The sequence below is a fragment of the Topomyia yanbarensis genome, chromosome 2 (genome assembly GCF_030247195.1).
Source record: "Topomyia yanbarensis strain Yona2022 chromosome 2, ASM3024719v1, whole genome shotgun sequence".
Lineage (NCBI taxonomy): Eukaryota > Metazoa > Arthropoda > Insecta > Diptera > Culicidae > Topomyia > Topomyia yanbarensis.
Genome location: NC_080671.1, coordinates 192,114,839 through 192,382,742, shown reverse-complemented (window position 1 = coordinate 192,382,742; position 267,904 = coordinate 192,114,839). Strand labels below are relative to the sequence as shown.

The following is a 267,904-nucleotide window of genomic DNA, read 5'->3' as shown; positions in this document are numbered from 1 at the left end:
TATATGTTTTTGCATATGATAAGTAAGTGATAATTTTTTTGAGTGATTGAACGCTTTCGAATGTCATAGGCAGGCTTATGAATTCATTTATCTTTATTCATGCACTCCATAGACGCACAAATAAGGTATTTCATAAAACAGTCTTATGATTTCGCTCCAATATATGCGTTTAAGAATTTCATAAGTTTTTTCTCATTGAACCCATATGAGATCTGTTATTGATTCTATAAAATTATATTTTGTTTTTCATAAACGTCTCTTTTGTGAAAAGTTCATAATTGTTTCTTATGAAGTCAGTACTGGCTTGGACGGTCAACCATAGGAGCTAATAGTTTCAGTCCAGAACTTTTCGGTTACCGCTGTTTGAAACAAAAGAAGTGAGATTTTTGCAACAAAATTTTAAATAATTGTTTTTTATGTTATTCAATAAATTACTGTGAGCATCAAATCAGTTTACGTGGCTATAATTTTAACAGAAGATATCCGATTATTTGAAATGAAATAAATTGTGCATATAATTAGTGTCTGGCGCGTATTTTATAATTCTAGGACGATTTTTCAGAAGGGCGTATGAGCAAAATGTAAACAAAACGGTTTTCTGCATTTTATGAAAGCTAGTACCTTAAATTATCATATCCTTTAAAAGAATTTTGATTTAAGTAATCTGGACTGCTTTACCATGATTTTTAAAAAAGGGCTTATTTCAACTTACTCTAGAGGAAAGTAAAGTTGTTTGTAAGCCCCCTATAATCAATTCCATCTTACAACGTCCACAGAAAATGTTTAAAGTAGAAAAGTGCTTACCGATGCTCGATAGAGCTCATTGAACTCATTTTTCCCAACATTGGCTGCAATTATTATTAATAGAACATCATTACCCCGAAAATACACATTCAGTGTATTACACCCTTATCAGATTTTTGCCTGCAGTACGCCCTGCTTTACCGACTGGTTTTAGTTCGATACTGTTGATGCGGCTGTTGACAACAGCCCCTTGTCACAAAAGTAGTGCTGCTAAGCCCTTAAATTGGCACGACAATAAGCGAACAAAAACGCTGTTAATGCAGTTAATCTATTAACGCAATGGTAAAACTGCAACAAAATAAAACAGATGCTACTCATCGGTTGTCTCAAATGATTGGATTAGCCAGCTAGTTTAATCTTCTTAATGCGCTCGGAAAGATCATTCAAATGTAAGTAGAATGCATACGTGTTATTACATTTAAATCATTTTTATTCGTAATGTTCTTTTCAGTTTTCACGATTTGTTATAGTAAGTTAAGATCGTTTACTTATTCGAATAACTTTTAAAAAGTGCACATCGACAAATTTTGTGCAACATGCAGTATTGTTTGCTACGGATGGTTCTAAAAGCGTTTTCGAAGTAAGTTTTCAACATCTCAAATTGCATACCAAGGCTTTAATTTGCTCGACCCGGGGACGCTGTTTCTCATGGGAAAAATTCGTAGGCATCATGCAATGATATCATCTACAAAAGAGGAAAGTAGCGTGAAACGGTTTGAGGAACTGATTTACTGCAAAATTTTCGAATAAAAATATCGCATGGAATTTGAAACGAAAATGATAAAAAACACAAAACAATAATGAACATTAATATTCCCAGAAAAATTATTACCCTTTATCTTTTCGAACTATACGGTTTCAGCTCACCATGTGAGAATGCTTCTCTGCTTCCTTTTACCAAATGAAATGTACGAATGAGGCGATAAATATCAGCACATCAATAGTTTTTAAACAATAAATGTTCATCTACAATGAATGAGTGAATTCGAAAGGTTTAATGGAATGATCCGTAAACGACACAGTATTGTATCCAAATCCAAGTTCTGCCACAATATCTTGCTCGTTACAGAAAGTAATCTGTAAAGGGTTTTGAAACCGGGCATACTGTATGGGTCATGAAACCGGTTTACTCATGTCTTTCAAATGAAGAGCACGGAACATAGTTTTACGTTTTCGAGCAAAAATATAGTATGAACATTGAAATAAACTGAAGAACAAATTTGGAATCATATATGAAGTAGTCGTTATCCTTTATTTTATTTTGAAAGGTAGCTTGTGATCCACTTATTTATGTGACAAGAACCCGGGCCCTATTCTCACAGTCACGTCACCTAGTGACTAGAACAAAATTTCCCTCTAGTCACTAAGTGACGTGACTGTGAGAATAGGGCCCCCCTTATTCTTGGTTAGGACGAATGCGAGATTCGAACGAATCTCGTGTTCGTCGTGAACAAGAATAAGGATGACGGTTTTCTAGGAGTCTCGGTTTCAACTCTGACAGCTTCTTATGTTGCGATCGAATATGCAAACCAACCCACACTGTCCGTCAAAGTTCCCTTAATAATCTGTTGCAACAATTCTGATACAGCTCGACGTCGCTGAAGTAGTAGTTACTCTTGACAATTACAAGAAATGCATGTATTTCGACCGAACCATGCTGCCCAAGTAAATTCACGTATGCATCATCTAAAAGCAATCCTCGACGGATAAGATTTTGGCAATCAATGAAATTGTTCATTATAGATGGGTCGCAGGCCGTACCGTCATCAACGGTTAATCACAGAGAACAGACGTCCATCTTCAGCATTCAACTTGTGTAAAATCTCTAACGGTTTCGAAAGTAGTTTGGATATCTAAACCAGGTGCGCTACTGTCGTCATGTTTTTTTTTGTGGCTGAGTGCGACAGAATTGACAGCGATTATTCCTCTACCCAGTCAAACTAGTTCGGAACCGATTCGGACTTCCAGCATGAATTCCAGCTCAAATGCGTCAACCGATAGAGTCGGAATCAGTTGTTTTCTTTGAGCTAGTTTCCATGCAGAATCCATCCAGGATTTCGAACCGGTTCCAGAATCGATTTGACGGATAGTTGGGATAGGTTGGTGTGGCGGCGCGAGTGTTTTTAGTATATTAATTCAAATGTTTACACACGTTTTTAAAATATTTTTGTTCGTTCATGGATGTCTGTTCTCTGTGGGTTAATCTTCCACGATATCAGTTTGCAGCTTCCTAAACAACTATAAAAAACTGCGAACGAGAATAGGTTGCAACTAATTTCGGTAGCAATAATGTAGATAACAAGGCAGCCCGAAGCAATAACGTACATCTTTGCACATCCCATGGTTGAATAAAATACATGGGTATTTGTGTTTGGTAGAATAAAAGGTATAATTAGTGCCATTTGTGGTGTGAATGAAAGATTATTTCCATACAAAGTTTGGTTCGCGTTCACCTGGAATATATTAGAAATTCCAAATTCAACATTTACCATGAAATTGACATGATGTGGTTACCTTCAATTTATTTCCAATGTTATCACGGTTTTTATTATAACCGACTAGCTCTCCGTTATTTTTGGATATCTAAAATAACGCTTTTTCTTATCGCGATTTGAAAAAACACTTGAGGCCGTAACAGCAAAACAAATTCAAAACATGGCTGTTGTCAGAAGACGCAGCAGCATCAGCTGATTGTCAAGGGACGGTAAAGAAGGGCGCAAAACACACCAACATTTAAAAAGTGTGTAATGCACATTTTTTCATATTTCAAAGCCAAAACATTTTTTTCAAGGATATACAAATTTATTATGAATCCGTCACATATCATATTAGTTTTAACCTTTCAATGAAGTGTCCAGCTTGTTGCGTAGGAAACTAGGAATTAAATTCGTTCCGAAAATTTTCATTGTTGATTTTCTCGAAACCATGCAATTGCTTTAACGCCCTTCTGAAAAATTGTCCTAGAATTATCAAATCATTTGAGAAGTAACATTCATTTTTCTTCAGTTGTCAAGTCCAGTTTCCCAGTTGTCTAAGCCCAGTTTCCCAGGAAATATTGACGAAGCGTTGCAAATTTACAAATTTTAATATTTAATGAGAGTTTTCTCTTCAATTTTCTCAAGGGATCTACACTTGGCGGTTCATTTGTCCCGAATTGAGTTCTACAAGATGAGCACACTAATGAACTCATGATGAATGACGTTCATGTGTGACAATTATCGGTAGTTTGTTTACTTTGTCAGTTGCGTGAGTTCGAGTGCAACTGGTGTCCAGCTGTTACATTCAAACTCACGTAACTCCCATGTAAACAAACCACCGAGCATTGTCAAACGAAGTTCACCCGGCTCATTTTGTAAGGTTATGTCGGTTGGTGTAAAACCTAATATCCTCTCAAGGTTGTTTTACTGTTGATTTTTTGTCTACTAAAACGATCGAGAAACGTCAGCCATGTTCTATTTTTTATGTAAATGCACAATAATATCCATAAATAAAAACTTATGGCATTCATTCGAACATTGTGATGAATTTCATAAGACTGTTCTATGAAAATCATTATTTCTCGACAAACATATGATTACAGCCTAAAAGCCAACTGTCAAAATCCACTTTGAATGGAAATTTCGGACAAACCGTTACACGCCAATCACAGATGTTGGTAGTAAACGAAAGAGTAAAGTTTTCTCTTTCATAAACTGTTGTGAACTGTGTTCGACTAGTAACGGTTTGTCCGGAATTTCCATTTTAAGTGGATTTTGACAGTTGGCTTTTAGGCCGTAATCATATGTTTGTCGAGATTTCTACTATATTTGCTGCTTATAAATATCAGCAATTTTCATAAATGGGCACCTATGGCGTTCAATCGGACATTTTCATAAATTTCATAAGACTGTCTTATGAAAATAATAAGAGATGAATTTGGAAAAATTTCCCCTCCAAATCATAAGACAGACTTATAAATGCCATTTGAAATCCTTATGTCTGAAAGTCATAAGACGTTTTTATGGAAATTTAATGTCAATTTTGCTCGGTGTATAATTCCCAATCAACCCTCTAAGAACGGTTGGTTTCAAAATCGTCCAACGAAGGACGTTCGTTGGACCAATTTGGACATCGTCCAAATAACCGTTCAACGAACGTCCATCGTTGGACCCGTGTTGAACGATTTTGAAACAATTTTTTGGACTTCTCAGTGGGAAGCTCAGCCGCCCTCTAAGACCCGGTCAAACCATTCGGAATTTGATTGGAATCCCTCTAAGAACGGTTGGTTTCAAAATCGTCCAATGAAGGACGTTCGTTGGACCAATTTGGACAACGTCCAAATAACCGTTCAACGAACGTCCATCATTGGACCCGTGTTGAACGATTTTGAAACAATTTTTGGACGTCTCAGTGGGATCTTGAATGGAGTCAGTATGGATTCCAAATCAAATGCAACAAACGATTCTGAGTCGGAATCGGTTGTTGCATTTGATTTGGAATCCATAATGACTCCATTCAGAAATCCGGACCGGTTCCGGAATGAGTTTAACTGGGGAACGGTTGGTTTCAAAATCGTCCAATGAAGGACGTTCGTTGGACCAATTTGGACAACGTCCAAATAACCGTTAAACGAGCGTCCATCGTTGGACCCGTGTTGAACGATTTTGAAACAATTTTTTGGACGTCTCACCCACTGAGACGTCCAAAAATTTGTTTCAAAATCGTTCAACACGGGTCCAACGATGGACGTTCGTTGAACGGTTATTTGGACGATGTCCAAATTGGTCCAACTAACGTCCATCATTGGACGATTTTGAAACCAACCGTTCTTAGAGGGCAGTGGGCGGAATTTTAGCTGCCCAGTACTTTAGTTCAGCCGGAATTTTGGCTGGTTCGGGCTCCAGTGACACAACCGATTCTAGCTAAAATCGGTTGTGTCGCTGGAGCCGGAATACGAACTGGAGCCAGCCAGAATTCCGGTTCATTTCCGGCTGAGCTTAACTGGACAAGTTCTAACTAGAATCGGTTGTGTCACTGCACGCAGAAAAAAGATTTGTAGGTTCAATAAAAATATGGATTAAATTCAATAAATAAAATTATTGGTCGAGAGACAATAAATTTATTTATTGAATTCAATAAAATTTATTTATTGTTTCAATAAAAAAAATTTTCGATTTGCTTTCTAATAATTTTTTTTATTAAAAAAAAAGAAAATTATTGAAATTAAAAATGTATTTATTGAAAGCCAAAAAACATTGTTTTTCTAATAAAAAAATATTGTGAAACTAATAATTTTGTTGGTTAAAGTGATAAACAATAATAGGCATGTTTAATTTGGAAAAATTGTGTCAGTTTTTCGTATGTACTGATAGCGGGTGTCCTTACGAGTACTCATATTATTTTTAAACCTTAATTATTCTTTTCTGATTTTTAAATTTAAAAAAACCAAATTAAATTCAGTCAACAAACTGGCAGTTGTCCTACTAAATGACATATCTGCAAATATCTCGTTCACCTCATTGTTAACCGGGACAGCACCCCACACAGCATGATCTGGTGCTTTGCAATCGGCTAGCAGCCTGCCATCTCAAATTTCATCTACAAATTATGGTAGATCTGATGAGGCAACCTATAGAGTCGTGCAAGCCGCATGGGTTTGGATGTGTTATTGTCCTAAAAGGAGACAAACTAAAAAATGATTTTTCTATAGTTTCGGGCTTAAAAATAGAAAAAGAATTGAGATATTAACTCACGGCACCAATCTGCATCAGAAAATGTCTTAACCCGCACACCCGTAAAGATCCCTATTGATTGAATTCAATAACACATATTTTTGGTTTAAATAAGCTAAATTTTCTGCGTGTGGAGCCAGAATACTAACTGGAACCAGCCGGAATTCTGGCTTATTTCCGATTGAACTTTACTGGGAAAGCGTCGTCTTTGATGTACGCCTAGGGGCAGATCACTCTAGAAATGTATAACAAATTTGCATCAAATTAGAAAAAATGCATTTAATTTCCATTTTTGCATCAATTTTGCACTCCCTCGCAGAAAAGTGTGTTTAACGAACGTTCTATGCTGATTCACTTTGTACGACGTTTTGTTGAATGTAGGGCTAATTTTTTGTAGGGTTTTAACGTCTTACACGCAACGCAAAATATATTGCACGCAACGCCAAATACATTAGAATTTCTATTTTGATGGAAAGAAATGCATTTAATTTAGCTGATTTTTAAAAATGCATCACAAGTTATCTGCCCCTAGATGTACACGGAAAAACAAAACAACCCACTGAGACGTCCAAAAAATTGTTTCAAAATCATTCAACACGGGTCCAACGATGGACGTTCGTTGAACGGTTATTTGGACGATGTCCAAATTGGTCCAACGAACGTCCTTCATTGGACGACTTTGAAACCAACCGTTCTTAAAGGGTGGGTGGTTCCATACGTTCAATGACGTAAATTAAAAGGTCTGACAGATAAAGGTCTAGTAACGCAAAAAAGGTAAACCAGTGATGACGTCATTGAGTTCCAAAATGGCAGTAGGCGAAAATTAATCAAAACATACGGAGTGACGTCAGCTCCTTCCACTTTTGCCATCGGTGATGTAAATAAACGGAAAAATCACATGCACTATTAAACATTTCTTCCGCGTATTGGTGATAGGTACAATCATCTGCCAGACCTTTTGCTTGTAGACATGGACATACGTTAAGGTTGGCCAAAAAACCGATTTTTTTTATTCTTCTATCGTTCAGGTTCTTAAGAATGTTGTCTCAAATTTTTATAGAGATCGGAGCAGTGGACGCAAAGTTATAGTATTTTTCATCTTGCTTCCTTACGGAGGCGTGGCTTATAATTCAAACTTTAAACGCTATTATCTCATAGACTTTTCTACGGATCATGTACGTACACGCCACCTGACACAAAAATTACTTCACAAGCTAGTAGAAAATAATAAACAAAGACGGCAAAAGTAAATGGTATTGTTTTCAATCAGGAAACTGCATTAGTGTTCGTGAGACCGATCGTCAAGAACTTAATGTTTCCCAAACATGGACTACGATTGCCGAAAAAGCTTTCAACCGATCTCAAAATATTTTCGGTTTATTCATAATTTAACTACCGTGTCCTTGAACGATTCCATTTTTCCAACAAAATTTTCATATTCATTATTTCATATCCAAACTACCTTTGAAACCGTTAGCACAGAGAACAGACACCCATGATCGAACAAATATATTTAAAAAACGTGTGTGAACATTCGAATTAATATACGATAAACACTAGCGCCGCCACACCAACCTATCCCAACTATCCGTCAAATCCATTCCGGAATCGGTTCGAAATCCTGAATGGATTCAGTATGGAATCTTGCTCAAAGAAAACAACCGATTCCGAGTCTATCGGTTGATGCATTTGAGCTGGAATTCATGCTAGAAGTCCGAAGCGGTTCCGGACTAGTTTGACTGGGTAAAGGACTAACCACAGATAACAGACGTTTAGGCTCGTTTTAAATCGTGTGTAAATACCCGCCACTGAAATTCCTAATAAGTCAGACGTCTGAAACACGTTAGGGAAACGTTTGTAGATGGCGCAGTGATCGATACAATGCAGTTAGAGTGGAGCTGTCAAACACTTGTAGCAAACTGTTGCGCAGATGGCATTAGTGAAACACGGATTTCCAACGTTTATCAATTTGAAAGTTTACACAGGTTTTTGAAGAAATTTTGTTCTAGCCTAAACGTCTGTTATCTGTGGACTAACCGTTGTCGAACTCAGCCACAAAAAACATGACGACAGTAGCGCACCTAGTTTGGATATCCCAACTACCTTCGAAACCGTTACGGCCAATTTCTTCACTTGGATGAAAACCGGTTTTCGGCTAATTGGTCATCAGCAACCTGAAAACTGGTTTCCAGCGAAAACCGGTTTTAATCCAGTGAAGAAATTGGCCGTTAGAGATTTCTGTGCCTCTATCTTTTAGGTATTAGTAACAAACAAACCAAATGATATAAAGACTAACACCACAGATAACAGACGTTTAGGCTCGTTTTAAATCGTGTATAAATACCCGCCACTGAAATTCCTAATAAGTCAGACGTCTGAAACACGTTTGGCAAACGTTTGTAGATGGCGCAGTGATCGATGCAATGCAGTTAGAGTGGAGCTGTCAAACACTTGTAGCAAACTGTTGCGCAGATGGCATTAGTGAAACACGGATTTCCAACGTTTATCAATTTGAAAGTTTACACAGGTTTTTGAAGAAATTTTGTTCTAGTCTAAACGTCTGTTATCTGTGCTAACACTAAGCACTGCTTAAAATAAACACTTCTTAAACGCAATCCTACATAGGTGTAGTATTAACATTAACATAAAAACTGGGGAGAAAATCGGGGCTGTCGATGCGAGACAATAACCGATCAGAGACAAAAGACTTTTTTTTATTTGTGGCTTTAACCTTTTTAGGTCATTCGCCAAAGAAGAGACAAAGGACGATTTGGCCACATTACGGCGCAAAGACACTGTTTCAAGACCAACGAGGTTGCAACGATCTTCGTATCTGCGGGGAAATTGTAGGGATCGCTCCAAGTCAGGTGGCGCAGCGCAAACCGCGCAAATTTACGCTGAATGCTCTCGATGCGTTGAATACTGTTCTGCGGCGTATTCCAGTATGAAACGAACGAGCGAGCAGTGCAATTTTTTTAAGCACTGTGCGTTAGTGAAATGCTTAGTAACCTTAAAAATGAATCCTAGATTACGCGAAGCCTTAGACGAGATAAAAACAATGTGATCCTAAAATGTAAGCTATGAATCCAAAAGAACCCCTAAGTCTTTCACTGTAGTTTATCTTTTTAATTTGTTTGGCAAGAAACAAAACGAGAGATGCAACCGTTACGACTCAGTCGAGGTCTTCCGAGGAGTAAGGTACTTTGGGATTGTTCTGGGTATGCTCAAAATTAGGTAAGTTCAACTTAAGTTTTAGTATATTAAATTCTAGGTTAAGTATAAAAAAACCTATCAATGAGTTGTGATTTTTGCCGTGGTTAAATAGGAACTACTTTCAACACGGTTTACCCAATTTTACATAGCCCACGATACTCCGAGATTGAGTCAAAAGAACTAAATTTTAGGTAGTTTTTCGTTTGCGTATAGAGCTTTAGAATTTGATTCGGAGTCCTGAATGGATTCAGCACAGAGAACAGACATCCTCTATCGAACAAAAACAATTAAAAAACGTGTGTAACATTTGAATTAATATACGATAAACACTAGCGCCGCCACATCATCTTATCCCAACTATCCGTCCAATCCAATGCGAAACCAGTTCGAAATCCTGAATGGATTCAGTATGAAATCTTGCTCAAAGAAAACAACCGATTCCGAGTCTATCGGTTGATGCATTTTTGGTGGAATTCATACTGGATCCACTCAGAAACCGTTAGGGTTTTTTACACAAGTTGAATGCTGAAGATGGACGTCTGTTCTCTGTGGATTCAGTATGGATTCCCACTGAGACGTCCAAAAAATTGTTTCAAAATCGTTCAACACGGGTCCAACGATGGACGTTTGTTGAACGGTTATTTGGACGTCGTCCAAATTGGTCCAACGAACGTCCTTCATTGGGCGATTTTGAAACCAACCGTTCTTAGAGGGTTTCAAAATCGTCTAATGAAGGACGTTCGTTGGACCAATTTGGACTACGTACAAAAAACCGTTCAACGAACGTCCATCATTGGACCCGTGTTGAACGATTTTGAAACAATTTTTTAGATTTCTCAGCCCACTGAGAAGTCCAAAAAATTGTTTCAAAATCGTTCAACACGGGTCCAACGATGGACGTTCGTTGAACGGTTATTTGGACGATGTCCAAATTGGTCCAACGAACGTCCTTCATTGGACGATTTTGAAACCAACCGTTCTTAGAGGGAGTGGGCAGTCTCGGAATGGGTTTGACTGGAACCTACCCAGTAAAGTTCAGCCGGAAATGAACCGGAACTCCAGCTCGTAATCCGGCTCCAGTGACACAACCGATTCTAACTAGAATCGGTTCTGTCGCTGAAGCCGGAGTACGAGTTAGAACCAGCCAGCAGTCCGGCTGATTTTCGGCTGAGCTTAACTGGGTATGTGCTGTAAATTTCTGACAACACTGCATGTGTCACTTTATCCTTGAAATCCGACATGTTTTATTACATTGTTTTTGTTGACGTTCGGAATTTTTGCATCAGAGGCGTAAAATCCTTTTTTATAGAAAATACATTAAATTTTCAATTGGGGAGATAAATTTGTGTCCTGTAGATGCACCGTAATACACTTGTAAACAGCGAAAAATAAGACATTTTTTGTGTTTGCTGGAAGAAACGATACGCACAAACAAAGCGTTTTGGACCAAAACAAGGTCGAAATATCTACGAAAGCATTCCTGGAAAGGCGATAGTGTGATAGTAGCTATTCGGAACGGTTCCGAATACATATATACTGACATTTTAGGTTTGCAAAATCAGTCGTGAAACCCTGTGCGAGCGTTATTAGTATGACCGTGGTGTACCCTAGAAAAATGCTATCGCGTTTCCATCCCTACCACGGCCAAAACATTATCCTTTTCGACGAAAACACTGTCGCATATCGAAAGGCTAGTTTTGGAAATGCACTCACGTTTAGCGAGAAACCACTGCAGCCAGGAGAGATTTTTCTGTTGGAGATTGAGAAAAATGAACGTGGTTGGAGTGGACATATGAGGCTTGGTAGGTTCGCAGGTGTATCAGTAATACTATTCATTATTTATGACATTTACATTAACAGGTTTAACACAATTGGATATACAGCCTGCTTCCACGCTGCAGTACGCTCTTCCGGACCTTGCCAATCTTGGGTCCAGCTGGGTTTTCCCAATAACACGATCCGTTGGAAATGCCGCGTCAAAGAGTAGCATACTTGGCGATGGTATAAATGTTAAAACTACTCGCGGTGTCTTTCCCCGCAGTTTACTGCGACCCATTTCACAGGACGGTGCAAGTGCAGATATTCTTCCTACGGACACAAACTCACGCATTGGAATCGTTTTTGTTCCGACACCAAACGAAACCGACAAAGCAGAGATGCACTTTATTATAAATGGCGAGGATCAAGGTCCTTGTACGCAAGACATTCCCTACACCAAAGGAGCGCTTCATGTTGTAATCGATGTCTACGGTACTACTAAACAAGTGAAAATAATTCAACTGTATGGAATTTCAACGCTTCAGAGCGCCTGCCGGGATGTAATTTTAACTAGGGTATCCAAACCTACTATCCGTTTGTTGCCGTTGCCGGAAAGTCTAAAAGAATATCTGTTGCAGTATGGACCGTGAGCTTTCTTTTTAATTTTCGCAGCATAATCTGCACTTCGTGTTGTTTTTTGAAACTAGAGTTCTTTGTGCTCATTTCCATTATTCTATGCTACTTATTCCGTTGTCCCTACTTGTGTCGGGTTCCGGCCACTCCTTTTGATCTGGTTAAATGCAATTTGCGAATGATGGCATACAGCTTAATTTGTGATATAGATAAATCCATCTGAGGGATCATTTGTATTCTCGTTGCTGGCAGATTCTGAAAAATTATCAATTTATTAACTAAGGGATGCTAATTACTATTACACTTACGAGAGGTCATAAATATATACAATAAATAATTGACTGTATCAATTATTTTGCAAAGTTAAACATATTCGAAGTACTCGTTCACAGGATCAATTTTGTTTCGGTTCTCATCCCTCGTGGATAATTTTTCTAGCCCGAAAACAAGGTTTGGACCACTCAAGTTTTAATCAGAATATAAGTACCATAACTAACACGCATGAAATTTGAACAATGTGTTGATTTTAAATTACAAATGTTTTTATTAACTCTTCTTATTTGCTACACGTAGGTATTATTTATTTGGCAAGCCTGGCCATTTTCTATAACTATTAATTCTATTCTTAAATTATAACTAAATCAAATGTAGACATCCACTTTTCGGTGAATTAGTGTCCTACAAATAGGGCAGTAACGGTCATAGTTTCCCAATTGGTCGGCACAACGCTTGCACAAACACAGGTGACCGCACGGTACAAGGACTACTGATTTCTCGTTATCCTCGCAGATGATGCAAAGACCGATGCTGACCGAACCGTACCGTATCTTCTTGCCAGCGGGTTGAGCAGAGGGAGGTTGAGATCTCTCTTCGACTGTTGATTGATCAGACGAAGCCGATGATGAGCGTGATGTTTCCGAAGCTGAGTGATCCGCACGATTCTCGATGCGACTGAGGTGCTCTCTTGGATGTGGCACTGGTCGACGGTCGGAAAACGTAAAAAAGTTACGGATGAATGTGACCGTACGACGAATTTCGGTATCATAAATGTGAGTTGTTCGTCTTTGGAGGTATACAAAACTGGCGAGAATTGCGAGGAACATACTGTAGATAAGTTGAACGACCTTCTGATTGCACTGGAATAGTTTTCTGCGGATGCCACGTCCATATGGCTGCAGCTTTACGTAGAAATACATTGATACTCGAAAGCACAACCGAACTATTTTCTTTGTACTTTTTGGATTCATGAGAGCCAGGAACAATATAAAAATGCCTGCAACCGATTGAAGTGGAACATCTTTGGACAGATATACTGCAAGTCTATTAATTAGTTCCAAGCTATTGCTTCCAGTATTTTTGGAGAAGTTCCCAATTAAAGCCAGCGCTGTATCTAAATGCATCCAGATATTTTTGAGGAAATGTCCTGGCAATGTGACCAGAAACCAGACTCCATTCCCAATCAGTATCAATAGTCGTTTTAAAAATTCGAATGTAAAAACCGGAACTGTGAGTAGCCGTCCCGACAGCAATTCGGCGATGCCGTTATATCCCATTACAATGCCATCTGCAATGCAAAGAATTGCGCCAATGATTCCGTTCCAAATCGCTGACAGACATTCGATGAAAAACATTGCTGTCGAGCTTAGTGCAGTTTTTATATCATCGAAGAAGTATGCATAGTCCTCGTGGAGTACCACCATAAACCGCCCAATCGTTTGAAGACTAATCCAGATTAGAGAGGATCCATTAACGATCAGCTCCACCAACACTTTTCCAATAAATATGCTGATTTTTAATAAACAATGAAGCAAATGGAAAACAGTCGCTATGAAATCCGCAATTTCTGCCAGTGCCATCGTTGTTGGTGTTCCTTGGAATGGTTATTTGAAAGTTTCACATACTTGTTTCTAGTCTTCTTGAAACTTAACCGGTAGTAAGCAACATGCACGTTAATATGTTTGGAAAAAGTAATCCTATCTAAAACTCATGAACATCGTTAAAAATTCAAATCCATACTGTTTTCATTTATTATTCTGACAACACTACATGCTACACTCAGACACATCCTTATGTGGTTTTTGTTTGAGGCGAAACCTATACACTGAGCAAAAAGCATCTGAGAATTTCATAAGTCTCGGCATATGAACCAACCTTATGACGATGTCATTGAACACTTTAGAATGTCATAGGCAGGCTTATGAATTCATTGATCTTTATTCATGCACTCCATAGACGTACAAATAATGTATTTCATAAAACAGTCTTATGACTTCGCTCCAATATATGCCTTTAAGAATTTCATAAGTTTTTCTCATGAAACCCATATGAGATCTATTATTGATTCTATAAAATTGTATTTTGTTTTTCATAAACGTCACTTTTGTGAAAAGTTCATAATTGTTTCTTATGAATTCAGTACTGGCCTGGACGACAAACCAGGAGTTAATAGTTTCAGCACTTTTTGATTAACGCTGTTTGGAACAAAAGAAGTGAGATTTTCAGTCAAATTGCAACAATTTTAAATTGTTTTTATGTTATTGAATAAATTACTGTGAGCATTAAATCTGTTTACATGGTTATGATTTTTACAGAAGATATCCGATTATTTGAAATGAAATAAGTTGAGCATATAATTAGTGTCTGACGTGTATTTTATAATTATCAAAATCATTGGAGAAGTAACAATCATTATCATTCAGTTGTCAAGTCCAGTTTCCCAGTTGTCTAAGCCCAGTTTCCCAAGAAATATTGACGAAGCGTTGCTCATTATGTACAAATTTTAATATTTAATGAGAGTTTTCTCTTCAATCTTCCTAAGGGATCTATACTTGGCGGTTAACTTGTCCCGAATTGAGTTCTACAAGATGACCACACGAATGAACTCATGAGGAATGACGTTCATATTTGACAATTCTCAGTGATTTGTTTACTTTGTCAGTTGCGTGAGTTGGAGTGCAACGGGTGCCCATCTGCTACATTCAAACTCACGTAACTCCCATGTAAAAAAACCACCGAGAATTGTTAAACGAAGTTCATCCGGCTCATTTTGTGGGGTTATGTCGGTTGGTGTAAAACCTAATATCCTCTCAAGGTTGATTTTTACTTTTGTTTTTTTGTCTACTAAAAATGCTCGAGAAATGTTAGCCATGTTCTTTTTTTATATAAATGCACAATAATATCCATAAATAAAAAAAAACTTATGGCATTCATTCGAACATTGTAATGAATTTCATAAGACTGTTCTATGGAAATCATTATTTCTACTATGTTTTCTACTTATAAATGTCAGCAATTTTCATAAATGGGCACCTATGGCGTTCATTCGGACATTTTCATAAATTTCATAAGACTGTCTTATGAAAATAATAAGTGATGGATTTGGAAAATTTCCCCTCCAAATCATAAGACAGATTTATAAAATCCATTAAAAATCCTTATGTCTGAAAGTCATAAGACGTTTTTATGGAAATTCAATGTAAATTTTGCTGGGTGTAGGATAGGATCCGCCAGCTGGCTTCTTCTTCCCTGTTAAGCTCAGCCGGAAATGAACCGGAATTCTGGCTGGTTCCAGTTCGTATTCCGGCTCCAGTGACACAACTGATTCTAGTTAGAATCGGTTGTGTCACTGGAGCCCGTGTACGAACTGGAACCAGCCAGAATTCCAGTTCAATTCCGGCTGAGCTTAACTGGGGTATATTTTACTAATCCCTGTTGAAAACGACATACCCCACTCGACCATTGTTGCCAAAATATTTGTTTTGTTTTGTTTCGGTCGTATATTTGTTCTGATTAAAATATTCTATATTATGTACCAATTTCATGCTTCTGGAAAAATCAAAGATTGTCTTTATATCCGCATTTAAACGATCATAATGTTTTTTTCCATCGGAATACAGCAAAACAAAATAATATATATTAGTTGTTGGACATTACGAAAAATATCTTCATGCCTCTTCATTTTTGTAAGTTGCTTTCTGAGTCAAGCAACCTCTGTCACAAGAATAATCTTCTCTGTTCGGATTTATTTTAAATATTCTAAAATTACTTTTCTGCAAGGTTTAATTTTTGTTTTGGAGCAATGTATAGGATTGTTCCAGTACTACATGTGATCGTTTCGGAGAAAACAGCTGTAGAAAATACACGCTCCTATTTACACCGATGATCGATTCAGTTGAAAACTGTAAAATTCAACTGTATCGATAATACCAAAGGAAGAACAAGAAGCGACTTCCGGGATAACTTTCTCCCTGTTTGCTCAGTACTTCCAATTTACTCGGTACTGGAACAAAGACAATTTTTACATGAAGTTCAAAATATTGTCATACTTACGCTACACAGCCTGTTGATTTCGAAAAGCGGTATTTTTGCATTATTCCGCACACAGAACAGAATCCACCATAACCGCGCTACCGGATCTCTCGGGAACTTCAGTTCTGGATAATATGTTTGATTTCGTCTGCCAAATAATGCCTGCACTTCATAAAGCGGTATCTCGAGAAAACAAAAAAATCAACACAGTTAACAATCGTCGTTTTATGTTTGATATCACAATATGACAACACTTCCAAGCAGCCCTTTAGTATTTTTAGTTTCCAAGCCAAAGGTTTGCCTATGTCACTTTCATCCAATCACGAGCTGGTTCAGAATTGGTTCAAAAACAGGGGACAGAGCTGGCGGATCCTATTGGCGATTTGCGGCAAAACCAAAATTAGTCATGCGACACCTATGATTCAGCTCATGAACTGGCAAAGTGATACAGTTTGCTTTTTTTCACCCGCAAGTGAGTCGTAGCTTACTACTAAAACTTCATTTTCTTTTCGGAAAAAGCTTACCCCTGCCAAAATATGAATGAAACGAGTAAGAAATTTAGTTTTATTTGCAACTATTCTGAAATAACAACCATTTGCAACTATTTGGCTCATACATTTCTTCGAAATGTAATCGGGGTATTATTGTGGTTATAAAAAATCGTTCTGTAAATAGAGTTCCAACTCGAAACCGAGATCCAATCAGTTCCAATGCCAAACTCCTTCATATTTTGGACTACGTAGGAGATTCAGTGAAGACTATCAGAGAGAAGGATCGGCTGTGTATGATACAAAGCTCCTATTAGCCGGATATATTTTTCCTCGCGTGATCTGGAGAGTTTCATGAATTTACACCATCTCATAAAGGTTTAGCTTAACTTAAGAGGAACGGGAAATGATGTTGCGGCGGCTACGGTGCTCAACAAATTACATTTCGGAACAGCACACATATAGCTTTGTGAATAATATTAGAAACCACCATGTTTTACACTCTTCGCAAGATGTTTACTCTTCATCTTATAAAATGATGGTTTTCCTTCATTTTCATAAACAATTATCAACAAATTGTTCGGTGATTTGGTGTTTAAAAGTTATTTTTTACCAATGTTTACAGAAAATATATGCACTATGACAGAACAGAATGAAATCAGCAACACTTTGCTTCCTGCGCTATCTGTGAGCTGTTTCAACGTAGAATCGCCAATCCTAGGGCGAAACTGAGTCAGTTCCTAACCCCAACTGCTGTCAAAATGTATGAACTGACAGCAGTTGGTGTTAGAACCTGACTCAGTTTCAGGTTCAAGTCAAAGAGAATAGGGAAAGAGACGAATAGTGTGAAGCCAAAAATACCTTATTGAGCAGACCAATCGTACAATGTAAATAAACATTACTCATGCCTGAGTTGGAGGAGATAAGTATTGTAAATCTATCAAAAAAGAAATTTGAATTTTCGTCAGAATTTAGTGCAATCGTGATTGTAAGGTGCATTCTAGAGTCTATGTATGAGTAAAAACAAGCTTTAGAATTATTTCATCTCTTTGTTTCGAAATGCACATCGTTTGATAAACAAATCCAACGATCGACAAAAGGTTTGTTTTCAAAATATAATAGGAGTCATTTAAAGTGCTGCCTTTGGAAACGGTTGCCAAATTCTACACCGAGCAAAATTTACATTGAATTTCCATAAAAACGTCTTATGACTTTCAGACATAAGGATTTTAAATGGATTTTATAAATCTGTCTTATGATTTGGAGGGGAAATTTTCCAAATCCATCTCTTATTATTTTCATAAGACAGTCTTATGAAATTTATGAAAATGTCCGATTGAACGCCATAGGTGCCCATTTATGAAAATTGCTGACATTTATAAGCAGAAAATATAGTAGAAATAATGATTTTCATAGGACAGTCTTATGAAATTCATCACAATGTTCGAATGAATGACATAAGTTTTTTATTTATGGATATTATTGTGTATTTATATAAAAAATAGTACATGGCTGACATTTCTCGATCGTTTTTAGCAGACAAAAAATCAACAGTAAAAACAACCTTGAGAGGATATTAGGTTTTACACCAACCGACATAACCCCACAAAATGAGCCGGGTGAACTTCGTTTGACAATTCTCGGTGGTTTGTTTACATAGGAGTTACGTGAGTTTGAATGTAACAGATGGACACCAGTTGCACTCGAACTCACGCAACTGACAAAGTAAACAAACCACCAAGAATTGTCAAACATGAACGTCATTCATCATGAGTTCATTAGTGTGCTCATCTTGTAGAACTCAATTCGGGACAAATGAACCGCCAAGTGTAGATCCCTTCAGAAGATTGAAGAGAAAACTCTCATGAAATATTAAAATTTGTAAATTTGCAAGGCTTCGTCAATATTTCCTGGGAAACTGGGCTTAGACAACTGGGAAACTGGACTTGACAACTGAAGGATAAATACGCGCCAGACACTAATTATATGCACAACTTATTTCATTTCAAATAATCGGATATCTTCTGTAAAAATCATAGCCACGTAAACTGATTTAATGTTCACAGTAATTTATTGAATAACATAAAAAACAATTATTAAAAATTTTGTTGCAATTTGACTAAAAATCTCACTTCTTTGGTTTCAAACAGCGGTAACCGAAAAGTGCTGGACTGAAACTATTAGCTCCTGGTTGACCGTCCAAGCCACTACTGAATTCATAAGAAACAATTATGAACTTTTCACAAAAGAGACGTTTATGAAAAACAAAATATAATTTTATAGAATCAATAACAGATCTCATATGGGTTTCATGAGAAACACTTATGAAATTCTTAAACGCATATATTGGAGCGAAATCATAAGACTGTTTTATGAAATACGTTATTTGTGCGTCTATGGAGTGCATGAATAAAGATAAATGAATTCATAAGCCTGTCTATGACATTCGAAAGCGTTCAATGGCATCGTCAGAAGGCTGGTTCATATGCCGAGACTTATGAAATTCTCAGATGCTTTTTGCTCAGTGTAGTGTTGAAATCATCGTAAAGGGAGTGTTGCCGTTTTGACTGATTTTCACTCTGCGTCTCTTTCACTATTCTCTTACCCAGTTAAGCTCAGCCGGAAATAAACCGGAATTCTGGCTGGTTCCAGTTCGTATTCCGGCTCCAGTGACACTACCGATTCTAGTTGGAATCGGTTGTGTCACTGGAGCCCGCCGACGAACTGGAACCAGCCAGAATTCCAGTTCATTTCCGGCTGAACTTTACTGGGTAGGTTCAAATGAAATCGCCATTACACACTCAACAAAATCTAATCAGCCCAGTTAAGCTCAGCCGGAAATGAACCGGAATTCTGGCTGGTTCCAGTTCCTGGCTCCACACGGTTAAAATAAAGTACCCATTAATGAGTTTTATACTAATCATCGACAAAACTGGGAAAACTCATTTATTGGATAAACATCATATACCCACTATTGGGTATTATCTGTATACGGGTATTTTTCTACCCATATTTATTTACTACTTGGAACTGAAAAGTAGAAATTTACCCATCGTTGAGTACTTATAGAACGGAAGAAAATTTGTTACAAATCATTAGAATGCAAACAATGAGCAAACTATACATATAATTTATCGAATGTTCTCACTCTTTATTCATTGAGCTTCTTAAATCTTTCTTTTATCGTTGCTCATTAGTCCGCATTCAGATGGCCACAATATTCCTCAGAATCAACACAACCAATGACAGGTATTCAGACGGGGTGTTATAGTTATACGGACACATATTAGTAACCTTCGCCAGCAGAAGCTGCTGCTAGTGGTTCCGGAGCTATTCGAAGCTGGTCGTAGAAAACAACGGGATTGAACATTCCTAACAATGGCCCTTTGGAAGAACGAACAACTTATTAAGTAAGGAGGCTCATTTCTTTTGGCACTATCAATACTTACCAGCTCATATCATCCTGGCTTTTCCTGCTGGATTCCGATCCGGTTACAATTTACCCAACTATATATTTTAATTCCATTAAATCAGTTCGGTCTAAAAATGGCAAAGTCTTGTTCATTCATTTACGGGTAGTAGATTACCCATTTTTCTTGAAAGGTAGCAAGATTAAGGTGGGTAATATTTTACTCAGTTTCTAATTCAAAAAAGTACCCAATTTATGACAGCTGGATTGGAATTAGAAAATGAATGCTTCTGATACTTATTAATGGGTACTTTATTTTAACCGTGTAGTGACAACCGATTCTAACTAGAATCGGTTATGTCACGAGCCGTAATACGAGCTGGAACCAGCCAGAATTCCGGTTCATTTCCGGCTGAGCTTAACTGGGTAGGAGTGTTTGTAATAATAATAATAATAATCCAGTGAAGTTCAGCCGGAAATAAGCTGTAATTCTTGCTGCCCCCCAAAGAACCAACCGGTTTTAAAATCGTACAATGAAGGACGTTCGGTGGACCAACGTTGGACGACGTCCCAATAACCATTCAACAGATGTCCACTGTTGAGCGATTTTGAAACAATTCTCGAGTACTTTTTCAAATGGACGTAAGTAACATTGAGAGCCTCTCTTTGTTTACTTTCTCTTTCGTTTATTACGACGTCATTACAACACTTTGTACTAATTTTCCAGTACATATCGAAAGCCGTCGGTTTTTACTACAATATTATGCAAAGAGTAGAGTAGTAAATGTTGAAATGGCCGAGTAATGAACAGAAGAGAAAGACCTCAAAGAGAATCTCTCATTGTTACTTACGTCCATTTGAAAAAGTACTCGAGAATTTTTTAAGCTTCTCAATGGATGGTTCCAGCACAGAGAACAGACATCCATGATCGAACAAAAATATTTAAAAAACGTGTGTAAACATTTGAATTAAAATACGATAAACACTAGCGCCGCCACACCAACCTATCCCAACTATCCGTCAAATCGATTCCGGAACCGGTTCGAAATCCTGGATGGATTCAGTATGGAATCTAGCTCAAAGAAAACAACCGATTCCGACTCTATCGGTTCATGCATTTGAGCTGGAAGTCCGAATCGGTTCCGGACTAGTTTGACTGGGTAGAGGAATAACCGCTGTCAATTCTGTCGAACTCAGCCACAAAAAACATGACAACAGTAGCGCACCTGGTTTGGATATCCCAACTACCTTCGAAACCGTTAGAGATTTTACACAAGTTGAATGCTGAAGATGGACGTCTGTTCTCTGTGGTTCCAGTTAGATTCCGGCTCCCAGTTAAACTCATTCCGAAACCGGTTCGGATTTCTGAATGGAGTCAGTATGGATTCCAACTCAAATGACTCAATCGGTTGTTGCATTTGAGTTGGAATCCATACTGACTCCATTCAGGATTCCGAATCAAATTCCTAATGGTTTGACCGGCCTCCAGTGACACAACCGATTCTAGAATCGGTTGTGTCACTGAATCCGGAGTACAAATTGGAACCTGCCAGCATTTCGGCTCAGTTTCCAGCTGAACTTTACTTGGAGGCTGCGCACACGCACAGATTTCAAGAAATTACTCGAGTACTTTTTCAAATGGACAATAGTTGCAAAATGTAAACGGGTTTTTATTACAGACACTTTATACACAGACTAGCGAAGTGTCAAAAAGTGCAGCCAAACGAGCATGAGGATTTTGAGAGGGGAAGTGCAAGAGGAAGCCAATGCAAAGCTTATGCATAACCAAGGCAAAACTACCGATATTTTGTTATCCCTACCGAAAACTACCGATTTTTATTGATTTTGGACACATCCTACACAACATTCATTTTTTGGGTTGGATTTGGTCTGAGATCTGTGTTTTCAGTATTTTACAATTCTCGACAAACATAGGATTACGGCCTAAAAGCCAACTGTCAAAATTTTCTTTGAAAGGAAATTCCGGACAAACCGTTACTAGCCAAATACAGTACATAGCAGTTAACGATAAAGACAACTTTTCTCTTTAATCTACTGCCAACATCTGTGATTTGCGAGTTACGGTTTGTCCGAAATTCAAAGTGAATTTTGACAGTTGGCTTTTAAGCCGTAATCATATGTTTGTCGAGAATTCTATGTCAACCCACTGAGACGTCCAAAAAAATGTTTCAAAATCGTTCAACACGGGTCCAGCTATGGACGTTTGTTGAACGGTTATTTGGACGTTGTCCAAATTGGTCCAACGAACGTCCTTCATTGGACGATTTTGAAACCAACCGTTCTTAGAGGGAACACTCCGTTTTTGGGACAACAACCCGGCCTACCGATAAACTTTTAGTGATCCTACCCACAGTTTATAAAGAACAGTTGCGCAAAGACAGAAGCAAATCTACCTATTGAACACTCAAAAAGTCTACCTATCGGACACGAAGAATAACAATGCTCGAATGCATGGCGAGTATCGTTATTATGTGATTATAATTATGAGAAAAAAATTCATTATTATTATTATTATTCATTCATTCATTAACATTATTTAAAACCAGGAATATTTCGCTTAATGACAATTATCAAAAAACTAGCTGTAACCCGGTGCGCTTCGCTACACCCATCAGGACTAAACGAAATATTTTAAAAATACTAAAAATAAATATTTTTGCTCGCGGATAGACAATGTTCTTAGTTTGACCACCTGGAGCACAATTAAATTAATTGTTCTGTTTTTCTACACACAATCGTTTGAAATCCCTTGATATCATTCGAATTCGAGGTAGCAGTACATCTGCTCTTTTACATTTTCTAGTTAGGGTGGGTGCTCCTATAGTTGAGGTGTACCAATAGTTGCAGTAGTGGGTTATACGCCTAACTAAGGTACCAACCATCAACAAATATTTTTTTATCGATTCATCGCACTAAAATTATGTGACAATAAAACTGTTATCCTTGAAATTTGCTGAAATAATTATTGAAAAAATGATTTTCTTTGAAAATTGAGCTCCCTTGCACCTATAGTTGATATAGTGTACCTATAGTTGCAAGTCCCATAAGAAATCAATGGGATTTACAACAATAGGAACCGAAGTTAGCGATTGCACCACTATTGGTACACGTGTTCCTATAGTGGTACAGGCGGTTTTGAATACATAAATTGGTTATTAAACCATCTTTATATTTTTCTTATGAAGTAGGGATTGAAAGCTTTCGTTTAATGTCCGTAGGTCTTCTTCTTAACATTGTCCGTAGGTCTTCTATCGAATTTTTAGCAAAAGTTTTCCTTAAGCATGCGACTATTGGTACATCCACCCTACAATGGTCGTTTAAATAAAATTTTTCAACCAAAGCATAGTTGTGGTGGGTCGATGTTGCGCAGTAACTAATAAAATAGGCACACAAAGTTTCAATTGCAGCACATGCGGTGCACAGTTTTGCAAAACGACGTTTTCACGATCAAAATTCAATAACCTCTGAACCATTGGTTTTGGAGAATGGATTTTTTCGAAGAAGTTTCTGGATGTAAATAGATGCATCTTTTGATATAATGAATTGAGTGATTAATCCCCTAAAAGTGAGATCTAAAATTTATTTCCCCAAATAATTTAGCTAGAACATCAATGTCTTCAGTAAAGTTCTAGAAAATATTATTGTGAAAATCTTTTTTGAAGATACTTAAGCTCTATATAGTAACAGTAGCTAGATATGTACACTGAAAAAAATCCAAACGTTAATTCTATTTGCTTCAAACCGCTTAAAATTCATATGAAGAAGAAATGCTATTGTTATCACGCGCACACATACCTTCAATGTGTCAACTGTATAAACTATGTATGCACACACATAAGTTATATGTGCATATTGTTATAGAGTGGGGTTTTATGTGTCTAATAGTTATGAAATGTGAATGTAAGATTAATATTTCTTGTAAATACACACATTAGGTTTATGTGCCAGCAAATAGTGTCTATATGCCTCCGTTAATTGCAAAAATCTATGTGTAAAATCAATAGGCATAACGTTTACTTTTTTTTGAGTGTAAGGTTGCTTGGGATAGACCCCTTCAAAACAGTTTTTCAAATATAACTTTTTACGATTACTTTTTATTATTAAAAAAAGTGTCTTCTACAAAGTTGTTAAAAGCGATAAAAGACACATTTTTTTATAACAACGATGAATCCGTAGCACTCGAAACAACAAAGTTATTGTCAATTTTCGAATGTTTTTTTTATCAATTTACACCTTAAGCAACTTCCTTAATCGCAAAAATTCGTAGAAAGAACTTTATTCTTTCGATTAAATATAAAAAACCTTCGTCTGATGGAGACTGCTGGGTAGGTTTCGTATAAAACCAATACTCCTGAAAGCATGGTGGATCGACTGAATTAAATAATTCAACCCGATAATCTATAGATTTATATGTGTAACAGAATTACCATCGATTTTATTTTGGATGGAGTATTGTATGAAATTGAAGTCAATATACGCAATCGATGAATTCTTCAACAGATTGTATTATTTTACAAAATCATGTGGAAAAGTGGTGCAAGTTATTGTTGCATCGATTAACATTTTCCCAACCCATATGTCTAACTTTTTTTGGCGAATTAACCTGCAGAGGTGACTATAAGAATCATTCAATAAAAGTATGCACATATAGTGAAAAGTTCTGTTTTCGAAACATATTTCCAATTATACGAAGACATAACGGAGTGTTGGTGGACGTGGGTAAAGTTAATTCATAAAAAATGGCACATTTGAAAAAATATTTTGGCGATACAGAGAGTGTTAGTATATTCAGTCACTTTCCATGTAATCACTGCACAATTGAACAATATTTCTTCAAATACCATAGCAGAATACTGAAAATTGAGCCAGCGACAGAGAATCTCTGGAGGTATCTCGTTGAAAACTTGCTCTGTGGTGTACATCATAAATCAAAATATATTGAACCAATCGTTTTCAAGGTTTGCACGGTTCTTCTACATATCCCCAGGTATTGATCGAAGCTTTTATTTTTTTCTTGATATTTGAATTTTTCATAGCATTCTGCAGCTAAAAATGCAATTTTCGCTAAAAAATAATGAAACTTATTTTTGTGAACAAAGTTTTGATGACAATTTGGTTCAGTAGATTTAGAGTTATGCTGTACATCGCATTTATTCGAGGTGTCTCCTGAAGATTTTCAATATTTTGCGGTGAACATTAAGGAAAATATTGCTTAAATGTTGCATTATTGTCTGAATAGACTAACAGAGTGTTTTTTTTTGAGCGCGATATTTTTTTCAGCAATAATTGTACCCCCTTAAGCAAGAACTGATTTCATCAGTAGGTGTCGACTAACGGATAAAATTTGACGAAGATCGCGGACCACGCCACCAAATATTCAATTAGTTTCTTTTATGAATCATCGTGAATTCGTCCGATATAAGTGTTGCATTCTTTCAGCATTTTGCTTACATCCGAATTTTGATTGATATTGTAAGTAACGTTTTCCGCAAGCGCAAGATTTAGTGGGTATTTTGGGGCAGAGCTGTTCGTCCATAATCCAGCAATGTTGATTTAACCTCAGATGAAGCGATCGCAAGTGCAATTTTCAATTAAATTTTCAATTTAATTTTCGACAAATTTATGTAATTCATCAGTATTATATTGTCATTCGCGTAATAGATCTCTATTAAATAAATTCTTGCCATTTCATTATGTGCTGGTAAACCTACATGCAACAAAATTTTAGATTTATGAAGTAATTCATAGATATTGCATCAGAAACCCTCCCTCTTCTTCAGATTCCGAAACCAACAATCATGTCCACCGTCTTGGTGGAAGAAATACTTATGCGAAATCATATATAATATATATAGCTAAACAAAGTTCTTCAGTGCACCCCCCCCCCCCCACTCTCCCTTTCCTCGGCTTAGGTACTTCTCACCCTCCCCATCGTACACAAAAACCACCCCATGACCATCTCCTTAGTGGAGGGAATACTTATGTCAAAATTGAATTTATTGTTAATAATCACATTGAATGAATAGATAAGCTTTACTTCAGAACCCTCTTCCCCCTCCCTCCTTTCTTGGTCCACTCCCATCATCCATTGGCTCAGTAGGAGAAATACATATGTCAAATACTAATAAATATGGAGATATAAATAATTCTTTGCCTAAAAAACACCCCCCCCCCCCTTAAGCTCAGTGTACCCCCCACCCAAAAAAAAACCATTCCTTGAACATCTTCTTGGGGGAAAGAATACGTATGCCAAATTTCATCAAGATCGGACTTGTAGTTTAGAAGTAGTTAGCGGACATACATACAAACATACATTGATTTTTATATATATAGATATATATATGTTCACTGATATTCAAATTTGGCACTATTTCAAACACCGGAACAGCTCTGGGTAGTGTTAATAATCTTCCACCGACAGTGGAAATATGAAGGTATTTCTCATAGTTAAAGTGCAGCTAAAATTTTGACAAATTCGTGTATGCATTCCACTTATACATATGTACACTGAAAAAAATCCAAACGTTAATTCTATTTGCTTCAAACCGCTTAAAATTCATATGAAGAAGAAATGCTATTGTTATCACGCGCACATACCTTCTATGTGTCAACTGTATAAACTATGTATGCACACACATAAGTTATATGTGCATATTGTTATAGAATGGGGTTTTATGTGGCTAATAGTTATGAAATGTGAATGTAAGATTAATATTTCTTGTAAATACACACATTAGGTTTATGTGCCCGCAAATAGTGTCTATATGCCTCCGTTAATTGCAAAAATCTATGTGTAAAATCAATAGGCATAACGTTTACTTTTTTTTGTGAGTGTACTTATTCAAATTTATCTTACGCTGAAAATTCTACTGTTTTTTGTCACACCCCAATCAGACAGCAAGCGGCAAAAATCAATGCATTTCGTTCTTAGTTGCGGATCAGTTGAGAACCGGAAAAAGCTTAAATTCTTTATACGATGTTATTTATCGTACTGAGTTTTACAAAATAAAACTAAACACTTAATTTTAAATTTTTAAATGCACAAAGTTAACTTCTAACTGAAGCGTTCGGATCACGTATATGGCATCCCTATCCCATTTGTATTGATCTGACATAAGTCAACATCTCAGCGGGCACAGAAATTATGGGCCCCACTGACAGTTCAAATCGTTCTGCTTGTTTTGCTCGAAGCTTCATTTTCACTAGTCAGATACCGTACGGCATGACTCAATTTTTAGGCATTTGTTAAAAAGCGAAAATATTGGACAGCTAATTGAAGAAATGTGTTGTTTTGGGCATGTCAGTGAATAACAAAAACTTTACACCATGGTGCACCAACAAATTAAACGAACTCGACTATCCCAAATTGTGCCGAATGAAATTGATTCTGTTTATTGTGGATCGACCCTAACGCGACGTTTTAGATGTTGGCATACACTGCAAAAAAATCGCACATAAAATTCACCTGAAATCATACGTAGATATTTTCTACTATACTTTTCAGGTGAATCTTACATGTTTTGACAAAGAAATGCAGTTTCAAGTGAGTCAGATGAACACTATATGATTTTCACGTAGATTTCATCGTAATATACAATGATCTTCAAATTAAAATTTCTTAAAAATCACAAGAATATTCACGTAAATATAACTGGATGTTCAAGTAACCTTTAAATTTGTTTGTGGTAAATTTTATATGTAATTTAAACAGATTTTTCTTTCCAAGAATTCATAAAAATTTAATGGTTTTTTAAGGCAACGTTTTTTTATTTACATCAATCACTCAATACAATCGATATTAAAACTATTTTTAATCCTAAACATATAAAGATGATCGATCTTGTGCAAAGTAATTGGAGGTGTTCCAAATAACTCAATATCAACTATATCAACTATTGCGCTTCGTGCCTTAACCTCATATGCCAAAAAATGGTCATTATAATCCCCTGTTTCCCAAAACTGACTAACAACGAAAATTGAACCACCTAATGAGATGAAATCCAAAATTTCAAAGAGATGTATTTTGTTTTTCTCTAACCGTGTCAAAAAATTCCCAGCACTATACTGCGTTCCTTTATATTCAATTGAGCTCGAAAACATTACTATGAAATCCGAGTTCAAACGCAGAGGTTGTAACAAATTTCTGAAATAATGTCTAAGTCGTAGGTCGCCCGTTTTAAAATTACCAGTAGTACAATTATCACTGAAACTTTTGTTAGACGCATCGTAATAGAATTTCAAGCTGGCTTTCACTCCTAACGTGTAGCAAAGATTTTTTCTTGATGACATTACATGTGCGTATTGCTTGAATCCTCTGTGTTTTGCTTCGTAACGAAAACACATCATTTTTTCTATCGGCCCTGAGATGCGAATAATTGACGGATAATGGACAATAAAGTGATGCTTAGGTTTGAGGTCTTTTTTGAAAAGGATAATATATAAATTATGATGTTGACTAATCTGTTCACGTAATTGATCAATTTCTTCTGATGAAAATGAACGGAGAAGGCACAAATGAACTAATTTAATCAACGATTTACAATATGTCCAAACTTGATCTTCAATAGGAATGTACTGACCAATAAGAAAGGTGAAATAATGAGTAAAGCAGCGCATTTCACTGGAAGTCATTCGTAACGAAACGGTTTTCTTTTTTTCTCTACTATAATATTCAGTTATATCTGGCATGCGTTTCATTTCGCTATCTAGGCACAACTTAGCAAATATCTTTCGTCGTGTATTGAATTCACTAACTGTGAAGTATCTTTTAGTATAAATGAAATAGTCTAGTGCCTCAGTGAAACCGTATTTACAAATTCCATTGCTGAAAATGTCGTGCATAGCATCTACACTACGATTTTCGATTACATGAAAGGATGGCAGATTATTGAATATAGAGTTGCCTGCAATACCAGTATCACAATGTCGCCCAATATCAATATCTTCATCATAATCTTGTCTTCGACGCATACAATCTGCATGTTCTATCACGTCCTTCTTAAGCAATTCTTTAGGTCGTCTACAGAACCGGCAATAAAAGGTAGCATTAAAACCACTTGATAAAAGTAGCATTGTATGCACTCCTAAGTTATCTCCTTGTACCAAACATAAGACGAACCTAATTAATACTGCTTGTCTGTTAAGCATAAACGTGATTCCAACTTCTTCTAAACCTTTAAACTTCTCTATAAGGGCATATAGTAGCTTATTGAATCCAACTACCTTGATGTCAACTTTTTTTAGCATTCCTGCTACAAATATATTGCATAATTTCCCTTGAAATTCTTCAGGGAACGTTGGAAAACTGTAATATATGCCACATATGGAATGTCTATTACTATGAGAGCTTTGGGGGTCATTTACCTCAAATTCATCACTGTAAATCCAGATTGGAATGATAATGTCGTTTTTATATTTTTCTCGGATTTGTTTCCATCTACTAGCAGCAACAAAGTTTTTAATGTCCGATGTCTTTTCAAGTTCTACCGTGTTACTGATAGTTTTCTCTAATAATGCTCCACATTCAAAAAATGTTTTAATTTGATATTCAACTGGCATTAACATTAGATAACTACAGTTTGGTTCGATGCCCAACTCATTCACTACATCGGCTGGCTTATTAATAATGTTATCATTTTCAATAGCAATGATTACAGGCAATTTAAATCCATGTGCGCGTAAATACTTAAAAAAGTTGTGGTCTGAACTGATTAAAGAAAACATTTATTTAAGTTTGGAGAGATAACATTTAAAATTAAACTCAATTTCAGGATCTGCAAACTTTAAATCCAACAATTCCATTTGGCAAGCAACTTCTTTGAAGATTAATGAGACTCTACGTTGAATGTCGTATACATCCTTGCGCGTAAAATTGTTCTTCATATGCATACTTAACGTAAAATCCGCCGTTGATTTATCAATCGCTTCAAACGTTGGAGATAGGTATTTTGAAAGAGTATTTTGTTCATTTGAATCAACTTTTTGTTTTTTATTTGAATTTTGGCTGTAGTTTGATTCCCTGCTCTCATGATTCGATTTATTTGACTGGTGACAAAAGCTTTCTGTTGCTAAACCTGTTATTGAATGCCTGCTCATGTGCTTTTTAAAAGGATACAGCTTTGAAAAAAGTTGATTGCAATTCATTACAGTACATCTATACCGATAATCTACTGGTACTACATGGTAATTTTTAAGATGATCGAAATAATCGCTTACATTAGAAAATATAAACTTACAGTCAGATAGCATACAACTAATCATTTTTGGTTACTGATGATATGTGCTGAGCAGACAGATACTTTTCCAGACGATTTATTGCAGCATATGACTCACGCTGGCGGATCGAATATGCATAAGAGCTTATGAAGTGCCACACCAACTTAGACACCTTCGAAAAAGGTAATCCGAATATTGCAGACAGCTTTAGAAGTACGTCCGTTGCTCTTGCAGCTGTGTTCACTTCATAGAGTATTTCGTTATACCATATATAAAATGGGCCATCGATTCGAGATACTTCTGTTCCAATAGTAATTAATTTTGGAACAATTGGTAGATTGCGTTCCTCGTAGCCCATACAGATTGTTCGAACTTTTTCTATAGCTGCGTCTAAAGATTCTGCAAAGACAATGGTATCGTCTTGGGCCGTACAGATTGTGGGTTTGTATCGGGATACTGCTGCGATTGGAGGTAGTACTGTGTGCAATCCTAGCAACAGCGCACAATGTTTAACATCTAAAAATGAAGAAATCGGAAAATATATAAATAATTGTCTCATAAATTCACTATCACACTCAAAAGAGTACCTTCGCTTGTAGTAGTGCTTTTCAATAATCTCAATAAACCTTCAGCAGATGGATCCAACGCCGTGTTTGAAATGTAAGCAATTAACGCAGGGCGAATAGCAACTAATACTTGCAATCCACTAGTTCCAATGTGAGTAGTCGAAAATCAATATCAATCTAAAAATGAAAACTTATTATTTTTATTAGTAGTATTCGTAGTAGTTGATTTACCAACTGAAAACCATTCGAATTTTTGTAATGCCCATACAATCTTAAGGCTTTTTTGACGAGCTTTTTGTCTCCTAGTATCGTTTTACGCGAATCAAAACTTATTGACCATTTGTCAAGTACTGTAGACCACGGCGTATCATTCAAAGCTAACCATTCATATGCTTCAATCGATTGTTTGCTGTCGGAGGGTGCATCGCATGTTGACTCGCCTGATTTGAGTTTTTTCAAATGTTCTTCCTTTGCGTCGCTTTTTCTCTTCTTTTGTTTTAAATTTCCAATTTTATTTATTATTTTACCGCCGTGATTACGACGGTCTCCACCTCGGGGAATGTAATAACTCTCCTACAATAGAAAGTATGTTCTTTTTATGTCCCATGCGTAATATAAAATGTGTATGGGTTATACCTTGCGTTCCGATTTAAAGATTGTGGTTATAGCCAAAGCATATCTCTCCAAATCATCCACGCGAAGTTGATCCTTAGTCGCCAGATGATATTTTGCGATAATACCAGCTAATGCCAGTTGTTTGGCCTCGCTCAGTTCGCCAAGTGTTGATCTACGCAAAATATCTTTCCCTTCCTCTGAATTTTTCAAGAGCGCTGCTAAAATGCTTGGAGAAAACACAGTATCAGATGAATATGGTGGGTGTTCCTCGTTGTTTTGTTTTTCCTGTCTACGCTCGGTTTCGTTCGTTCCGATCCCGTCATTAAAACTAGCTGCAAGAAGAATAGGAAAAGATAAATACAAGTGCAGTTGCTGTTAGCTAGAATGCTTTATGTGAAGGTATTATGTCAAATGCACTAAAGCGGCTCTTACACGTTCAATATTTTTTCAATGCGAGTGTTGACGATATTACTTTAATACGCCAATCCCATTTGAAATACACATCGTCAATACATTTTTTTTCCATTACACGTACAATGCTTTAGTCAATACTGTCTAGTATTGATAAAAATATTGAACGTTAAAACGCGCGTGTATTGCTTTATTCGACGTTTTAAATGCAATTCAAATGATGGAACTTTGCACCGTATTAGCAAATTTGAAATAATCCTACCTGAAACACTAGCAGTCGCTAGTTCCGCCTCGCCATTCGACGACACTGATGGCGTGCTCTGGCTTACATCTAGCAGCTCAAGTTCGTCCAGTATTTTTGAGGACTCATTTCCGGTACATAATGAATCAGAGTCAATCTGACTTCTTATTTCAAGGGGTACACAGCCTACTGTTTTTGTAGACACAATTCCCGAATCGGTCGATTCATTGACGGGTGTAAGTAATAAGCCCCGCTGCTCTCTTTCAAGTGCATGTGTATTCAGCACGCTTCCACTTGACTCACAGGGTTCGTTTGCTCCTCCATTTCCGGGAAGTCCGTTGCTGGTTAATGCACTGAGGATCGCTGATTTCTATAAATTAATAGATACAAATATGAAAATAAGTGTTTACCATAAAATATCAATTGAACTACATTTCTTTTTCGCCAGGAACTTATAGCTTCAAAAATAACCTCAATTTTCCAATCAGCATCCGTTTGCTGCAAATGACACTGTAACTCTTCAATCGAGAAGGTTATTACTTCGAATAATCCGATCCCGCACTCTGAAAATTGAAACATTTTATAGAGAAGGGTTTATTTATTTGAATATCAATGAATCTTACGCTCGAAAACATCTAGTAGACTTTCAGGGAAGCCTAAATCATCCAACAATAATGAACGCGTATATCCAGTTGACGCCATCTTGAGTTTATAAAACAGTAATTTTCTCACTGTGAGCTCCAGTAAAAGGTATGTGAATTTCACGTAACTTTTATCAACATGACACATAACCTTCACTCAAAAATCTAATAAGTTTTATTACCAAGTTGTTAAATTTTACGTGCATCACATAAAATTGAAAGGATTCCTATTTTTTTAACATCACCTGAATTTTCCGGTAAAAAATACGTTTCTAGTTTGTTCAGTGTAGAAATCATGGCGGCGTAGCAGATACCTGGTTCGGATGAAGTCATTTGAAATTTAACTAAAAATAAAAGGTTGCCAAAATTTAAATAAGACCAATGATTGGTCCAATGTTGTCAATCCTCTTTACGCAACTCTACTATAAAAAACTCTGATCCTACCAGGAGGATGACATGACGTCATATTGGCGTAGTCAACATAAAAAACTTTGTTTGTAACAAAATTAACGAAACTTGTCTAAATACAAACGAAGAGCACTTTAGCTTGCATCAAAATAGAGAAAGTGTGTATTGTTTTCTATTGTTTACTGCTACCGCTGTTTGTTGATGACATTTCAAGCGATTTTGACGTTGTCGAACTGACCCCCATTGATCGGTGGAAAAACGATGTTGCCTATTGTCAAACTCTGTATGTAGAGATAGGGACGCCAGTTACCTGGATCCTACCGATATTAAGGAATTCTATCTGGTCACCCTGATCCCTGCACTTCAGTGGCTGTCAAACCGGCTCGGCTTCGTTCGTGCGCATTCACCTGTTTATTGACACTGAATATTGGGAATTAATATTCTGCACTGATTAGTCCGGACACTTCATTTCCTAGATTGTGTAATTCCAATGTCCGTGTCGATATCGACATTCGATTATGAGTGTACAAAAAAGTGTCGCTTGCTGAGCCATGGGAATGCAATCACTACTACCCTCACGAAAAAATCCGTGTCCGATGAATTGCTGGCCGCGTTCGTGGCTAAGTCATGTCGGAATTTTGCAGATATTTTGGATGATCAGGTATCAAAGCTTACTGGTTCCAAATCGAGGTTTTAATTTTGATAATTCGCTTTCAGAGGAGAAGTGCTCTTCACTTAGCGGCATCCGTAGGGCGATATTCTATAGCGGAATGGCTAATAAAGAACGGTGCAAACATAAGTCTGAAAGATCGTGAATCTGGCCATACAGCGCTGCATCGAGCCATATACTATGGATGTGTGGGAGTGGCAGTCTTGTTGCTGAAGTATGGTGCAAACATTGACTCCCCGGATGAGGATTTTGTCAATCCGTTGCAGTTGTGCAGTAATATACCGAAGCATAGAGATAAGTGAGGAATTGTGACAATATGACTGCCCATAATCGCATATTTATTTCATGATCTTTGAAATCCTTATTTGCATGAGAATGACCTGCGATTATAGGAAGTTGTGACAATATTTATTTGTGCATTGCAAAGTTTTATTTATTCGCAGTGAGATCGGGCATGAACTGATGGTCTGGGGTAAAAACAAAAACTACAATCTGGGCATAGGCAACATTGAAGGCAGGGATATTCCAGACTTTATAGACTATTTTCGCAAGAATCGAATAGCGATACAAAAGATGTCAATGAATTCATATCACAGTGCATTTTTGACAAAATCAGGTGATATTTATACCACAGGACATGGACGAGGAGGACGGCTAGGGAATGGTGCTGAAAATACAATCGTGACTCCTTCAAAACTGGTCATTCAAACCAGAAATGCCGAGGAACACCTTATCGATGTAAGCACCGGAAGATACCACACACTTTTGTTATCTAGCCACAATGTTGTAAGTTAATTTAATTTATTATACTCATGTGAACAATATTTAGAGACAATGTGTACCGTTTACAGATTTATTCCTGCGGAGAGAACAACCACTACCAGTTGGGCATAAAGCCTCCTCCGGAAAAACAATTAACTTTTAGAGAAATAGGAGGCTTGCACAATTTTGCGTTAGTAAGCAGAATATAAAGTGAAAAATAAATTATCAATGCTTTTATATTACAGCGATAAAAAAATTATCCGCATAATAGCTAAGGACTTCCACTCAATAGCAGTATGCATAGAAGGTGTTTACGTATGGGGTTACAACGGTGGCCAATTCGGCATGAAGAAGGAATACAATCCAGTTGTGCTGCCACGATTAATTTCCTTGGAGTTGGAGTTGACCAAGGACAAACCAATGATGACGAATGGGAACCATGCGGTGAAAATTGTGGAATCAAGCAATGCAACTATTGTAGTATACACTAAATCGTGCTATTTATATATTTTCAACAACTTCAAGAGGCGAACGTACAAAAACCCACTGATGGAAACATTTGAATGCATTTCGGTGTCGGGTGGAGAGTTTGTATCCAAAAAAGAGGACACATCGAAGCAATCAAAGCCACTGAGGATCATAGCTGTTACAATTTCCAAAAACATTTACATTTGGTACGAAGACTGCCAACAATTTGTTCGCTGTGTGTTTGCTCAATCCAGGAATTTGGAGATAGAGAAAATTGTTTGGTGTAATAATCATGCGCTTATCCTACTGTTGGGTCATTTGTATCATGGAACAATTACGCATAAGCTCAATGCTCAAACGGTAGCCCATACCAGTGAATATACAGAGACGTACACGAAAAAAGAAATGAGCATCACCAATAAGACCAGGATCGAGCTGAAGCGGATCAAGAATTTGAGCAATATTGTAGACTTTGTTTGTAACGACGATGGGGATAATTTTGCTGTTCTAACGGTAAGTAAACTATATTGATAAACCCGTTGTACTACAATTATCCGCTAATATCTAAGTCTTAATTCCATGTTACATTTTTGTCTAGGAAAACTCCCGACGCTACTTCAACATCCCGGACATGAAAGAATCTAATTACGACTTTGGAACACTTCTAAATGAAGCGCACGAGTCGGACGGAGTGCATGATCTGGTATTTGTGGTCGAATACCAAATGTTTCCGGTTCATCGTTTCATAATCTATCATCGGTGTAGGCATTTACGAAAGTTGATAGAAAAACGACCGGGAGAACGCGAAATTCATCTAAACGGTTATGACGGTCTAGCCGCCCCGATTTTTGAACTTGTGCTGCGGTATATCTATTGTAATACGTTAATTTCGCGGGATGATGTCGAAAAGCTTGTTAAATATTTACAGCCCAACTCGAAACAAGGGGGTGAAAGCTTAAGTGAAATGGCGGTACGTCTTAGAAAAGTTTTTAAGCAGTTCGAAATTGGTGCATTGAACGAATCATTGAATAAGTGAGTTCGGCTTTGAAGGGATAATATAATCCGTTAATAATTTTTTCCATGATTTGAATCCAGACTGTCAAATGATCTATTGATTGAGGAGTTTCCAAAACTGGCACGCGACTCGTATCCGGAGCTCAGAGACGTCACCATTATCTTAAAAGATAATCAGGAAATCAAGGCCCACAAATGCATACTGATATCTCGGCTCGAGTACTTTAATATGATGTTCAGCCACACGTGGACCGAAGTGAGTGATCATTTATATGTGCTACCAGTATATATCTCTACTTTTCTTATTTTGCAGAGTAACAAAGTCAACTTATCGACAATTTCGTTGGAGCATATGGATCCTATTGTAGATTTCCTGTATGACAATAATTACCAACGAGTTCAGGAGCAAAAATACTCGGAAAGCTTCTTATTGAATATGGTCATCATTTGCGATCAATTTTTCATCTCGGAGCTAAAAAGGTTGTACGAAGTGATGATCAGTGATAGGATAAATCTGAAGAACGTTGGTGAGCTGATTGAATTCGGCTTTCAGTACAATTGTGCGTTGCTTAACGAACTTTGTATGCAGTTTATCAGTGTTAATTTGGCTAAACTACTAGAGCTTCGTTCTCTGGATGGAATCGATGCGCGGACTTTGGAACAGATTGACGCTTTCTATAAGGATTTTTATCATTTGAAAGATTATCGAATGATAACGCCTTCACCTGATGCTGTTAGTGATGAAGATTTACTACGCTTTGTTGAAGGATTCAGCATAGATTTAAGCACCAGAGAATCTGAATTAAACACGGGTAAAATCAAAACACTTAAAGGGAAGGTCACTCCAAAAAGTACCAAACTGCAGATGAAAAAACGAAACTATGAAAAGGAGGCAATGGAATACATAAGGGATCTTTCATTTGAGGAGATACCTGTTGTAAAAAATGAAGGAAAAAAAATTATCAATGGTGCTGTTGAATCGAAATTTGTTCCGGACATAGAAGTAAAACATTGGCAAAAAGTAATGGATCCCAAGAAAAAGTCTGTTACAGCCGCTGTGAAAATTAATGAAATAGTCAAAAATGAAACTAAGGTAGAAGGGAACTTCTCAAATTTAAAGTCTATCCTGGGGAAGACGTCCTCACCTGCTAAAGAAACAAATCTCTCTTCAGAGGACAAAAAAGACGAAGACTACGATTCTGGGTACAGCGGCAGTCGTGTTACAATGTTCAATTTGAGCGATTTTACTATGCAGAAACAAAAATTATCGCAAAGGCAGCGTAAACGACTGTCATCTACCTCTGACAAACCAAAAGAGGTGATTCAAGTGATTTCACCTGAAGCACAAGTAATGCCATCGAACCCATGGAAGAACTTGCACAACTCGGCAGCTAATATGTCAAAATCAAGCCCTATAGCTATAACGCCACCAGGTGACGGCCGTAAGCTGTCTAATAAAAAGGAAAGCTACAAACCTGCCTCTCCATTGAGCAATGGTGCGATTGCCTCCTCTCCAAAACCATCGACTAGTAAAACCTCATCTTCTATAACCGCGGCTGACGGACAGTTTAGCAAAATTCTCGCTGATGAACGTCGGCAGAAGCAGTACTACGAAAAAATCAAATCCAAATCGTTGGTTCACACACAAATGGAAGAGCGGGCGATAGAAGAACTTCGAAGATTCTACAATGTCGATAGTGTGTTCGATGAGAACATCACAGTGGAACGGTATCGGCCACGTGCGGACGGTGCTAGCAATTATGCCGTCTGGCAATTTCAGTGATTGAAGATGCACTTAAAGTGCTAGTTTTTGTGTTAAATGTTGGATTACCTGCTTTGAAGGTAACAGTGACTATGATATATAGGAATAAATTTGGATAAATTTTACACTCCATTCAATTAATTCCCTAACCGTAACTATCGCATATAAGCTTTCACCCATATACTACATCACAATGCACAGTTGTTCCTCCAGTGGACATGGAAAACATTTTTTTTTCAAACCCAACAGATTATATATCGGAATTGCAGAATAAATTATCTTCGTAATTTGAGATGTACCAAATAGTAATATTCGGCTCTCAAGCGAATACCGAATATTTAATGTTTAATTATTCGGCGTACCGTATATTCGGCTTAAATCAAAATCGTCTGGTATTTGGTCCGGATATTCGGTCGACCGAATATTCGGTGCATCTCTATGAAGTGTTCGATAGGTCAATTGATTGGAGAATTATGGCAATTTCAATAATAACCTTTCAAATGAACTAATACGATTTCTCGACAAACATATGATTAGGGCTTATAAGTCAACTGTCAAAATTGATTGAGATTTGAGTGAATACTCCGGACAAACGGTTACTCGCCACTCAGATGTTGGTACCTAGTAGACAAAAGAGAAAAAAAAATCCCTCATTAAGCGCTGTGAACACTGTGGCTAGTAACGGCTTGTCCGGAATTTCCATTCAAAGAGAATTTTAACAGTGGGTTTTACGATGTAATCAATGTTTGCCGAGACTTGTTAAGGTTCAAGTTACCTTTTTTGAGCATGTGTTAAATTTGAACGCTGGGTAGTATGGGTAGGAAAAATTGTGTTCAGCTTTGCCACCAGATTATCCATTTAAACCTTTTCAAAACTCTAAAAGAAGAAAATCAGCCGATTTATTAGATCACAACGATTCAAATCATACAAAATAGCCACTGGAAAAACTATCGGTTTCGCTAAATGGTGCTTTTGAAAAAGTGGCTGTGATTTTTTGTCACACTACCACACCGTACTGGGGTACGCAACACAACGGCGCAATGAAAAAACCACAGCCACTTTTTCAAAAGCACCATTCAGCTAAGCCGATAGTTTTTCCAGCAGGTATTTTGCATGAATTAAATCGTGATGATCTAATAAATCGACTGATATTGTTTTTTCAGAGTTTTGGAAAGGTTTAAATGGATAATATTGTGGCAAAGCTGAAGACAATTTTTCTTACGCACACTACCAAGCCTTGAGGTAACTTGATCCTTAACATCACAGAAAACATTTGGTATTGCTTCTACGAAAGGTAAAGATGTGAATCAACGTGTATTTCTTTTATGAAATTCCACTCTGCAGCCACGACAGAGTATCGCATAGCGCGCATTTTTCTGTTCTTCGCTTCAATGCACGCTGCGCATTTGAGAATATCGTTCTGTTCGCACCGACATGAGAGCGAAGAGAATGGTAAATAAAACGAAATCATCGAAGAGAAATGAGTACATCCTTCTGAAGCGCATTAGCTAAGCGGTAAAGAATGGCGGTTAGCAACTGGAAAAAGTATACTGGAAGAGTATGTTTGAAAAGTAATTTTCGATTCTCGTTTTCATCCTGCGGCTGCCAGTACTGATTGGAGAGATCCATAGCTGGAACCAGTCTGTCGGGGTGCGCATCATACTAAATAATGAAGTGTTTGGGCAGATCATAAAAGATTTACACGCAGAAATCTTACCTATATAGCAGTAAGATGTAACTACTTGGCCTTTGTTCTTTGTAGTGGGATATCTTGTACTTTATCGTCTTTGTCCAAATGCTACACCAGACCTTTAATCATATCGAACCACAACGTACAAAATTACATGGGAAGCGACCGATTTTTGTCGATGGAGATTTAAAAAGATGTATACACATGTATTTGTACAGGTAGACTCTGTGAAACGAGCATTACAACAGCCTTATGAAAGCAATTTAAAAGTAGTGGGACAAGCTAAAATGCTTTGGATGGAGAGTTCGATAATTTTATGAACTATAACATGTTTCAGATGGATTAAATTTATTTCTTTTTTGAATTTTTACTTGATCACCTTAAATATGATTCACATTTTTTGTCTGGTAGTTCTTATGTTATGTAATGCAATATATTACTATTATCCAGCGTTCGTTTGAATGAAGTTTGTATTGCAATGAATCCATTTCCATAGATTATCAAGCACTAAGGTATTCAATTTCCACTTAGAATAGTTATTCATATCAGCGTTAATATTTTTATGCTTCCGACAATCTGTAAATAACTTTTTTTTATATTCACAATCCATAAAGATTTATTTTTTTTTCCAATGCAATCCAATTAATGTTGACTCTCTTAGTGTTTTTTTTTGAAAATATACGTTTTTACTTTGTTTTTTTTTTCTTCTCAATGATTTATATAATTCATCCTTATATTTTTAACAAGGGCAATAAATATAACATAGCAGGCTTGTATTGTTATAGCTTTTTTGAAAGGGAGGGAACTGTAATCTCTCATTTTCTATACGATAGAGTTCATGCTGAAAGGAATGAACCTACGTAGACTTTGTGTAATGATTGTTTAAGATAGGACGGGCGATGTTGTGAAATTGTGTTGAAAAAGAAAACAACAATGAATACAATTATAACAAAAATGACGACTTAAAATAAGACAATAAAGAAAATAAAACATTCGGTTAAGGGAGCTACCGTTGAAAGTCTATAATAAATAGTCACACAGAATAGGTAGTATAATATTAAAAACAAAAGAGAAAAACTTCTTAAAATACTGTTTTTATAGTAGTGACATCTACAATATTATGCGTCTCATTTTCTGTTTTTGTTAGGCAATCGAAAATGAGAGAAATTGCTAAAAACTACTTTTCCAGAAGATCAATAATATAATCTGTTTGTTGATTTGATATAGCTTGTTCCATACATCAGTTACATTTTGTTTTTGTATTTAATTGTAAATTTTGTTACAGTTTATCTTGTTTAGATAAATATGAACAAAGTTGCCATTTATCACGATTATTTTTTTGCATCAGCACCCAATTTCTAATCAAATGACCGGGGTTGTATGATTTCTTTAGTTTAAATCAAAAGATTTACTTAAACTTTCCCGTGAAACCAAATAAAAAAGTTTTGCCTAGTTTTGAATCCTATCAAAATGTGGAAAGAATTACTTTTTCATGTTCGTACAGTTTTTAATGCGAACAATATTTATAAATGTTAGAAAAATAAATAATCTGTTTCTCGATATTAACTGGGAACATTTTTACAACTCCATTGCTTGCAGCAGGTGTTTAACGCGCACTTGCCCTGAAATGTGTCACTTTTCTGTCATTATCAGGTAGTAAGCATGATATTGAGGCACTACCAAAATTAATGATACTATTCAATACTTTTCACGTACTCATCTATCTTTACAAACTACATTTGCTGTATAGTGCACTTATTTGATTATAAAGCAAACAATTTGTGGATTAAAACACGATCAATGCAATAAAATTTGAAAAACTTTGGAAAAATAACTTATTCGAATTGTTGAAACAAAGTTCTACGAATTATAAGTCCCTACAATGTAGCAATATCATTTCAACTTTGTTCTTGATCCACAGTTTTGGCCACATAAAAGAGAACAACTTCACATTGCTGCCTATAGCTGAATCTTAATTATCGTTGTGCCTAAACATGTACTTAGAAAGCTGCCACAACTAGAAGCTTAATTTTTCCTCTCCTCGTTCATGAATTCGTCGACAATTGTGTTGATGGAAGGTTTCGTGTCGTGCTTTCCATCGACTACCTCCGTGACTGTGACAGTTCGAGTTTCCTTGACCAGCTCAGGTAGACCCGATTGCTGCAACAGTTGCGTGGTCGTGGTTATCTTATGCAACAATTCATCTTCGGGAAAATCTCCATCGGTTGAGGTCAGCGTGATGGTGTTTGTCGTCGTCGTAGTCGTTGTTTTTGCATTGCTAGGTGAGTTGGGCTGTGTTTCCTCATCGGTTGTCGTTGTGGTCGTAATTATCGCATTGTCCTCATTCAATCCAGCCGCTGCTGCCGCTAGTTTCATCTGTTCCACCAATTGTTGCTGAAGCTCTTCCGGCATCTGCTCAGAGGTGGCGTTGATGGTGGTGGTCGTTGTGATCACAGTAGTCCTCAGGGAACTGCAAGATGAATGATAGGGTCAATTATTTATCTGGTTAATACAAAAGTAATATTGTATTAAGCAAAGTACAAAAAAGGCCTTTTAGTAGATTACTGATCTTGGGTTTTATGTATGTTTTACTTCGGGGCGGTACACAAATAACAACCAACCCTCCCCTCTTCCGCAAAGCGACAGGCGATAAAAAAAATTAAATGTTTTACATTTCTCTCAAACGCATGTCCCTACAAATTTTTGGCGGTTTTTATCTACTGTGCTATATTTCTCCTTAGTGGAGAACAATTTTGGTAAAAAAAACTATTTTTTTTCTCCATTAAGGAGAAAATTGTTTGTTTTTTCTTTTGCGGGACATCACGCCTGACTAGGGGTTTGCTCGGGAACAAATTGTGTCTCCGTTTTTTGGAGCTGGCATCAATCCGGCGCTAGCTTAGTAACGTTAACCGACACGGATTTTGATGAGTCGAAATTCCGTAACTAACATTAAATTGTTTTCTCTAATCAATGGGTTTTGAAGCCCGTCAAAAGAAATTGAAGTTAATGCTACGTCGCACAATTTCTGACCGTACTGTCCCCCTCGTCACACTTAGTCACAAATTTGGTACGTAGCTACGTCATTTATGCATGGCCTCTTACATTAGTGATCAAGATCACAACGTGTAGTGAAAGCGTTTAAGCGGAATCCCAATGCTTCTGTCAGGGATGTGGCCAAAAAGTTGATTCTGTCCAAGTCTTTCGTTCAGAGAGCTAAGGACCAGGAGGGACTGCATACGTGCAAAGTGCAGAAGGCCCCAAATCGTGACGAACGGCAAAATACGGTGGGAGAGTCACGGGCCCGAAAACTGGAACACCCAGATGCTGACGAAGCCTCATTGTCTCATCATGGATGAGACTTACGTCAAGGCGGACTTCCAGCAGCTTCCGGAGCTACTGTTGTTCACCGCCCAGCACAAATTTGATGTTCCGAAGGAAAAACGGGTCTAGCCTTGTGCCACTATTCAAATGTTGTTCTGAAGTGGTACGAAGCCAATGGAATTACTTGCATATCCAAGGACATTAACCCCCCTCCCCAACGCACCGGAGCTAAGGCACAAAATACTGGGAAGCATCCAAAGTGGGTTTTCGTGCAGAACGTACGGTTATGATATTGAGTTTGAAAGAATTAAATATGCAAAAAACTTACAAATGGGTCGCATTTTTTTTTTTTTTATTCAAATCGTTTATTTGATAAGGCACGTTGCATTAGCTTAAAGGTGCCAATTTTGTTTTGTTTTACATTTTAAATTGCTTAAAACTAGGGGATTACATATTGATTTTTTTTAAATGAAACTAATGCGATTTTATAGCTATAGGGTCGTATTTTATTGTTTGAAAGTCTAAAAAGTATAGGTCCACTAGGTAATTTTCTGTGACGTTTTCATGTGTTGCAATTTGACGTGGGACACATCAAATCACATCATTCTTCTACAGGAAGGCCATACAATCGCTATGAAAATCGACTTTTTAACCAAGGCCTGGAGGGCTGAGTTTCTTCTAGGGTTAATCCACAGATAACAGACGTTTAGGCTAGAACAAAATTTCTTCAAAAACCTGTGTAAACTTTCAAATTGATAAACGTTGGAAATCCGTGTTTCACTAATGCCATCTGCGCAACAGTTTGCTACAAGTGTTTGACAGCTCCACTCTAACTGCATTGTATCGATCACTGCGCCATCTACAAACGTTTGCCAAACGTGTTTCAGACGTCTGACTTATTAGGAATTTCAGTGGCGGGTATTTACACACGACTTAAAACGAGCCTAAACGTCTGTTATCTGTGGTTAATCTTTGATGTTTTGGTCATAGTCGAATATCGTTGTGTCAGCGGGTTTTTTTTTCTTTTCTATCTTCGACGCGGAAAAAATTACAATGGGCCCAAATGAGGACCATGAATTTAATTTCAAACTGAGGAATCGATTTTATTTCAACATCCGTTCAAAGCGAGTAAACTGGATTGGATAACAAGCCGGGTAGACCGTCTACGGTTGCATTTGGCTTCAAAACAATGTTGACTTTTGTTTGAAATGTCCTACTTCAGGGCACGTGTGTTTAAATGATTTCATTGCTTGGTTGCCCTGGTTTGATGAGTCAGAGGTCAGGCGCACTGGTCTGATCAGTTACTTGCCCGGAAGGACGGTCAGGTTTGCTCTGTTTACAATATCCATACAAAAGTGACAGTTCCGAGCGAACCTATAGCAACTCTGATCTAAAAACGAAATCAGCGTAAGATTCGACTACGAAATCAGCTGAAACAGAAGGTCAAGTTCCGCAACGCAATGCCTTATTTTGTACAAAGTTAATTCAACTCGATATTTTATCCGTGGTTGGTTGTCCAGTATCCACTCGCACTGAGTGCCTACCATTGATGGCAGAGAAGTGACTCCACCATCTGTAACCAAAAAATCGGCACATCAACAGCAAGTACTGAGACCAGCGGCTGGCGTGAGATTTTTCACCCCAGAAAATTGCAACGACCTGGGATGTAATCCGGACTCACTGGGGCGAGAAGCAGTCACTTTCACCCTTTCAAACACAAGCATCGGGCCGCAAATCTGGAACATCATGAGCCACAATGTTGCCAGAAGCCCAGGGGGAGACTGCATATCAATAAAGTGAGAGAATACGATTACTAGGATGCGGTCGCTTCCATGTGCTGACTTCATTATTTAGTTGCTAGTAACCGGGACCAATTGGAACAAACACCTCCCACCCGGATAATATTTTTAGCAAGCAAATAGCGAATAGATATTAGCGTTATCAAACCACTAAAACGAATTAAAATTTGAAAATCTTCTCCTTCACCAACTCTGATTTTTATTTCATTTCCGATGGATGGAAATTATCATACACAATGAAAAATTATTTTAATAACACGTCACCGAAGCTTGCTCGTGATTGGTTCCCGGTAATTTCATGCATCGAGGCGCAAATCTGGAGACTATATCAACACATGGACGACGATTGTCAGGATGCGGCCGCCTCCTTGGACTGGCTGCATTATTTAGTTTGTGGAGGTCCGTACTAGTAACCGGGGTCAATTGGATAAAATCAAACATTTTAACACCGGATGAGAAGGCGAATATGAGAAGACGGTTTGTGGGCAAATGACCAACTAGGTTAAAGCCCCAATAAACACACAAACATACAAGGCGATTGGTAAGATGCGACCGACTCCGTAGACTGACTGCATTACTTAGTTTGTGCAGCTCCTTGCAAGCAGCAGTGGCCAAGTAAAAAAAATCCCACCCGGAGAACATTTTCTTCAGTACATAAAATAGCCCTTATCAGGGCTATCCAACCATTCCGGAGAATGAAAATTTGAAAATTCATCAAAATCAAACGGCCTTCGAGTGCAGTGTATCACCCAAAACCAACGCCAAAAGCAAATGTTCTTTTCGTAATGTAATCTCTATTCAAATACTACTGCTAAATATATGACATACACCCATAAAAATAAAGAAACTACCAGAATTGTATGTATTTTGAAGACTCACCCATCCTCCGTTTCATTCACGGTCGTATTGGTTTCAGTCCGGCAGATTCCATCTCCGGTGACTGTTGGCGGTTCGCTTGGTTCCACTGCCATAACCTGGTCGTTGTTTTGAACTAAATAGTTTTCTGAAACGGTGATCAACATATCGGTTAGTCTCTTCTATTTACGATCAACATTATTGTTTTTAAGTTTTATAGTTGGGTGTCAAAATTATTGGTTTTATTCTTAATCGAACATTTGAAGGGGTTGAAGAAACTGATGAGGATTAGCTTTTATTTAGTAGCTGCTAGAGCATTCCATTCCATAGCAGGGTGATGACAAAAACGTGATAGGGCGAGTTGATTTTTTGGTGTGGAGTAGTTTCTTTATTTAAAACAGTAACGCGCTTCAAACTGCACTTGTAGTGCACCACATATATGTACTTCTTCGACACCGACTTGTGATTTTCATCAGTGTTCGTATCAATCGCTACAAATTAATACGAATACTGATGAGGACCACAACTTGTGGTCTACAAGTCGTGTTCGAAATACGAGTAGTTGTACTGAAGCGCATGTTTTATTTTGAAGTGTACTTATATGTGTAGTTTGATGTGCATTGTTCTTTTAAATATACAGCTTAAAAATCGACAACTTGCAAAATAAGAAATATATTCTTGTTACTATACGGACACCAATAAATCGACACGCCCCTTTTTTATAAAAATATTAGAATGTTATATGTCCAGGCACGAATTAATATTCCAACGAATTCTCGTTTCTGTCCGTTTTTTAACTAACTTTAGTATGACATCAAAAACATTATTCATATTGTCCTAGAACCATAAGCTAGTCAATTGGATGACTGTTTCAATCCGTATTACCTCTAATATTCATTTTTGGTTGTCTATTCTGTTTTTGGCATACAAATTACCACAAACAAGACAGGAATGAGAATTTACACTCATTTAATAATAATATTGATGCGGTAGTTATGTGAGTTGATATAGAGTTTACCAGAGTAACTGCACCAATCATTTGATATGTCTTCGCTTTGATATAGTAGCTTGTGTTTCTGATGATTGGTGTTGTTACTCTTAGAATCTATATTAAATGTTCGTATAACTACTTCTATTAAACTACCATGCAATAATCTATATGTCTAATGTTGGCGCTAATAAGTCATATCGTAAAAAACTGAGTTCTATGTATATAACATGAAAAGAATAAGCTAGTTTTACGACAGTTTTTAGTTTCAAAGCAGCAAAGAAAATAGTACAAAATTAGATCAAACACAAGCAAAGAATGTAACCTATTAGAAACTCGACTGGTTGGAAGAAAACAGGGAAATTTAATATCATTAACATCAGAAACTTTACTTTGCTCTTTTGCAAGAGGAGAGGTATCAAACACACATTGCACGATGCTGATGTATTATTAGTGTATTTTAACGAGTGCTGTTTACACAGAATTACATTAGCTGGGGTTGCTTTCATCGTTAGTCCGTTTCAATTCGGGTACTTTCGATAGAGGAAATCGATTGACATTCAAGAAAAGAAAGGATCGATAGTTGGAAGCATCATAGTGTAATTCTACGTACTACCGTCATTGCAGACTGCAGCAGATGAGGTATTAGGAATGACCGTAACTACGTGATTTGTTGGGCTTCCATCACCAATGAGAGATTTGTGCTTGTTTGCTGTTTTAGGAACCAAAATGGCTTCTTCATCCTTGCTCATTATTGGATTAAGCACATCGTCGAAACTGTGTTCCATTTCCAGAGCACTGTCAGTTCCAATGATCTCTGGACATTGAGATTTCCTTACTTCAACGAAAGATGGTGGGTTCTCACTTCCAACTGCATGTTCAGCAACATTAAACTCAATGAAATCTCGCTCCGGGATGAGCTGTGTTATATTCTCTGTTTCCTGCCGGTCGGCAGGCTGATTTTGCGTGATGCTAATTGCTAATTCTGCTGGTGTGACAGGCGTAGATTGATCGCATTTTTGTTGCGTTGAGGAGACTTTACCTTGATGTAAATAGTGATTGCCAATAGTGTGAATTAAAGAATTTAGATTTGCACAAGGGTAGACACAGAAAATAATTGGAATAAGGACCACTCAGAGTACGTATAGGTTCTGATTAAGGCTTTGTAAAACAGTTTTAACTGAATCTAGGCTTGCTAGCTTCGGTGTATCTTTGGCAAGGTAATTCTGAAAAAATTTTATACTAGTAAGTGCAAAGTTTGCACACATTCCTTTATCTTAAATGAAACCTTTTCACTTATTGGCGATTCAAAAGCAAAACTAAAAATCTATTTATGTAGAAGCAATAATCTCATTCTAGATATTAAAAGTTTCCATACTTTGGCTAAGTTTCGAATAATCTCAACAGGGTGACGAAATGCATAGAGTGCGAAAGCGGTCTGTCAAACAGACCGTTCGGTTTTCGGTAAGGAAGACCGACGGCGGAAGTAATACGGGCAGTATTAGAGAGAGAAGAGAAGACGTTCAATCAGAAGAAGAGGAGTCATCGGTACTACACAGTGGTAACTATAGACGTATTGATGATTTTGCGTTCAATATCGCGAACTGGGAGGCTATAGCAGCGTCGTTGAACAAAATGCAAATTCCTCAATACTTGTCCAACATTTTAAAAAAGCTACTTTCATGCTGGTTTACGAAACGGGGCAAACATTGACGAGGATCCGGTCAGAATTGCCCCAAGCTTCTATACTTGGTCCAACGGTTGTATAATAGCGTTCTAACGCTAAAGCTGTTCATAGAAGTTGAGATGGTCAGATTCGCAGATGACATCGTATTAACGATAACGAGCGAGACGCTGGAAGTTGTGGGAATGCTGAGATTAGAAACCACCAAAACAAATGCGAAAGCTGGGGTCAAGTTACAACCAGCCCACGACAAAACGGGAGTAGTGCTAGTCATCAAATGTAAACGAAACGTACACTGAAACAACTAGGAGTAATGACTAGCAAAAGACGACTTTTGGCTGGTTTATTGTCTTCGATAATTAAGTACGGTACCATACCAGATTCAAGGAAATCCGAAGCGAATTGCTGGCTATAAACACAGTGAACAAGAGATATGTAAAAAGAAAGGACGTGGAATATCGTCAGTAGAGTAGTCGTGCAGATACTAGTGGGGCTGCAGAGGAAGTGTGTCAACGAACTAGTGACCAAAACTGACAGCACAAATAAGTGCACCCTCCTGTCACCGTGGAGTATCTACAACCGGGGAATAGACCTATCTATATCTAGCGAAGAAGCAAGGAGTTAAATATATTAGGATATAATCGCCGCCGAGTATATCGTTTCCAAACTGAGAGCTAAATGCCTCACGAAACTGTTATTGGTACCGAGAGAAATTTTACCGCCGTGGAACTCTCAGTCAGAATAAGATAGTTTCACCGCCTAAGGAATATCAGAGTAGATCTCGACAAAACTGGGACCTCTGTGTTCTGTGTTTAATTTTTAACGACATTCTATTAGCTAGAGATTACTGAGTAGGGAAAGTTATAAAAAATTAGAGCCATAGTACTCTAGTGAGAGCAAGGATGTGAAATATACATATAGAAAAACTAGAAGTGGCAAGATCATTAGAATCACGATTAAAATTTTGTCTTTTGTCTTCTGCTGGTGGGAGTCGAACTAAGGCAGCATTACTACATAGCACTACTACGAATCGCTCAAGTCCACCAACATGTCTCACGGCAAAGACAGACTTGTCCCTCTTTACCATGAGAACCTGTGTTCATGGCTTTGTCGGGAGAAATTCCGCCACTGCGGAACTCTCAGTCGTAGTAGGATGAATTCCCTTTCGGGGACTCTTCGAGTAGATCGCAACAAAGCTGGGAGTTATCTGTCTGAGAGCAAAATGGCTCATGAAATCAGGAGCTGAATGGCTCACTGAGACGAGAGCTAAATTGCTGAATTACGAAAATGGCAGCTAAATGGCTCATACAAACCTATCAAGGCGAATGTGAGCTGCTTGAAGTGCACTAGACCAACACCGACAGGAGTGTCCACTACATTAGGATATTATGCTGTAGCTCGCGAAACTAATTCAAGGAAATACGTGAAGCGCTGCAGAATCAATTCAATTTCTTCTCACTGAGAAGCCCAAGTACGTAACGGTTAATACACGACCGGTCATCTGTGTGGCTGTGTCACTGCTGGAAACAAATGTCGGTTCTGGATCCGAGGAAATGGTTGGTAAAAATCAAGCTAAAACTGCGCTATGCAGTAAAATACTTTACACGGAACACTCTAAAAAATATTTTAAAATACTTGGGAAAATAATAAGTGCGAGAGATGAACCACCGGAAACTTCAGCTGACTTTCGAAATATTATTACTTTGAGTTACGAGAAGGACGCTAGGATCAATTCTGTCCATCGAGCCATCCTACAAAGCCTTAAACTATATGTACTCCGATTTTGTGCATAATTACAGAATATACCGTTATACCATAGTTAATATTACCGGAAATCTTTCATGACTATCAAATATACTGTGCATGACTGTTAAATTTGTGTGAGATATGTTAATCCTATCGCCTAAAATCCAACCCAAAAAAGAAACCGATCGTGAATAAAAAGTAATGCTAAAACCCAATTTTGTGTAAAACTAAAGAGTGTAATAGTAAATAAACGAAAAAAATAGTAAAAATAAATGGCATAACAAGCGTTTTGTTTGAATAGAATCAATGATAACAGAGTATGAGTTTTGGTATTTCATTGGACCGTTCTCTCCTACCTCGTCCTAATTCAAATGCAATACTTTGAACAACAGAAAATACGCAATCGAATACAAGACGATCTCTTATTCAGAGCCTAACACCATGTAGTTTGATTATGGATGGTTAAATGAAAAGGTGGAAGATACTGGGATGAAATTACCTGTTTCGTCGTCATCGCTTAACTCGCCGCCAGTTTCGTGCAGTGCCACATCGGATTCACTTGAAGAACCACCGGTTCGGGTTGATAAACTAGTCGCGCCAGTCATCACCTCTGGCTGAGTTACCGTAATGGAAGGTGTATGATATTCAGAGCCATCGGCTCGTTTCACTGCAGAATCTCTACGGACTCCACCGAGGCGATCCTCATCGCTTTCAGAACTGCTGCCACCGACGATAAATTTCTGAGGAGAGTCTTCGTCATCTTGCGGCGATTGGTCAATCACACTTGAACGCCGATCATCGTCCATTTCGTAATCGTAATGTTCTTCGGTGATGATCACAAGATTGCTGTTGTCATCTTCGTCTGTGGCATTCTTCTCGTTCTCGAGTTTGGCAAAATTTTCTGGCGATGTTTGTACAAATATAAACTCGTCAATATCACCAGAATAGTCTGCAGCTACTTCTGAGATGTTATTATCTGATGAAATCATTATTATTTGTTCACCTTTCTGTTGATCATCACCGGGGGTTGAAAACGATTTTTCGAACATGCGACCTGAGTCCACCCGGAGTGAGCCTGGCAGAGGGTCTATGTTGTCCAAACTGTACCTTCGATCATTCGACACGTCTTCCAAATTAACCGATGAGATCTCTTTCGTAACAACTTCAGTTTCGACTCCTTCGCCATCATAATCGACTGCTGCTGCAGCCGGTGTAACCTCCCATTCGATATCTTCCACAGTTGGTCTCTGTGCAAGCTGTTTATTGATTTTAATATTAACTTTCGAGTGCTTCTTGATCGTTCTGACCTTGCCACTCTTATCAGTTTCCAAATCGAGTTGTTCGAAATCTTCCGATTCATCACCATCCTCATCATCACCTGTATCAAACGATGGTTTTTGTACTGTTATTTTGTGAGTTATAACCACTGGCTCGTGTATCTCTTCAAACTCGTCATCATCATCTCCAGTGGTGTCATGTTCTGCGATCGCCGCCTGAATGATTTCCTGTACGTCCTCAGCGACTGCTGAAACTTCTACGTGGGTATTACAAAGGATTACATTGCACAAACGGGTGGTAGCCAATAATACAGTTTTCGTGTGTTGGTGGGTGAGCGTTGATTCATCGATTCGAGCATTCATTGTGGTATTTGTAGACGTGCACGGAAACGCATTCGGTGCGGTGCGAGCGTTTGATGAACGGTGATTTTGAGTTGTCGGTTGCATAGGTGGTAAATTGATTTGTTGTTTTGTTTCCGGAAGTTTTGATTAATTAGTAAGAAAGATGCATTGTAGAGATGATTAGGGTGGGTGGCTGTGTGTTCCAAGCAAAGACGATTTAAAAACTGAGACGGAATTTTTTTTGTGTACCGATGAACCAAGTAGTGGTAGCCGATACCAGGCTGATATCATTCATACCATATTCATATCATTCTTATATCGGTAAAACGCTTCCTTTTAAATAGAGGAAACCATCCAGCGTTTTTCTCGAGAATAGGACTCCAGCGAATTACAAAAGTATACGCGAGCTAAACACGCAATCTAACATTCCTTTGATTGTAACACATAACCACCACTCTAATAACTTAATATCAGACATGATCTGCAATTACTTCGAATTAACATAGAAATAAATCAAACAAAGATAAGTGTGAAAAAATCATAGAAAACTTAAAAAAAACGAAACTAAAAAGGGAAAAAAGTGTGTGCGTCAAATTTTGAAGAAATCTTGAACCTTGTAACTTATCTCCGACCAAACCGCGAATAGGCTAAATCACAATAGAGACCTGATGTGTGAGCTAGTTAACCTGCATATGCCTTAATTGATTTGCTTTGAATTAATCAGAGTTACAAGAGATGTACAGTAAGATCTATCTAATGAAAATGACACTTATCAACTGGTGTCTATGTTCTTACAAATTTTAAATTTTCTAATGATCTCTAACAGGGAATGATATACCTTTATTATCTATATCTACTAATGTATATTTTTCAAGTATTCACAACTATACAGATTTGTAAGCAAACGATCGAATACCATTTCGATTGGAACGTTACCTTTTATTTAATTTTTAGTAGATTAGAGTATCAAATGATTAGGAACTAAAAGAGACGTAGAATCCAAACAGTGCGTAAAAACAGTTGAGTAACTAATCTAAACAAAATTCAGAAAACACTTAACTGTACTATCCCGAAAGCACACCATGTCACACACCCACACGCTAGTTACACAAACACTCCTAGTCAGTCAGTTCACAAACACGCTGACGTACTAATGTTTTGTTTTAGATAACTGAGAACAACATACACGGGAATGTTGCGAAACTAAACAAAAAATAAACAATATATAGCCAAAACTAATCTCGAGATATCAACAAAACATGAAAGAATCCTCCATGAGAAAGTGAAGTAGATAGAGAAAGAGAATAGAGATATCAAGGAGGAAATAAAATCTAGTGAACAGACCAATACATTCCATCTACTTACCCAGCTTTTCATCGGGGCTGATGGTTGACTGAGCATTTTGGTTGGTGTACTCGGCAGGACTGGGTGGTGGAGTTTCAGTCTGTTTCTTGACTGACGCAATACCGAATATAGCACCACTATCCCTCCGGATTTGCTGGTAGGCTTCGGTGTTATCCGGTGATGACGATTGTGATGGGTCCTTGCTCGTCTTTTCATCCAATTCATGTTCCTGCTTTTCGTCCGCAGGCTCGTGGGTCAAATCTACTAATAATATGATAGTTACAATATATGCCGAATATTGATTTACTTCATTTACCTTCCATCGAAATATCCACTCTATTGCACTCGATTCCGTTGATTTTTACTGGATCCACCTCGTCGATTCCATTAGTGGAACCAAGTTGCTGTTTAGCTAGTTTTCTTTCATGCTCGTCCGTTACCAATTCTAGGTTTGTGATAGACTTACTGACAATGTCGGAGCGGTTAATTTTGATAAGTGCCTGCTCCAACACATTGCCAGTAGCATCCTTGCCAGCCTGACGAAGCCAAAGTCGCAGCATGACTATCGACTGTTGAGCTTCATCGTTTGGATACTCTACTTTGATAAGGTCTACATCGGTCGGCGATATCTGCAGCTCCTCTGCCAGCAGAGGCCAATCTGATCCCAGTAGATTGCAAATGTCGGTGATTTTTATGTCGGCCTTGTGTATTTCGTTATCTGCATCTCCGTTTTGGAACGTAAAGTTTAGGGTTTTGCTTCGATTCACTGCATTCACAATCGACTGTTGATCGTAATTGAGCACTTCCGTTGAACTCAAATCGAACTCGGAAGCAGTTTCCATTTCATCGCCACCAAGGCCATACTTTTCCGGTGGTAGAGTAAAGTTCAATGTACAAAGAGGAGTTGGAGTCAGTTCGCCCTTAGCCACTTTCGGTTCGTTCATAAAAGCAATACGGCCAAGTAAATCATCAAGACTGTTCTTGATTTTTACTGTAAACGTGAGACGATTTTCCTTAAATGCGTTAAATTGAATGGAAAGTTGTTCTCCACTCTTTAGCATTGGTACGATGTTGCCACCAAACTCCAAGTAGACAACGCGACCTTCACATACTTCAACATCTCGAGATTTGGCAATCTCTGTGAAGTGTTCCTGCTGTTCCAGCGTCTTATCTTCCTTATCATCAGTCATACAGAACACGCTCAGTTTGGCCTCGGTCTGATCAACTCGTTTGGCAAACACTACAAACTTCACCATGAACGGTACGTGAGACGTGTGTGAGTATAGTTCCGTAGCCATCTTCGTGGCCTCATTTATATTACGACAATCCATCAGCCAAAATCTTGCCGATACTGTTGTAGTGAAAGAAACGCAGTCATTGACAAATGTCAATGGAGTTGAACCGGTCACGTCTTCCCAAATTGCTTTATTCTGTCCACCGGTGATGGAACATAGCAATCGCAAGGTCGGTGCATTTCCTGAATACTGATTGATCATTCCTGAATTGTAGGCCTTCGGTGCTGGCATACTCAAAGTGATGGCTTTGTGGAATTTACGACGCCTTGGTTCCACAGTGACTACAGGTGATACGGCAACGCTTCGACCAAGGAGATTTGCAGTCATACTCATATCGATCGGTTGTGCTTGCAAACCAACACGAATCTTTTTGGTGAGAGCATTCTGCGGAAAGATTGCCTGAACTAGTGGAACTGCTGTGGCAGAAACGGTACCCCCTTCTGGCCCAATTGCGTGAACTTCCTGTCGAATTCTCGAAACAACCGCAAAATAGTGCGGGAAATCATTGGTCAAAATACGAGTGATCCGGTTGGTGTGTAAATCTTCCAAGAGGTTAAGTGTGTCTCCCTTAAATGTTTCGTTCAAAACATCGTGGATGGCTTCTTCGCTGTCGTACAACGTATGTTCTCTCCAAGTCTCACCGTTGTCCGAACGAAGAATTATGATCTCCCGTTCTTTTTCGCGCAGTGAAGCGAAATGCGGAACTTCCAAAATAACCGGTCTGCGATCAAATACATTCTGTTTAGATATTCTGAAGTCGAAGAAAACAGAAAAAAACTTACCCTAAGAACTTAGCTCCTACTGGGGCTAGCTCGAGAATACGACTAACAAGAGCTTCACCTTCCATCAGCGGCGGTGCGTTGATTATTCGTTGTGGTTTCACATATCGACATGTGATACGAGTTGGCTGGGCGGCCGATCGAGGCGGCACGATCACCCGGACACCACTGTGCCGACAGCCCCGCATTGCGCCACCCCGTGCATCGACCAGGAACGACACGAGAAATCTGAAAATTCGCGGTTACCAATGTTAATGCATGATTAGTTGGAGTAGTACACCGAGCGAAGATCAACTTTTGCAGTTACGATACAGAATGAATGAGCACTACTGTAATGTGAAGATGGCTACCAACTAATAGATAAAATAAATTTTCAGAAAGGAAATGTGATTACTGAGTAGATGAATAAAGTTTGTTTGAAACCACAACCACATATAACAGGAAGGATTAAAATCAGTCGGCGGCAGGTTGCGTATTTTCTGAAATTGATAAAGGAATAGCACATTGTTGTGTTCACTGACAAAATTATTTTTTGTAGTATACATCTGTTTCACGAAATAAATATATCAAATGACAATGTGATGCCACGAATGAGGATTCAAACGGTTGAAATTAAAAGACGGAAGGACATATCCTGCCTTTTAAAATCCTAACCTTTCAGCACCCGCGCTGTTTTATTTAGTACAACACCTTCAGTGACTCTAGCGAAATCTTGTTTGAACATCAGGGCACAGTATTTGACCCAAAAAGCTTCTGTCATGGCTTCTAATACAACACAACTGACTTCCTCGATAGCTACTACATAATTTGATAGCTTTAGTTGATTAATTTATTTCGTTTACAAACTGCAAATGAGCCGTCAGACCTCGAGTAAAATAAAAGCGATAAATTCTCTGGAAAACAGACAGAGAAAGAATGACAGTAACGGTGAGAATGAAAAAACGGTGAAAATTCACATTTTTATTGGAAACACTGAGAAAAGATATGTCCTCCAGCAGGAATATCGAACCTGCGATCTCCCAGTCCCTAGTTGGGTGCGTTAGCCACTGCGCCATCGAGGAACTGTGATGATGTTATCATATATTCCCAACAGTATCGAGATCACCGCCACAGCCTCCAATACCTCCCAATTGACCTATCGACCCCCAATGTCTCCTATAAGGAGATCGTCACCTCTCCCTCTCATTGATCGGGCCAAATCACTCTCGTTATCTATTTTTAGGTCCAGTGGACTGTGCACAAGGCTTGATATATTTATCATCACTGTTTGCCCCCTTAGCTAACTCAGTCGCCGCCAGACTTTGGCAGTGGGTTGAGCTATGGAAGGGCATGTGGATGTCTGCCCTCAAAGCCTGTCGGCAGATACTAACGACAAATCCAGTCGTTGATGGAATTTATATATTCCTTGTTTTGACGTGAGTCTTTGTTTTTTCCTTTTTCGAGGATTTTTATGAACGTGTCCACTGGAAAACAGACAGAGAAAGAATTATCGGAACGGTGAGAATGCTCTGCCTACCTACCTACATCTAGCTCAATCCACTGCCAAAGTCTGGCGGTGACTGAATTAGCTAAGGGGGCAAACAGTGATAATAAATCTTGAGCGTTTTTTGCAAAAGACATATCTGCAATGAGTACTTTCTCTTTCGATTTTTACGGTGTCAATATAACACTTTTCACTTATTTTACAGTACAGATCGAAAGACGGTGGAGTGGCTAGCATATTATGCAATGAGTTGAGGGATAAATGTTAAAGTGACCGAATTATTAACAGAAGAGAAAGTAAATAAAGAGAGTAACTCATTGCAGATATATCTTTTTGAAAAAACGCTCAAGAAATGTCTCAATCCTTGAGCGCAGTCCACTGGACCTAAAAATAGATAACGAGAGAGATTTGGCCCGATCAATGAGAGGGAGAGGTGACGATCTCCTTATAGGAGACATTGGGGGTCGATAGGTCAATTAGGAGGTATTGGAGGCTGTGGCGGTGACCGGTCACCGTTTCTTCATTCTCACCGTTCCGATCATTCTTTTTCTGTTTGTTTTCCAGTGGACACGTTCATAAAAATCCTTGAAAAAGGAAAAAAACAAAGACCAGCGTCAAAACAAAAAATAGTTAAATTCTCGTCAAAAAGTCAATATATTTTCTTTCATTGTACTAAGAATCCGTAATATCGATCGGCTAGTCTTAAAGACATAGCTCAAGCTAGTGGTATAATCAAATATTGAAATTAACCACATATTTCAATGAATACAAAAGTTATAATAGGGCTGAATAAAATGTACAATACTATTGTAATTATATTTTAGTATTATAAAGTGATATTAATTTATGTTCTTTCTCACTGCAAATTTCAATATCATTTGATAAGTCAGATTGCCAGTAAGTATGTAATTCAAAAGCCAAATTGCTGCTACGTGTTCGGTGCTATGCAGAATGACGCAATATAGGGGAGAGTGGGGATAGATGAACCACTTTTTTGTTAATTGTTATATGTATTAGACCTTTTGCGATAAAATATTCTATATGCATGAATATGAAAGAACAAATATTGCTTTACTATATGCAATACCATTTGTAAACAAAAGTAAAGTGTTCAAAATTATATCGTCGCTCTTGTGCTATCTTATGACAAGCGCCATTTAGCACATTTCGAGAAAAACGATTTTTAAAGTTTGAGATTGAATATCTTGAAACTTATAAATGGTATAAACATTCCAAAGAAGACAATTAATGCTTCTATCTATTCTTCATCAATCTCTCAAATATTACGAAGATCGCTTGACTATGTTGCGAGTTTTTACTATGAATGTAAACAAAAGTCGCACTCACACGTGTCATAGGCGTGTATTGATGACAAAATTTGTATGACGTGTCATAATCGTGCATGAAAAATTTTCCATAGAAAAAATCATCAATTTTTAACTTTTATTCATATCTTTGCGTTCATATGGGCTATAAACAATCGGTGAAATGCATTTTGAAGGAAATGAGTCAGGGCATCTCGAAAAAATAGTTATTTTTAGTTACAGTGTTGCCAAATATCCTTTATTTCCAATTTAAAACTAAAACTGTGTTTTTCTCACAACTCGTGTAATTTTCTTTTGAAAATGTTTATGTCATTGTGTTCCTCAGACATTTTCACGCATAAAAACATCTAAAACTTCAATATAACTTGAGCAAATCCCTAGATACAGTGATTTTAAGCAAAAAACTCACAATTTCTCATGACGTTTCTCGCAATATCTAAGTAACCGAGTAGAATTTCAAAATTCTGAAAACGCTACTTTGTAGAGATTTTTCAAACAAGTAATGTGGCATATCTAACTCAGTTTACCTCAAAATGGCGTTTGTCATAAGATAGCACAACAGCGACGATATGCATTTTTGTTAAAAATGTCAAATAGCTGAAGTATCCCAACGGGTGGGGATGCTTGAACCACTCCATGGGGATAGTTGAACCATTATCCAGACTATCATAAAAACACGTAGAACCATACGAAAAAAGTTCGTTCATTCTGTCTTTGTGCAAAAAAAAATTTCATTTGTATGTTTGTAGTATAAAATCCATATCACAAATTATTTGCTTTTGTTTTTAGCATTTTTTGTTCTTTCCTTTTTTCTATTGTGTTTTTCTTTTATCAATTTCATTTATGGCGTGTCGGTAGCGATGCTACTTTTTCCTCGTCTTCTTTCTTAATTTCTAGACTCACGTGGCTGAGTCTTTGGGAATCCGCGCAAGTTTCTTGTGAAGTTGTGGTAGAAATCTATACTTTCTGCCTGCCGAATGAACATTTTAGGTATATTCAGTGAGTTTTCAGACTGATTTGATTCGTAGCCTCTAAAAGGAGTTTTTACACTGTTCAATCCGAATCTTATTTCTAAACAATAAAAAAGATGTCTCTTGTTGTTCAAAATCAACTTCCAATTACGTTTCTCGTCCTTCTTAAGTTTCTGACGTAACGACTTAAAATAGGGTACGAGATATTGTGTATTTTACCTGCTCGACGTACTCTGTCTCTTCTCAAGATTGTAAATTAGCGCAGACTACACAGTTACACTCATAGTCAAATCTGTTTGCGTTTAGCGTTTATGGTTGCACATTATTTTGACAAACCTTAACCAGAAGTTACAAAAATCCGAACCTAAAAGTGGTTCATGTATCCCCGCAAAAAGTGGTTCATGTATCCCCACATACCATAAGCAAATTTGAATTAATGTTAAGCTGGCAGGAAATATTTAATTTGGCAAATTCCTTCATATAAATAACATATTTTGCACCTACTTCCAATAACGAAAAGCTTTATGATGTTTAGTCTCACAGAAGGGACACCACCAACTTTTTCCAAAAAAACGCAAGGTGAATACAAATTCAAATTGAAATGTTATTAACTATTTAATTTCGACAATTTTCCATAAAAAGTTCGATAAAAGTCAGCTGTATCCTTTAAGGGTATTTCGTTTTCTTTCGAGATGTCACAATATCGGGCCATGTAATTGACTGCTGATATGCAATTTACATAACATTTTGAATGGCATTTCTCTATTCGACATACTTATGCTTTTGCTCAAAGTTACCCCAAAAATAATGAATGAAAATTAACAACAAATTTATTTTATTTTTATAGTGAAAAGAAATAAGTTACTCAACAATTTTAACGTTTTCAATCTATGGGTACCAGTACTTGTTTCAAAAAGGCAAACAGTTACATCTATCTCAACTGAAGAAATTGATCACGATTGTTAAGGTGCAATTTCAAAATGGAAATGGTATTTTCCCGGTACGACCAGATTGATAATTTCAGTACCGTGGAAACGGTTCTCGTCAAAAAAAGCTCGGTAATAAGAGCCATAGTTGAGTTAAGATCACATTTCTATTCTAGACCGGATAAGCGAGTTAGTAACTGCAACAACTACGTACAATCTTCACCGTTGTGCATGGGAAGCAAGATCCACGTCTTCACATCCTTACATGAATCAAAGCGCCTTGTCTTGACCTGGTTCTAGTCCGGGGAATGGGGATGAAGTTGTTAAATACTGAAAAGCTGTTTGATGATGAATTGTTGGAAAATACACAAAACGCAGTCACTCAGTTTACTTCGTCGCAACCCCAGCCGGCAGATCCGAAACTACGACTCGCTACAATATCCAATGGAACGTCTAAAGGATCAAAAAAACATTGATCATAAAAAAATTTCCTTCATTCAAACTAGAGATGGATGAGTGAATCGCGAATCAATCAAAAGTTTTGACTCTTGAAAAAGAGTGAGTGAGCCACGATTATTTTTTTAAAAGTTTCGATTTTTCAAAATTTTTCAATCTGCTATTGAGTGACTTAGGGGGATGTTTAATGACAACATTTAGAACGGAATAATTTTTGTAACAGTTGCTTATTTCTGTTTGCATTTTTCGAAGCCAGCATATTTGTTCGATAACCCCATTCAGAGCCAGCACAGAAACAAAATGCAGCATGAAACTGAAATTAAATTTGAACCGCAAATAACTGAATGCATGCGCTACATCATACTAATGAGGCACGATGGCCAACCTAATCCCGGCCTGGACGGCCGAGTGTCATATACCATGAAACTCAGTTCGTCGAGATTGGAAAATGTCAGTGAGTATGTGGCAAAAAATGTCGCCTCTGGAAAATCGGAATCAGAATCCAAAACAAATTAATAACGTTTTGTCTGAGTGTTAGGCCTTTCATTTGAAATTGGTCTGAATAGGTTCAGCCGTTGCTGAGAAACACCAATGAGAGTTTGTCCGTTACATACACACACAGACATTGTCCCAAATCGTCGAGCTGAGTCGATTGGTATATAAGACTCTGCCCTCCGGGCTTCTGATCAATTTCTTGGAAGTTTGAGCGAATTCTAAACATTTCTATTACAAGTAATGTAAAAAATTGACGAAAATTGGCTTTTTTGGACTTTGGCACATTTTTGCCTTTCTCATATGGAAAGGATCACTTTGAAAATCGCCAACCTCATCCCGGTAAATTTTTTAGACAAAGATAGCTTTTCTGTATTTTAACTGGGGCGTAGCTACGGGTATGCGGTGAGGAGTTGACCCACACATTACACGCCACCCTTTCCCCAGCAAGTTCTTCTTATCAAGCCCTCCCCATCAGGCCCCCCAACAGATCCCCCTCAAACGACTCCCTCATCCACCCTTTTCAGACCCGCCCCTCTCTCATCCCAATCACCTTCACGCAGCCGAATAATAGACGTATTTACTGTCTATGCCATTATTAGTCAGATTGATTTTAACAGTCGTATTGATTATGACAGCATATGGATGTAGGAGGTATGTCATGTGGATTGGTCATGCATTATTTGTTGAAAGCAACAAAGACGAGATTAACCCATTCATGCCCATGTTGTTTGTGGACAACAACGTTTTTAAACAGCTATAACTTTTGTTTGAGACAAGATTTCTTCACAAAAACAAGTAAGGCTTATAAATGTGACTATTTCCTTTCATTTGAGTATTAACAGTTGCAAGGATAAGCTCTAGAACTGAAGTTATTGCAATTAGTCTGATTGGATTCCGATGTAGCAGTGCTGCCAGGAACAGTTTATGTCGATGACGGAAAATGATTTTTTCATATATCGTCGTTATGTTGCAATATATTTGAAAACTGATAAAACTTATCAATTTAGACTGTCTTTGGCTACGTTTTCCACACAATTGAACTATTGTAAATATTCTAGAAGTATCGCATTAAGCATTAGAAGGTAAAAATTGAGTAGATTATAGCACTGCAAGGGAAGCACCTATCTTTATGAAAAAAGGCTTTTCGTGTTTGTTGATCCCACCGTTTTCAAGGAAAAATAGTTTTGAAACCCTACGTGTACTAGAAAAAAGTTGGGCATGAAAGGGTTAAGTAACTTTTCAACATGGAAAAGTCCGCTATTACTTCATGTGTTCTATTGTTCAACAGTGTTTGAGCACAGAATAGAAATAGCAAATATGAAGTTGTCCACTGTTTTGTAGTCTGAAACAAACGGAATGAATAACTGAATAAATGCGAGAGACCGTAACACCGACAGGAGGCCTGCAAGTATTAATAATATATTGATTATTTTAGGCATCGTGTCATAACGTACGAGTTCATAACGTCCGAAGGATCGTTACGTTAAAACGTTCGGGACATTATGACACATTAGGTTGCATCATAAACTGCGAAAACGGATGTGCGCCATTTATTATCGGATCTTATGATGCACTCTTTGTGCGTCATAATATCGCGGATGTTGTGACGCACATTCGGATCTTATGTCACACTCACTGACACAGACACTGTGATGCATTTATACTTTTAGATATTATGACGTATAAAAATTGCGTCATAATGTCCCAGATCATATCATCCCAAAATAGTGTGCGTCAAAAAGCTCAGGAGATTGTGACACAGAATGACTACGTCATAAGGTCTGAAAATAAATGTACGTCTTAAAGTCCGCAATCATCCTAGGGTCACAACGTTCAAAATCCGTATTGCGTTATAATATCCACACTATATTGTGCGTCACAATGTCCCGGACGTAATGACGCACGTTCGCTTTCGGATCTTATGTTACAGTCGATTTCGTGACACACATAATTTTCGGATACTATCACGCATAAGAACTTCGTCATAAAGTCGCAATGCTGTATGGCCTGGGAGGTTATGACAAGTACCTGTGTGTTAAAATATTCGAAACAATGAATGCGTCATATCATCCCGGACTTTACGACCTCGTGTCAGTTCTCACGGTAAAGAGGGACAAGTCTGTCTTTACCATGAGACATGTTGGTGAACTTGAGTGATTCGTAGTTATGCTGCCTAAGCTCGACCCGCATCAACAGAAGACAAAAGATAAGCCCGTAAGGTATTAATCCTGTTCTAATGACCCTGCCACTTCTATTTTGCCGATCTGTATACTTCACATTCGTGCTCTCATTTGAGTACTATGGCTCTAAATTTTTACAACTTTCCCTACCCAGTAATCGCTAGCTAAATGAATGTCGTTGAAGTGTAAAAAAGAAAATATGATTACAGACAGTCGAAATAAAGAAAGGAAAAAAGGAACTAAACACATTGGCCTTTAATCGTCTGTAGTGACACCTGAAAGGTTGATTAAGACCTTGACCATAATTTGCGTCCCACAATTTGCTGAGAAACTAACATCCCCTGCGTTAGAGATTTAGTTGACACAGCAAGTTCAGCAAGACTTCTTATTTTAGTTCTTTCAGCCTTTTAGTCTGCGGCTCAGACTAACACTTTGATTTTCAGACTTCTATTTTTGTCATCTTCTACAGGAGCAGAAAACCAGTGGATCAATTGTTGGTTGAGATACTTTAAGTAGCTGAACACACGGCATCTAGGTTGATTTATCTGCACAGACTCACACCTGGTAGAAAAGTTTTTGTTTGAACGAAAGTTTGCAAGCTACGCAAATGGTAGGCATAATCCGATGCAGCCCAGTAGCGAATCTTGTGCTTCATTCAACCAATCCATAATGGTAAAATTGTTTCTGGGCCACCAGTCGCAGCACCTGCCCTAACCAATTCCATTAATACCAAGATGACCGGGTACCCATAAAAGGTAGCATTTGAAATGCTGAGTTCATCGATTTGAGTACATAATTTCTAATTTTGATCTTGAATCTACCGAACTAAGTGCTTTAAGGGTTCACCTGGCAAAAATAAATTCGTTTATCGAAAATTCTCTGTTTAAGTGTTGATTGCACGCCACACAGAATCTCGAAGATTTCTGCTTGGAATACGGCGCAGCATCCACCAAGCCAATTGGATTGGTCTTATCCCATTTCACGACAGTAGACAGCACCACCGGTTCGGTTCTCCAACAAAGAACCGTCAGTTTGACAAGCTATAGCGTATTCTTCAAGGAGGAGAAATTCTCACATTAAATGTTTTAAAAGAAACACTACATGAGTGTATGGTCTCTGGGAGCAAGTAGATATTCATCTCATCTCATTTCACTTCCTCATCTTCTTTGAAGTAGAACTGGAATGATCCCATCTTTTCCTGGAGATTACGAAGCAAAACTTTCAAGCGCTCATTGATTCTATTCGGTTGTCTCTATTCTACGAGCAAATACCTACGAATCAGAACTATCTGAAAAGAATTTAGGGACAATCGTCGGTAATAGTTCACTACAGCCTGGAAAGTGTGCCAAACAGACAGTTGAATGCTTCCTCTTTATCAAGCGAGTATACTGCCCATATATGCATAAGAGTCCCATATTGAAAAACAGCAAGCCGAGAAAAACGCTGTTCAAGATTTACATTTTTCATTGAGCCTTATGGATGGGACAACCAAGTTGTGGTATTTTTTCGATATTTTCTGAACAAACCTGGTAATCTTATTTGTGTATTATGATTCAGTGGTGATACAGAATACAATCCAACAGATATCTCATTTTCGACAAAATTCCATATGGGACTCTTATGCGTATATGGGCAGTATACACCATTAGCAGTTCTAATTGAACTGACAAGAAAAAAGTCTTTCTACTTCTAAAGTAATCTATTCAATCTACTAGTATCGTTGCGACTTGAGCCATTCGTGCAAAGATTTTTCAACCACTTCGCTCAGAGGATCGAAGGGCGTTTCTGTAAACTTTGTGAACCGACTTAATCGTCCTAATGCGATTGCGATTTAAAGCTCTTCTCCATAACTTTTAAGTATAGAAAGTTCGGCATACCACCAAAGTGTTCCTCTAGAAGCACGCCTAACTCGGAGCAGATAAAACTCTTGGTATGCTGCTACTATGAGTAAGTTTGTTGTATCCACGTTCTTATCAAAGTCATTCTACGATGCAATCGTTGAGAGGTTTCCCACATTGAATAGAAGTATATTTGCTCAAGCATTTCCTCAATTCAGCGCCCCTCAAATTGGTATCTAAGCTGCCCCAAGGTATGTGATGTGTATTCCCAGCAAACCACAAATCGTACAACAATGTAGAAGAATACTCGTAATGATGCGTACAAAGAGTCAAAATCGTTACGACAGTCGAATATAGTCCGCAGAAATTGATTTGTTATCGCACATTACTCGAAACATAATTTGAATACGACCTTTCATTCAAAATCGCATTGATGTTCTAGGTAAATCGTGTTCGATCGGAGCTGGTCGCAGAGCGCTGACAACTTATATTCATATAACTACAAATATTTAAGTCATTCAAAATCGTATTTTTCCATATATATATATATATATATATATATATATATATATATATATATATATATATATATATATATATATATATATATATATATATATATATGTATATATATATATATATATATATATATATATATATATATATATATATATATATATATATATATATATATATATATATATATATATGTATATATATATATATATATATATATATATATATATATATATATATATATATATATATATATATATATATATATATATATATATATATACCTATATATATATATATATATATATATATATATATATATATATATATATTATCGTATTTTACTTTAACCAATGTCTGATAAACAACATAATAAAGTCACTGTGGTCTTTATTATATGTGGGTGAATAGTCACTAAGAAACATACATATCTACGACTTCGATATACATCACAATGACTTCAAAAAGTTACATACGACTTAATATATCACAACATATAAGAAACCCGATTTCGCGAAATTACTTACGACTTATCGCATATCTTTAAAATGAGATTGCTGCATATATGGCGATTTTTTATCGGAATAGCGTTTCTCTACTTGAAGATAAGATATGATTACGAAATATTGTCACTCTTATAAGAATTGAAATAGTTCTGTGTAGTAATTCCTGCCCTACAATCCAAATGTCATAAGTTCGAGTCCCATCTTAACATGTGAAGAGAGAATCCCAATGGATTGGGTTTGGGTTGGGTTTGGCTCCGTTCACAATCTGCATTCGTTTTTTCTCCCCAAACCCCGCTTTTATACGTATTTTGTTATGCTGGAGATGATTAATGTGCATATTAACTGTTCCTAGTTTTTGATCTTCTTTACCGACAAATGAGAGTTAATCGTATATCGTGTTCCGGAATCGTATACTAGTTATGGATATCGCATACAATGTGATATTGTTTCGCATATCCAATCGTAAATATATTCTCTAGAATCGCTTTTATACTAGAGATTATCGCGCTTAACGTGTATATTGTTGTCAAAAATCGTCAATTTCAATAGCTATTTACGTATATCGCCTCCAGTTTGGTACGCGTAGGACGATGTTCTGCATTTTATGCGACTTTTTAATGGTATATAAACACGTATTATTCAGTTGCAACTTGGATATACCATCAAAAAGGCTGGCTGGGTTTGCATTACTGCCGATTATGAGTGGAATCGCTTTTGAAATCATCAAACGATGATTATTCATTATGCGGTAAACATGCCGAACAATAGACGTATTTTCTGTTTATGTTATGAACAGTCATATTGATTGTGACAGTAAAAATATCGTGAGTTGTGAGGTCGGATATAAGAAATGTGCCAATAGCACTACTCGAAAGGATACATGCACGAGGCATATCACGTGGAATCTCCACGTTACACTCAGGTTTTTTTTACGCGGGGGATACAGACCGCGTAAATGAAAACCGCGTAAATTTCAAAATCCGCGTAAATGAAAACCGAGTAAATTTTAAAATCCGCGTAAATGAAAACAGCGTATATTTCAAAATTCGCGTAAATGAAGACCGCGTAAATTTAAGAATCCGCTTTAATTGGAACCCCGTTAATGGATACCGCGTAAATTAAAAAATCCGCGTAAATGAAAACCGCGTAAATAAAAACCGCGTATATTTAAAAAAACAGCGTAAAAAAATCCGCGCAAAAAAATCGCGTAAAAAAACCTGAGTGTATTTTTTTGTTTTGGAGTTAAACAGCTTTCCAACATAGAAGGTTCCTGCATCAGTCTCTACGCATCGCTCGATCGAGATAGAAGTGTTTTGTTTTCGGTCTGTTGGAAAAAGAACAGTGCAGTAATCCGCGTTCAAGGTTATTTTGCCATTCTCTGCCTCTTCGAGGTTTGGACTTTTATTCTTTTGTGCGTGTGTTAACCGTTAGGCCACATTCCTCAACCTTTTGTTCGTAAAGCGAGGATTGAACAATAACCAGCTATTTAAGCTGGACTGGTGCGTCGTGGGAAACGAGTATACAGATAAGTGAAATCTACCTTTTTGATACATTTACGGCTTTTTCCCGTCTGCGCGGGTGCTGACCCCGTGCATTGACGGTGTCGATGGCTTCCTCTCCGGATGGCCAAATGGAGATCGAGTCGACTCCTAAGGCTCTCCCCCGACCCAAACAATATCCAGAGCTCTCGACCGGTCCCTTTGTGGTCTTCTTTCGACCCAAAACAAAATCGCTGAATCTATTACAGATTTCAAAAGATCTGACGGAACGGTTCTCGGCTGTGACCGAAATAAAAAGGTCCGCTCAGACAGGCTGAGGGTCGTGGTGACTAACTCAAAGCAGGCAAACGATATTGCTTGCTGCGAGCACTTTACGAAGGGCTATCACGTGTATATTCCAGCTGTAAAAGTACAGTCTAAAGGCGTTGTCACCGATGACAGTTTGACATGCGAGGATCTGCTGCAGTACGGGGTTGGCCGTTTTAGAGACCGCATACTTCAGCCAGTGAAAATACTCGAGTGCAAGCGTTTGCACTCAGTAGTACTTGCGGGGGATGGTTCAAAAACGTACCCCCAATCAAACTCTTATCGGTTGACCTTCGCTGGTACCGCTTTGCCAAATTACATCCTCTTGCACAAGGTTCGTCTGCCTGTGCGTCTGTTTGTGCCGCGGGTCATGAATTGCACAAAGTGTAAACAATTGGGTCACACAGCCACCCATTGTAGCAATAAGGCCCGCTGTGGAAAATGCGGGGAGAATCATCTAGATGATTCGTGCAGTAAGAATGCTGAGAAGTGTCCTTACTGTGCAGAGAATCTGCATGATATCTCCGCATGTTCCGCGTACAAACTACGCGGGGATAAACTAAAACGTTCCCTTGCGGGACGATCCGAACGTTCTTTCGCAGAAATGCTAAAGAAAGCTACACCACCAACCTCAACAAACATCTATGCTCACTTGCCTCCTAACGAGGGCGAGGCTGATGACCCACAAGAGGGAACATCTACTAGGGCGCCTAGAAGTTATAGGAAGAGGAGGAACATTTCCTCTCCTAAAGTTCGTTGTAAAGGCCAGAAGGTATCCCTTGACGGGACTCCGAAAGTCACATCTATTGGAAGTGTTGCAACCAAACCGAAGCAATTAGCTCCTGGTCTCGGAGGATTAAACTCAGAGAAGGAGTTCCCAGCACTTCCCGGAACATCAAAAATCCAAGTGTTCCTCTGTTTCAGTTCGAGAATAATCGCGGCACTGGAATTATCAAATTCTCGGACATTGTGGACTGGATAATAAAAACTTTCAATATAACTGATCCAATTAAAAGTCTTATGTTAGCTTTTCTCCCTACAGTAAGAACATTTTTGAAGCAGTTGACTGCCTAATGGCCCCTCCTTTCAGCGATTGTATCCTTCGATGGCTAACTCATCGAACGAGGTCACGGATTTGATCACTGTTCTACAGTGGAATTGCAGAAGTATCATCCCGAAAATCGATTCCTTCAAAATTTTAATAAATAATTTGAGTTGCGATGCATTTGCATTATGTGAAACTTGGTTAACTTCCGATATAGATCTCAACTTCCACGACTTTAATATTATTCGCCTGGATCGAGACACCCCCTATGGAGGAGTGCTTTTGGGGATCAAAAAGCGCAATTCCTTCTACAGAATTAACCTTCCCTCGATAACAGGTATTGAAGTTGTCGCTTGTCAAGTAACAACCAAAGGCAAAGATCTTTGCATAGCTTCCATATATATTCCCCCCCAACACCGCGATTGGGCATCGCCGGCTACATGACATCATAGAATCCCTGCCTGCACCGCGACTAGTTTTAGGCGACTTTAACTCTCACGGTACGGAATGGGGTTGCCTTTATGATGATAACCGTTCCTCTTTAATTCACAATATTTGCGACAACTTCAACATGACAATTCTAAACACGGGTGAAATGACACGGATTCCTCCCCACCTGCGCGCCCAAGCGCATTAGATTTATCCCTTTGCTCGACCTCGCTAAAGTTAGAATGCGCGTGGAATGTAATCCCTGATCCCCACGGTAGCGACCATTTGCCGATCGTAGTCTCAATCAATAACGGCTCAAGGCCATTGGAAACAATCAATATTTCGTATGACCTCAAACGAAATATCGATTGGAAGAGCTATGCTGCCGCGATATCTGACAACATCGAATCTACTCAAGAACTTCCTCCGGAGGAAGAGTACAGCTTTTTGGCTGGCTTGATTCTCGACAGCGGGAATCAAGCTCAGACTAAGCCAGTACCCGGCGCGAACATACAAAAACGTTCTCCCAATCCCTGGTGGGACAAAGAGTGCTCAGACGTGTACGCAGAGAAGGCCGCCGCGTTTAAGACCTTCCGGAACGACGGGTTACCCGCTAGTTTTCGACAGTACGCGACGTTAGACAAGCGAATGAAGAGTTTGATGAAAGCCAAAAAACGCGGTTATTGGCGCCGGTTCGTCGACGGATTAACGAGAGAAACATCGATGAGCACTCTTTGGGGAACAGCCCGACGTATGCGAAATCGAAACAGTACTAATGAGAGCGTGGAATATTCAAACCGTTGGATATTCGATTTCGCCAAGAAGGTTTGTCTGGATTCCGCCCCGGCACAGAAGATCTACCGCGCCGCGTCCCGTCACGATAACGCGAACGAAACACCTTTTTCGATGGTGGAGTTCTCACTTGCTCTCTTGTCGTGTAACAATAAAGCTCCAGGGCCAGACAGAATCAAATTCAACTTGTTGAAGAATCTGCCAGACTCTGCCAAGAGACGCTTGTTGAACTTATTTAATAAGTTTCTTGAGGCTAGCATTGTACCACACGATTGGAGGCAAGTGAAGGTCATCGCCATCCAAAAACCAGGAAAACCAGCCTCCGACCACAATTCGTATCGACCGATCGCAATGCTATCTTGTATCCGGAAGTTGTTCGAGAAAATGATCCTATCCCGCCTCGACAATTGGGTCGAAGCAAATGGCTTACTGTCAGATACACAGTTTGGCTTTCGCAAAGGCAAAGGGACGAACGATTGTCTTGCGTTGCTCTCAACCGAAATTCAAATGGCCTATGTTAGTAAAGAGCAGATTGCATCAGTGTTCCTAGATATAAAGGGGGCTTTTGATTCAGTTTCTATCAACATTCTTTCAGGGAAGCTGCACCAGCATGGTCTTTCAGCGACTTTAAACAACTTTTTACTAAACTTGTTGTCGGAAAAGCACATGCATTTTTCGCATGGTGACTTATCGACATCACGATTTAGCTACATGGGCCTTCCCCAGGGCTCATGTCTAAGCCCCCTGTTATACAATTTCTACGTCAACGACATTGATGAATGTCTTGACAATTCCTGCACGTTAAGACAACTTGCAGACGATGGCGTGGTGTCTGTTACGGGACCCAAAGCTGTCGATCTACAAGGACCATTACAGAATACCTTGGACAATTTGTCTGCATGGGCTATTAAGCTGGGTATCGAATTCTCCACGGAGAAAACTGAGCTAGTTGTATTTTCTAGGAAGCGTGAACCAGCACAACTACAGCTTCTATTAATGGGTCAAACTATAGCTCAGGTCTTCACAGTAAAATATCTAGGGGTCTGGTTCGACTCGAAAGGTACTTGGGGATGCCATATTCGGTATCTGAAACAGAAATGCCAACAAAGGATCAACTTTCTTCGTACAATAACCGGAACGTGGTGGGGTGCCCACCCAGGAGACCTAATTAGGTTGTATCAAACAACGATACTGTCGGTACTGGAATACGGATGCTTCTGCTTTCGATCCGCCGCGAACATACATTTTATCAAACTCGAAAGAATTCAGTATCGTTGTTTGCGTATCGCCTTAGGGTGCATGCAGTCGACCCATACGATGAGTCTCGAAGTCCTGTCGGGCGTTCTCCCGCTGAAAAATCGATTTTGGGAACTCTCATATCGATTGCTCATTCGATGCGATATCTTGAACCCGTTGGTGATTGAAAATTTCGAAAGGCTTGTTGAGCTCAATTCTCAGACCCGTTTTATGCCCCTGTACTTTGACTACATGGCGCAGAATATTAATCCTTCTTCTTACAATCCCAACCGTGTGCATTTCATAAATACTTCTGAATCTACTGTTTTCTTCGACACATCCATGAAAGATGAGATTAGTGGAATTCCGGACCACATACGCCCACAAGTGGTTCCAAATATTTTTTATAATAAATTCCGAGAAGTCGACTGTTCTAAGATGTTTTATACTGACGGATCAAACCTCGAAGGGTCCACTGGCTTCGGTATTTTCAATCAAAAGTTCACCGCCTCCTACAAACTCAGTGACCCTGCTTCAGTTTACGCCGCAGAACTAGCTGCTATTCAGTATACCCTTGGAGTCATTGACACATTACCCGCAGACTATTACTTCATCGTCTCGGATAGTCTGAGTTCTATTGACGCTATTCGCTCGATGAAACATGGAAAGCATTCCTCGTAGTTTTTGGGGAAATACGGGAGGTACTGAGTGCTTTATCTGACAAGTCTTTCCAGATTACCTTGGTGTGGGTCCCTTCTCATTGCTCCATTCCGGGCAATGAGAAGGCGGACTCCTTAGCTAAGGTGGGTGGCATTGAAGGTGACGTTTTTGAAAGACCAATTTGCTTCCACGAATTTTTCACTATTAGGGGAGAGAGGGTAACGGTGGATCAGCAGGAACTATGAAACAATCGCAATAAAATCATAATGCATGAACATAATCGTCTCATTCCCTCATATTTCATGGTTTCTAATTCTTTACACGTGTTACTATATTTTGGAAGCTTTCTGATAACTCTATCTCTTTTAATGGATATTTGTTTGTTTTATAACAGTCAAAGTAAATTTGCAATAAAGATCATTATTCTATTTTTATGAGTTACCGTTCACCAGATAAATGTAAATTCTACTGTTATTTGTAGCAAATTTTTTGCTCAACATTTGCCGTGAACAAAGTTTTTTGGTAACGCGTCATGGTTCTGTGTAATTTGACAATCTTCATAAATAGACCCATTGGGTAACTGTGAAACAATGATATATGGGGAACAGCGAAAATTTCTTGTTTTTGTGATCTATATTAAAATGTGAATGGGTTCCGATTTTCCACAATAAATACAACTCATTAAATGGAAAGTTTGTCAATTTGGGCAAGTTTTGTAGAAATTATCGCTTCTTTCAGGATTGCATCTTATATGCATATATGGTGGTCCGATATTACGCGATGATATAATAATATCTTGCGTAAACAAACGATTTGCGTCTCAAAATAACTTTAATAGGAAGCTTTAGGATCTTTATTCGTCAAAACAAAAGAATGAAATTTGCAAGTAGAATATTTCACTGTAGACGACGTCGTGTTTCATAGTTCCTACCCATGGGGCTCACTGGTACATTTTACCACCGACTGTTTATTAACCACAAAAAGTTATTTCCCGTGAAGTTTACCAGCTGGAAAAAATATATGTATTAGTTAACAACAGAATGAAATTATGTATCACTTTTGGCTACATAAGTAACATGTATTGTCATCAAAATTAAATCGTATAAAAAATGTGTTTCATTGTTACCCCCTCTCCCCTACTCATCAGAGAACCCTCGAAAGTTGGCAAACCTCGTGGAGCAATGGGGAGCTAGGAAGGTGGCTACATTCGATAGTCCCTAAGGTATCGACGAAACCTTGGTTCAAGGGGATGGATGTGGGTCGTGACTTCATTCGTGTGATGTCTCGACTCATGGCGAACCATTACACGCTGGATGCACATCTCCGACGTATTGCGCTCGTGGAGAGTGGTATCTGCGCTTGTGGCGACGGTTATCACGATATAGAGCACATAGTCTGGGCGTGCACCGAGTACAGTTTCGCCAGGTCTCGGCTTATGGACACCCTCCGGGCCCGAGGAAGACAACCCAACGTCCCGGTTCGAGATGTGTTGGCAAGTCGCGATGTCCTCTATATGTCCCTTATATACACCTTCATAAAAACCATCAATATCCAACTTTAACTGCCCCTTTTTCCTTATCATTCTCAGAAACGCTCTCTTCCACCTGTACCATACACCCACGATGGTTTGATGCGACTCCAAGGCGACACAAAACATCCCTGTCAAATGAGCCAACAAACACGGGACCTAAAGCACGAACATCACACGCACAACTCGAAATGTAGCCGATCAACATCTGAGCCGCATCGTCGTCCGAAATCGTCTGGAGAAACCCCTGCCATCTTAAGAACGACCACCCGGCGTCCCAGTACATGATTCTTCCTAATGAAGGCCACCCTGATTCTGTAATCCATCCGTTGATCTCCCGAAGTCTGAAACTGAAATAATGTTCTCCCCCTGCCATGTTTGTCCACCCTACTTCCCCTGACTCTTATACACAGAAGTAACACCCCTTCCCCCCCAAATATCTTCATGAAGCATTTAGCTCTTCTTGCCTTTTCTAGTTTTAACTATTATATTATATGATCTCGTTGAAAATGCCCAACTCTACTACCACATAAAATAACTCTAATTAATGTCTCCGAATCTTTACAAAATTTAATCACGCCCTCTAATTATTTCTACTTTTAAGATAGTCGTATAAATTTTCCCCCTTAGTTAAACATTATTTGCTCCAATAATCTCATTGCTAAAAATGTCAAACCATATTGCCATAAAAACTAAATGACCCCCTAATCTTACGAAAATTATATTACCCCCTTGTGTATATGTATAGCTAATCAATATGTAATCCCCTAGTTTTAAGTAATTTAAAATGTAAAACAAAACAAAATTGGCACCTTTAAGCTAACGCAAACCTGCCTTATCAAATAAACGAATTGGAAAAAAAAGAAGGTTCCTGCATGGAAAAACTATTCTTGAACCAAAGCTATGGAAGCTTTTCCTTCTTGCACAAGGCGGGATACACTGATAGTTGCTACACGTTTATGCTGAAGATTGATTTGTGCTGATTTAATTATGATTAATCCAGGCACTAGAACAGAACCCTACACATTTCATCATCAGCACTTATTGTACAACAACTAGAAGAAACCATGTTGGCTGTAACCGTCTATATCGAATCGCGAAATAGGTATTAGGGACAAAACCAGCATTTTAAAATCCCGATCTACGAAAAAAATTAAAGGGTTGTGTACAGGACACGACCACGGTGACATTAAAAATGTAGATTTTTTCAAGAGCGTGCAAATGTATTATATCTATCACACATATCGACTCAAGTTCTTGCTCACTCGCCTGTTTTTTATGTTACAATTTGCTATATACCCTCCCCATTAAAACATAATTTATTGAAGGTCTTTTAACGGTAATCTATTAATTAATCAAGTATCTCACTAGGTGATTGGCATTATTTGGCTAATCCATCTAGTAAAAATTGGCTGGTCTGTCCAGAAAATATATTTAAAAGAAAAGTTCCATATTTAGAACCGTGACGAGGAAGCCCACGCCCAGTAACGGAAATATACAGATTCTTCATGAAATATGAAATTTCATTTTCCATTTAAATTTTCAATAATGTATTAATGAACTTAAGTAAACAATCTTAAGGTTAAGCATTTCTTGATCGATTAGTGGTGAAAAAAATGAAATTATTTGATAAATTACATTGTTATGCAACGTTCGCACTACCAGTTAAAACGGGTTTTATGCTATCTTGGTGACATTTTCTCTTGTTGCTAATTATTAAAACGTGTTATAACTCTGTAGTGTAAACATTGTATTATTAAACCAATTCTGCAGCGTTTTATGTTATATAGGTGTTTTATGTGGTAATAGGACTGACATAATTATATCTTCAGTACAGCGGTTTGTTGCATAATTTCAAACAGATATATTTTAAAATTTAAATTAGTATACCTAACCGTTCTATTTGTTGTATACTTTAAAACGCAATTAGAACTGTGTTTTAACTACATAGGGCAGGACAGATACTCTGACTGGATAAACTGGGAAAACAATTTTAAGTCCAGTAACGATTAAGACATGGCTTGAATTTGAATCGAAAAAGAACACCCGCCTAAACTGCTGCTGGGACGGTAAGTTCTGTTTTAAAATTTTCCGTTGTGTACAGTACGAAACAAAAGTGTTTGAAATTAGAAAACAAAAAGTTCTGCTGGGAATGTGATTGTTTCCGATGCAATTACACTCAGGTTTTTTTACGCAGGGGATACAGGCCGTGCAAATGAAAACCGCCTAAATTTCAAAAAAACGCGTGAATGAAAACCGCGGAAATTTCAAAATTCGCGTAAAAAATACCGCGTAATAAAACCTGAGTGTACTCCCCTATATAAAATACTACGCTGCTGAACAGTGCAATAACTACAGAAGCACGTTGTCAGATGCCTTACTGATAAAAAACATATAACCAAAATATGAAACATATGAAAACCAATAGGCTCTTTACCCTAGGCAGCTACAATGCGCCGTAAACATGGATTAACAAGTTACAACGCACACGCATGCATAAAAATAAATATATTTTATTCAAACGCAACACTCTTAAGCAGCACACACCGTATTGAATTAAATCCAAACCACCCCACCCACCCACTTTGCAAATCATTCTGTGACACCGTGCTGGTACCCGAAAAATCCGCACACGGCCACCGCTGCCGAAAAAGCATAGCGTCTACCGCTTATTGTAGTGCCCACACGCTACAACCATGATCTTACCCGTTCGACATAAGAACAAAAACTGATTCAAACGGGTACGCGTCACCTCTATTTATAAACTAACCGTATATGGTTTAGTCACTTAGGTGCGAGTGTGTGCAAATGCCAACGTTGCCGAAAATCGATAGCGCTTATTGCATCGCCCGGAGACGATGTTGTTCATATGAGACAAGAGCAACAACTAATTTAAACGGACATGCGTCGCTTCTATTTATGACTTTTCGTCTTTCATTGAGTCACTAAGCTGCCCTCTTTTGACGGCTGTGTCTGAGAAATCTGCCTCACGAATGGTAATTTTCCCGTTTTTCGTGAACTTTTTAATTTTACCAATTTCCAAAAGTCTACTTTTATTGGGGAGATATTAAATTATTACCAATATTTAAGTTAGGTGTTAAATTATTACCAATATTTAAGTTATCCATCTAGTAATATCGGAGTTATAAGCGTGCAAACCTTACATAGTTTCGTTACATGGGAGATAGTTTAGATTTTAGAATGACACCTAGCCCCAGATAGTGGAGTAAGACATTTTTAATGTCAAAACAAACGTTCATTGTGTCAGAAATTCGCTTGACACAGTAAGAGTAAGATCCGCGACACTCCGTGCGCGACTGGCACATTTTAGCCCATCCATCCATTCAGTGCTCGGCACGGAGAAATACCTTGACTGCAGGACTCCTGTTTTCAAATGCCAGGAACACAGTGGATTTTTGGCTGAGATATTCCAAGCCGCCGGATGCCACACGGCCTCTAGGCTGTTTCTCCGGAGAAAGGTAGTAGACTCTTGAAAATCTCCTGCTGGACCGCAACCTCACTATCCATTCTAGACAAAATCAAATATCATGCAAATGAAGTCGAGCTTGAATTCGGTTCAAGTTCGACTTCATTTGCATGTAATTATATTTTCAGTGAACTAAAGACATTCGATTCAGTCGGAAATGATGGAATGAGGCACGGAAATCGAATGCTGGTTGCGGTAAATTTAAGTTTTTTTTTATTATAGAGGTTTTAATCTTAGGGTCATTCGCCTCTTTTCAAGTTAGAGAAATCTCTTTTTGAAAAAATCTCTAACCCTATGTGCCGGGTTGGGGGAATCGAACCCAGGTGAGCTGCGTACAAGGCAATCGATTTACCAACTACGCAATGCCCGTCACCAGGTAAATTTAAGTACCTAATTTATTTACTGTGCTACAACGAACTAATGAGTGATGAAGTTAACCATCTTCAACACACTATGGTATGAATTGGGATTCGGTTCTCTTTGTAGCTCATCAGAAGATGTCAACATTTCGCAGGTTTAGAGCTTATACTAGCGCCAAATGTTAATTAGACTATTATATTTATATCGTACATTCTATTCAAATTTTTTGCCTCTTTGAGGGTTCTATTAAATTATCAGTTGTATTTAACATTCTTATGATATATACACTATAGGTTGATGAATTGTATGCATTTAATCGTTTAAATGAGCAGCTGCGTTTGTTCAATTCTTCAATGTTTAATCATACAAATGTCACACAGCTTGAGTAGCAAATTGGACTATTCGAAGGATGAATTATTGGAATTCAAGTATATATACGCAATATCACAACCTAAATATTGAAAGATTTTCAAGGCATGCGGTTATTTTGAGCAGAACTTACACTGTCAAACAAAAGCCTAATATGTTAGTGAGCTACTACAGTAAATAACCAATAACAGAAACGATTCAGTTATTAGTTTGTTTACGGTACGAATTAATGGTTATTCGCGCAAAGGTTTCAGCACTCGCACACAAACACAGATGCGTATTACTTTTTATTTGAAAACAATTAGAATATACCTTTCCCTACATAATGGCATAAAGTTTTTCCGTTCTAAATATTCCATCAAGCCAGTAAATGACAACGACTGATTATTACTGATTTAGTTTGCAGTCCGACGGGATGTTGATAGTTGCGCGAAGCCGATGAACGACGATGGGGATGAAATGTGCGGGTGGTAGTTTGCAGATGTTTCGATTTTCGCCAATCAGGAGAGTTTTTTAATTCGATTCAGATTGCATGTTGGGTAACATCGTGAAGGAATATTATCGCACGAGCGCGTTTTTAGAAAAAAATTATGAAGCAATACGATATGAAGTTGGTGTCGTTACAATTATTAGTCGAATGCATTCGAAAAAAACGAGGTAGGGTGTATAGGCAATCAAAATAGCATATGAAATCGCGAATAAGAATTGTGATTCCATGTTTCGATGGATTTGTTGTTCAGTTTGTTGATTGGTGTAGGGTTTTAGTAGTGAAAAATAATTCCAATGATCAAACATAAGTTTTTCAACAGCATATTTCATTCATGGCACACATATTTCGGATCGAACCGTAGAAAGAAAGAAAAAAAGAGTTGAAGAAAAAATTAATTGGATTTATCTAGAAGAACACTGTCATCACTTATTAGTTTTTCAAACACTACTTCGGTGCTTGTTCGTTAAAAGTTAAGTTTGGATTGAATTGTGAAGTACACTCTGAAGTATCAGTGTGTTGTATATGATTTGGAGGTGTTGTTTGTGGGATGTCTAATACAGAATCGACTGCACGATTTGTTACAGAAAATTTAGCCTTTAAAACAAATGGTGCCTGATTATGTTTGCGTTTTAAAAAATTATTTCTGAACAAGAAGGGGTGATACTGTTAACAATAGAATTTTAAAAACAGATTCTAATAATTTTGACGTCAAATACCAGGACACCAAAAATAGGGTTTTAGTGAGAATAATTCAAGTTCGAAAAAGTTAATTGCTGTTTAAAAGGAGGCGCTCAGTACGTCGCTAATGTTGGTTATGCTGTATTCGAAAACTGGAATGGAAACGCGTGGTAGTTCAATAAATATCGCCGCTTTTGGACACATACATTTTGCATAGCTGCTGCCAAAATTGCTTTTTAATATTTTTATCTTTAGGACGGTAATGTAATATTGCTACGTTTCAATCGACAAATTAGGTACTACCATCTATTTTTACAATGCGATTAACTGCCCAAACGTGCTTGTTATTAATCTGGCAAACAAGCAAAAAGCACCCAAAACATGGCAATTTGACGATGAGTTGTGGAGTAGCAAATAGGTAAGATGCAAATAGTACATAGCCATGGTGCCAAAGACAGAAAGAGAAAGAGAGAGCGCGGGATAGATATAGAGATGGCGAACCGAAAGACACCAAAAGCAAACGGTTTTTCGTTGTGTTTAATAGTATGAATAATGCAGTAGGTTACCGGATCAATAGTGTCCTGCTATGATGTGTGAGGGCAGTGCAGGAGAAAGAAAAAAATAGTACAGATTGGTAGAAGGATTTGTTTTGCCAGTTTCAACTGTACACCTGGAGCGACTGGATAAAGTTCAATTTTTGTTGGGGATACACAGAGTGGTTGTTATTGGTAGAAGGAATCAAGCGTTTATGAATGTGAGTGAGTTGTTCGATACGAGTGTTTAATTGCATAGGAAATTACAGAGCTTACCCGACGTGAATCGGCTTCCGGGTGATGTTGACGTTATCGGTTACGGTGATATCCAGAGGATTGGGTGTGCTCTCGCGGGGCGCCATCGATGTGTACTTTTCTGCGCTTGAGATGATCTTCTCCAAGTACTTTTCATCCTTCATTGGATCAATGCTCATGTTTGTGATGTTAGTGTCATCAAATTGTTTATTTTCGTCGCTCGTCATGTAGTTGTACTGCTGTTGGTCGGACATGATCGGATCTTCGCCTGCCGGTCCAAGTAGTGGGTGGAAAGCCGAGAGAAGAAAATAAAAAAGATGCACGAGCAAAAAGAGTGTAAATATAAGTGAACACTTCCTTTGAGTTCGTTGGAGATGAGAAAGAATGAGAGCAAAAATGCGAGCACAGTACAGGAAAAAATCAATTACTTAACTAGCAGCTACTTAAGGCTAGAGACTTACGTTCGGTTGATCTAGATTGTTATTTTCCCCTGAGAGGAAGAATTATGTATACCGATGCAAACACATAAATCGCTAGACTACACACAGAACGCAACGACTGAGTGGATACTGTACGATATTAAACACACACTACTTGCTAAGTCTAATGAGAAAAGATTGATAGGTTCGAAATTCGAACCAGAAAAGAAAACACTCCGAATTGGAACTCGAGTCGCTCGTTTGACCGAACGGATTTCTACGAATGCAAGTATTCTGGAGATTTACAGATCCGCGAGACTAGGATGCTGAGAGGCCTCGAAAGTAACCGGCACATAGTGCACACTCGATGCGAAAACTCGTACTGCAATGCTCCTAACGAGCTACTGTCTACTAAATGCTTCTCTGTGGGGTACTATACTGTACTATACACTTGAACACATACAAATGCCGCCACTAACCGATTGTGGTGTTGTCTACCGCGATGATGTCCAAATGATCTCTCTACAGAGGCATCCATGATCTGCGGACGGACATTAGCGGCGCGCGTTGATTGCTTTTCGAAAAATAAAATAAATACTAACTTTTCGTGGCCGTTGATGGCTTTGATGTTATTCGTGCGAGATAGAGATTTTACGCGCATTTGTGAGCTGAAACTTGAGGTGTTTATGGACATTGGGGTTAAATTAGAAATACGACGAGTTCAATCGGTTGAGGTTCTATTGCTAATCATGACGGGTGCTTTTCTATATTTTCTTCGTTTTGTATTTAGTGAAAGTCTAGAACTATGATAGAAAAATTTATTAGAAGTCTAGGCTGAAAGTGTGTGTACATATCAGCGACCTGTTGGTGACTGAAACTGAGTTGGGACTGTCCAACTGTCCAGTTATTAGTGCCCTCTTTCAAGCATCGCTTGTCCCATTTGATCAAATAAAACCGATCATATCTTGAACGGTTCTAAAGATTGCTCTCTCAACTCTGAATCGGCATGTTAAAGTAATGAATGATAATTAGCATGCATGCTCGACACGCTGAAAACAACGAAAACGTGTATAAAAACAAGTTGAGAATAAAAGTCGTTAACTCGATATGTTTGCCGATTTCTAGATTGCTTTTAATAAATGTAATCAATCATATCAAAAATTTGGGTTATCCACACATTTTTATAAGACACTGAACGATTGCCGAAACCATCTTCGCAACTTGAAATAATAAACTGAACATGAACCAATCATATGACGTATTTGACCTATGTACTCAACAGAAAGAGAATAAAGAAAAGTTGCGCGAAGAAAAAAAAAATAAAAAAATATTTTATCAAAGAATGTTCATAGCTCTGACCGCTCTGGTTTTGAGTTATTGTACGATTTATCCGTTTGTGTCTTCGGTTGCTTATCGAGCTTAAACTTTTATTAAGTGAAGCATGACGTACTAGTTATCTTTTGCAGCTATTCTAATGGTGTTCAAAGTGGAATATGTACAGCAGAAACGCGTGATCGAAAATTATATTTTTTTTTGGTTTGCAATCATATTTGTTGTTTAATTTGCAACTGTGAATCAATAAAAATAACACTGTCGATATTGTTGAAATTGATTTTTTTCAGCAAAATCTTGAATTGTGTGAATTAATTTTATACACAAAAATAATTAAAAAAATAAGATATTTTAAAATTGTCAGGTTTTGAAGGTGTGTGATTTGCAAAAGAATGATTCATGTATAAATGACCAAGTACCGCGTCGGCCCCTATTCAGTTCAGCCATTGGAGACGAGCAACTCAGATGAGTAGCAACAGCAGGTGGTCGTACCACTACCTACACGGAACAAAATTTTCTCAAAATCGTGAATAAAGTGCCATGAATTCTGGAACAATTGCATTTTTACGTTACAAAAACATGACCATAAACAAAAATCATCTGTTTTATTATTATGTTCCATTTTCGTTCAGCAACGCCTATATAACGATTTTCTTAGTAAGGATATCTTCAACATAATCGGATTTTCGTGGTTGTGAAGTAGTTCACAAAATCAAAACATATTTGCTCGTGAACTATTTCATGAATCCTTTCAATCATCGTGAAATAGTTCATGATTTCTAATATAATAGTCACGATGTAATATATCCGTGCTCGTGAAATAGTTCACAAAATGTTATTAATGTATACGTGAACTGATTCCTGACTTCTAGCGAATTAATCACAACTCACCATTCATGCTGATGAAATAGTTTACAAAACCATGAAATTATTTTTATGTATTCATGAACTAGTTCATGATTCCTAGTATAATAGTATCGACTAACCATTCGAGCACGTGCAATAGTTGACAAAATCGAAAAATATTATTCATGTGTACGTGAACTTATTTATGATTCCTTACGACCAGTCGTGCTCGTGAAATAGTTCACAAAATCACGAAGTCTTATTCATAGAAACGTGAACTGATTCTTGATTTCTAATATAATAGTCACACCTTATCATGTGTGCCCGTGAAAAAGTTCACGCAATCATAAAATATCGTTCATGTGTTCGTGAATCCTAGAATAATTTTCACACCTAACCATTCGTGCTCGCGAAATAGTTCACAAAATCATAAAATATTATTCATGGATTCGTGAACTGGTTCATGACTCGTAGTGCATGATTCACGATCCATCTTGAGTGCTTGTGATATTTAGAAGACACCCATAATCGCTTTCTATATCATGCAACTCTGTACATGGTCTTGAAATTTTCACGTGAATCCTTTCACAAAATTTGGGTTTTGTCATGATATGCTCATGTCCAGCCTATAGCGACTAGTGATAGGTGTGAGCAGCTGATTTAAAAAAAATATTAGGACCTCGAACATCATTATTCATTCGATAAGGTTCAATGTGATGTCTGGACAGAAAACGACAACTGCGCTGAGCACCAAAAATATATTATACAGCCACAAATCATGTTCGTAATGTAGTTCACAAAACAAGTAAAAAATCCGATAGTGATTAAACATGAACATGAGTCACATTACTCTACGTGTCAAATTCGAACATGAGCTCAAGAATAAAATATCACGATAACGTGCATATAAATTACGAAAAATGTGACTAAGATCTTGAAATCATGAACATAAATTACACTACTCGTGACTAAAATATCAAAAATCGTGACAATAATCCTGAAATCATGAACACAAACCACTCTACTTGTGACTAAAATATCACGATAACGTGAATAAAAATTACGAAAATCGTGACTGAGATCCTGAAATCAGTCACACTATTCTGCCAGAAAAATCCAACGCGAAACTCGTGAATAGTACACAGTGAAGACCCGATTTTATCAGCACCCGATTTTATCTACCCCTGATTTTATCAGCTTTTTGAACCGATTTTATAAGCTTCGTATGAAAATTGATAGTTAGTAGTTTGATGGGCTCTAGCAGACGAACCAAGTTGAATTCGAGTCAATCCTTTTTTGAGCATATTTTTCTTATCTTAGAGTTCTGAAATATGCAAAAAAATTGTTTTAAATTTTGCACTGTCAGACCCTCTTAAGGGAAATTTAAGCTAAATAATCAGGAAAGGTTATGAGGCTATATGTAGGAACTGAAGAAGAATATTTTAAGATTTTCGGTTTCCTAAAAAGAAAGAAAAATATAGACGGCGCCGGTGGTTGAGTGGTAAGCGTGACCGCCACTCATTCCAGTTGGCCTGGGTTCAATTCCAGCCGAGGTCTTGAGATTTTTCTGATCTGTGGTCATGTCTTCCTTCGGAAGGGAAGTAAAGCCGTTGGTCCCCGGTCCATGAAATTGGTGGATCGATATCTAGTCCAGGTAGTGGAATCACCTCTCTGGCGTCGGTAAAGAAGAAGTATATCCAACTTCTATACTCTACTAACAAAAATATCCTCCTCCTGTGATACTTGTGGAGTGCGCAGTAGTATATACGGGCTCTAGCAAAAGCAAGTATCGGACTAACAATTCCTTCCCTTTCCTTCCGCGATCTACGTTCGGGCCTGGCCGGTGCCGGTATTGATCAGAAACACTTTAGGATTACCAGGAGTTCCACATTGAAAGATGTTTCGCTAATCCCAAGCATAATTATCTACTGATTCCCTGTGTAACTTCAGCTAGTCCCGATCGATAACGGAGTAGCAGCCAGGGGTGGTCGCACAAGTTCAAGCTCAAGCTAAAAAGAAAGAAAAATATATATTCCGATTTTATCAATGTCCCCGTTTCATCAGCCTAAAATTAACGAAGGGGCTGATAAAAACGGGTCTTCACTCACGAATATGTTAATAACAATTACTAATATCGTGACTAAAGCCCTGAAATCATAAGCATAAATCGTGCTACTCTGTCAGAAAAATTCGATATTAAGTTCATAAATAGAATATCACAATCTACAAACCAGTATATCCCGAAAGTATGAACAAGCATAATAACAAGAACTAAAGATGTCCAGTGAACACCTACAGTAACCCAATCAATAATTGCAATGTAACGCCATGAACATATTTGCGCGAACTAGTTTTTTGAAAACACACATAGTTTTATGAATACGAGGTTTATTATCCATAATTTCAGGAAGTTCGTCACGATGTTCGTAAATCGTTCAGTTTTTCAGCCCCTTGGTGTAGGCTGACAAAATCGGGTTCCAGGCTGACAAAATCGGGACACATTTTTCGTTGTTTTTAACGTACATAAGCCGTTAACATACTCTTCTACAGTCCCTAGATATAGCCCCATAACTCTTTCTGGTTATTTAGTATAAATTTCCCAGCGCAAAATTTGAAAAAAAAAAAATGAATCCGTTAACTTTCCTTATCTCGATACTCCTCTCTATGTCCATTATTTCATAAGTCCCTTCAGATTGGTCGTGAAAAATTCACCATATATCGATATTTTCTCTTTCTCGATATTTCCCCATCCTGGTACACTAGCTTGAAATTTTCCAGCAATTTCATCTCTACGTTAAAGTGATCTTTTGTTTCTGTCGGCACATCACAAAGTAGGTACACAATGGAATGAAGATTGGGGCATTTAGTCCGATAACAAATTGCTTGTTGTGTATTGATATGTGGTTTGTAGAGGTAGCATTAACAGATAGTATAATATTAATAATGAATTTGTTCTCTTACAGACACAGACATTGTAAATGAACTGAACTATCAATAGGTTTGCAATGAAATTCATTTTAAATGAACTTGTGTTTGGCATATTTATTTGGCTACGCTATGTTTTCACTGCAAAATCTTTTGAAATTGCTACTATACGCATGAGGAATTAACATGCTTTTTTAAGGAAATCTCATACAGTAGCGGAATATTTAACAATTAATTTGCTACGCGTCGAGCACCTTAAAAAATTATAATAAATTGGTTTATTTAAGAATGTAGATGGAAAAAGAGCACCCCAAAGAGGTATATTATAATGACTCTCCAGAACGATAATCTAATGAATGATATCCTTTAAGAAATAATTCAAAAACTGAATTTCAAGATATTTCGTTCCAAATATTATACCAAAATTTAATTAATTTATAAAAAATGTTGATATTTAAAGGTGTGCAGCAGTTTTCCTGGGACCCTTCTGAAAAAGAAATCTTGTGATGGATTATCCAAAAAGTAAAAAAGATTTCGTTGATGTATTGCGATCTCGTAACTAATATTTGATATGATATCCGGCTTCTCTTTTGGAGTAGTTTTGGCCATATAATACCCATGAAATAGGTATATAGCACCGAAGCGAAATCTTCGATTAATCAGAGAAAATATTGTTCGCAAACTTTTATAGGACACGCTCTAAGACGTCTTCGAATTTGCGTATAATAGGCGAACGATTTCTAAAGGATTCCTGCTGCCCGATCAGAATGAAATAACAAAATTATAACAGAACACATTTTTTGTAACATGTTGTGTTGTAAATTAGGTCTCGTTAGTAGTTAAAATAACAGAAATTTATAACAAGTAACAATGCGAGATATAGTTTTGAAATATTTCTGTTATGTGTTTCTGATCGGGTGCGTACCGCTCCTGTAACTAACATCTCCATCATATCCGTAAACGCGTTGAGCAAAATATGCAACGGTAAAAATATTAAATTTAAGATTAGTACAAAACCGTTTTTGAAATTTTTCCTTAAACGTTCAAATCGTCAAGTGTCTTCAGCAAAGAATTTATCATATTCTCCCCAATTTGGTCGACAAATTTGCAAATGTAAACATGAGCAAACAATAGCTAACTTCTCCCATTCAGGGGCATTAATAACCAAACTAATACCTCTATAAAATTGAAAATATTTCATTAATTTCAACAATATAGTACGAAAATGAAGTTTTCGTGGTCAATATAATTTATTTGCTGCAATTTTCCACAATTATAAACTGTGTGGAGCGTATGAATAAAAATGCGGTGCAAATATTTTTTGCTTCAGATACACATTTATGACGTCTTCCACTATTGCCCCCTAAGACGAGCAGCTATCTTCGTTTCCCAGTTAATGCATGCTGATGTCCTGAAAGAAAAAAAATGCCTTGAAAAAATATCAAGGTGTTCTATATCGCGATCTCCCACTATCACGATGATCTCTTCAATATCTTCAATATCTTACTTAGAGAGAGTTAACAGTATTTTTATTTTTGCATATTTTGCTTCTTTAAAAGAAGAAAAATACGCTCAAGAAAATATTTACTCGAATTTGACTTGGTTCGCCTGTTTAAGCTCATCAAACGGATTTTTATATGAGGTTGGCAAAATCGGGTCAAAAAAACTGACAAAAACGGGGGCAGGCAAAATCGGGGGCATATAAAATGTGGTATTCACTGTATTTCCAACTAAAGGAAGTAAGAAAAATATGAAAACCGGTAAAATTGCATATTTCCGTTGGACCGTAATAACGTTTGACACGGGTTTCGTACAGAGTAAAGTATCACGAAGAGCAAATTTAACCATAATGAAATCGACAAATTTCAAATTCTGTCCCCACACGAAATTTTGATGGGAAACAATTCTATTATATTGCGGGGTGCGCTATATGCAGAATGATTCAACATGCGATTTTATAACAGGGCATTTTTAGTGCTAACAGCAAACTGTCATGCTATTGTTGTTCAGTCTTGTTTGCCATTTAATAATGGAACGATTTACACCGGCTCATCGCCTTCAAATTGTTCAAATTATTACACAAATCAGCGCTCTGTGAGGAATGTGTTTCGTGCGATCCGACCATACTATGGTCGACATAATCGGCCAACTGAGTCCACTATTCGATATATAATCGAAAAGGTAGAGTCACAGTACACGTTATTGGAAAATTCTACAACATTCGCAACAACTTGGGGGCCATACACTAATTAGGTAAGGGCATATGGGGGGAGGGAGAGTTTCAAAATATCTCACAAATTCTTATCTGAGGGGGAGGGAGGGTTTGTCTTTTCTTACGTAATATCATAAAACAAGTTTAAAAAATTAAATCCATAAGGAAAATATTCTTTTTAATAAGAAAAGGGAACTATTTTCATTTGTACCATATAAACTTGTATATCAAATAATATGAGTAACTTTTTGGCTCTTGGTTGTAGGGGAATTGTGGGAAAAACCGACACTGTGGGTAAAACCGACACCCCACAACTTTGCCTAGAAATCAAATTTTTATTCATTTCATAATGATACATTATTATTAGTACGTTTATCTAGAGCATTTGAATAAAAATTGGATTTACGTTAGTGCGCCGAATATCAGAAAAATAAACAAAACATACGACAGCAGCGTTCATACTCGTCTGGATGTAAAATTTCGTTGATAGATTTTAAGGTTTTAACCGAACAAAAGCTTTTCAAATCACCCCATTTTTCTGTACCTATTATTATCGGCCTTTCCTATGATCAATTAGATGCATTGAAGACGAGTTTGAGAAATTCAATATTTTTAATTGCTTTTATAAAAAAATGTGCGCTGTTGGGGTAAAACCGACACCCTTTGCTTAGGGTAAAACCGACACACTGTTAAGATGGTTGTGTTTACTTGCGATTCATTACAAAAGGCTGGGGATCTTTGTGACACTTCAATTACACTATTAGCACACTATAGTAATAGCTGAAATACACAGAAATACTTTTATTGTGTTTATTTCTTATAAGTCTCTTTAAAAATCAAAAATTGGAATTTTTGCTTATCTAATTCTATCGAAGCTTTTGCTATTTCTCCAAAAAGCTCATCAAACCGAATTTCTAGTGTTTTCTTGGTTTGTCATAGACGAACTTTATCACAATGAGACAATGATATTATGTATACCCCAATAGATCGTTGATAATCAGAGTCCGAAAAATCAAATCTGAAAAAGATAGTTTTACTAAGAAATGTGTGTGTGTCACTTATAAGTGAATGAATCCAATTAGCAGAACGTAGAACGCTTGCAAATCTTCTCTTACGAAATAAAATGACACTGGAAGTTGCAATGATGTGCGCAAGGATTATTTGGAAATACTCATATCAATAAATAATCCTATAGCATAAAATACTCTTATTTCTAGTACTACGCTTTCGAACTATCTTCCCCTCACTACATGATGAAGCAATAAAAAGCACATATATTGCATCATACATACTCACACTTTATTAATCACGCATATATCTAATTTTTAATAAAGATAAAGATTTTAATAAAGTGGAGAGAAAATAAATTAAAGGGGGTGTCGATCTTACCCCTATAGGGTGTCGGTTTTACCCGCAGTGCCTACAAAAAGTCACTTTGTTTTCCAAGTTTTACAACCAATAATTTTTAATGAAATTAATTTTTCGAAGCGCTGAAAAAATTAAGTCTTGTTAAGAATTTTCTGAAGAAGAATTGTGCATTAAAATTATAATTTTATTGGTATTGTGGCAACTTAGAAAAAGTGTTAAGCTTAAGGTGTCGGTTTTAACCATAATTCCCCTACATTGTTCTGTTCGGGAATTGGAGTCACAATATGCCTTACAAGTTAGGAAGTGTTGATACCCTTCGTGTTGTTAGACCGACTTTGTCCTTTTCAAACGTTCTATTTAAACCCGCATTTTAGGAACCTCTTTTTAGCGGACTGATAGGACTGCAGCTTATAGCTTTAATACCAGTAATTTTCAACCTGGGGTCCGCGAACCCCTACGGGGGCCGCGAAGTCATTGCGGGGAGTCCGCGAAGAAAAATATATTTTCCGAGTATAGATAAATATATTTTCCGAGTACAGATTGAAATTTTAAATCTTGTTTCCTAGCAAACTGAAAATATTATATTGATAGCATAAAAACGATGTTTATCCGTGGGGGTCCCTAGCGACCCAGAGAGTTTTTTAAGCGGTCCGCGGTACGAAAAAGGTTGAGAACCGCTGCTTTATACCATTAAGCAACCGTTATCTTCTTTCGAAACTTTACAGAAAATATTATTTCCCCAAATTATTAAACTTTTAAAGTATAACTTAACCTAACATGTACTGAAAGTTGTATTCTCTCTAGCGCCACCTAGTGCGTCAATTCTAAAATTATCTATGTATTGTCGGGCAGCACTCGGCCAGCTGATAAATATTGTCAATGGCACAATACTTCTAAATTATCATCATCTCGAGTACTATAGAATTTGAAAAATATTACATACTCATTAGCTTCGTCTTGCAGGTCTATTCCGACTAGATTTGTCCATAATCCCGTAACCCTTCTCTCACTTTCTCGTTACCATTTCCGCCAACCAAGGCTCTATGTCTCAAATCCATTTTTCGACAAACATGTGACTAGGACTCAAAAGCCAACCGTCAAAATTTACCCGGGAGGAAATTCCAAACAAACCGCCAATCGCCCTGTATTTTGTACAACACCTTTCGAAATTCTAGCGAAATCTTCTTCCAGCACCAGCGGGTGCTCACTCGGGGAGTCATTCGCGCAAGTGCCGGAGGGTTAATTTAGTGAACGAAAACGGCGTTTTAAAACACTGTGCAACCCGACAGTACAGTCATGTCTGTTATATTACACCCTCGTCTTGTATGTGTATATCCAAAATTTTAATATAACTGATGTGGAATTATAACTAATATTGATACAGTGCAATATCATTAGGTAGTATAGATTCTAAATAGATCAACTTGGCCGTGCCAATTTCCTCTATTGCCACTAGGTAGCATTTTGTGTTGATAATTGAATAAGTTGAAAGACAAACAAACGAGGAATACAACGAGTTATACGTCCAGGTTCAGTCGTATTCAAACACTATTGATGTAGCATAATCCTATGCCCAATAGCTAATTGAGTAGCGGGTTGCTAATTGATCTGTAACCTTGCGAAAAAATATTTTCACGGCTAATATTACTAACACACTCGGACCAGGAGTATTTCGCTCTTTATTTTTTCAAATATGACGACTGTTCAGCTAATGTCTATAGAAAAATATACAATTCACTGCACAAATTTATAAATAAGAATCGATAAGGTTTCAAATGTGATACACCTACCATGATCTTCGAAGGGATATTCACATTTTCGGAATGCACTAACTATCAATGACATGTTAAGAAAAACAACTGAATATAATTAATTATAATTAACTCTTCACTTGTTTACATAAATATTTTTGGTCTCGATTAGATCTCCTATGAATATTGATAATCGCCTCACCAGGTCACCACCAAACTAACTGCATTTGTCCATAGGAAAGTGTATCTTAGTGGTGCAAATTTTAAAGATGCGCACGCAGTTATTCGAACCGATCAGCCGCGCGCACATGTTCTCCTGGTGATCTATTCGAAGGAAATGCATCTTTCGCATTCCAATCAACGATGCAGTACACTTCATCGGTCGGAATGTGGGCGCCATGTCACCTAATAGATTTGTTAATGAATTTTTACATAGCAGAAAAAGCACGTTAGGCAGGCACGTTTTGATGTTAACTCTAGATGGTGATAGCGGACACCACAGACAGGCAGATGTGTCACCCGAATGTGTAACAAATGTCGGAAGTCTTCTCGCTAAATTCAATGGGAAAATATTGTTTCATTGATGACTAGCTACAATCTTGACTACTTTATAGTTTTCAGACGGGCATCGAGCTGCTATAAACTACACACTTTATATCCGACAGTTGCCGAAGACACTGTCTCTGTGAAAATTGTTCAAAGTGTAATGATCGTTTGTCGGTGGTACTGCAATGAAGTTTCTGTTGCGGTTGCGGTTCACTGTCCAGCCAGAAACGAGTGTCGCATGCAGTCTACTCTCCGCATGATGTTGGAAGAATTTAGGAGATAATTTGAAAAATGCATTTCCTTTCGTGCGATGGCTATAAATAAAATGCCATTTTTTGGTGTCTCGTGTCAAAGAAGTGCTATTTTTGCAGCACCGGTGTCGCCATACCAGAGTAACAGAAATAGTTTCACGTTGAACGCAAGGATGAGACTGTCAATTTTTCAAATAGTAGATTCCGCACCGGCTTTGATGGGATGTCATTTGTAAAGGCCCTTTCGAAAATTTATAACGGATGTCTGACGCATACACGTAGGATGATCATGAATCATGAATCACGAATCATTCAACATAATTAATAATTATTTAGTTATGTATGCTAAATTAAGTCACTTCGTATGTACATATAACGAAACCTGACCAGCAAAATATTGATTTTCATATGCTTATTTATACACAGTATATGAAAATTCTAATTTGTCGATTGAACCACCCCACAATGGTCGGAGACCGGACAAAATCTATGTTTCAAATATTGATTTTTTAATATTTCTTATATATTGAATGACATATTCTCCAAATTTGGTGACAAACGAATGAGAATTAGATTTTTAATAACAATTTAAACATCGCTATGTCAGATAATTCTAATGAAATTCATTTTCGAAATCACAGTATCTTCACTTCAAAAACATGTTGCTCTTTCAATTTTAATCCGATTTGAGTACAACTAGTTTCATTTTAAAGGGCATTCAAAGAAATTTGTTAATCATTTCAACATGTTTGCCAAATTTGATTCAAACTATGTAATATTATTACAAATATATCTTAAGTGAGTTGGCAGCAAATTCTTTTTTTACAAATTTATTCTGTACAATCAGGTGAAACAGTTCGGTCACTTATTATACATTCTATGGGAAATCATCTCTACTTTTCGAATTTTAAGGTCTCGGTTTGCCTCTTTTTGTCCGGAGGGGTTTAAAATCGACATTGTTTAAGGTTTGCTGATATGGAGGAGTATGGTGATTAGTGCAAAATACCAACTGAATAAAACGTAAACAAACACTTTTTGTAGAGATTGGAAGTAGTTTTATCCGATTATTATGTTGTTATATCTAGTTTTAGTTATATATAAGTAGTAAATTTATCATAAAAATGGTATTAAGCTAATAAGAAAGGTTCGAAACACTGCATGGAAAAATTTATCTCATCTCGCCAGATTGGGCAACATTTTTGGTTTTGTCTGGCTTTTGCCAGAAGACCTGCCACTGTTCACCCCCACGATCAACGGAAGCACCCGTGTTGACAAACCTTCAAAAACCTTGTTTTTCTTTTGCTGCGGTACAATCCACTCGAAAATCAAAACGCAAGATTTTATTTAAAAAATATTGGACAAGTAATCTAGAGAAAATATTAGTTTTTATCGGCAGTGCTGTCAAATATGCGGTTTTCCTAACAAAAAGCGCCATTAATTTTGATAACAGATTCTCATTCTTCAGTTTTTTTAGAAAGGAGATACGTGTTTCATCCTCAAAACAAAAACCATTGTAATAGCAAAACCGTAATTGAAGTAACAAATAAAAGTGAAAAATAACAGGTAAGTGTTTTGGAAAGCACGAAGCTTCTATTTTATGGAATGATTTGTTGTTTGGGTAAAACACGTATTTTCAAAACGTGCTATGCGAAATGAGCGTACAGAGCTATTAAGACCGACAATTTCATCAACCACTCAACGGCTTGCTTCTGCGCACACGATTACGACAAACAGCAAAGAAAATACATGATGCGCCAATCAACAGCTGTGATTATTCAATCAATTTCTTTAACACAATTTTTTTTGCTTCTTAATCAGTTTATTCAATAAGGATGTCATAGCTAAACAAAATTTCATTGTAAAAAATTATGGTCTGAATTGCCCCGTAGAGGTTTGAATTACCCCTATAGTGTAAAAGAACAGAAAAATGTGGAATTTTGCAAACCGTCGCCTCGCGCTACCATGGAGTGGTGCAAACGATTGTTTATGGCTCAAAAATGTAGCACAGTTCAAACTAACAATTAGGATCTTTGACCAATAATTTCTTTCATATTTGTCTACCTAAAATAGGGATTTGCTTAGCAGGTTCGAATAGCCATTATAGGGCACCCCTGTAGTTTTATTTTGAAGCAAAAAGCTTCCAATGTCTCATATTTAGCTGATATTTCTTTGGACTGAGAAAACGAATGACTTTGTTTATTTAGTAATTATTTGATCAATCAGGTAGCTAACCCATATGGTATTTAATAAGCGTGGGGAATCTGGAACATTATTTGACCTTTTTTCAATGAGACCACAGGGTCAGAGGTAAGCAGCAATCTTTTGATTATATTTTCAATATTGGCAACTTTACTGAATTGTCTAGAATAGTTTTCTCGAAACTTGCAGATTATTCCTCGTTTCTAATGTCTCTTCACTGTACATATCAATAGGAAGAAAAGCAAAATAGACTAAACTCGTATCAAAAGCTTATGATGTTGGCTATTTTCGGGAAATTTAAGACTAAGAAAATGCGAAAGACAGGTATTCTAGGGAGAATCAGTTATAAACTTAGAAGGAAAAACTAGAGCTTTTGACTATAAACTTGCATATTTGGCAGCACTGTTGTTTTAAACTAATATTTATTTCTGGATTCCTTGTACAATCTCCTTCAAAAAGCATCTCGCGGATTGATTCTAGTGAAAATAGTACTCTAGACACAATGACAAAAACAATTAAGGTTTCTTATAATTTGCCAAATCGGGAGGTGCTTCCATAAACCGTGTGGTGATTAGATATATATTGGACCAAGATGAACATTTCCCTCAAAATTGGTTCAAATTCGTGAAGCTCGATTACACGTGCCTCGATCACTTCGTGTGGAATAACCATATACCTAGATATAGTTTTCTTGTTATAACTATAAATAAACTGTTTATTTATTATTTAAATTCAACTAATTGCATATAAATTAACACTGAAAAAGTTTTATTATTTAGTATTTATTTAGAATAAGAATTGAAAAGGATTATTTAGACCTGCTTCATTTGTCCTACAATTTTCTTGTATGCACAACTTTCAATGAAGCCTGCAATGCTCCAAAATGCAACTTTAGCAGGAATTTTCCCCTTGCATTAAAATTAAACAATTTAGCTTTGTTGTGGCAGATAGGGTAAACAGCTTTTTAACCATTCTAGAAAGAGCCTTACTACCTTCAGTGAAATTGTATGCACGCTCCATCTGTCATACTTTTCATTTTACGAGAAATTTAAGGTTTGTGGTGTTTCTTAGAAAAACGGTTTTATTCATATAACTTTATCAATATTGTTTTAAAACTGAAATAATCTTCATACAGCTTTAAGATTGTTTTAAGGCGGAAAACTTGTTTCAAGCCACCACGTATCCAACTATTATTGTTGAAAATTTGTGAGCACTTTGTCGTCAAAAATGGGAATTTTTGAATTTCCAATATCACTGATTGGGCCAAACTTATTACAACATTGGAGATGTAAAATAATCCTTATTATTAAGTCACGCAAATTTTATTAATGATTATGTGCATCCAGTTGCATCACGGAGTGCCGAAAAATTTTCAGAGCCGCATTAAAATTTCGTTTTTTCTAAAGTGTTTGATTTTTTTTTGGTAAATGTATCGATTGAATAGCTGGAACCTTTTAGAAGACATTCTGATCATGAGCACGCTTTTCCATAATTTCAAAGGAAAATGTCGTCGTGCGGCATCTCTCCCATACAATTGGGAGAGATGCCGCATCAAAATTACGGGTGAGATGCCGCAGTCGATGGCGGAGGATACGTAGCTAAAATGTATTTTTTCACCTCAGAATGTCATTAAATGATCATTTGTGTCAGGTATAGGTTCCTAATAAGGTAAAAAAACAAAAATTTCAACGAATTCATGCTTTTTAAAAGGGAATCTTTCGATAACAAAGCTAATTTATATAATTTTGTTGTTGGAGAAACAACCAAAAACTGCTTTTAAGGAACCTATACCAACACATAGATATATATCGCTGGTACAAACATATAAATAAAAAGTACCATTAATTAAGTTATTCCAACTTAACCGTTACACAAGGTTGCAAATGAAAAATATTTTTAAAATGTTGCATAAAAAATGTTTCTATAAATGGTAGCACCCCCTTAAGAAAAATTAAGGTGCTAGCCGATTTATAAGAGTAATCAAACTTAGTTGAAGACATCTAATCACAAAAACATCCAAGAGAGCTAACAAATGCTTTTGTTCACCATTTTTCAGCTTGTGACCACGGTGCGGCGTCTCACCCGCACATGCGGCATCTCTCCCTTTTTTAAATGTTTATGGAAATTTGATGAATTTTTTTTCAAGACAAAAACCATTTCAGTGTTTAAGAAACTCGTTGCAATTGATAAAAATGATTTCCTCAAATATTGAATGGTTTACTTTGATGCATGAAATCCAAGATGGAATCAGAGGAATGACGCCATTTTGAAATCCAAGATGGCGACGTCCGATTACCACAAAATAGTGAAAGTTTTAAAGGAAAACGGAAATTACTTACAGGTGCTATTTAAAATCCCACATGTAAATCATCAATATGGGTGTCGTTTAAAATTTAAATAAAAACATTTAAAAATCCAAGATGGCGGCTACCGATTATCATTATCAATAAGGGTGTCATTAGAAAAGGAGTAATAAGTGGAAGATAGAAATTGATGATTGACGCCATTTTTTAATCCAAGATGGCAAAACCCGATTACCATTTAATATTGGAATTCTGTATGATATATGGTAAGAAGTGCCTATAGCTTCAAATTGTATGTGTTGATGTGTTGTACTGTATGAGTTTGTAGCATTTTTAGTGGTGGCAAGATAACTGTGAAATGTGCGGAAACCTTTTTGGATTTAGTATCTGACTAGCGGCCCAGTCACTTTTTTTAGCTAGGAGCTAGGCGAGGAGAATCTGAAACACGAAAATATCACATTACCTAAGTCAAGTTATATGCACCTACGCATGAATTCGGGGGTGAACCCCAATTTGTTTTTTGGACGAATCAGCATGATTAATTAATTAATTACAAAGTTTTCAATTATTGAATCTTGGAAACAAAAATAAAAATAACATAAAAGTGGTAACAGTATTCTACATCCGCACGTGATTCGTCTACAGTTGTGGGAACTTGTAATCTATGAAGCTAGCTGGATTATGGAGTTCGTGAGCAACATATAATCGACTAGGTTTGTGGTACCGGTAATACCGGTACCGAAAATCCCGGGAATACCGACCCATTTTTGGTACCGTAATACCGGTACTGAACAAAAGCCAGTACCGATATTTTCGGTACTATACAATCTTTAATGACAAATATGTTAACTCTGAAGGGGGATCTGTTTCAAAATATCGGTCTACAAGATGACGTTTAATTATATTAATTTTCATTCTAGATAAATCGTTGAGGGGAAATGAGGTGGGGTCATCATCATAATAATTCTAGAAGTTAAAGTTTTATTAGCGACATTCTGATTGGTTTCCATTAATCACTGGAAGGCGCGTAATAAGACTATGGTCTAAGTCATGTCTGTATTTGGGTTGCTCTTAAACCTTTACCTATAAAAGAACGAACAGCGATTTAGTAGAGAACAGTTTTAGACTTGGTGAACTGCTTCAAATGGGGCGATTTGTAATTATTGGTGATCGGAAAATTCAGCAAAACTCCATAGTTTACAGGAAAGTAAGGAGCCTTGATATGCATTAGAGAATAATAGGCAAACGACATAAAAGGTCGGAACCAATTTTCAGAAAAGCATGAGAGGAAATGCGATTAACCTTTTCGGATATACTGCCATTCTCGCTTTGATTTACTGTTGTTAATAGAGTTTCATACATTTACCATCTGTTCAAATCGACGAAAGTCGCACCACTTAGCAGTTATTGATTTCAAAGTGGTCTAGATTTCGAGATAAAAGAAGGTGACCTATACGAAAAATATTTTCTGTGAAATAAGTCTTGCCATTCCGAAGCAATTAAAAACAATAAACATGTCTTTTGATCAGCACAAATCAATCATCTGAGAATAAGATCATCAGTTCGAGCGGGTGTACCCCATTAGGCATAAATACGTTAGGCATACGGACGTTTGGCATACGTACGAAGGAAATGACTTTTTGGTGGTGACACCCTCAGGTGGTAAGAGCGCAAATTTTTGATTTTTTTTAATGAATCTGGAAGCTGATAAAACTCGATCACCCTTTTATTCTCTTGTATATACTTCAAGAAATCTTTACTCAAATAAATGATGCAGAACGAATGAACATCAAATGAACAAATTTCACATCTCTAAAATAGGCTAAATACTCTTGTTTAAAATCAGTCTATTTTGTATTAAGGTATGAATAAAGCACATCAACCCCTTCATGCCCATGTTGTACGTATAGAATAACGTTTTTAAGCTGCTAAAACTTTTGATTTAGGCAAAAATGAAGAAAAAATAAGGAAGACCTGTAACTTGGACTATTAGAACTTAGAACTGAAGTTATTGCTATTAGTCTGATATAACTTTACTAGAGCAGTACCACCAGAAATATTGACAGTTGGCGTTGATAAATGACATTTTGGTATATCTTCATTATTTTCCATTATTATTGAAAACTGCTAAAGCGTATCATCGACTGTCTTTTCCTAGCATATAGAATATTCACAATTTTCTAGGAGAATTGTGTAGAGCCCCGGAAGGTAAATATTGAGCAACTTCCAGCATTACGAAAGGACCATCTTTCAAAGCGAGTTTTTCGTGTTTCTTGAACCGTATGAACGCTAGAAAAAAGTTGGGCATGTGAGTATTAACTTAGATTAGTTCTTCATGCATGCAAGGTGTAATTGTTCAAGAAGAAAATATATAACCTAGAAGAACAGCTCATGAAAGAAAGAATGATGCATTTTAGTATTCATTCAACGAATATACGAATATTGCTGCTTCTATACTGAATATCTCCCAAATTCTTAAACACAGTGACTGTATTCTCGAAGCCATCACAAATAGAACTAGGGAAACTCTTTGATGTGAGAGAGTTTATTCCTATACTGCGATGAGTTACCGAAACGAAAAAGGTATCGTCATTGTTCATTTTTTTGGCATTTTTTGGTTAACAATCTATTGAGTCAATTTGTTAAATGTTGTAATGGAATTTAATTAGCAAAGGACCAGAGGGTGAAGTATATTTTTCAATATTAAGAGCCATAGTACTCAAGGGAGAACAAGGAGTTGAAGAAAGAATGTTTTGAAAAGAGTGAAAAGGGTCATATGAGCAAGCTTAGAGTTTCCCGGCGACTTAACCCTTTGTCTGCTACCGCAGGAGTCAGGATCTTTTGGCATTAGAAATCCGAATCACCTGAGTCTGCTGCATGTCTGGACGAGCGTAAAGTAACTTTGTATTTCATGCTGTCGGAGCCGATCTTCAACTCCTTGCTCTCCCTTGAGTACTATGGCTCTTAATATTGAAAAATATGCTTCACCTTCCAGTCTCTTGCCAATTAAATGCCGTTACAACAGTCTTTTTATTATTTAGCTTTTTTTTAAATATTTAGATATTTAGAAATATTTAGTAAGAGTTAATTATCTCGCATGGTATTTTTCATTTTGGAGTCTCTCGCTAGAGTTATGCGAAGGTATGGTATAGCAAAGCGTAATTTTTCCAAACCTGAAAAAACAAGCGAAATCTCTAACGAAAGCCTTGCGATTATTTTTATATTTTTGTAAATTATGCCTATCGTCCATTATGCCTAACGTACATTATGCCAATCGTCCATTATGCCTAACGTATATTATGCCAATCGTCCATTATGCCTAACGTCCATTATGCTCAACGTACTCGTAATCAATCGAAAGAGAAAGTAAACAAAGAGAGTAACTCATTGCAGATATGACGTTTTGAAAAAACGCTCAAGATTTCACCTTGGATGTAAGTGAGTAGCAAGGCCATTATTATTATGAAGCAAATGAGGGTGAAACTGATCAAGTGAAGTATGTAGAGAACGCAAAGTTCCCGAAAAAGCTTAAGATCGCCAGCGCCAGAACTTCGAAACAGACGCTAACGCTGAAAATCCATCATTTCTTCGCTGCGCTTCGATCGCCTACCGCCATCACGCCACCACGGTATCTTTATGCCGCTTACAGAGTGGCGGCGAGAAACCGAGTAGCGGCTGGTACTGACAGTAGGATGCGAGATGCGAGAAATCCGCTTCCAGCATATCAAATGGAGCCCGTCGAAGTAAAACCAGGCAGTTGGCGCAGATCTGCTCGGTTGTCTCTGCAATAGTCCCTTTGGTTTACAGCAAGCAGGCTTCTCGCATTCTAATGTAAGTGCAAGCCCCAACTCAGCTACGCGCCGCCACTCTATAAGCACCCTTAGAAGAACCGACAGAGGAAGCAGCAGGAAAGGGTTCGAAGAAATTAGAAGAGAATAGAGTTTAGTAAAGAGTGAGTAAATTATACACTGCATTGTTAAATACATTGCAGGTTTCCTCCCTGAACCGAGATCCGAGTACCAAAAGAACGCGTATACCAGGCGTTGGGGCTTTTAACTAGTTCCGCTAACTTGAAGTGAAGAGTATATGCCAAAATGGCAAAATCGAAGTACGATTGCACGAGCTGGTGGCCATAAGCTGTACTAATTAGTCCATAAAAACGGGCTTGGAATCCGTTGCGCATTATCTTTTGCAAAAATTCTTTCCATATATTCTCGAAGTCGTTAGAGTTGTGAGAATATAGCTGGTACAAGCTACTTCCTACTTGACTATTCTGTACATATCACCTAATAGCTAAACCACCTTTTAGGACGATATGCTCAGCGGATTTTGAATTATGATGAGCAGCATTTTTTTCGAGGAGCCTTTGAAGATTCGCCGTCACTGTTCAATTTCCAAAGGTTTAACATGAATATTTGGGAAAATGTTTAAATATTGCATTATTGTATGGCAATTGAAGGAAGTGACAAACACTTTTTGTATCGCGAAAACATTTTTTTCAGGCGTTCAATTTTTTTCACCGATTTTTCACCGACCTCCCGAGGCATCTAAATTTTTGTTCAATAAATGTACCTCCGCCTCTAAAAGTACAATCATATTTGGCCAGAGCTAATAGAATTTCGATACACGCATTCGAATATTCGAGAGGATGTTATGTTATAGATATTTTCCGGCAAATTTAATTTTTTATTTTGCTCTTTTCATATTTTATATAAAGCGATCTTGAAGTCTAAGAAGAATTATAAAAAAGACAATAGCACTGTTCGTATAAAAAATGTTCGCGAGGCAGGTTTTATCACTGCTGGAAGCCGGTTAACCATGTTCAAGTGACTAAACCACTCAGTACTGTTACTTCAATATATTTCACGGAACATAAGCAAAAAATTGTCTTTAAAGGCGATTAAAATTCAAAGCCGGAAACGTTATCGTAGCTGGAAATATTTTTCGAAACTATATAGTAATTTTCATCGAAATAAATAAGCAGACAGATATAACTAGGATGATGAACGTTTACCGCCAAAAAAGTCCAAGTTTCGGAGATCGGCATAATAACATAAATACATTATTCACTTAAAAAAAGGAAATCAACGAACATTCCACATCGTATTCCGATGTTATTATTAAAACACTATACATGATTGCAAACGAATGAGTGCTGATTGAATTTGTGCTAGTCAATTGAAAAAAAAAACTCCGATAGCATGGAACTATTCTAAAGGCAAACACTGACTACGTACAACAAATTAATAGTTAGCACAGCGAGCCGGGCGAGTAAAAAAAATTGACGAATAACCCCGTAAAGATATGACTAAGAGCAAACAAAATATGGAACGAACTCCGAGCTAGAGTTCTATCCTAACCGCACGGGGGGATCACTTACGTGTGTAACGCATCTGCGACTGATAGTACTTGATAACACCACTACTGCTGCACGACTGCTGGGTTTGGCTCAGAACGTTCGTATCAGTTAGCAGGTTGGCGTCGTATGTTCCGCCTGACGGTTGTGTGTGGTGTTGTAAATGATGACCGACCGGAAAGGGGAAGCGATGTGTTGCACGCGTTTCCACACATGTGATTGTGTGTGTTGCGTTTTCGGTTAGTGTGACATAGTGGGTGGGGAAAACGTTAGAACGATCGATCGTGTTTTGTGTTGTATTCCAACAGGGTGGGATGGATCCAGACGGTCGCCAGACCCAGTCGATAACACCGGGATAGTTGCAACCGAGGGTATTTAAAGTGTCGAATTTCAGTTCCATCGGATGTTAAATTGGATTGTGACCACATGGATAACCATCGTTGTTAGCAGAGGTTCGTGGATGTTTGTGAAAAAAGTTACATTTTTGCAATTTATATTTTAGGTACGGTGGAGACGAATGTGTATAATTACACGCGATTGCGTACGTAATTATGCGTGTAGTGTTACAGCGGTGGCGTTGGCATATAAAACAAACAAAGAAGAAATATCGGAGGAAAGCAGCATTTTAGAGGAAGAGAAAATACACGAGGTAAAGAAATAAAGAGAACGTGTTAATTGCGGTAAGGTTTGTACGTTGATTCAATTAAGTAATACATATTCGTGGGGTTTATTTTCTACGCACTATTACTGATTTGTTCGGCACGGTGCAGCACTAATCGCGTAACTTGTTTATTGTATCATTCATAAACTTTCACATCATCGTGGAATGGCACAGATAGTATAATCTCCAACGGTAAATTCTTCAGAATCAATCCACTTTCGGAGCGCGTTCATTGTATGCTGTACCATGTTTGAATCTTGCTTATAGATATAAAGTTTTCATGACGTAATCCTAATAATTAATAAAATTGCCAAATATATTTCGACTAGCAGAAAAACTGTCTATATTTCAAAATATTTCTAGTCTGATATTAGCATGCTTGAAGGGGAACAAGCACAATTGATGTTTTGTTTTTTCGAACGTAAGGTTTAGGAATCATCATATAAAGTTAGAAGATATAAATTGAAATACCCCCTGCCCAATATTTTACACAAAAAGACCCAAACAGAATGCTCCGTCACTGTCGGAGCGTCGTGATACAGTATAAAAAATATATTCATGAACTGCCTTCCGTTTCAAATGAGCCAAAACTGTCCCATCACTATTACAATATTTTGAATTGTGCCTAACACTGCGTCATTGACGGCGAATTATGTTTGGGTTTGAATCACGGCACCCTAATTTCGTTTCTATTACAATGATTGGAGTCAACATCACTGCAGGCATACGCACTAAGGGCCCCACAGAAAGCTCGAAGATCAATCCGCATTAGCCAGATACACTACAGCATTAACCTTTAGATGATTGATAGAGAGTGAAAATATAGAACAAGAATCTGAAGGAGAGCGTTGTTTACGTTGTGTCGTTGAGAGACATACACTTTACACCACGGTGCAATAGTAAATCAAACATGTTCAAATGTCGCAAAGTCATATCGTATGGAGTCGTTTCTTGGTGCGAAAATTGACTGATACGCTTTTGTCATAGTTGATGAAGGTTTCATCTACTTGGATAGAAAGAAATGCGATTTTTTACGCGCTCGCTAACATGGACTTTTACTATATCATGTACAACGCGTTTTCAAATTATCTATTTCCATGTTCCATAGTGTTGCTTTATACTGTTTATTATGGGAATCAATGTCAGACAGAAATTACAGAAGAATTGAAAGCATCCAACCAGAACATGTGCAGCATTGCACTGTTAATATATTTTAAGGTATAGCACACTTTAACATTTTCGGTTAAAATAACAAATAAACCAAGTCCACGATTAGAGCTGCATCCTCCAAACTAGATAGTCAAAATTAAGCCATATGTTACAGATCTCTACGGAAGAGGCACACAACAACGACCTTCTAACAGCCAGAACATATCATAACCGAAGCAAAAAATGCACCTTAATCTGAAGGCTCCGAAATCTCCATTCAATGATTCACTCCAGACTGTCATTCGACCACTAAATATACAATCCTTTTTTGACGCCAAAATAACTTACCTTCATCTTCCGAGTCCGACATGAACGTCTCGTGGATGGTTTCCGGAGCCACAATTTTGAACTTTTCGTCCACAGTTTGAGTGACACTGGTTTCCGTGACGACCTTCAATGTCTCCACCACTGTTATGTAGCCAAGTTTATCGGCAATCGACAGCGCAGTCTGTCCACCATTGGTAACCGCTTCTGGATTAGCTTTGTTTTTCAGAAGTAAGTTAATGATCAGTGTGTGGCCTTGCTGAGCGGCCTGGTGCAACGGGGTGTGACCTATGTTGGTTTTCATCTCAATGTTTGCATCATTTTCCAGTAGGAACTTTACCATGTTGATTTGACCGAAGTGCGCTGCTACGTGCAGCGGAGTGAATCCGGTTTTGGTTGACGGATCGATTTGTGCGCTGTGGTCCAGCAGGGTTTTGGCTATGTCGGTGTGGTCTTCCTGAGCACACAGATGTAGCGGTGTAAGTCCATTCTTTGCAGCATGGTTTGGATTAGCGCCGTTTTCTAGTAGCAATTTTGACATATCCCTGTGTCCCTCTTGGGCACTGAGATGTAACGGTGTGAATCCAGTCTTGCTTTCAGCTTTCGAATCTGCCCTGTACTCAAGGAGAGTATTGGCGATATCCATTTGATTCTTCTTGGAAGCAATGTGCAGCGGTGTATGACCATTCTTTGCTGGAGAATATGGGGAGGCACCTTTCTCCAATAGTAGTAATGCCACATTCTGGTGATCATAATGACTAGCAACGTGTAAGGGAGTAACACCGTTTTTACCCTGTACGTCAATTTGGGCACCGCGTTCCAGTAGCAGTTGTGCGCATTTTAGATTGCCGTATTTGGCTGCCAGATGAAGCGGTGTAAATCCTTTTTTAGTGACGGCTTCCATGTTGGCGTTGTTGTCCAATAGAACAGCAAGAACATCATCCTGGCCCTCCTTGGCGGATATATGTAGTGGTGTATAGTTGTCCTTTGTGACGGCGTCGATCTTAGCACCGTGTTGCAGAAGAAGCATCACAATGTCCACGTTGCCGATTCTAAAATGCATACAAATAAATTGTAAAAATCATGAAGACAAAACGAGAATATAATACACATACCTAGAGGCAACATGCAAAGGAGTTTGATCCTCGCGTGCCTGTGCATTAACATAGGCTCCATTTCGTAGCAGAATCCTGATGATATCGCTCTGTTTGGCTCTCGCTGCTAGATGCAATGGAGTTTCCCCTCGCACCGTTGGAATATCAGGACTAGCATCGTGTTGTAGTAGATAAATCACAATATTCATGCAACCCATAAAGCTGGCTACATGCAGTGGAGTTAGTCCACTTTCGGTCGTTGCACTGATAGTAGCACCGTGTTTCAATAGGAGTTCAACAACCTTGATTCGATTCTTCTTACAAGCGATGTGTAGCGGGGTGAACCCATTCAGTGCTCTAGCATTTGGATCCGCATTTCGATCTAACAAAAGCTTAGCCACTTTCACGTGACCACAGTGAGCAGCCACGTGAAGCGCCGTTAGATAGTCAATGGTAATATCGTCTACCGGAGACTTGTTTACCAGCAGGATCCTCGCGGCACTCACGTGCTCGCCTTGTGCTGCCATATGAAGCGGTGCCAGACCATTCTTCGTCTTCGCGATAATGTCGGCCCCATTCTCCAGTAATAGCTCGATGACCTGGTCATGACCGGAACGTGCTGCACAATGCAACGGTGTTAGGCCATCCCGGGTGATGCTGTCGATGCGAGCCTTATTTTTGATTAACAGCGAGACCATATTTAGCTTGCCCCACTTGCAGGCAACGTGCAATGGTGTGATGTTGTGCTTAGCGGTAAAATTTACGTCGGCACCCTTCTCGATCAGTAGCTGGGCGACATTGACATTCCCATAGTGGGCGGCTATGTGTAGCGGCGTGAAACCACTCTTGGACGAAACGTCCGGGTTGTGCTCATTCTGCAAAATATGAGGGCATGGTTAATTCAATTGCAAATATTTTTTTTCCTGCAGATGCAATTTAATGACAATTTTTTAGAATATACTTTCATCACGCATATCAAGGTGAATAAATTATTATAGAGGTACGCCAACACAAAAACGTTTATATTTCTCACCTCGAGTAACAATGCCGCTGCTTTAACGTCGTCCTTCTTGGCTGCTATGTGCAACGCAGGTAACCGCACCTTACCCCGGGTATCACTTTCCAGCAAAACCGCGACGACTTTGTCGTGACCTTGCTGCATTGCTACGGCCAGAGGTGTGAATCCGTCCTGTGGTGAGACCGACAATGAATGGCGTTAATTTAAATTATTTCTTGATTTACTTTAGACTATCAACATTAACTTACCTCCGTAGCCAGGGCCGGATTCGCTCCTTTCGCCAGCAACAAATTAACACATTCGTCGTGGTTTTCCTGGGCTGCCATATAGAGCGGCGTGAAACCGTTCTGGGATTGTACGTTTACCGAGGCATTGTACTGGAGCAGTAACTGGATGATTTCTTTCTGACCAGCCAGCGAGGCTATGTGTAGTGCTGTGTTTCCTTTCTTCGTTGCATTGTCCACGTTGGCTCCTCGTTTGAGCAGCTCGTCGACAATGTCGTAATGGCCATCCTTGGCAGCGAGGTGTAGCGCGTTGAGACCGTTCTGAGAAGGATGGAAATGCAAAACATAAGACTTTCAATATAAATTCGCATAGTTTGGAATCATAAGTTCATCACTGTTATTGTAATAACGTTTTTATATCTGTATCGGTGCTAATGCATGTAGTGAAACAAAGATAAACTGATCATACCCAACTCAAGTGAGTATAGACAAGTATTGGCTTGGAGGTGCAGTATACGGTTCAATACAACTGAAAAAATAAATACCACAAAAACACGGAAACAGATATTCTGAGATATAACATTTCTGGAAAAAGAATCAGAACTGATCAAACTCGGAAGAGTAAAATTTGCATTTGTTTGCTCTCCTGCCATTGTGTTTGAGTCATGAGCATGAGTATGAGTTTGATGATCGTACAATTTGTACTACTCCGTGATTGACCAGAACAAGCGAAATTACACATGGAATCAACGAATGGGAGTTTGGAGTAGCTATCCATCCTCAATGTGCACTTATATAGTTCTAACGGCGCCGGCCATGTCCTTACAGTCATCGGAGAAGGGAAGGAATGTTAGTGTAACAAACCTTGTTATGGAGACCGTGTATAGCTCTGCATCTCCACGTTTGCTACGGAAAGGAGTTTTTGTTAGTAGGATGGGGTAAAGAGTTACACAAATCTGGATTCACCTTGATTAGTAATATGATCTATGCAACTCTCAGTAGTGTTATCATTTGTTTATTGCTCTGTGCAGCCGGCTGCGAGATTTTATGATAGATTTATCATTTATCGAATTAAGTTTGAAAATATCGGTTTGCAAAAAAAGCAACTTCAGCTCCCGACAGCCGATAGTCATACGTTTAGTTAAATTAAACGGCCTGTGAATGATTTTATTATTTGCTCCTTCATTCCGGCGAAACACGGCAATCAAAAAAGAATACAATATAATGAAAAGCGATTACCCTTAGTGTCTCGAACAAGATTGAAAACAATAAGAACAAACTCATTTTTTGCGTCAATAATCAAGCTACAATATGTTTATACTTATGGAGAAATATGGTTAACGTGACAGTAATATACTGCCCATAATCCTAAGTCTGTCCCATGTTCTCTAGTATTTCCTATCTACATGGGACTGACTTGCGCTTATAGATAGTATATTGCATGTATTACTCCAAAGCATACACCATATACAATCAACATAATTGTTTTTTTTCGAGAGTTGTCCTACTGGAAGGGCTCCCCGTCAGAATCACATACTACAATTTGCAGACGAGACAGGCAATGTCGCCCACTAAAACACTGCATTAGGCCAATTGTAGCGGGCCGGGATTCTGAATGTGATATTCATTGTACGGTTCAGGTATGTGTAGGCATAGGGACTCGCGATCGCGTGTATCAACGCGAAGAGCTCGAGCATTTGTGCATTAACGTGTTCGAACGCGTGTGCGTTTGTATGTCGCGTGTGCTAACGTGTATGTAACTTCGCGTGTATTAATTCTATTTTATAACCGTTTGCCTTTGGCATATTCGCGTGTTCTTGGCCGGGATTCTGAATGTGATATTCATTGTACGGTTCAGGTATGTGTAGGCATAGGGACTCGCGATCGCGTGTATCAACGCGAAGAGCTCGAGCATTTGTGCATTAACGTGTTCGAACGCGTGTGCGTTTGTATGTCGCGTGTGCTAACGTGTATGTAACTTCGCGTGTAGTAATTCTATTTTATAACCGTTTGCCTTTGGCATATTCGCGTGATCTTGGATAATCGCGCGGACCGTGTATCTAATACTTTATTTTTGGTGTACGAATAAGACGCTGAAAGAGAGTGAGATCTTCCATATCACTAGCGTTCCCGGTGATGTCGCTATGGAACGTGTTGTCTAGATGATATGAGCTTTATTTTTTGATTGGTCCTACTGAATGTATAGGTTTCCGGACGTGACCGATTCAGGAGCGCGCGAAAACGGACGTTTGTAGGTTCGTGTTGGAGACAGCGTTTGAAACTTCGTAAGTGCTAAAACGTTCTCCTTATTATCGGGGTGTTATTAAGCTTGCGCTATCGTGAACGTAGGTGTGCGTTGTTAATCGCGAAGGGCTTAAGCGTTCCTATGTTAACGTGTTTGTCACGTGTACTCGCATTCATGTGACTTCGCGTGTACAAGACTGGATTTTGTAAACGTGTGGCCATTCCTATATGCGCGTGCGTTCTTGGATGGTTACGCGGACCTTCATTCTGATAGTTAGTTCTCGGTGTACAATTCACATTCTGACAGGGAGTAAGTTACCCCATATCACTGGAGTCCTCGGTCATGTCGCCATGTAACGTGGTGTCCAGTGGATATGAGAGCTTTCTTTTTTTAATTGATCCAATTAAAGGCATGGACCTAGTCTGCTGATATCAAGAATAGAAACATCCGGAAGTGACCGATTCATGTTCGTGCGACCGCGGGAGTTTTTTGGTTCACGCTTGAGACCGCATTTGAAAATTTATAGGAGCTGAGACATTCACTTTATAACCGGGATGTTATCATGTTTACGAGATCGCGGGTGTAGGTGCCGTGGATGGTCGCGAAGGGCTCAAGCATTTGTATATTGACGTGTTTGTCACGTGTATGTGACTTAGCGTGTATAATGATGTAGTGTTCTATTCTTGTTTAGTGAATATGAGCGTCACTTTTTTATTGGTTCAACTGAAGACTTGGTATAGACTGCTAGGACCGAGGTAAGACTTCCGGACGTGGCCGTTTCATGATCGCGCGAGTGGTGGGTTAATGTTTGAGACCGCGTTTGGAAGTTTAAAGATGCTACGTTTAACTACCGGGGTTTATTCATGTAAGCGAAATCGCGGGCGTAAGTATGTGTGGATTATTGCAATTGCATGGTCGCATTTTGGGCCAGGTTTGTGTTATATGAGTATAGATGGCGTATAGTAGAGATATACTAATAAAAGGAATCATAACATGCCGAATGAAGAAAAAAGATGCAAAGGAGCTTGATTAGAAGTGCATAAATTGACCGATACTATTTTGGTATACATTAGTAATAGAAAAGCAAACTAATAGATATACAAAAGAAACAGACTAGCGAAGTAGAATAGAAAAACACATGTAACATGTAAAAACACAAACTCGTCTAAATGCAGCAAATGTTGTATATTTACCACTAACGACAATTGCATGCTGTTAGACTTTCATCATGCTATGCGGGCCGGGATTGGATGACTCAAATGCGTCGGTAAATTGATTGTACTCTAATTTATCCAATCCGACTTTCCCGAATGAATAGGACCAAATGCACAAATTGATCATAAGAAGTATTAGCCACTATTCTATCATATCCATTCTCTGACCCAACTGCCACAAATACTCAGACGAATACATACATAGATAGACATACGACTAGCACATAACAATTGTACACTAGTACGAAAAACTACGATTATTACAAAGCGACAACTAATAGGTTTTTACTTATGTATTTATTAAATTAATTCAATTATTCAGTTAATTTAATAAGTATATGCACGATGACGAATTCGACCGATAAATGGACACACAATGAGCTCCGTCCACGAATACCGCCATCAAATTGTGGAACAATATTTGCAAACACGGCACACAGCAAAAGTCAATGCACGACGACCCTCCAGTCGGCCACATCACCGCGCGCAGACCAGTGGTTGAGCATTTGTATGTGTTGGTGTAGAGTATAAAGAAACATAGAACATAAAAAAGGCGCATAAGCCCTCTCGGTCTCCTCGATGCACCACTATCGAGGCGTAATGCAATAACCATCTTAAAGCAGCTGTTCTTTAGCGCTGATGCACGCAATATGCCTGATGATGTTTGCAATACCATCAAACCCCTCAACCTTGGGTAGGGACATACAATTAACATAATTGTTGATGATTTATTGGACTAACAGTAAACCCAGTGCTGCGAAATTTCAAAATCAGGTACCTATTTCTGCTTGTATTTACCGAAACCAACACTCAGATTCACCGCCTCCCTCATTCATTAACTTTCCAATTGACTGAAATTTCATGCAGAATCGAATGCTTGAGTGCAGAGGACAGTTTGAAGGCAGAAGTTGGCATCTTTTACATTTTCGAGCATAACATTCTACTTCCATGTTTAATGTTTTTCAAACTGGATGGGAATTTGCTAACAAAATAGTAAAGTTCATTGATGATTTCAAATAATCATTTCAATATATTAAATTGGAAAATAAATCGAATATGCTACCCGTTAAAGTAGGCGTCCCGCAAGAACCAAGCGTCGCTCCAATTATATATAATTTTTTTTATCTTACAAATCTACCCTCAGACTGTAAAAAGTAACATTTCTGTGATGATACTAGCATTTTTGCCTCAGGTGAAAGTCGACTGCAACCAAGTTTAAATGTTTTCAATGATCACCTGAAAAAATGAAAAATTTTCTCTAACGCCGCAAAAGAACCATTGATTATGTTTCTAAGTCCAAAATTTCTTCTTTTTATCGGAGTCGGCGGTGAAACATGATGAACATGAATTTTAATTTTTTTTATTACTTTATCTGAAAGTATAACGCCTTGAGAATATTTTTGATATTTGATATTTGAAATGTCAAACTCGATTATCTCGAAATATCGTTTTTTTTTTCGTGATCATGATTGCTGAAAAACTAGAAATTCGGTTGATTTCTTAATTTTTTTTCAATTGTTCGTAGTTAGTTATATGAATAAATTTTTATTTCATGGATAAGATTTTTTTAGTTTTTTGGGAAAAACGTTTCCGTATTCAACAAAAAAATTATTATTTATTCAACTAATCGTTAAGGTACGAGGAATACTCCTTTACTAATGGGTTTTTGGATTTTAGTTGATCTGTTGGACTTCAATCGTGATCACTGCCAGCCTCTAAAATAAAAACCTGTTTTAATCCACCTAGCGGTGCAATTGTGCCTTTCTCATTTCTCCAAACTATGATTTAATATCTGGTTCGTACAATATAACATTATGGAAATGTCTTTCATTCTTATTACACTTGGTAAGTATATATAAGAGCACCTATTTGCATTCATCGCGGTATCGGTTTGAATCGGAGTTTTCTATGTGATCGCACTCCACAAGCCGTAACTCCGGAACCGGAAGTCGGATGGAGATGGAATTTGATATCGGTTTCCGGGGATGCAACACCTTTCATTTGAGACTAAATTGATCAAATCGGTCTAGCCATTTTCGAGAAACCAATATAACCGTTATTCTGAATTTGGATGCTTCCGGATCCGTCGATGGTGGCCAGTGTGGCCAAAGAGACTTTGAATGACTGTTAGTGACCTAAATCTACAAATTCAACAAATGTGTTTACATTTTGGAAAAAAAATTCACCTTTTTACATTCATCGCAGAATTCGTTAGAATCGGGATTTGCTGCGTGATCGTACGTATCACCCTGTAATTCAGGAACCAGAACTCGGATCCACACAAAATTCAACAGCAGCTGATGGACCTTTCATTTAAAATCAAGTTTGTCAAAATCAGTTCAGAAAATTCCGAGAAACCGATGTGGACAAATCAACAAATTTTGTTTTGTAACCATACTCTTCAACTCGTAATCCGGAACAAGATGTCGGTTGAAAATGAAATTCAATAGCAACCTATGGGAATATTATACCTTTCATTTGAATCTTAGTTTGTAAAAATCGGTTCAGCCATCTCCGAGAAACCGATGTGGACATTTTGTTAACAAATCCTCACATACACACATACATACATACATACACACATACATACACACATACATACACACATACATACACACAGATATTTTACGATCTCGGCGAACTGAGTCGAATGTTATATGAGACTCGGCCCTGCGGGCCTCGGATAGAAAGTCGGTTTTTGGAGCAATTGCATAACCTTTCTATATGAGAAAGGCAAAAGAATAATATTTAATTAGCTTAATCAGCATGAGTTCAATGTTAACTTCATGTGATTATATTTTGAAATGTTGGTGGAATGGGTTTGAAAGTGGAGGGAGTGGGGAGTTAGTAGAGTGGGAGTGGAGGATGCGTCAGAAATCCTTCATCTTATTTTGGTATACGGGGTGGATAAAGAAAATGCGGGCGTGAGGGTGGTCCAAGGGGAGGGAAGTGATGAAGGAGGGAGGTGTAAGGGCAAGGCGGGGGGAGGGGCGGCGACGCAATACTCAACTGCATATTTTGCCTTCCATTTGAGACTTGGTTTGACAAAATCGGTTCAGTCATCACCGAAGAACCGATGTGACTTTAATTGTGGAATATGCCCGGAATTCCGGACTTCCGGAATCGTCGATAGTGGACAATATATTCAAAGAATGTTTGATTGGCAATCAGTGATCTAGATCTGCGATTAGAAGTAATTTGGTGACCATTTCAATAGTTTTTAGCCTCTGAGGTATTACGATTGTACCGATTTATATAGGAAATTCCAGTGTATCCTTACTAACACCCTTGTAACTCCGGAAGCAAGAGTCAGAACCGAAAGAAATTCAGCAGCAGTCAATGGTATTACTGTATCTTTCATTTAAAATCAAGTTTATAAAAATCGGTAGAGAATTCGTTGGGGAATGGGTGTGATATTAGCTTAGGAACTTGGCGGGTTCCCCGGGGGCATCATGATCCGTCATAGGTGGCCAATGTGGTCAAAGCTGCTTTGACTGATCATTAGTGATCCAGACCCGCAAACTAGAGTAATGTTACATCAATTTTAATATGATTTACATCATTTGAACATCATGGTGGTACCAGTTTATATGGGAATTTGCTGTGTGACCGCACTCTTCAACCCGTAACTCCGGAACCGGAAGTCGGATCAACTAAAAATTCAATAGCAGCTTATGGGAGCGTTATTCCTTTCATATGAAACTGAGTTTGCGAAAATCAGTTCAGCCATCTCTGAGAAAATTGTGTTAGTTTAAATGACACACACATACATACATACACACACACAGACATTTGCCGATCTCGACGAACTGAATCGAATGGTGTATGACAGCTTTTTCGATTTTTGCAGTGATTGCATAGCCTTTCTTCATATGAGAAAGGCAAAAAGGCTTCGGGGGAAAACCATAACTGCGCCAATTCCCAATACATTTTTATTAACTCGTGCTAATTTTTTTTCACTGCAAAATGTACTATCAAAATACTATAATTTTGATGTAATAAAATCATTACTTTATGCCTTTATATAAATTTATACTTTCTTCAAATTTTTCTCGCAAAAAGGTAAGAAACCCCTTAACTGCAAAAGCGTATTATATTTTAATAATAATTAACCGAATTGTGTAGACAATAGGAATGAAAATTCACCTCTTGTGGCTGAACTGAACACTCAATATATTGAATTAGAAATGTAATGTAAACTGAACAATATAATCAAATATTAAGCTAAATGTAAAAAACAATCAGGAGTTGGAACATTCTGACGTTAAATTGAAACCCAAACGCATCCCCTCATCCGTCTTATTTTAGTTTTATACTAAAACTATACTGAAGGTGGCCACGTTGTTCGGAGTGCTTGTCTTCGACTCACATCCCGTGCTAATAAAACACAACCATATTAGTCCACTTACCGCATTGCATGTGTTTATATCTGTGACTTGTCCCGTTTCGAGGTACTCTATTAGTTTTTGTAGATCACCAGCTCTGGCTGCTCGGAGGAAAGCTGTGTTTGTATCGTTCTGCAATAAAACGGAGAAAAAGAAAGAAAATTAGTACTAAGTTAATGTATCTGTGTTTTATTTTAAGACAAAAACATCGCCAGGAGATGATCTGTTTTTCCAACATCACAATAATAAAATCTAGGCGGATGAGTGCTGTAGCGAAAAATGCTTCAATTAAGAATGCTGCTTCGCCAAAAAAAAACATGAACCGTTGCATTTTAGTACCTATATGCGTGGTCATAAATTAGCGATAAGCGAAAATGGGTAATATGTGAACGAGAAAATGTTTTCCTAGTGTTGAATACCTTTTTACATCTGCGTCTTCAGTAGCCATCTGGCTGAGAAATCTGTTGGAGAATTTTAGTTCTTGTTGTTCAAGTAATTTTCTTATACCTAGCGATGATTTATTGCTCATTGATTTTCTGAAAAACTGATTATTGGCCTGGTAGAGACTTTGCTACTAAGTATATCAAAATATAAAGTGATATGGAGGTTTCAGATAGTGTCAGGGTTATTTCATCAATTTGTTGTTCCATCGATACGGTGGGATATGATAAAGCTATAAAACTACCAATCTTTATGTAATCATTTGTAATCAATTCAGAAAATGTCTCGGATTCCCGACCGTGTCACTCTGCACTCTACATATCAAAAGTAACTGCCTCTCACACGTATTAAGATTAAAGCATGATTTACAATGTAAACAAGTTTATCCACCCCCGTCACTAAATCAGTATTTGTTCGATATTCTTGACAAAATCGTTCCAAGGTACATTTTTATTTGCATGTTTCTATTTACGGTGTTCCTAAAACCGTTATTAACAAAAAAATGACCATAAATTTGTCATACGGCATTCGAAAGATACAGTATCCAAGCATCTTCTCAATGAATTTCATCGAGGGATTCGAGAGAAATTGCAATTTGAAGTTTTATGACACGTTTCATAAGGCTACCAGCGACCACCCACGGGTTTGGTCCTATCTCTATAAACAAAAAATGTCTACTTATTTAGTACATGGCATTCGAAAGATATAGTAATCAAGTATATCCCCTGCAAGGTTGAAAATATTTCATTGACGGAATCGAAATTTATAACGGTTTGGATGTGGTATGCGGTCATAGATGGGTTTTTTACCAGACTTCAAGCGTGAATCCATGTTTGTTCATTGACTGTTTAGATCGTTTATACGTGTCGCGGTTTTTAAAGGAAAACCTTACCATTTAATTATATAAATATAAAGTACAAAAGGTGTTATTTATATGAAATTTATCTGAAAAAAAAATGAAAATAGGGTTGTCTACCAAACGTTAAATATAATGTGTAAATTGAAAAAAAATGGATAAAAGTCGGAATGTTTACTTCAAAAGGCCATCTCTCAATGGATTGTTGACCGATTCTAATTATTTTTTCATTATTGAAAAAGTAGACGTCTCATCGTTAATTTTCATTAAGAAGAATATAAAATAGAGTTGCCTGCTTCAAACAATAGACAACATAATTATCCTCAACTATATGTATTATCACTATTTAGTGAATATCTTTATATTCAAAACGACGACCTATCAATTTCTATACATTAGTGGAATGCAACGAACGCAAACTACAAATCATGGAAAAATAAAACCATAAATTTAAAAAATATGAGGGTATTTGCTGATTCAGATCAATTTATATAATGATACGGTCTTTGTTGGAAATTTTGTACAATCGTGATTCGCTGGTTGGGTTGACAGATGTTAAAACTGGTCAAAGGGGATGTTATTAGTACAAGTTCATCTGCTCATATCTCTAACTATTGTCAGTTTTATTGTCGAATTGAACTTATCATGAAAATTTGACATTCAGATGTTTATACAGCAATTGCAATCAACTAGTATATAAACATGGATAGACCGCTATTTTTAACCCATTATATCCCAGGGGTTTCAAAAAGTGAGCCAAATGCAGTGATATCTTCAATTCCATCAAAAAATGTATCAAAGATTATTGGAAAAATAAAATCACCGTTTAAAATGGTTTTGAGAATGAAAATATCTTGTGCAAAAAATTTCGTGCGATTAAATAAAAACAACAAATTTTAAGTTGTTTCACATATTTCTTCGGATTTTCTGATAGACAACATTTCTTTTATACCTGTGGGAACGTTTCGTCACATAATAGAATTATTAGAACGAATTCCAACAATAAAATCTAATTAAATGTATTGCTTACTTTTCAGCCGCCATTTGCCCCTACTATACACGGTTCAAAAATGTAAATAAAATTACAAAAAATGGCAGCAGTCTAGTTTCACAATGAAATATGAGGCGTTAAGATCCCATTAGTGCAATAATAAAGCAGTTAGATGCCAAAATTCTACAGTAAATACACGATAAACGATGGATAGTTCTGCGTATGAAATTTCATACGCTAGGATATAATGGGTTAAAACAAAAATATTCACGGAATAATGATAATAAATATAGTTGAGATCAATTATATTGTATATTTGTTGATGTAGATGACTCCATTTTATATTCTTCCTAATGAAAATTAACGATGAAATACCTGTTCAATAATGAAAAAATAATTAGAATCGGTCAACAAACCATTGAGATATGGCCTTTTGAAGTAAACATTCCGACTTTTATCAATTTTTTTCATTTACACATTATATTTAACGTTTGGTAGACAACCCTATTTTCATATTTTTTCAGTGCACCATATAAATAACATCTTTTGTACATTATATTTATATAACTAAATGGTAAGGTTTTCCTTTAAAAACCGCGACACGTATAAACGTTCTAAATAGTCAATGGACAAACATGGATTCACGCTTGAAGTCTAGTAGAAAACCCATCTACGACCGCATACCACATCCAAACCGTTATAAATTTTGATTCCGTCAATGAAATATTTTTAAACTTGCAGGGGATATACTTGATTACTATATCTTTCGAATGCCATGTACTAAATAAGTAGACAAATATTTTTTGTTTATAGAGATAGGATCAAACCCGTGGGTGGTCGCTGGAAGCCTTATGAAACGTGTCATAAAACTTCAAATTGCAATTTCTCTCGAATCCCTCGATGGATCATTTTGAAATTCATTGAGAAGATGCTTGGATACTGTATCTTTCGAATGCCGTATGACAAATTTATGGTCATTTTTTGTTAATAACGGTTTTAGGAACACCGTGTATTGTTTATGGACTAGCTCATCAAATGCATTACAAAAATGCTTGGCTTGCAGGCTTCTACGTTCGTAAAGTAGTTCGATAATAAACTTAAAATTCAGTAGACATTGGAAACAATTCGGAATTGGATACTCCAATGCGGTATGAAAGGGTAGCGTTGTATTTAAATATCAAACTTTTTAGTAGAAGAATTTGATAAAAAGACCATTATTAACTCGAGAACACATTTTATGGGCCATAGACATATGGGAAAGAAAAATTTCGTCGAACAAGACTAAAACAATGCTTTTTGGGTCTGATTATGATGTTAGACGTAAATAAAGAGTCTACAGGAGCTCTGTGAATGATTGTTTAAAATATGGAATTAAACATTTTGCCTCCAAATAACTGTATATGTTTTTACACTTTATTAGAAGTATACCAAATAATTTGTCAATTGTATTAGTTATTTGTGGTATCAAGTGTATTTCATACTCATTATTCATCACCTTAGCCATCATAGTTACTTATAAAACATAATTTTGCTTCGTTGAGTTCAAAATAGTTTGACCAGTCTCTGAATTTCTAACCCTTATGCTTTCTTGATATAAGACAAAAACACTTTTTGAGGTTGTGCCTAACTTTTGTAATGTAATTCTTACGAATAAGAAGCATCTCGGGTTATAATTTTTTTCAATTTTGATGATGTTCCATTACGTATTATTTGGAGTTATTTCCAGAAATCTGTGTAACAGCAACCTATATGTGTAAGCTAAAATGTAACTAGGCTCATTAGGGTGGATTTTTGGCACCTTTCTATTACCTACCTACGACTATTTTCAATTGTACAGAGTCAGAGCCCACAAGGAGAAATGCAAATATTTTTGTAATGAATTTGATGATCTAGTGCATAAACAATAAAACATGCGAATAAAAATGTACTTTTGAACGATTTTGTCAAGAATATTGAACGAATACTGATTTTGTGGTGGGGGTGGATAAACTTTTCTAACATACTGTATATAAAAACGAAACTTTCAGAAAGGACAGTCGGGACATTTCATGTGGGATAACTTTGAGAAGAAACTTTAACGAAATGTATGCTCTGCTGTGGACAGTCATGCTGCTGGCCAATCCTTAACTACACATCTATCTTTGATGTTCCTTTTTCATTTCGAAATGCATCACTGAAAACTCAAAGTGCAATGTGGTTGACTGCTGAATTTCAATCCCATAAATCACAATTTGATGTCATAAATTTCTTAAGTTTCGTCCAAACGAGAACGCATGAAAGGGGAAAGGTCATGCCTGTACATTTTGGCTCGACCACGCAATTCAAACTGACTTAAGACAGATTTTCACCATTAGTGGGCATGTTCTGCTTGTTGAAATACCCGCGAGGATACGTGTTTCACTCGCCCCGAAGAATGAATCTTACGTAAAGACGTCTGCCAGTTTGCATAAAGCAAAGCCCAACTTGTTGAGGGATGGTCTCATAAAAAATAAGATCAACAAAAATGAATCGTTTTGGTAGAACAGCAAGGATGTTGCTCTTTTGTCGTAATCCATATGATGGAATTTACTTGAAGCTGTATCAAACGAGTTTTTTCGGCTGGGCTTGATATAATTGTTTAATAAAATTCCAGTTATGCCTCATTTAAGCCGTTACCACATTCGTTCGTTTCTCGGGATCATTATTTATTGTTTAAATTCCGACCAGCATTATCAGTAGCGGTATCTGTTTCAGTTTTGTTTACTTCTTCGACGTCTTCGCCGGCATCGGTTTCATAATAGGCGTGGCGCGCAATCTATAAATGGATGAGACACCGCTGTGAAGTGAACCGGTTGTTAGTGAAGCAAACTAATAGGTTGAACTACAACATTGATAACAAATAGACGATGACTGCACCAGTTATTGTTTTCTTTTTTGTTCTTACATGCAACTTCGAAACAGTCCCTAAGGGTATATCGTAATTTGTTTCGCAGTTCGTGTTAAGTACACCCGAAACAAAAATATCTTGCATTATATGCAAGCGACAATCCCATGTAATAATGTTAACTTTTCTTGCTATTACGATAGCTCAGGTGCTTTGCAGCTTTACAGCTCTCTATATGGATCTACCCCATTTGGCACAATGCCAACTGACATAATACCAGTTAGCATAATAGTCATTTGGCATAGTAGTCAGTGTTCATAAAGGTAATTTGAAATAATGGTCATTTGGCTATTTTCGAACAAATCAACATAAATGTCCCCAAGCAACAATTGCAAAACATGTAATGGCCGCGGTTTGTTGGATAACCATAAACTTTTACTGGTGAGCTTTTTTAATTGCTGAATCAGTTGAATACTGGGTAATGCATGCTTCTTTTCAACGAATTATATTGCAGAAACTGCTAGTCAACAAAGGGTGTTGCTGGGGTGGGCTTAGCGTAGTTGGTAAATCGATTGCCTTGTACACAGCGCACCTGGGTTCGAGTCTCGACCGCGCACATAGGGTTGGAAATTATTCATAAGAGATTTTTCTAACCCGAAGAGGTGAATGACCTTAAGGTTAAAACCTCTATAATCGAAATGAAAAAGGGTGTTGCTCGGGTCACAGCTAGATCATATCGTAATAATCTTCTGTTAAAATTACCATTCTGATGTAGTAATTATAGCATGTGTGGAGTCATCACAGATTTTAACCCGGATCGTTTCAACTTTCCATTTCAACGTGTTGCATTGCGTTGTGACGATGATTTTGGCGGATTACACACAGACTTAATCATCTTTGACGGCTGAGTATATAATAGGAGTTGCTTAGGAAATAGTTAGTAGAAATTCAAATCAATGTGACCCATATTAAAACAACAAAAGCATGATAGCCACCACTGCCGGCCATGGATAAAGGATAAGGTAGACGGGAAGTACTGACGCTTCACCTACTTAATGGGATGACTATTCATCAGATTCTTCCATAGGTGATCGTAAGATTTTCTGACTGTCGTACATATTCGTGGAACCACCATTCTGAAACATTAATTTTGACAGATTAATCTTTTTCTTCAGTTTTTTTTTAAAAAGAAGTTACAACATGTTTCATTTTTTTACCATCCTCAAAACAAAAAAAACACTATAATGACAAAATCGAGATAAAAGTAACCAATAAAAGTGAAAAAATAACAGGTAAGTATTTTGGAACGCTTGGATCCTAGTTTATGGAATGATTTTTGTTTAAGTGAAAATACAGATATTTTCAAGACGCTCGACACTTTTGTGCGAAATGAGTGTTCAGGGCTATTCGGGCCAGAGCTGAACAATTTCAGTGACATCAGTTGATAGCTGATATTCTCCCGTTAACATTACAGTTAAGACCCGTTTTTATCAGCCCCTTGGTGAATTTTAAGCAGATAAAACAGGGACATTGAGAAAATCGTGACATATATTTTTCTGTGTTTTTAATAAACCGAAGCTCTTAAAATATTCTTCTTTGGTTCTTAGATATAGCCTCGTAACCTTTTCTGATTATTTACCTTAAGTTCCCCTTAAGGGGGTCTGACAGTGCAAAATTTAAAAAAAATCTTCTAATTTTTGCATTTTTCGGATCTCTAAGGTAAGAAATACACTCAGGTTTTTTTACGCGGGGGATACAGGCCGCGTAAATAACAACCGCGTAAATTTCAAAATCCGCGTAAATGAAAACCGCGTAAATTTCGAAATCCGCGTAAATGAAAACCGCGTAAATGAAAACCGCGTAAATTTCAAAATCAGCGTAAATGGAAACCGCGTAAATTAGTATTATTATTATTATTGTTTATTTGTGAGCTTTAACCCTCAGGGTCATTCACTGAGTCGCTATTGGTGGTAACTCGGCCCCTGCGTATTCGAGGTGTATTTCGTTGGCGATTTGTTCTAAGACTCCACCATTCCCAGCCGTTCTTTCTAGCCATCCTACAATTCGTTTGATCATTACTCTTGCAGACTCCCATTGGAAGGGGAGTACTCCTGCTTCCACACAAGCCACCTCGGCTGGAGTGCTGGGAAGTAAATTTAATGCCACTCTGATTGCTCGGTGATATAGTGGGGCAAGGATCTTGACCAGACCTTTTCGATTCTGGCAGGTTAGCTCAATACCGTAGTATATCTTGCTAAAGACTAGTGCGCTGCTTATAGTTAAGACTGTTCTCCGGTTCCACCTCGGATGCCTTGTGCTTATTGCTTTGATCAGTCTGATTCTGCTCTCGCAGTTTGTTTTGATTTGATGAAAGTGTTGAGGCTAAGCCGCATCGAAATGGTACCCCTTAAACAGAGATTCCTGAAGGGTATCGGATGATTACCGGCATCCAGTAATGTTCAACCGTAAATGAGCCGGAATTCTAGCTGGTTCTAATTGGTTTTCCGGCACCAGTAACACAACCGATTTTAACTAGAATCGGTTGTGTCACTGAAACCGGAATACGAATTAGAACCAGCTAGCATTCCGGCTGAGCTTAACTGGGAAGTTTCCTAAAATTCAATCTGGGAAATAAAGATTTTCTGGCAACGCTCCAGCAACCCGTTGAATTCTAACGATTTCACCACCTGGGCGCCAGTTTGACGATATGAAATGAACTTTGTTTACTTTCGACAAGTTTTGATCCGAGCCAACAACATCCAACCTTCACCAGTGTGTTGTCATGGTACGGGTAGTAAAGAGGTGTTTTTACCGAATAGAAGTTTGTCGATTCTAATCTAGAATCTGATATCAGCATTTTTTACTAGAAATTTCAGGTCACGAGCTATTTATAGCAGCAGAGAAAATAATGAAACAAAACAAAAGGCAATGCAGCAGCAATGATAATGAGATTGCTTGTGGTGGTTGGGTGGCTCTCAAAGATTCATTTTGGGTGTGCTTTTTATTGTTTTAATTACTATTGATTTCGTGTATGTGTGCTCTAGAATTAAAACGCACATCATTTTGGTTTTAGAATATCTGTTGATGGATATGAAGAGTTAAAGAAATATCAAATTGCATTTCAACTAGTTTTAAGTAATTAAAAAAAATATCAGTGTAGTATATGTAACGTATCATATCAAAGAATTATAATTGTTGAAAAAGTGGGTTAAATAACCGGTTGGATTTTTATTTTACTTTCGCGACAACTCAACAAATTAACTTGTTTTGAGGAAATACCACTTTGAGCGATGAAAAAATTTACTGATAACTGCCGTTAGTCCACTGCTTTAGGAACTCAATGAATCATATGCTTATACCAATTTAATGTAGGTATAGACTATGCAGAGCGTTTAAAACAAACAACAAATTCCAATGGTATGATCTAATTAAGTAGCCGACATGATAACCACGGCTATTATTCATAGCCCGACCCGCCATCATCGTCATAATTTTGCTAATCTGCATGTGCCGTAGAAGGTTGCAAAACCTACACCACAATTTACTGATTTTTTAAGCCTGGAAAATGGGAAGTGGAAATGGCTTAACGATCGACATACGTCTGCTATTAATCAGAGCGTAAAGATTCGTTCCGATTGGGTTTCCGCGTGATACACTGACAAAACACGGCGACATAAACATTTCCTTCCGTTAGTTAACGCTGAACGCCGTGATTACTTCAGCGGTCTCCTACCAATGAAGACATTAAACGGTATTTAATCGTGCATGACCATCGATGTCGTGTATATTGTCTTAAGGAAATATGTTGCAGTCTAAAAGATGGCAAAAAAAAATCATCACATGGGTAGAGCATAGAGAACAAAAAAGATCATGGCTGTGCTCTACATTTCTGTTGGGAGACATGAAAATTAAACTTTTTTAAGAGAAAAAACAACAGAACAACAGCCGCGTACATGGTACAAGTACAAGTACTAAATTACACAGCATTGCAGGCATCGTATTTGCCGAAAGACCGTTTGGGTATTGAATATTTAGTTGTTTTTGTTCGAGTGGGTAACTATTTCTACAATAGTTTTTGAACAACGTTACTGCATATTAGAGCATCTTTTTGTTTATTTACTCATTCGATTACTACGCCGCTATTATCACATTTTATATTTTTTTTTATTAGGAGGATGTTGAAGGAGGTTAGCATATTATGTGAAAGGGTAACGTTAGTAAGTACCTATATAGAAAGAAAAGTTCTCATATATCAAGGTTATGCAATCACAATAAATTGATAACGAAAACCATTCTACTCGTTCGAGATCGCAAAAAGTTTGAGTGTGTATATGTCAAACAATGTCAAACAATTTAATTGGGAATAGCTTAGGTTCTAGGTCAACTTAAATTTGACGCATTTTTTCATCCTACATAAAAACCCATAATTTTAAAGATGAATATATACAGCATCATGTCTACTGTTTGATTTTGACATTTTCTCATCAGTTGTGAAAATGGCATCGAAGTAAGAGGAACAACGCAGCAAAATGTTACTTGCGAACCGCGAAAATCCGAACTACTCGCAAGTTAAGTTGGCGAAATTCTTGAATGTGGCCAAATTTATTGATGGAGCTCAGGACAGTTTGATGGGTGCATATCTTTTGGCACAAAATTAACCGCATTAGATATATACTATTTTTACGGTTTTGGAATAGTAACATGGTTCTAAATTAGGCCAAAACAAAGGTTTTTGATCATGCTGACCCAAAAACGACAGAAGCAGTTTTGCAGACCCTCAGTTTTGTAAATCTCACCGTTCATGATGTCTTTGGTCACGAAAGGTTTACTACATTTGACACAAGTACATATGGCCTACCAAATCACTGAATCCAAATAAGGTAGCTCGATACGAATTTTGCCAGCTTTTTTAATTTGCAACGGCCATCCATAGTAAACTAGTGCTTTCATGTGAAATAATCTGTCCAGGCGACCGTTTGAAATCTGCTTTAATGTAGGTCTTATCATAGTTGACGCAACACCGGTATTTCATTAGGTGTGTCGCGTAATTTTCGGGCGCGCTTTTTGAAAACACTTCCCTGGAGCCTACCCCGACTTGGAGAATTCTGTACTTTGTAATCAATCAGCTTATGTAGCCCCTTCTCTGTTCAACCTTAAGTGTTTATGTCAAAAATGATGCTTTTTTTAATTTACACGCTAGGCACTCCTAAACTGTCTTCGTGATATATGGATGGTCCCTTGTACGATATACTGGATAAGATATGTATTATTGAGCTATCAGCAAAAATCTCGTAATAGTATGTATGTATCGTACAAGCGTGTGAATCAGTGTAAATGTATTGACTATAAATGATACTTCCCCTATAGATCATGACATCATGCCAAAACTTGAACTCTTCCTATTTCATTCATTATTCAAGTCAACAGAAGGCTACACATGAAATCACGGCACGTAGGGATTCAACCCCAATACATTTGAACAACACGTATCCACGTGCACAAAAAATGACAAATTCAGATTTGATCATACTAAAAGCCAACGCGGGAATTGAACAATTCATATCTATAATACATTCACATGCCATTTTGGTAAGAGAGAGTCACCACTGACCGACTAACCACAGCAGCATTATATCAACAAAAGGTGACATCATCTATCCCTGAATGGATGAGTCGGACTGTGTGTCGCTCGCTCTAACCAGAATACCTTCCGCGATGGTTAAACTACTCTCCGCCATATGTTACGAACCAAACAACATGCAAGTTCGGTTGGATGTTTGAGTTGAAACTAAAACAAACCGCCTCTGCACGATTGGTGGTCGCGCCATCGATACTGTATAAATTAGATATCTGTGTCAGTTGATCAGGAGGACGCATTGTACCTAGAATGAAAAAAGTTCTGTCAAGATATGAGTAAATGATTTAGCACTGACAACGACGATACCGTCCACCATTCGAAGGAAGCACCGGTTTACGAAGGCATGAACAAAAATTTAAATGGTGACTGAGAGAAGAGACGCGGTAGGGACATACGTTCATTTACTAATGAATGAGTGATTTATTTGCACGGTACATGCGTACGATGTCACCACCGGTACTGTTTTACGAGCTATTATCCTGTTTCGGTGGTTGAATGGGCACTCTGGGATGATTAGTAAGTGATGCAACTGGCTGATAACGGCAGCAGAGGGAATTGTTGGGCCGTTGGAAGGATACATACCCGAATTCATGTTAACCCCTTTACAGAAAAAAATATTTTGAGTTCCACCACAAATCCACACGACTTTTCGTGCTTTATTCAACGAATTTAATCATAATTTTACACGTTCATTGACAACTATAGTTTCATTAAACGGAAAACAAATGCACAGTGTATTTTTACTCCAATATTGCTGTAAAATGAATGACATGTAATATTACACGTATGAAAGTGTAAAATCGTATGCTTTTTGCTCCAATTGAGTGCATTCATTTAACGTAATTTTCAATCAAATTTTTGATTCAAGCTTTGTATGTTTACATTCGTATTGATTTACATGTCGTTTAAATTTCATAATTTTTTTGTGTGCCTTGATTCATTCAACATAGTTACACATTTGAATGCGAACAAATTATTCCTTGCAGCGTTTGCTATCTCTGTTCGTCGCATTGATTCAAATGGTAGTATAAAAAAAGAGGTGCTTGATTCGGCGCGCATTGACAAATTGCGTGCGCAGATTTTTTTCAATTTCGATTATAGAGGTTTTAACCTTAAGGTCATTCGCCTCTTCGGGTCAGAAAAATCTCTTATGAAAAATTTCTAGCCCTATGTGCGGGGTCGGGACTCGAACCCAGGTGCGCTGCGTACAAGGCAATTGATTTACCAACTACGCTACGCCCACCCCCTGCGCAGAATTCTATGGACCGTATTTTTATTTATACAATAGCACACGGCTCCGTTATGCTGAATAAACGAAATGTAAAAGTTTCCTGGTGATATGCGGTTTACTGAAAGTTCAGGTTGAAAACAACATTGAAATCTTCGCAAGAACTACATGAATTTCCACAATTCAAGGATCACGGAAAAAATATTCCCACAAATATGCATATGTTGGAAAAGGGGCTGGCAATCAATTAAATCAAAAACTGAATATCTGACATGCAGCACGGATTTTTAAAGGACGTTCAATTATCACAAAGCTATTCGAATTTGTCAGCTGTTTACTGATTGTAATGGTTAATGGCATGTTGAAGCTCATTTCAACAAGGCGTTTGATCGATTTAACACACCCATGCTATTGTTAAAGTTTCAAAAACAGAGGGTTGAGTCAAATCTAGTGAAGTGGATTGAATCTTATTTATTTTATCACCAACAAAAGGTATTCTATTTAAATCACCTCAGACATCCGCCAAGATTTTCACTTAAGCCCTCTCATGTTCATCTTATACGGAAATAAATTTACTTTTTCTAAAAAGCTAATAACAACAATTACATCAAGACGTTCCAAGATGAAATACAGAATTTCTACGTTCGGTGTGACAAAAAGCTTTCGTACCTGAACGTCAAAAATTTAAGGCAAAAAACACATATAATGGATTATATTTAAATGGCTCGATCTCACTGTTACGTGTATTAAATTAATTTATAGATTTTCAATGTATGTTTATGTGAATAATCTTTCGAAGATATCAAGTCTCTGTGATTCTCATGTTCTACGATCATTTGATTTGAAATATTGGTATAAAGTGTGAGTGTGGCATTTACATTATTATACAAAATCCTAGCAAAATTGTTTGTCACATTTTGGTTTACAATGTCATTGGGTTGGTTGTTCAATTCGAGTTAATTAGATTCTGTGAACGAAGATGCAGAAATTTGCGTTTCTCAAGCTAATTTCCATACAAATGTTGACTGTTGAAAACTCGAAAGCAACCATAATCGTCTTGGACATTTGCAGTCATTTAAGACCACAACAAGAACCCAAAAAGTGTTATGATAGTTAGGATAATCTTTAATTGTTTCCATACAACCACGAGCCATCCTAATGATTGTCAATGAGAAGTTATCGTACACGTAACTTCAAAGGCTGCAGCTGTTAGTTTAGCGGATAAAGCATCACAACCGTGATGACGTTCTTCTGAGAGCTAGAGTAGAGATCGCATTCGCCGTTTTATTGAACGTGCCGTAGTGAGAATACATTTTCCGGGAGTTTGTGTACGTGTATTTGGTGCAAGTTTATAAAGCAAACTAAAAGTGTACATATATGATTATTCATATTCACATAGGCTCTGTTAGCTGATAATCTGTGGTGATAATAAATGTTAGATCTGGTTATCGAATTTACAATTGTTGACTAATTGGATGGTGAAATGTATTTGTTAGAATAGAATTATTCAACCAGGAAGTAATCAAATAATCGAGCTCTATGTAAGAATGTTGTTTTTTGTTTGCTTCTGTTCTAATAAAGTCTTTGTTGATTTATCAGTAATTAAGAAAAGCTATCGTTAATGCCTTCGTTTGGCATCAGATAGTTTTATGATCTTACCCCGCTAGATTGAACCGTATTTGTACAAATTGTGGAGGTAATAATGAGCTGCGGCTATAATCGGTAGTCATGTCAACATAGAGATGTCTTTCGATTGATTTTCGAGTCAGGAAGATATCTAACTTTAAGTGCGAGGAATGGAAGCCGAGCCTTGGTGACAATCAATTTACCAATTTATAACCCATCAGTGTAACAATTTTGCATTCGGTGGAAAAATACCCAAATTTGTGTTGTTCACTCCGTAAAGTGTACTGTTTTGCAACATAATGCTCGTCGCTGTTCCGTATGATCATTCACTTTTTGCGTGAAAATTTGTTTGGACTATTATTCGTCAATGATTTTGCAGGTTCAGATAGGCTTAGAAATATTTATTGCATGTTTGTGAATAAACAACATAGAATTAGATAAGCCACAATTCTTCCCGTACTGTCGAAAAGTGTGCTGAATTCGCGGAACGGTGGGTGACTCAACGGCTAAACGTTAAGGAGTGAGCACAAACCGTTCTCAATGGGGAGAATCAGTCCAACGAGCTAATCTCTCTTCCGCAATCAAACGTCAAAGAGAACGAAGCATGGCGGAAAAAGGTTCCCCTGGAAATATCACTTCGGTGATTTCTGGGATCGTTTACGACGAGAAAATGATCCGTCGCTAATTCGCCTCGTCACACAGTGGTACCAACCCAAAAAAGACGGTGTCGTGACATTATTTATTTTCCATAGAACGAAATTTTTCTTCTTATCATTTATATTAAAAATAATGCAACTGGGAATTACAGTGAAAACCCGTTTTTATCAGCCCCTAATTTGGTCAGCTTTTCGACCCGATTTCGTTAACCAGTCAGACTTATGAGGCTATGTATACGGAATAATGTAAAACATTTTAATAGATTCGGTTTATATAAGAGAATAAATAGAAATCTTTTGTCATTGCCCCATTTTGTCAACCAAAGATACACCAAAGGGGCTGATAAAAACGGGTCTTCAGTGTATTGCGCATCAATCTGTTTAACCTTAATTTTTGAAAAGCAAGTCAAATTTTCACTTGAAGTTTTGTATTCAATGATCCGGTTGCTCTCGGTTAAGCCAGGAGTATAATACTGGTTATTCATACACCATCGAACATAAAACTCACTATTCAATGCAACACTTTATGCAAGGGCTTCAACTTTGGAAAAGGTTTGCGCTTTATTATTGAAGTGAGATATTTTCACAAAATATTTATGGCTTGAACGGATTCTGACAATGTATGGCTCGTTGGAAAAGGGTTTTATAAGCTTTCTAACGGTTTTATTCATGACAAAATCGGTTTGTTGGAGTAGTCTAAAGTTACCCATCTCTCAGAAACTAAAAATCGTAACCTAGAACCATTGAATGCGTTAAAGTATCACACAGCAATGCATTGTGTAAATTCAAACATACGAATATATGCATGTAGGGGAGCCCGGGGCAAGTTGGCGGTTGGGGTAAGTTGGCGGAATCCCTTTTTCTCTGTTTCTACTAGACATATAGCACTGCTTCTTCTTGTGTACTTCAAGTTATGTGAAACCTGTTATGCAATGTGGTTTTGTTGCAAAAAGATTTGTTTGTTGGAAGTTGTGGGTGATATTGTGTTTTCGAGCATACCAGGTAAATTTTCTAAATTTTAAATACTTTGCGTTATTTAGGCTGATTTTCAGTCTATTTCCCGAATGATTCTATTTTTCGATAGCACGTGAAAAGAGCTTTCAGTATCCGTATAGATATTACATCAATCCAAAAACAAAAGTTATTTTTAAAATAGATTTTAATAAAATATGCGGTTGGGGTAAGTTGGCGGTACTATTTACAATGCAAAAAAAAGTCATCAAAAAAATTTATTTCTGGAACTCACTCCAAAGTAAGTAAACCTTTTTCTTGTGTATCTCGCCAATGTAGGAGACATTTATTCCGGCCAATTGCACGAAGAATTTCGAAAATTTGCTTTTGAATAGGGAGTACGCGTCAAAGTCAAAATGCCGGGGTACTGAAACTGAAATATAATGGCAAATGTCGGTTAATATACAGTTTCCTCGAAAAGACATTCAGCACGTTCCAAAAGGACCCTTGAAGTAATTGAATCTGCATTTGATTGCTTAGTTTTTGCCGGGGTAAGTTGGCGGGTTTTCCGCGTCACATATTTTTGTCTCTAAAAATGGAGACAATGCATGAAACACTTTTTAAAAAATCAGAGATGTTGCCAACAATCTGCTCTTTCGTGCCACGTGTTCTATTTTGCAAGATCTACCTACATCAAAGCGAAAAAAACTGAAAACTGAAAACACCGCAACTAGTTCCGGTTTCCCCTATGTAAATCCTGGTAGTTAAATGCGGGTGTCGTGGATTCTGGATTCCTAAATCTACTACAAAGACCTACTTCTCGTTTTAATATTTTCCTGTACAAGTTCGTACCAAGATCATGATGTTTTCGTCTGTTTAACTCTAAATCGTTATTGGATAAAACCTTAATGGATTTTTATTTCATCTACGAACTTCAAGGACGCCAAGGTGCTATTACCTCACGTAAGACAACAGTTGATTTATGAATTTTTAACAGCAGCATTTTTTTTTCCTTTGCGGGACATGCAAAACTGCAATCATAAAGATAAAACTGCGGGTATAGCTGCAATGCAATTGCATAATGATAGGACGTACCCAAATACGCCCAAGGCCTAAGGCGAGTGACCACCAGCGAGAGAACGCGAAAAAGAAAACATAAATAAGTAAGTCCGAGACACACCGCATTAAAATTGACTCGTTGACAAACAATTTAATGGTGAAAATTGTAGGCCTTCCCTCTCAATTGCAATGTTTACTGCTGCTGCTACCGTATCAGCATACAGTCGATGTTACTTTTTTAGTGATCAGACAGCCTTCAATCTCAGACTCGAGCTGTATGCGACAATAGTCGTTTCTGGTTTAGAATAACGCAATCATCGTTGTTGTCTGGGGCTTCTTATTGATTGGATGATGAATGTCTGGCAAAAGTGGTAATGATGAGAAAATGGAACGTTCGCTCCAAAGAGACATATGCGTTGAATTATTCACGAATTAATATTTTTCAGAACACTAAAATCTTGATGATGCGCAAAGTCAAAAATAAACAAAGGATAAGAAACTTTATTTCTAAAATGTTGCAAGTTTCTACATCGTCATTAGAATCAGATCATAAGGCTGAGTGCCGACGATGAGCAAATAAAAATCAAACAACATAGTGCAGACTTTGTGTATATTCCGTATTTTTTCTGTAAACATTGCCCTTGTGACCGACGAATGTTTATGCTGAAGAAACAGAATTGTGACCTACTTCCCTGTCCTTCATGCATAATACGGATTAAAATGGTAGTATTTGCTACGCAAACAATTGTATAACTGTTTTCACTTTCGCTGATGGGTAACCGACACATATCTTTGAGCAAATGTCAATTTAGGTCAAAGGATTTAAATAAAGAATCGATGAATATGAAGATTACGATACCGACTTAGTTCGTCAATTAATATTGCAATAGCGAGCTATGATCATACGATAACTAATTCAATCGCCAAGCATGATACAACTCGTGTTCACGTTTCCATGCAATCGATGTTAGACTATTCAGGTGTCTATCGTATCAACAGGGATGGAGCTGCCACCATATCTGATGCACCATGTAATTAAACGGCTTCAAAATGTACTTCAATTATCAACCCAACAATTATGCGTTTACATGGAAATCAATCATCACGTGCAACTCCCCTTTGGTATAGCTTCTGGGGTGGTTTAATTGTTGGTTATTGTGCATCTCAACCCTAAGTGGGTAATAAAACAAGCAGTAGAAATGGCAATTTTTTTTATAATATGCCACTCACGACTAATATTTCATACTTGAAAACTAATCTCACGGTTCAGCATACGTTCATCTTGTACACAATTTCCAAAGCGATGAATAATTTGGGGCACATTTTCATCTGCTAGAAAGTGTGATCAATATCCGAGCAGACCACCCACCCCTTCCCCCCAGAGACAACAAATTCTAAACATAGACCATTTGGTAATCGCCATATTGACTTTGTAGCTACGTATAAACAATCTGATCCATGTTTGACGTGCACGAAACAGTCTCATCGAACTTTCTCAATCGTTCAGGCTACTTGAAAGTTGAATTTTATCTCAGGCTGGCAGCTCCCTAATTTTGGAAATGTTTCAAGTATTTATATGTCCAATTGAGGTCATTTCATAGCACCAAGTATTTGGAAGACTTCTTTTTAATACTGTATAATGAGCAATTGTGTTGGGAAAAAATTAGTTTCATTAAACGTCTCCCCTTACTTTGAATTGTGTTTCGTTCCCATTCTGTCACGTTCGCTAGCGCTGGCAAAACTAAATTAAGGAGATGGCGGGGTAAAACAATCATGAGCATCAATGTTATGAATTGCATTACACGGTTTAAGTAGTCTGTAACTGAACTTTTATGACGTTAAACGACATCTGCAATTGGCGGTTTTACTTCTTTATTGTTATTTTACCCGAGGGCTCCTTCCTCCTCTAGATGGTCTTCCCTGACAACGGCGGCACAAAATTGCACAATAATTAAGCGAGTCAAGAGGCGTGATGACTTTGCGCATTAAAATGACTCCATACAGCAGTTTTGTTTCTCTCACAGCAAAGGTTAGTGAACAGTGTTAGAAACAAGTATACTTGTGCTTGGCTGGAGCAGCATATGACAACATATAAAGCAGTACGTTCAATACGTGAGTACTGTTGACACGAGACACAGTGGCGGACAAAATATTATTAGATGGTAGATTACTTAAAACGATAAACCCTAGTCTTCTATATGCGAACTTATTTCTCTAGCAGTACTAGAAAATATTCAATTTCTATCTTCCTATACTCAGCTGGATTTTTCTACCATTTATAGTAGTCCGATTTCATAGAAAAGATAGTCATTGCCCGTGTAAATTAATAGGACTTTATGGGTAATACTTGCAACTATTAGTTCGGATATGAAGGGTTGAATCCCCAATAGTCAGTCTTTCGTGAGCAAATCTGGAATAAATTTAATATTCCAGCTGTTCGAAAACGTTGTTGTTTGTAAACAACATGTGCATGAATTTTAAAGAAAATAAAATAAATTCAATTAAATTAAATTAAACGTCCAAATTATAGTACATTTGGTCAATTCGGGCTATCACTAAGTCTCCTGGTGGCTGGGCCCTCAGAGACCTTGAATATCTTAAATTGCGCGCGCTTGTCAGAAAATACTTACCGAACAACTACACTCACGAGGCATTGGACGCCAGGTCTCAGTTAAAGGATTCCCTTCGGGCCCGTGGTAGACCACCCAATGTCCCAGTCCGAGATATGCTGGCAAATCGTGATTTCCCCTATATGTCCCTTATTTATACTTTCATAAAAACGATAAATATCCCAATTTAGCCCCTCTCTTTTTATTTCTCGTTTTTCGAAGCTTCCTCCTGCCGTGTGGAACCGATCAGCTCTAGACTGCCACTATGTGACCGCCGTCGCCCTTACCACTACGGAAACTGAACCGAGAGCGACTCGAGGTCCGATGACTTTTGAGGGATTCCCCGCGGGTCCGAAGAATACCATCCGCCAATTCGACCTACTAGACTGAAGCGCTGATTGGTTTCGCTGATCTCCCGTTTGTCCGAAAGTTGCAAGTTTTGCTCTTCTCTCCCGGTCACCATCTACGCCTTCTCTCCCCTGTCCCTGATACAACTGCTTCCACACCGATTTTGGAAATAAGCCCCCCTCTGAATATCTTGACCAAGCATAAGTCTCCGGTAAAAAAAGTTTAAATTTGTATTCCATATTTCTAGTTTTAAGATAGTTGTAATTTTACCTCTTTGTTAAAATTATTGTCCCCCATCTTGTAAATAGAATTGTATCCCTAGTTTTAAAACACCTGTGAAATTTTAATAAATTTTTGTTCCCCATTTTGTGTACCAAACTATATTGTTAGTTTTAAGATAACTGTAAATATTTCCTAAAAAACTATTACTATTGAATTCCTTGTTTTAAAATTTTTCATAAAAAATTTTTTTTGCCCCCTTTCTTGTATATAGAATCTTATTTCTAGTCTTAAGATAGCTGTAATATTTTTCTTTTCTATATAAAAAATATTTCAACATTGTAACCTCCTAGTTTCAAAATATCCAAAATGTAAAAACAAAAGAATTTGGCACCGCCAAGCTAACGCATTTGTGCCTATCAAATAAACGAAATGAATAAAAAAAAACTACACTCACTAACAAATATTCTCCTCCCGTGATACTTGTGGAGTGCGCATTAGTCTATACGGCCTCTAGCAAAAGCAAGTATCGGACTAATATTTCTTCCCTTTCGTTCCCCGATCTACGTTTGGCCGGCGCCGGTTTTGATCAATAAACAATAAACACTTTGGGATTACCGGGAATTGCAATTTGAACGATTTTTTGCTACTCCCAAGTATAATTACCTACATATTCCCTGTGCAACTTCAGCTAGTCCAGATCGATAATGGAGTAGCAGTATTAGGGATCATATATAAATTACGCAACACGAAGATTGCCCAAAATTGGCTCCTCCCTCTTCCATGTAACAAATTGTCAGAAAATTCTTCAATAAAAACATGTTACGTAACGTTCTAGCTTACTCCCCTTCTCCCATATGTCACATGTCACATTTTGATATACCCCCTCGCCACTAAAAGCGATGCGTAATTTCTGAATGGTCCCTTACCAAATTCATATTGGTTTCTCGCAGATGATTGGGCCGATTTTCACAAATTGAGTCTTAAATAAAAAGTTTATCTTCCCCACAGTTAAATTTCGTGCGGATCTGTTTTGTGCGACCATAAATATTAGAGTGACAAGACAAAAAATGATTTTTATCGGCCCACCTCTGAGTCGATTACAAGTCCCACCAGGAGTACTTGCACCAAATTTGAAGCAAATCGAACAAGTCTAGCTACCGGACTAAAATGCCTGAAGTTTGTATGGGGTTTTTCAACAATTTACTTGAATAAAACCCACTAGCTCGCATTTTCGTCGCTAGGTGGCACTGTATGCATCGTATTATCACTGTAAGTGAAAATAAGAAAAATAATTTAATTGTCTATAACTTTGTCGAAGACTGCTAATCAATCCGGCTTTGATAAAAGAAGATATTAAACTTGTGACGAAGTGATGTCTGAGTCAGTTTTGCATGGGGCCTAGAGGTGCGTAAGTTTGTATCTGTACTCGATTCCCACGAACTATATATTTTGGTGAAATAAATGTTAGGTTTAGCTTAATAGTGAGTGCGTTCAGAAGAATTATAGTAAATTATACGAGTTAAGTTTTGGGTAGAACATTTTAGGTCCATATGTTACCGCATAGTGAGCTTCAACATTAACTTTTAACGAAGAGAGATAGAAATTAGGTGTCTTCTACAAAGTTGCAGAACATGCATTTAGCAGTAATTCTTCGGAACATCTCAATATTCTATCCCTCTTCTATGAAAAGTTGGTGTTGGTGCCCTCTATGCGGTCCCAGGTGGAACTAAACTTTTTTATTACTTAATTCTTGTAATCACTTAGGAATTTCCCTATAAAGCGGTATCATCAAAATACCTACAAGGTTTACAATCTATCAATTTTTTCATTAGATGTAGGCAAACATTTTAGGACAATAGTACTAAAATGAGAGCAAAGAGTTGAAATATATATTTTAAACTAGAAGTGGCAGAGTCATTAGGAAAAGGATCAAAGCTTCGGCAGAGTTACTACGAATAGAATCTACCAACATGTCCCATAGGGCGACTTGTCTATTTTTATCATGACAACCGACATAAGAGAAGTCGCGTTAGATCATTACTAAATAACAATTCTAGATGACCCTGCCACTTCTAGTTTTCCGATCTGTATATTTCAAATCCTTGCTCTCGCTTGAGTACTATGGCTCTAAAAATTTTCATATCTTTCTCTACTTAGTAATCTCTAGCTAATTATCGTTAAAAAATAGGAAAATGTAGCACGTCTAGATCACTGATGGCCATAAAAGTATTTGGAGATATTGTCCAATATCGAAAATTACGAATGTTTCTAGTTTCGGGCATATTCCAGAATGAAAGTCACATCAGTTCCTCGGAAATGACTAAACCGATTTTTACAAACTTCGTCTTAAATTGAAGGTGCGATATGCCCACAGCCCGCGGTTGAGTCCATACAGATCAGATTCATGGTTTTAAAAATACCGACCGAATTGTTCAGTTACAAACGAAATTCCAATATAAGCAGGGATTGAAAATATTTTGAGGATTGTTGAGATTCGATGTCTTAAAAAAAATTTCGATTTCTGGAACATTTTTAAATTATCTGCCATATCTGAAATATTGAGCGCCTGATTCGTATTTAGAGCAATAAGCGTCCTATTGACCCCGATTTCGAACTCAGTTTTAAGACAGATTTTCAACCAAATCTATTAGAATTGGTACTTAAATTGTTTGTTACAGTGTAAATTTTCAGTTTCTGGTAAATATTACCGTTTTTCACCTTATTGGTCAATGGGAATCGGTGCCGAATGGGGTCATGTTTGGCCGATTCCGGCGGTATACTATTGTACCCCCGGAATCGGCATCGGAATCATAATCCGGGACATCCAAGATCAACCGTATCATGTACAATTTTAATGTATACATTATCATTTTGATTTTGTTAGTGTTTATTATTAGTATTCTGTAAATAAACCTAATGATGATTTTATGATGACGGCTCTGCACACATCAATGGATGCCAATCATGACCCCATTCGGCACTCCAACCAGGCAAAAAACGGTACCAGGGACTGAAAATTGAAACTTTAACAAACAATTTAAGTACCAGTTCATATAGATTTGGTTGAAAAAACTGAGTTCGAAATCGGGGTCAATATGACCCGCTAACACCTTATTCGTAACTTTGTACAGCGCTTCAGGAATGAGTGAAAATTTTGAACTCTATTGAAAATCGTTGCTCTCCATGAAAGAGGAAAACTCAAAAAATTCTACACTTCTAGGGACAAAACTTAAAAAGTTATCGCATTTTGAAAGCTCATTTGGAGTCATATTGACCCCAACACCAAATGAAGGTTAAGTATTGAGACTAATAAAAAAGAAAAAGGTGTTTCGATCATGAAAGGGACATTTCTTACAGTGCCAGAAGCTGCTCAATTTTTACCTTTCGATGCTCAATACCTGATTCGTCTAGTTGTAAGTGGGCTGGACGTTGGTAATACGTTGGTAATTTTATCTGGATAAACGCACTATATTTTCACTTTGCAAAATAGCCTTCAAACTAATTAATAACTCTTTATTTCGATTTCAGTACGGTATGTATAAAGCGTGACCGGCCTGTTTGAGTGTCGCAATAAGAAGAAAGACCGTAAAAACTGATAATCTGTAAAACAATTGAAGCGATTACAAAGAGAAGGTGTTAAGGTCAAACCGATTATTCGTTCGGTTAATGATAACGCACATTCTCGCGCGTTCACGATACGTGGGGAACTAATGTTCACAGTTTAAATTCGAAAATCAAATGTTAGGGTGAAAATGCTTAAAGCTAACATAGCTAACGGCCACCTGAAATGGAACATTTCACTAAATCTAACTTAAATTATTCATTACAATTCATAATATTTTCTTCCTTCACTACGGCTCCGATGAGTCCTTCCGCTGGGCAGTGTAGTTGTATGTTGATTGAATGGATGACATCGCTACGCGGTTTCATTCTTCCTCGTCCATTGTAGGTAACGGGCACAGCTTCGTTACTGCTCGCGTCAGCGTCGCACCGGTTGATGTGCGCACTGTGACTACACGCGTTACGCCGTCTGCTCCAGAGGATGCAGCCCCACGATATGGACAAGTGGCCAGCGCACTGGTGGCAGGAGGTTATCCAGCAGAATCATTACTTGGCCGACCTGGAAATGGACCCGTCCTGGGTTGACAGTGGACTGTCGTTGAAGCTCCTTCAAATATTCAACCTTCCAGTGGTGTCAAAACAGTTTCTGTTGAATGATCTGATACCTGTTTCTCAACCGATTTACTGGAACTTGTTGCATTATCCGAATAGATGGCATCGGGCTTGCCTCGTCTAGCCACAAAGCGTCGAAGAGCAGATAAAAATGAAGCTGTGGACAAATCTCCAACCAGTTCGATATGTACGGCCTTTGTATTAAAGCATACAAATATGGCAATATACGCTTTGGTGGGAGCGCATTTACGAAAGATAGTCTTAACAAATACAGGGCCACAATAGTCAACGCCAGTTGATGCAAATGGGCGGCTTGGGGTAATTCGTGCAAGAGGCAACTGTCCAACGGGTTGTTTCAATGGGCTAGGGTTGACACGAATGCACCGAAAGCAATTTCTTATGATGGTACGCACAGCCCTTCTACCGTTTATAGGCCAATACTCATTCCGAACTACTCCAAGTGTTAGTGAAATTCCTCCATGAACAAGTTTGAGGTGATGAGATGTCAAGAGCATTCGAGTGAAACGGTGAAACCCAGGCAAAAGAATTTGGTGTTTGGTGGTGTACGACTCTGTCGACAGTCTGAGCCGGCCACCGACTCGGATTATACCCGACGAATCTACAAAAGGATTGAGTAATTTCAGGCTGGAATTTTTAGAAACTGGTTTTCCTTTTCTAAGAAGAAGAAGTTCTGGTTTAAAACATTCGGTTTGGACGATTTTTACTAAACGGTTCCTGGCCAGTTCGATTTTACTAGGAGTAAGTGTAATGGTAGATTGTTTTGATTCCTTTCTTGCACACCGAATAAATCGCAAACAGTACACGGTTAAATAAAACAACCTGCAGAATAAGTTATTTTAACTTACTTTTGAGTTGTGCGTCGCTTTCGCACTTATTAGTGTTGTCAAAAACAAAACGAGAGATTCGACTCAGTCGAGGTCTTCCGTGGAGGAAGGTACTTTTGAGTTGTTTGGGGTATACTCAAAATTAGGTAAATTCAACTTAAATTTGAGTATAAAAAACCTATCAATGAGTTGTAATTTTTGCCGTGGTTAAATGGAAACTACCTTCAACACGGTTTACCTAATTTTAACTTCCCCCACGATACCACGAGATTGAGTCAAAGGAACTCAATTTTAGGTAGTTTTTCGTTTCCGTGTAGGCAGTCGTACGCAGTAGGCGATTGTACGAAGATGATCGAGTAAATAAAGGGTTAAGCGGTAGTGGTTTTTGTGTCAAAAGTGTGGTAGTTTTGCGCTCAATCTCCACATCAGTGAGAGTTACCCTCGGAAATATTTGTTCTGGCCAAGGGGTGAGTCGCTTAGAACAATGTGCCATACACACTGTATTGCCTACGATACCACGATATAAGATTACGATTCACAGTAATACATGATCATTTCACTCGTTACCACAATGTGTGGCACAATAAGGCACACTTCTGACAACTCAAAAACTGCCAACAAAGTGTAGTTAAATAATCATAGTAACCACTGCTTTTGTTTTATTGAACACCATGGAACATCGTGGCACGTTGCGGCACAAGCTACCACGCTGTTTATTTGTGAGCACAATTCGATTTGTGCTAAGCGACTCACCCCTTGGTTCTGGCCAATTTTCTTCTCCTCCTTCCAACCAACCGGCTCCTTGAATCCATTCCTTGTTAGTTAGAAACTGCTGGACGGTCATTCCACGAGAAACTAGATCTGCTGGGTTGTCCACTCCGGGTACATGTCGTCAGATTGCATTATTCGTCAACGTGTTGATATCTGATACGCGATTCGAAACGAAGGTTTTCCAGGTATGTGGTGGTACGCGAAGCCAATGTACAACCACCATAGAGTCGGTCCAATAGAAGATATGTACACATTCCATTTTCAGTGCTGCCATAACTCTTGAAGATAATCGAGCTCCAAGCTGAGCTGCACATAATTCTAATCTAGGGATGCTACGTTTCTTCAGCGGTGGTACCTTTGACTTTGATACTAACAGCATCACTTTCACTTGTGTGTTGACATTCGCTGTCCGTGCGTAAATACAGGCTCCGTACGCTGCCTCCGACGCATCTGTGAAGCAGTGTAGCTGCACTTCCCCCATGCCAAAGGCAAAACGAGGAATTCGAAAATTGGCTAATAATGACAGCTCCTCCACAAAATGTTCCCAAATTATTCGGATTTCCTCCGGTACCTCCTCATTCCAATTGATGCACATGGTCCAAAGTTGTTGGATTAGAATCTCGGCTCGCACTACGACAGGCGCGATTAACTCCAATGGGTCATACAATTGTGCAATGACCGATAAAATTCTGTTTTTTGTAATTGGTCCTACCATCGAAAACGGGCCAAAAGTTGAAACGAAATTGATCGGATGAAGGCTCCCAAGAAATTCCCAAGGTTTTGATCGCATTTTCTGAGTCAAATCTTTGGCTAGATTGAATGGCTAACTTTTCTAATGATATCCCTTCTAACACTTTCGGAAAATTCGAACATCACTTTCTTAAGCGGAACCCTCCGCGGCTCCGTAGTTCATCCATCTCTCTGCGCAATTGGACCGCCGTCTCGATATTATCTTCACCTCGAACAAAATCATCCATATAAAAATCTTGTTTCAGGGCAGATGCAGCGAATGGAAACGAAGCACCTTCATCTTCGGCTAGTACATTTTTTCTACGTCGGCCATCATAACGACCTTGTGTTTGCGGAATCGGATCACTATGTCCAATAGCTCATCTTGGATGACGGGGCCAACCAGTAGGGAGTCGTTGAGAGAAAATCCAGTGCTGGTTTTAGCAGATGCGTCAAATACGCTCCGAACTTTTGTTGTCGTACTAGATTCCTTAATAACTGCATGATGGGGAATGTAACAAAACTGTAGGTGGGTTTGGCTTATCAGTAGATACTTCTCGCATATGTCCCAATTTTATGAACTCCAAAAATGCGTGATAATTCTCCTTTAGATGTGGATTTTTATCAAGTTTCCGTTCTAAATATTCCAATCGTAGTTTTACATTACGGAATGATTCACCAATCATCTCTTGGAAACCTTCCTTTTTCGGGTACTTAACGAAATATCGCCCAGTAGAATCCCTTGAAACCGTCTCTTTAAAGAATTTCTCACAATATTGTTCAGAGGGGGATGTGGCGATACCATTCAGTTCCTCCAATTTCCAAAATTTCTCTATGTTTTGATTAAGAGTATCTAGGGTGGATGTACAACATACCAGGGTTTGGATCTTTGGGTCATATGAAGCCTTCCCCGAAACGAACCATTCAAACGTGCTCTCAACGAGTAGTGGTGCTTGTGGACCTAGTTGCAACCAGCCACCTTGTAGGACTGTGTAGAAGTGCTCCGCACCAATGATTAGATCCACCTTTCGTGACACATTGAATTCAGGATTCGCGAGTGCAATGTGTTTTGGTATGTTCCAGTTCGCAGTAGGGACGGTCACAGCTGGGAGATCGGCTGTCATCTTTTTGAGTACCAAGCAATCGAGAGAAAAGGAATATTCGCTCACTCTCGATCTGACTTCGGTGGTTACTGAGTACATTGCACGAACTTGAGATTCACCAACACCGAGGATAGGTTGATCAATGCGATGCCGAGCTAGTCCGAGTTTTTGACAGAGGCGGTCACTCATCAGACTGCATTGTGAGCCACTATCTAGGAGAGCTCGAGCCAAGTGTTCTTTTCCATACACATCTAACACCTTCACAACAATAGTCGATAGAAAAACATTTATGCCACAGGGTTTCGTCACGGAATTTGATGAAACTGAATACGAGCAGCCAGGAGTAGAGTTTATTGATTAATCATGCGTAATATAAGACCTTGGAGGATACGAGACTGATCGGGCTGACTGGCCATCAGTGTTGAGATTTTCACCATTTGTTTCTGATGAATCGAACCCGGGATGTAATAGTGAGTGATGCCGCTTTTGGCAATACCGACAAGAGAAATTCGAGAGCAATCTCGCGCAAAGTGATTGCTTCTGAAACAGTTGCTGCAAATACGTTTCGTGTTTATCAAGTTCAATCGGTCTCTCAAGGGCATCTTCTCGAATACGAGTCATTTCACCAAGGGATGTTGATCGTTGCAGGCAAGGCATCTGGCTTGATAATATTCTGTCGATGCGTAGGAATTCAACCGAGGCAAAATTGGAACTTGGGGTCTCGATTGCCTGGCAGGAGGGTAATATTTTCCTTGAGTAAATGAATTGGGTTGCTCCGCCGAAATGTGTAACGACTCCAGGGTACGAATCTTCCGCGTCAGAAACTCGATCAGATTACAGTAGGTTGGTTCCTCATTTGCAGATACAAATTCTTCCCATTCCTTCAAGGTTTGATCGTCGACACGACAACACAATAGATGAACAAGCAGACTACTCCAGTGTACCGTTGGTTCCCCCAGCTGGTTTAATATCTTTACATGTCTTTTAAATTCTTCTACGACAACCCGAAGTTCTGCACAAGACTTCCATGAAACTTTCGTATGGACCGTCAGTGACTGGAAGTGCCTTTTTCGTAACAAATATACATTGGAATAACGATTGAGAAGGGCTTCCCAAGCAACAGCATAATTGTTCGTTGTGATTGTTAATGATTCAATCAATTTTTGATCGTCGCCTCGCAATGCCGAACGCAAATATTGGAATTTTTGTATGCAAGGGATTTCTGTTGATGAATGGATCAACGACGAAAACGAATCATGGAATGTCAACCATTCACTCAGATCACCATCAAACTGTGGTAATTCAATAGTTGGGAGCTTTACGCTGGTTACGTGTGCGATGACTGGTTCTAATTGCTGCCTTGGTTGATCCAATGGGTTTGAAGGAGGGGGAGGAACCATCATCATAAGACCGCCTTTCGCTCGAAAATATTGCTCTTCTACCTTTGCTCTTACCTTCGCATTTTCCGCTTCAAATTCTACACTCTCGCTCAGCATTTCATATTCGCCCTGAATCGATTCAAATGTCTCCATCAATGTGTCTAGTCTGCCAAGACGTATCGCTACCTCCTTTGTGTCTCTAGCTGCGTCGAAGTTTTTTAAGAAATCTTCTATGCGTTGAATGGAATCGCATAAATTTTTCAGCTTTAGCTCCTTCGACCGCAACTTCTTTTCCGCCATTACGGTAAGTTAAGGCCAGTTATGACGTAACGTGCGGCTGTGTCCGTTAAAAAAATTGCCTTGTATTTCATTATATGTCCGGAATTTCCGGTACCGCGGAATTGAATGACGTTTGGACTGGGTACCGATTGGACTGATTGGGATTGGGTATCTTTCTCCTATGTGTGTATCTGTCTGGATGGGATGGAACCAATGAACCAGACGAAGCTTCGACCAACGTGGATCCGTTTGCACCAGTAGCGACAGCAACAGCAGCAACACGCGTGAAATTTCTAAATGATCAAGGAAAACCCAGGAAGTACCACTCAAAACAGTTAAAATAATTGGACAGATACTCACATGGAGCCTGTCTTAATTAGGCCTTGTACTTTTTGAGCAGGTACTGCTATCAGCAATTTCTTCCGATTGGTGCAATTGATTTAGCTTTGTTGCGTGTGCTTTGTTCGATCTTTGGAGGATTCCAACGCCCGTGATCCTGGTCACGGCACCAAAAATGATTCGTCTAGTTGTAAGTGGGCTGGACGTTGGTAATTTTATCTGGATAAACACACTATATTTTCACTTTGCAAAATTGCCTTCAAACTAATTAATAACTCTTTATTTCGATTTCAATACGCAATAAAAAGAAAGACCGTAAAAACTAATAATCTGTAAAACAATTGAAGTGATTACAAAGAGAAGAAGTGAATGTCAAACCGATTATTCGTTCGGTTAATGATAACGCACATTCTCGCGCGTTCACGATACGTGTGGACCTAATGTTCACAGTTTAAATTTGAAAATCAAATGTTAAAGCTAACAATACCATTTTCATAGAATAATTACAATAGTAAAATTGCATAAAAAAGGTAGCCGAAGACAGTCCAGGCATAGGAGGCAACAACAAAGCCTCAAAATTTCATTCCTTTCCCGTTAACTGAAGCTGTCCTTAGCAACACTGCTCAAACGGAATTCAATCAGACTCAAAGCAACAATTTCAGGCGCACCACTAATACTTTTAACTATCAGGGTTCAAATGAAAGATGATTGTCCTCGTCATTAGCCTTACTTGGTTTTGAGAGCAAATTTTGAGTAAACCAAAGGTAACAACTGTTTTAAAACTTTGTTGTTTATAAACAACATGGACATGAGATGGTTAACCAATGGTAGAGTAGTATACAGCTAGTCATATTGACTTCATTTCAGAAGATTTCAATCCCCCAAATTATCTTGAATAAATACATTTGTTGAAGTCGGATGAAACCCACGACCCCTCGCACGCTAAAAAAACATTCCGCGCATTTGCTTTCGATCATCCCCATATGAACCTGCCTAGTTATGGAAAATGGCTAAAATAAAATACAAACTTGTACAACCTCACTATATACACTAAAAAGCATTTATTCTATAATACATGAATCTAATCTATCCTTCTGATTTTTTGCCTTTTGCAATATTTATAAATCAAGAAAATGCTCCTAGTTCAAATCAATTTATAAAGCATTCAGAACCGGAGCGGGAGCAACTGACAACAGAATCTAAATAGCACATAATTTTCACCGAAATCCTGCGACCTTAAAGGCGATTGAATGTGACACTCATATCTGTCCTGTTTAGCTCGTTTGAATAAAAAAAATCAACACATTGCGGCGTCTATTCTTCTAGACGAGAAAATCTGTATTGTATCACACTACTGCAGCTTGCTCTGCTTTTATTTTTATTGCCGAAATGTTCGAAAGAAGAGATGATCTCATTGACAACTTGCCAACTTGAGTTAGATTGTTCGTTTACTTCCGAGAATAGAATGTTTTTGTTAAGGAGAAATAGATATAAATACAAAGTAGATCAATTTTTCATACCCTTAAATCTCAGAGCTTTGGGTATGTTTGTGGTCAACCTTTCGCTTGTAAAAATACCTAGAAAGAGAGAAAAACAACAAAAGACAAACATTATACATCTTCACCACATCATCATTCGTGGAAATAATTTTAATTAAATAAATCATAAAACAATTACATTCGTTGGAATTGCAACTTTCACTTCCACCGACTATTAAACCAAAGAAATATGTAGGCATCAGCAAAACATTCCATCAATGAAGGGGCTTGGAACATAACGGCACCAGAGAAGGACCGGCTAAACGGGACCGATTAGATCGACGAGTGCTGATAACCAGCAGTCGTAGTACGGTTAGACAGAGGGCGAATAGGAATGAAAGGAAAAACGTCGAGGTATTGAATTTCCTAAATTAATTAACGGGCTCGTTCACACGACATATAGTGTGACGAATATTGAGTCAATTGAAAGGCACCGCCTTATGTTAACGCTAGAGGCACATTTTGCAATCAACACCGCTTCGATATGCAACCAATTGCATCGGAAATTTGACTTTATAGGGTAGACGATGCATTGATGCTTCATCTTATTGGTCAGGGTGCTACACTACTCCATCGAATACTTTGTGCTCGGTATATGTTTTTTTTTTCATTTTCTATTTCGACTAATATTTAGTCACAATTTGACTTTTATCCTTTTTAACGATATTTAATTAACAAGAGTGGAAGGTTTGAAAATTTAGCGCCATAGTACTCAAGTGATAGCAAGGATGTGAAATATAAAGATTGGAAACTGGTAGTGGCAGAGTCATTAGGAAAAGGCTTAAAATCTTACGGGTTAATCTTTTGTCTTCTGCTGGTAGGAGTAGAGCTTAGGCAGAGTTACTGCGATTCGCTCTAGTCTATCAACATGTCTCTTTACCATGAAACTGACCTCGGTTGGTTTTTTTTTAGTGTTGTCCTACTGAAGCTGTAGAGTTGTGTTCCTGGAACGCCTCCCTGTCAGAATCGCTTACAATGGCAGACGAGACGGGAAATGTCGCTCACTAAAACACAGCTTAAGGTCAATTGCAGCGGGCCGTGATTCTGATTGTGATATTAGTTGTACGGTTCAGCTGTGCGGTGTTAGGGACTTCATGATCGCATGGGAATGAACGTTTATATGTTCGCGCTCGTGACCGCGTTGATTAGATTATAAGTGACATTGCGTTATATCATCCGTTTTTGCGAAATCTTGGGCATAGCTGTGTAGACAATCGCGCTTGCATATTCGTCTTTGTGTATCATCGCGAAAAAATCGAGCGTTTGTATGCTTCCGTTCTATTTTATTACCGTGTGGCCATTCGCATATTCGCGTGTGTACTTGATCGACCGCGCAAACCGTGAATCTGGTATTTAATTTTCAGTGAACGGTTCAAATACTAGTACTAAAGTTCCCGGTCATGTCACAATGTTGTAGTGGTTATGAGCGTCATTTTTTATTAGGTTAATTGATGGCATGGACCTAGGCTACTAGGATCGAAGGTAGGGACTTCCGTACGTAATGTATTCATGATCGCACGAACAAGGACAGTTGTAGGACCACGCTTCAGACCCCGTTTATAAGTGTATAGGTACTAAAACGTTCATTTAGCCTCCAGGGTGATTTTATGCTGGTGAGATTGCTGGCGTAGGTGTGCGTCGATGCTCGCGAAGGACTTAAGCGTTTGTATGTTACCGTGTTTGTCGCGTGCGTGGAATTAAAAAGAATAAAAATTCGATTTTATGAGCATGTGGCCATTCGCACATTCTCGTGTGTTCTTAGATGATCGCGCTGAACGTGGTAACGTATTCTCAGTGTATGGTTCAGATGCTATAAAAGAGTGAGTTCCTCATATCACTAACGCTCTCGGTCAAGCAGACATGGAACGTATTGTCTAGTTCACATGAGAGTATTTTTTTCTTATCTTTTATTAGATTGAACTGAAGGCCTGTAGCTAGGCGGCTAGGGTCGAGGATAGGGACTTCTGGAAGTGACCGATTCATGATCGCACGTACACAGGTGTCTGTAGTTTCGCGCTTGAGACCGCATTTTATAAGTGCTAAAACGTTCTTTTAATCACGGAGACGTTTTCATGTTTGTGTGCGAGAGGGATTGCGAAGGATTCGACTGATTCTATTTTAACGTGTTGATCGCGTGTTTGTATGTCGTGTGTGTATGAAATTTCACGTGTATAACCGCGTTGTCGTTTGCATATTCGCGTAGATTCTTGAATATTCGCGCGGACCACGAGTCTGATGTTCAGTTATGGCTCAGATGTTAGAACTGAAGGCATGGACCTTGGGTGGGGTAGGCATCAAGGGTAGGAGCTTCCGGACGTGATCGATTCATGATTGCGTGTGAACGCGGGTTTGTATAATCGCTTTTGCGACCGAGTTTATTAATTGTAGGTGTCAAAATGTTACTCAAAAGGGCGTTTTTATGTTTGCCGAATCGCGGGCGTAGTTTTGAGTGATTAATAGCAATTGCACGTTCGAGTGTGACCAGGCCCGTATCATCTCGCAGGACTCCAGTGTTTGTATGCTAACGGGTTTGATCACGTGGGTGTGTGTGTCGCGTGTATGTGACATTGCGTATATGGAATCGTTTATATACTTGTGTACCCACTTACATATTCGCGTGAACCGCAAATTTGAGTGTACGGTAAAGTATTCGGCCTTGGTGCTCTATAACTTTTAGTGTATAGATGTTTATTTTTACCGAAATTGAAGTCATGAACCTAGGCTGCTTGGTGGAGGTAGGTGACTGATTCATGTTTGTGTGGCAACAAGTGTTGATATAATTGCACTTAAAACGGTATTTTTAAAATCGTAAGTGCTGACATATTGACTTGCTAACCGAGGCGTTTTTAAGTATGCGAGATCGCTGGCGTAGGTGTGCGATAATGATCGCATGCCTGAAAAGATTTTCATTACCGTGAAGGACACGAGCATTTCTATGTTATGTGCATTCTCGCGTGGGCGTTTCAGTTGGAGGAAGAAAGTGAGCTCCCTATCGCACTGGAGTCTTCAACTATTCAACAAGGCAACTATTTCAACAGCGCTGAGGTTTGTAGTTTAGTGTATATATGCTCTGTATTTTAGAGCGTAATGTCTCGGACGAGTATTTTTTATGATCACGAGTGCGGGTGTTTGTGATTTGGTACATGAGGCCGCATTTAAAAATTCGTAAGTTCCACGTTGACTTAATTGTCAAGATGTTTATATGATTACGATATTGTAGGCGTAGGTATGCGTTTGCGATCGGGTTTGTGTTATCGCGCAGGACTCGAGTTTGTATGATATTGTGCGCGTTCTTTATATAATGTGTGCTTTGTATTTCACAAATGCCACCGTGGTCGTAATTTCAGCAAAGATTAGATGAACGTACGACTAGGGTTGTGGTACCGGTAATACCGGTACCGAAAATCCCGGGAATACCGACCCATTTTTGGTACCGTAATACCGGTACTGAACAAAAGCCAGTACCGGTATTTTCGGTACCATACAATTTTTTTTATGAAAAATATGTGGACTCTCTAGGGGAACCTGTTTCAAAATGTTGGTCTGCAAGATGACTTTTAATTATATTAATTACCTTCAAGATATATCGTTGAGCTAACACCTTTGTGGGGGAATGAGGTGGGGCCATGATCATAATAATTCTAGAAGTTAAACATTACTAGCTCCCGTTGTACTAAACGGAATGTTCAAATTCGGGCACTATTTTGTCGAAATTAAATTTTACCGATCTTTTTTTTAAATAGGCCCGCCTATCACCCTCACACCAAAAGGCTCGCACAGAGAGCCCCATCAGTTCTCAAAGACAAAAAAAGGCAACACCAGAAGAAAAAAACTATTCGCGAATGCGCTGAGAAATTAAATTTTAACGATCTTGTACTAAATTTCAAAAAATTCACATCTAGTGTCAGAGACGTAAAAATTTGGTATGATTTTTTTATTAGCGACATTCTAATTGGTTTCCATTATTCACTGGGTGGCGCGTAATAAGACTATGGTCTAAGTCATGTCTGTATTTGGTTTGCTCTTAAACCTTTATCTATAAAAGAACGAACAGCGATTTAGTAGCTAACAATTTTAGACTTGGTGGACTGTTTCAAATGGGGCGATTTGTAATTATTGATGACAGCAAAACTCCATAGTTTACAGGAAAGCAAGGAGCGTTGGTATACATTGGAGAACAGTAGGTAAACGACATAAAGGTCGAAGCCAATTTACAGAAAAGCAAGAGGGGAAATGCGAGCAGCTTGCTCGGAGATCGCTTTGATTTTCTCTTGTTAATAGGGTTTCTTACATTTACAATCTGTAAAATCGAAGAAACTCGCACCGCTTAGCAGTTATTGATTTCAAAGTGGCCTAGATTTCGAAATAAAAAAGGTGCTGCATACGAAAAATATCTTCTGCTGAAATGAGTCATGTCATACTGAAGCAATTAAAAACAATAAACATGTTTTTTTGATCAGCACAAATCAATCATCTGAGAATAAGGTCATCAGTTTAAGCATTCAATTTCACTTTGAAGCTTTTTTCGATTTTTTTAAAAAAATATTCGAGTACCGGTACTTTACCGGTACTACCGGTACTGATGGCTTCAGTACCGTAGTACCGGTTCTCGCCAAAAAGGGTCGGTACTGCGAACCCTACGTACGACTCGTATACCACAACATGTTAGAGAAAGACCTTAGATATTTATAAACAAATTTCTGTTAGAGCTCGATATAAAAATCACAATTATGCTAAATAGAATATAAGTGGTTATTTTTCAAGTGGCTATTTTAAATGGAACTTTACGAATAAGTTATTATTAATTGTTTTTTATTTGATGAATATCGTCAATCCAATCAGCCTAGCAGATTATTGCTACAAACATTAACACTAGTAAGCATCTGCTTTTTCATTTCTTTCGTAATTGATCGTTAGTTTGGGCTGGTGCAAATCGCTTAACAGTAGCTGCTTGGAGCACTTACGTCCGTTTGAAAAGTGCGATTTTGAGACACATGCCTACCGCTTTCCACCTTCGTATGTGATCGCCCAAATAAGCTCTGAACTTCAATAGCACCTTTTAAGTATTATCCGAACTAATGGCTTCTTCAAAAAAATGCTTATGCCTATAAGAGTTCAATAATACGAACTTCTAATTACCTTGCATAATATTACTGATTTTGCATGCGCTAGATGAATATTTTTGTTAAATTTTTATAACCCATAACATTGCCCTTTTTTAAATATCAAGAAAAATTGAAATGAGACAGATTTTCATAAAGTTACCAATCCGCAAACGTTTTTCATTTCAATCTTAACCTCATCATCGCCGTCAAGAGCACGTATATATTACGTGAAAAGAAATCAATTTTCCACATGACGGTAGTATTTTTAGTTTACCTTGGAGAGCATCGAAAAGCCGTCGGTAACCATGTACGTAGATAACGATAGTTTTGATGATCATAATCGAGCCGTCAACAACATTAAAAAAAGTTCGTCCGTCTGAATAAACACCAGAAAACTAATCAGTAGTTTTTAGTTCAAAAATAACAGTCGTTTGGGAAACAACAAGCAGGCAGGTCACAAATTGGTACGATAACTCTAAGAAAAACAGAAGGAAATTGCCTTCAACATAACAATCGAACTGTATGTAAGCCAATCCGAACCTTCCTCACTGATACCTCAAAGCATGGCTTGAGGGTAAGGTAGTCCACCTCAGCCAGTCCCGTTTAGCTGAGTCATCCGCCGGCATTTCAGAACCTAGTGCAAATGCCGCCCAGAAACGGGAAAATACTTTCAATGTGGAGTGGGATGTTGTCGGCGGAAGCTTGTCTGGTGCAATTTGTCCTGCGGCAGTCAGTCAGCAGTGATTGGTATCATCATTTGGCATTTGTTTCCGCGACCTATTTCTTCCAACAAGTCCATGGTGTCCTCACCCCATTCAATGCTGTGGCAAAGCGTTGGAAAAGCGGGATGGAAAGACGACTTTGGGGTAACAAACGAAGAAAAGAGGAAAACGCAATTATTTCTAGAGTACGGTGTCATTTGGTTCCTTTGCCTAGCACAGTCGGATAGCGAGGAAACAGGACGGAACGTTACCGTTTTATTCTCTCGTGGTTTTCCCCATGAACAGTGCAAGTACGAGGCGAAGGTGCAAGAAAACTCGGAAGAAATTTAATAAGAATGATGCTCTGATGACATTTTCATTGTGTGGCTGGTTTATTTTCGTATGGGTTGTGGACGCCTAGTCGATAATGCTAGTGATATTCCAACAGTACGGATCAGCTGATTATTGTTTTATAAAAATGAGATTGTTATGTCTACAGTCGAGCGAAACTGATTATTATTTCATTACGATTTTTCATTCAACATTTGAAAAAAAAGTGTTAGTATTAAATATCACCGACCGATCGACAGTTCCCTAAAACAACGGTTATTCTTTCAACTACACAAGTAACACAACATTGAAATCAAGTTTCAGTGAATTGAAGAAGATTTCAAAACACCTTCTTTGGCTGTAAATGATTATAACTAGAAAACATATTATTTAGGACTGTGGAAGATTGTTGACTTTCTTGAGCTCCAAGAAACTCTGATGAAATATCGGTAAGACATGGTAAGCCTTTGGGAAAATGGGCTAATAATTTGTGCTCATGCACAACTGAGGAATAAAAAACAACTACTTTTTCAAACGCAGGATGGTGATTTTTTTGAGGAATTCTTTTCTTTTCAGTTTTTTTTCTACGAACATACTCTTTTCTGTTTGCCCAGCACTCTACCCCAATATCTGAAGGATCTTAACCTCAAGATATTCTACAGTTTGAATATGTCGCTGTTTTTTTACTATGTCACCTGTACTGCCCATAAAAGCATAATAGTCTCATATGTATTTTTGACGAAAATGAGTTATCTGTTGGATCACCACGTAATCACAATGCACAAATAAGATACCAAAACATGGTTGTCCCACCCATAAGGCTCAATTAAAATGTAAATCTTGGGCAGCGTTTTTCTCGGCTTGCTGTTTTTCAATATGGGACTCTTATGCTTTGATGGGCAGTGTATAAAATAAAATTAAAATAAAATTGTAACTATGTTATAAATTATTCTGATACGACTGAGTTTCGCTTGCAAAACGAAGGTAAATACGTTTGTTCGTAAGCACCCGTTCAGAAGTTATAGGGGAACGGGGCCTGAGACGGAAACCTTAAGGTTAAATAGCAAATTTGACTCATCCATGGACGCTTTGCTCGCAAATTGCACGTAAATCGTGATTTGAGATTATGTTGCATCAATATAAGAACTTATACTAATAAAATCTCAAACAGAAATATGTTAAAAATGATTTTGAAAAAGAGGCCCAAAATCGTCATTTCAAAAGTGGTATGGGAAAGATGGACACCTGGGGTGGGTAAGATAAACATGCAGCAGTGGTAAAGATGGAAATAGGATAAGGGTAGGATGCGACGCTTCTCGGCCGATAAATTTTGTTTTCTGTCAGTACATCACAATGTAGCGATAACAAAAAATAGCCCAAGGGTATGCGATTTGACGGCATTCTGCTTTGTATTGGTGTAAGAAATATGTCCATCTTTCCCTACCCTATTGTGTCCGTCATACCCAACATGACACAAATTTTAAAAAATGTGTTGTTCAGAATGACTATGAACATTATCTGTTTTTTCGCCAATCAAGTGTTAAATGCCAAGTACATCATGCCCACTTAGAAATATTTCCCGAGATCAACGATTTTCACGTTTTAATCGTTATTTTCTACTATCAAAATGATGACCATTACCCCACTGTCGAAAAAACAAATTGTTTTGCTCGTATATCTTATATTTCTCGTACTTGATTATTGCAGTATCTTTCAGAAGCATTTGCAATCTTTTAGAAATGTTACCGTATCATTACATTTTTATTCAATTTTGCAGTTTGTGAGAAACGCAAAGAGTCCGTCTTACCCACCGTGGCCGTATTAGCCGACTTTCCCCTACACTGTTGAAAGCTTTATTCGCGACCCTCCTGAAGTCGCGAGAGTGGCTCACTGAAGGAGTAGGCGCTGGTGTTCAAAGGTGCTTTCGCTTGATTTTCTGAGTGGCGCGCACTCTGTGTACTAGCGCGTCTGTCGGAAGGTTAACACCAGTATTGAATAATTGGTGATGTACAAGTTTATCTCGGTCCGCTTTATTGTATGAATTTTGTCGAAGACAGCCAATTGTTATCTCTTTCAGTTCAAAAATTAAATTTTCTGTAGCCTACTATTATCAATTTTCTTAAAAAATTATATTGCCAAAAGATGGCGCTTTCTACACGCACAAACATTGTAGAATATGTGAAATCGCTAATATGGACAGTTTTGACTTCAATGAATTAAGTACCTCAAAACGTTGTTTTGAGCCGCTAAACGGTGGTACCATTAACGCTCAGATAACGCTAGGTACTTATAAGATACAGAAAATAGTACGTATCTTGCCACACTAGCGTTGCTTTATTGGAGTGTCGAGCAGATGCTGCTTTAAAATGAGATCAGAGCAATTGCAATTTGAATTAAATCGATTTTTACGTAATCGTTGTATTAATATTCCAGTATTAAGGTAGTCGACTTACGTGTTTGTAGACTTTCAAACCACTTATTTAAGTTTCTGAGAAACTGAATGATTTTATGATAAGGGGCCATACACTAATTACGTAAGGGCATATGGGGGGAGGGGGACTTTCTAAATATCTTACAAATTCTTATCTGAGAGGGAGGGAGGGTTTGTCCTTTCTTACGTAATATCATAAAACAAGTTTAAAAAATTAAATCCATAAGGAAAATATTCATTTTAATAAGAAAATTTTCATTTGTACGATATAATCCTTGTATATCAAACAATATGAGTAATTTTTTGGCTCTTGGTTGTACATTGTTCTGTTCGGGAACTGGAGTCACAATATACCTTACAAGTTTAGAAGTGTTGATACCCTTCGTGTTGTTAGACCGACTTTGTCCTTTTCAAACGTTCGATTTAAACTCGCAAGGCATCTGGAAAATGTTCTAACATGCGATTGTCAAAGATCGTGAATGTCGAATATTTCCAGAGTGTGAACTGTATCTTAATTCTAGAAAATTCGAAGATGGTTAACTCGGAGCTATGCGTACGATAAGCGTCACAGCTGGAACTCAGAATAAATTCATGCCAGAAGAGGTTATAAACTCTCTTAAATTCTACATCTCAAGAAAAAATATTCAAAGGAAGGGGAATATAGCACATAGATCAAAATACTAGTCGCAGTGGTTCGTCTGCAACAAAAAAGTGGAATATAGCAAAGCAGATCATGTGGACCAAATTGGAGTTACGGAATATCTGACAACAGTTATTCTTTCTACTGAGCGAGATTGGCATGCAATTAAAATTCTGTAGATGATTACAGTTAAATTTTGTCATGAGTTTTCTCGTAATAATTCTATACATATCGTTTTCGCTATCTTATTATTTGATGAATTAACAATTCGATTTTTAATGACTATAATCATGATAAGATCTTATGTAGGGGGAGGGGGAGTTCACCAAAATCTTACGAACTCTTATCTGAGGGAGAGGGGGAGGTTGAAAAGCTCTAAAAAAGCCTTACGTAATTAGTGTACGGCCCCAATTTTTAATACAATTTCGTAGATGGCGCCAGTGAATCTGGGTTCAATTCCAGCCGAGGTCGAAGAGATTTTCTGAGGTGAAAAATCCGTCGTCACTTCTTCGGAAGACAAGTAAAGTGTTTATGCGTTGATATGTAGCGTTCATCGTCATGCTGTAGAAAATAAAAAACGAACCGGGCTACCGGACTATAATCAGAATATTTTGGTTTAAATGGCTTAAACCGGACTGACTAACGCAGCGAATTTGTAATAACCTGGTCCGTTTCAATGCTATAACATCCGACAATTCTTCGGATGTGCCACAGTCTTTTCGGTCCACTTATGTTCGTGTTATTCATCGTCGACCTTTACCAACTACCTATGTCTTGTAAACTAATGTGTGCTGACGATTTTAAGATTTTTCGAATAATAACTCAACCCCTAGATTATTGTGCACTTCAGTCCGATGTCGACCCGGTCACATGGTGTGGATATCAATAGAAGTTAACACACGCTAACACAAAATAATCACCTTCTCACAACTATGATATTCAATTTGCATCGACTACAGAATCGCATCGACAACCATCATCTGCGTCACTGTGATAAAAGATCTTGGCATTGCCCCTATTGTCACAAAGATGAGGTTTTCCTAACATATGACTGCAACCGTCGCAAAGCCTTTCTCAATGTTGGATTTCATTTATCATTTAATGATGTGTACTGGTTAAAAACTTTGTACTGCTCTATCGTCTGCGGTATTCTTGAATACTCAATGCCAACATACCGGAAAAACAACTCTCCAAAAGTTTTCAATTCTTGACATCATCAGCAACATCATTGACTGTGCAGAGTTACTAGGTGAACTTCCTTTCAAAGCTCCCTGAAGACAGATTCGACGTGTGGATGTCCTGCGACTTTCAAATCATCGTACACTCAGGTTTTTTTTACGCGGGGGATACGAGCCGCGTAAATGAAAACCGCGTAAATGAAAACCGCGTAAATTTCAAAATCCGCGTAAATGAAAACCGCGTAAATTTCAAAATCCGCGTAAATGAAAACCGCGTAAATGTCAAAATCCGCGTAAATGAAAACCGCGTAAATTTCAAAATCCGCGTAAATGAAAACCGCGTAAATTTCAAAATCCGCGTAAATGAAGACCACTTAAATTTAAGAATCCGCGATAAAGGGAACCTCATTGTTGGATACCGCGTAAATTTCAAAATCCGCGTAAATGAAAACCGCGTAAATTTCAAAAACCGCGTAAATGAAAACCGCGTGAATTTCAAAAACCGCGTAAATGAAAACCGCGTAAATTTCAAAATCCGCGTAAATGAAAACCGCGTAAATTTCAAAATCCGCGTAAAAAAAACCGCGTAAAAAAATACCGCGCAAAAAAAACCGCGTAAAAAAAAACTTGAGTGTACTCTATATGGAAGAAAACAATGCTTGGATGTGTGCAGTAAAAGTCCAATATTTTGAGTTCAATATGTAAAAAGGGTGTAGTTTCATTATCTATTCTTCGGTGTCTATACTATGTTACCTTATCCGAATCCTGAATGTGTATATTTTAGCAAATATTCCTTCTCAATTTTATCTGACATCCAGTTGCCAAAGTACCAAACTAGCTGGATTATCAAAAAATGCGACTCCACCTCAATGCTATACTTTCACCAATCAATGCTTTCGTTTGTTCTGCTAGGTCAAAATTTCGAGCATATTTGAATAACAAAAGCATGTTCAGTGCATTTCTGCTCGAAACTAAATCAGTACCTCCATGAAAAGGTTTTGATATTTCAAATGAAGTAAAAAGTGAATGGAAAATCATAAGGTGAATTTTTTGTCCAATACTGTTCACTTGACTAATTGCCACAACTGGCTAACCTACCCTGGCGTAGACGAGTACAGTGTATTAATTGAAAATAGTTGTTTTGTAAATTGAAGCTGACATCGCTTCACGATGGTGTCATCTTTCACAGCTACAGTTTCTACAGAGTTGGTAGCCAAGCGTACGATACGTGCTCAGATGCGGGTTTAGTTAGTTTTGTCTTTGTACCATCGTGAATAGATAGAAAATAGTCGGAGTACGATTACTGATGGCCATCATGGAGAGGTTCGCTAGGCTAGGTTTCTAATTAGATGAAATTGATAGCTGTTGTTCGTTGTGCACAGCTCACAGCGCCAGTATAAGAACGTACAATTAAGATGTTCTTGATAGTAAGATCAATATCACTGTATTTGATTTAAAAACAACAAATTCGGAAAAACACTAAACACAACGAAGTTGAAGGTTTATAACATAGTTTAGGATTTTGCTGTGTTTTAATGCAAAGTTCTTCTGTTCTTGTAGGCTACTTTCGGAAAATTTAAGATTAAGAAAAACGAAAGCAACGAAATTGAAAGAGGGTAGGTATTTCAGAGTGAATCAGTTATAAACTTAGAACGGAAAACTAGGACCAGCCAAGCTCATGTGGGCATGATCGAAAGAAAATGTGAAGAATCTTCTGCATTCTGCTGGGTAGAAGTTTGGCGTTCCGCCTAAGTCTACCGCATTGTCGTTGATATAACATGTTTTATCGCCGACATCGGCAAGCAGTAAAACACGGAGATGAGCAGCACTCGATTACAAATGTCTTTTTATTCCCTTTAGTTTCTGTAACAGAACAGTTTGAATGGCTTTTCTGAACACGACCAGATTCTGAGTTAATTTCTTTGGTGAACGGTAAGGATTTCAGGAATATTTAAAGATCCTGTGCTCGAAAAACAAAACCACAAGATTCCTATAATATATTCACGCATACATTTCTCGCATTTTGAAAGTAGGTAAATAGGATCAAAAATTAAAGCTAGATCTGATTGAACATAGAAATAGTACCTTTGTGTACGCGGTGGCAGTTCCTTATGCCTTTTATTTGGAGAAATAAAAGAGAAAGAATCTAGTCCGGCACAAATTTTGTTTTCATCACAAATAACGTGAAAATCATAAAATATCTCTACACCTGAAGTTTCTTGAAATAAAAAAAAAGATTTAGCAAGTTTTGAGTAAATTATCTTAATCAACGAATTAACCAACAGTGATTGTTTAAGTTTGCAAACTTGAACCCAGTGAATAGGGTCGATTAGCTGATTCTGAACCCCATGAAAATTTCTTAAACATTGGCGCCGCTTGAAGATCACATTCAGGGATGTCTAACATACAACACTGAACTTGCTACTCGATTTAGATTCGTGGATGAAAATCTTTCTGGAGGTGCTCCAAAAATAGTGAATTTTATGAAGCACATGTGACGGGTATAACTACAACTGCAACGACTAATTTATGGTCGCCGAATCTCACTCAGCAATAACAACAACCGGAATGTAAATAGCGCTAAGCAGAGCACGAGTTTCCCCTCAGCTATTTCTCTTCGTCGGTTTCGGATGGAATCCCGAGTTTACAGAAATAGCAACACTACATTTTGTCAATTCACACTACGCTCCAAAAACCCAAAAAGGTGCCAAAACAAAACATAGATGGACTACGACTCAATTTCGATACTATTCCCCACCATATTTAAAAGATTTTCTAATCATAATTAAATATATACTTTACTCCTCGGGCACTTTAACCATTTTATTTTAAAACTATCTACGACAGTTGAACTGCATTTGCTGGACTCAGCACTCAAACAATAGGCACATACATTATTTCAGTTCACGTGCTCGGTGGTTAACGAATTGGAACGTCCAATTTATTGTCCAATGGGGGAAATGGAAGTCACATTTTTCTTCTGTACTCGTATACTGACGGACATGAGACTATGGAGCGAAACGAACGATTTAAGTTCAAGTTCACATCTATAAAAATATGAGCAAACTGGGGAAAAGGTGTAGCAAATTGATGCTTTCCCAAAAATACCATATGGTGGCGTGAAACTCATCGTTAATATTAAAAGCATGCGCGAATCAGGTATGCCGCTTTCAGCTACGGTGCATTTTTTGCATGACGTACCTGCTTATTAGCTTTTTTTATCAGTTGCGTTATGTTGTATGCGAGTCGTTAAAATAATTCTGCACTCTGATAAAAGAATAAACTAAGCCCGCATTCTCACGACTCCGCTCAGAAGGAATAGTCATTTCAAAGTGTGAGAATAAGTTTCAATTTTAACAGCGGCATTTCTAACGAGCACCAGACGATCTGAAAAACACCACAGCAGATTCTTTGCGCGGCGGCCAATTTCCTTTTCGAAGGCGCGCACAGTGGTAATCAATTAATCTACTCTTTCCGCTCTGTAGTCCACCCTTCTATCTAAACTGTGAACGGGAAACTAAAAATAACCATTTCATTTATGTATTCGACGATACACACGCACTGCAGTCAATCTGTTTTTTCTCTCATTCGGTTTAAAGACAGACCGTAGTGCTCGAAATTTGCTAGTGAGCCACGAAACGGTAAAACTTAGGCTGGGAGAATATGGGCAATATCTTGTAAATTATCGAATATATGAAACTTAAATTGAATTTTATCAGTTTTTGAAGCGAAACACATCACCAAGCAGATCAATAATCATTTCGTCGTTATACGTTCCTTATAGTTATTATCCGTTCCTTATAGTTATCGATCTAAAAGTTGGCTCTTAATTTGTGGCATGACCGGCCGGATTGCCTATCTGTGTTTTCTTTTTTATTAGTTTACATGATACGGTTCAATATGTCAACTTGATTTTATAGTTATAAGTAAACAAAAAAACATTAGAAGTAATGCCTGTTCGTTGGGTCCTATGGGCGCAGTTTATTACTGCATGTTTAGATAATTTTTCTCGGCGGTGAAGTATTTACAGCATGGCCCACGGCAAATTGGGGTTCTGCTTTCTTCCCGCAGCATCGTACACGTGAATGCAGTCACTGACGTTGTACCCAATACTTAAACACCACAATACTGCCGTTCTAAGCATAATTGTCCCATGTATATAGGAAATCCCATAGAACATGGGACAATTAAGCTTATAATGGCAGAATAAGGCACTGAAAAGCCTTGCATAAGATGTAAAATACCTGAAACAATAACTGAGACATGTACTACGAATAACTAGTTGATAATGAAACAGTTGCATCTGTTCAAGATGGCGCCAGTATTCGATCAGCCTCTAAACAATTCAAGGTTCCGTTCAAAACATTACATGCTCGTGTAAAAGGAAATTGCTCGTCGTCAATGAAACACAGAAAAAAATATTTTGTAATTTTAAGTTTATTTTCATGCGCATATTTGGAGCATGAATATAAATGTAAAATGAAGTTCCACCTTAAATACACACGACTTGTCGTGCTTTCTTCAACGAATTTTATTATAATTTTACACGTGGATTGAAAATTACAGTTTCTTTAAACGGAAAACCAATGCACTTCAATGTATTTTTACTCGAATACTGCTGTAAAATGAATGACATGTCATATTACACGAATGAGAGTGTAAAATTGTATGCTGTTTGATGCTCCAATTGTTTTCAACGCAATTTTCAATAAATTTTTTGATTCAATCGTTGTATGTTTACATTCGTATTGATTTACATGTCGTTTGAATTTCATTATTTTTTGTGTGAAGCACGTCAGGTATTTCGCGTGAGTTAACAATATAATAATTTAAGGTGTTGTTGAAGTAGATAATCGACATGATCGAAAAAGAAAAGGAAAAGGGATCCAAAGAAAATGCTCCGAAGCGCAAAAGTGATCGTCGCACAGCTAAGCAACCACGTGACCCGAAATGCACAAATTCAAATTCTCTCTCTGGCGGCGACGAGAACACCAAAGAAGTCATTCTCAAGTACAAATTCAGACGCAGCTGTTGAAATAACATGCGGTTTCATGATTTTTTCCCTTTGTTACCTGATTGACGTCAATGGATTCATTTATTTGTGTTATTATTTTTTTTAATAATGTGCGGTATTCATGCTTTTCAAATAAAAGTTCAACCGCTGGTTTTTCTAAGCGTTTTACATTGTTTTTTTTTTAAACCTCGAATATCGTACCTCAAATTTGAAAAGCATCGAAAAACAGTACCTTCGCCTTATTATATTTAGCTTCAAAAATATTTAGCCAGGCATCAAACCATTATTGCCTAATCGTTGCCAGATGTATAACCTTTCAAACAAATGCATGTTTGTCAAAATCAGTGCAAAAATACCATCGCACGAAATCGCCAAAAAAACTGATTACTTGACCCTACTCTGCTCTATATATAATTTTCTAACGAAAGGAGCTATAGATTCAGAAATGAGACAAACTGTGCTCCTTCAAAATATCTGAAAGTATTCCAAAAGTCATCTGACCGAAAAATCAAAACTGCAAAAGCTATAGATATAAAACATTTTTTCAGAAGCACCCTAATTTTTGTGGTAAATATGAGAAGACTTGTCCTGTAAAATGGAAAGATATGGATGGAGCTGTCTTCGACAAAGTTTTAAAATTTGATTTTCTTCAATTTTATGAAAGATAACTCTAATTCTATCTCGAACCATTAACAAGTTAATTTTATGATTTTATTTTATTTAGAATTCAAATATTCAAAATAATAGAAAAGTCTTGTAAAGTGCAATATTTTATCATTAGAACGAAACTTTGACTTTTAAATTGTCCACCGTGAAAGTAATTTAAACATATAACCAAGGGTAGATTCATGAAAAACCAAATTTATAATATAGCTTTTGCAGCTTTCAATTTTAGAATTGATGATTTTCAGAATTCTTGAAGACGAACATTTTCTTGTAACACATCAAAACTCTAGTGTAAGTTATTAAAAATATATTGGTAATCTCAAAAATTGATTTTATTGAGTATTAAATCAATCCCGCTGATTTACATGTGTTGCTTTTCTATGAAACACTTTGAAGCTTAGTTTTAAATTTACTGTGAAATGAAAAGAATGACAGAGCTTATTTTTCTAACATTTGTCGTTCTACAACTTCACTGCATGTACTATTTCTCTAACTACACCGAGCAAAATTTACATTGAATTTACATAAAAATATCTTCTGACTACTTTCAGACATAAGGATTTTAAATGGATTTTATAAGTCTGTCTTATGATTTGGAGGGGAAATTTTCCAAATCCATCTCATATTATTTTCATAAGACAGTCTTATGAAATTTATAAAAATGTCCGAATGAACGCCATAGGTGCCCATTTATGAAAATTGCTAACATTTATAAGTAGAAAACAAAGTAGAAATAATGATTTCCATAGAACAGTCTTATGAAATTCATCACAATGTTCGAATGAATGCCATAAGTTTTTTATTTATGAATATTATTGTGCATTTATATAAAAAATAGAATATGGCTGACATTTTTCGAGCATTTTTAGTAAACAAAAAATCAACAGCAAAAATTAACTTTGAGAGGACCAAGCGATATAACCCCACAAAATGAGCCGGATGAACTTCGTTTGACAATTCTCGGTGGTTTGTTTACATGGGAGTTACGTGAGTTTGAATGTAACAGATGGGCACCCGTTGCATGTAAACTGATTTAATGCTCACAGTAATTTATTAAATAACATAAAAAATTACATATTTAAAATTTTGTTGCAATTTGACTAAAAATCTCATTTCTTTTGTTTCAAACAGTGGTAACCAAAAAGTGTGGCGATTAGCTCCTGGTTGGCGGTCCAGGCTAGTACTGAATTCATAAGAAACAGTTATGAACTGTTCACAAAGGTGACGATTATGAAAAATAAAATATAATTTTATAGAATCAATAACAGATCTCATAAGAGTTTCATGAGAAAAACTTATGAAATTCTTAAACGCATATATTGGAGCGAAGTCATAAGACTGTTTTATGAAATGCATTATTTGTACGTCTATGGAGTGCAAGAATAAATATAAATTAATTCATAAGCCTGCCTATGACATTCTAAACGTTCAATGGCATCGTCAGAAGACTGGTTCATATGCCGAGACTTATGAAATTCTCAGTTGCTTTTTCCTCAGTGTAGAATGGTAAAAAAGTTAATTTTTTGATCATGGTAAAATTAGAACCACCCTAACTGTTGTTTTAACGAAAAAAGAAGGTTATCAAGCTACGTCAATGTTACCAACGACATAATAAGGCTAAGTTGCTTATTTTATTGTTACAGATTTGAAAGATTTGAAGGTTGAAGAAAGCACCCGGAGCAGATAAAATCTACGACGTGCCTTTGGGAGCTGCAATTTAGGCGTCCTCGAACATGACCAGGAAGGTACTCCAAAAATTTCTGTATGAAGGATCACTTTCCTGATAGGCTACAGTGAACGTTAGTGGTCGAAAAAGTTGAAACGGTCGAAAGATAGTAGGAGGGATTAATATTTCGCCGTTATAACGGTAGACGGCAGGAAAATGAGGGACCCTTGTTACATGTGCAGAATTTTGAGAAGTGATTTCCACAACCAGGATCTGGACAACAATACTTATAGGAAACAGAACTCCACTAGAATTACAGCAAGTGACATTCTATCTTAGATCCAACGCTATGGCACAAGTGTAAAGATTGCGGACGATATCGTAAGACATGTTGGCGATGGAGGTGATCGACATAATTGAAAACTAGAAGGAGAGAGAGAAATTACAGATAACACACTTCCAACTGGAGATGCTACTGCTCAGTAACTGCAAACTGTCGGAGAACATGTGATTATCGATGATCGATTGAGCTTCAACATCCACGTCGACCATTCCTGCAAAAATATCGTCAAAGATATCAACGCTTTAACTAGAATTATATCGAATAAAGATGCATCAAGCGGTAGCAAGAGGCATTTTCTGGCCACGGTATCATCATCGATACTGAGGTCCGGACGTCCTGTCTGGGTTGGAGAGCTGGTGACATAGTCAAACTGAGTGAAACTGCGCAGTTCATTCAGGATCATGGCCATGCGAGTCGAAAGCGTGTCTTATCGAAAGCAGTATGTATTATCACTGGAATAATCTCTATCGGTATCATCCTAATAGAGGATAACGAATTCAATACGCGGAATAATATCAGGGAAATACGAAATACACTGAGAGTTGACTAGACAGCCAAGAGGCACCCGAAATAAAAAAAAACTACTTCAGTTTTTCTAAGTGAAGCTGTTTTTGCGTGGAGCAAGTATTTAATTGACCAACCTAAAAAATATATAAGAGGAAAGAAAAACAAAAACCAAATCTACCGTCTGTCCAGGTCCGGGGTGCGATCAACAGATAAACTTTTAGACAAACTGAACAGCTTCCCCGATCTGACAGTCGGGTGAGGTAACCATGACACAGTGGGACAGGTCCATACAAGCACCAAACAATGTTGTGTGATAAATTAAAAATATGTCGAAATAGGATCCATATGCATTGTATTTAGCTGCATATCGAGTGATATTCAAAATTCTAAAAAGCACCGAAAAATCTCATTTAAAATCTTAATATTGCGTTTAGGAGACAAGAAATATCGAACTACACATGCCATCTAATATAGTCCAAACTTCTCAAAATGACAAAAATTTATACTCAATGAATAAACATAGGTCGGAGCTAACCGGGAAATATACAGTCTCTGGTTGATTTCAAAGAACTTTTTTTTTATTTCGATTATAGAGGTTTTAACGTTAAGGTCATTCGCTTCTTCGGGTTAGAAAAGTCTCTTATGAAAAATTTCTAACCCTTTGTGCGGGGTCAGGACTCGAACCCAGGTGCGCTGCGTACAAGGCAATTGATTTACCAAATACGCCACGCCCACCCACTTCAAAGAACTGTTTATACCAGCCAAGGTAGTGCTCTTAAAATCTATTTGAAAAATTACCATAAGTATTTTTTTTAAACTATTTGGTGAAAATTTGCGTGAACACTGGAAACATTTGTGAGGATTATGGAAAATTAATTATATACGAAAATTTGAAACAAATCTTCAATCTTTTTTTTCTGACTTTGTCCCACTGCGCATTAAGTCGTACAGGCATATTTTGGATTCGGTTGGACGAATGGTTATCGCTTTACATGAGCGCTTCCACGCAATCTTTATTAGCTTATACACAACAATTTACACACCAGATCTACCGTGTACGTGCCATCATTCAACGAAAAATACCGAATGTTTCCTTCGTATTGTACAGCCGAGAAAACGAAGAACTTGTCCAAAACGGAGCTACACTCGTCTGCCGCACGGTGGACTGGGTTCCGCAGTCGGTAGGCGGAAGATGAAAGCGTTTTGATAATGGGAAACCACTAGACTAAAGCCATTTAACACAGTGAGGTCAAAACCGACCGGATAGTGTAAACATGCGAACTTGCACAGTTTTCTTTCAGAAAAGCTCACGGGTGCGGGGGAAAATTACTTGCCTTCTCCAAACAAAACTGATATATTTAAAATGTTTTAGCAATCAGTAGTTACGATCATCCCGGCCCGCGCGAGTCTTTTCATACACACTGAACTCTGAACGCCCACCCGTCAGTGGCCTACGCTTTTCCGCGGGTGGTTCCGATTTCTCCGCAGTGAACGGTGGTTGATTTGGATGCTTGTTTGTGCACATTATAACAGTAATGACAGCTGACTTTTCCGCTGACAAGTTGCCTGTCTCGCATAGGAACAACCGGGGTTACTGAGGGAGTCGGTGCGATGAGTGAGTGAATATTTGCATATTAAGGTAGTTATTGCTGACTGTTTGCTTGAATCTATCTTCAAGTTGAAGTTCATTGCTAACTGGAAATGTCTGTCAAGTTGGAAGAATTAGTCGTTGTATACTCACAGTCGATTGCATTTTGATTGATTAACACAGCATGTCCTACTTGTGTGCTTTTCTGCTATTGGGGCGTTCGCTGCAAAAATATTGTTTATTGTTTATCTCGATCTTTTTTGGACCGCTGTTCCTATTGATGGCACCTTGAATTGTTGTGGGACTCCAATGTTTAAAATCCACTTTATATACTTGGAATTTCCTTCAATTATATTATCTCGGCTTGCGGAAAAAACTGAAACATGGGTTTTCCACGGAGGGCTAACGAACCGCCGAATGTAAAAGTTCCTGTTGTCTGAATCCACTAAACAATTTGTTGGTTTAACCTTAAGTTCAACAAAAAACTTATAAATTTGAGATCACTGGACGGCATAAACCGTTGAGTGTTCGATTAGCTACCCCGTAAGATGCCATTAGATGCCAGATTCACCAGATAAGCTCAGAGTTGAGTTTATCAATATAGAAGATGAACAAAGTATAATAATTTACGTGGATTGATGATGAACATAAAAAGACAGTGTGTATCTAGATTCTGAACGACAATATGAATAAATGAAGGATGAAGTCGTATAGCCGCCATTTCAAATTTTTACGGGAAGTCAAAAAAACGCACGCATATTTTCATTACTAATATTAAAGACAAAAACTCGCGATTGTTTGTTCATTATAAAGTAATACGACATTTATTAAAGTTTGAAAAGATTTAAGTTGATAAAAATACGCCCACTTGAAATTTGAACCGGTATAAGTCGAGAGGGGGTTGGTAGTTCAAAGTCGTATATCAACCATTAGCGTCACGAAGTTGATGTCACAGAAATATGCTTTGCGAAAGTTTTAAATCATTTTTGGCATTTCTATAATCAAGGTGCTTCAATAAACGATCACATAAAAAATTACATGAAGCATACTCATTAGACCGGCAATAATTTTGCCTTTTTTCGGAACATTGCTAATTCAAATGGTAATTGGATGCAAAAATCATATGCAACATATGAGCTTTATCCGATAGCTCTAGTTTACCCACAAGAGGTTTTAAGTTTCTATAGAAATATATATGGAAACTCGGAAATAAAAACTTAAAATCAAATCAAAAAATTCACAGTAACTCTGCACACCGCAAAGGTTATGGTCACATAGCTTATTTTATAACGAACAGCATATTGGTTGGAAGTTCTCCAACAAAATTATTTAACTTTGAAGACCAACCGATTTTTTTGAATTTGGCTATCCTAAGCATGTGCGAGAAAGAGAGGAAACACATAACTTTATATAAGAATATCTTTTTACTGCAAAATCGGATCGATTTGCAGTCTTCAGCAATGTTGATCCTTACACCTTAAGCTATATATTTGCAGATTATGGGATGCACAAGATGATACTGGCATTTTTAAATGAATTTATTGTTTCTTTTGCCTATTTTTCATATATTTTCGCATACAAACTTGTGAGTAAACTAGAGTTTTCAGAAAAAGCTCATATGTTACAAATGGTATTTGAAGCCAATTACCGTTTCATTTAACAGTGTTCAGACAAAAAGTCAAAATTGTTACCGGTCTTATACACATATCTTTATTTATTTATTTTCATGAAGGCCAACAAGGCCGATATTTCGAGATGAAACGAGTTTGGCACTATTTTGTCAATAAGACGACATTCGATTAAAATTAAAATGATTCGAGATTTTTTTAAAATAATAATAACGTTAAATACCACAGAAAATGACTAAGGTCTTTGGGAATAACTTTCGTTGGAATGCGTTTTCCCAAAGCCACCGTGTACTCTTTGCCGCTGGCGCGGCGTTTCTTGTTTTTCGCGACGCGATTAACCATAATTTTCTCCATGAATATAGGACTTACCACATTGTTTTTTGAACCAAAATGTTTGTAAATTAATGCTAAAATATAATCAAAGACATGATTTGACGATTTTCAACATTCAATTACTTCTTTATGCGTCAAAAACAAGACGGAATATTTACCTTGATAAAAATGTGGTCAAAAAAGTTTAATTTACAATTCTTACATTAATACTATTGCAAATTTTGAGTTGCTCTTTTCGCCAAAATGACGGCATCAGCCTTGAATTTCAAAAAAAATATGTAACGAATTTTGAAAAATTGGCGGTTATGTGACTTTGAATCGTAAGAAGATATGCAAATAATATAAACCTATTTATTAACTTCAAAAGACACCGAATCGAACAATTTACATTTCACGCACTGAAGTGCGTTAATCCCAATCCGTAAAAGTAGGCCAGCTGTCAATTGTACGATCGAGAGAGTCGATGACCTTTCGATACAGCGCGCAGGTCTATGTATGAAACTGGTAGTCCGACGCCTGGTTTTTCCGTTTCGTTTGACACTACCAAAAAAGTGATCAAATTGTACGCTCGTCCAAGTGAAAATGAAACTGAGTCAATCAATATATACAAATTGTGCACAGACACTTAGTGGGTCATTTCAGTGTGAGGGAGCTAACCAAGGCAACGGACCAACCCCAACGACATGCATCACTCACAGGTGGAACCAGGCGCAGTCTGCATACATGTATCGCCGTTGGTGTGCTATCTTGTTCCGTCTGCAAAGTTTGCTGAACGGATGATCGGGTTCAGATTAATTATAAATATTAACAGAGCTATATTCCAAATGTAGCGCAAATCTGCATTGTTAAAGCTCACAACTAATTCGAAACAAGCTTTAGAGACTTGCTATACATCCATCTAAATAAGATGTGACTAAAAAATCCTAGAAATGCTGCCTTCGATTGTTAGTTTTGGGACAAGATAGTACGACGACGACTCCTTGGGTTTGTAACGGTACACGGTAGCGTTTGTTCGGAATGGTATAATAAATAATCGCCGGCCGTTTAGCGGTCAATGCAGTTTTGGATATACCACAGTGCCGGGTCGGGTTGTATCTGTTGCGGATTTCATAATGGCAGAAAGCACTTTAACTCACTTCCTGCTAGGGGTTATTTATGTATGCAGACACGAGTCAGTTAGTGAGTGCTGAACATTTCTTTTATACATGCTTAATAAGTTATTCCGCCTGTGCAGTATCGTAGGAATCCGATTCGCTCTGTTGCACTCATCATCAGCTTTAGCGATATGGTGTAGTTGCTTTCTCCGCTTGTACTGGTAGGACGTTTTGCTGTCATGATACAGGAAGAAGAAACTAGAACAAATTCGTAGCCAAAATCCCATCAGGGAAAAAGTGATTTTTGATTTAGCTTTGTAGCTTTACATAGCCTTCAAAACAAACTGCTTATCGTGGCAACGTTTCATGTGTGTTGAAGCCCCAAAAACCAATATTTATCATTTTTACCAATTTCTACATTAACCCCTTATCGACCAACTTACTATAGTAGGTGCATTGCACCTGGTGCAAGTTGCAAACAAGAATAATTAACGATTAAATATTATGCATAGGGGAACCCGGGGCTATTCGGACCTACTTAAGCAAATCGCCCTTTTAGGTGGATAGATGTGAAAAAAATTACCGGTCAAAGGTCCTAATTGTTAGTTTAAAGCCTCAGCTACATTTGGTGCCATAAAAGGTTCATTTACTCCACTCAATGGCAGCGCTAGGCGACGATTTGCGAACCTCTACGTTTTTCCATCTTTTTAAAATGTAGGGGTAATTCAGACATCCCTACGGGGCAATTCAGACGGTCATTTTTCTTCAATTTTTTTACAATAGAATTATGTTTACCTATGAAATATTTATAAGAGACACTCCTTAAAAAGCAAAAAAATAAATTGCTTTACAAAAACTTAATCCGGTAAGTCACAGCTGTCGATTAGCGGCCTATGTGTTTTCTTTGCTGTGGTGTGTGCAATGGTGTGCGCAGCCGCAAGCCGCAAGCCGCTGAACGGTGGTTGACGGAATAGGGGGTCCGAATAGCCCCGTACGCTCATTTCGCACAGAAGTGGGGGGCGTCTCGAAAATATCTGTTTTCACCCAAACAAAAATCATTCCATTAAAGCCTCAAGCTTTCCAAAACACTTTTCGCTTTTATTTATTGCTTCAGTCACGGTTTTACCATTATAATGATTTTTGTTTTGAGTATGGCAAAAAAAATGAAACATGTATCTCCTTTCTACAAAGAACAAAGAATCAAATGTAGCTCTCAAAATTAACGTTTCAGAATAGCGGTTCCACAAATATGTACGATAGTCAGTCTTGCTATTTTCTGAGAAATCGAGGGGGTCCAAATTACCTCCACTGTCTTAATAGCCCCGAGTCCCCCTATAGTGAACTCCAAAATTGAGCGTACATTCGTGATGATATTAATTTGTGTATTATTTTAGGTGAAAATATTTGACATGTGTAAAATTGTTGATGTTGTGTTGTAACTTATTCATTCACGAAGTTGCAAAAAATTACTAGTAGTTGTTGATTTAAAAAACTATCCTCCTCTAAACGTGCCAAAATTAAGCACATACCTTGAAGTTAATTAAAATTATTCGCCTTATCGGTTAAATAAATCATTACAAATTAAAGTAGTAACGAATTAACTGCTGCTTCGGCAGCAAGAATGTTTCGCGTTATGGATGTGAATGGTTAACAAGAGGAAAAAATTGATATTAAACCCAATTTTGGACTACTAGTTATTGAATATTTTCGTATTGTACGTTTTATTCCAGGTTAAACAGTAAGACTCAATCTTCGGTTTCGTGATATATCACGGCTTCGTTTTCCCTCGTATTTTGACGCCAGCCAGTCGGCGAAGAAACTGAAGAGAAATTACCCGATATGTCAGAAAATATTTTATGCCACTGTAAGACAAGTTTTTTTCCGATTTTGGGAGCTACACTTGTCCTGCAGTACGACCAAAGCGGGAATAAAATAATCTCGTCAAATCTAAAAATCATAACTCGCACTCATGACATTTATCGCTGAATTGTGTTTGTTTTTTGTTTGTTGGGTGTCGGTTCTCAACATATCGATACATTCTGTGGGTTTATGGACATTCCCAGTGAAGTAGCGAGATATTAATGTTATGCGTACCACGAAAATGTGCCAAGTACTCCATCTGCCATATTTGATACCGTTTTGAGCATTGCAGACAAAGAAGAGAAGAACTCAACAAGGAGCACGTAAAAGTTGAGGCTTGTTTTACTTATTCTGAGGACAGAAAAAAATAGTGGTTTTTCTGCTTCATTTGGCATTTTCTATTATATCGATAATTACCATAGAAAAGTAGTTAGTTTTGCCAACAGTACACAGTGTTTACTAAAACTAAATAACTTAGCCATGTAATATGTTTAGGCAAGTTGTTATACCTTGATAGGTCATTCTTTTGTTAATATTTTTACAAGAGTGGTCCTAATTGTATTAAAAATTTCTCACCTACAAAACAAAAATTTATAAAAAAAGAATCGTTAAAGTAATAGAAAAATTAATTACGATCAAATGATAGAAAACAAAATTAAAAACCTGTTTAAATCCACATAGTGGTGCAATTGTGCCTTTCTCATTAGTCCAAACTACGATTCCATGGCTGGTTATGTTCAATACAATGGTGGAAATGTATATTACATATTCAGTACAATTTGCACATAGTACATAAAAGGATCGACATCCACGATTTTGAGATACTATGTGTCGACACTGAAACATCGCTTGAAACCAGCGGCGAATCAAGGAGGAAGATCCGTTAAGAAATTTTACACCAGTTATAATTTTAAAGTAGCAACCCCTTACTGCATACTCCTACCTAAGCCTATACAAGACAAAAAAAAATTAGGTTGACGATTTTTAGAGCGATTGCATAACCTTTCTATATGAGAAAAGTAAAAATGCGCCAAAGTAAAAAAAGTCAATTTTCGTCAAATTTTTTTAGATTACATCAAATCTCAACGTTTCGATTTTGAAATTTTCCCTTCCCCCCTTTGAGAATTTTTCATTTCAGTTTATATGGGAAATTGCACTCTTCAACCCGTAACTCCGGAACCAGAAGTCCAATCTACAAAAAAATCAATAGCAGCCGATGGGAAGGTTGCCATAATGAAAAAAATTATACACGAACTTTAACCCATATAGTCTAACGATTCCACATATTGTTTGGATTATACCCTAAACAGGTCGTTAGGCTCTTGGATCATGTTTATTGGGGTGTACCTTTCATTTGAGACTAAATTTGTGCAAATCAGTCCAGCCATCTCTGAGAAACAGAGGTGACATTTTTCCACATACACACATACATACACACACAGACCATATTTGAGGTACACAATGAGAGGCAGAGCTTTGTGTCTTATAGAAAAGAAGGAAAGGGGATTCCCCCAACTTACCCCAACCGCCAACTAGCTCCGGGCTCCCCTATGTGTTCGAATTGTTAAACAAAAGCGCACTCACGATCGAATGCAAGTTAAACTGGTCAATGAAAATTGAATGAAAGTTAATAATTAGCTAATGATAAAAATAAAGAAAATAAAACGAGAATCTGTATGAGGCAATTTTTTTTTGAATTATCTCAATAAGATTTTTGATATCTAATACAGAAACATTCTAAAACTACTAGTCGTTAACTGGTTTTGTAAAATTTGTTGCTCCAATTCAAAAATGAGTTTTTTAACACTTTTGATGCTCAATCAATAATATAATCAGCAGTACACACCAATCTTGTTATTTTTCAAACTACAATCGCTTTGTAAATTGTGCCACAAGAGGAATAATAGGCTAATATCATTATAAATCAAATAAATGACAATTCCAATTACATATGATAATAAAATAAAGCTTTACAGCGGAACAAACCCGTAAATTCCTTAAGCGTGACTGCATTAAACCTTTACTTCAGTTCATACCTGGAAGGAAAAACAAGAGAAAAATATTTTATTAGCTAAAGAAGCATATAATATTGCGCTTTTCCATAAGCATTAAAACCTAACACATGGCTGTTAAAAAAAGCTGCAGTTGCAAAGCAAATAACCAATAAATTCTATTAATATCTCCAATTACGTTGCTACTGCATAAATATTGAAGAAGCCCTGATGTGCGTTCAGCTCGGCGGGAAACACGTCAAAAATTAATGATCGAATGGATCGCACGAGTTTTTATGGAAAATTGACTGCGTTGCTTGATACCCGCTGTTATCGTTCGGTTAGTAGTGGATTGACAGTGAAAGCTAATAAATTTATCTTTACCAGCTTACACGATGGTTAGCTACATTAATTTAAAAACGGGGTTAAATCATAACGAGAAAAGCTTGGTATTTAACTTATTTGTTTTTGGTTATTGGTAAATACATATTGGGCAAAGGTATGGTATCCAAGGCCATTACTGTGATATTCCGTCGCCATTACTAGATTTTCTTAGTATTCAATTAGGTTCAATATCGCATTACGTAATTTACAAAGGTTATATTTTGCTATTTACTTAAATTTAGGAATGATAAATATAGAAAAAAGTAAAAAAAATAAAATAGTTATGGTAACTTTTAATATACACTACCGATCAAAAGTTTAAATTCACTTGATTTTTTTTTAATTTTACAGAATTGAGTGAGTTTCTCAGTGGACTTTGTCAAGCACGTGCGTTTTGACTATATCATGTTGCTACACGCTACTGTTCAAAGTGTAGGACGGGGTTTGACGTCTTTGGTTGACGCGTAGATCACAAACAAACTTATTATGACAGGATGTATTCTTCGATTCGTCGAGTACATAATACGCGTAACATCTTAGTGCTGCGAGAGCTCACTCCAAAAAACATATTCCAAATTGTTTTTTTTATATTTTTCTTTATTAAAAGGGTAAAATCCTAACTGTTGAAGAAAAATATCTTTTCAAATTGACCTAATTCGAAGATTATCATCTCATTATTGAAAAGTGAAAAAAATTACATATGTCATGTGTCTATCGTAGAGAAATGGGTCGAAAAATAACTATAATTAATAACAAAAAATAAAGAAAAACATAGCTTTTTGAATATTAAATTAACATTGTAGAGTGAACTTACACTTTAGACATCAGATCTTTTTACTAGAACAACATAACTACAAGTTATGGTCCACCTGATGCTATGATATGTTGGGTAAGTGAAGATCGAGTAGAAATCGAACCCGAGTGGCCCGAATCGAAAGTGTAGCTAATGGCTCTGGCAGCCCAGTGCGCATAACATTTCACTTGATGAGCGCTTCCGTGGAAGATCTTCACTGTCAATTTGTGTGCCCTCTCAGGTTGGCGCAACCGAACAATGCAAAAGGTGATCAATTGCCAAAAAAATCATAAAAGCTGGAGGCGTGATTCGGGTGTTGAGTGTTTTTTTTCTGTTGAAGTTTATTCAAAGAAAAGCAAAGCCGGTTCAATCGATCACTGAGCTGTGCTCGTTCAATTCATTACCGCTGCGGTTGCTATCGATGGCATCTCAATCATTATAGTCGATCAGAAATTCAATTAACTTGTTGTTGGACTCAAAAGAAGCACGATATTTTTTTATAATGCAATCCGGCAATCACGATTTTGCTGTGCTAAAATATTAGGAAATTTAAGCATGTTTTATTGCATCGTCATAACAGTCACCAAGGTAGGTAAAATATCAACATACTAACTCATCCAATCTAACCGCAACCACGTATCACTAATTCTAAAAAGTTTCTCTGTGTTGTTTGAAATTGACTTTCTAAGTGGTCATTCGAGTAAAAAGGTGAGTACAATACGTATAAACTATAAACATAGTTTGGAATCAATATATTATATCTGATTATGTATGACTAAAAGAAGTCATTCTTTTGATATTTTAACAAAACTTTCTTTTTATTTTTAGAAAAACAGAATTTTAATTTCTATGCGGATAATCAAAAAAGGTTTATTATTGAAACTTTTCAATTTGAAATATGTTCTATATGCTTTTGTGACTTAAAGTACGGTATTGGCACTAGCTTTACAACGGAATCCACAACCGAGTACACCCTCCCAGATATGTCAACCCACGCCAATAAAGAGTAGATAGAAAATAATGGCATCCTTTGAGAAATTGAGTTCGGTCGGAAAAAAGTGAACTGAAGTAATACGGGTCTATGACCGACGAAAGTGTGCCGAAAGTTCAGTTGCTCATAAAAGTATTAGGGGAAAACTGCTACACGGTACTGGTCAAACGACATATTCAATTTAATAGACACATATTTCTTACTTCAACTTACTGCTAGTGTCGGTTAGTTGGCTATAAATCTTTCATTTAAAGCTTGTTATCAATGGTGATAATGAACATTAAATTGACAGTAGTTTTCTCTGTCTACTATAGTAATAACAATAAAATCATAAGCCACATAATCTACAGCTCCGAGTGTTTAATACGTGATGAATGTTTGACTATTCATTGGGAGTAATACACGGTTAATCGGGTTTTTTTGTAAATGTTTAGGTGTTAGAAGTGTTGAATGCTGAAACCCAAAAAGCTTTGAATGTTAAGATTTGACTGCTATAGGTTAAACCTTCTACTTCTCGTTCCGTAAATGTTGACTGAGATCAGTTAAATAATCATGCCAAGGTATCTACATTACCCTATATAATTTTTTTTTAAAGAGTTGTCCTACTGGAGCTTTAGAGCTAGGTTCTAGGAAGGGCGTCAGAATCACACACTACAATTGCAGACGAGACAGCCAATGGCGCCCACCAAAACACTGCTTTAGGCCAATTCTAGTGGGCTGTGATTCTGAATGTGATATTTATTGTACGATTCAGGTATGTGCGGGTGTAGGGATTTCGCGATCGCGTATATCATCGCGAACGGCTCGAGCATTTGTATGACTTGTTCGATCGCATGTGCGTTTGTATGTCGCGTGTGCTAACGTGTATGTAACTTCGCGTGTAGAAATTCTATATTCAATCCGTTTGCCTTTCGCATATTCGCGTGTGTTCCTGAATGACCGCGCTCGGAACGTAAATCTGATATTTAATTTTTCGTGTACGGATCAGATTCTAGAACAAAATGGGTTCTACCATATCACTAGAGCTCCCAGTCATATCGCCACGTTGTCTAGTGGATATGAGCTTTATTTTTTGATAGTATAACTGAATGTGTGGACCTAAGTTATTAGAATGGAGGGTAGATTTCCGGATGTGACCGATTCATGATTACGCGCGTTTGAGGGTTCGCTTTTGAGACCGCGTTTGTAACTTAGTAAGTACTAAAACGTTCACAGTTATAAAGTTTGTGCAATCGCGAACGTAGGTGTGCGTAGATGATCGCGAAGAGCTTAAGCCTTCGTATATTAACGTGTTTCTCGCGTGTATGTGACTTCGCGTGAATAAATTCGATTTTGTGGCCACTCACATATTCGCGTGTGTTCTTAGATGGGCACGCGGACCGACATTTTGATATTTAGTTTTCGGTATACGGATCACATTCTGACAGGAAGTGAGTTACTCCATATCACTAGAGTTCCCGGTCATGGAACGCGTTGTCTAGTGGATATGAGAGCTTTCTTTTTAATTGATTCAATTGAAGGCATGGACCTAGACTTCTGGAATCGAGGATAGAGACTTCCGGACGTGCCCGATTCATGATCGCGCGAGTGCAGGGGACTGTAGGTTCACGCTTGAGACCGCCTTTGAATGTTTATGAATGCTGAGACGTTCATATGACCACCAGGATGTTATCATGTCTGCAAGAGCGCGGGTGTAGGTTGCGTGAATGATCGCGAAGGGCTCAAGCATTTGTATGTTTGTTTGTCGCGTGTATATGACTTCGTGTGTATAAATTCGATTTTTATGTCGCCATGGAACGTGTAGTTTAGTGTATATGAGCATCATTTTTTTGATTGGTACACCTGAAAGCATTGGACTTATACTATTAGGGCCGAGAATAGGGGTTCCCGGATGAAACCGATTCATGATAGCGCGAACACGGGCATTTGGAGGCTCACTCTTGAGATCGCGTTTGTGAATTTTGTAAGTGCTAAACCGTTCTCTTAGTCATCGGGGTGTTATCCTATTTACGAGATCGTGGGTGTGGTTGTGCGTGGATGTTCGCGAATGATTCGAACGTTTGTATGTTGACGTTTTTGTCGCGTGTGCTAGTGTGTATGTAACTTCGCGTGGACACATTAGTTATATAAGCGTGTGACCATTCGCATGTTCGCGTGTTCTTCAATGATCGCGCGTTGATGTCTTGTCTTGTTTTTATTTCTATTGGTCCAGCTGAAGGCATGAGTTTGGGCTGCTAGCATCAAGGGTAGAGACTTTCGGACGAGACCGATTCGTGTGTTCACTTAATTACCGGGGTGTTTGAATGATGGCGAGATCGCGGGCGTTCGCATTTGTGACCAGGTTTGTGTTATCGCGAAGGCCACGTTTGAACATTTGGAATGAGAGATTGTGAGTGCATATGGGAGAATAAGCAATTTGTGTTAGTGAGTTTTAGCATAGATCTAATTTAAAATATAGCAATAAAAGAAGGGTGCTTCCAGAGAGAATTAGGCCCTAAACCCACATTGTATATTATTTGACCAAGGCAGTGGATAATAAAGGTCGCCAAGTTAAGTACTAAAATTGATCACAATGTAGTTTAACTAAAAAGAAAATAATCATATCACAAGTTTCTGTGATATAATCACTGTAATACTGCTTTGGTGGAAAAACTTCCGGACTACATCAAGGTACATCGAGGGATCTACATTAGTTTATATTATTGCACTAAAACTATGAATTGGATGCTCACGTAGACACGTGTAAAAGGGCAATATAAATCAAAATCCAACAATGATGATGATAAGATAAATCCAGAAATCAATAACCAGAATTTACAAAATAAGAAAGCAAAGTGCTACTAGTTCATCAGAAAGTGAAATGAACGACGGGGGTTCATTACTGAAGAGACGCCCGACTAATTTCGAAAATGATCAAACGAATAGATAAATCCCTCAAAGAGTGCAAACAAATCCTGGGAGAAAATCTAACTCGAGTTAAGGTTTCAAACCTTAAGGGGGATGCGTCTGGTGATATTGGATTTTTCTTTGCATCTAAATTTGTTCATAAGTTGATGATTTTGCTGTTGTGGAAGAAAAATCAAGATTATCAAGCGTAAATTGAAGAAATGTCAACCATTCAAAACAAATGATTTTGGAAATTTTAGGACCTTTGCGATCATTTCTACTATCCACGTTAGAATATCACGAGTGTGTCCTATTTATTCAGGACTATCGCGTTCGATAACTTCTGAACGTTTTAATGAGTCATAATGGAATTCTCATATCTGAATAGAGAATCCCCCCTGATGAAAACGCTCTCATTGGATTCTCGCTACAACTGCAGATACTGCAATAATTAAAATGAAGCGGTCATATTCAAAATTGAAACAGATTTCATCTGTCGGGTAAGTTTTTGAGGAAGAATTACTTTATTTCTTAAATCGATAAACTAACTTAAAATGTAATTGGGTAATGTCGTCATAGCTACTGCTCGGCGCTACTTTGCATATGGTTTTGTATCTTTGAAAATACTTCGGGTTGACTCATGAAATATTTTTGTGATAGGGGAATATCGTCAGGGTGGGGTCTTTGCCTTGGTTGGGCCACGGCCATTTCTAGTATACGATACGCGCTGCCAACTGTGTTACAGCATGGAATTATTACAGGTTGTTACGAAAGAGAACAGAATAAAAAGCGCCGAACCCTCACGAGAATTTGTGCGGTTCTCAAACCAAATATATCTTGCCAATGAATCTTCAAAATTTATTTGAATATTCTAGGAAACATCTCATAGATGTCCACCATCGTCTTTTATTAATAGGCTTAACAAATCGCATCTGGTTACTTGAAGCTTTCAGATTAATTTGAAACCAAAAATATATTCGACAAATCGTTATTATTAACCCTTTATAAGGCTGTGGCAACTATAATGCCACCTTTTCGTTTCGTTCATAACGCAGGAATATGAAGTGAGAAGTGTTCTAATCTTATGAAATCTACTTGTTAGGAGTCTGGCAACTCTTCTTATTACTTTTTATTGAGTTATAGTGAAAAGTATCAGATTGGTGAAGAGTTTTGTGAAAAAATACGGCGATTTCCTTTTGGACAATAAAATTAGCTCATATTTGAAAAAAAAATACTCTAGACCCTATAAGTTGGTGATTCAAATTTGTAAAAACAATTATTTTTAGTCCGAAAACTTGGTTTATGAGTGGTGAAAATTACAAAGAAAAAATAAAATTTATAAATGAACGTCTGTAATCTGTGGTCTCATTTATCAACTTACCCTCAGAATCCAGGGACTATTTACTGTTAATCAGGTAATAACCCACCTTAATTTCTTTCTGAATGTCTGATCCAGCTCGATTTGTCTTTATATTCGCACCAATCTCGTTGGAAATACATTAAACATTAGGGAGACTGACGTTTTCTAACGGGCGGTAGTAACTATATTTTCAAATTTTATTACGAAATAAATGTTAATATATTCTAAACTAAGTGAAGGAACCGTGTTTTTATTAATATTCATGAATAGCCCCAAACTCTGAGCCTTATAAATGGTTAACGTATGTTATTTGAGAATGCAAATCACATTCCTTCAAAAAACGATCTGTTATAATGCAGAATAAGGCTGATTGACAAAAATAATATGGGCAATAATATAATGTGCAATAAAAATTCCGATTGCTTCCTTCTTACTGCACTGTCTAACCCTGCATTCACATGGTTCTCAATCAACTAGCGAATGATGAGTGAAGCACTGATTACAAATATGCATGCAGGACTCATATCTTCCCAATCGATCAGTACAATGAAACCCAATAAACAATCCCTCGCATTTCTTCCGAATATTTTAAAAGCTGCCTCTATATTGCAAGGTATGTTGTAGTTACGACAAAAGAATATGAAAAACTTGGATCAGGTATCCCAAAAGTAAAATGGTTCTTGTAAACTCAGTTAACTACAGTTGCTTTGATTACGCCAAAAGCGACTACACACATATTCAACTTTAAACAAATTCTGCCTATGGCTAAAAAGAGAAGGCAAATCGCTGTACTCCGCGGCGAATCCGTCTTCGAGAAGGTTACAAATAATATCGAGCAAGTAAATAACCCATACGAAACCTCGAGCAAAAGACAGTTTGCGAAAAAATTGTGATTTAGCCAGGTGCTCTGTTGCTGTGGCAAGAAAACCAGTGTACTCGCGACAGCTAGCACTACGAATTTGGCAGTAAATGAAGTTCCTCGACAAACGGAACAACACTTCATTAAGAACCATTATACGACAATGGAGTCCAAAAGAGTAGAATCCACCAAATTGTTCTCAGCTCTGTCCAATAGCGAATTATAGGGCGATAATGAAACGGAAACTGAAGGTGGAGAGCGCAGTCTACAGCAAGAACAATCGGATGAAGAATTGGTGAAATCAGCAGGCCAAAATCGTGGCTGAGGAAGGTGTGCGCCAGATGAAGAGCGTCATCTAAAGAAAAGGGCGTGGAATCTTTCGAAATAACAATGAACTCATTTTATTACGTTTGTTTCATCCTTAGAAAATTATTCGATTAAACGAAAGGTTAAGCAAATACACGCATTTGAAAGTACCACATTTCTAAAGAATCGAGCCTTTATTATTCGTTGCAGGATTTGAAATTTTCTCTTTTGTGAATAGATATATGGACGATATGCCTACTATGGAAGAAAAAGATGTGCGATAAACTGCTTGTAGTGAAAACGAGTGCCTCGAAGTCTTCCGGCCTCAGCTACATATTCCCTGCCAGATCAACAACTTATCGGCTAAGTTATCCGTAAAAGCAAATTTATATTTCTTGGGAACATCTCGACGACCCCTGGCAACATAAGAATCCTGTCTGAAAACCAATTTGGCACGTGTTTTATTGACAATAAGCATGCATCCGTTTGATTTAGTCTCCAGCTGATTATACAGCTTTCGGGCACGCATTTTTGCCGTAATATTTTTACGTTAACAAGTTTAACAAAATATGTATTTAACAAAGTAGTCTATTTTGGCAACTTTTTAGAACATCAGAAGTTGTTTGAAATTTCCTAATAGAACTTCTGATGAAAATCTGTTTTCACAAATTACGCTCTGTATCTCGAAGATTATTCTATCTCAATAATTAAAAAAAATACACTCACTTTTAGAGGGATCATTCATCGATCCGATAAGTCAAAAAGAAGGGATGTTTTGATCCAAAAGCTTTTTCAAATACATCATGTTGCTAAAATATGAACTTCTAGATAAATGGAAAAAATTGAAGCCCCTTTGGGACAACTATGCAATGACCACGAAATGTTAACAATTGTCGTCTCCACATTTCTTGTTCAAATCCGATCAAGTGCCCTGATGGTCCCAATTATCATGCATTTAATACATTTCATTGTATTATGCAACGAAATGCTTGTATGTTTAAAAAGTAATAATAATTGAAACTTTGATATGTATTGTATTGTAGGACTGTGCCGTTTCAACTGAAGAAACAAGAAGATATTAGGACCCTACATGATACTGAAAAAATATGTTTTAAGCAATGGAAACAATCTAGCATCATTGAAGGAAACAACGATATAATAGACAAAAAGAATGTACTGGACAGAGTGTATATTATGAATATTATTGAAAATAATAACTACTTGCTGTTGTTACGAATATCGTTGTTCTAGAGAAATAATTTTTTCTAACTATAGAGCCAAATATGTTTCATCTGAAAATAATAAAAATGAAATAATAAAACAATGAACCAATAAATTAAAAAAAATAATGACAGAAAAAATAATAAAATAAATAGATACATTGCTAGATACACTTCATGCAGCGATTAGTAATATAATAGAATGCCCAGAAAGAAATTCTTCACACTTCTAAGCATAAACACAAAGGTGAAAATAACTGTGATGTTTTAGAAATGTTTGATAAAGATACAACTATAAAACGAGATAGAGTTTGTAATATTCAGTCTCATCGAAATGTAATTACTTTATCTACGTATTCCACTCAAACTTAAATATCAAAAATCACGTTCGACTAGAACAGATCCTACTGGTAGTACCACCTAAGATATTAACACTCGAGAAATCAAAGTGCAAAAACCCTGAAATACAATTCAACTCCCACGAGCGCTTCTGCTTCTGTCTTTTTTATATTCTGTCTCTTATATTTCCAGATCGTTATTCTGTGTTGCGAATCTATACAAATGACACCGGTGTCGGTGGCACAGAAAAGCCTTCCATTGCCAACCTCTGTGGGTCAGATTTGGTAGGTTAAATTGAGCGCGAATTGAGGCAACGAAAACCGCGGGTCGTCCACTATTTTGTCTGTATTAGTGTATGGATGGTTATGCTGTATATGTGTCTATGTGTTACAATAGTGCAGAACCGGTTCCATGTGGGAAGGCCTTCTAGGGAGTTTTGTGAAAGTATGTTTTGCGGCCGGCAAACCAACCAGAACTAACCGGTCGGGAAGACTTGTGTTCCAAAAAGACATAACCACGTAAAAAACAGCGGGCGGTGTTGATTCGAATGAAATTGATTTCGTTCGCACACGTAAGGGCTCCGACATGCGATTGCGAAATCGATGGTTGCGACGTCAAGATTTTATTACTGCTACATCGATTCTTAAGTCATTACCGAAAAGAAGGAATGTTTACCTCTCGACCCTCTGGAAATATAAATTTCCGGTCAATTTAACGCACAACCGTCCGTATTGGATCATACAAGCAGGCGTTCGGTAATATTTACTACGATCATAAAAATTTAGACGTTTGCTGAAATGAAAAATTAGCGCTAACACCCAAGAACACCAACCATTTTCCGTTCGGGTCTGTAAACATCCCATCGCATTGCTATATGGCATCAGATCTAATAAACCGACCGACCCGTCGTGTGTCATGAAGTGAAACACGCGAAGATGACATCACGTTTTGACATTTGTTTCATCGTCACCTACGTCATCATAAGACGAAGTTTCAATGTACATACATACGGAAATGTTCTTCTGCTGCTCAATTCCGGGGAGGTTCAAATATAGATACAGATGGCTTTATAGAGTAGGTGAACTAGAACTAGGGAATTGTTTCAAACATGCTCGATAATTTGTAAGGAGTGAACTCCATTGAATCTATGAGTCCTTCATCAGAGGTAGTTTATATTTAGATTGCTTGTATTCAACCGTCTAGAAGTGACATCAATAATTGAATCTAAAATATATGCACACTTCAACAGCATTTGTCACTGCAAACCTTCAACGAATCTTCAGTAAAACACGTATACGTATTATTCATTTTACAAAGGAAAACATCCTGTTTTAGCCTTCCCTAAAAAAAATTCATACAAAAATTCATTCCCTGTGCCACTTTGGTGACCTCGTTTGTACAATTGATTTTAACACTTTATCCGTGATTCACATAAGTCATACTGTTCGGAACGCATCCGCTCCTTTGCATGTAGGTCGCCCTGCATTTGAACTGGTAGGGTGATGAGCCCATTTTGGCACCATTAGGAAGAGGGTCGCACTATTTTTTGAACTACTTTAAAAGAAGCCATATTACCTATAACCTTTCTCAGAATAAAGTATCATTGTACTATTATGCTATATAGGCCTGCTAAGCCAAGACAAGTTTCGGCTTCACTGTGTCTCATCGGCATAAACAGAACTTCTGCTCGAACGGGACATCACGTTTGATCAGTCGTTCGATTGAAACACATAGTGTGTTTTAGTTTTAAGGGATTTGCGTCAAGCCGGCGCTAATCTATTCCGACAATAAGTTAGTGTCGGTTTCTGATGAGGCGAAGCCGAAACGCAACATAGTATGATCATTGTACTGTTTCTGTTCTATATAATGCTTATTTAGCAGAATTGTCAAAATTTCAGCACAAATGAAAATAAATGTTCTATTCTGTATATGTATTCCCACCTCAACGATCCAATTATCGCCTCATGGGTGTGCCGATTTCCACCTCATCGAAAAACAATCTAGTTGAAACGCAATGCCTCATATTCCATTCGATTCCACCTAGCTATCCAGATCATGGACGCCAACGCGTGATTTGTAAAACGAATCATTCTGCTTTTTTCAGCCGATCAAAACAAACGTAAACGTGATGTTTTGCACATGAAAGAAACTCATTAGCTGTTAGTAGAAGAGCGCCCAGAATTGCGCACGCAGGAAATAACCATGCGAAGGATAACAACTGGAATCTCAAGTTTCACATCACACATTGCTCCCTCCCGATCCGAATTGTATGTGCAAATGAAAATAAAATATCTGCAATCAACAATTTAGTTGAATAACTTGAAATAATTGATTACTTATACCTGAAATTGCATAACAATATATTTTCAAGTTCATGTTTTGGTTTGGCCGCACTGGTGATTCTTTTCTGTATGATGGATGCAAAAAGTTTGTTTTGATTGTGGTAGTGTATCGGAAAAACATGGCAATAATGTGAACCCTCGTATTTAATATTATCCTATTATAACACTAGGCCTATCCTAGTGTTTGACGAGTGATTTTAAAGTAAATAATCGTAAAAAGGTTCTCCAGCTGAAATGGTATGTATCAGTGCAATGTTTAAAATATTTGCGCCGGAATAACGAGATATGAGGAGGTAATTTTATTTTGTTTTAATTAAAAGTTGGATTTTGAGGATAGTTCTAAATACATATGTGCACAACAAATAAAGAACATAACTTGAGCTTATTTTCGCACACCTGCTTTAACCAAATCGATATTGTCATTATCTCATATGCTTGGTTCGAAACCAAGGGGTACGAAATAGGGTCACATAAGGCTCTACTGCCATAATAGGCACATCACCCTAAGTAAATATATAAGAGTATATATGCCCAGTCTTATATCATCGCTGCTGTTTGTCTCTGGCTTCGACAGCAAAGAATGCAATAAAATGCTGCATTGCATTGAACAGAAACGCTGTCGATCTTTCACTTTATATATTTAATGGGATATCGTCCTTGGTGTGTCCATGCAGTGCGATTGAGAAGATTGTCATTGTTGGTAGAAGGTTGACTGCATTTTTATTGTATACCGTGGTAATTTATTCAAAACGTATGGTGTCTTACGCAGAATGAGTATAGCGAATATATTATTATTTGATTAATGTATTGTTGTGTCATACATATACTGAAAACAGTTTTTGTGAGTTTTATGCTGTTTACAACATTTTAATGTTTTATACTGTTTAGAACATTTTAATGAGAAATATGGTCTTGCGAACTTCATTTATCGGCATATTTCCTAATTGTATCAAATTCAGAAGAGATAAAAACATTCTTCCACCCGTCATCACCTCGTACCCATCCGTTTCGTTCAGCCTGCTCTCTAGAAGCATTAATGCCACTTTCACTGCTCTGCGACCAAATCTAAAAATATCAATGTCTTCCGATAAACCAAGAAACATGTGAGATCTCGTAGTGATAGTTCCGTTCCTGTGTACCTTTGAAGGCTTTGTTGAACACAAACGTGTTGAATATCTTTCCGGCTATTTTGTCGTTTGATTTTGATCCATCCAGTGTCATACTAATCAGCTGAATCAGTTTTGTCGAAAGCCATGTTCAAGCATCATCTGCTGCAGTACGCTTCATTTCACTGAATCATTGGGTAAATTTAAATCCACAAACAGAGGGCGCGTGCGCCAGTTGTATTTCCGAAATCTATCGAAAATTTGTCGCATGGTAACATCTGGTCTGTCGTTTCGAAACCTGATTTGGTAATCGCCGACAACATGGAAGAAAACTTTATTTGCGGTACAGTCGACGAACTCAAATTTATGGCCCTTCTTGTGGACAAGAACGCAAAGGGTCTACCTTTTCTACGGCTGTAATATTTTTGCCTACATTTTCCTTTCTCATACGAAGCTGCTGTCATTCGCTACAGCAGGACGCCCGGCGCTGTACGGCTGCCTGAGTGCAAAGCAGTAATATGACAAAAAATGCTGTACCTAGTACAGCCACGAGACGCGAATGGTATAGCTTCTCTTTCCTTATTTAACATTTTTTAACATTTTTAATTTATTTAATATTTTTAATTATAAACAGTATGAATGTATATGGTTCATTTACGCCACGACCGGCATCAACGCTTTCGTGTGCGGCTCCCTCTCTCTCTCTTTGAATGTGCAGAGAACGGTGTACAAAGCGCGAGGGCAAACTTCACTGCGCCACACTCTAACCAAGCAGTCGGAGTACAGCAGCAGAGCAAAAATATATTTTACTGCGATCGGAAAAATGTATTTGGTTTGGCTGCCGTTCTGGGAGGATCAGCAGTGATGCGTCGCTTTAGCGGGCTGTATGGCTTGTGCAAATGTAAATGTAGGGTGAAATATGTAGTTTACCGGTACCGTTCGCATCCCTGCTTGTGGATATAGTCTATGGGGCTTCGTTGATAGCGTTGATATTTCTTCGTCCACCCAGATCAACCCCAGGGCGGAATGTCATCTTTCCCAACGACCTCGAATAGTCTTTTGCACTTCTTCTAATGTAGATCCACAGTTTGTCCATCATCCTTAACGGTAATACTGTTTGTGCTTGGTTTACGCGTTTGCCCATTTAATAATAATAGAAAATGCTCCTTCTACCAGGCAGCCTTTTTTCTACGATCTATCAACAGATTCCCTCGCCGTTAATCGTTGATCATAACTGGTGCCAGGGCTCTTTTCCTACTTAGGTTGTTAAGCGTTTTGTTATACTTTTGCGCATCGTTCTTGAAAAAGGTTCCCTTTGCTTCTGTGAGTATCCTTTCGTCGTATCCATGTTTCATACGCCGATGAAAATTTCGCTTGGCTACCTTGGTACTCAACGTCTAATTAGCCATTCCGCCGATTTCCACAGAACCCAAAACATTTGTGACTATATTGTACGGTTTTCCTCATGAACCTATTGCCAGACTGCATTCAAATTATCCCTAATTGTCCGTTTGTTCGATTCATTCGTCAAACTTCTGGGAATATCCCTCGGCAACTCCCTTAACCGATACTCGCTGTATGTTCAGCTGGAATCACAATCTTGCGTGAATCGCACACATCGCTAGATAATTATCAAAGTATTTTCGGTCCTCCGAGGGTCCCGATATCAATAACATCAGAGAAATGTCGGCAATCTCTTAAACATGGCGAATTTGAGAGCACGTTTCGCCATTTAGATGACTCTGGTGTGGAGTTGATGAAGCTCAACACGTAGATACCGTCTTTCACCGGTCTCTATCTGACGACCCGTCGTGCAATTGCTGCTTACAAAGCGCTACACAACATATTTCTTGATCTGCATTATCACTGACACTGTCGAAGATTGAACTAGTTCGGAATTCTCGTTCGTCAGTGTCATCTTCACTCAAACTAGGAATAGGTAGTTCTCGAGATAAACACGAGCGAAAAGAGATGTAATAAGTTTTTAGTACACACGGTGTCCTTGGTAGAACAATATTTAGACAAAAAAAAAACAATTGCGCTGAAGTACTCACCAATCGAATGCTTAAATACTCCTCTTTCATCTGAGACTAAATTTGAAATGTTTTATCGGAGGATCTAGAACAATAATTGTTGATGATTATTTTTGAAGATTGCGTTCCAATGAACGCTCTCAGAAGTTATATCACCTTTAGGGGAAGAATCTTTAGACAAAGAGTGTCAAAGTGTCAAAGGAAGGGGCTTGTTACGTCAATAAATACATAGGGATTCAGGCAATTTCCCGCGAATTCAAATTGTAAAATATTTTTACTCAGGATATTTTTTGTCTCAGGTAGAACAATATTACCACGAACAAATCAATATCACTGATGTACTCACTATTTGGAAACTAACTTCTCTTTCAACGGGGCCGTACACAAATGACTTAGCTTTTTTCGGAGATTTTTGACCCCTCCCTCCCCCTCGTAGCATTTGGTCACAAAATTCTAACCTTCCCCTCGTAAATAACGTAGCATTTACCTACACCTCCCCCTCGTCCCATGCAAAGTGCCCGGGTGATGGAAAAGATTACATATGTTTTTCAATTATTTTAGATACATGTCCTTTCAAGATGTTTGACGACTATAACAGCAAATTGCGTGCAAAATAAGCCCAGTTCATCACGCATATAGTGTTGATAGTTTTGTTTGGAATTTTATATGTCAAGGGGAGCATGAAGAGAAGTTCTCTCAGTTCACAATCCTGCAGCTGCCAATGATTCTAAGAAGCATACGTTCATCTAAATTACTAAATTTTGTTTGGTTGAATCCGAAGTGAAAATTTAATTCAGCTTCCAAACTAAGTCTACTAGTTAGCAACATTAGCTAACTAATGTAGCAAGTTAAATCTACATACAAAATCTTTTCGTATTTTTGCGAACTTGTAATTCCGCGAATCGTAAAATTTACCTCATGAAAAACCGCAGCAAAAGTAACTTGGGAATGGAGGATCATTAAATTGTTTTCTCCAAACAATGGTTTTTAAACTTAATGCTACGTCGCACAACTTCTGACCCTACCCTCCCACTCGTCACACTTCATCACAAATTTGGTATACCCTCCCTACCCCCCAAAATGCTACGTCATTTATGCCTGGTCCCTTTTGAATTGTTCTTCCTAATGGTCTAGAGCTTTTTTATTATGGAAAAATGAATATCTAAGTTATATACATATAGATACTTCCTTACTCATCGTCTAAGAAACTAACTTTTGTTTGAAAATTGATAAATAATTGATTTCAGAAAATAATTTCATAGTTAATCCTTTGATCGAGAAGTTATTTTGATGTGTACTGATTTCAATTATTGCAGTGTTTGTTAGTACATCGATCTATCTATCTATCTATCTATCTCTTTTATATATATATATATATATATATATATATATATATATATATATATATATATATATATATATATATATATATATATATATATATATATATATATATATATATATATATATATATATATATATATATATATATATATATATATATATATATATATATATATATATATATATATATATATATATATATATATATATATATATATATATATATATATATATATATATATATATATATATATATATATATATATATATATATATATATATATATATATATATATATATATATATATATATATATATATATATATATATATATATATATATATATATATATAGTAGAGATATAGTAGACAATTTGTATGGAGCGAGTTTGTGTGCTATTGGTTGGGTTATTATCAACCCGCCAGGTGGCGCTTCGGAACAAATTGTGTTTTACTTCTATTTTGTTGCAGCAACGCGCGACGGGCACTAGCTAGTATGATATAAAAACATTGCCATAATATCTGCTTTCTACTTCAATGGTAAGTGAGATAAAACTATCTTTGTGAATGAACCTTCCGAAATGGGTTAAAATTTTGAATACTTTCTCTTTAGATTTGCGATCAATACACTAAAGTATTATATTTTACCTTGCAAATACTACTAAACTTTACAATTTTTCGCGTCTATAGAGTTGTGAAGACTTAAATAGATGAGTTTTTGGGCCAACATCGGGTTATAAACCTGTTATAATAACTTTTTAGAAATTCCATTCAAAGTCCGCGAAGCAATACCCTTTTGCTCGGGATTTTTTTTCCGACCCTTTTTATTCAAAATTTTATCATTTTCGGTTCTCTCAGTTTATTTTACCTTTACTTGATGTATTTAGAACCATTGTTTTGTGAATTAATCAAATCGAAATAATTGATAAAGTGCACTTGAAAATTTCAACTTTTTCATATTTCCCATAGCAGAATTGCTACTTTAAACAAATACATAATCCTTAAAAACAGATACCACCTTGCTGCTGCCACATTTTCTCTGACTACAAAACAACATGAAATAATTTTGTGGAAAATAAAATGTTCTGCTAAAATGTGGAACAATTAATTAACAACGAAACTACAAACGAAAACAAAATTGAGATGAAATTGTTCGAAGAATCCATTGAACAATGATATAATTTTGTATGTAACATTTGTTACATAGGAACACTGATCAAAAATATATTTCGAAGAAAAATAAATTGGAGAAAATGTTTTGTATAGCGAATTTCAGGATACCTAATTACCAACGCGAAACTGGCTAAATAGTGTCTTCAAAGGTTTCCATTAATGTTACAAGTTCTGTTTTGAGCTACTCATTGAAAAATTGACTAAGGAATTGATCATCAAAATTTTTAAAAAATGTTCTAGACCCCTCCCCCTATTACATCAATGTATTAACAACATTACACTGTCAAAAAATCCTTGGAGAAAACAGTTAAATTAGTTATAAAAATGAATTATCTCAAAATGCGCATATCTACCCTTTACGCTTTTCTCATATAGAAAGGTTATGCATTCGATCTTTTGACCGCAACCTGATAGTACATGAACTGAACCCATTAACTAAACACATTCAGGAATCAGGCATCAAAATATATTAGCACGATTTGCACATTTCCCACGTTGTTCAGAGATAACTAACAAGTCATCTCATCATTTTCCTTATGGAGGGTAAAAAGGTAGAGAAATGCAAAATAACAACCCAATACAATTACAACACAACAGAGTAAATTGCCTGGATTCTTTACTCCCGAGGAAATAAAACTATGCTATATTTCTCCTTAGTACAAAATAGGTGAAAACTATTTTGTCTCCATTAAAGAGTAAATTGTTTAAACCATCTTTGCGCGCGAAGAGCACAAATTGCTTCTGTTGGAGCAAAATTCCAAATTTCTCCACAACTATAGCAAGAATTTTGCAATTTTGGAAGAATTTTGTTAAATTTTGTTGACAAAATATAAAACAATCAAAAAAATTGTTTTTTTTATGATTTAAATTTTTGACATAAATTTTTGTTTTTGTGAAAAATGACAGCATTTTTAGTGTATGTTTTTCTCATGCAGAAGTGTGCATTCCCTGTAACTCATTCTCAGATAGTTTTGTTGTATAAAATACATCGAACATTTTTTCTCAAAAATGCTGCATGTAGAAACTATCACGCCCTTTTGAAAAATTGCTCATGAGTCAAAATCATCTGTGGAAAATGATTAGACTGCCATACCGGTAAAACGTGTAAAGTTTCGTCGAAATCTAAGATGGTCGGTCGCGATTTTTACAGATTTTCGGATAGATATTCGTGTAATTTCTCAGACAATTCTACCCCAATTTGATGTGTTATATTCGCCATTTTTAAAAAAAAAATCCGAGGTTTAGTACGATCAAGACTTCCCTTTGCAAAACGCATCAGAGCACGTGGTCCAGAGTGATTTTAGTTCAAGACATAATTGTTGATTCTATCACTTTATTGTTTCTGAAGCTTTTGCTATGTCTAAAATAGCAGCAGGTTTTAAAAAATTTAGCTAGGATCAATATTGACTAAACTACACATTTTTAAGAAAAGGAATCGAGAGCCATTCGAATATCCGCCAAATCCGGACCAAAGAATGAATCACGAACAATGGTACCTTCTCGTTGTGCAATCTACTACGAAATAACCAAAGTAATGTCCCTAGTTAATTTGTGAAGCACACTTAAAATAAGAGGATTAGTGATCAAAAGGCAAATCCGCTCCAGCTGTCTAACCGAAATGACCTCTGCTAACAATACAACCGAGTGGGCCAAAATAAGGGGGACAAAACATAATCAATTTTTTAACGATTTGGTGACTCTAGTAAAATCCCCGTACCAATACACCAACACGGATAGCAATTGAGCGTTATTGTCGGTTTCTTTGCGCAGAGGAAAGAAGAAATTCATCAAAGAAGCGTGAAATTTTACCCCGCCTAACGGTGGAAGCTAGCTATTCAAATTTATATTCATAAATTACTTTCTGTGGGCAAATTTGATTATGAGGAAACAGTCGATTCTTAGTTTCTCGTACAGCAACTTTCCGTTATACTGCCCATAATCAAAAGTGAGTCCGTACAATGATGTATTTCATATAACAAATTTAATTCATTAATTATTTGTCCTCACCAATAATGTAATTCTCTTTCTGAATAGCATTTTTTTCGCTTGTCTTTTATGTTTTCCGGAAACATTCATTGACGCTAACTGTACACGTAGTTACTTTTACTACCATGACGGGCGTCACACTCAACGAATCGGATATATGGAATCATTAATAGTAGAGAATCATTTGGAGCATAGCAAGGGAACTAGGTGTTAACACAGAATAGGTACAACACAAACGATCCCACAATGTTCAATATCAGGAACTGTAAATCTTTGAATACCATTATTTCACCTCTCGAGGTAGAATTTTACTGGGGTTGGAATAGCAGTTCCACACATATGAGTTAATAAGTGTTGTCACGTTAATTTTTTCATTTATATGGTATCGAAACGGTTCAAACCAGACTGAGATGAGCAGCAACATTCTTAATGCGGTAAGTCAACCCTACTGAACCTAAAACATTTCAGTCCGACCGAATCCTAATTCATGTTTGAGAAATCAGTCCCAACGTTTCAGAAACAACAATAAGCTTTCAATTTTGATATCAACCATCACATAACATTGTATAACACACCTAAATTGAAATCTTTTACAGATTTGGCGACTCACGCTTCGCTGGAAGCTAAAGACCTAAAGATAACACTATCATTATCATCGATTACCTACATTTGTTTCATCCGCAGACATCTGCCGACCGCCAACGGACTGCGGACGACCAACGCCTTTCCGACGCTGCTCGGCGGGCGATTGAACGGTGAAAGTGAAGCAACCACGTCAATCATTCTCTCACAATTTGCATGCGGCAAGCAAGGGTTATGTAATTTTCATTATTGGATTTCCTCTTTCTGCATAGCTGCGATCAGAAGGTAATACAATCAACATTGTTTTTCTCTGTATTTCAAGCAGGAGTTTGTTTTATTTTTTTTTGTATTTTGTCACCCATGTCTGCACGCCATAATACGACTCGGCTTCAGGGCGTGGTTAGCACATTGCTTAGCCTTCCAATCCTATCCTTTCTTCTACCTGGCATGTGAAGGATTATCGACCCAAAAGCTAAAGTTACGTCCTGTCTCCGGAATTCACAGCAGGTTTTTTCGCGATAAATATGAAATATCTACAGATACCAATTGCCCAGGTGTGGGTGCTTAAACTGTGAATAAATACAAAACCGGTCTTCATCTTTAGTTTGACAACCGAGCTACATGTGCGGGCTAAACACGAGATTGTTGCGTAAATATTGACTTATAACGTTAAACATTTTTTCTAGACGGTCTAAAATTAAAAAAGCCATGAGATAACACGAAACTGCAAAAATTTGCACATTGTATCCAGCGGATAGAACTCTTATCTTATCACAGTGAATATTGATTTTCTCGGTCTCTAATTGGGTCGGGTAAGATGATTGTACGGAAGAGTTGATCTGGTAGCAGTATGCACAATGGCACCGTGTCATAACGTCCGAAGACATCATGACGCACAAATGTGCCTCATAGCATCCGATAGTAATACTGCGTCAAAAGATTCGAAAGCATTCTTGTAACAGGAATCCGAAGGAGATACATCGTCAAAATGTCCCGAATCTTACGACGCACACTGATATTGGGATGTTTTTTTCCGCAGAGATATTAAGTCCGAAATTATATGACGCACCAATAGTTTTGGATATTCTGCATCATAACCCTGGAAGTAAAAAAAGTTCCGACTATCCGAATTCGAATTTTTGCAGCAGTTCTAAGATAAAAAGATGATGAATTCAGAAAAAACTGCGAAAAATCATTATTATTTAAATGAATATAGGTATCTCTTTAGTTATAGTAGTAGTAGTAGTAGTAGTTGTTGTTGTTGTAGTACATGATGCTTGAAAATGATTGTACGCTTGGTATAGTAGTAAAACACCTAGGATCCGTCGTGTACATTGTGGACCACGGTGTGTCCAAAACCGTCATTAACAGAAAAAATTAACATCAATTCGGCATTCGAGAGATACCCGAATAAATTCTCATGGGTAAAACCCCAAAACGATACCATAGATGTAATCCGCACCAAATTTCTCAACCATCAAAACATCACAGAAGGGTCTCAAAAACCTTACATGCATCACACTATGGTTTTTATGTGGGATCTTCCGGATGGTGGTATTTTCATGGGTTGAATCCATTTGAAGCACTTTTAAAATATTATGCGATGGGGGTAGATTTGGACCATGTGCATGGGGCATTTTGTTTGCTCGGGATCAGTAGCAACTGGCTCAAATGCCACGTTCCCCATGTTGATCGGAGATTTGTGCCTTTGCTCGATATTGTTCTAATTTTATACAGTCGTGATTGCTGGTTGGGCCACCACCTCTGTCTAACTAAGGACTGGTCAATGTTTAAAACTGGTAAAATGGGTTTTAGTAATATAAATGCCTCTGTTCACATCTCTAACCCATGCCAGTCCTATTGCCAAAGTGAATTTGATATGGTATTTTGACATTCACATGCTTTTAAGGTAGTAAATAGTCCAACTAAAAATCGGTAGCCTTATGAAACTCGACATAAAATTTCAACTCGCTGTACTATTCGATTCTCCCGATGGATCATTCTGAAATTCACTGAGGAGGCGCTTGGATACTATATCTTTCGAACGCCGAATGCTGAATTAATGTTCATGTGGAATGTCTCTCAGAACTATCCAGAATTGAAAAACCGGAAATTCACGTCATTAATTTAAAAAAAAATTTATATGGTGACTTTTATAATCGAAAATGTTGAATTCATTGGCAAATTTAATTTCGCATCCAACTACCTATTTATTATCAAAATTGGTTGAAAACTGGCAGAGTTATTATTTTTTTCCAGATTAGAAACTTGCTCGTATGAACTCTTAAGGGGCCAGTGAGGCATTGTCACGCACTATAGGATTCTAGAATTATTTCTTCCCTTTTATTCTTTTCAATTAGAACTTCTAAGATCACGCACATATTTTTGAAAATATATGTAATCAAGTAAAAAAATCGATTTCCGTAAATTTTATATGGGACCGTCCCCTTAAAAGTGCTACAACATTGAATGTACTTTTCAAGTGATCTGTTAAAGGTTGTAGGTCTGGTCGTATACAACCCAAAACCACGTTTGATCAATTTAATATATCATCAAAATTTGAGTTGATTACACATCCATGAACATTAGATAGTTAATTCTCACAAATCCAGCAATTGGATTTTAACACGTTTCAGGGAGCTAAACTTAGGCCAAAATAATGACAGACAGTAGTGTTTTACTGCTATGAGATTTTCAGGGAGATAGCGATATCTAATCGCAACAAAACTGTAAAAGAGACGAAAAAAAATCTCATAAGCTAAATACATGGGTTTGGCGGACTCCGAATTGTCTTCTCTGCTAAGCAACATGCGCTATCTTATCAATAGTGCTATGTCAGAGGAAGCTTGCAGTATAAATTAATAGTAAATATACTAGCCGGACTCCAGCGTATTCGCCTATGACTAAGAATCTGAGTTCTCAGTGTGGCGAATTGCTATGACAACCAATTTTAAATGTGCACCCACACTATGGTAATTAACATCATTTTAATAAGTCCACATTCTAATCTCTAATCCATGCCAAATAAATTCATCATCAATTATTTTTACCACTTTTATAGTTAACTCTTTCATGCACAATCTTTTATATACTCATGCAGAGCTCCAAAATTATTTTTCTTTTAAATGATTGGGCCCAAGAAAAACGAAAAACTTGTTTTGATCAAGATAGATGCTTTTCTTGCAGTCCTAGAAGCAGTCTTCCAATGCTCAATACAATTATCCTAAAATTTTTACAATGGTTCAATTGCTTGGAAAAGGTTTAATAGTTTTCAATAATATTTCAAGGCATCGAAGAGATATTCAAATTTCATTTTTCAATGTTAACTTAAGCTGTCCCTGGCGGCACTGCTCCATAGAGGTCCAATCGCAGTAATTGCAATAACTTCAGTTCTACGGATAATACGTTGGTGCTCAAATGAAAGATAATAGTCACAGTTACTAGCCTTACTTCCCTTGGTAAGCAAATCTTGCCTAAATTAAAAGTAATAGATGTTTAAGATTGTTGTTGTTTATGAACAGCATGAGCACGAATGGATTAACCATTCATCAACTTTGCACATTACTCTTATATTATAAAGGCGCAATCGGAGTGGTTGGAGTTCCTAGTGTGGAATGTCATACTCAAGATCACATCGAAAAAATTAGCACTATTTAAAAGCAACATGGGATTCTTCTAATGTTTAATTCAATATTTTGATAAATCTCAGGATGGTAGCTTCATAGTACACGACGACAGAAGCGCCCAGAACGGGATTCATCTGTGAGCTCCTCCCAACCTTTCTTGAAGGCCTTATTTCATCTTCCGTGTTGAGATCTCTTAGGCCCGATTCCTTCACCCTCGCTTAATGGTTAAGCTAGGTTTAAACATACTGGTGAACCTGGCATAAAAATTTAAGATAGGGTGAAGAAATGGGCTCTTAATGCATTTGATAAGTTTCAGTTGCAGTCTTGCCTGTACAGGGTGCGCCGCTTGTTCCGGCAAGCAGTAAAACAACAACGGCTGACCGATCGATCTCATGTTTCGACATCTTTGCGTTTACTCAACACTGTTTATTCACCATCTGGCACCTTACAGAATGAGTTATCCAGTGCTACCAAATATGTCAGAATCATTTTTTTTCCATACGTTTATTTGACACGGCATTTGCAAAAGCTTTTTACGCCAGTTTCTTTTTTTTACATAGCACGTTACAAAAATCCTTAAGACTAATTTTAACTATACTAGTACTTTGTCTAAAACTAACACTGAAATCACTTTATTGTTTGCTTTTTTCCTTACATTGTTGTATTTCATACTGATCTAGTATTTTCGGGTGTATTTATTTACTTTTTTTCTGTTATTGTCTAAATTTAAAAACTAAATATTTTAGGACACTTTAATTGGTGAATGATTAGCCTTGGATGAGAGTATGAGGAGATGAATTTAATTAAATTTTGACAGACGCTGTTTTTAGAAAATGATAGATAAGATCCATGTATAGAGGATCGCGATACGCCAGGATGTCTCTAACAGGAACATGGATTGGTCTTCCTCGGACTTGTAAAGAATCTACTAATTGTGATCTGGCTTCACGATATTCAGTGCAGGACCAAACAACATGCTCAATGTCATGGTAACCTTCTCTACAAGCACAATGATTACCCTCAGCGAGCCCAATACGACGGAGATGCGCATCTAAAGTATAATGATTGGACATGAGCCTAGACATCACACGGATGAAGTCCCGACTTACATCCAATCCTTTGAACCATGCCTTCGTTGATATTTTAGGGATAATTGAGTGTAGCCATCGTCCCATATCTCCATTGTCCCAAGATGTTTGCCAACTAGCAAGTGTCCTCTGTCGAGAAGCGCTATAAAATTCATTGTGAGCGATGGGTCTTTCATATATTTCACCATCTAGTGCACCAATCTTGGCTAAATTATCAGCTTTCTCATTGCCCGCAATAGAGCAATGGGCGGGGAGCCACACTAGGGTAAATTTATAACATTTTCTTGTCAGGTTACTCAGAGATTCTCGTATCCTCCCCAAAAAGAATGGATCGTGATTATCAATCCTCTTTGAGCGAAGAGCTGCAATTGTGCTGAGACTATCAGTGAGGATAAAGTAATGGTTCGGGGGTAAAGTATTAATTATTTGCAGACTATAGTGAACTGCTGCTAGTTCCGCTATATAAACAGAGGCGGGTTCTGCAAGTTTGAGAGAAATTGAAAAAATATTGTTGAAAATACCGAAACCAGTGGCCTCACTGATTCGTGACCCATCAGTGTAAAACATTTTAAGGCAGTCTATGTGTTGATATTTACTTGTGAATATTTTAGGGATCTCCCGCGAGCGTAGATGATCCGGAATTCCACGAATCTCTGCTTGCATGGACGTGTCGAAGAATAAAGTGGATTCAGGAATATCTAGTATATTGACGTATGTGGGAACATACCTAGCAGGCGTTATTTCTTGTGACATGTGATTGAAATACACTGTCATGAATCTGGTTTGGGGTTGAAGCTCGACAAGTCTTTCAAAATTTTCAATTACCAGTGGGTTCATAACCTCACATCGAATAAGTAAACGAGAAGAGAGATCCCAGAATCGGTCTTTTAAAGGAAGAACTCCCGCTAGTACTTCAAGACTCATTGTATGGGTCGACTGCATGCAACCTAAGGCAATTCGTAAACAGCGATACTGTATCCGTTCCAGTTTAATAATGTGAGTGTTCGCAGCTGAACGGAAACAGATGCACCCATATTCCATTACTGAAAGTATTGTTGTTTGATACAATCTTATCATGTCACTTGGATGCGAACCCCACCATGATCCAGTTATTGTTCGCAGAAAATTTATCCTTTGTTGGCATTTCGTTATTAGGTACCTAATGTGGCCTCCCCATGTGCCTTTAGAATCGAACCAAATTCCAAGGTATTTAAAAGTCAGGACTTGGGCTATCGTTCTACCAACCAACTGAAGCTGAGCTGGATCACGCTTCCTTGAGAAAACGACAAACTCTGTTTTCTCCGTAGAGAAATCGATGCCCAGCTTTAAAGCCCAAATTGATAAATTATCCAAGCTATCTTGCAATGGTTGTTGTAAATTTATAGCTTTTGGTCCTGTGCAGAAACCACCCCATCATCTGCAAGTTGTCTTAAAGTGAATGGGCTGACAATACAATTATCAATGTCATTCACGTAAAAATTATAGAGAAGGGGGCTTAGACAAGAGCCTTGTGGGAGGCCCATGTAACTTATTCTGAGTGTCGCCAAATCGCCATATGAAAAATGCATGTGCTTTTCTGACAATAAATTGTATAAATAATTATTTAATATCGGTGAAAGACCACATTGATGTAGCTTCTCCGAGAGAACATCAATGGAGACTGAGTCGAATGCTCCTTTTATGTCTAAGAACACAGACGCCATTTGTTCTTTTTTTGCGTAAGCGAGTTGGATTTCTGACGAAAGTAGCGCCAGACAATCATTCGTTCCCTTTCCCCTCCGAAAACCAAACTGGGTATCTGATAGCAAGCCGTTCGCCTCAACCCAATTGTCGAGACGTCGTAGGATAATTTTTTCCAACAATTTCCTGATGCAGGATAGCATTGCAATCGGTCGATACGAGTTATGATCGGAGGCTGGCTTTCCCGGTTTTGGAATAGCGATAACTCTCACTTGCCTCCAGTCGTGCGGGACAATGTTCTGCTCAAGAAGCTTATTGAATAAATTCAACAAGCGTCTTTTTGCTAGGTCAGGCAGATTCTTCACCAAGTTGAATTTAATTCTGTCTAGTCCCGGAGCATTATTGTTGCATGAGAGGAGTGCAATTGAGAATTCCATCATTGTCAAAGGCGAATCTATGAAATCGTTACTCGTGGGAGCATCGCGAGTGATTTTCTGCGCAGGAGCAGAATCGGGACAAATTTTCTTGGCAAAATTAAATATCCAACGATTCGAAAAAATTTCGCTTTCATTAGTCACGTTTCGATTCCTCAGTCTTCTGGCTGTGTTCCAAAGAGTACTCATTGATGTTTCTCTTGACAAGCCATCAACGAAGCGTCTCCAATAACTAGACTTTTTGGCACGACGTATACTGTCAAATTTGTTTTGCAAAATGAAATAATTTTCAAAGTTCTCACGTATACCCCCTTTCTGTTTCATAATTTCTTTGTAGGCAACTTGTTTAGCTTCATATGCATCAGAGCACTCTTTGTCCCACCAAGGATTAGGGGGCCGTCTATTTATTGTCATTCCATGATTGCATTTCGTTTGGGCTTGTTCTGCTGCTTCAATAATTAAACCCGCTTAGAATTCATATTCTTCGGTAGGGGGTAGCTCTTCTGTCGAAGCAAGAGAAGTGGAAATTAATGTTTCGTATGTTTTCCAATCAATATTTCGTGTTAAGTCATAAGGAACATTGATTGAATTCGTAAGGCCTAATTCACTGTTAATTGAAACAACGATTGGCAAATGATCGCTACCGTGAGGATCAGGTACAACCTTCCACGTGCAATCTATCCGAAGTGATGTCGAGCACAGAGATAGATCTAATGCACTTGGACGTGCAGGAGGTCTGGGGATGCGTGTTGTTTCACCAGTATTTAAAACTGTCATATTAAATTCGTCACAAACATTGTATATCAAAGAGGATCGATTATCATTGTAGAGGGAACCCCACAATACTCCGTGCGAGTTGAAGTCTCCCAGTATCAGACGCGGAGCAGCCATGGATTCCACTACCTCAAAAATTTGACGTTGTCCAATTTGAGCTTTGGGAGGTATATATATAGAAGCGATAGACATGTCTTTGCCTTTAATGTTCGTTTGGACAGCAACAGCCTCAATGCCCGCAAACAAGGGGATGTTAATTCTATAGAAAGAATAGCACTTTTTAATTCCTAGAAGCACTCCTCCATACGGGGTGTCTCGGTCTAGGCGAATAATGTTGAAATCATTTAAGTTGAAATTAATGTTTGAGGTAAGCCATGTTTCACATAGAGCAAAAGCATCGCATTTTAAATTATGCAGTAAAATTTTTAAGGAATCAATTTTTGGTATGATACTTCTGCAATTCCACTGTAAAACAGTGATGGAGTCTTTCACCTTAGGAGTTGAATTAACCATTGAAAGATATAATTGCTGCAAGGATGGGCCATTGAGCAATCAGCTGCTCTAAAAATGTTCTAATTGTTGGGAGGAAAGCTGAAAGTATACTCTTTAGTGGTTCAGAAATATTGAATGCTTTAAAAATCCAATCAACAATTTCAGAAAATTTCAATAATCCTACCCCCGGCTGAGGCTCAGAGGAAGTCGAAATTTTATTATTTCCAGTAATGGTGTTCTGTTTGGATTGTACGTTCCCAAAACCGGGCGGAATTGATTTCGGTTTTGAATCGGAATTTTTCGGTTTTGGGCGCAGTTTATCTATTGGTGGAGAAATTTTAAGGCCCTTTCTTGGCAGCTTGGGAAAAGAAGACTGTTTTCTTTTTCTGGAATTTCCGGGTAAAACAAATGATGTACCTTCGCACGCTCCGTCAGAGTCAGACTGTTCCGAAAATAGAGATGTGTAAGTGTTTTCTAAGAAGATGGGTTTAGGGGTAGCATTTTTCAACATTTCTGCATAGGAGCGCTTAGACCTCTCCTTCAAGGATCGTTTAATTTTATCCTCGCGCAATTTATAAATGGGGCATGCAGGGAGCTCATGCGAGTTTTCTCCGCACATTAAACATTTTTCTGAATTTTCATTGCATATATCCTCTTGATGAGAACCCCCACATTTGCCACACCGTGCCTTATTGGAACAGTAAGTGGCTGTGTGGCCAAGCTGTTTGCAATTAAGGCAATTCATTACACGAGGGATAAAAAGGCGAACAGGGAGACGAATCTTATCGATAATGACAAAGTTGGGCAGCGCAGACCCAGCGAACGTCACTCGAAATGAGTCAGACAGTCGATAAACTTTTTTATCTCCTTCGTGTGATACTGAATGCAATTGCTTGCATTCAAGTATCTTTACGTCTTTAAGTATGGTGTCTTTGAAACGACCAACCCCATGCTTAATTATGTCATCAACAGTCAAACTCGATTCTGTGATGACGCCATCAATTTCAATTTCCTTTGAAGGAATATACGCTCTATACTCACGCGTAAAAAGCTCGCAAGAAGCAATTGCATTGGCTTGTTTGAGACTACCAACGACAATGCGTATTTTATCTTTATTGACTTTGACGATCTCTTTTACATCCGAAAATCGCGAAGTCAAATCTTTAGAAATTTGAATAATATTTAGCGCCTTTACTTTACGCCTAAAAAATACAATCCATGGTCCCGTTGACGACTCTGGGTAAATTTTAATTCTAGTCGGATTTACATTTTCAGCATAAGGCTTAGGGGGAGGGTCTGTTACTCGTTCTCCCATCTCTTCATCCATTTTACCTAGCAAGAAAAACTATCACAAAAAGGAATGAAAAATATACCTGTTATACCTGTAGAACACACCTCATGTGTTACGTTGTAAACTCGGTGCCCGTTGTTTGACAATGTGACACTTGCTGTCCTTCTTCGTCGCGTTGCTTCTTCAGTAGAGAAACACCTGCAACACTTCAAAACTCTCTCCGGTTAAGCTGCTCATCGGTATCACCACCACAAGCGCGCTCTCTCCGTTTCCACCGCCGCGGTAAACAAATGTGGCTACCTGTGGCTTGCTGCGAAAATCCCACTGTCGATGCGGCACTTTTCGGTGCCACTTGTTTTCCTTATTCGTCGTACCACTTCTGCGGTAGACGAATAGAGCAAATGGGTCTACCTGTGACGCTTCCCCTCTCGTCGATTAGAATTGCCCGACGACACCAATACAATATATTTTTTCTGTGTGTACAGGCACAATCACTGTCGATTTCTGCCACCGCGGTAGGCAAATTCGTCTACCCGCGGTTTGCTGTCAAAACACCGAGGATGCCGTTGACCACGCCTCCGACGTATCAACTGTCGACTCACACTTAACAAACTGGTCTCTCTCTCTCTCCCACAAAAACGCATACAGCGTCTCGCACTCCGTCACTCTCTCGAGAACAAAACCTTCCACCTGGAGGCACAACCGTCTCGGCCGGTTGCAAAAACTGTTATGTGATGTCAGAATCATGTTCCGCAAGCATGAGAATTACTGTTTGAGACTTCTTGCAAAAATGCGTCACACACCCTGTACATATCCAAACACGACCTGGTGACACTATTTGGTGTGAATAGTGGGTAAAACATGAAACCGTTTGCTCCCATATGAAAGCTTATGAATAGGTATTTGGATTGACAACGCCGAAACCCAAAAAAACACAAATATGAATGCTTCCTAATTGCACAGAAGAAATCATAGCGTAATTCCCATTCATAAAAATTGGACAAAAACTTTACAAAGCATAAAATCCTACCGAGAGTTCAGATATGCGATGAACAATTCAACAGGTTCTTTTAACTTTATTTTGTCTAATTAAATTAGTCGTAAGCTATATAATTGATTAAATTTTCGGACTTTTTGTACTTGTTCAGTGTGACAAATGAACTTTGCATTCATAATATTAATAGATTCTAGTGATTGATAAGTATTCTGTTCAGCTATATTTCGCAATTTACACATTCAGGATATTTGCATAAAAAATTAAATCTTTGGTACTACAAATGTACAACACAACTTCCTGTTTAGACAGAGTTCGCTGCCGATTCCCTACGTGCAGCGTAAAATTGGGACGAAATCTAATTTAAGTCTGTAGAAACATCAGGTTTTTCTCGTTAAATTGTAATCAAGTAAATGAGGATCCAGGATTCCAACGATAGGGCTTTTTCTATTTTTTGATCAAGAAATAGAAAAAAAATCATATCGTTGAATATGGAATCTTGGATCCCCATTTACTCAATATTGAAACAGGAAAACATGGCGCAGACCCTAGTCACCGATACATGCAATGTTTCTTGATGATATTTGCAGACAATCCATTCAGCCTATCAGAGGGCACAATATTCACAATAGTCCAATCTAAAAAGCCAAAGAATTTGTAACATTATTGTTATTACTTGCACGGATACAACATGCTTCGTAAAGCTCGCTTCAAATATATTAGAATATAAAAATGGGATATAATCTTGAAGCATAAATCTAAAATTGGACTGGAGTTCGTCTCTGTTAGACTCGGATAAAAGTTAAAAACCGCAAAAAAATACATCCGATTCATACAAAGTACTTTTGTTTAGCCGACTTTTAATCTAGAACATCGCAATATACAAAAGCTCCTGAATACGAATTATTTCTTTTATCCGGTTCTTATACTGGAGGTTCATCTTTTCCCAGTTTTAAGGTTGAAAACTTTTTAAGCAACTCATATGCTGAAGGGTCTCGCATGATTTATAGATTTGAATTTTATTTCCAATTTTTACGTTCCAATAAATTTGAAGCGGATTTTACGCAGCATGTTCTGTTCTTGCGATTTTTATTTTCGGTCGCTCAACTGCAGTATTCAAATCAGGGCACAGACTGGATACTGTAAAATTAAATATCAAATAGAACCATTCAGCATGCTGAGTATTATGCGAATGATCTTTGTGAATTCGATTACTATATATTAACTTCAAAGCATTTCATATGTAGCTACTCTGCAGTAATGCGATTACGTATCCGGATTTTTGGTTTAGTTGTGAGCTAAAACACGAGGATATATTATTGTTCCAAACCCAGAGCTATAGGCGAATAGGGTTCATTACATTCATTGGAGAGTGAAGAATACAGACTGTTTACAGTTTGCTGTTGTGATTGTGTTGTGTTGTAATTGTCCATTTCCCTACGTTTTCTTTTCACCTCCCATTCCCATCTCATCAGGAAAATGATGAGACGACATGGCAAGACGCAAATCTTCGAACAACATGGGAAACGTGCCAATCGATCCAATATGATGTTTCTTGATAGTCGAAGACAGTTTAAGTCAATATGTTTTACCATTTTTCGAAAAAATTCAATGCATCGAAAATATATCAAAATTTCACTTTTCGTGTAAGACCGGGTGTTTGTATATTTGTACTCGAGACCGCAATTACAAATTCCTATGGTACTTAATCGCCGTGGCGTATCTTGGATTATTATCGAGAAAGATTCGAGCTTGGTCTTAACATATTAAAATTAAAAACAAACTAATTTGTGCAATAAAGGGACGCATTTTTTTTACAATGTAATTTATATAAAAAACAGTTTTTATTATTTTTGGACTATTGATACCACGGACACACTCTCTAGATACACATCTCAAAATTTTTTTGAAACAATTGCTCAGCTATAGCTCCTTGGATTAATTCTGTGAGATCGGAAAAGAATAGTTTTTTCAGAACCTGCATACAAAAACTCATCTTTACAAACAGTTTCACTGAAGATGACAAATCTCTTGTAACGTGCGAACATTTATCCGAAGGCGCAATTGACGCAAAAAATTTCTAACGTTTCAATATGGGGGCCCCGTTTCGAAATTGTCGGCCAGAATTTTACCTGATTTTTTCAACGTGAATAGCAGCCATTATGCAGAATAAAAAAAAAGATTTTTACGCTACCTGATTGAAAATGAGCACATATGTTTTGTAACTAATTCCATAGAATATACAATTACTAAAAAAAACGAAAATAATGAACGTGACGAATGAAACTTTATTTAAAATCACGTAAATAAAAACAAACAGAAAGCAGTAATCACCTGCGCAATGAGCCAGCGTTGCTGTTTATAGATTTTGGTACTACCCGGGGATACTTAAAATATTCGGTCCTGGGAAAACATTATACGTTTCATCGTATATCATGCTATAAACACAGTTTTAAAATGAACCAGATTAATTGTATAACAGGTTGATTTATGACGGGATTTGAACACCCACACTAATGACCAAATGACTCAATATTCTTTTTACTTATTTTGTATGCGAATTTCGTTGCTCAACAAGTAAAATGCCCCATTGAAAGTAATGTTATGGTACTACATTAGTTGTCGGTTATTATCATACGTGACAATTGCAGGCTTATTGCGAATATTCCACACTAAGAAACCTGCTTGTTTAAGGTTTGAATATATTATTATTTAGAGGGCATTCACCTTAACGCTGTCCTTCCACTGGTTTTAATCGGTGTGGAGCCAAAATACGCGATCGTTGCAGCGGCTATCGATTTGCGGATAAGCTTTGCGAAATGTTCAAGTTGAACATCGTTTATTTCGTCTTTGTCGACTCTGAATCACTAACAACCATTGAACCATGCCTCTTTTTGAAAATTTATCGCAAAATATAGGTGACCATACCAAGAATAATTTAATAAAAACAGTAGTTCTCACAAGTTACAATTGAAAAAGAAGGGTAAATGACAAAACGATAAATTCCAAGATATTTCAATAACACACTTTTGTACTAATTACGTGAAATTACAGGGTGCTACAGTGATTTTGAACTTTTCAAATAAACTAGTATACGTCGTAGGTCTCGTCAAATTCAAAGCAAAACAATGTTTGAAGAATGTGTACCCCAAAAATCCTGATTTATAGCAAAGAAACTATATTCTGAGACCTTCGGCACCAAAAAATTAACTACGAGCTAGTGAACATATTAGCAGTAACGCAATATACTTAATTTATTTTAAAATTTGCAAATGTGGTAGTTCCAGTCCCTATTTGTAACTAAACAAAATATAATTTAAATTTGAAAAAATGTTGTCATGTTATGAATGGCTGCGTGGGAACTAAACACATTATTGAAAGATTGCTGTTACAAGGTTCCGAAAATGAGTTTAATATGATAAAGGACCTTTTATAGAGCAATGTTTCTCGCAAAGACCAGTATGGTATAACCTAGCATCATATATAGGTATTGGTACTTGCCGTTGCAAGTTATGAAAACAATTCTACCAACAATCGATTGTAGATATGACACGTTGAACCTCTATCTGCTGGGCCTTGGTGTAAGAGCTACTCTCGCTTCTACCACTATTTGATGTGAAGGGCTATACAACGTACGTGTCCGAGAACGGAACAAGCACAGCACATTGAATTCTGCTCTATTGAACATTGTAGGAAAAACAAGCAATATAATTCTCGTGTTATTACCATTTCGATCAGGAAGCAATATACATATAGTGACTAAGCCAGCTCCTAATAGATTCCTTTCCATCGCGTAATTTAATGCAAAAGATAGTACGGACGCAGCAACAAGAAACTCAAGCATTTATTTCTCACCTCACAACAAATACTGCAATCAACTGCAACCAAAATATATCTCCAAGGTTAAACTGGTAACTGGTAGCATCTGTCATCGTGCCAAATTGAGTTTATTGCGTCATCGTGACTCTCAGTTTAACCATGCTGAAATGATGTAGTTATTCCGTTTTATCACTGCTCGCCCCCACCGAAAGCTGACACAATGGAGCGGAAGTAGCAAGAACATGCTTCAAACAAAATTTACATTTCCGAATCTACCCGAATCCAACAATGGGTAGGCAGATCATCGCAGTATCAATCATAATAAAAATGCCTTTGCTTTTGACTTCGTCGTGTCATTATATCAAGAGCGTATTTAGCGGTTATGATGAGCGAAAGAATGTGTGTGTCGTTTGTCTGGTGCGGACCGCATGGAATAAGATTTTTTTTTGTTTCGTTAGCTGGTCTTTGAACAATGAAGCAATCTTCAAATTATCAATATTTATGCGATCCTTTGAGACATTTTTATTAAGAAGTGCAGTTAGGTATAATCTGAAAGATTAAAGGTTAGTCCACATGTGCAACTCGCAACCATTAGTATCGTCGTCATCGTGTTTTGAACCATGAACGAATGTAGAGTAGATTTCCAGGTTGATTTGTCCTCAAATTCTAAATTTCTCGATCCTTCTAAATTTCTAAATCCTTCGATTCGTAGATTTATGGATTCTTGAGTTCTTTCATTATTTTTAGCAATAAGTTAACTCCTGCATTTCTTGATACATTGTTATCAGGATTCTAGACTATCTAGACATTCAATATTTTTATTCTAATTTTCGGCTTTATTTGGTCTAGAAACAATTAGTGAGATGCATTTTGAAGAAAATTGGTCAAGGAAACTAGCAAAAATAGTAATTTTTAGTTACAGTGCGGCCAAATATGGAATATTTCCAGTTTAAAACTATAACTGTATCTTTCTTGCAATATTCATATTTTCTACTAAAATTTTTATGCCATGGCGTTCGTTAGTCACCACATAGTTATTATACATATCCATAAATGAAAGTAATTTTTTAAATCTTTTTCTATTAAATATGCTGTTGAGGTCAGTTGGCGGTGACTCACGCGTGGGAAGTTGGCGGTACTATTTACAAATTGCAAAAAAGGTCATCAAATATTTTCATTTCTGGAATTTACTCCAAAGTAAGAGAATCTTTTTCTTGTGTATCTCGTCAGGAAACATTTACTTTTACCAATCGTCCAAGGAAATCAAAAATTTGCATTGAATATTGAGTACACATCGAAGTCAAAATACTGGGGTTTTGAAACTGAAATATAATTGCAAGTGTCGAATAATATATAATTTTATTGAAAAGGCAATAAGCACATTTGAACTTTTTTTTCATTAGGTCCAATCTGCAAATGAGAGCCCTCTTTTTCGCTTTCTCTTTCGATTATTACGGCAAAACCATAAAACTTTTTAAACATTTATCAGTATGTTTCGAAAGACCAACGTTTTTACTGGCTTATTACGCAAACAGTTCAAGTGAAATAAGAAAGGTGACCGAGTAATTCGCGGAAGAGAAAGTAAACAAAAAGAGGCTCTTTTTTGTGCATTAAACCTATTGAAAAAAGTCTTCATTTTATAAGAACCTCTGAAGTAATTGAATTTTCATTTGATTGTTTATTTTCTGGCATTCCTCCATCTTACCCTATACATACCGCCAACTGACCCGGGGGCGGGGGTAAGTTGCCGGTTTATCCGCGTCACATATTTATGTCTCTAAAAATGGAGACAATGTACCAAACATTATAATAACCAGAGACGTTGCCAAGCGTCTGCCCTTTCATGCGAACACATTGCATTTTGCAAGATCTATCTAAATCAGTGGTTTTTAACCGGGGGTGAGTTCACCCCCAGGGATAAATTAGGCTATTGTAGGGGGTGAATTATAAGGAATAAGTTTAACTTTGATCCTAACATTCCCGTCGGCAATTTTCAGAAAGAGGTACATCATGGGAATCAATATTCGGAAAGGAGACTTGGAACGAAAAAGGTAGAAAACCACTGGCCTAAATCAAAGCGGTAAAAAAAGAAAACTGAACATAGCGTCAACCAGCCCTGGTTTCCCCTATACGTCGCACTTTGCCTCTCTCAATGTCGAACAGAATCCGAGAATTAATAGGTAATTATGCCTATAAAAGGTGCCCTTCACGGAAAAAAACGCTGTAGAAAATAACCCAACAAGTATTTTCTTTTAAAAAATTGGGTACACGTAGTTTAGAGTGTATTGTTTACACTGTATTTTTATCGCTGTCAGTTTTTCGAAAATTGAAAAATATGGCGTCACTCGACAAGCATCGTCGCGAATTGATTTTGCACAAGAACCTGGAAAATCATCAACTCTCTCATTGGGGTATCGGAAAATGAATTGAAATTGTGCAGTCAACGGTGAGTCGTGACCACCAAACTATGAGTATCAAACGGAAGGAGAAATACGGTCATAATGGATGTTCTATTCGTGACCAGAATCAAAAGCGTGTAGTGAAAGCGTTTAAGCGGAATTCCAATGCTTCGGTTAGGGATGTGACCAAAAAGTTGAATATGTCCAAGACATTCGTTCATAGAGCCAAGGACTGGGAGGGACTGCATGCGTACAAAGAGCCGAAGGCTCCAAATCGTGACGAACGGCAAAATACGGTTGGAAAGTCACGGGCACGGAAACTGTGCACCCAGATGCTGACAAAGCCTCATTGCCTTATCATGGATGATGAAACTTACGTCACGGAGGATTTCCAGCAGCTTCCGGGGCTACTGTTCTTCAACTCCCAGCGCAAGTTTGATGTTCCGGAAAAAGTAAGAAAGAAGCAACTTTCAAAGTTTGCCAATAAATACATAATTTGGCAAGCGATCTGCTCATAAGGCAAACGGAGTGTGCCGTTCATTGCTACCGGGACTGTAGATGGGGAGATCTACCTCAAGGAATGTCTACAGAAGCTTCTGCTTCCTCTGTCGAAGCAACAATACGATCTTCTGGCCGAATCTAGTTTCATGTCACCAATAAAATATTGTCCAGGAGTGGTACGAAGCTAACAGGTCCTTTCGTACCCAAGAACATGACCCCCCTTCAACTTTGCTTGCTATTTTTACGAAGTTCAAGCTTCATTTTATCAAATTTTAATGTAAGTGTGGTGGATATGTTCTATTCTCACGTTATTGATAAAAAATAATAAATGATACAAACAAACAAACCAGTACATAAAAATAACTCGATATGCAATGATAGAAAAAATAGAAATTGACGAATGTTATGTATAAAGTCAACTAATTGTTTCGATCGACACTGCAAATAGTTGAAATTTGCTTGGAATTCCATCAATTTTTAATGTATTTAAGGTTCGACTGAGAAATCTTTGAAAATCGGCCTTCTTTGAAAAAAAATCAGTTTTTTCGCTATCTTCTTCAAAATCAATCAATGCATTCGGGACATTGTTAGGACAATGTTTTCGCAACGGTGTGCTTTTGTTTTCAATAAGTATAAACATTCTGTTCATTCCATCGCCTAGGTAATGGGTTTGACAGTATTGCAAAAATCATCAAGCATATTCCGTGCATCAATCTTAAAGAACTTCTGACAGACAATTGTTTTAAGATGGTGCATCAAGGAAACCGAGAGAGCTTCTTGGCTTTTTTTGTTTTGTGTTTCTTCATATTCTGCTCCCGCCAAAACTAACCACCAACCACTAGCCTGGGCACGCTGGCGTGGCCGACTGGCGGGTCGACGTGGATTGACTTTTGTCGTGTTGGCAGTGTTGGTCGACACAGCCCGCAGTGTAGGTTATTGAGTGTCGATTTATCGGTCGACTTCGTCATCGTGCACAGGCAAATTAATTAAAGAAATGTAAAAGTAGAAGCCTATTAGTGTTAATGTAGTGATAATTATAGTTTTTAGCAGTAGTGTACAATTGTTATTGACTAGTCGTATGTGTTATGTATGTGCTCGTCTGAGTTTTTTTTAACAGTTGGGTCAGGGAATTGATGCAAACCTGGCGTATGTGCTAGAATAATGGGTAATTCGTTGGTCACATTTTTCGATGTTCAATTCATGCATTTGATTCGCCTCATTCAGATCAAGATCGGATTGGATAAATTAAGGTACGTTTAGTTTACCGATGCACGTGTATCATCCATTCCCGGTCAGCATACCATGCTAAAATTCTAACAGAATGCAATTTTCGTTAATTGTAAATCAATATCACTTGCTAGCACCTCCAAAGGAGATGTTGGCAATGTAAATGCATGTCTTCACATCTCTAAATATTTTCAGATTGATTTCAAAGTAAATTTGACACGAGGTTTTGACGTTCAGATGCTTTTTAGTTGGACAATGGTCCAACTAGCGGAGAAAAACTAAAAAGTGTCCAACCAGCGAATCACGACTGTACTTCATTAGTCTGTTTCTGCTGTGCTTCTAGGAGTTTGCTGCATTTCCATTACTCATGTACACCGAAAATATCGATCAATTTGTGCGTGTTTACTTAATCGCTTTGCATCTTTCTTCTTTATTCGGAATGTTATTTTCCATTATATATATATATATATATATATATATATATATATATATATATATATATATATATATATATATATATATATATATATATATATATATATATATATATATATATATATATATATATATATATATATATATATATATATATATATATATATATATATATATATATATATATATATATATATATATATATATATATATATATATATATATATATATATATATATATATATATATATATATATATATATATATATATATATATATATATATGAGAGACGTAATAGATTAGATAGGTCCAAGATACGGCTGAATTTATGATCATCACATGAAAGACATATATTAGTACTTCAAACTCTACCAATACTTGAATAGCCAACCACCACACATAGCACATCCTTTCGCAATTATCTATTTGTTACTGGTTGATTATCGGAGAGGGTAAATAGAGGAAAGGTATAAAACAGAAAAAAAGGCTCATATCATCCCTCCCGGCCTCCTCGATACATCACTATCGAGGCGTATTGTAATCAACATCTTGAAGCGGACTTCTTATATAAATAAAAATTCTGAGTAGTCATAATGATTGGTGGATTATTAACATGAGAACTAATTAACCTCTAGTAGTAGAACTTGGTGCAAATAGAAACTAAAAAGAGCGAAGGTCCTTATATTTAGATAACTCTATTGAATCTCTTGTGGCTTGATGATGCTTAAAATATCGTCATTCCCGTCAACCTGCGAGAGCGATAAAGAAATAGATATTACATGCATCTAAACTACTTTTAGGTGTTTGGTGATGTGGTTCACGTGGATTGGATTTCTTTAAAAACTACGTGTTTCAGTTTATTAAGTTGATCTAGTTGAGTATTAACTAGTGGCTGAACAGTATGTTTAAGAGAAGGTTCCATCCATAAGAGATTGTCATTTCTGTTTCTGAAAACAGCAAATCCGACTCGTTATAGACGAGTGTTACTCGCCATCTTCACGATCCAGAGCGACAGAGCGATTTAAGAGATAAAAACACCCACCTTCAGTCTGATCATCTCTTATAGATGACAGTTCATTGATCCGAATGGAATGACTCGATCACTATGCTCAAGATCAAATGAGTCCCCGAACAACCGAACCAGCATGTTCCCCCATTTGAAAGTAGAAACATCCATATCAGCGGCCCGCCAAAACACTCGATCAAATGATTATTAGTCATGAGATTCAGAGGTAATTGTTCCGAATCGCGGCTTTTTCGCTGTCGCTCAGTCGGACTTAAACTTGGGATAGCCCCTATGTTTAAGTATACTGGGCAAACGAGTAGATTACAGGTTTGATTGCACCTTTCGATAGCAAGATCAAAAACACCTCGTCCGTCGGCTTCTCAGCTGCTTTGCGCCGCTTCGAATCTTTGGACTCGACTATGCGGCAAAGCAGCATCACACTACCTTCACCCTTAACGTCACTTTCGCATGAGCAATGCCATTGTTAGTAAGGTAAGTGGGAACAACTTATTTTTCCAGTTTAAACTACTTTAAAGCTTTCCCCCGAATTTTTTTCATTGCTTGTTATAAAATAGGCCATTTAGAACCATTTCCAATTAACCCTCTTTTCGAAAAAGCCGCGATTCGGAACAATTACCGATTCAGAGGTAATTGTTCCGAATCGCGGCTTTTTCGCTGTCGCTCAGTCGGATCTCCCACTCTTATCGACCAAGCAAGAGTACGCGCCCATCAGGCTCATCACCCAAGCCCAGGGATTTTATTACTATAACTTAAATTATATTCATACTAATACTCACTATCACAATCAATTACATATTCTCTCATATACACCTACAATCTGTCTCTTTCAAACGCTCGTGACACTAAAACACTAAAACACCCCAGTGAATAAGTGAACGTTCTAGCACCTACTTTTCTTCAAAATAAAGGGGAGGGATTTTTTATTCAGTTTTCCTTGGTTTATTGACTGGTTACGCATAAGATGCATTCTAATTAATAATATCAAGTCGATCCGTTGAATAGTTTTTGAGTTATCTTATCCGCCAATTTGAAAAATGCTGAATATTGAAATCTGCGTGTGTTACAGCACATACACGCGTGGAACGCATGGCTGTCTAAAAGCGTGGCCACCGTGTTTGCAGGAGACTAATCTAGATGCTCAATACTAATAATTTAGTGAACAAAAAGGAAATCGATTTGTTTACCCACTCTACCAGACGCTTAAGCAGTGTTTTAGTGGGTGACATTTCCCGTCTCACCTGCAATTGTAGTGAGTGATTCTGACGGGGGAGCACTTCCGAGACCCTAGCTCTACAGCTTCAGTAGGACAACTCCGGAAAAAACTATAAACTTTTTGTTTATAATATTCATTACATTTGTATTAGTATTATATGCATTATTTTCAAATCAATGCATTCCCAACGATTGATGGAAACCGAAGAAAAATTATCGCATGATTTTTAAAATACAACGTAACTGCAAATGAGAACCTTTCTTTGTTTACATTTTCTATCGATTACTACGGTCTTATTACAAACGAAAAATGCCACATCTCCCATAATGTGGGTTAGGGTATGGTAGTTAAAATAATAAAAGTAAATATCAAGTGTACAAGTGTTTCAAGTTAAGAATGAATAAAAGTCATAATGATAAGAAATGAGCTAATTTAAGTGGGGAAAGTGTTCATATGGCGCCCATGTGCTTATCCGAGCTAGTTCCTAGTCCAAAGTCTAGTTCAAACTGGACTCGAGATGAGAACGCATTTTTGGCTCGGTCAGAAACTCTGATCAGAGACTTACTACACCAATAAGGTAGCGACAATGCTGTTACGCGATATGTTATATATTTAGGTTGAGAATAAAATTATAAAACATCTAATGATAAACTTATCTGAGTTGACTAATTAAATATAAATTGTTCACAGCGAACAATAACGCACACATTAAACCTGAAAGCACAAGCTACCGGATAGTACACCAAACACTTGGAACACTCCATCATCCTTTGCCTACTGCCGATACCAATGAGTGTATATTTGTACACCCCCCCCCCACATGTGAGAGTTGATTTTCTATACAAACCGGTCAGCCGAGTTATCTCGCACATTATTGTACAACAAAACACATGCCGCGAATCAATTGTTATGCAAGTTTTTTTCGCGAATGATATACCTGTGCATATAATTGAATATTCCGTCCCCCGTCACGTCGCTTTGAACCTCACCTCGCTCCGACAGGTGTAATTCTAGACAGAACTAATTAGTAGTGTGACTCACTTTGAATTAAATTACTCAGATATGAACACTGCCTAAGAATCGACTATAAACTAAAATTATACATAACTCGTTTGTGTCAAAATAAGTTCGAGGTACATTTATTCTTACTTTTTAATCGACATATCTAACGTACGTTGTCAGCTATTATTACAATTATAGGCTGAGCATTTTATCTGTATTGTCTGCGATTAACTATTAACTTTTATATCATTCTTAAGATGAAACATAACTGCTTGTCGAATCATCATAGTAAATCTTTAATCAAATTTATCAAGACAACATTTGCAAAAATCCTAGCAGCCAGTGTTTGGTAAAGCGTAATAAATTATTTTTATTAGTTGCGCAAAAACCTCAAAATACGTGTACTATTTTTGTACAATCGTGCCTTCCTTAAATATACAGCTAAACAACTAGTTAATATTTAAAAGTAACATCGACTGATTAACTTCATTAGACGCTTAGGTGACAAAGGTTTCGATTTGCTGCCTATAATCGCAAGTCAGTCTCATGTAGACAGGAAACCCCACAGAACATGGGACTGACTCGCGATTATGGGCAGTACTGCTTTCTACGGCAGTCCCATGTGCAACCATATCTAAAACTATGTGCAGCTAAGAATTGATGCAGAAATTTCAATTAGTTTCAGAAGCTATTTAATATAACTCAGATTAAAAAGTCAACCAATACACTTGACGTCGACGATCGCTCCATTAAAGAAAAAGGAAGCATTTTCTGTGACTGAAGACTGAATGGAAAAAGTCTATTATTTACCTGTTTATTGTTGTTGCGAGACTTTTCGGTGCCATTGGCGACAGCATTCAGCTTCTCGTTGGACGAGGATGCCTCAATGTGTTGTTTTTGGGCGTCGTCCTTCTGCGGAACCACTGAACCGTTATGTGTCTCCTCCAGGGCCATTTTTTCAGCTTCCAGACTACAATTCTCCAATGATATAGATGAAAATTTCGTATTCTCACTTTACTACCACTCAATTCTATCTCAAGCTTTGCGTGGAATATCGATTTTTCTCAAACAATCGAAGCTTGTTCAATCATTCTTGACGTTTCACTTCGTAGTTGAATACTCACTTGTGCAAATTAACCGGAAGTACCCGTTTTGTGGAATCAAAAATTGAACTTTTGACTCTGTGGCTTCATCTACACTACACCTCACCAAATGCCTATATTTTGAGGCTCTTCTTTCGCTTCCTACGGCACAGCACCTATATTATTGGTTGCTCTCGATGCTTTCCCCCTTTGTTATACAATTCACCTCTCGCTTCCACGGCACTTTTGTCCCCCTTCCGGTTGGTTTTCGTACACAAAACTAGCACAGCCAGACCACTCTTGGTAGTCCACCTATACCATACACTAATTCCCTGCTTCTTTGCTTATACGCCTATTTTTTCACTCAACAGTACATTTGTATCAGCTTTTGTTCTTCGCCCATTCAAACATTTAGTATTAGAAAAGAATTCAAATTACACAGGCGGTGAGAATTTCTGAATTAAAAACAGTAGCAGTGTCTGTTTTTGCTTGCAAAGTTTTCAGCGGATAGTGTGAAAAATAGTTGTATGCCCACCGCGAGAGCGCTTAACCACTTTTTACTTCGATCAAAGAAATCTATTTCAAAGCACTGGCTTCATCCAATCTTTCATTCATCGATTCCAGATGCAAAACCACTTTCATTCGACTATCACTCCAAAAACCCCAACGGGCTATCACCAACCAAAAACTCTATTTTTTACAACTTTGAATTATTTTTACTTTTCTTTATGTGTTGCACAAAGAACACAACACGAATGAAACAACCGATGCAAGCAAGCTCTTTCCGAAGACTGACTGCACAATGAACGAAGAGAAACGAAGCCCAAACATGAATGAATGTTCATTGTACGCGCACTATCAAAGAACGAAAGTTGACGTTTACTCGTTTTACTACTGAAACCGTTCATCAAACGAATTTCAGACACGGTAACCCAATCAAACCGTTCGAAATTTGATTCTGTATTTTCACCCATTTCTGTTGAAATGCTGGCTCAAATTATAAACCCGTTTGAGCTTGAATCGGTTTTATCTTTTGAATAAGCATTCAGATGGAAACCAATCGGAATTGTGGCATAAATTCCTAGAGGTTTTTACTGGAATTCGTTGTCGAGGGGTCTGCAATGCAACAGATTTTTCATTGTCATCGCTACACGGAAACAAAAAACTACCTAAAATTGAGTTCCTTTGACTCAACCTCGTGGTATCGTGGGGCACTTAAAATTAGGTAAACCGAGTTGAAGGTAGTTTCCATTTAACCACGGCAAAAATTACAACTTATTGATAGGTTTTTTATACTCAAATTTAAGTTGAATTTACCTAATTTTGAGTATACCCCAAACAACTCAAAAGTACCTTCCTCCACGGAAGACCTCGACTGAGTCAAATCTCTCGTTTTGTTTTCGACAACACTAATAAGTGCGAAAGCGACGCACAACTCAAAAGTAAGTTAAAAGAACTTATTCTGCAGGTTGTTTTATTTAACCGTGTACACTGAGAAACAAATATATGAAAAGTTACATCAGCATACTTTCTATTCCTGTTTCTTTTATTCTGCTGTGGTTTTACGCATTTTCTAGCATATACTTCTAGTAAGAATTCAATGAGTGGATAGACCGAATATGCCCAATGCATACATTCCACAGCAGAAGAAAGGGAGGCAGATAGAAAAGTATGCTATCGATGCATAAATCAAATTCTGCGTGTACCTAATTGAGATATCCGACGTTTAAAATACGCACACTGAGGCTGTTCGCAACGCTGATGTATTCTATATGGGCTGTTCTATTTTACATCACCGACTAAAACAGATCGATCGCAATGCTGAGATGCAGTTCTATTTTCGAGCACTTTTTTGGATCAGATTTAAAACAGCTCGACTATTTTGTTTTACCTTTTCTACAATTCGAAACACGAATAGAACACTGTTCTAATTTTTTTTTTCATTAATATTTTTAACGACTGACATCAGAAAAAACGATATGTGTCGCATGTGGGAGCACCGTGTTTTATATGTATTTTGACCGATCAAATTTACATCGTAGCGTTGCGAACAGCCTGAGATCTCGCACCTTTATGCTACCGCCCTTCCCTTGAGTCCAGAAGCGGTTTGTTTCCCTCCCAATTCGTCGTTAAAACGATTTGTTTTCCTCCCTATTCAAACGTACGTTAAAACGGCACAATACCAACGCAGCTGGATAAGTTTATATAATTCTCTACGGCTCTTGTATGCACAGGCACACGTCACATGTCATAAACACTATGTGTGTGTTTATACAATCTATTTCCCGCTGCAGTGCTTTTATGAAAGAAACTCGTCTGCATCTCTTCATTAAAATTTTGTATTATCCATAGATGTACACATGTTTAACCCTGGAGATGAAAGGCGATAGCTCTACTGTACATCCAACGACCCATTTTAAGAATGCCTGGTCATATACATACATTCTAAGGCCATCTTCATATACAATAAGCCCCGTGCGGATGTATCAATTGGATATGTGCAATATATTCAAGAATAAAAAATATTATTTTTGATTCTGGCATGTATTTAAAATAAGGTAAAAATATAAACATAGAAGTACAACACAACACGATCTCACCAGAGCGTTGCTCTCAATTTGTTAATTGATGGCATTTCTGCAAAGAATTCTCCTCCATCCACAGTCAGTGAAATAGTTGCATCAACAAGCCAAGTTCAGATGGCGCTGTGGATGCTAAATGGGTGTATTTTTTTGGTGGCTTGATTTGCGCAAATACATTATAATAACCCACTGAGACGTCCAAAAAATTGTTTCAAAATCGTTCAATACAGGTCCAACGATGGACGTTCGTTGAACGGTTATTTGGACGTTGTCCGAATTGGTCCAGCGAACGTCCTTCATTGGACGATTTTGAAACCAACCGTTCTTAGAGGGAACGATAAAATCACTACTATACTATTCTCGCGATATCTTTGCCTACTAACACATAATATAACAGGAGAAATGGCCTACTGAGCGATTAACTTCGATTTCCTGTTAAATATACTACATGTCACTGCCAAATTTTGAAAACTATTAGACGAATAAAAAATCACTTCCGAGCGATTCGGCAGTGTTGCCACGTCTGTCTGAAACGGGGAAAATATCACTTCAATTGGTTCAGGTAATTATCAAACCGTGTGCCTGTATAAGACAGAACTAGCAAACAGCATATAAGTTTCCACCATAAATATTGTGCCTTGCAGAATCCAAATATTTATTGATTGCATTTTCACACTCCGATAAAGTTTCAGAATTGTTACCGTGTAGCCAGTTTTATCACTATTTCATCAAAGTGCACTACCACAGCACAGAGAACAGACGTCCATCTTCAGCATTCAACTTGTGTAAAATCTCTAACGGTTTCGAAGGTAGTTTGGATATCCAAACTATCGCTACTGTCGTCATGTTTTTTTTGTGGCTGAGTTCGACTGAATTGACAGCGGTTATTCCTCTACCCAGTCAAACTAGTCCGGAACCGGTTGGGACTTCCAACATGAATTCCAGCTCAAATGCATCAACCGATAGAGTAGGAATCGGTTGTTTTCTTTGAGCAAGATGCCATACTGAATCCATTCAGGATTTCGAACCGGTTCCGGAATGGATTTGAGGGATACTTGGGACAGGTTGGTGTGGTTTACACACGTTTTTTTTAAATATTTTTGTTCGATCATGGATGTCTGTTCTCTGTAACCACAGGTACAGCACAGAGAACAGACGTCCATCTTCAGCATTCAACTTGTGTAAAATCTCTAACGGTTTCGAAGGTAGTTTGGATATCTAAACCAGGTGCGCTACTGTCGTCATGTTTTTTTTTGTGGCTGAGTGTGACAGAATTGACAGCGGTTATTCCTCTACCCAGTCAAACTAGTCCGGAACCGATTCGGACTTCCAGCATGAATTCCAGCTCAAATGCGTCAACCGATAGAGTCGGAATCGGTTGTTTTCTTTGAGCTAGATTCCATGCAGAATCCATCCAGGATTTCGAACCGGTTCCGGAATCGATTTGACGGATAGTTGGGATAGGTTGGTGTGGCGGCGCTAGTGTTTTTAGTATATTAATTCAAATGTTTACACACGTTTTTTAAATATTTTTGTTCGATCATGGATGTCTGTTCTCTGTGGGTACAGGGTAGCTTAAAACGCGTCCTCGAAAAAATATCTGAGCATTCCGTATTAACATATTTGTATTTGCTTATACGCCGTAATCATATGTTTATGGAGTTTTGAACTATTTTTGCTGATAATTGCTTTGGTCCCTTTTGAAACATTACACTGGTTTTGTGTCCTCTTCTGCCCAGTTAAACTGATTCCGGAACCGGTTCGGATTTCCGAACCAGTACTGGAATGAGTTTAGCTGGGTATAAACCAACGACACGACTAGACACTGACATTCCAAAACTGTATCGAAAATCCGACTACCCCCCAGTGACTCAGGTAACTGGTAATGTCAAATATGACATTTGGTAGAAAATGCATGAAACTAGCAGCACTTATGAATCTGTTATTTTCTTTTAACAATCTGCTCCTATAGTTACCGTTGCTTCTCCTGGTTACTATCACTCATTTTTGAATAATAAAAAAATACAGTCGACAAATTCCGGAAATTATAGGGATGATATCAAGGAGCGTAATAATTGTATATAGTGTCATCAACGTTGGTCCATCGTGTGTGATACGGCGAAAGCTTCAAAGGTACTAGAATAGAAAGTCGTAAAATGTTAATAATTTGTGCAGTTCTTTATAGGTTTGGAAATTTTCGAATGGGATTCATCATAACAGATTGACAAAGTTCACGTACTAGCCAGTCGACAGGAACCTTTGTTTTTTTCATGCACGACGTGGTGATTGTAAGTCTTCTGATTGAATCTGGTTAATGAACAGGTGCAGTATTGTCCTAGCAGTGTTTCAGTAAATCAGCCAAAATCTCTTATTTAGCGACTTTAAAAAAACATATTTTTACTAGAACGATGTATATTGGTCGGGCGATGGCTCCTCAAAAGGAAACCTGTGATCCATTCGTTTGTACGAAAAGGGGCTGTGGCTAGTGTTTAAATGGGCGGCAGCGACTAATGACATGTAAAATATGATGCTGAAAATATTGCCATTGTACGGGACTAGGAAGTAGACTGAAACTAAAGCAAAGACAATCCAGGCATTCCGGTCTCTATACTTAGTTTCGACGAAGCTGTCACGGAAGCGATGTGCAATTTTCATCGTCATTACTATAAGGGCCAAGATAGGCGCAGATCTAAAAACAAATGGAGGGAGCAGTAATAAGAATTTAAATAAAATTAGTAGAACATTTGGTTTGAAAATAAAACAAATTGTATTGTATTAACTATCAGCCTTGTGGTATCTCACTAGTTACAGAAAGATATCTATTTGAAATTTCACAAGTTGAATATTACGGAAAACAAATCCAGAAACCTCCCCTGGATCCACTATTGCATTACTAACACTACTTTATGGCTGAGCCAACCGACCGCTTTGCCAAAACTTACGGCCCAACGAAATCTCAGGCCTAGAGTTCAAAAAAAGTTTTCTATCAAACAACTGCCCTTACATGCATCAACTGCCCTTACATGCATCAACTGATGGAATGTGATGTTCGTTGCTGGGTCCTAAGAGAAGAGAAACAGGCTTCCTTCTCTTCTTAATTTTCTTTACTAGGCCCCACCGTAAATCTAAAGACAACAAGCATCCATCGTTCCAGATTCCTTTTGCATGCTTTTCACAGACTGGAAATAATTGTACCTCAAAGATTACACCTCAATAAGAATTCACAATACTATAGCTGCATTTGAAAATTAAATTTTATTTTCATTCATGTCTCTCTTAACAGTTCACGTAGCTATACCGTCACTCAGAAGTTTTATTCAATTTGCATTAATTGTTGATACTATGTATAAAAAGTAGCCAGAATAGATTCAGTACCACTGTTTTTCATCTCGTTCGTAAATATATCTTGTCTGGAAAAACAACCAATCAGAAGCTGGTTCAATCTTGAGGTTAGAGCTGGATCATATTAGCTACGCAATTGTCTTCTCTTCTCTTAGCTATTGGTGTAGCTACGCAAACCGGAACTCTGTTAACGACACTCAATCATCATATGACCACTAATCGTAAATAATAACAAACCTGTCAGTGATCCAGTTCAAAATAAAAAGTAATCTTGATCGAAAGAAAATGAAATTTATTTAAAACAGCAACATTTTAATAAGTTGCGAAAAATTTGCCAACTTTATTGCCTTTCATTACACCTGCACTATCCCAGTAAATCCACCCGGAAAATGATTCAGCTCCAGCGACACAACCGATTCTAATTAGAGCCAGCCAGAATTCCTACTGGACTTACTAGCATACTGCCACCGGTCATCACCATATTCTGGACTTTTCGTTCATAGAATGTTGAACCGTGCGCCTCGAGTCAGCAGCTTGAGACGGAAATTCTTCTGAACATCGCGAAGCAGAGTCGCTTTATACCCGACAGCACGTTGCGGCAACGGTATGTTCAATTGGCTTTCCCAGTATTTAGGAACTAGAATTGTTCGAACGAGTAACAGCACGTTATGAAAATGAAACAAATCAATAATATGAGATTTTTTATCAAGGTTACTTACGATGACACAATCCCTTAACACCAAAGAATTTACTTCGTGGAACATTTGACAGCAACACTTTTGCTATCATCAATGTAATCGTTGTCTGAATGGTATGCAAACCATCAAATTAACATTGTATAGTATGCTTAATTATCAAATGACGCACTTCTTTTAGATTCCTGAAAACTAACAAATATTGTCGTTTCCGCACATCGTTCCTCCAAAGCGATTGACAAATCGAATTGGAAGGTCAAGAAAGATTTTCAGAATCATCTTGCTTCCAGTTACCTTGACAGTGTCACCACTGATCTTATTGGGAGTACCTATGGGAGGAACAAGTAGCTCAATCTTATGTGCTAAGGGTGGTTTAGCATTAAATCCAATTTAAACAAGTCTAAAAAAATAATGTTATTTCGTTTGAATCGCACTTATTGAAAGATAAAATACCTGCTAAATTCCCACGATGGCTAACGATGCCGGAAAGATACGGAAAAAAAATGCTGTTTCGATGATCCCGTCAATGCAAAATGACCCCACGCATCGGACTAAATTTAACACAGACTAAAGCTGTCCTAGTTGATAGTCCGGCAGCAACCCCACTTGAGTGGTCAGGAGTAATCTCAGGGCTCACGAACGTTTCTCGTCCGAATAATTTCTATTTGTCTGTTGGAAATTTACTATAAATGTACTCCGCACTCGTTTCCAAGATGTATTCCATTTTTTCACAAACAGAATGGCACAACAAATGGCATGGTAACCAACTCCCTAGTAAACAATAACAAAACAGTGTTGCTAGAAAATTTATATTTTGTGATTTCCGAGGGGTAATGCAATGCTCCGGTAACTTGAGGTGAATGGTAATGGACACTTTTTTCATTTAACTTTTCATAGAGTGGTACGTCGTGTCGTTGTATAAACCCTCTCCCCAACAGAAAAATGAGCCGGAATGCCGAATGGTTCCAATTCTCCACTGAGAAGCCCAACAATTGTTTCAAAATCGTTCAACGCGGGTCCACCGATGCACGATGTTGAACGGTTATTTGCTCGTCTCCAACGTTGGTCCAACGATCGTCCTTCATTGGATGATTTTGAAACCAACCATTCTTAAACCGTCGTATCCCTCTAAGAACGGTTGGTTTCAAAATCGTCCAATGAAGGACGTTCGTTGGACCAATTTGGACAACGTCCAAATAACCGTTCAACGAACGTCCATCGTTGGTCCCGTGTTGAACGATTTTGAAACAATTTTTTGGACGTCTCAGTGGGATCTCTAGAGACACAACTGATTTTAGTTACACTCTTAATTTTTTTTTTCTACAGAATCCCAGCTTCCCAGTAAAGTTCAGCCGGAAATGAACTAGAATTCTGGCTGGTTCCGGTTCGCATTCCGGCTCCTCCGATTCTAACTAGAATCGGTTGTGTCACTGGAGCCGGAATACGAACTGGAACCAGCCAGAATTCCGGTTCATTTCCGGCTGAGCTTGACTGGGTTATTTCGCAACTTTCACCAATTTTTACACAGCCGAACACAGCTAACAAAGCTTTTATCGAGATCTCAGTAGAAGCAAATACAAATCTTGAGCGTTTTTTCAAAACGTCATATCTGCAATGAGTTACTCTCTTTGTTTACTTTCTCTTTCGATTTTTACGGCGCCACTATAACACTTTCCACTTATCTTACAGTACAGTTCGAAAGGCGGTGGTTTAAACTAGCATATTATGCAAAGAGTTGAGGGATAAATGTTAAAGTGACCGAATTATTAACAGAAGAGAAAGTAAACAAAGAGAATAACTCATTGCAGATATGACGTTTTGAAAAAACGCTCAAGAAATATGTATATAATATGAGGCCTTGGCGTAATTAATTTGTATTTGGTAGAAGTGAGGATTGTTTTTCTGAAACTCGGAAAGTATATCGCTGAAAATCAGTAAGTTCCCGGTCAAACCATTCGGAATTTGATTCGGAATCCTGAATTGAGTCAGTATGGATTCCAACTCAAATGCAACAACCGATTCTGAAACCGATTGAGTCGGAATCGGTTGTTGCCTTTGAGTTGGATTCCATACTGACTCCGTTCATAAATCCGAACCGGTTCTGGAATGAGTTTAACTGCCCACTGAGACGTCCAAAAATTTGTTTCAAAATCGTTCAACACGGGTCCAACGATGGACGTTCGTTGAACGGTTATTTGGACGTTGTCCAAATTGGTCCAACGAACGTCCGTCATTGGACGATTTTGAAACCAACCGTTCTTAGAGGGTGGGATACAGCTCCATTGCTGACCCACTGAGAAGTCCAAAAAATTGTTTCAAAATCGTTCAACACGGGTCCAACGATGGACGTTCGTTGAACGGTTATTTGGACGTTGTCCAAATTGGTCCAACGAACGTCCTTCATTCACGCAGCGCAATTTCAAACGCTTAAACCAACAAAATTCATTTTTGATTTAATTGGTCAATCAATTATTGATTCAAAACTCATTGATTGTTAAATATACACTGTTTTATTATTGAACTAACAATATTATTGTTACTTCAACCAAAATTTATTTTATGCTGGTCTTGCATAGTAGCAAACCAGCGTGTATTGTGTATTTCGTGTGTGTGTTCTATGCACGTATTTTTCTTCTACATACATGTAAGTAAGAAAACTAAAGTAAAACGACGGTACTATGATATATCATAATTTATTTACCAACAATATAATTTTTGTTTTCACAGAATTTGCAACTCAGTCACAGGACAGTTGCGATGCTATTGCAACAATCATATTGGCGTAAAGGATACTCTCTGGGTAAGCGCTTAGTGGTAATTTAAATATATTGAAAGTAACATCTTTCTATCTTTCAGAACAACCCTGAAATGAGAAAAGTTTTATCTAGCAAATGAACCAGTAAGATTTTCAAACGTTTCATTATAAATAAATTTTAAGCCATTAAAAAATATTTTGGTTTATTTTTATTGAAAAGAAACAAACATTTCAATAGTAATTGTTTGCTGTATTATTTGTTGCTTCAACAACAGAATATTGTTGAACTAATCGTGTTCACATCATTCGATCAACAACACAATGTCGATCGTTTCAACACTTTTATTGTTGATCCAACCCATAATGCGATTTAAATCTAGATACGTCAAAACCAGAATTAATTGTAGAAATGACAATATTATGGATTGAATCAACTAGTGAATATTATTAGCCCTGAGATAATAATAATTATTATTGAGTTTGAACCAGAATATTGTTATATCTACAATATATTTTTCTGCGTGTTGGACAATTTTGAAACCAACCGTTCTTAGAGGGGAGCTATATCCCAGCAAAATTCAGCCGGAAATGAACTGGATTTCTGGCTGTTTCCAGTTCCTAATCCGGCTCTAGTGACACAACCGATTCTAAGTAGAATAGGTTGTGTCACTGGAACCGGGATACGAACTGAAACCAGCCAGAATTCCGGTTTATTTTCGGCTGAGCTTAACTGGGAAGTTAGAAATTTTAAGTGACTGTTCTCTGTGCGGAAATTACCAAATTTAATTGAGTGTGTAGAATCGGTTGTATCACTGCCCTCTAAGAACGGTTGGTTTCAAAATCGTCCAATGAAGGACGTTCGTTGGACCAATTTGGACATCGTACAAATAACCGTTCAACGAACGTCCATCGTTGGACCCGTTGTTGGGTGGATTGAATAAACGGCTTTTCAGCATGAATCAGCTAAAAGCTGTGGAGCTTTATTAATGAAATGCCATAGGAAACTTATACGCTACTTACATCGGTTCAATACGTAATCCTTCTTCTTCCCAACAATTGTGCAGGTGGAATACTATTCCGTTTAAAGCTACAATTTGGATCAAAATGTTAATTTTCAGGGCGAACAAATTCACGCCACGTTTGTCCTAACCTTAACTTGAACAATCCGACACCGTCCGTTCTGACCGACAGTATTCTTGTGCTACTATCACCTGTTAAGGAATATAATTCAGGGTAAGGATTAAAAGAATTCCTCTCCGACGTAGGTTCTACTTACGGGATTTAAATTTTTGCTTGTGATGTTCACGAATTCAATGGTCTATATTTTCAACTACTAACTAACAAATTTCATCTATATTTTTTCTTATATAGCGCATTGCGCACATAATAAGTGCGACTGAAAGTGCGGAAACGCGAATAAAACTGCGCTTTTACATTGAATCGCCTTGGTGTCTATTACGCACTTATGTATTATCCAACGAGGAATAAGTGCGCCTTATACATGAAAACGATTCAATGTAAAAGCGCACTTTTATAAGAAAAATCGCACTTTCATGGAGTCCAGTTTTAAATGCCACGAATAATATCTTCCTCTCATCTGTGCATGACGTCTATCTTTTTCTATCCTACCATTTCAAACGATCCTTTTTTCCTTTTTTTCTATCCTTCCATTTCAAACGGTCCTTCTTCCCTTTTCCTATCCTTCCATTTCAAATGGTCCTCACTACATCAAAATTGTCCTTCATCGACAGGTGGTCGACCGTGGAGTTGGAAGGGGTCAGCGGGACATACCGTAACACTCCCCGACCCGTAAGGCTGGTTAGCTATCTCCGGTTCAGCTTTACCTTCTGCTGTTCCCGGCTGAAGCCCCACCTTTTCTATGTCGATCCGCGCCAGCTTTGCTACAGGTCGATGCACCATTCCGTCGGGAGTCTGCACCACGGCATCGCGAACTCGCCCATCTCGGCCCACCACGACCTTGGCTACACGTCCTCGAATCCATCCGTTGCGTATCTTCTCCTCCACGATGATCACCGAATCTCCTACCTCGATCGGTTTTGTCTCCTCAAACCACTTGGTACGACGTGCGATGGTAGGAAGATATTCCCGCACCCACCGGCGCCAAAACTGATCTACCATTGTACGGCATAGATTCCAGTCGCTCCTGCAGGCTTGTCTTGGATCCGTAAGCGTCTTCGGAGTCTGCGTTACGCCGCTCGAGCTCATTAGAAGAAAGTGGTTCGGTGTTAGAGCCTCCTGTTGCGCCGTCTCCAGAGGAATATATGTTAGCGGTCTCGAATTGACCACACTCTCAGCTTCCACTAGCAACGTTGCCAGCGTTTCTTCGTTCGGCGTTCGAGAAGACTCCATTGCAGCAAGAGCGGTTTTCACCGACCGCACTAGACGCTCCCAGGCGCCACCCATGTGAGGTGATCCAGGTGGGTTAAACACCCATTTCGTGTTCGCGTTGGTGAACGTTTCGGCAAGCTGGCGCTCGATTTTGCCCATCTCCTGCTTAAGTTCGTTGCTCGATCCCACGAAATTTGTGCCCCTGTCGCTGCGGATCTCCACAGGTGCTCCTCTGCGTCCGATGAAACGCCTGATCGCCATCTTGCAAGATTCCGTTGAAAGTGTGTGAGCGACTTCGAGATGGATTGCTCGTGTGGTCATACACGTGAACAGAGCTACCCATCGTTTTGCAATACTTCGGTTCACCCGCACGCCGATCGGCCCGAAATAGTCGACGCCTACGTAGGAAAATGGACGTACGTACGCCTGCAACCTGGCCGCCGGGAGTGGAGCCATTCGGGGTGTCGCCAGACTTGGCTTCTTGACTTTACACAAGGCGCACTCTTTAGCCACCTTACGCACGAACGGGCGCAGTTGCGATATGTGGAAACGCTGTCTCACTTCGTTCACGACAGTCTCGCCATTGGCGTGAAGAAATCGTTGGTGGTACCATTCAACCAGCAGTCTAGTCACTGGATGGGCTTTCGGCAATATTACTGGAAACTTAGTGTCAAACGCGGCGACGGTCGCAGCAGATATCCTTCCATCAGAACGAATAACACCTGCTTCGTCCAAGTACGGAGAGTTTGTATATTTTGCTGGTTTTCTCTAGCCGCGCCTGTTGTCCTGGCTGCTTGTCCCGCATTACTGACAAAGTCGCCACCTCGTCCGGATACTGCTCACACTGCACCCAACGAAAGATTGTGGTTTCGGCTGTTGCTAATTCCTCTTGAGTGAGTGGTCCGTCCAGTCGAGTCTCTCGTTTTACCGTTCGCCGTAGATTTTGTACGTAGCGATGAACATGTGCTACCGATCGATACAAATGCGTCAGTTTCGAGAATCGCTCCCACCTCACAAGTTGTGGCGGTACGATAACCTCCTTGTGCACCAAACACGACCTCAGCTCTTCGTCGGTCGTCGCGCCGACTGAATCTGCATCTACGGTCCATTGATCTTCTGGCAAATATAAATCGTTGTCACCACGGAACCAACGGCCGCCTGAGGACAAACACGGCCCTTTTCCCCACTTTGTCGCATCGTCGGCGACGTTCTTTCTCGATGATATCCAACGCCATTGCTTCGCCTCCGACTTGGACAAAATCTCACCTACTCGGCAAGCTACGAACTGGCGATATCTTCGATGATCTGAATTTATCCAAGCCAGCACCGTCTTAGAGTCACACCATAACACTGTCTTCTCGACTACGAGCGAGTGCCCAGTGAGGATGGTCTTCATCAAGCGAACTCCGATTACCGCTGCCATCAACTCCAACCGTGGGATGGAGTGTGCCTTCAGTGGAGCCACCTTGGATTTCCCACCGACTAACGCAACAGAAATCCCATCCGGAAATACCGCCCGAAAGTAAGCGACACACGCATAAGCTTCTTCGCTAGCATCCACGTAGATATGCAGTTGCAGCGACAAGATATCTTTCACCGAACGTTGCGGAAAGTAGCAACGCGGAATGCTAATCTGGTCCAGATGTTTGAACAAACTCGTCCACCGCATCCACTTCCCAAGTAACTCCTCCGGAATTAGTTGATCCCATGTCGTCTTCGCCCTCCACAGCTCCTGGATTAGTACCTTGCCGTGTATGAGGAAAAAACACAACAATCCTGCCGGATCGAATGGGCTCATCACTACTCGCAGTGCCTGGCGCTTAGTTGGATGCTCCGCACCCACCGCTAGCGTCGTTGTAAACGTGAAGACATCGTCGACCGGCTTCCAGTACATCCCGAGCACGCGTTCGGTTGAACTGTTCTTGTCCAGCTGGAGACACTTTTCTGTGACTGGGTCTCTCTCCCCGACCCGTGCGAGAACCTCGGTGGAATTTGAAAGCCAGTTCCGCAGATGAAATCCGCCGAGAGAGTGGACCAGTTTGACTTCATGTGCCAGCTTCACCGCTTCGTCAACGTCGTCAGCGCTGTCCAAGTAGTCATCCACGTAGTGCTTCCGGATAATTGCGTCGGCTGCAACTGGATACTGTCTTGAATGCTCCTTAGCGTTCAAATTCTTCACGAATTGTGCCGAACACGGTGAACACGTTGCACCAAACGTTGCGACGTCCATCAAATACACATCGGGGGCTTGTGTAGGATCATCTCGCCAAAGCAGTCGTTGCGCATGTCGATCTTCTCGTCGAATCCAAATCTGGTGAAACATCTCCTTCAGATCCGCGCACAGAGCGACCCGTTTCTCCCGGAAACCGTATAGAACATTGAGCAACGTATTTAGCAGATTCGGCCCTTTCAACAGCATCGTGTTGAGTGCGACTCCATCCACTTTGGCCGCTGCATCGCAGAAGATACGAACCTTGGACGGCTTCTTGGGATTGATGACCACTCCTAAAGGTAAGTACCACGTACGCCGTGGATCTGAATCATCGAGCTCCTTCCGGGTCGCTTTGTGTATGTACCCTTTCGCTTGATACTCAGAAAGCTGTCTCCTCACACTTTCGCCGATGAGTAAATCCCTCTGCATACGCCTTTCCAAACACTGCAGTCGTCGAACCGCCATCTGGTAGCTGTCCGGGAACTCGAAGCTATCGTACTTCCAGAGAAGCCCAGTTTCGAATCGCTGTCCGACCCGCTTAGTAGTTTCCATCAGGATCCGATTTGCTCGTTGAGTTTCCGCGGACTCAGGATGGGCGACTTCCATTATACCCAGACTCTCGACTGAGAAAAACTTCTCCACGAGCTCATGTAGGGTCTGCTCGGCCTCCTGGCACTCGCATATGTGGAAACTATGAACGATATCCCCTGACTTGTCCTGGTTGGATCCGTAGACCGTCCATCCCAAACGTGATTTTGCTGCTATCGGCTCTCCCGGTCGGCCATCTCGTAGCTTGAGTGTCGATGTAACGTGAGCGTTGTCGTTTCCGATGAGGATGCGCGGTACCGCTTGATCGTAATCATCGATCGGTAGGCCCTTTAGGTACGGAAAGGTTTCTGCGAGTTCCGCGTACCGCAAGGATTGTCGTGGTAAGTCCAGCTTGCTTACGGTGCGCACGTCCGACAAAGAATGTTTGGATGCTCCTGACCGTCCTGCTATTTCCAATGCGACCCGTTGAGAATTAGCTTCTGACCTCTTCACGTTCGCCGTCCACTGCAAGCACAATGGTTGCGGATCTCCTACAACCCCAAGGTCCTTTACCAACTCTTCGTCAATCAGCGTTCTCTCCGAGCCGTCGTCCAAGAAAGCATACACGGACACAGATCGATTGTTCCCATACAAAGTCACTGGAATAATACGAAAAAGCGTAGTCTTCCCAGCGGAATGATGGTTGGTGACAGCTTTGGAACTACTTGGCTTAGCTTCATTCGATACTTGCCTGGACCCATTCTTCGCCGAATTTCCGTCGTTCCCAAACTTCTTACAGCCATTTCCTGGCGTCTTTCCGTTTTCCCTGGCCTGCTGGGCTTCATTTGTGTCCCGTTTGGAGTGCAGCAAAGGGTGGTGACGCCGTTGACACCCGTCGATATCGCATTGCTTGCGATTCTTGCAGGGGCGCCTTCCGTGTGCTCCAAGACAGAGCCGACACAAGCCGAGTTTCTGTATTGTCTCCCAGCGTTCATCGACCGTTTTCTTGTCGAACTCTGAGCAGTCTTTTACCCGATGCCCCGGGTTTTTGCAAATGAAACACGCTGGGCTTGATGGGCGCATCGTAACGCCAGATGCTTCTTTGTTCGTCGCCATCAAAGAAGAATCCTCCATTGAGTGAGTTCCGCAGAAGTTTTTGTCCTTTCCGTTCTTCTCCTTCACTATTCGCGGCTGCTGTACAGGTTGCGGCCTAGGATCGTAGTTCACGGTCACGTCGGATGCCGCTCGCACGAGCGTCTGCATATACTGCGAGAAAGAACGCAGGTTCACTTCCCCGCAGCGCTGCTTGTATAGCGACCAGTCCAGTTTCATATGTGCTGGAAGCTTCTCTACCAACTCGAACAGTAGCATCGGATTGTTGAGATGCGCTTCATGCCTCCCGGCTTCCAGATGATCACAAAAATTCTGCACCGCCATACCGAAACCGATTAGCGTATCTAGTCTTTCCTGTTTTGGCGCAGGTACCCCTCGGATCCTCTGCAACAACGCATGGATCAACAATTCCGGTCTACCATAAAGTGTCTCCAGCGTAGCTAAAACATTTGGGACGCTCGCCGGTAGCAACAGTCGACTCCGCACCGATTCAAGTGCGTGCCCCTTCAAACACCGTTGCAACCTCGCCAAATTTTCCTCGTTCGAAAACCCGCACGTCTGAGTAGAGTTAACGTACGAGCTAATGAATAGCGGCCAGTCCTCCGGATTACCAGAAAAGATTGGCAACTCCTTGTTCATCACGTGTCTTGCCGCCAATTGTCGTGGTGTCGGTCCCCAATACGCCTGCTCGTCATGCAACGGAGGTTGCTGCGCACCAGCCTGGAACTCCGCAAACCGTGGTTGCTCCTGCGGTCCCAATTGGATTCCTGGTGGCACCGTCTGCCTTCTCGAAAACCTTTGCTCAGTGGGGATCACAGACGGTAACGGTTGGCCGGCGTACGACTGGGAATACTCTCCTCCCAGTAATTCTTCCACTGTCACTGGACCTCTAATTGGGCCTGCACTATCTCTATTCACTGCGGTCGATTGCGCGGCGATTGCAAAATTCGGATTACCAACTCGCGGAATGACAAACGAATTGCCTGCTGGAGGAGGCTGGGTGAGAGGAAAGGGATAGTTTTGGAAAGCATGCTGCTTGGGGATTACATTTGCGATGCCTTTGCTAGGCCCGGCGAGCGCGGAGGTAACCGAGAAAATGTTAGCCTGACCGCTACCAACTATTGGCGCTGTTGTGCTTTCGGCTCGACCGATAATACCCCCTAACGTTGGCTCCAACCCTGACTGCCCTAACGAAATACCTGCCAACGCTGCTTCTAGAATACCCTCGTTAATGCTAGTTGGTTGCTGCATGGCGTCCTGCCTAGCTTGTATTCCAGTTGCTGTCGTCGCATTACTCGTACCAATAGCTGGAGCCTTCTCCGTCGGGACAACCAACGTCGAATGGGCGACCTTCCACTGCTGTACCTTGCTGAAGGAACTCTGCACTGAGGCGACACTCCGGTTGTCTTCATCGCCTTCCCCACCTAGGTCAATCACCTCTCTCAAACGGAATGACTCGTTCATTACCGCCTGCTCTAGCTGCAATTGCCTCCGCTCAAACTCTGCTTCCTTTTTCTGCTTCTCTTGCTCCATCTTCCGCTCGTGCTCCCGGCGCTCCAACTCTATACGCTTAATCGCCAAAGCCTTCTGGGCCTCAAGTCTCTCGAGCTGTAGGCGAGCCCTTATTGCTCCAGCACTACAGGTTGAAGTGCTCGTTCCTGCTTTGCTGTTAGCCTTGCTTCCGGGTGCATCAATCACCGGAATCTGTGCCGACGGTCTCTGACAGTTTGGGCATGTAAACGGTCGGTCTGTCGCATCAATGCTGTCGTTCACACCCACACAGGAAAAATGCCACCACGAATCACAGTGACAACAGCTTACCATCCGATCCGTGTCAGGTTCATTACACTGATTACAGTGTGTTTCCACGGTGGGGGCACTTCCTGTACAATTCGGCATTGCTTCGTGGTTATCTTGGACGATCTTTTAGATTGTTGGGTGGATTGAATAAACGGCTTTTCAGCATGAATCAGCTAAAAGCTGTGGAGCTTTATTAATGAAATGCCCTAGGAAACTTATACGCTACTTACATCGGTTCAATACGTAATCCTTCTTCTTCCCAACAATTGTGCAGGTGGAATACTATTCCGTTTAAAGCTACAATTTGGATCAAAATGTTAATTTTCAGGGCGAACAAATTCACGCCACGTTTGTCCTAACCTTAACTTGAACAATCCGACACCGTCCGTTCTGACCGACAGTATTCTTGTGCTACTATCACCTGCTAAGGAATATAATTCAGGGTAAGGATTAAAAGAATTCCTCTCCGACGTAGGTTCTACTTACGGGATTTAAATTTTTGCTTGTGATGTTCACGAATTCAATGGTCTATATTTTCAACTACTAACTAACAAATTTCATCTATATTTTTTCTTATATCTTCCTCTCATCTGTGCATGACGTCTATCTTTTTCTATCCTACCATTTCAAACGATCCTTTTTTCCTTTTTTTCTATCCTTCCATTTCAAACGGTCCTTCTTCCCTTTTCCTATCCTTCCATTTCAAATGGTCCTCACTACATCAAAATTGTCCTTCACCGACAGGTGGTCGACCGTGGACCCAGTAAAGTTCAGCCGGAAATGAACTGGAATTCTGGCTGGTTCCAGTTCGTATTCCGGCTCCAGTGCAACAACCGATTCTAACTAGAATCGGTTGTGTCACTGGAGCCGGAATACGAACTGGAACCAGCCAGAATTCCGGTTCATTTCCGGCTGAGCTTAACTGGGGAGTTGGAAGGGGTCAGCGGGACATACCGTAACACCCGTGTTGAACGATTTCGAAACAATTTTTTGGACGTCTCAGTGGGTGCCCTCTAAGAACGGTTGGTTTCAAAATCGTCCAATGAAGGACGTTCGTTGGACCAATTTGGACAACGTCCAAATAACCGTTCAACGAACGTCCATCGTTGGACCCGTGTTGAACGATTTTGAAACAATTTTTTGGACGTCTCAGTGGGTGGAACCGGAATAATAACTAGAACCAGCCAGTATTCCGGCTCATTTTCCGGCTAATCTTTACTGTCCCACATCGTGAATCCTTTCAGGATTTGGAACCGGTTCCAGGATGGTTTGACTGAGAATCTGCATAAAGTCGGGCTCACTTTCCAGCTGAACTTTACTGGGTTGATACGTAAATGTGTGCGTCAAATAACTCGCATCACACGGTTATTCGTTCTTCTGCTCTCTTTCAGTCGCATTTTGCAGTCAAAATGGATTCCTAAATTTTCACAATGTATTACAGAGTTAATAATTTTGACTCGATACTGTCCTAAAATCAGTTATTTTTACACAAATCCACTACAAACGTCATTATCAACAAACGTGATATATTTTGGTTTATGTGGTTTCGGTGAGTAGAAATTTATAGGATTGTTCTTGGAAAACGAATCTACGTTGTAAAAGTGACGCTATTAAGATAGCATAAGTTAGTGAAAATGAGCTCTGATGAAGATTATGTGCCGGAACCGGTGAAGAGGAAGCGAGGAAGGCCATCAAAGATGGACCAAGAACTGGTAACAACAAAAATATCTGACGACGAATTGGACGGTATGCATTATGCTTGCAGTGTAAGTAGATGCCTTTAGTATTCCAGTCTATGGTCATAATATATTCTACCATCGACTATAGGTTTGTGATCAAGTGTTCCTGCATAAATCCAACTATATGAAACACCAACGACGACATGAGCCGCCTGGAGGATTTATTTGTTCACTGTGCCAACAGCCATTTACCACAGATTGGGATCGGAACCAGCACAAACGTAATGAGCACAGTGTTTTCCGCTGCCGGCTGTGCAAGAAGGAGTTCCCGGTGGAAGATGACTACAATAACCACGTTCAGAGCGAGCATGATGGAAGAGACCGGGAGTACGATGTGTGCCCTTCCTGTGGACAGCAGTTTCGTTCGGTGGCTCAGCTAAAGTAAGTACAATAGCTACTGATGTTGGTCATCTTTTCGCCATGGGATGGATCGGTTCGTAATGCAGATTAAGTGTGCTTTTTGACTGGAAAGAGCACCAATTGGTATCTGTCGCTGATTTACTGTAAATTTCAATTGGACATTTCACAAACGAGATATGTTCAAGTTTCATTTAACCACAATAATTATTGTATAAATTGCATCATGGTGATTCGGGGTGACTGGAGGCTAGTTTACGTTTCTATGGAGAAAAGTATTCTGAACCGTCGATGTTCCGAGAATAGTTAGAGAAACATTCTGAATGCAAAAAATCATTTAAGGATATTTGAAGTGAGAAAATAATGTACGAATAATAACGCACCTTTTTGTCAACCTACATTTTCAGAGTTCACATCGCGTCCAAGTGTGGCGAAGACAAGAAACATGAATGTAACATCTGCCAATCACGTTATTTGACCCAAGCTTCTTTGAATGCTCACATGATTAAACATAACGGCGAAAAGAGTCATCTCTGCAATTACTGTGGAGTAAGTTTCCTCAACAAAGGTCAACTAAAAGTTCACGAAAGGATGCATACTGGTGAAAAACCTTACAAGTGTAATGTATGTTGATAGCACTTTGTAACAAATTTGGTAATAATAAAATAACATTATTTTCTCCCTGCAGCAATGTGATAAAGCATTTGCTCACAGAGAAAGTTTAATCACCCATTCAACGACCCACAGTGGAATCAAGCCATACTATTGCAGTCACTGTGAAAGTCGTTTTTCTTGTATCGGTAAGCAATATGCAATTTGTACTATTCAATTTGTTTACCATGACTGGGCGATAAACGTTTTTGTATTGCAGGGAATTTACTCAAACACCGCAGAGCAAGACCGGATACTTGTGGCCTTCCGCAATATTGCCAAAACAATAAAATCGTTGCTCGACCGAACATAAAAAGTAAGACTTGATTATATGCCATAATTCCAGACACTACACCCGTCTAATGCCGGTATCAGTTACTTAAGCTGTAGTGTAATGAATATACTCTTTCATTTACTATATCGGTGTAGCATCAATGCAAAAACAAAAACGCTATACACTTTGCACCTCTTTTAGCTATGCCGAATCTCACCGATCGGCAGGTGTACAACCAGAAGGTTGTACAGCGGTCCGGTCCAACGCGTGAACGAAAACCAAAACTAGAAACCATTGAAGTTGATCATGTGTCACCGAAAAAACGTGTCGGAAGGAAAGCACCGAAACCAAAAGTTCCGTTTGAAGATTTGCCGGATAATAGTAGCAGGTCGGCAGATGAGGTGTCAGAAGAAGAGAAACCAATTTCTACGGAGCTGCAAGGCACTGATGAGGCAAAAACGAATAAAAGTTCATTTCAGCACAACTATTCCAAACTAGTGACGTTGAAAGTTGAACCTGGTGGCATAAGTTATCCTATGGATACTAAAGTTGATACTCCGTGCAACAACCTGCTGGTAAGATCACCCTTTTGTCATATTAATCATTTGCTAATGTTTGCGATACCGTTTCAGGAAGCTACCGAGATGATTGAAATTGTTGAAGTGAAAGTCGAAGATGACGAAGAAAATTTCATAGTAGAAGGAATCGAGGAGAATTCGGCTGGAGAAACTATTGTCTGCGAGGAGATTCTGTCGGAAACAGTTGATTTCGAGAGTTATGACAAAAAAGACTCCCATGATGAATACTATGATGATGAATACACGACCCATGTTTACGAAGAAGAGGTCAAGACAGAGGAAGCTAACGAACCAACGAAGGAACAGAAGTTGCTCTTCGCAAAAAAAGAATTTGACAGAGAACTTGCGGCCAGTCTTTACGACGATTCTGATGATATGGAAGCCACGGCGAAACATAACGAGAAGGTGAAAGTAAAAAAGGTTTTCACCGAAAAACCACCGGTTGTAGTAGTGAATAGGCGGAGGGGCAGACCGAGAAGACCTTTCATACCGAAAAAACTACCAAAAGATGCGTGAGTCTATTTTCATATATTTTTCATGTTTCGAAGTGTGTTCGCGCTTGATATTTTCATGTATAGAGGAACCCGGGGCTGTTCGGATGTACCTAGGTAAATCGCTATGTTGGGTGGGTAGATATGAAAGAATTTATCAGCCAAAAGTTGTTAGTTTGAAACCTCAGCTACATTTTAGAGCCATAAAAATTAATTTGCACCACTCTATGGCAGCGCTAGGCGACGATTTACAAAACTACGCTTTCCATCCTCTTTCTTTTTCTTTTGCTGTTGTCAATAAAGTATGGCTAAGACCACAGTTGATCCATCTTGCCACAGTAGTCTGTTTTCTTTTTAAATTCCGGTGTTGTTTTGCTCATAAAGTCTACTATTTGTTTCATGCTGTGTTCGCATTCTTCCAAAAATATCTCCGTAAGAGGTTTCATGTACTCCAGTGCAGGGTACTTGCTTCGAGTGATGTTGAATCTCGGACACACATATAGTACACTTCACCGCATGTGTCACATAAGTTATCCGGTTCTAGTTTCCACTGTGCTCTTTTTTCATTTGTTAAGGTATGGCCGGATCTGATTTGCCTTAGTATTTTTATTTGTTTTGCATTCAGTAAATGATCTTTGGAGTATATTTTACTCCTGGTTCTTTCATAATATTGTAATGCCATTTTCCTTTAATTCTCGAATCCAATTTGTATTGATTTGTCCAGTCGTTCCACGTTTCTGTTCTGCTTAGAACCAGAGCACCTCCCATTATGATTCCGTAGAAGTCTGATTGTTTTTGCAGTGTTTTTGCGACTGCTGCTTGATCCACGATCTCATTGCCTTTGAATCTCGTGTGGCTTGGTACCCACTGGATTTGAATTTTAATTATGCCGATGTCCTGGATTTCTTTGAATATTTGTCCGCCATCTCGTTTGGAGTCTCTCTCACTAGAATGTCGCTAATAAATTTCAGTAGAGGTGATCTGAAAGATGTGCTCCTAATCAGTTCTCGTTTTGTCAGTGACTCTATCCTGAAGGACATGGGCATTTGTCCCGCTTCTGCCATCGTGACATGTATTGGCGTGCTCCGCAGGTAGTTCAAACAGACTCCGATGTAGCAGTTCTGTATTCGTTGAACCTTCTGTACATTTGTTGGGCAGCATTTCCATATATCGTTGCTCCGTATTCTAGTCGGTTTCTTATCATCGCATTTCCAATTTTTACCATCGTTTCGGAATTACCTACGTTCCGGAAGAGTAGTTTGAGTAGGCCAAGTTTCTTCCCCGCACTCTCGCATACTGCTTCTATATGCTTCCGGTGTCCCAAAAGACGGTCCGTTGTGTATCCCAGCTAGCGATGAGTATTTACTCGTGCAGCCAAGGGATTAGTTTGTGAGGTATTCCAAGTTTTGCCAAATTTGAGAGGAGCACACTAGTATTCACCGAGTCGTATGCCATTTGTACGTCGAGAAACGTGACTATGCATTCCAGTGCTTTCTCCTTCGATTCCTATATCGTGTTAACCACATAGTTGATGCAAGTCGTTGCCGATACGTGCGGTCGAAAACCAAATGAAAGGTGCGGTATCATGTTTTTGATTTCCGCAATTTCTGAAATCCTGTTTTTACAACTGAGTTGATGAGTTTTAGTTCAACATTCAGAAGTGCGATCTTCTGGAGCTTAGTAGTTTTGGGTAGGGAATCTCTTCCTCTACGAAAGCGCGACTTAACATTTCACATATTTTTGCTTGCATTTCAAGGTAAAGCTTTTTTAGTAGGGCGCACGGGATCTGGTTGGTTCCGGAAGCCGAATGATTTTTTTCTGGAGCGAAGGACATGGAGTAATTCCTCGTCTTTTAATGTTATTTCGTAGTCCTCCAGAGACTCTGCAGTGATTGAGACAGGTTTGCGCACCGATTTGAGTATGTTGTGGAAGTAGTAGTTCATAAACCCGGTTCCTTGCTCGTGATTTATATCTTTCCTCGATTTAGTGTCATTGGTTAGGACAGTGTCTAGCCCCTTGATAATGTTCCACAGTTGCCTTGAAGGAGTGGACTCATCAATGCTTTCAGCTAGTTCCAGAACGTATTTCCGCTTCGTCTGCCGTACCGCTTTTTTTGAACTTAGCTCTTACATTTTGCAGCTGCAGGTAGTTTGTCTATGTTTAGTTAATGTTGTAGCTTCGCAGTGCGACTCTTTTGACAGAATACAGTTCGTTTATCTCATCATTCCACCAACATTTGAGATAGCCTTCTTCTTAACTACAAACGAGGCTTGTTCTACCGCCTCCTCGAATATTTCAACCATATTTGTTGGGGAGTGGATGAATTGTGGTCTCATGTCGTTTAGGTATCCGATTAGCTTACTCTTGTTGACTCTCTTGGTGATTCCTTCGGATATCGGTTTGTCGTTTCCGACCTCGATCCTTATTGCTCGGTGTATACTCTCGAGTTCTTCATCTAGTACTACCCAGTTGGTTTCTCTTCCCTGTTGTGGATAAGGAAATATCTACAGCCGATTCTCTTCCTCGCGGAGGGAAGATTACCCGAGCAGAGTCTGACAACAAATTGAAAAATAAACTTGATGTTGTGATGTTCGGCAAATGATTACTCAGGTTGTTGTCGTTTTGGTCGTTTTAACGGTTAAAAGATCAAAATGGAGAGCAGCAAAATTGTCCTGTGACATCAAACAGAAAACTAATTCTGCTATCATTGAGAGTAAATTGAAAGCTCATTGAGATGCTGATTTTTTTTTGATAACAAAATGTGTATTCACTTTGATATTTTTCCTAAGAAACATAAACATAGAAAATTCTTCTAAGAAACAAGGATAGCAAATTGAGATCAAAAGTTGATGTTATATCTAAAAAATCCAAAACTGATAGCAAAATAAGTTTTCAATTTGATGCTGTTATCAAAATATGAATTCTACTTGTTGTAATTTTGATGTTCGACTTTGCTCGGGTTGTTGTCGTTGAGCCGTCGTTTAGGATTATCATCGAACTGTCCTTTATCAGGCTATGGACTAGTTTCCCCTTACTGCATTCCGGGAAGTATGGATTCCATGATCGATGATGTGCATTCATTTCCGCGCTTACCATGCACTCTCCTGTCATTTGATCGATGTAATGGAAACAATCAGTTATGCCATTCCGTATTACGCTGTCCAGGTTGGAGTCGGGCGGTAGGTGTATGGACTGTAGATTCACCGAACCCATCCCACTTGTCATGGACATTCCTACAGCCTCCACGAGTCCAAAACCAGGGAGTACTAGTTTTTGTAAGTCGAGATCACTTCGTGTCAGAATGCCAACTCCTCCATAGCCACCAATTCTCCGGGTTGAAACAAGATTGTAGATTTTCGTGTGGAATGGCTTGTCCTTCTTCAGCTAGATTTCTTGTAATAGCGCAACGCTCACATTGTTTTGTGTTAGGCTAGTGTAGAGTTTCTCCCGAGTTTTGGTTGACTGAATGATCTGGATATTGTGTTGTAGTATTATTAAGCGTTTATTCCCCATTGATAGAGCTGTTTTTTTTTATTTTGGTGGGCGTTTCGTTGTTCGTATTTTTCAAGCCCTTATGATTGTACTGAGATCAGTGCAGATCTATGATCAGTTGGTCAGTGTCCAACTCCGTCCGGGAAGCATTCAGCCCTTCAAGTATTTTATCGTGCAATTGGCTGAGCCATGATCTGGAACGTAGGAGTTGAAGTAGGTGCATTTTTAGCTGGGCGATAAACATTTCAGTTTCTGTCGCTTTGTGCGGGTTTACCGACAGACCTCGAGCTTTATCTGTTGGTTCGTCAAGGTACAAGTTGGCGAGGCTATCGCGAGCGCTATGGTCGTCAAAGCTTTTTATTTTTACTTCCGTTCTTACTCTTCCAGGTTCCTTTTTCCATTGTCCTCCTCTCTTTGGAATGGTTCAAACATACAGTCGTTGTGTATTCCCGTCCGACGGTAGCGGAATGAAGACACTCTCATCTTCTAGTGTAGCAAATCGGTTGGACGTTATAGGAAAACATCTTTCAGCTTCCACGTATGGTACTCGGTTTTTAGCCATTTCAAGCATGATCTCCCTTCTTCTCTTTCGATCCGGGTACTCCCTATTTGAGGCAGCATGGTCATTCTTGTACTTGCAACAGCGGGGCTGTTTTTGGCAATTTTCTTCTTCATTATGTTTTTTCTCCGCAATTTTCACATGCTTTTTGGCTTTTGCAAAACCTGCCTGTATGGCCAAACCTCTCGCAAGAGCTGCACTGATTGGGAAATATAGAGCTCCGGTTTGAAGTGCCATCTGTATACCGTCACTACCCTTGACAATTCTCTGCCCTGGAATGTTACTTTGATATTCCAGGTATCCACCAGCTGTTTGTTCGCATCTCTCTCTCTCTCTCCCTCTCTCTCTCTCTCTCTCTCTCTCTCTCTCTCTCTCTCTCTCTCTCTCTCTCTCTTCTTCTTCATACACTCGCCTTTAGTATAGGAATATCCGCAATTATGGTCCGCTGGTAAATGTTTAATTATTCCTGGACGCCAAATCGATCTCTTGTAAGCCCACGTGGTCCTTTCCGGTGACGAATTCCACCTCGTAGTTTCCCAACCTGCTGATTTCCTTGCAGTTTCCGAAGCCTGCTTCGAAAAGCAATTTGCCCATCGCTACAGGATGGCTCGGTCACTCTTTCTCGAAGTCTCCAGGCTCCAAATATGCATATTTGGACTGAATCAGCTGTGTTTGTCCGGGACGAAATGCGTTGTGTTATAACGTACTGCTGTTTGCTTTTGGTGCATTAGAAACACTCACTGATTTGTTTTTTCCTGCTGTTCATGCAGTCGTCCTCCCTACATCTGAGCCTTCCGATTTCCCTTTTGTGTTTGTGGACTGTGATCTCGTTATTGTGATTCCTTTTTCCCCCTGTGACATTTTTCCTTATTCAATTCGCTTATTCCTTAATTCCTTATTTTAATCAGATATTTCTTTATATTTTTTTTTACTAAGCTCTTATGTCTTTATTTTTTTCTTGGCTTTTTTTTCCTTTCATACAGCCAGGCCAATATGGCTGCTTCGTAGAAATAATTCCCAACTTTTTCACCGGCCCTTTCTGCGCGTAGAGCCGACCGCGACCGCAATTCGCGCTATTCCGCTATAGCAATTTTCCGAGACCGATTTTCACCCGTTTCGGTTCAATTTCACTGATATTTCTCTCGATAAATTTTTGTTAGCGTTCGAAAATTCCCATTTGATTTCAATTTCTTCACTTTTTTGCCATCCTTTTTCAATGTGGTGCTCATTTGGACATCCGTACGTCGCAATTCAGATCATCAGTTTACTTTATTGTTTTACAATGGTTTTTTTTGATTATATAGGTTTTAACTTTAGGGTCATTCGCTTCTTTTCGGGTTAGAGAAATCTCTTTTTGAAAAATCTCTAACCCTATGTGCCGGGTTGAGAATCGAGCACAGGTGAGCTGCGTACAAGACGATTTACCAACTACTATGAAATCTTTATTGTAGAAACTCTAATTAATTGTGTTAATCTAAATCTAAATAATCACAGCTGTCGATCATATATTTTCTTGACTGCGGCGTGGCGATCGTGTGCGCCGACGCAAGCTGCTGAACGGTGGTTGATGAAATTGACGGTCCGAATAGGGACTAATACGCTCATTTCGCGCAAAAAATGAAAATATCTGTGTTTTCACCCAAACAAAAATCATTCCAAGAAATTTTCACTTTTATTGGTTACTTTAATCACGATTTTACCATTATAACGATTTTTGTTAGGATTGTTTGGTAAAAATATTAAACACATTGTATTTCCTTTCTAAAAAAGACTGCAGAATGAGTTTCATCTGTCAAAATTAATCTTTCAGAAGGGCGCTTCCACGAATATGTCCGATAGTCAGAAAGTTTTACGTTTTTTCAAAGAAATCGGATGAGGGTGGGGGGGAGGGGGTGTCTGAGTTACCCTCACGGTCTTAATAGCTCCGGATTCCACCATGTTTAGAGATTTTAGATGTCATACAATTAGAATCCCGTCGAAGCATTCGGCTAATAGTTTCGTTTTTTTCTAGGATTATTGTGGACATCGCCCAGGAGAAGCGGTTATTGAAGGCTCAGCGTGAAATTTTCGACGAAAGCGTAAAGCAGATCACGATCGATTGCTACCGTTGCGTGCACTGTCCGTCGCAGTACACCACTGAGTATCTTATCGGTCGTCATTTGGAACGATCACATTCGATCGTGCTTCGAAGCTTGCTGGAAACGTTGCAGTACAGTCGAGTATGGACAAAGGATAGAAAGTACAAGTGCCGATACTGCGATCGATTGTACGCCAATGAGAGAGCTCTGGAGAAACACATCCCACTTCATGGACCGAATGGAACCTTAAACCATAAATGCCCCTGCTGTGTAACTTTCTATAACTCCGAAGAAGAAGCTTTGGAGCACGCGTATGTAGAGCATCCTCATCGTATGGAATGTCATATTTGCGATAAAAGATTTCGTGAACCGGAATCACAAGCAACTCACATGAAAAATTTTCATGTGGAAAAAACGTACCAGAGATACAGTTATGTATGCCCAAAATGTGGAAAAAATTTCAGTTCCCGAAACGCAGTAAGCGACCACGAGCGAGCCAATTGTGGCCAAGATCCAATTTACAAATGCGAAATTTGCGAGAAAAGCTTACATAGCGCATCATCGCTTAAACATCATTATACTATACATACTGATGAATACCCTCACTCTTGCCAGTATTGCGGCAAGAGCTACCGAACTTACGGGCAAGTGAAAGTTCACGAACGAACACATACTGGAGAGAAACCCTTCGTTTGTCAGTATTGTTCGAAAGGTTTCGGTCATCGTGAATCTTACCATACGCATCTTTCACTGCACACTGGTATCAAGCGTTATATGTGCTCGGGATGCGGTTTGAGATTCAGCTGCGTTTCAAACCTCCAGGCACACAAAAGGTCTCACAAAACAACATGCGCGTTGGTGCCAAATGTTTCAAAAATTGTCAGCGGCGGTTATCACGAGTTGCCTGAAGGCTATGTACTACCATACCCGAGGAATGATGCTTCAGAATAGAATAAGCCACCTGTTTTTTTATGTTGAGATGTACACATTGATGCGCATGAGTAATTATTTTTTTCAATTAGCTTAAGCTTAATATTACCGATACAAATAAACATTACAATAGATGACGGGTTTTTTTTCTTTTATGTGACGTAATTTATAACGGACCCATGCAATAGAAACGTCATTAATAGAAATATATTCATTATGCCGCGTGATCTTTTATTCGAAAAAATTCTCTCAGTTCATATGCAATGATAGCGAGTGTCATCATGTTTGTTAACCGAGCAAACTCATCATGTTTGTAAACCTGAACTATTTTTCTCCCTTATTATAGTGGCCGAGAGCTGTTTGGTACATATTAGGTAAGTGTCGATTTCCATTGTGTTATTGAATTCTTTCGACTGAGTTATTTGAATAAATGTTAAATAATTTAAAAGAAGCACTGATATCAGGAAAGGCACTATTTATTTGCCCTCCGTGTAGAATTGAGCTGAACGGACGTTCAACTTGCTCCTACACCAGGTTGGCCACGACTAAGTGTTAAACGACGTCGGGAAGACCCCAGGCCAAATGTCGAGAAACCTGTTGCAAGCGGAACAAAGTCCATAGATTTGTGTGATCTCTGTGTGCAAACTACTGTATCCGAAAAGTTATGCCTTTATCTGTCCGGTTCAAACTTGATCATCACTGATAACGCTGTTCAACTGGTGGTTTCACGTTACTTATGCACTTCGGACCCAGCTGTTTTGGTTCGTTTGGTCCCCAAAGGGAAATACGTCTCTAATATGACATTCATTTCATACAAAATCGGTTTGGACCAGTCTAATGGAATCAACATTTGATCCTGAATCATGGCCGTATCGGAATGCGATTCCGTGAATTTGTTCAGTTTTGCTAGCGGTTAATTGCGATGCTGTTGACTTCAAACTGGTACAACCTTCATCCAGGCTCGCAAGCTCGTTGTACAGACGAGTATTTAGTTAATTTATTAATTCCTACACTAAATAACTCCGTATTGCAGAAGGACGATCATGACGAGAGTGCAATCTTTTTTTTGCTTCGAGACCAGGTGGAGCAGTTATAGTTAGGTTAGTCCTGGTACGGTCAGGTGGATAGTTTGGGTAATGGCTGAGCAGGTCCATGCGGACGACATGTACTTCATTGGAGTCTTCTCCATGGATGGATGGGCGGGGTTAGAATTGGAAGGTTAATCGATCGTTGTGTCAAGTAATCTATTATGTCAAACTGTGAATCATTACTTATGGCGATTTCGCTTGAACCTAAAACTGAGTCAGGTTCTAACCCCAACCGCTGTCAGTTCATACATTTTGACAGCAGTTGGGGTTAGGAACTGACTCAGTTTCGCCTCAAACAAAAACCACATTAATTTTCGTCGAGCGGTTCAGAACAGAGTCCCCCGATATCACTAGAGTTTACGTCCAATACTGTCATGTGGTTGCTCTGTGTGGTGGCAGAGTGGAGAGGTTATGAGGGTCCAGTCAAAGCAAAACCATCTGCAATTAATTGTGCTCATGGCGTTGACTAGTGCTTTCATCTTAATTTCAACTGTTGCCCTTGAGGCTCTAAATATCAATCCATTACACATACACTATCAGACTGCAGGTTACTTGGTTTGGAATAGTAACTACCCAGTTAAGCTCAGCCGGAAATGAACCGGAATTCTGGCTGGTTCCAGTTCGTATTCCGGCTTCAGTGACACAACCGATTCTAGTTAGAATCGGTTGTTGCACTGGAGCCGGAATACGAACTGGAACCAGACAGAATTCCAGTTCATTTCCGGCTGAACTTTACTGGGTATGTTGATCTTTCTACCGGTCAGACACGACTGTGGTCACAAATGATTACATAGGGTGAAGATATTCTTGCTCACAGTGATATTACACTCACATTACGCCATGTGAAGATTGTGAAGATTCCCTCTTGAGATGAATGGTTGTTTGACTATACTAGTTTGACTAGATAACAACAAACGCAAGTAGTTTATTACACGGACGATTCTTTGATGGAGGGACGTGCTGGTGTCTACTGTCGTGAAATGAGATTGGAACAATCTCACTTGCTAGATAGGTACTATACTGTATTCCAAGCAGAAATCTTCGTGATTATGTACGGAGTGCAATCGGTCCTTCAACAGTGCTTGTCCGGCAAAATTATAAACTCCTGCTCCGATAGTCAGGCTGAAATCAAGGCCCTTAGCTCTGACAAATCACGGTCCAAACTAGTGATTGCGTGCCGAATCTCAAGCCTAAATCGAAGAATCTACATTTTTCGAAACTCCCCTGCGGCATGCTTACCAGGGCTTTAACCGGCCACTGCAAACTCAATTATCACTTAGCTGCGGACTGCCGGACGCGATCTATTCATGATCGGGCGAGTGTTTGAGACCGCGTTTGTAAATTTATAGGTGCCAAAATGTTTACATAATTATCGGGGTGTATTAATGTTGGCGAGATCGCGGACGTAAGTATGTGTGAATGATTGCAATTGCATGTTCGCATTTGTGATCAAATTTGTGCTATCGTGAAGGACACGAGCGTTTATACGTTTGGAATGGGAGAGATTTTGAGTGTATATGAGAGGATATGCAATTTATTGTGATAGTGAGTGTTAGTATGAATCTAATTTGAGATATAGTAATAAAAGGAAACAGCATGTCGAATAGAAAAAGAATAGAAATTAAGTAGAAGCGTATAAATTGATCGATATTATTTGTGGTACACATGAGTAGTGGAAAAGCAAACTACTAAAAGTACAACGAGAACAGGCTGATACAGTAGCAGACAAGTACTCATGTAACTACTTGGTTGGAATTACTCGTCTAAATGCCAGCAAATGATACTTATTTTCCATTAACGACAAATGCATTCTGATAGAATTTTTTCATGCTATGCTGAAATGGGTGCTTCACGTGCGTTCGATTTATTCGGGATGGTAGGAATGGATAAATTAAGGTACGATTAATTATCGTACCTTAATTTATCCATTTCGACCTTTTCGAATGAATCAAAATGAATGCACAAATTGAACATCGACGAAACCCAGCTGTCACAAATACTCAAACGAGTACACACGACTAGCACATAACAATTTTAGGCTAGATCCATCGTCGGGGACTAGCCCGAGTAGTTCGTGAACAAGATTTTTACAAATTCGGAAGCTGAATGACTCATCGGGGAAGTTGAGCGAAATGGAACGATAGGGGAACCAAAGGGTCTAAAGGAGTTGTGGGGCTAAGTGGCACCGGCCGGGGAGCCAAAGGGATCAAGAAGTTGTGGTACTAAAACAAAGAAGAATCGGTATCGTGTTGAACTTCCTTCGCCGGGAAACTCTCCGTCGGCGTAAGCTAGATTCGCCAGGGACTAGACAAGAGTAGACCGCGACGAGACACCACCAGTCGCGGGTCGTCGGGGCACCAGCGAACTGGACGCCCTGCTCTGCCGGAATTGCCGAGCTGACACTTCGACACTTGGTTGGTTGGGTCGGTTTCGGAATTCTCACGCCGGGTGTTGCGCAAGTAAACGGACAATAAAGGAGATGATTTCCGGTTTTGTAACTCTCGTATATTTGTACCGAAACGTAGAGGGAGGTTATAAAATCCCTTTGGGAATAAAGGTATAAGTTCATTATAATTAATTACCTTCATGGTTTCATGGGATTTGTGTGTATGACATAGGTGTGGTTTAACAAACAATGCTTATACTACTCACGTTTAGTTTCCTTGTGATACTTATTTGCCCGTACTAGACGCAACTATCCGTACTATTAACTGTAAATGCATGATTTAGGTTAGGTTTTATATGTAGATTTTCACAAGATTATTTTACCTTCTGTGTTCTTTGTTAAATAAATGTTTCGTGAGTAAGATATGCCCTAGGTATTTTACTCTAGATATAAGTAGAATAATCAATAATTCTGTAGGATAATAAATTAATTCTTCCTGCACGCTACTTCAGCTATCACGTTAATTCAACTCTCTGACTTGCACTTTTTCTTACCTACGTGTCACTTCTCGGTCGGCGGATGTATGACAGCTAAGTAGTACAGGGTCGGAGCTGCGGTTGTTCGACCGGTCGATCAATGAGGTGTAATAAGAGGTGCGTCACAATCCATAGTGATGTGACACTCCCCCCCGGTACGCCACTGTCCATGTGGCTTACCGCCGTTAGCACCGACATCCAGCACCGCAATCTTGGTCGCTGGCCTCTCCAGAAGCCCAGTCGCAGTCTGCACGGTGACTCGACGAACCTGTCCGTCTTTGGCTTGAACCACTTCGACCACACGTCCTCGTGGCCAACAATTCCGTGGAAGATTGCAGTCCACGATTAGCACCAGATCAACCTTCTGGATGGGCCTCACCGGTTGAAACCATTTTGTCTTGCGTGTCAACGTGGGCAGGTACTCGGCCACCCATCTTTTCCAAAACCTGTCGGCGTACAGCTGGGCCATCGTCCATGACCGCTTGAGGGCTGCCGGTTCGTTATCGAAGATAATCGGGGGCTTAGTCCCGTCTGCCGATCCTAATAGGAAGTGGTTCGGCGTTAACGGAAGTTCCGCGTCGTTTTCTAGCGGTATGTCAGTGAGCGGTCTTGAGTTCAGGATCATCTCGATCTCCAATAGCATGGATCGCAGAATCTCGTCGGATGGCAGGCGTGGGACGTCGAAATCGTTCATGATCTTTTTAATCGACTGGATCAAACGCTCCCAGCAGCCACCAAAATGTGGAGCGGCCGGTGGATTGAACGTCCACTTTGTGTTAGGACTGACGAATTCAACCATAAGTTTCGTCATGTCGATTTTCTGCATGGCCTCGCGCAGCTCTCGCGACGCTCCTATGAAGTTAGTTCCTCGATCGCTTATAATCTCCAGCGGGGAACCCCTCCTCGCAATGAAATTGCGCAGTGCCAGAATACAAGAATCCGTGGTTAACGAATGTGCTACTTCAATGTGCACACCTCGGGTTGTCATGCAGGTAAGTAGTACTCCCCATCTTTTCTCGACCCTTCTGCCAACTGTTACCGACATTGGCCCGAAATAGTCAATCCCGGTGTACGAGAACGGTCTTTGAAATGCTGCCATACGGGCAAGCGGGAGGTTTCCCATCGCTGGAGGTTGTGGCTTTGATTGTCGGACTTTACAACGCTGACAGTTTCTGCGTACACGATCGAACTCTGAACGAAGACGAGGGATGCTGAATTTCAATCGTACCTGGTTCAGCGCTGTGTGATGATTCTGATGACGGCAAGAAGCGTGGTACTCAGCGAGCACCAGATCAGTCACGGGATTCCGTCTTGGAAGCAGGATGGGGTTTTTGGTCGCCTCGTCAACCCATTCGCATGCGTTTATACGCCCTCGCATCCGTAGAACACCGAGTTCATCGATAGCTGGACTCAGCTTGTACAACGAGCTGCTTTTTGGCAAGGTACGTTTCCACGGACTGGCATCTGAGCTATTGCTACGGATCAAGCGCATTTCGTCAGGGTACGCCTGCTGTTGAACAATCCGGTAAATTGTGCTTTCCGCCAGTTTCAGCTCTTCCTGCGTTAGTGGTCCCAGCTCGGCGGTGGCCCCTTCGATGCGCTTATGAAGATTCGTGATGAAACGATGGGCATATGCCATCGATCTCAGCAGACGTTTCCATTTGGAGAAGCGCTCGAAACTCACTAGCGGCTCGGTAACTGTATGATGTAGGACACTGGGTCGAATTTCTTCTACAGTTGATCCTTGATCTCGATTGTGACCAGGCCATTCGGCTTCCGATTCCCAAAGAAAATCCTGTGCGCGAAACCAGCGGCTACTAGGGCGTAAGTCTGGCAGCCTTTGCCACTTCGTACCTTCGTCCGCTACGTTCATCTTAGTTGGCAACCATCTCCACTCATCCACTTGAGTTGTATCCAGCAGCTCACTGACCCTGAAGGCAACGAACTGGCTATAGCGCCGATGGTCAGATCGTAACCAGCATATTACATCACGGGAGTCTGTCCAGAAAACACGGCGCATGATCTTAATACGATGTGATTTGACGATACAGTCGGCTAGACGAGCTCCAATAACGGCAGCTTGCAGCTCAAGTCGAGGGATAGAGAGAAACTTCAGAGGGGCTACGCGTGTTTTAGATCCAATCATCGCACATTCCACCTTTCCTTCTTCCTCGAACCTGAAGTAGGCCACAGCAGCCATCCCACTCTCGCTGGCATCGCAGAAAATATGCAATTCCACATTGTTGGCTGGTTTGGCAGATGTTATAATTCGGTAGCAGCGAGGAATCTTAACTTGATGGACGTTCGGCAACGCTTCGATCCACGTCTGCCACTTTTCGGCCAGCTTTCCGTTGATTTCATCATCCCAACCACATCCGGAACGCCAGATTTCCTGCATCAGGATCTTCAAGTAGATGAGGAAATTACCAATGAATCCCATCGGATCGTATATAGCCATCAATGTTCTCAGAACTTCTCGTTTTGTTGGCATCCTGATTCCGGAAAGTAGCTGCTCGTCGTGCTTCGGTGATAATTTGAACGTGAACGTGTCTGTTGTGGTGTCCCACCACATACCGAGCACCTTTTCCGTCGTCATCTCCGCGCAAAAGCTCATGTTCTTTTCCGTGGTACTGACCTCGTGCAGATTATCGATGACCGAACGGGAATTTGATAACCAATTGCGTATCTCGAATCCTCCCTGAGAGTGGATAGATCGTACCTCGCTGGCTAGTTTTACAGCTTCCTCCTCAGTCTCAACACTCATCAACATGTCGTCGACATAATGCTCATACTTTATGCACTCTACCGCTCGTGGATACTGCTCTTCGAATCTTTCAGCGTTTCGGTTCTTGACATAGTGCGCACAGCTAGGAGAGCATGCCGCACCGAACGTCATAACTGCTACCGCATACACTTCGGGTTCATCCTCCGGATTACCGTTGCTCCACAAAATCATCTGGCTTCGTTGGTCTAGCTTCTTCATCTGTACTTGGAAGAACATTTCCCGAATGTCTCCCACTACGGCGACGCGAAACTCGCGAAACTTATACAGAACTGTAAGCAGTGACACCAATTGATCGGGTCCCGTTAGGAGGAACGAGTTCAGTGAGACGCCGTTGACCTTGGCGGCCGCGTCGAATACGATTCGTAGCTTCCCTGGTTTGTTCGGGTTGGTTACTGGGAAGATTGGTAGATACCAGTCGTTAGAATGTTTCTCCGCCTTCTCCATTGCCGACAGTCGCCGAATGTAACCCTTCTCCTCGTACTCAAGCATTTTCGATCGCATCGCCGCAGCTAATTCGGGTTCCCGTCTCATTCGCTTCTGTAGACAAGCTAGGCGCTTTGCAGCCATTCCCTTGTTGTCGGGTAGCTGTACTTGATCATAGCGCCACAATAGGCCGGTCTCGTAGCGATTCCCTACCAGTCGTGTTTCGGTTGACAGAATTTTAATCGCGCGCTCCTCATCTTTTGAATGTAGTGATTTTTGTGAACCAGAGATTCCCAACGACTCAATTGAGTAGTATTCCTTAAGTGCCGCATTCAGATCCCTTTCTTCTTCCCTAACACAGGGACAGATGTGGAAACTGTAATAACTGCTATAGCCGGAGTTCGTCGTACCAGATTCCATGGTGCAAGGTCCGTATATCATCCATCCAAGGCGGGTTTTAGACACCACCGGTTCGTTCTCACCACCTTCGACACTTCTCAGGGCGTGACCCAGGCGGCAATTGTTCATCCCTATAAGGATCCGTGGAGAGACATCATCGTATGATTTCAATGGCAAACCTTTGAGATAGCTGTACTTAGTTGCCAACTGCGAGACTGAGACCGACTGTTTCGGAAGAGAAAGATCCCTAACCGTATAAACCTCTGGAAGGTCGAACACTTCACGAGTGTCATTTACACCGGAGATCTTCAACGTCAGTAAGACTGACTCATCTTCTTCCCGCTGGTGGCCACCCGTCCAATTCAAGCACAATGGATAGGGCGTTCCTTTAAGATCTAATTCTCTCAGTAGGCCGTGCTCCATCAAAGTCGCCGACGACCCATCGTCGAGGAAAGCATAGGTTGTCACTTGCTTTCCCTTACCGTAGATCGTTACAGGCACGTACCGAAATAAAACCTTTCCCGCCCTCTTCGAATGCGTGTTGCAGCTCTGTGTTGTTGAACTCTCGTTAGACTGCTGCGCTGGTTCGGGAGTCAAACGTTTGTTATATCGCTTGTCGTCGTGCAACAATGTGTTGTGCATGAACGAGCAACCGTTTCTTCCACAGGGTGTTTTCACGTGGCAGGCACCGTAATGCCTCCGTAGACACTTTCTGCACAACCTTTGCTCTTTCACAACTGTCCAACGGGACCCGACGCCCAAGGCGAGAAACTTGCCACACGTGTCCAGACCGCTGCATTCGTTCAAACATACGAGACAGCCCTTTGATGCAGTAATCGGGCGATCTAACGAGAGAACTTCGCAACTAGAGTTGCTTTCCGAGTGAACGTTGATGTAGTTGTCGTCTTTCCTTCCACGTCTCTCTGGTTTCGAGATGTTGAGAGTTGGCATCGTGACTATGCTCGCTGCTTCAACTAACTTCCCAAGCCAGTCTCCGAATTCCGAAAGAGTGACTCTGTTCAGTCCCTGCCGATGGTACGCCCAGTTCAGTCTAATAGAAGGCGGCAATCTCTCCGTCAGTTCTTGGAGTAGCGCCACGTTGCACATATACTCGTCGAGACCTGAAGCTGTGATGGTCGCGCAGACGTTTTGAACTGCAACTCCGAAATCGATCAGCGTGCACAGTTTTTCAGCTTTCGGCGATGGCATTTCCCGGATCTTATTCACCAGCGAATGGACGATGACTTCCGGTCTCCCAAACAGGGTTCTTAGCGTCGCTATAACCCCCGGTAAGTTGGCAGGATGCAACAGACGACAACGTACCGTTTCCATTGCCTTTCCCTTGAGGCTTCGTTGAAGTCGAAGCATGTTTTCTTCGTCGCTATATCCGCAAATCCTGGTCGAGTTCTCGTAGCTTGCTAGAAAAAGCGGCCATTCTTCTGGGTTGCCGGAAAATATGGGAAGCTCCTTGTTGATAGCTTGACGCGCTGAAATCTGACCTTGACTTAGCGAAGAAACACCGAAAAACCCGCTACCAATCGGTTGGAATGCTGTCGCCTGAGGATTCAGTCCGATTCCACCGGCTGCTCCTCCGCCGAACATCGCATGCCGTTGTAAAAAGCGGCTTCGCTCCTCCATATGTTTCTTCTCTAATGCCTGCTGCTCCTCCAGCAACATCAACTCATGTGCTAGAGCCTCATTGCCCTGACTCACCTCTTGTGCATTAATTTGTGGCAGTGGATTTTCCGTCGAACTTGCTGTCGGTCCGGTTCCCAACGTCCATGGCAACGGCTGACTTCCGATCGCACCTGTCGTTGATCCTCCTGCCACCTGCTGTGGATGATAACTCGTAGAACTCGCTGTTGATCTGCTACCTAACAATTTCGGGTTTTGATTACCAGTCGATCCACTGGACACCACCTGTGCCGGTTGATTTACAGTTGAACTCGCCGTTAATCCACCCCCACTTGAGCTAATTAAGTTTTGCCTTTCCACACGCTCTAGCACACGTCGCTCCGTGTCTTTCAACACCTGTTCATATTTCTTCCGTTGATCTCTGAGCTCCTTCAGATGCCGATCATCTTTCGCCTTCAACAAACGTTCAAAGCCCACCTGTATCACCGCCAACTGTTTCTGCACGTACTCCTCCAGATTAGATTCTGTTAGCCTGGTTCCGGGCTTTGGTATCACTCCAGTGTCGGTATTAGGTGTAGATGCACCGGCTGGAAGTTGAATCGCCGCCTCAAGGCATTTCTTGCAACTCCACTCCTCATCCTGAACATTTGAATCCACACTAACACACGCGAAATGAAACCACTGCCCACACGAATCACACGCTACCATCCGACTGTTATCCGGATTCTTACATATGTCGCAGCTCACTCCCGGCGGTAGAGCATCGTTTGCTGGGGAAGTTCCCTGACCGTCACCTTTCTTTGACATACCGACTAGAGCCCCCGATTGATAAACGGATTTTATAAAATGTTGCGCAAGTAAACGGACAATAAAGGAGATGATTTCCGGTTTTGTAACTCTCGTATATTTGTACCGAAACGTAGAGGGAGGTTATAAAATCCCTTTGGGAATAAAGGTATAAGTTCATTATAATTAATTACCTTCATGGTTTCATGGGATTTGTGTGTATGACATAGGTGTGGTTTAACAAACAATGCTTATACTACTCACGTTTAGTTTCCTTGTGATACTTATTTGCCCGTACTAGACGCAACTATCCGTACTATTAACTGTAAATGCATGATTTAGGTTAGGTTTTATATGTAGATTTTCACAAGATTATTTTACCTTCTGTGTTCTTTGTTAAATAAATGTTTCGTGAGTAAGATATGCCCTAGGTATTTTACTCTAGATATAAGTAGAATAATCAATAATTCTGTAGGATAATAAATTAATTCTTCCTGCACGCTACTTCAGCTATCACGTTAATTCAACTCTCTGACTTGCACTTTTTCTTACCTACGTGTCACTTCTCGGTCGGCGGATGTATGACAGCTAAGTAGTACAGGGTCGGAGCTGCGGTTGTTCGACCGGTCGATCAATGAGGTGTAATAAGAGGTGCGTCACAATCCATAGTGATGTGACACCGGGGAATTCTCCGTCGGTCCATCGTCGGGGCTAGACCGAGTAGTTCGCAAACAAGTCAATTAAACTAATAATGTCTAATATAAATGCGGGTATTGTTTTCACTAGTTCTCAATGTACTATTCGGAAAGAGTATGTCTATGATTGAGTAAATGTTCGAGTTTAAGCGTTCTTTTGAGTGATGGGTGTGAAGTACTGAAATGGAATAGGAAACATGTAAAACAGTTACATGAAATATTTGTGTACCGTAAAGAGTGTTATGATCAAAATTTGGTCGAATAAAACTTGATGCTTTTCTTTCAAGCGTGTATTTAGAAATGCTGAGCACTATGTTTGTGTTCAGAAGTGCCTCTATTCAATCGTTAAAATCGTCCATATCAACTGTTACCAACATAACAAAATGTTTCAGAAATGTTTGTTGATAGCCAAAAGGTCTGGATTGGGGAGAAGTCCGAAAGTCATAACGACGACAAAGAGGGTGGCTAATGGTTTCAAGCGGAACACCAACCGCTCTTTCCGAGATGTCATAAATAAACTAGGAATGTTCTGTATGTTTGGCTTTAAAGGCGGCATTTTCATTGTAACCAGAACCGTCAATCAGGAACGACGTCATTGTTATGGCCGCAATATGAATGCTATTTACCCTAGAACGTTGCACTGTGATACAAATGTACCCCACACCTTCTTGGGAGCCGTATGAAGACGCATTTACCGACCTGGGACCCTAAGCATAATTCAATTTATAGTTCCTAGTAAGAGTAGGAAAAAGTGGTATAGGCAGTTTTCTTATAGCCTTCGTGGAAGCAGGTGTCAATGTTGGCGTGGGATACATTTGTACCCCAGTGTGGGGTTGCCGTTAGCGTTTTGTAAGGGGCCATGCATAAATGCATTTTGGGGAGCAGGGGGTATACCAAATTCGTGACGAAGTGTGACGAGGGGAAGGGTAGGGTCAGAAGCTGTGTTACGTTGCATTACGTTTGAATTTTTTTGACGAGCATCAAAACCCATTGATTAGAGAATTTAATAATAATTTAATGTTTCTTCAAGCTCGCAAGAAAACGAAAAGATTTAGTATACTACATTCTTGCTAACTAGTAGAATTAGTTTGGTAGCTGGATTTAATTTTTTCTTCGGATTCAACCAAACCAATATAGTAATTTAGATAAACGAATTCTTCTCAGAATCATTCGCAGTTATAGGATTGTGAACTGAGAGAACTGCATGCTCCATGACATATATTGTTTAAAACAAAACTATCAACACTATATTTGTCATGAAATGGGTTTATTTTGTACGCAATTTGCTGTTATTATGAAAATGTTAACAAAAGCCGTCAAACATTTTGTAAGGAGATGCTTCAAAAGAATTGTAAAACATGTTTTTTTTTCATCCCACTGCCGCGGAGTAGGAGGGGGTGGGAAATGCTACTTCATTTACAAGGGGGAGGTTAGAATTTTGTGATTAAATGCTACGAGGTTGGAGGTAGGGGTCGAAAATAGCCAAAAAAGCTAGGTCATTCATGTACGGCCTCTAAGACGCTTTAGGCCAATATGAAAAATAACATGAAATTTATTCAAGCACAGTCGCTATATTGGATCCGCCATTTTGAATTTTACATTTATGACGTTAGAATCAGAATCAATGATCCCGAAAACACCTTTGTAAAACGTTTTGGGCCAATATAAACAACACGAAATTTAACCAAGCACAGTCGCCATATTGGATCCGCCATTTTGAATTTCAAATTTTCGAGGTCAGAATTAGAGTGAGCCTATATAAAGCTAAAATTATTTACATCATGCTATCCGCCAGTTTTCATATAACAATCGATTAAACGGAGAAATTTTTGGTAACAGCAGTAGGTTTTGCAGCTCTGAAATCGAGAGATAATGGTTGTAATTGGAGATAGCCAGGCATAGCGCAGGGTAGCTACTTGAGATCGCTGATGTTTCCGATTTACGTAATTGTCGTGTTTTTAGTACTGAAAACTCCTCGCCGGTCCAGCACAGACCATCTCAGCATGAAACGTTTGCTGATGGTGGTGTAGCAAGAACTGCCTTTGTATAAATCCGAAAAAGCTCTTGGTGATCGAATTTCGATGAAAGACTTTCTGGCAGAGCTCTTCCTCCCAGACTCCCAGAACTTTTGTTTACTGTCGAAGCTCTGCCTGCCGGACCCCAGAACTTTTTAACTAGCGAAAACATGCCGAAAAGGCAATGCCGATGGAGAGATAACGGGGGGAAGCAGTACCCTTTTGGCTGTCCTGGTTTTTAACTCGTCTGATATGGTCACACTAGTTTATAGCACACTACAAGTGCGTTATTAGTTTTTAGAAGGGCTTCAAAAGCGTCATAAAACCTCTATTGTTACTACGGACCTGTGTAGTGCAAGTACCATTTTACATAAGTTATTAAAATACTTGAGCCAACCGAGCAATGGGGTGGATTGTACGTTTACGAATGAAATATTTCAAATACATGAAAAGACGAATAGACGAAAAGACCACAAGTTTGCGTGCAAGACTTATTTGGCACGCAAACTTATGCTCATGAAGGAACTACTCCCTATGTTCGCGTAAACCGGGTATTCGAAAGGATAACAGACTTGATTGCTGGGGGCTGCCGTTTCCGTCAAAATTCACTTTTTGTCTTAATATTGATATAACTCTGATAGTTTTCAACCAAGTTTGACCATCTATACGGAGTTGTGAATATTATTGAATTATCTTTGAAACGGTAGAAAATTATCCAAAAACCGGCCAAAAGGTGTATTTATTTCGATACTTTTGTGAATACCAAATGCCAATACAAACAGTAAAAATAAAGTGGAGATAAACGAAGATAAAACAGGAAGACGTCGAAGTGACAGGTAAAGCCGGTGCATTGTACATGTATAAAAACTAAAGACAGTACAGAAGATAACTAATGGTGCGCGATGCATGTTATTTACAAATCGTATTCATGAATGTGTTTTGCTTGCGTCTTACATCTGTAAAAGCAAAAATTACGATAACGATCCAAGCGCATTTTCAGTTATTTTGCTATAGTAGCGTCACTATATTAAGGGCACAGAGAACAGACATCCATGATCGAACAAAAATATTTAAAAACCGTGTGTAAACATTTGAATTAATATACGATGAACACTAGCGCCGCCACACCAACCTATCCCAACTATCCGTCAAATACATTCCGGAACCGGTTCGAAATCCTGAATGGATGCAGTATGGAATCTTGCTCAAAGAAAACAACCGATTCCGACTCTATCGGATGATGCATTTGAGCTGGAATTCATGCTGAAAGTCCGAATCGGTTCCAGACTAGTTTGACTGGGTAGATGAATAACCGCTGTCAATTCTGTCGAACTCAGCCACAAAAAAAACATGACGACAGTAGCGCACCTGGTTTGAATATCCCAACTACCTTCGAAACCGTTAGAGATTTTACACAAGTTGAATGCTGAAGATTGACGTCTGTTCTCTGTGTTAAGGGGTTATACCACTGAGAACACGGAAAAATATGCATTTTTCAGGATTTTTTTCCAGATGCAATAAAGAAGTGAATCGAGATCTTGTCAAATATGCTTTATAGTTCTAGTAGTGGAGCATAAAAAAAAGCCTTTTTCCGTAGACGCCTCTTTTTGGAAAGTGTTCACGGCCGGAAACCTAGCTCCCGTAATTTTCAACCTAGAGTTTAAAACTAAAGTTTTTTCGATTTCTCATAACAATAACAAGAGACGTACGTAGGATTTTTTTTTCGATGTTTGGATTTTTCGCGAAATGGGGCTCATTTTAGTAAATAAACGCTGAAAATATTATAAAAACCGTCACAAAACTGCCGATTAAAAAAAAATTACCCAATGAAAAAAGCCTGTAAAGATTTCAAAGCGATCAAAAATCATTTGTTTGAATTACGTTTCCGGCCAGATTAACAAATGTGGTTTTGAAAATTCTGTTGAAGTTAAAGTTAATGCGCTCGGAATATACATAAGAGGCGCTGCGGCAGAATTGAAAATTTGAACATTTAGCAATCATTGTCGCCTGCGTTTTTTTGGTATATCATTTTCAAGACTTCAAAGCACATTTTAGGTGAATAAAAATTTCGATTTTTTTAAACTCTACGGTGGTGTAACCCCTTCAATAACAGATTCTACTGTTCAGCAATGTTGAAGCTTATACAATTTTACACATATTCCTCGCTCACTGTGTATCGATATTTTGCTTTTAAAAAAGATATAATACATTTTCCGAATTATGTACACATGACAAAACACTAACGTAAACATTTGTACCCCAGTATCAAAAATTGATGGAAAATGGTTATATTTGGGAAATGAACTTCTGAGCATTGGTTCATTCTGGGTAATGCTTTCCTGTGAAAGGGTACATTCTGGAATATTGTTTTTTTTTAGGAATTAGTGCTTTCGAGGAAATCAGTTCTTTCTGGGGAAAAAAAACTTCGGTGTTTCAGTTCCTGGGGATTGGTTTTCGAGGGAAATTCGTTTTTTCTCTCGAGAAAATGTTTCGCTAGCATCGATTGATCCTGCAATCGAATCGAATACCAATTGACCTTGAAAGTTTAGTCCTGTACAGTAATAGTACGAATTCCATTAACCAGAAAAAACCACGCGCGTGTTGCCGGAAAATCTGCCTAATCCTCTTTATGTCGAGTCTTCCAAACAAAAAAAAAACAACCACACTAGTATGAGCCAAACCCAATTCTCGTCGTCTATCGTTAACAGCTATCAATCATTTGACCTTCCATAAAAAATCACACGGTCTCTGGTCATGAACACAATCTAGTTTTATATAGCTGTTTGATCGGCTTCGAACAATTTTGCCGCCAGATGAAAGCGCTCAGATAATCCAATTGCTGGCTATTCAAAGCCAGTGTCCACATGCATATCCGTGATTTTTACGGAAAACAAGTCACAATAGAAAGTGGGTGGATAGAAATTGGTTTGGTGCTTTTAGAAGTAAAAAAAGTGTAGCCGGATAGATTCGATTAATATAGGCTATCACAAAGAATATGGGGCAATAAACACTTCTAGCGATTATAGCTCTTAATGTGTTCAGTAGGGCACTTCATCCCTATTGGAATTCCTGATTTACTTGACTTTACTTGACATCGCAGTACATAACATATTAGCGGCTGAAAATTACCGCCAGCTTGGTAGACCCTGTTTCGTAAAACTATAGCAGCTCGTTTTTGTGATGAGTATCCCGATTAACAAATTGTCAGTTCATGAAAATTACTTATTTTTCAGCTCTTAAAACTAGTAACCAGCGTCAAAAGGAGGGGTTGGCCGGTGGGCGAAAAGAAAAACACTTTATTTTCGGTATCAAGTTGATGCACCACTGCATCCTCCTGAGTAGGGTTCGTAATTACCGCAACCGCGCGGTTTTTACCGCACCCGCACCGCAAAATCTGCGGTGCGGTGAGACGCTTTTTCTCGCGGATGCGGTGCGGGAAAGAACATTTACCGCGCGGTTTTACCGCAACCGCACCGCAAAAAAAATTGATAATTTTGATTATTCAAAATTGATAAAAAGACTGCAATAACAAAAGAAAATCTAGCTGTGTCCGAAATATTTTGACGCTATTATTTTTACGACATTTTTTGGACTAGTTATTTTATACTTCTAAGTAAAATTTCACAAACTAACCATTTCAAATACATAAAATGCAAGATCCAAATAGAGACATAATTAATAGATCATTTAAAAATAATAAATTTTTACTCTTAAATCCAATTTAAAAGTGCTCCCGCTTTCTGTTTGAAATCGTGGAATTATGAATCGTTTTCGATATCAATTTTTCAACTGTGAATTTTGACTAATTTAAAGGAATTAGAGATGAACTAATTATGCTGGGTCTTAAACACAACCCAAAGAATATAATTATCTTCATCAACCCAAACGAATTTGGAGTAGTTGGCAGTAAAGGATACAAATGTATGAAAGCGTCCAAAATAAGGAGGGGTCCAAACTAGGATGATTATTCTATCATTCGTTCATCAACATCGTATTTCTATCTTCTTTGATTGCTGTGTAAATTCAATGTGAATTTTTCTGCAGTCAATTTTATTGGACTCTTTCTCAAAAAGTATGCTACATAACTTTTTTTTCGCGTACTTCCATTCAAATTTACTATAATTTTCTACCAAATTAAGTCCTAATATTTTTCAGTTAGGACTATTTTGTAGCTTTTTTGCCAAATACCACATAGTTTAACTCCCGTTCACTTCAATTGAAGTTTTTGCCATTGGCTCTTTGGGAAAATATTAGAGGAAAATGCATTAAATGCTAGAACTTTCGAACTAGCCTTTAGAAAATAAAACTTCATACATTTTTAAAGGGAGCAATCTTAGTTTTACATCTGTGTCTTGAAGAATGCGGAAGTTAGAGTTTTGGGATATTTTGTCCGTAAAACCCCCTATTTTTAAAAATCATTTCTGCTGTATGCTACAAATCATACATTTTTTGCAGTTTTTCTAATGTTCAATAATTATGTACCGGTTGAGACCGGTCTCCTGATTAGATGTAATGTACAGAGCAATTTTTTTTTCGTCAAATATGGTGTCGTTCTTATTGATGAAATACAATATATTTTTATTTGACTGTATTGGAGTATATGCGCTACTATATAGAAGTACTGGTATTTCTACTTTAATTTTTTTTGCTGAAATTCCTTTAAGAATGAAAGGTGGATTACTACATAAATGCGAAAATCATCCATTTCATTTTCATATGTCAAAAACATTAAAAATATGAAAATTTAAAGAAAAAAATATGCAACTTCATTTCTTATTACATTTTTATTCCACATTTTTCAATTAACTGAAGGGTTGCTAAAATAAAAGTTTTCCTATTACTGCAGTAGAGCGTTTTTGAATGTATAATGTTTGCCCTAAAATGTACGGAATTTTATTAAGAGAAAATGCAAAAGTTGATTTTTTTTTCATAAACATTACATTCTGAGGAGTCTTTTAAAGTTAAATTTCGTGTGAATAAGAATAACATTTTATTATATATGGTTACACAAATGTACAATTTCTCAACACTATTTTTAAAAATACAAAAAATTTACCGCATTTACCGCATTACCGCGAGGTGCGGTGCGGTAAATAAAGTGCGGTTGCGGTAAGCGGTGCGGTTTTATTATATTTTTGCGGTTGCGGTGCGGACAATCCATTTACCGCCCACATCCGCACCGCGACGAACCCTACTCCTGAGATGGAAGTCGAAGTGACTTTTTACAGCTAACGGGTAAATTTGTAAGATCAGAGGTAAAAATCTTTTGTGCCCTAATTTTTTGTGCCAAATACTGTCAAAGCTTTTTAAATCTCCAGTAGAGCAACTTCAGTGAACCGGCCCTCTGAGATATTTGCCTGTATCTACCCAGAAAGAAAAATAAAATTCTCAATGATATGTGACATCATACTGGTTAGAACAATTTTCTCAAATTTGCTAATAGAATAAAGTAATCTAATTGGTATAATTTCGGGAGAGATGCCGCGTCGGGTGAGGGTCGTGAAGTCGTTGCGGGGGGTCCGCGAAGGAAAATATATTTTCCGAGTGCATATTGAAATTTCAAGTCTTGTTTCCTAACAAACTGAAAATAACATATTGATAGTATACAAAATCGATGTTTATCCGTGGGAGTCCGCTGCAATCCAGGGTGATTTCTAAGAAGTCCATGGCACGAAAAAGGTTGAGAACCGCTGATTTATATCATTTAGGTTTATTGATGAATGTTTCATTTTGTGAAAAAAGCATTAATTCGTTGAAATTTTAGTTTTATAACCAAATTGACATCAATACAAGTTAATGCGTTCACGAAAGTTAGTGCCTGAAACTTTAAAGAATAATGCAATGTAATAAATACTTCGACCCATATAGCCCGTTAAAATATATAGATAAATAGACTAATGATCCTTTATGTCACGGTGTTAGGTCGGTTAGTTTGTGGATATACCTTATTAAGACCTTGTAACTGATACAAATGTTCATTTAATGCACCGTAAAAATTGTTCCCAAAATCGTGAATAAAGTGTCATAAATTCTGGAACAATCACGTTTTTACGTTACGAAAACAGGACCATGAACAAAAGTCATGGCTTTTATAATTATGTTCAATTTCCCTTCAGTAACACCCGCATAACGTTTTCGTTAGTGAAAATATTGGTTTTTGTTTTATGAACTTCATTCACGGTTTCCGCCAAGTTATTTCTAATTCGATTCTCAGTACGCGTACTAGTTCACAACTTTATGAACATTATTCATAAAACCAATGGTTGACTCATGATTTTATTCATAGATATAGGAACATTAATTCACAAAATCAAAATATTCTAGATATTTTTTCGTTGATTATTTCACGAAATTCGGAATTTTATTCATGAATCCATTCAATCCTCGTGAACTAATTCATGATCCCTAATAGTAATATATTAGTTACGATCCAATATCCGTGCTCGTGAAATAGTTCACGAAATCATGAAATATTTTTCATGTATTCGTTAACCGGTTCACGATACCTAGTATAATACTCGCAACTTACGATTCGTTTTCGTGAATTAGTTCACGAAATCATAAAATATTATTCATGTATTCGTGAACTGGTTCGTGATTCCTAACATATTAGTTACGATCCAATATCCGTGCTTGCGAAATAGTTCACAAAAATTACATTTTCATACAAAAGTCGCTTTTGAACAGAAAAAAATAAACGTAGCAATAAACTTATTTGCAAACTACTTTAACTTATTTTGAGCATGAAAAGTACGTTTTTGGGTTATTAAATCAACATAATACAAAAACTAAATAATCTATGAAAAAAGACTGTTACGTTACAAATTGTTTTGGCTGTGCACAATGAGATACCTAAATATACCGCCATTGTTTTATTTTTTTAGAAAATAGGTCGAAAATGCTTGAAGAAAATTTCATGTTTATGTTTTGTTGACGTAGTAAACTACGCACAAAAAGACTTTGGGATTTTGGACTGTTACGTTACATTTAAAAAGTGACCAAATATTTTATCATACAAAAAAGTGATGAATATTTATTTCTTCGAGTACTCCTTACAGTTACATTCAATTAACTTTAATCTACCTGAAACAAATTATAGCGTGTAAAAAATAGCATATCTTGAATATAACTATTTTGTTAGTTTAGCGTTCAATTTTCTCTTGTTTTTACTCACTAAGAGGCAATTTAAAATCGAGCGTGATATTTTCGATATCAATAACAATTTTGAGTTAACAGTTGCATTTCTCAATACTTCAGGATGTCTATTACTCACAAAAAATAAAAAAAGTGCGGAAATGAAATAAATTTTATTTTGCAGGTGGTTTCGTTTTTCCCTTTTTTGTCCATATATTCGGGGTGAACTGGTTTTTAGAAAACACAAATAGTTTCATGAGGTTTATTATTCATAATTTCAGGAACTTGGTCACGGTTTTCGTAAATCGTTCAGTTCACGAAATCGTGACCGTTTGTTCATGACACGACGGCATTTTCCTCTGAAATTATAAATGATCGTGTACATGATCAGAATGCCTTCTAAAAGGTTCCAACTATTCACCTAATACATGATTTACCAAAAAAAATCGAACAATTAAAGAAAAAACAAATTTTAATATTTAGTATAAGTACAGAGACCCTAGAGCGCTGAATTTTGTCTCCAACAAAAGTTGGCATGCCTACGGATCTCAAAGATAAGGCTATGACGGCGTCTACATGGCCAGTTGGTCTTTTTTGGAAACTGAATGCGCCCGGCTTAGCATCGATGACCTCCACTGTTCTTCGCTCCCCTCACAACTAGTTGCATCACCTGTTTTATTTCCTGTATTGCCTGTTCCCGAAGTTGTTGCACATTCCGAGCAGTTTCTTTCCGTTTACTACCAGAACGTGAGAGAAATGAGAACGAAAACACAAGAATTCCATCTAGCGCTTTTTTCTAGTGATTATGGCGTCATTGTCCTAACGGAAAGCTACGCGAAGACATATTAAAAGCTAAACTCTCGTCGAACTATGCAATATACCGCTGCGACCGCAACTCAACAACCAGTCATCTGCGCCGAGGCGGTGGCGTCCTAATACCGGTAAAGAACAACCTCGCAGGTTCGCAGCTAGGCTTGCCAGGAATTGAACGCTTGGGGCAAATCGCCGAGCGTATCGCCCTCTCGAATCAATCTGTATATATAAGCTGTGTTTATCTAAGGCCAAATAGTGATCCAGATTTGTATCACGCGCCGCTAATACCGTTCAAACAGTTCTAGACAATGGTGGCAACACCGACACTGTTCTCGTTTTGTAGACTACAATCTTCCACGCCTTCATTGGTCACTCGACAACGATCCAAAATGTTACCTACCTATTAATGCCTCATCGGAACAAGAAATAGCTGTGACGGAGTCTATGGTTGCAGGCGGTCTGTACCAGATCTGCTCACTGACGAATGTGAACGGGGGGATCCTCGATATTGCATTCGTAAATAACACGGATATCGCAGAGCTGCTTGAACCTCCGCCTGCTATTCTCAAAGTCGATCCTCATCACAAACCGTTTGTCCTGCGGCTAGATGTACGTACCAACACTGAAAACGATTCATTTCACTCGATTGACGACTTTGATTTTGACTTTAACCGTTGGCAGCTTTGACGAAATCTTCGCACTGATTGCCACTGTCGACTGGTGGAACGCTGAGATTCGCCATGGTGGAACGCAAGCGTTATTTTCGCCTTAAATCAGACGAAAACAAAGTTACTTTTCGACTGACAGAACTGCAATACGAAACTGCCCGGAATTCTGCTTTTCGTGAGTATTTCAATCATGTGCAAAATAGCCTTCGTGATCACCCTGTAACATTTTGGAAATACGTTAGTAGCAGAAAACGATCCGGTAGTACTCCCACTGACGCATTTCTTGAAAAAGGCAAGTGCGCAATCTCCAGCTGATGCCGTAAATTTGTTTGATGATTTCTTTCGCGGAGTTTTTAGAAACACTATACCGTACCTTCGGAAGAGTATTTGGAAACATTGCCATCGTACAACATAAATCTTTCTCGTCCCGTTGTAAGTCGAGCTGACGTCTTGAAGGCTCTGCCTCTCATTGATTCGTCGAAAGGGCCGGGCCCCGATCATCTCTCGCCCCAATTTATAGAAAGCTGTAGTGTGCATCATTTTCCATCGCTCTTTCGTTGAATTCAATTTTCCTGTCGCCTGCAAAGCAGATGCAATCGTTCCCATCCATAAGGCTGGAAATATCCACATCGTCGAAAATTACAGAGGTATCTCATTATTAAACAGTCTCTCCAAAGTTCTCGAAAAGCTGGTCTATAACGTCACGTATGCAGCTGCATCCAACATTATCTCGGAGTATCAACACGGGTTTGTTACGAAACGATCAACAACTTCCTGATATCTTACACTTCTAAGTTGTTTTCCGCCGTCAAGAAGTGTCATCAAGTGGACGCAAGTTATATCTATTTTTCATAAGCTTTCGACAAAGTACAGCGCAACATCGCAATCCTGAAATTAAAGCGTTTAGGATTTCCCATCTGGCTGACTAAAGTGGAACACGGCGGACTTCGATGATTTCTACGCACTAAACGCACTTTACTGTGCTTTGATTAGAAGTGTTCTGGAGTATGCTGTGCAAGATTGGGTACCATACCATGCCGTTCAAAGTGACCGACTAGAACGTATACAAAGATGTTTTGTGCGATTCGCTCTCAGGAAACTTCCATGGAATGTTCCACTTGTATTACCTCCTTATGCCGATAGATGTATGCTACTCGGTCTGCAGACTCTGGCGACTCGCCGTATCTTCCTGCAAAGAGTTTTTGTTTTCGACTTGCTGTCAGGTAATAGCGACAGTCCAAATCTTCTCTCGGGTGTTATCTTGTATGCGCCTCCCCGTGTTCTTCGTAACCCTACTCTGCTGTGGATCTCTAGACACCGTTCTTTATATGGGCAAAATAATCCACTGGAAAGATATTGCCGCAGATTTAACGAAGCTTCTTCAGTACTTGATTTTAGCATTTCCAAGCATAGATATAAGTTATTAGTAAGAAATATATAGTTTTAAAAGGTGTTTGTATGGTGTATACCGAAGATAAGAAATAATATGATAAATATGATTCTGAAAATTTTCGGTACTTTGCGATGCAACTAGAGGCACATAATCAATAATAAAAATTTTGTGAGTTAATAATAAGGATTATTTTACATCTCCAGTATTGTAATTCTTCGAAAAACAAAATCGCAATATCATATTACCGTACAAAAATGATTCTATATACGAGAAATAGAGAGTGAGGCATCTCTCCCAAGATTACCCTGTATTGTTGAGGATTAAATAGAAGTCGGATTGGTATTAACTCTTACTGAAAGTAACTCTTATTAGATTATCAGTAGTAAAACATGATAAAGTCAGTGAGCAATCTGCCAAAATCATGGTCACAACACAACGCAACACGCAGGAATTGTCAAGCCATCCGTTAATGCCATTCATAAAAAAGTGGAGAAGGGGGTTAAGACTAAATCGCGATATTATCGAATCGTTATGTCAAAAATGCATGTGCATTTTAGACAATAAATTTAACGAAAACTTGCTGAAAGTATTGTAACAAATTCATTCAAATAGCTCAAAAATTAACGAATCGCTCAAAATATCCCTGAGACATCAATCAATTCGAGAAAAAATCTGATAGAGTATAGACATATTGTTATATCTTCACTTAAGCCTGGCGGCACCGTTAGTTACTCAAATTCATTGGCATATTACGAATAAAAAATTTACGTTCAGATCATTTTTATGGTTGTTGGGTAAAAAGCGAAACACCGACGAATACTATTCCTGAGTTTGAGTTCCTTACATCAGCTGGTGTGGTTGGGATTTCTGATGGCAATTTCGACAAAAATATTAATCTTTATTATAGCGCAGTTAAGATATTTTATTTGTCTGACTGGTGGAGTAAACGAAAAAACTGCAGACGTTCACGAAAATGAAAATGGTTCTCACAGACAGACACTCCGATTGGTTTTTTCTGCTTATTTATTTTTATGCTTACCCATTTTGGACAATGCTTTGAGTAGCGAACGAGAAAAGTTTTTCTGATGCTCAAATCTATGAAGGGTGGTTTCGAACGGATGCTCATGATAAGCAATTTGTTTGATTTGATTTGAAATGATTAGAATGTTTAAACAATGTAACATCACTTTTTGAATTATTATTTGTAGCAGTACAACAATCATACTGCTGATCATTTTATGCTTTTCGGTAAGTTCCACAATCACATTACCAGAAACAGTCTTCTGATGTACCTAGCTAGTACTATGCACACTATCAGACATTTGCTACTGGTGACATACCGTTATGTACAATTTAATGTATGCGAATAACGAGCTATGCATTTAGTGCTGCCGAAAACATTAAGCTGATAACAACGGGAATGGTTTTGCTGATATTTGGCTGTCGGAACTCTGTGAATGAAAACAATTGATGGGAATGTTATGCAAGTCAATTCTCTGCTCGCTGTTGCTAGTTATGGCCAATAGTCCATAGTTTGTTAGAAGATACCATCGGTTCTATACTATCTGTAACTGAATTGGTAGCAAAAGTTTATAGCTCGCGCTCCTAGCAACAGATTTGTGAACACACCTATACCTTGCAGGGCTACGCGGGGTCATTGGTCACGCTCAGAGCAATTGCCGGGACGTGTTCTGATTCAAATAAAATATTGCCAGTAGGTCACGATGTGATGTAAAAGGTGAAAGCACCGATGAACGCCAGATTGTTGTATCCCTGTTAATGGCACTTACTCTCTACTCAAGGAATATGGATTAACGTCTGCTTCATACCTTAATTTCGGCAAACGCGAATTAAGTGGCTGTAAAATATGATCCACAGCCTGGTTTATATTCCAATAATCTATTGAAAAATAATTCGTAGTCGTTTTGAAACTATTCTATAATTATATAAATATAATTGGCAATTGTCCAAAAATGTTTGTTTTTTACTACGATAACAGCTCAAGTCATAGAGTACGGAATGCGTCGTTTTGTACCCAACCCGGTCGTTGGCAAGCCCTCCTGATAGCAGCTAGTAAGGAACAGAGCGCATGCGATATACATATACTACAACACATATACTTGTAGTGCATTAAAATTACGATTTACGGACCACAATTGGAGTCATGCATCCATCCCACTATGGGCAATAAATCTATTTTTTGGTCGAAAATCCAGAACATGAATACCGTAAGCACTGGATATTCAGTGACTTTGGAACATTTTTTTCACAATAAGTGTACTTCATTTTGGTGTAGGGGAACTGTGGGTAAAATGAACAGTGAGGGTAAAATGAACAGGTAGCCAAATCAAGTCAATGTTTGTTAAATTTAGAACAAACTTCACAGAAACCTGACCTGTTACATATTCAAAGGATATTGAAACCATTTCTATTGATAATAAGCTGTCGAATGTGAAGTAAATATGATGTAAACCAATTCTGCATGTAGAAGGTCTTTTGAGGTGAAATTTTAATTTTATTCTGAAAATGGTATTACATCATAGTAATTGAACCTCTTGCAGATATTTAACCGCAATAATTAGTAATCAGGACAAAATGGCTCAATCGGAATGGCTGTTTAAAAATAAAATGTCTTAGGGGGTAAAATGAACTGGTTGTAGGGGGGAATATGAACCATTTTGCCACTCCAAGTA

At 38.4% G+C, this 267,904-nt stretch overlaps 7 protein-coding genes and 3 long non-coding RNA genes across 17 annotated transcripts; 4 read left to right on the top strand and 6 right to left on the bottom strand.

Moving 5' to 3' along the window:
• Window positions 1–10,969: 10,969 nt before the first annotated feature.
• LOC131682528 (neuralized-like protein 2) lies at window positions 10,970–12,465 on the top strand. Of its 2 annotated transcripts, XM_058964065.1 has the most exons (3): window positions 10,970–11,222; window positions 11,277–11,530; window positions 11,589–12,465. In XM_058964065.1, the coding sequence occupies exons 2-3, from the start codon at window positions 11,320–11,322 to the stop codon at window positions 12,134–12,136; spliced, it is 759 nt and encodes a 252-aa protein (XP_058820048.1). In that variant the 5' UTR covers window positions 10,970–11,222; window positions 11,277–11,319; the 3' UTR covers window positions 12,137–12,465. The 2 variants fall into 2 exon arrangements, with proteins under 2 accessions (XP_058820048.1, XP_058820047.1); XM_058964064.1 differs by having other exon boundaries at window positions 10,970–11,530.
• An 18,784-nt stretch (window positions 12,466–31,249) lies between these two features.
• On the bottom strand, window positions 31,250–32,621 carry LOC131679959 (uncharacterized). Its single transcript, XM_058960702.1, has 5 exons — window positions 32,599–32,621; window positions 32,415–32,557; window positions 31,763–32,073; window positions 31,358–31,699; window positions 31,250–31,303 (listed from the first exon to the last, which is right to left on the bottom strand). Exons 1-5 carry the CDS (start codon window positions 32,619–32,621, stop codon window positions 31,250–31,252), a joined length of 873 nt encoding a protein of 290 aa, XP_058816685.1.
• Window positions 32,622–32,680: 59 nt separating this feature from the next.
• LOC131678672 (uncharacterized) lies at window positions 32,681–33,250 on the bottom strand. Its single transcript, XR_009303719.1, has 3 exons — window positions 33,017–33,250; window positions 32,826–32,956; window positions 32,681–32,763 (listed from the first exon to the last, which is right to left on the bottom strand). It is a non-coding gene; the product is annotated as an uncharacterized LOC131678672 (long non-coding RNA).
• A 545-nt stretch (window positions 33,251–33,795) lies between these two features.
• On the top strand, window positions 33,796–38,243 carry LOC131682527 (inhibitor of Bruton tyrosine kinase). The gene is made up of 8 exons (XM_058964062.1): window positions 33,796–34,103; window positions 34,160–34,410; window positions 34,556–34,898; window positions 34,964–35,064; window positions 35,120–35,855; window positions 35,941–36,374; window positions 36,438–36,612; window positions 36,670–38,243. Exons 1-8 carry the CDS (start codon window positions 33,933–33,935, stop codon window positions 38,137–38,139), a joined length of 3,681 nt encoding a protein of 1,226 aa, XP_058820045.1. The 5' UTR covers window positions 33,796–33,932; the 3' UTR covers window positions 38,140–38,243.
• A 1,896-nt stretch (window positions 38,244–40,139) lies between these two features.
• On the bottom strand, window positions 40,140–214,728 carry LOC131682523 (ankyrin-3). 7 transcript variants are annotated; one of them, XM_058964053.1, is made up of 16 exons: window positions 213,659–214,728; window positions 113,448–113,555; window positions 105,604–105,900; window positions 105,371–105,526; window positions 104,359–105,212; window positions 103,268–104,295; window positions 101,134–101,247; window positions 79,623–79,869; window positions 79,380–79,397; window positions 55,242–55,466; window positions 53,481–55,180; window positions 53,186–53,428; window positions 50,701–51,735; window positions 47,385–47,813; window positions 45,808–45,931; window positions 40,140–42,278 (listed from the first exon to the last, which is right to left on the bottom strand). In XM_058964053.1, exons 1-16 carry the CDS (start codon window positions 213,800–213,802, stop codon window positions 41,834–41,836), a joined length of 7,167 nt encoding a protein of 2,388 aa, XP_058820036.1. In that variant the 5' UTR covers window positions 213,803–214,728; the 3' UTR covers window positions 40,140–41,833. The 7 variants fall into 7 exon arrangements, with proteins under 7 accessions (XP_058820036.1, XP_058820037.1, XP_058820041.1 ...); XM_058964054.1 differs by having other exon boundaries at window positions 53,186–53,425; XM_058964058.1 differs by lacking the exon at window positions 47,385–47,813.
• Window positions 214,729–218,351: 3,623 nt separating this feature from the next.
• On the top strand, window positions 218,352–219,297 carry LOC131682525 (uncharacterized). The gene is made up of 2 exons (XR_009304095.1): window positions 218,352–218,645; window positions 218,688–219,297. It is a non-coding gene; the product is annotated as an uncharacterized LOC131682525 (long non-coding RNA).
• An 841-nt stretch (window positions 219,298–220,138) lies between these two features.
• Window positions 220,139–221,312, bottom strand: LOC131682526 (uncharacterized). The gene is made up of 3 exons (XR_009304096.1): window positions 221,003–221,312; window positions 220,574–220,949; window positions 220,139–220,491 (listed from the first exon to the last, which is right to left on the bottom strand). It is a non-coding gene; the product is annotated as an uncharacterized LOC131682526 (long non-coding RNA).
• Window positions 221,313–225,032: 3,720 nt separating this feature from the next.
• On the bottom strand, window positions 225,033–232,054 carry LOC131679958 (uncharacterized). Its single transcript, XM_058960701.1, has 4 exons — window positions 231,793–232,054; window positions 231,667–231,727; window positions 226,380–231,603; window positions 225,033–226,285 (listed from the first exon to the last, which is right to left on the bottom strand). The coding sequence occupies exons 3-4, from the start codon at window positions 231,403–231,405 to the stop codon at window positions 225,033–225,035; spliced, it is 6,279 nt and encodes a 2,092-aa protein (XP_058816684.1). The 5' UTR covers window positions 231,406–231,603; window positions 231,667–231,727; window positions 231,793–232,054.
• Window positions 232,055–232,641: 587 nt separating this feature from the next.
• Window positions 232,642–242,590, top strand: LOC131682524 (zinc finger protein 569). The gene is made up of 8 exons (XM_058964061.1): window positions 232,642–233,072; window positions 233,134–233,426; window positions 233,810–234,026; window positions 234,091–234,202; window positions 234,274–234,369; window positions 234,529–234,902; window positions 234,960–235,417; window positions 241,459–242,590. Exons 1-8 carry the CDS (start codon window positions 232,941–232,943, stop codon window positions 242,474–242,476), a joined length of 2,700 nt encoding a protein of 899 aa, XP_058820044.1. The 5' UTR covers window positions 232,642–232,940; the 3' UTR covers window positions 242,477–242,590.
• A 3,972-nt stretch (window positions 242,591–246,562) lies between these two features.
• LOC131679957 (uncharacterized) lies at window positions 246,563–252,415 on the bottom strand. The gene has a single exon (XM_058960700.1). It carries the CDS (start codon window positions 252,413–252,415, stop codon window positions 246,563–246,565), a length of 5,853 nt encoding a protein of 1,950 aa, XP_058816683.1.
• Window positions 252,416–267,904: the final 15,489 nt, after the last annotated feature.

Excerpts from the sequence above, each read along its gene's own strand:
- LOC131682528 (XM_058964065.1), top strand. The coding sequence starts at position 11,320 with ATGACCGTGGTGTACCCTAGAAAAATGCTATCGCGTTTCCATCCCTAC. Across the intron at positions 11,531-11,588 it reads GAGTGGACATATGAGGCTTG|GTTTAACACAATTGGATATA; the intron begins GTAGGTTCGCAG and ends TTACATTAACAG.
- LOC131679959 (XM_058960702.1), bottom strand. The coding sequence starts at position 32,621 with ATGAATCGACCGATTCGGGAATT. Across the intron at positions 32,558-32,598 it reads AATCGACCGATTCGGGAATT|AAGTCAGATTGACTCTGATT; the intron begins GTGTCTACAAAA and ends CCTTGAAATAAG. Across the intron at positions 31,700-31,762 it reads TCTTTAAATCGGAACGCAAG|GAGAGTTATTACATTCCCCG; the intron begins GTATAACCCATA and ends TTTCTATTGTAG.
- LOC131682527 (XM_058964062.1), top strand. The coding sequence starts at position 33,933 with ATGTCCGTGTCGATATCGACATTCGATTATGAGTGTACAAAAAAGTGT. Across the intron at positions 34,411-34,555 it reads ATACCGAAGCATAGAGATAA|TGAGATCGGGCATGAACTGA; the intron begins GTGAGGAATTGT and ends ATTTATTCGCAG. Across the intron at positions 36,613-36,669 it reads TCAGCCACACGTGGACCGAA|AGTAACAAAGTCAACTTATC; the intron begins GTGAGTGATCAT and ends CTTATTTTGCAG.
- LOC131682523 (XM_058964053.1), bottom strand. The coding sequence starts at position 213,802 with ATGGCCCTGGAGGAGACACATAACGGTTCAGTGGTTCCGCAGAAGGAC. Across the intron at positions 113,556-213,658 it reads CTCGCAACAACAATAAACAG|AACGATACAAACACAGCTTT; the intron begins GTAAATAATAGA and ends GTTTTATTGCAG. Across the intron at positions 45,932-47,384 it reads TGCAGTCTGCAATGACGGTA|AAAACTATTTAGTTCAAAAC; the intron begins GTACGTAGAATT and ends TCACCGTTTCAG.
- LOC131679958 (XM_058960701.1), bottom strand. The coding sequence starts at position 231,405 with ATGCCGAATTGTACAGGAAGTGCCCCCACCGTGGAAACACACTGTAAT. Across the intron at positions 226,286-226,379 it reads ACTCTCCGTACTTGGACGAA|TGACTAGACTGCTGGTTGAA; the intron begins GCAGGTGTTATT and ends AAGCCCATCCAG.
- LOC131682524 (XM_058964061.1), top strand. The coding sequence starts at position 232,941 with ATGAGCTCTGATGAAGATTATGTGCCGGAACCGGTGAAGAGGAAGCGA. Across the intron at positions 234,203-234,273 it reads AAGTCGTTTTTCTTGTATCG|GGAATTTACTCAAACACCGC; the intron begins GTAAGCAATATG and ends TTTGTATTGCAG. Across the intron at positions 234,370-234,528 it reads TGCTCGACCGAACATAAAAA|CTATGCCGAATCTCACCGAT; the intron begins GTAAGACTTGAT and ends CACCTCTTTTAG.
- LOC131679957 (XM_058960700.1), bottom strand. The coding sequence starts at position 252,415 with ATGGTAGCGTGTGATTCGTGTGGGCAGTGGTTTCATTTCGCGTGTGTT.